At 37.0% G+C, this 288,358-nt stretch overlaps 1 protein-coding gene and 1 long non-coding RNA gene across 2 annotated transcripts; both read right to left on the reverse strand.

Annotated features, from left to right (window-relative positions):
• Positions 1-19,280: 19,280 nt before the first annotated feature.
• LOC149778424 (uncharacterized) lies at positions 19,281-185,934 on the reverse strand. The gene is made up of 13 exons (XM_089939250.1): positions 185,846-185,934; positions 173,695-173,733; positions 172,140-172,163; positions 139,450-139,541; positions 129,676-129,747; positions 101,515-101,659; positions 70,551-70,654; positions 65,120-65,179; positions 64,173-64,275; positions 44,613-44,645; positions 39,230-39,580; positions 38,530-38,668; positions 19,281-19,568 (listed from the first exon to the last, which is right to left on the reverse strand). The coding sequence occupies exons 1-13, from the start codon at positions 185,859-185,861 to the stop codon at positions 19,385-19,387; spliced, it is 1,362 nt and encodes a 453-aa protein (XP_089795376.1). The 5' UTR covers positions 185,862-185,934; the 3' UTR covers positions 19,281-19,384.
• A 43,694-nt stretch (positions 185,935-229,628) lies between these two features.
• LOC149778425 (uncharacterized) lies at positions 229,629-236,041 on the reverse strand. Its single transcript, XR_016415339.1, has 2 exons — positions 235,756-236,041; positions 229,629-230,120 (listed from the first exon to the last, which is right to left on the reverse strand). It is a non-coding gene; the product is annotated as an uncharacterized LOC149778425 (long non-coding RNA).
• Between the last annotated feature and the right edge of the window lie 52,317 nt (positions 236,042-288,358).

Raw genomic sequence — 288,358 nt, forward strand, 5'->3', positions numbered from 1 at the left:
TCGCGGTAGATTAAGTCACCATTTTGTCTTAAAGTACATCATTGATATTTATAATCACAAATTAAATATCATTTTCCCTCCAAATAAGCCTTCCCGTCACTAGACGATTTGATCAAATGAACCACACCAGCTCGTTAGTCAAGAATTGGGGAAACAATACATTACAAAGTATTAAAAATAATCCGGCCACTTATAAATCATATAATACGGTATCAATTTTTGAAGATGACCATGTGGTGGTATAACTGCATGATGAAATGCGGTGACCGTGTGTACTGGTACGAAATAGTTCGACACTGAATGTCCATCGCCATATCTGGCACCAACAGGGATGCTAATATCTCTGATCAAACGGTCTTTATACAATAGTAATACTTATCGTAAACAATCAAACACATATAAAATCTGACTGTATATCTATTTAATAATGTCTTTGAAAACTTCAGACACTATAACTCATAATGAATCCCTTTCCTAACTAAATATTATTGCATGCAGGTCTGGGTTCAGTCAATATTTACACAAACGTGTTTGAACAAACAAGTAATACTGTAATTAGGTACGGATACATTGATTTTCTTCTGTGTAAATCACTTTCTCATGCAATGTAAGAGTCGCATTATTAAAGAATATAAACTGCGCACTCGAAACTTGAGTAACATATTCAATACCTCACAAAAGACACATTTGTCTCCATCTTTGTATAAGGTGCAAGTTTTCTATTCGAGTATACACAGTGTGCGTGAGATCTCTCTTGTTTCTTTATCACTTTTATTTGTATTTACTATGTATTCATTCACAGTACACCATACAAAAAGCACGAGGTTTTCTTGTTTAGATACACACACACTTCAAAACCTGAAAACAGGTGCAATATCGCACAATTTTCTTACGTATATTTATAAAGTTTTAAGAAAATTGCGACATTTGGAGGTTCATAATTTAAAATTGTGCATTTTCCAATTTCCAGAATTTAAAAAAATTGGAAAACAAAAAGTGTAAGAAAAAATGAACCATTAAATTATGGTTCAAAACCGTTAAATTTGAAAACGTACTTAGGACGTTGAGTATTCTTTGGAAATTTAGCGGTCCTGTAGAGAGCTAAAAGTGACAAGGTGCTGTGATAGATATTCCCAAATTAGAAGGCCCTCCTTTAAAATGGAGAGGTATTGAAGAGGTGTCTCTTGACCATATCAAATGGAAATGAGTTTGTCATTTCATTTGTACAAATTAATGTACCGACACACGCGCGTGTGCCCACACACACACACACACACACACATGAATATAATGATACCAATAATTAAAAAGGGGTTCTAGTTCGTTCAGCGCTCAAATCCATTCAGTTACGTGCACTCATCTCCAGAAAGCTGATACATCGGCTCAGTTGGTAGCGGGATGGACTAGTAATCCAAGGGTCTCGGCTTTCATACCAGCCGAGGTCGCTTGCCTCAGTATGTCTTTGGCAAAGGAACTTAACTTCCATCTCCGCGAGTATAGCCAGCAACGTCTTCAAAATGTCGTCAAAAACCAATCTACAATGACAACAATCATACTTAAAAGCGATGGAACATTGTAACAGTTAATGACTCGAGGTGCACGATAAGTCACTCGCTTGGCAAGCGGAAGTCAGCCCCAGCTGTTTGCACAAATCCATTTATTTCTATCTAGAAATATGTATGTATGTATGTATATATATATATATATATATATATATATATATATATATATATATATATATATATATATATATATATCGGTCGTGTGGGGTATAATTCACATATCTCACATTACATTACGTCGAATCCAGTTATAAGCGCTTTCCTCTGTTTGGTATCAAGTACCCGACCAATAATTATATTTTCACGTGTATATCTTGCTTACCCTATAAGTATTATTCATATTTACCTTTGTGGACCTCTGTGCAAATTATTGAATTAACAATTAACATTGTATGATTGGAACCCTAATAGGGAAATCGACCCATTTAGTCTTCAATAAATGTTAATTTACCCGACCAATAATTATATTTTCACGTGTATATCTTGCTTACCCTATAAGTATTATTCATATTTACCTTTGTGGACCTCTGTGCAAATTATTGAATTAACAATTAACATTGTATGATTGGAACCCTAATAGGGAAATCGACCCATTTAGTCTTCAATAAATGTTAATTTAATGACACACTACAGGATCTCCTCTAACAAATGGCTTGCCTTATCGGAATTAACGGCATTATTTCGCAAATTGAAAATGAATAAACCATTAACACTTAGGAGTACTTAAAAATATAACAATAGATTCATCATAAATAATGACACAAATAATTACCCAGTTGTCCGACAGATGAAAAGAATATGTCATGTGTGAAAGAAACACTATCGGTATCAAGGGATAGTCCGTATTTGAATACAAGTTTTGACGGAGATAGCTGGTTGTGTTGCAAAACAACATTCGAGGGAGTAGATGTGTTAATTTGTTGATTTCAAACAATTAAGAAAGACACGATCTACTGATTTAAAAAGATACAGATTTCAATACAACTTGTAGTTATTACAAATCGGTATTATATTATTACATGGTTAAAACTAATCTGTTTTAGCAAGGAATACATTTCGTTGTAGGCAAATGCAAAACTGTGTATTTTGCTAAATTTACAGTGCATTTTGAAGATCCTACAAACTTTTCAAGGACATTCTACAACAATTTTATTAAAGACAGAGATAGGATTTAGGTATAAAAAGTTCGAGTCAACACAAAAAATGAACTAGCTGTTTTAGATTCAAGCACTGAAATGATACAATTTGACACGACTTTTAAATGATTCAGGATTGATAAAAAAGGTTAAAACTGTTGAAATATAAAAACATATTTGTCACGGTTGTATTTATGACTTGTTCATGAAACATTAGGTAATTTGTCAAGCATATTGCATTTTCTGATTATTGGTATTTCATTTTAAATAACTGACAGGAATACAGTTTTTATGACGTCTTTGCTGTGATACAGAAAATCAGATCACTTTCACAATTGTCAATCTATTTTAAGACAAACAAACGGAACAAAAGGAAAATAAAAGAACATTGACTTGAACGAATGGTTCATAAAACAATATACACACACACAGTACACATCAATAAAACAATATACACAAATAGTACACATCAATAAAACAATATACACACATAGTACACATCAATAAAACAATATACACACATAGTACACATCAATAAAACAATATACACACATAGTACACATCAATAAATTTCTCAGTGCAAGAGAGCTGATCTTATACATTTTAGATGCGCAGTGGCAGGAAGACGATGTTCACATGTAAACATTTGAACACTGCAACTATCTAGTATGTATGTATGTATGTATGTATGCATGCATGCATGCATGCATGCATATATGCATGTATGTATGTATGTATCTACGTACCTACCTACCTATCTATCTCTCTCGATATATATATATATATATATATATATATATATATATATATATATATATATATATATATATATATATATATATATATATATATATATATATATATATATATATATATATATATATATATATATATATATATATATATATATATATATATATATATATATATATATATATATATATATATATATATATCGTCCACTACAGATGCTTTTGTCTAACCTGAATATTAAAAACTGTTTTCATATTTTCCGGCAAAATCTTTCGATTTTCTTTTGTAAAATTCTTTCTTTCCTTTTTGGCCAAACTGTCTCTAAGGCTATCTCTCCTTAAACAATTATCTTATACCCTCTTGTGTATAATCTGTATAATCTGTATGTATGTATGTATGTATGTATGCATGTATGAATGAATGTATGTATATGTGTGTGTGTACGCACGCACGCATGCACGTATGCATGCATGCATGTGCATGTATTTACGTATGTATGTATGTATGCAGGCACGCACGCACGCACGCACATACGTACGTATGTATGTATGAATGTATGTATGTATAAAAAAATAAGTTAAAATAAATGTAAACATATAAACTGCACAAAGTACATGTTAAACAGTTAAGATTGCAAAATTCTGTAACATATATATATATATGTGTGTGTGTGTGTTCGTAGCATGTACAACCTGGGTCAAATGAAATTTCCATTTATTATGATACCATCGTAACATTTCAGTGAGAAAGGAGAAGAAAGTATGAGGCAATGACCTGACATATCGCCTCAAGCACGTGATGGAGTGTTGGCTCAAATCCATGCGAGCTATTTTGAAGACGACATTAACGAGCCTGAATCTACATACTCCATGTCTGCCATAAGACAGTGAAAGTCTACCTTAAGCGCACATTCAGAAAATTCATGACCGAAATGCTGCCCCATAAAGTAGAAGTATTCATCATCGGTGTGTGGGATTCACCTTTATTAGAGACATTGAAATGAAAATCCCATGCCATATATAATGATAGCTCTAGACATTATACTCAAGACAGCTGGAAATCACCAGTTTGGATCGAGTTTAGTGAGCCGGATTATCTGACACCCTGCAAAGTCATGGACAAAATTCAACAATGCAACATCATATTGATGCCATTATCAGTATCACTGGATATCTCGGATATAATTTATATTGCATAAACTGTGACACTGAACAACGAGAAATCTTCTACGCTCGGTAGCATTCTCACGATTACAACCCCATTGACTTTCAGGAAGAAATGTTAATGTATTGTCGTTCCGATGAGGACATTTTACGCCATTCTTGTGAAAAATTTCGACAATCGTTTCTGGAGTATAGAGGGATCGATCCTCTGAAAGCAACATCTGCCATCGCCAAAGCGTGCTACTTAGTGTACCGCAAAATCCATCCCCGAGAGAAAACACTATCAAACTTCCCAGTTCATCAGTCGTCGTTACTCTGCACAAGCTCTGCATTGGTTACATTACTTGTTCGTAAAGGAGAACAAATTGACCCAACAAGCCAAAAATTGAGGAGGCGAAACTATTTTTGGAACTCTTTCGGTTTATAGTAGGGATTTAGATGACACCATCATCGTCTATGAATTTCATTAATGCCCTACCTTTTGCATTGAACGACGCATGAAAAGTATATTCTCAGAGTACACCATGGAAGAATTGCACGAGAAAACCTATGAATGACGCCTGAAGTTCGAACAACAAGGATAACGAGTGGTAGAAATGTGGGTGCACGAGTACAATGGACATTTCGAAGCCGGTCCCGAGTTTAGGAACATTGTCGAAAGCGATGACGTTGAGGACGTGAAACTTATGGAACCAAGCGACAGTTCATTTGGAGAACGAAAGAATGCTACTCGCTTGCTGGACGAATCTCAAAGAGAAGAAATTAAATTAATCGATGTTTATTTCGTTGTATCCGCGAGTGTGTAAAAAATGTCGACTTCCAACAGGCCACCCCAAAATGTTGACAGAACACACCGACGTGGACCATATTCGTCAATACGAAGGCTTGATCAGATACAAAGTCTTACCTCCCACCAATCTGTATCATACATCTTACCATACCATTGCAAAGGAAAACATATGTTTCCTTTGTGCTGTACTTGTGCCAAAATATGTAACCAAGACCAACCATGTTAACACATCGAGCAAGAACGCATTTTTACGGGAACGTTGGTCAGCGTGGAATATTTTCGCGCTCGTGATCTGGGATTCATATTGTTAAATGTTTACGAAATTTCCCATTTTCCCAATACATAAATTTACCCTAAGGATGACAACTTCCAGAAAATCATTCTCAATGGCTACGTCAACAAATTTCTAAGACTAGCACAATAAATCAGCGGCTATCCCTTTGGGTATCAGACTCCAGAAAACCAAGAAAAGTTCAAAGAACAGTACTGTTTCATCGAACAAATCACTCTAGATCATGTGGAAAAGAACGAAGGAAGGCGCTGGTTTTCTAAATTCATCGCGCAATTGCTGGTGGGAAACATTAGTATTAGGACAGTGATTACACAAGAGGAGAAAATTATCAGATCCACACCGCTATTTGGACGGCATATGACATTCTGAAGAAGAGACATAGTTTGTACTTCCTGATGAATTTTTAAATGTTATCATTGCAGCCTACTTTACAGCCTATACTCGATTAAAATGAGGGGAAAGTCTTACATCTTTTACGAGAATGAATCCTGTACTTTGACATTGCACGTGTCAGTTGTATTCATTGCCGTGAGATACCTCACACAGAAGACGAAGGGAACCGTTATAGAAACATAGAGAGACGAGCAACCATTAGACAATATCATGAGTTTTGCTAGCTGTGGTACCTCAAATAATGGCTACCAATACCAAGGCAGACCAATGGCAAAGTCAAGGGATAGACTATGAATTGTCGAGCATGTCAAGTAGTGAACTTCGACGTGCTGAAGAATGTTATAGAGTCTGTGGAGGATCGACACTTTCGCGTGACGACTTTGGAGCCGTACCAAATTGTACGGTTAGAAAATTACCAAATCGTCAGTCTCCCTTTGGAAAAATATATCAAACTGTGCACCAGGAAACAGCGAGGCGTCCCGACCACAACACTTTACCGTACGACACGCCGAGCTCCAGTATAATAAAGGGAAGACGTCCAAGAACCACTCTTTATTACCACTATAAACTCAGAGCCAGAAAGACGAATCATTTCACACAGATGGAAGAAGTGATGTACTCAAGTTCAGTGATAAACTGGAGCGCGATGCTGTGCCTTGCGATCACATCGATGGCGGACATCATTTATGTAGCACGGCACGGCCGCTTCTCTACTAGCTACTACCATGAAAAATGATATCGTGCATGTACCACCATACGAATGCGAAAGTGATGCTCTTCGTATACTATACCGTTCTACTAGCGAAAGCAGTTGTGCACCATGCCTCTTTATTGGCTTTCATGGTCAACCTGATGCCTTGAGTGTACCACCCTACTGATCCCATCAATGCATGTGCTAACAACTTGGAATGTTCCCACCACCTCAACGAATTTCACACTTCAAAGAAAAATATACGTTGTCTGTCGCTTTGCCTGGCTACTGCGACTTTGGAAGATGATTTTAACCGTTCAAGTGGAAATGGTCTTACTATCTGAATGGGTATACACTAAACAATTAGGCAGATTTGGATTTGTCTACTTGGCAAAAGGAGATAGAGTCACATGCTACAGTTCACTTCACGAATGGGAGCAGAAAGACTCGGCTTACCCGGAACATGATCAATAGCCTCCGCACTGTCGCTGACTTTATTTGGTCGGACCCAAATCATATAATTGTTTACGCTACTTTTCATCCGATGTTGCTTAAGAAACCACATTGTCATGGAGTCGAGAGAAGAGAAATTATCTACTCTCAACCATATCGAACCAACAATTTGTACAAGAAGTGTGTATAGCTTGTTGGTTACATGAACAGATTCACGACTTAAACGATGCATGTGAGTGGAAACGTTTTGATTTATATGCTTGGACAAAAGAAGTGGCCGATTATGCCAAAGATTTGTGCAATCGAATCAAAAAAGAAGAGAACCTAAAACCAGACAAGAGAATAACATCCACGTCCCTGTTAAACAGTAGTAAAGAACCTGCCACAGAAGAAATACATATTCAGGACAGTAATGTCGTCCACATCGTCGCAAATGAAAGACCTATCTTGGGGAAATGTTAAAGACAGAGCAAAAGAACATTTGAGCGTATCCCTAGATATCCCGGGGTACACAATGTTCGCTTATGTTGCACATTGGCTTGTTTTGTATCCCCCTTTAGCCGTTTTGATTTGTATCTTATTGGTGTACATAGTTGCTTTTTCTTAGATATGTTTGTATTTTAATAATTGTCAGTGTTTTTAACACCCATTAAAATGGTCTGAAAAATACAAAATCTTTTGTGTTATCAATGTTATTCTTATAATTCTGAACACATCAGCTATGGCTATATCTTTTTCCTCTATATCTGCTCTCAAAGTCATTGACAAAAACTTAGATTGTCTGAGTTTGATAGCGCTGTATCTTCACCATTCCTTTAACGTTTTTCTCTGGACCGAGTAGTTCAGACCAAACCGAATTTGTAAAACTCATGATCAAACACAAATACTATTTTATGGATCGTCTGCCCAAGTGCGTTGTGTTGTGTTACAAAGAGATGCAGTCGGCTTTCACCCTATTCAAGAAAGTCAAGGAGAATCTATTGTCTTTGTCGAAGGCATTACTCGCGAAGACGATAGGGTGGTGTCTGACTCGAGTCTCATATAGTCACCTTTAATTAAATGTCAGGAGAAGTTGAAGAAGACATTAAACTTTGGTTTATACGCATAGGGCATCATCGTAATACCGGTATCATTCACATTACCCAAAATTTGTTTCAACACTGTCGAGCTCATCGCACCATGAGTCTCAACGACGTCACTCAAACACCTCGTGCCTATTTACTCGACGATTTAAAACCAACTACATCTGAATATTTGAGAATTCGTACCCGTCTGTTTCACCACTGGTGCCAATAAGGAGGGTCTGTAGCTTACACGTCCACATCGACATGAAAAAACTATAAAACCTCTTATTCCTCTTTTTTTCTCATTCGTCGACATGACTTCTTTTCAATCTCATCTCACAGTCAAATATATTCGTACCATCTACGGCACCAGTCACGAAAAAGAAGTTCTTTCCCATTTATTAGAAGCCAGTTTCAAAGAAGCCTTACAATGGTTTAGGTTCACAGCACGACAATTGATTCAAGGCATCGTCCTCATCAAAGCAAACGCTTTTTTTGACAAACATGAAGTGATCTGTCTTACAACTGGCAAGTCCAAGAATTGATATTCAAACCAAACACCTGTCATTTTAAAACCTGGGGTAAGCTACATTGTTAGTATCGATTGCTTAGCCCCCTTTTAGATGGCATAATGAGAAGATATGAACCCCTTGTCCGGACAGACCTTATACGTGTACATTGAAATCTCATTGAATGACTTTAGTGCTCTACAAACGATGGATGAAATTTAATCATTGGTAAGAGCAACGGACACCTCTTTGACCTATGAATCCTAATATCTTCGAGATGTCACAGTAACAAGAATGCAATCGCAACAATACTTTAAGGTCTTTCAACGTGTTCAACTCCTTCACCAGAAAGATTTAGAGGAAACAGTTGAAGCGACGCTGAAAGATTTCACGACGATGATGAAAAGCAAACCACCACAATTTTCAATACAGTCGGAGCCATCAGAATGCAAGAGGAAGAAGAGAATACACGAGAAAAGTTTCAAACTTCGCCTGCTCCCCTGTCTGGTAAGTAAGAATGTGGCGTCATTGCTGACACCTTCTGCTACTCCCCAACGAGGAGAAATACAAGCTGGGTCATAAAGATGATGTCGACCCCTTCCTCGGCAGAAGTTAGAAGAAACACGGGAAGACAGAAGTGAAGATAAAAAGCAAACAAGAAGTGACCCTTTTACCACAACCACATTGGTTCCTACTCCTGTGACTCGCCGGATGCTTCAAGCAGTCTCCTGACCCAACGAAAGGAAGAGTAGCAGCGGTGTCAGTGGTGATGATGGCTACAAGAGCAATCGACGTACACATTACGCAAACCCAATCGACGAAAGTTTTCGATAAGTCAAACTAAAGTGGAGGGCATTAATCATAAATGGCAAACCGATTTAGTAGACGTCTCTCATTTGGTAAAGTACAATTGTGGTTAAAATCGTTTGTTTTCTCATCAACGTCTTTCCAAATTCGCTTTGATCGTGCTTTTGACTTTTTAAATGAGCTATGAGTTAGTATGAGTGTTAAAGCTGGTGTTGAAACAAAGTGGTCGTTACCATCTTTGATGGCAAACAGACCAAGACACATACCTTCTTAACCAATCTTTTAAAACAAATTGAGAAAAAGGGATAGCCAGTATAATGTAACGTTTTGAATGCACTTAATACAAACGAATGTGAAAATATTTTACACATCAACACACTCAAGTTCGTCCACGTGAGCACCCGAAGACGTGACACCTAAAAACGAAGTAGGCGTGTTTGATCACTTATTCGTAAGTCCACAACTGCCCCCAATAAATGCGGACTGTATACGACTAGAGATTTCGTGCGCATTGGAAAAACAAACAGTACCTTCATCAAAAGTTATTTACCTAAATGGACCACATACTTGTTTCCTGTCACTGGACAAGTGCATGTCCGTTATACCCCCGTCTGTAAATTGGAAGGCATGAACGAGCAAGCGTTAAAAGAAAGTTTTATCTGCCCGAGATACAACGAGTGGCCAAGAAAAGAAGACCTGTACGGTATCGAAAACATTCTTGATCGAAGAACACGCAAAGTAGGCAAACGCTGAGTCGAAGAAGTGAGGGTGCGTTGGAAAGAATAACAACCGAGTTTTGATTCTTGGACTTCCGTTTCGCAGATAATCGAGTATAAAAATGACCATCATGTCGTAAGACACAGGAGCTACCACTCATCCTCAGAGTTCCTCTCTTCAAGATCTGCAAAAGCTCTGATGGTGTGGTGTGCAGAACGTGAGCCTAAAACGCAAATCGTCTTTTTATACCAGATCTTTGTGGTGCATTGTGTGATCAGGAGCAGCAAGGAGACAAATAATTGTGGACCATGTTACACAGAAAACCAAGAAAAGTTCAAAGAACAGTACTGTTCCATCGAACAAATCACTCTAGACCATGTGGAAAAGAACGAAGGAAGGCTCTGGTTTTCTAAAGTCATCGCGCAATTGCTGGTGGGAAACATTAGTATTAGGACCGTGATTACCCAAGAGCAGAAAATTATCAGATCCATACCGCTATTTGGACGGCATAGGACATTCTGAAGAAGAGACATAGTTTGTACTTCCTGATGAATTTTTACATTTACATCGGTTGCATTGTTTCCAATCTTTCTTGGAAATATTCTACGAGTTGCAGAAACGGTAGCCCTGATGCCAACCTCATCAATTACCCTCTTTTGGAATCTTTTGAAACTCTTTTGATATCGAGTGACACCTCGGCAAGCAGAGCCATTGAATTATAAATAACCAATTTTATTTAACTTTACCCAATGACAGTTTCATAAATGTGTTTAACATTAGCATTACATTGGAAAGTCTCTTTGGTAACAATCATTCATGCGACGCAAGACCTAAACATCAACGAAAATGAAAACAATTTTGTGGTCGAAATTATGAACAAATAAATGCAAGAAATTGTGGACAAAAACGATCCGACGGTTTACGACCACAACACTCTATCATGCCACAATCCTAAAAATATTTGCTTATACCCAAACAATTCCTTTAGGTTGTTATCTTAATGCTCAACTTCTGGTCTAAACGATTGCCTCCAAGTTTATTCTGTTTTAGGTGGAATCCAACAAAAAAATCCAGAGCAACAAGCAATGTTTCAAGTAATTAAGTAAAACTATCGAATTAAACTAAAGAATAAATTTGATGTTTGTGTATTCCGATGTAGTGAAGTACAACGTGATGGGAAAAACAGTCTCTCCGTTACTGTGACTCATTCCAGTCAAAGTGGATTCTAGCATCGTTGCTTAAGAGAAGGATGGAAACATGCATCACATTTACCGCAAATTTGTACACCCTCACTATTTGCCTGTCAGTACGTCGTATTTTGACAGTTTCGGCATTGGTATTAAAGGAGATCTGGGACAATATATTCCATGCTCAGCAGGAAAAATCACAATGAAACCAAACTTGCCAAAACGATTCTCTTGCGACTTGTAAGGAAATGTATCATGCGTACCAAGAGGCCGCTCGACAACGAGGACATGGTTTAGATGTGTTAAAATCCGCCTTTCGTACGGTTACTACCATCTTCAAATCGATGGTCACTCGAAAATTGCCCGCTTTGAAGATGCCGCTTTGATGCAATGAAATTAATTTCTCCAAAGAGTCATCATTGATAAACAAAACCCTAAGGAACCCTTCGTGTGAGCGGACAAAAATGTGTTGATTCAGACTTGAAACGACCATTTGGGTCGCCGAGAGACCCATATAAATGCACTGCACGCTGCTGATCAAAACATTCCTTCTCTTCCACGCCACAAGGGCAAGTATAAAAATGAACAGCCAGAAAAGTAAACGTCTTTGATTACTAAGAACATGAGGCACTGATATTCTGGCGAATGTTCCAGTCACAACTGGAACTGGAAATGACGCCTACCAAGACGTCGATGCAAGAATCAGAGTGGGTATAATTTCATTCCAATTCTTCTTTGACTACCTTAGTTACTTTTGAAACCTTGAAATCGAAGAACATACCGAATATTTCATCGATCTGAACAACAATTACTTATACTTGAAATTCAGAGTTGTCGATGCGGATGGTACCGATCTAGATGCTGAGGACAAATTAGCTCCTGTTAATAAATTTATGCATTCGTTGTTTAACGAAGTGGATTTGTACTTGAGAAGAAACTAATTATCAAAGATACTCACCCTTACCAAGCGTACCTTGGTTTTTGATTCTTAATATCTTTGTGTCTTGTAATATTTATTCTGTAGGGCCTTATTTGTTTGATTTCTGAGTATTTTGCCATTTGAAGTGGTGCATTCGACTAATATATACATTTCCTCTTCGTTTGGATTATCTGAATTTCTTCATTGTTTTTTTAAGGATTTCTATTGTGACTTTCTTTGATGTGATGCAGTCTCCCAGTACTGTTGCCTTGCATTTAGTGAATATAACTAATTCCTAGGGATACTACATTATTTTTGAAAACGTAGTGTAAATGACTTCCATCAATGGAAGTCTAGCTTCACTTCACAACGTTGCCAAACTTGTCAAATATAGTTTGTTATTTGAAAAACAATCACAGCGTTCGGACCCTAAATATTGAACCATTTAAAGCGAGGGAGTCTCCAGTCTGACCATTCATTGTTGACTAATCCTCCTATGAAGATGTGTACAAGACTATTCAAACTGAATTAAGCTTACGTGAGTTTACATCGTGTCAGGCAAACCCTGATACCGATGCCTGAAGAGACAGAGAATGTCAGAATGTTGAAAGTAACCAAAGACCTGATAGAAGAGCTCTTCAGAGAGGAAATCAGAAAGGAGAAAGAAGAATGGACGGAGACGTAAGACTTAAGAAGCAAAGAGAGAAAGAGAGAGAGAGATAGCAGCAGCATCAACAGCAGGAATCAGACAGGATTTGTCGATTACCGTGTAGACACGAAAGAGTTCTCATTCTCTTTTCGTATAATCAGATCCTATCCTTGGGAAATCTTGTCGTCCGACGGGGACAAAATCTTAGACGATAAAAGATTGATATAACTCCCCGTCCAGAAAAGACAGTCCTTTCAAGGACTACCCCAATACTCTGGAAAAGTCGTACTAGTTTAATTGCCAGTTGTATGTTAGTAAGTTAAAGAAACGAAGTTTGTCTATAAGTACTTCATTTCTGTTTTTATGTCAAAAATAAATAGAAGTGTGTCATTAAGCGCTTCGTTTCCGTAGCTTGTCAAAATATAGTATGCCTGCTTTCGTTTGTAGTTAGCGTTTGTAAGTAAAAAGTGAGTGTTTCATTAAGGTTTGCGCGTTCCATGATTTTGTGATAATATGGGTCTTGTAAGTTGGTAACAGGATTGTTTTCCTTCACGTCCATGTTTGACACGTATAAATAGAGCGCTCGTCAGTCTGGCTACCACAACCACAGCCACAACCTCTGCCACCAGTACCAGAAGCCGTGATCCCACAGAAAGAAAACTGGGAGGAGGAGCTGGGATGGCAGCCATGAACACCACAAAATCCACGGATCTGGCACAGGAGAAGACAGAGAAAGTCTTCAAGATCCAACAAGCTGAAGTTTGGGATGATGAGGCCACTCAAGCGGCCTCCGCACTCCCAACAACTACAGTCAATAGGGACAATGACTGGAGCCGACGTTGTGTATGTGGTGCCTGGCCTGGGAGGTGTCACCATTAACCAGGTGCTTCCGGAGTTGAAAAAAAAACAACCCTTCTCAGGGCTACCCAAATCTCTAGAAATGAGGCTACTGAAGTTGCCAATTGGTATGAGTGTGAGTAGTGTGATTATAGTCACTCACTCTTTTGATGATGTGATATTGTGTGTGCTTGTACGTGTGCGTTCGCGTACGCTGTGTGAATGATATATTTTTGGTTTGTTTTTTTCTTTTTCCCTCTGTAGTGTGTGTGTATGTGGTTTGTGTGTGTGTGTGCATTCGCGTACATTGTATGGATAGTATATTTTGGGTTTGTTATTTCTTCTTCCCTCTGTGTGATGTGTACGTGTGTATATATTTGTATGCGTTCGCGTACGTTTGTGTGGATAGTATATTTTGTTGTTTTTATGATTTAACGTACGCTTGTTTGGATAGTAGATAATATGTGAAGTGAGCGTAAAGGCTGTTTTCCTTCACGTCCGTGCTTGACAAATAATAAGTCAAGCGTCCGTCATTCGCGCAATTCTACACGGAATACTCAAAGAAGATGGCTTCAAATCAGATTGACGTCATGAAGAATTGTCAACAAGGTGTATACGATCTAAGGGTGGTGAATGAATTCATCATGAAATTGGAGTATGGTGTCTATACTATTCACAGAGCCAAGATGGAGACAAGCAACGTAAAGAAGACGGAGAAACGATATAAATAGCTGAAAAAGTAAAGGAGGACATGGAGGACGAAGAGGACAGAGAAAGGATGAGAGAGTGGGATGAGAAAATAAAAAATAAGAAGAAAAAGGAAAAAGGCAAAAGGAAAAAAGAGGAGGAGGAGGAGAAACAGGAGAAGAAGAAACAGGAGATAAAAGAAATGAAAGGATTGTAGGACAGAAAATAAGAAGTTGTTTGAGAAAAAGAAGATATTAGAAAACAAACAAGAAGAAACCCAAAGGCCCTTTTCAGGTCCACTCTTATGCCTCGAAAAGATATTTATTGTTTACCATATATGTATTTTATGTTCATCCATATATGTCTGTATATCGTATGTGTTATATGCTTATGTCCAGCCAGTCCAGTTCCCGCCAAGCGTTCTAGGTATTTTCCTCGCTGTTTGGTCCGATTGAGGTCATCCCTTTGCTACATTGTTACCAATCTTCATAACCGTGTCGTCAGCTCACTTGTTCCATTCCTATTTTCCCCATACAATAACTCCACTTTCCCTTGTCGCTCTACAGGCCTAATATTCCCCATATTAAATTCCCTTGCCGCTAAACGTGCCAAGGGGGTCCGTAAAAACTTTGTCTCCAAACGTGCCCAGGACATTTTTTGACTGGAATTTCCGTTGTCTCTAAGGTGCCACACTATACTACTTAAACTGTATCCTGTGGTAAAGCCTGCCGTGGGACGGGTTCGTCCTCCTAGAAATTAAACAGCCAGGAGGAATTGCCAAAATAAAATAGCCCTTTTCATGGCTATCCAGCTCTCTACAAAAAGGACTAATCAGTTTGCCAAAAAGTGTGTTTGTATGTGTTGGTGCTTGTACATGTTTGTCTTTCTAGAAACTGAAAGAATTCTTTTCTTCTCAAAAGTTTGTCTGAAAGGGTATAGTAGCGTATGTATAAACACTTCCTACCCTGGCTTGTGCGATAGTGTGTGTTTTGTATTTATATAAATGTGTTTGTCTTCGTATGTTTGAAGAAAAAAACAACAAGAGTGTTAAATATATGTGTATAAAGTATAATGTGTTTGTTTGTTGTAGTATAACGTATTTGTTTGTTGTAGTATAACGTGTTTGTTTGTTGTAGTATAACGTGTTTGTTTGTTGTAGTATAACGGGTTTGTTTGATGTAGTATAACGTGCTTGTTTCTAAAATGTTGAAAGATAGCTTCCTTCAGCACCGTTCTATAATATTTCTTTTCCGTGCTTTCGTCTTCTATATAGTGTGCATTTTGTGTAAGGTATGTATTTGTTCGCATCCATGCTTCAGACACAAAGTGATGGGTTCGTCAGTCTTGATAAACGGGGATTTAGAACTATCCACTGGGAAATCTATAAGGGTATTACTCTCTCTAAAAAGTAAAATTCATAGTGAAGAGAACTGACTACACTATAAATAAACAACAGCAAAAACAAAAAATTTACACACGAGACCAGTATATAAATTTATGATATGACGCACCCTAATACGTCTGTAATTGAGAGCTGCAACAAATTTTTGAGCCGTAAATTGGTCCCGATGACACCAGATGGGAAAACCATACAATCCATGCCCCTTTCCCATGAATATGCAAAACCCCTAAAACTAATCTAAATGCACTTAAATATAAGCCGAAACAGAAACCACCATTGCAAACAAAGGGTTAAAGATCTATCTGAAATGGATGCGAGGTATAAAGGGTTTACAAACATTTATACAGTTGGCTCAAAAACATCTGATCCAATCAACTGTAGCATCAGTGGTGATTCTGGGAGAAAATACCACACTGGCGGCAAGACTACCTGATGGCTGCTTTATTTACATTGTGGAATTCTGTGCAGTTAATGAAGTCATGAAATGGATACAGTCCACAAACATACAAAAAGAAGTTATTATCAGCGATGCCCTCAAGTTTTGCTCTCCCTGGGATCTGGTAATTCCACTAGCAGAGAAAACCTTCTAAAAAAGGTAAATCTCTCTCTTAAATATTTTAAATCCAATATATATATATATATATATATATATATATATATATATATATATATATATATATATATATATATATATATATATATGTAACTGAAAATGAAAGTGTGGACAGAGAAGAGAAGCAAACACTAGAAGGGCTGATTCCGTCCAACTTGACTTCAGCATGCAAGAAATATTTAGCATAATAAAACAAACAAAAAATTATTGCAAAACTGCATAGGGAATGGGACAGCAGTCCTAAACCACGTAATCTGTACTCAATACACAAAATTATTAGTATAATCATAAAGGCACACACATTTTCAAACACCTAGGACATGAAAGTGATTAATAGACTCAAAACTGTATGATGTTCTTAGCTAGTAGCTTTGGGATATTTCTCCCAAACAATATTTCATGGGGCACAAACTGCCTATACTGTCCTATCCCTGAGTCTCTGAAACAGATGATCTTGACTCTTAAACGAGTCAGGCCCCCCTAGCATTCCCTATCTCCATCAATACATGGGGTGGAGATAGATGGAATCAACGCTGTGTCTGTGTGGCGCTCGGCCAGGGAGGTGTGGGCACTAGAATAAAATTAAAAATGTCCCTTTCCAGAGCCAACAGACCTCTTGAAAGATATGCTAATCTTTTTGCCAATAAAATGTTTGTGTTTGAATGTCCCTTAAGCGCCAGGTGGTATATTGTCGGTTCTGTTGTTCCTATCTGCTGTAATTTCGTTTGGACCGAGCGCGTTAAAGACAATGGAGCTACGATCAAATACGTTGCTGATTTGGGAAAAAATTAAATTTCCAATAATGGTGAAGACACTTAGCGGCGAGATTTTTGCACGAATCGAAATATAAATTAATCGTAGCTTCTATAGAGATCGTTGATCATAAAGCTCACGCTTGGATGTCGGAGGTAACATTATTTTCACGAACTTGAACTGTCAAATTTTATGACGATAGTATGTTTGATTTTATCAGAAATATCAGTAAGAGTGACCCTGTATCCGTGTGGTTGTTTCAAAGTTCCGATCACGGCTATTATGATCAGTTTTTATGGCCTAATGCATATATTTATCGTACAGAATCTCTTCATGGCAAGATGACAGAGATTGCATTAAAATACACGAACGATGCTAATATTATTGAAAGATTACTCAGAAATTGTTTCATCGGTCCTTCAGTTGTTGCTCACTTTGCTCAGGACGAAAATTCATGGAGACCAACACGGTTGGAATTTCGTGAGAACGCAGTTGTGTCGACTACTGACACGGCGGATAGGGGAATGCTAAATACGATTATAAGGATGCTATCTCAGTTGATATGGTTGAATATTATCCTGGACGTTTTCTTGGAATGGGAGAGTGTCCTGAGTATTTTAAAAGATTTGGACAACCAACACATGAGATGACTCGAGTTGCGATAAATGAACCCTTGCCAGAGTTTGACATAATTGGATTCGCATGTATTGTGTCATTTGAGTTTGCACCTAAAACCTTCATCCGGTTGTCGCTGTTTGGTTTGTTCGTCGTTTCAATAAACGTGGCTGGACTCGAATAGTTTTATTACGATATATGCTTGATGCAAATATATTGATATATTTAACCGTGAGTGAAGCAGTAATATGGTATCGTTCACAAAAACAACTCTGGCTACCAAAACCTTCTAATAATGACCATAATCAAAATGCATTTGTAAAAGAGTTGGGCAGATAAATAATTGGGAAATTTACACGAGAAGCATCATATGATCATACACGGCATTTCACAAGATTAATCACTGGCGATGGTGAACTCGATTTCATAAGTGCTGATACATCAGAGAAACATATATTTGCATATCGAAGCAATGTTAATCTATCAAATGCAACCAAACTAGGAACGATTGTGAGCTACAGTGATGGCGATTCACTTATTTAAGATCTTCGATGTTAGCGTATGTTTCGATAAACTTATTATCAATGATAAACAGATTTCCTAAGGAAGCTATTAGAGTCGCCACATTTAAAAAAATAAACACTTTGAAAACGGCCTGTTCACCTTCACTGCTGCTTCACATGTGGTTTATTCATGCAGAACGGTTTCCGTCAGTCCATCTCAGTTTCCTAGGTGTGATGACTGTGATGAAGGAACACGTGTGAATACAGATAGCATCAGGCTTTGAGGAAGAACGACCATCCTTTGTACTTTGTAGCACCTTGAATACTTTCTAGATTCAAAGGTTGTAAACTCTGTGTGTGTGCAGATGGTGGTGCGTGTGTTGGATTTTTAACGCAGATTAAAAACAGTTCAGTTATATCGCTATGATGTCTGCAGTGACAGTTTACAGTAATGTTTAGCACTGGGCCATCATTCCGCAGACATGTAGTCTGATGTCCCACACAGTCACTTTATCCTGATACCAAGCCGACCAGTCCCAGAACTAACCTCCTAATGATGAGCTTCAAGTGAGGAGGCTGCTAGAACCATTTTTCCAGTCTCAAAGGTGATAAAATGAAAGTGGTGAGTGGATTCTACCATGTAACGAGAGCCACTTTGCTTCAGTATTAGTTCAGCCATGTCAAATAACCATATGTAGCACCTCCACTTTTGTTTACTAGTGTTATAATGATTGGTTCAAGTGTCCATTTTATTAACGAAAGTTAAAAAAACAACAACAAAGTAATACTGTGGATAAAGATAGTCCATATAATTATTCAGATTATTAACATTTTCCTTAATTGGAACACAATATACAATTTAATGAATTGAAATCACTCCAGAAAACATTTAACTATCCTGATACAGCGTTGCCCTTGGGGGTTTGAGATCCTCGTTGCACTTGTCCTCGATGCAACAGAAAGAACACTGAAACTTGGCAGTCAGGCTCTTGTCTGGTATGAAATTCTGACACTTCTCTTCGTCCGATGATCCCTGCCACCAGTTGCTGTAGCAATCATCAAAAGAGACGCACCTGAATTACAATTTAAAAAATTTCTTAGTCCAGAATGTATGTGTATACGTGTTCAGTGGAGCCGAGAAAAGGGGCCATTTTAGTAGTAAATGTCATAACGAGCTAACACGGTCAGTTGGTTTAAACTGGTTGAAACAACCTCGTATCCCATGCAAGCACAGCAGTAAATACTATCCACCTCTGTAACAGTTTGCCAGCTCTTCGTTTGATAACAATGATCTAACAGCGATGTTTGAAAATATCGTTCCAAACACTAAATATCAACGATTGACAAATGCTTAGAGGGAAACATTGTCATAATGGACACATTAAAAACTGGACATGAAACGAGAAAGATTAGTATAAAATACAAATAATTTTTTTAGTTCTTCACATATTATTTTTTATTGATATGATGTATTTTCCATGCATACAAACACTATATAATTTTACACACATACACAAATATACACGTTATAGCAATTATTATGTAGTGAAATATATATTTAGATAAAATTTTGCAAATTAAAGAAACTAAAGATGAAGATTTATATGCTTGATGAACTAGAGGGCAAGAATAAGCAATCTGACTGTAGTTTAAATGACCATTGAAAATAAAATGCGCAATGCTTTCTTATCTATCTATTGTAGACTCAAATCCAGCACCAGAATAGACATTATTTTGAAGATCAAGTAACGCTAAACGAATCAGAGAAACTCTCGTTTTTTGATCTTCCGCGGCATGAAGGTTGAATAGACTTTATGCTGAAACGTCATTTTTGAAAAATAAAGCTTCCTACGAAAATAAAAAATATAAGCGTAATAACGCTTAACCGAAGTGTTTAATTTACAATGAGTTTCTCTAATTGGGTTAGTTTTTTTTTTTGTTTGTCGTTAGTGTTTTTCTAAATTTGTATGCGCGCGTGTTTACCCACAGGACGTTTTACTGAGATCGCACCCTCTCAGCTGCTATAATTGGATCATTAATACATCAATAATGGCACCAGCTATGGAGTCTTATACTGCTAGATTAGCTAGAGAAAGATTATAAGCAATTAAGAAATTTCTACCCCTCCGTGATTCTGTCAGACGAAAACTTCATGAACGCAAGAAGCACAGTTGAATATGCAGAAGGTACAGAACAATTATTTAAACCAATTGTCGAATCAACCCAGAAAATTGTTACAGCAACTGAGACAATACAAAAGCTCCTGAAACATTGCCTGTTGATATTGCTGGCCGTCTTGAGGCAGCTCAACCACAACACCAGCAACGCCCTCAACCACAAACTAAAGAACCACAACTTCTACCAAGAGGTAGAAATTACATTACAGATGAATTCATGCTCGAAGGTACTGTCGCTATTAAAGTCCCAAACCAAATAATTGATATTACTGCGTTTGGATATTATAATAGAGATGAGTATGTAAAACCCAAATATATTAAAACTTTAAAAGCTGCTGATTGGAGAAGAGATGTATATCGCATCGCTACTGATACTCCAAACATCAGATCTGAGGAAGATGGTAATAATTTTAACATTTTAAACCAGGCAGTAAATGAGCGCATTAGACGATCAATGCTGGAAAAGAGACAAAAGAAGAAATGAAGTTGCAACTTGAAAAAGCAAAAACTGAAAGGAAACAAAGAGAGATGGAAATGAGGTCGAAACTTAAGGAGGTTGAACAAGAAAGGAAACGAAGAGAAGAAGAACATCTGGAATTTGAAGAAATTAGACGAAGGAAGGAATTACGTTCTTCATCAAGTAAGAAAGAAGGAAAATGGAAATCAGTCTCAGGAAAATGGGAGAAGGAAGCAGATATAAAAGTAAGTGAGGAAGAAGGAGCAACCGGACGTGATTTTTCTACTCAAGGAAGTGATTTTATTACTTGTCCTGACAGTATTCTTGCCGATGTTGACCGAGTAAAAATTCTGATCTGAGGATAACGCGCAGGAAATAATTCTCCAGAAATTATTAATGAAATATCTTATATTTGTGGAAGATTATTTATAGGCAGTGTTATGGATCGCCACATTTATCATTCTTTTATTAACGAAATTGTCTATGAGTATTAAAGCGACTGAGAACAATTAATTATTCAGCATGTAATTTAAAAATGATTATACATTATGTTCAACGTAGACCGACTCTGGTCAGGGTGGTAAAATCACGATTACCGAATAACAAAGCGATTTACGGAGATGAACTCGGTGATGTTGTTCAAAACTTATTTTTCATAGAATAACCATAAAAGCAATACCGATTTAAAAACAACTAGGAATGAAATCTATTGATTTTGTTCTTCAACAAATTCCTAGCGCAGTTGGTAATGTTGCCGGTAAGGCATTCTCGCAATCAAAGAAAGATTAGCGCGATTATTACGAAGAAAACCACAGCCAATAAAATTACCCAGCACTGAAGTTATGACTGCAAATCTCAGTAAAATAATAAATCAAACTGCAAATAAAAAATTAACAGAGTTGGCTATATACCCCAGTCAGAAAAAGAAAAAATATAACTGCTAGTCTGATAGCAGCAATTGGTCTTCGTGTTAGACGATCACGATTATAATAAAATGTTCAAGCGTATATCTGACGCAGCATTCGATAGGGACGACCAGTTCTCAAAGATGAATCGATCCGTGATAATCAATTTTTTTTTATGACACACGTCTACCTAACGACGAGGGAGAGTCGAATAACAGGTTCAAGATACAAGTATATATTTCTTACCCGCCAAAGCATTTACGGAAGTAGAAGGTAGACTTTTAAAAGCAGATAATACAGCATACGGACTTTTAGATCGACCTGGTTTTGTTTATAATGGTATTATGGCATTATTTAACAGTTCCGTATGCATGATTGACGGAAAAAATATTGGATCATGTCTCGAAAATGTTGATATTGCGACGACGATATTGGGTCTGGCAAGATTCAACAATGATTAGTCGTGGTCAGCTGGTCCGTCAGTGATGTTTACAAAGGATACCACTGATCAACCCGAGAGTAAAAACGTTGTACTAAACGCAGCTGGGGACGCAGCTGCATCGATTAATGACAATTTCAACATAGGATTTGAAACACACAAATCACTGTTAAGTGACGACGAAAATTTCTCATGCGCAATTCCAGTATCACATATCTTGCGATTTTGTAGAAATGTTAGAAAAGTTATACTTGGCGCTAAACACAATGTGGTACTTGTGAGAAAAGCCACTGACAATGATGAAATCTGGCGACTCAACGCAGTTGATGCTGGTAAAGTAATATTAACAAAACTGTCGTTGAGGATGCCAGTAATGACTATATCGCTTGCTGAAGAAGGAAAACTACTTGCTTTTATGAATTCAGATGGTAAATCATTGTTATCATGGTTGACAATGACTACAGATAGCGTTCAAAGCAATGCGGTGAGTTATTCACATGGCAAATAGCATCACAGCAAGGAATTTCTATACCACGACATATATTCATCGCATTTCAGGAAAATTCTAGAATAGATTCACAGGAACGAAATCCAATGGTATTTGACACACTTGAAGTTTCTGAAGTTGCTTTGAGGATAAACGGACATCTAGAACCATCTGAAGAAGTTTAGTTTAATTTTGAACAAAATCTTGTTGCACGTGTTTATCATCGATTGATCACATTTATGGGGCGTTGTCAAAATATAGATACTTGTGTACAAATATCTATGAGGGATTTCACAACATTATATCCGATCTATTACTTACTTTTCTTTGGAACATTTAGATTTATTCAGGCAATCAGTCATTGATATACACTTCCTAGCTCGTGTAGCTCGACTACCCGCTGGTGGCTAAATAGCAAAAGCTGTAATACTCAGCGACAAATAAATGTTATTTGAAGGTGTTGGTGGACGAATCCGAGTTACTGACGCACCAGTAGAAAACATGTAATTAAATCACTCATCATATTATAAAAATGTCATATAGTCACGTTAATGTCACTCTGACTTCCGGTTAGGTTAAAAAGGTTAATGCGGAACAAAAATAAGACTGAAATAAGATCAAATTTCTAGTGGCGGTCCAAACAAATTATCATTAACCAAGACTCAACTGAAACATTTTAATAAGGCTTTAGAATCAAAAACCGGAGTTCAACTTCATCTTTCTCCGAGTTCCTTTAAAAAATCAGTTAAAACAGGCGGTATATTTCCACTTCATGCAGATATACCAGCGTTAATAGCCTCTAAAGCGCCAGCTGTAGCAAAAGCAGCTGCACTTGGTGCTGTTGGAACCGCCACTGGAATGGCATAAAAGAAGGCAACAGGACAGGGATTTAAAAAAGGGGAAAGGCCTAAGATTACCACGAACCCCATATCGGTACGGAAAAGGTCTGAGATTTCCAGGAACACTTCGTTAATTCTTCCAATGTCAAAATTTGATTTACTTGATGTTGCTAAACAATTAAATATCAAAACTTTTAGAGGTGTTTTTTTTATGCGTGATCAGTTACATTTCAAACCAAACAATGTTGAAACATGCATTATTAATCTCGATAATAGTTCTGGTCCAGGATCTCACTGGGTGGAATACGCAATTGATCCACGTGGAATTGTTTATTTCGATTCGTATGGGTTGGCTCCACCAAAAGAATTTATAAATTACGTGAACACAATAATGCATGATTAAATCACACACAGCAACGCTGGCATACTCCAAATTATGCTTGTTATTATCAACAAGCCTTAGTGATGGAAACATATCGGATTGTGAGTTCAATGATATGATCAAAATTTATGAAGAAGCAGTGACTGTGACTGATTTAAAAAATCAGGATTTAAATAAGAATGTCAACTCCATTGACGTCGTCAGGCGAACTACTTCAACAAAATGTAACGAACATAACTCCGTCAAAAACTACAATGATATCAGTGATCTCAACTAATCTAGAATTTTTGCTTAACTTTCGAACTGCAATTCCAGTGAAAGAAATCGCACTAGCACAATTACGAGTATATCACAGTTGGCCAAATATCAGATCAAAATCATCTGGTGGATTACAGGCGAATAATTCACTTGTATTTGCAAATAAAAGTAACGACGATATCACGCTATTCCTACAGGTATTATTAGATTGAACAAATCAATGATAAATTCCAACATGGAATACAATCTATAATCGGAAAAGAATATAAAATAACTATAACAGTTCATGAAACAAGTGTATTATCTGCAATTGAAATATATTCTCCAGATTACGTTGTGGATATTTATCAATCATCAATTAGATCTACGTTAGGTTGGCCTGAAAAAATATCAGAGTATAAAGTACTACCGGAACCTTAACGAGATGATTTTTCCACTAACGTACATTTTTGTAACAAATCCAGAATATTGAAATACATGGTCATGGGTCACTTTCAAAAAAATCGTATTAAACTTCCCGATGGGAGAATATTTCCTATAACACCGTTTTCAAAAACTGATGTTGATAGAAAAACTTACACTGAAATTGTTTATAAAAAAAATTCAGATCAGTGGCCGATGAAATAAAAACTGAACATATAACTATGTCCTCGACATTAGTGCAATTATTTAAAAATTATATCCTGGAGTATCCTAAAACGATCTAAAGAAGAACATCATTGAAACAATACAAAATTTAAATCAAATTGTTTCAGACCTTAAATATGATAGTCAAGCTATTGTTGTGGTAATGAATGACAGTAATTATGATATAATAGGAAAAGGAAAAGAAATAACAAACATCAGATAACTATACATTGATCATTATAAAATAGCCGAATCAAATTTACTAAATTTTATATTACCAGGATTTAACACCGACGAACTAATACTATCACTCAATAATATTATCAATGAAAATTTTCCTAAAATCGTTGAGTCATTGAGAAAAATAACCCCACCAGCATATCTTCTCAAACATAATAATGATTCATATGGTCGCAGCAAACATATTTCATCAGGAATTGTAAATATAAGATCAACGAATGCAGTCAATCTTCTATGTGATGCAATTGATGGTAGTTATCAGATAGATCTTGAAAAATCTAGTCAGGCCCAGCAGGGATATATTTTATATACTTTTACACCTCAAGTACCTCCTGGATATTTGATTGTACAAGAACCGATCAATCCGGTTTATCTACGATGTCAAAGTAATTTATAGTCAAGAATACATTTCAGACTTAGTGACCAATCAAGACAATTAGTTGATTAAAGAAATGAAAATCTGAATATTAATCTATACGTAAAATCGTAACGATGTTTGATCATGTAGAGTGTTCTACAATTAGTTGTTTAATCAAGAGGTATTATATAATGTACCAACATGTGAGAGTTTTCAAACACGACAAAGAGGATGTACTTGAAAACACCATCAGAACAATAATGACACAGTCCCCAGTCAATACAGAACAATTTAGTATTAATATAATTATTGATGAATACGGCAACGAAGACGTTTTGTTGACGCAGGAACAATTAAATGAACTTTGGCGAAAACATTATTATAATCACGTGTTATACAGATCAGATTCTGAATTATGCGCATTCCTGCATTAAATTTCATCAGTTTAAAACATATTGTCAAATTCCTCAGATTGTTGGGTATATTACATAAACTAAAAAAATTGTACAAGGCAAATTATTTTCATTTTATTTCTCAGGTAGAATAAGTGTGAGAGGATAATTAACCACGAATTTCACTGAATTGTCATCTCCCAAACTTCATTCAATGCAAGAAAATCTGTCATGGGATTTAGGAAATGTAAGCATATGATTAAACATCAAGGTTTTTGTGCACCTTACTCAAAACACCATGTGTTTTTTGGCTGTTTAACTTCCAATGAGTATTGGAGAAACATTACATGGTAATTAATTCTAACTGATAATTACAAACCAGTATATTCGATCAATTTCTTCCATAACTTTTTGTTCTTCTGGTTTTCACAACTTAAAAACATTTAGTTGAGGATACGCATCCATAACATTTTTGCCCACATTTGTGTACAGATTGTTTTAAACTCACTGGACAGTGTGTCTGCTCTTTGGAGTCTTAACATAGCGTTAACAATTTTTCAGTCAAAAAGAGTCCTAACACTAACCTCTTAAAGCTGAGTGCCAAGCCAGGCAGCTGCTGGTACCATTTTTATAAGTCTTTGGTAGACACAGTGAGGATTCGAACTTACAAAACCCTCCCCCCCACATCTGAAGGCAAGTGCTCTAACCACTTAGGCCAGTAGATTTTCATCAGTGACGTCAATACTTTCACTACGTTCACTTTCACTTTCACTAGCAACAGCACTTTCGCTTTCACGATCTGACATAAACTGTTTTAACTGCCTCACGAGCGTGTTAATAATTTTGTTTGTTTCCTATTCGTTAGCTAATTATAATCGAATTTTTTCGATCACGCTTGAGAGGGATACAAATTTTTTAATTTCTGTATCTTTTACAGCAGCTAAAGATTGTAACATAGCTTGCTCGATAATCTTTATGAACCTATCCGCTGCTAGTAGTGTATATCTATCTTCAAATGTTCGTGTTTGCAGTGATTCAAAATCAGACATAATTTTTTTCTGGAACAAGTTGAATTTTTATGCCGAAAATGTTTTTCTTTTTTTATTGCAGAAATAAGATCATTAATAGTTTCGTAATTCATTATATATAGTATATATTTTTAAATTATATTTCTCAACAAAGACGGTAAACGAAATAACTACTGAATTACTCTGCCGTAGAGAGCTTAGCTTGACAGAGTTATCTCCCTTCAGCAATACTGAAATGTTATTGTGATATACTTATCATACTAACGATATAAGTCCCAGATTGATAAATTCACTGTAACGACTGGGGAAACGTCCTTAATTATATTTTTTTTAAATGAAAATGGAAGTATCTCCACGGACGACATAAGCTTTATGTTAATCAAACAATTGTTCTATCAGTAATTATTCTAGCAATGAGTATGATGACACAAAAAGTTATATAAATAGTAATATTGTCGATATAACTACTTAATTACTCTACAGGAGAGAGACAGACTTATCTCCCTTCAACAATGCAGAAATGTAATTTTTTTTCTTATATTTCTTTGAAAAAGCTGATTTTGGTTATATTTTCTGCGACGCACTGAACCGAGCGCATGCAAATATCGAAATATTTTCCAGTTGCATTTATTGATTAAAATATCATTTCGTAACCAGTCTCCGTATTTATAGATATAATCGGTTTTTTCCCAATTGTTTAATATCTACCAGTATTACCTGCTCGACAATTTTGGCTCTGTGTCATAGCTCGCAAATTGCATAAAGAGTTATTGAGTTTTTGTCCGTCAATATGATTGATCACAAGACCGTCTTCGATTAATCCGTTGAAACACTCGAAAAAAAATTATGAAAGAAATATCTTTTAATCCCACCTGTAAATCTTAAATAACAAAACGTATTAACATAACGGACAAAAGGTCTTTCTAGTCGACAGTGTCTAATGATACCATCACAAGATGCCTTATAATCTTGGATGATGTGATGTCTCATAAATTCTTTTTGTTCCATTATATATAATAATATCATTCGTTTAAATGATTATTTGTCTAAATCATTATTTTGAAAATCTAGCTAGATAATTTTTTGCATTTCTTTATGACTTGTAATTATTGTCGTTGTTATCTTTTAATTATAGTATCGTTTGAGTTCTCTGTAGTTTTTGCCACAACATTGCACACATAACTGCGTGTTTTCTCTAGCCCCAACACCACATTTCAAACGCAATTTTGGTCCTAAACTTCCGTGACGTACGCTTTGTGAATGATATCCGCATAATTCTTTTACACAAGATTTGCCACAAGAAGTTGCAGAACATATGGCTAGCCACTTGCATTTGCTCCTTGTTTGAATCATTTTATAGATATGTAATTATATGAATACAGTATTTCAATTTAAACACTTGTCTTAATTATAATATGAACGAATTTGAGAGATTATCTAAGGATAAGCTTTCTAAAGATAAAATTTAATATTGACAGAATATCCCTCGACTTACCGATGCAAGCTCTGGTTGATCCGACGAGTAAAAGTTTGATTAATTTTATTCATAAAGCCAAAGAAGAATATAGCAAGGATGGTGCATCTCATGTGTTGTGAACGTTCAAACTCACACGCAACACCGATGGTGTCGACGCTACATTGAACGACAATCGAGCGGCAACGATTATTAATAATCTCAACAATCGAAGATATTTTTTTCAGAGTAAAATTAATTGTATTAGCAGAAACAAACAATACTTGGATTATCAGTGACAAACGTGACCATGTCCTTCATAATGAAAAAATTTGCCGTATTAAGTAAAAATTCCAAACCAAATGCTGACTGGCATTGATAAACCGTTTTATGAAAGAGCGTATCCTGTAACCGCGGTTATTTATGTTATTTATTTGATAAATGAAAACCCCAGAGTTAATGATCTGAAACCGATGAAATTTTCATAAATAAATTGTGTAGCCGAACGAGTAACGGAACATTTTACAAATGTGATACGTGGAAATGGTTTAACGGATAAAAGACGTAAAATAATAAACGATTGGGGAGAAATAGTTGAAGATACTGGAGCATATGTCAAAGACGTTGTTGAGTTAGGAAAGAAACTAAGATTCTCAATAAAAATAAGAACAATAACCGGAGAGATTTTATAGGAATCAAAGTGTAAATCGAAAGGAGCTTTGATTGAAATTATTGATCATAATGCGCATGCGTGGACCAATGCAGTAACAATATTTCCACGAAATCGAACTGTTAAATTTTACCAGGGAGATATGTTTGATTTTATTAATGAAATAAGTAAAAATGATCCTGTATCAGTATGGTTATTTCAAGGTTTAGATAATGGAAATTATGATCAGTTTGTACGGCCTAATGGTGTTATTTATCGTATGGAATCTCTCCATGAAGAAATGAAAAATCTTGCGTTGAAATATACCCATGATCCTCACGATGTTAGGACTGAACAATTACTGAGTAATTGTTTTACTGTTCCGTAAGTTGCTGCTCATTTTGCTTGAGAGAAAATTCGTGGAAACCAACACGATTGTATTTTCTTGAAAAAATACAACGCAGCTGTGTCGAATACGGACACGGTGGATTATGGAATACTGTATACGATTATAGGGATGTTATTTCGGTTGATATGATTGCATGTTATCCGGGAAGTTTTCTTCGTATGGGAGAGTGTTCTAAGTATTTTGAGCGATTTGGACATCCCACACATGAAATGACCAGGGTATGGATAAATGGATCATTACCAGATTTTGATTTGACTGGATTCACTTGTAACGAGTTATTTAAGTTTGCTGAAAATCTTCATCCGATTTATTATTTCCTGTTTGGCAAACATTTTGCAGAAACAATATGTGCACCAACAGTATTATTACGGTATATGCTCGATGTAAAAATACTATTATTGTTAACAGTAAGTGAAGTAATTATATCATATCGTCCGCAGAAAGAAGTTTGTTTACCACAACAAAAGAACTATTGTGATGATGAAAATCCTGACATAACTGATTTTGAGAATAAAATCGCAAAAGATCTTGGCAGGAAATAGTCGGTAAATTCACCCAAGGAGGATCATATGATCATAAACGACATTGTACAAGATTGATTATAGACGATGCTGAACTAGATTTTATGACTGCTGATGCAACGAAAAGAAAGAAATACGTTTATAAGTGGAAGTAATATTAATATATCAGACGGAAATAAATTAGGTACAATTGTGAGTTATATTTATGGTGAGTCACCGCAGTTTACTCATTTAAGATCTTCAATGCTCGCGTACGTTTCCATAAATCTATTATCAGTGATATATAGAGTTTCTGAGTTTGCTGTCATAGTTGCTATGGAATCATTGTATATCAATAAAAAATACAGGAATGGTAGAGCAACTACATATCGGCACTTATGCTTCATGGGGTAAGTGAAGAATAAAAGAATAAAGTAGACTTAATTATTCTGAATCCGCCGACGTTGAAATTAAGGGTATTTATTACCAAAAATATAAAGCAACAAAAGTGTCATCAGCACCATATGTATTTCATCCTGTAGCTAGACATAAAACAGTTTAACTCAATAGGCCTGGTAGTTGTGGTAAAACAACTTGTGTGATCGAATTATTCTTGGACCGTTGTACAGAAATATTTGTATAACATATACACACAGACTCGCAAGTGCAATGAGAGAAAGAAATATTAAATCATGCACTTATCATAACTTCTTTCGATGGAAAGGAGATAAATGGACTCCTGAACGAATGGAAGACAAATATATTCCAAGGATTATTGTTTGGGATGAAATATGCACTGTTTCATTAGAAACATGAAAAATATTTATTGATTGGGTATTGACAAAAAATACTGCTGTAATAATGTGTGGCGATCATGGTAAATCACCACCTTTTGTTGGATTGTCTCCACATAAATTGCTGAGGAATTTTGTAGAGTATTATGAAGAAATAACTGATGATCATAGAGCATTTAATCCAGAATTTAGAGAGTTTAAGAAATTAATCAGACTACAAACGAATAAAATTCAATGTGAAATAATGCGTGACACAATTTCAGAAACTCCTATAAACACTTTTTGGAATTTATGGAGACCAGATGATTTGATATTTGCAAGTAGAAAGATAGTTCGTTATACCCTTCAACAACAATTATATTTGTCACATAAAGAAAAAAAGTTCAAATCTACCCGTACCATTGTGTTTTTGACCAGCAGATACGCGACGGCAGAATATTGACGTTGATATACCAGGATCATCAGAAAAACAAAATCTTGTATTAAATGATATTGTCTTAGTTGCTGTCTATGTTGTTGAGAACACTTTAACTACGGAAAAAGACTCAGTGGACGCTGGGATACGCAATGACGATTAATTGATCACAAGGATTAACAGAAACTACTGGCTATGTTATTGACAATGATACAGTACGAAAAAAATTAGTTATAAACAATGTGGCCTAAAGAATAAATAAACGCGACTTTGATCTCGATGCTGAATTTATCATAACATTGAAACAACAGCAAAATAATCATTGTGCAAGTTGTAATACAGTAATGTTGTGTAGTAATATTCTTAATAATCCAAGACAATTTACCGTAGACAGAATCAATAATAATCTTGGTCATAACACGCGAAAATGTAATGCTGACCTGTCTTGAATGTAATCGACATCGAGGTGCTAGTTAACAGAAGTGAATGTAGTGGTAATTGAGTGTCTTCAAGAATTACTTATAACTGCTTGCGTACGAATTCACGTTGAGGAGCAGATGAATCTAATATATAGATTCCAGGCTATCCGTAGATCTTACCACGTAGAAATTGTGTGTTGTAATAATTCAAATAGGATCAGTCGCTCTTTTTTACCGCTTTCAAGTTCACCGGGTTCATATTAATATTTTACAGTAACTTACCTAGTACTGGTTGTTCGAAAATTCATGTCGCTGTATTGGTATGTGTTTTTTTGGTAATTGCAATAATGGGTTTAATTGAAATTGCACTAGTAATTTCATTATTTAACGCATTTGTCACACTTGGTAATCTTGCAACCCATTCGTGGGATCTCTTATTTTTCTGAAATATTTCCTTCGCATATTGATATCCAAATAACGGTTCAGCAAGTGTTTGATTGAATTGTTCAACAATTGCATGATCACGATGAATTGCAGTATATCCTCGTCTAAAAATTTTGACATTATGTTTTTTCATCAGAGATGAAATTCCTTGCCAGGATCAACCTGTAATAGTTTTGGCAATCGTAAGGGTCCTCGATGATAAATTCGTTCAAAAGGAGAATAAACTTCAGTTGTTGTTTTCGTTGATATTGGTTCCACTTCCTTATATCTACATGCAATGACAACGGCACTTAACGCGTATTTATATGTTAATTGACGTCTTCCAATTTTTAACAGTATCATATGGTAGATACAAAATATCTGTTTGATGAGCTTCATTATAAATACTGACATCAAAATGTGCATGCTGAAATGTTTTAGGTGGTGGTCAATAAATTTGCCATATTGCCTGTCGTGCTAACCATTTTTCAGCAGCAGAATGTGTAACATTTGCTTCATCAGCTAGTTTACTAATCGCTGCTCTACCCTTCCAATATCCTCTTGGGCTATAATAAATCGATTCCATTATTTCAAAAATCGGTTGATTAATTACCGGCTCCGAATGATAATTTACATTTCGTCGCAGATCTTACCAACCAATTTGCCAATGATTCTCTGAAAGATATATTTTGTTTAGAATTTATTGCATGAATCAAATCCACATCTGCAATATAACGTTGTTGTAAATCTTTACTGTTATAAGCTACATCATGAATATGACATGTTTATCAATCGCGTTTATTGGATACTCTCCAGGTTTTGGTTGATCTCGCTCGTCAAGTCGGATATGAAGTCGGATTCCAGGACCACAATAATTATATCCAGGAAGGTGTTTTCTCCTGGGTATTTAGTTCATGGAGTTCCTGGTCATTTTTCTAATGAAGTAGCGATATCACCACCAATTTTCCTTGACTTGTCAAGGGAAATAAATTTATATTTATTTGTACCACATTTTACACATTTATCTGTAAAGTGCACGCTATTTTTAAATTTATTATTGTTGTTCATCCACTTGCGGATGTGGATGCTCTATATCGAACACATTATAGATTCATATTATTTATTATATTTCTACAACATGGATGTCATTGATTTCTCAGCGACACAAAAACAAGAGCCAGTAACACATATTTCAGCATTACCGAATTCTATTAGAATGATAATAATAGGTACATCTGGGTCCGGTAAAACGCAATTATTACTTAATTTGATAATGAGATGGCTGAAGTAGGACAAGTTATATTTAGTAGCCCCGTCAGTTGATGATCAGCGGTGTTACAATGTACTTAAAGATTTAAATGAAAATGCAAACTTGTTAGATGAAGATGGCGATGATATTATTTTTATAACTGATATTAATGAAGCACCGTCCGTAAATGGATTAGACTGATTTAATAATAATCTCGTAGTATACGACGACGTAATGCTGGACAAACAAACAAATCCAGCTCGGATATATTCTAGAGGTAGGCATAAAATACATATTTATGTTACGCAACCATACACACAAATACCTAAAGTGATCAGAGATAATTGTACTATTTTAGTTGTGTTTCATGGAGTTGATACACTACATTAAGAAATATTCATCAGACTTGGTGTAGTGGGGATATGGACATGATTAGATTCAAAAACTTTTCTCAAAAGCACAATCTGCTCCGTACGGATTTATAGCAATAAATTTACACGATCCCAGAACAAGATATCGTGTAGTTCTTGATAAAAAATATTTGGTTGATATGAAAATGATCTAATTATAGCAGCAGAGAGGGTGCGACCTCAATGAAACATCCGGTGGCTAAACGAAACATACATAAATATTTAGAAAACACTAACGACAAAAATAAACTAACCCAATTAGAGAAACTCTTGGTAAGTTAGAGGCTTCGGTTTAGCGTTATTACGCTTATATTTGTTATTTTCGTAGGAAGCCTTATTTTTCAAAAATGACTTTTCAACAAAAAGTTCATTCAACGTTCATGCCGCGGAATATCTGAAAACGAGAGTTTCTCTAATTGTTTTAGCGTTATTTGATTTCTTTTCGCTTTCAAAATAACGATTCAGCCAAGTGTCTGTTCACCCTCACTGCAGATAATCATATGTTAATACATTGAAACATGAATTAAAATATATAGTTAAAGTTTCTATCAGATGGTTAAAAGACGCGAGTGTACCAAAACTGCTTAAACAGGCGTTGAAAATATATAAAACACATTTCTAGCTATTGAATTAAAGCATATCTGGAACGCGTAGAAGATTTCTGTACTCTGTAATTTATCTTCCTTTTCATGCTATGCAGAAACGTCGTGCGTTCTTCATACTTTCACTTTCAATGAAGCTGAAAATCATAAAGCATATATCTTTCAAACAGAGTATTTTGACTACTTAATCTCAGCTAAATAATACCCGTTCTTTTCTATCTTCTTTTGTTCCATTCTCTTTATATTCTTTTTCGAATTATTATCCGTCTCTCTCATTTCTTACAAAGTCTTCTTTGGCTTTATTCACTTTGACAATTAGCTCAATCGAACTTTCTTCAATCTTTGTAGACACTAATTTTTAAAAAATTTTGATCTTTAATTCCTTTGAAAACAAATGGTATGCCTTTCCTGATGTAGTTTTATTGGCTATTTTCGCTAAACTGTCTTCTGCAATAGTTTACATCTCAAGTTGTTGAATTTGTTGTAGATTATTTTCATCAGTAATAGCAGGGAACAGTCTTTGCAGTAATTTCAATTCATATATGCTATTAGGGTGTTTGGTTTTCACATGACAAATTAAAAATGTATCATCAAGTGGCAGGAGAATAAGGGAGCTGCCTTGCCATGCTGTATTGAGGAAGTGAAAAATCTAGGACCTACAATCTACATACTTAGCCATACTCTAATGAAGTAGTGAAAAAGCTAGGACCGAAAACCTACCTAATGTGCCATACTGCATTTAGGTAGTGAAAAATATAATACCTAAAAACTACTACCTATGTTAAGGTAGTAAAAAAGCTAGTACCTAAAAACTACTACTTATATTAAGGTAGTGAAAAAGCTAGTGCACCCAAGTTCTGGAAGTTAAGAGCTACGCGAAACAATTGCCCATATATCGTAGACACAAGGACATTGTGATCTCATGCAGGAGTGCTCTTAAAACGCACCTATTTCGACGACGAAGATAGACTTAAAGACTTAATAATGTTTACTTACTTAACTATTGTCACCGTGACTTTATTTTGTAATTTATGGTGTTTGTTTTTGTAATCTTGCAATGGAATATGTGTTTATATGTTAGCTAATACCGCAAAGCGCTATTATTATTATTATTATTATTATTATTATTATTATATGTAAACTTTGTATTTCTTATTTATCACTGAAAAAAAATGATTCAATTGCTGAATTGTTTCTTCGTAGAGGTGAGACAATTTTTAAAATTAAATTTGTAAATTGTGACTGTTGTTTCCTTTGTCAGTTAACAAGTACTGGGCATCTCTTGGATTCATAATATCTTTTAATGCTGCTGGTATTAATTTTGTGATAGCTAAAACTTGTTTCAAGGATAATGATATCAGATTGATTTAGTTTGAAAATGCAGTCTTAAATAATCTCATACAAGTTAATGGTCATCAATAGGAATTTATTTCTTAGTTTGTATTATCTGATTCAGCACATGTACTTCATTTTTGTTTTTGCAGCCACACAAAAAACTTCTCTATGAGAATGGACTTTAACGGTGATGGATTGAAAATTGAAAGCCATTTTGATTTAGCTAGAACGTGATGATGCCATCGATTCAGTTAACTATCACATTGAAACATTACAAACTTACAGAGGTTACATTGCAAAATTAAACATTGATAAGAATGCATAATGACTGTCCTTGTCAAATTCACACTCGTGTACTCTGTGTAGTTGTTGCAAATGAGGCAAAAGTAGTAGCATTAGCATCGTTTTATGTCCTCATTGGATAGCATGACCATTTCATTCATACCTTTCTGTATGTAACTAGAGTAGTCAAACAGCTTCTCGGCTTTTTCTAATATTCCAGCCCTGACCACTATCATGGTCAAACGTTGTTCAATTGTCTCTTCAGATGATTTATGTAACTCCATTTCCCTGTGACAAGCCTAATTTAGAATGTTTGGGCCACAAAATCGATCATAATCGCGGTGACTTAAAAATTGTACGCAACCTTGCTTTTGATTTTAATTCTCGCATGATAATGTAATTTTACTGTCACATAAGCATATGAAGGCCACTTGATCACTAGATATTTTAAAATGTCATCAAAATTTATAGTTCTCTTAATATTCCACGTGGCACCACAAACCTTAATCTAACAGTCATCGCTCCTGAGAGTTAGTTTAAAAAATTGAATTTTTGGGTGCCTCATAGACGAGTCTATTGCCTGAGAGTTCTTGGGGAAAGACACTTCCCTCCAATGTCTCTAGTTAATACAGCCAAGTTATGTTAAACTACCGTTAAAATACACAAGCAAGCAAAAAAAAAAAAAAATTAGTTTTCTAAAACTCGCATGGAGAGTTATTTGTGTGGAGAAGAAGGAGGAAGAGCCAGATTTTATGTCCGTATACGTGGATCGCGAGGATTATATGGTTAAGATTTATAAGCTAAAGTTTATAGTATTTTATAGATATTCTCGTATGAGGTAAGGGTAAGAATAGTTACATTATTTTTAACCGGTTTAGTTTTCCCACCACAGGTTATACTCATAATAAATGTATTAGCATTCTGTTAAAAACCGGATCTTATATTTTTTACAGAATCTTTCTGATGTAACACTCAACAGTCAGTTAAGGATTATAAACACCGACATTATCTGTTATCTGGTGTTTAGGAATGGATTGTCGATACTCTTGTAAGCAGGGAGTACATTGTTTCTCACATTTAAAAAGTGATTCCAGTAATAAATACCTGTATTATACATAAATTAATTTGTTTCTGTAGACAGACACATAGATTTTTTAGAACTATATTCAACATAACACAATCAAGTACTTTGGCAAAATTATTGACTTTTCACGTTCGAAAGATAACTAACATATGGCACTTCAAGCATTCAAAACTGTAACCAAGAACTGTCCAATATACTTAAATGATATCGGAGTTTTGAAAAGATCTTCCTACTCTCTTTGGCACGCACACACTGGAAATCCCAAAAGTAAGACAATCCAGGTCAGGTCAGGTATGGGCTGCAATCGTTTTCGAGAGTCGCATGCTTAACAAAAATCAACCCCATCCTCCCTACTGACGTAATGATATAAATCCACGTACTGAACATGGAAAGTTCATGTGGAGGTAGTAATAAGGTATTGAGTAATAATATATATGTAACATAACATGGTTGCAAAAATCCATCGGAGACTAACAAATACAAAAGGAATAAAATATTAAATTTACTGACTAAAAGTCCGAACCTGGTATCGAATTTATCTTAGGCTTAAAACACGGAATATTGTACTAAACTATGGCCTTGATAACAAGTAATATTAAAGAGACCAAATTTAAATGGAATTTAAAAGAGATTTTAAAATAGATATAGTATTAAATTGGTAGACTCGAAAAGCGATACCAAATTTACGAATCTGTCATGGAGTTTCTTTTAGATTTAAAAAGCCCCTGAATATTAAATAAATCTGGCATGGAATTAAACTAATACTGGTGTTCAGAAACTAAAAATGAATTAAGCGGAGCCTGAAAGAAAACTGGGAATATTTTATTAAAATGGCCGAGATTAAAAGTAATACTAAACAAAAATACGGAATTTGCTTGATACTAACGTGCCGATGAATATCAAGTGAAAAATATGGCATACAATTACTGACGCGGAAATTGCAGAGGGTAAAACAAAACGCTGAATATTTTATTAGAATGATCGATATTAAAACAAGTAATATCATTCCAAAATTGGCACAGAGACTAAAATAAAACTTAAAAAAGAAAAAACGTCCGAGACTAAAGTGTAACTAAAATTTCGAAAATTGTTTTGGATGGTCATTAAGGGTAATTGATTCCAACAGCGACACACGTGTTAAATTTTCATTAGACCGCATACTCTCTTATTTATTCCTAAAATTGCAGTCCATGTTAAAACAGATGATCAATGTTTAACCTATGGATGTTTTAACATTAAATTTCCATAGTTACCCACCATGTTAAATCTAGCGATATTTTTGATAGTAAGTTTCCTGCCATATCTTTTGTTGATGCTACCTCGTGTATTTTCTAGAAATGGACACACGACACCAAAACTTAATATAACAATAGAAGTAAATGCTGATGCTTATAATAATAATAATAATAATAATAACTTACTTCCGCTCCACTGTTCTTGTACCAGATATGGAATTCGTAACGATATTCATGCAGTAATTGTTGGGTGGATTACATTGTGTTTCTTCGTATCGATATTCGCATTCATCAGGTCCGTTATCTCCACACGTAAAACAGGTATCTAAATGACATTTCATCTCTGCTTATCAGTATGTTTATTAGTTCATACATGTAGAGGTTTAAAACATATATCTCAAAGAACAATTGACATGCGTTGAGAAATGCATTGAAGTAGAAGCCATATCACTTGCGTATACCCCATAAGAAAGAAATTACGGCACAAAAATTGTCGAGTTCGTCGAAAAGTATCACAAAATATTTTCTCTGAAAAGTGTCAGAAAAAATAGTACTAGGAAATAAATATCCTGCTGTTTTCAAACACTAAAAGCTTGCGTCTCTTTATTTCAGTTCAAATGTAGATCAACTCATTCTAACTTTTAGAATAATTTAACATTCAAAATGTGCATAGGTTGTTCCAGATTTTTTATCTTTACACAATTTTGCACTGTACTTAGAACATCGGAACCATATATAATATAATTTCTCTTTTGCAAATGCAAGTGTCCACTTACACTTAACACGTAAATTACGGAAAAATACTTAAAAGAAAACAAAGAAAGAAAATATACCCCCCCCCCCAATTAATGCTTTAGCTCGAAGACGAAATAATGTTGCTACTAACGTTGTACTGGAGGTAAGGTGACAGGTGGCCGCTTCGCAGCAACGGTTGACATAGTCGATAAAGTAGTCTTTGTTGTATCGAATTTCGGCAGTATTCCTGATGCTGGTGGAGCTATGGTTACTGCATCTGTCGTTGTCATTGTGGTGGTTGTGGTGGTTGGTGACCGGGTGCTTGTTGTAGTTGCTGGTAACCGGGTGCTTGTTACAGCTGCTGGTAACCGGGTGCTTATTATAGCTGCTGGTGACTGCCTGCTTGTTATGGTTGTCTGTGACTGGTTGCTTGCCATGGCTGTCGGTGCCTGGGTGCTTGATATATTTGTTGGGGACTGGGTGCTTCTTATGGTTGTTGGAACTTGATATCAATAGAATTAAGAGAATTTACAGAATATTCCATATTTCAAGCCAATAATACAGCCGAGAACTGAATCAATTCTATTAACGACGTAAACGCGGACTGCTGCTATAACTAGGACGCGAGTCACTATGGACAAACGTCATAATTCCAGTTAAAACTACAACCACGACTAGTATAGCTGCTGCTACATTGGCTGCAGTCATATCTGCTGTGCATATATGCAAACTACTAGTTTTGCCCAATGTATCTGATTCAGTAAATGAAGATAAGACCCAAGTTAAAATGAAAAACTCGAAACACACACACACACACACACACACACACACACACACACACACACATATATATAATAAAATAACAAAGAAACAATATCACATATATAATATCTAGGTGTTTTTATTTGAAACAACAAATAAAATCGAAACATCGAACTGTCACTATTGGCGAAACTTTGCGTGAGTTATTTATATGTTTCCATCTTACGTCTGAAATATTTCCTTAGAGCTACTAAAAAAATACAGACATTTTTAAAATGATATATGTGTAAAGGCAAAAGTCATCCATTTGCACAAATTAGTTTTTCCATTCTAAAGAAGCTCAGAAATTTTACAACAATTGTAGGAGTTTTTTAAAAACAATTTTGCTTGTACATATAATGCTTTAAATCGTATGTGGTGTCAAATTACTGACATTTCTACACGCGGATTGGTACAGAAAACATTGCGGAGATTGAAATAATCTGGAAACATGACGGGATGGTCGAATTCGAGAAGCATCAAAGCGTAATATTCTTAAAAGAAAACATTCTAATGATTGTGAGTTTGCTTGTGATGATTTGGTTTCTTTTTTGTATTTTGGATTAAAATCTCAAAATCGTGTGAAATAAAGTTATGTACAAATATAAAATTAAATAAAATCATCAAAAGGACACGGAAGCTACTATGTGAAATTTAAAATTTAAAATGTTCTACATATAAAAAGATCTGATTCTGGACATTTACCCACTTTTTGATTAGCTACGGCACAATGGATCTCAGATAATGTGATTAGTTCAATAAGACTAGAGGGGGCCTTGAATTCTGAAAGAACACACTCCTTATTCGAATCGTTTTTAACACTATTGAGTAAGGCGTCAAAATGATTTTCCCACATATTGCGTATGTTATTTTGGCAATGGTTCCCATATATTTTTAGATTGATTTCCAAGCGTACCTGCTTTATGTTTTAATTCTTCCTTCTTACATAATCGAAGAACATACTTAAACTGAGGCATAGTTTGGCGCATTTGCTTAGTTGAGGGGTTCTTGACGAGGTTTCCCGTTATCTAGACACATAAGGTAGGCTTTTCTTGAAAAGCCATTCCATCCTGGTATAATCATGTGACAATGTTTTGATTTACTAGCTTAACCTGAGTTGAACAAAGTTCTTACTATATCTGTGTAAAATCCCTTAATATGTTTCATAAGCACCTGATTACAACAGCCATGCTCATTAAAGACCGCAACACAATATGGGATCTCTATCGTGTTTAGTAGGAATGCAGATGTTTGGGGATAATTCAGTTTATCGTCGGCAGTGAGGTCTTACTAATTGATATTGCATTTTAAAATTTAAGAAATCAATGGGGCAAGAATAAAATCCAGAAAGTAGATCAGCATCGATAGCCATTAAAGGAAGACGATGGTCTGACCCAACTAGGCTGTGAATTATTTTCATGCCACTTACAGCGGAATGAGCAGAAAGAGAAAACACACAATGATCCAAGCAAGAGATTCTATTATGTTATATCCCATAAAACAGAGCAAGCCTTGTTTACACTAATCTGATTCCCGTTGCTGTTGGAGTCCGTTCATTGTATATCGCCGTGCACTTTATTTCCTTTGAACGACTGGACTCATTGCTTTTATCCGTTAAAATACGTGATTGATATCAGCTCTGGATTTGATCTGCTGTAATCTCAGTTGTCTGTTGAAAGCCTGTTGAGTACAATGTCGGAATGAACTGTGTTTGAATGTCAACATAAGGTGGCAGTGTTCTTGAGACTGTCGAACATCCCTGAGTTGATTCACATAAACGTTGTATTGTACACACAGTCTCCGCTTGGACTAACTGTAGAACGTCCACTGAATGTTCTACTTTGTCCATTTCCTTCAATAAAAACTGACATGCCAACTTAATTTTACAAATACATGTGGCAACTTTGATAGACCTAAGTCACTAAAGCTTGGTATGTCATTTGGGTCTGTGGACAGAAATAGATTCAATATATATTTCATATTATTTGCTTTATCATTCTCATGTCTAAATGAACCACAGAGAACAGGATCTGTTTATTTTTCTGCCTCGATATCACTTTCACAGTATGTGTCCATACAAAGTTTTACAACATGATCATACAGCAACGATTTCTTTTTGTTCTGTACAAAATAAAGCTTTTCATTTACCATTATCGAAAGGATGCCCGAGTGGACGAGTGGCTTAAAGCCCACACCGTTACGGATCACGGCCATCTCACTTCTGTCTGCGTGGGTTTGAGTCTCGGATTCGGATAATGAAGTTATGTGAGAAAGCTTGTCAGTAGCTTCTGGTTGGTGGGTGGTTCTTTTTGGGTTTTTCCCGGGTTTTTCCTCCACCATTTATACTGGCCGCCATGTATAGCCTATCTTGTGCTGAAAAATGGCATTAAACCCTACAACAACAACAACAACCACCATTATCGAAGGGCTTTTAACGGACCGTTGCTGTATAAATCTCCCTGACACATATAATAATAATAATAATGAGGACTTTGTATAGCACCTAATCTTTAGAAGCTCTAAGCGCTTTATAACATTAGACAACACCTATAAGATAGGAAACATAATAATATTATTACAAAAACAAACAACATGAAATTAGACAAACATTAAAAAAATAAAAAAAACATGCTGAGAATATTTCAGGTAGGAAACATTATTAGGTCTTTAAGTTTGTTCTTGCTGTCGAAATAAGTGAGTTTTGAGAGCCCTCTTGAATGGGATCACTGTGTCTTTGTGTCTAAGTTAGGTGGGCAATTGATTCCACGTTGCTGGGCCCTGGTATGCAAAAGAACGCTGTCCATATGACTTTGTTTTCATGGTGGGAATAATGAGTATACGATTGTCAGAAGAGGAGCGTAAGTATCTTGCTGGTGTGTACACATGAGTGAGGTCAGATAGGTATGTTGGACTAGAGTCCGACAGTGAAATGTAGCACAGAGAACAAATTTTGTGTTTGATTCTGGATCGAATGGATAGCCAGTGTAGGGTACAGAGCAGCGAGGAGGTGTGCTCTGATCGTGGTACTCTAAGTATGATCCGAGCAGCTGTGTTTTGAACTTTTTGAAGATTTCAACACATATGAGCAGTAGAGGTTCCACAATCTTCACATTGTATGTTTATCTTAAAATTTCTAGGGATTAGTTGAGATAACAACTTAGAATATGTTTTTAAAAAACGTTAGGAGAGGTTATTTAACCACAGTGTTATAGGAACACCATCTTACTAGAAAATGATTGTATAGAACCACTTTGAATGATATGTTGTTTCAATGTGTTATTGATGATGCATTAATGCTTACGTGTACTCATAAAAATGAAGTAAAGGCAACCGTGGGTGATAAAGGAGGATAGCCGATTACTGTCTCTTGCAACGACGAGATTAATTTCTCAGTGCGTAAATCCTATATCCTGGGCTCCAGCGGAGACTAAAATCAAGTCAGTACTTGAAGTTATTGAAACATCATTCTTGCTGGATTCCCGTAGGAAAATAGACAACAACAACCTTCACAATTCTCCATCAGCAAGCAATGATTCGCGTCAACTACACCAAATCCTCAGAAAACACTACACGCTGGGTTGAACTGATTTAAAACTGCAGCTGTTTGTTAAGTTCTTTTTAAATGTGAAATAAAGGTCAAATTTTTAATTCGAAATAAAGATCAAAGTTTAAAGGTCAGAAGTCACAGAATAGGCAGGAACTATAACATGTATGCGTACAGTTTAGATGCAACTACAGTTTATTAAATCGTAATGAGAGTGTTTAATGTGTTGAAAATTATCTTGCTTTAAATTATCTATTACCATCGACATCACTTAAACTTTATCAATTATAGGTTACAGCGGTTTATTTTCTCTGTAGGGTTTTAGACTGATATCATACTAATATCATGCTAATGCTAATTGTCTTTGTCTTATATTATATTTCAGGGTTAAGTCATCATTCTTGACATAGGAGGAAAGCTGTAATGTGATGTCACAGGCTACATAATTTTTGTTTGAATGGTTACATCAGTGATAACCTCGGTAGTTGTCATGTCCTGCATCAAACGGCAACATAGAAACCAGTATCTCATCTTTGTATGCACTTCTTTTTTTCTGTGTTTGACGATGAATCGTGGTGATAGGCTTAACGATTTTCAGTCAGTGGTTTATAATGCTACCTGGGTGGAGGCCCCAGATGCCGCCCCTGGCCGCTTATTCTACATAGTTATACCCGTGTTAGTTATCAAGGTATCAAGGGTGGCATTACCAAAATTTCAAAATATTATCTTTCTTTACCCCTCTCGCTCTCTTTCTATTTCATTTTCTTTTCCTTTTTTCATCTTTCCTTTTTTTCTCTCTTTTTGCCGCCCCTACAGAAGTGCCGCCCCGGCCGATTCGCCCCTGTTGCCCCCTATTCAGTAAGCCAGTTGGTTCAGTGTTTGACAAAATGTATTTGATTATTCGTGATTATAGGCTTTTATGTGTCAGAAAATATTTTACCACTATATATTAGAACCTAACCTGAAGTCGTGGATGAAATAAATCGAATCAAAATATTTAATTATTCGTAATACTTTAACTGTTTTCTAGAACAAAGCAACATCAAACTAATTTTGGAACTTGAAGTACAGTTAACTTGTCATCACTCCATATTGGAAATAAATAATGCCTTCTCTTCAAACTCTTGCAAGTTTAACAGACCATATATATCACATCTTAAGAATTTGAAAAACTATAGAATATACTTACTCAGATTCGTCGGGCATGGTACATCGTCTGTTACTGTAAGTAAATGAAATATGAAAATAATGTTTTGTTCATTAATTATGATGCATTACAAATGTTCAGCATCTGATATATAGAGGATTCAAGATAAAATGCTGATTTTTATTTCATGTCAAGATTCTGCTGGAGAAAAAGAACTTCAGCATTATCATCTAATATGTAAGGTAAATACATATTTGTTTTACGTTGAATGTAATTAATTATTGATTGATAACTGATAAGTGATATGAATCTGATCATCAGTTGTAACATTTTTACTGGTACTGGGTTCCATACTACTTGCAAAGTCATTCTAAACATATAATACATGCGTATACATGTAGCAGTGCCTATGAAGTTAATACATGGCTTTTTTATTACCTTATAGAAAGTTTCTCTGATAAAAATGAGATAAATATTAATGAGACTTCTAATTTTTAAGCTGATATTTAAATGCATGGGGTATTGAAATCCTAACGTGATGAAATGTTTGCTATATAACTTCATACTGCACACAATTGAATAATAATGAAAAAGATTTAAAATAATCCGCATTGTATTGTATGTTTGTCTTCCCCTGTTTATCCTTCTATCACGTACAGCTTTCAGCACAGACTTGTGTAACCTTGTGGAATAGTTACATTTACACGTATCTCTTGGTGTAAAGTGATGCAGTGCATTTCGTTTCTAACTCCACTTGCAGTGCCTCATGGAGGGGGTTATGTGAAAAGGTCAACGTTCAACGAGTAATAACTCTCACAATTTGAATATCACAAATTAAAATGTCGTCGATTATACTGTTTATATCATCTGCTTGTCAATCATTATATTGCTACACAATCCCGTAAAGCAATGAGTGACATTTGCTAATCTTGATACTTACAAATTATTATTCTTGGTTTTCTCTCCGTCGTTTCCGGGGTGGGGTAGGGGGTAGAGGTGCGGTGGTTACAAATATACCAAATATTATGCTATTGTGACACTTTTTACACCTTTTAATAATATGTGACCAAACATGATATATGATGAAGCTATGAATGGTAAACCCTTTATTTTTATGTACATACATACATACATACATACATAGCAGCAGGGAGGGTGAACAGACCAATTTTGAAGAAAGGCTTCTTTGAAAATAAAGTTTCCTACCGATAAAAAAGAGAACATACATGGTCAACAATGCCAAACCGAAGCCTCTAACCGACAGAGATTTTCTCTTATTGGGTTAGCTCATTTTGTTACTTTATCTTTGTCGCTTGTGTTTTCAAATTTGTATGTGTGTTCGTTTACCCACCCGGACACTTGTTGTTGGTCGTCACCCTCCCTGCTGCTGTAGTGTGTGATTAATAAAATCATTATTATATCAATAATGGAATCTCACACATCTAAACTAGCTCGACAGTGACTAGAGGCAATTAAGAAATATCTCCCTGTTCGTGATTCTGTCAAGCTACAGTTACAAAAGCATCAGTAGTCTCAGGTGGAATTTACAGAAGGTGCAGAACAATTATTTAAACCGGTTACAAAGGCTACCGTGGGCCAACTCCTCACGTTGGAGCAAACCGCTAAAGCAACTGGAAAAATAGCAAAAAGAACTAAAAGCAAAAATGATTTTAATAAAACTTGAAAAAGCTGGTGCTACTTATCAACCACAAACACAAAACATAATTAAGGGTATTGACCAGATTCGTTCTGAAGTAGCCGATATAAAGGATCTTATAACAGAAACAGAACCAGAACAAGCAAGAGAGAAAACTGAAATAACTAGTAAATTTACCGAAGAAGGTATTACCATTATCAAAACAGAAATTAAAAACACGGATGAATTATCTGCGTTTGCCGTGCGCAGTTTTGATCAAAGAATTTTTTTTGAAACCCGAGTACGTTAATAACACTGTAAGTCGTGATAGCTGGTACAAATGGATATTTCATTTACACTACGGAGTAGATCAGGCCCGAAATAGTGATACAAAATATGTTGCATTTGTTAATGGAACAGATAAATATTTTGCACTGTCACAACAACGACAACTACAATTACAACAACAACAACAACAACAACAACACCGATGAAAGCAACGAAAAAAACAACAACCACAAAAATAGTAACCAGCCCAAATAACAAGCGAGGAAGATGCAATTTCTGTCCCCGGTGCCACTGGAAGTGGTATTGGTATATTCACGAGGGGAAGTGGCCTTATTACTCCCTGTCCCAGCAACGTCCATGCCGACGTTAAAAGACTAGAAATTCTCATTGGCGGAAGACGACCCGGCAATAATTCCCCAGAAATTATAAATGAAGCATCTGGTATTTGTCAACGATTATTTGCATGCATTATCTAAGACATTAATGTTTATCGGTCTCTCAACGATGAAATCGTTGATGATTGTCACAGTGATTGAGGGTATGCAATTAGATCAGTGACAAGAAAATAAGATGATCATATTTAGACCTGTAATGGTCAGGGTGATACAGTCGCGATTACCAACGTATAAAGCGATCCACGGTGATGGACTCCGTGATGCTGTTCAGGGTCTATTCAGAAGGGTAGCCCCAAAAGCAATACCAACTGCAAAACAATTATCACTGAAAGCTATTGACTTTGTTCATGATAAAGATATTGGTGCTGTTGGTGATGTTGCTAGTAAAGCATTCTCAGCAATCAAGGACAGACCAGCACGATTAATACGACGAAATCCGCAGCCAGCAAAATTACCCAGCACTGACGTGATGCTGCAAATGTTGGTAAAATAACAAATCAAACTGCAATTAAAAAATTAACAGAGTTGGCTGGTGTACCACTATCAGAAAAAGAAAAAAAAAATAACTTCTAGTCTGATAGCAGGAAGTGGTCTTCATGTCAGACGCTAATATATATAATAAAATGTTAAAACGTGTATCTGATCCCGCATTTGACATGGTCGCATTAATTCTCAAAGATGAGTCTGTGCGTGATTATCAGTAATATTATTATGACGAACGTGTACCTAACGCACGTGGCGTATTTCCACTTCTTGCACCTATACCAGCGTTGATAGCCGCTGCAGCCCCATCTATTGCAAAAACAGCTGCACTTGGTACTGTTGGAACTACTGCTGGGATGGTACTAAAGAAAGCAGTAATTGAACGAATAAAGGCCTCCAAAAAGGGTAGTGGTCTAAAACTGCCAGGAACCCATCATTCGTGGTATGGTCAAGGTCTGAGACTTGCCGGGCCACTTCGTTAGACGCAAAGCGTTTCCTTTGTATGTCCAATTTTGATTTACTTAATGCAACTAAAAATTTAAAATCAAAACCTTCAGAGTTGTTTTTGTGCGTGACCGATTACCAAAACTACCAAACCGTGTTGAAACCGGTATGATTATTCTTGATAGAAGTTCTGGAAAAGGTACTCATAGGGTTGCATACGCGATTTATTCACGTCGAGGTTTATTTTTTATTCGTATGGGTTGGCGCCACCAAAAGAATTTTCAAAATATGTCGGCAGAGTGCAAAGCACTCCTCTTAAAAACACTCCCGTCTGGTATTCAACACTATCAACACAGGCAATAACAGATCCGCCAAAATGTGGCCGTGAAGTAATTGATGTACGCGACGCTGTGTCAAGGTCGCTGACATTCTCTCATAAAATCGTGCACGAGGATACAAGTAGACGGTATTGCCGTCCACCGTCGTTTTAAGCAGATATCAAAGTGGTATATATTTACGGAAGATCTACTCTGAGTAAGACTCAGGGCAAACCTCAAGGCGACTTATCTAAATATGCAACCCTTGACGAGGTCAAGGATGAACTCTCTAATATTTTGAGTCTGGGAAATGTGAACCAAAACGAAGTCGTTGTTTTTCAGGATAAACAATGACGATTCAATACGAGTAATATCCCGCTGACAGATCTTCTGAGGGTTCGAGAAGCGACCGAAGATACTTAGTGGTGTTTACTAACAACAGTAAAATTAAAAAATCGGAGGAATCAGTCTTAACATTCATGGTAGAGATTAATGGAAGCATCAGAAGAATAGGATATGTTATGTACGGCGATCTCAACATGAGTAAAAATACAATTATAAATATGAGAGAACCAAAATAAGACGACGATGTGACAACAAAAAGATACGTAGACATCATCAACAACACGATCAGAACTGAGATCAATGATCGTTTGCTAACAGCAGATGATAAAATGACTGGTTCTTTGAATATAACTAATTATAAAATTGCTGGTCTTGGATAACCAGAATCAAGCAATGACGCTGAAACGAAGAAATACGTCGATGATAGCAACATTCCGATGATGAACTCGTTAATGAATATCAACGATGGAATGACCACATTTAGATCTAAATATTCTAATCATATACAATCATTTATACATTTTCGCAAAATATAAATCGAATCGTTGGTGATTTCTTTGGAAAGCCAACATTTATTGGTATTAAACTCTCTGACATCAAACAGATCACCGACAGTGTAGTGTATACAGTAGCGTCTGGATCAGCATTATGGACACCACTCAATAAATCCATCAAACATCGCTCTGAGGTTAACGGTATATACAGGTTCTCAGTACTCGGTACTACGACATTTTCGAGGAAACATTTGTTGTGTAACCCGAAGAATTTTGTTTAGGTTTGTTGTACTCTTGTTGTCTTGAATTATTTGCTAAACTACCACCTACTTAAAATATAATGAGCTCCCCAATCAACGTTCAACATTACAGATACATGAAGTATGTGAGGGGCAAACCAAAACCAAACTGAAAAATATCCTTGACGAGTATACAATAAAAGTAAAGAAATATTGACAGAATTGTGTATTCGGCGTCCGCTGTTATAGCTTGAACCGGCGTATTGTTATCAAAAATAACAATTACATCACCAACAGTTGTAACAAGTTGTGTTTCAGCTGAAACAACAATTGCTGGTTTCTTAATATCATCGCACACAATATATACATGTACAAATACAAAATTGCATGAGTATACAATAAAGCTGCATACAGAGACGTTGATATCACCAGGCCTTAGCGATGGAATAATATCAGATACTGAGTTCACATAAATGATTAAGATTTGCAACAAGGCAATGACTGCGTCAGAATCTACGTCCGATTTAGAAAATCGGAATTTAGAATCCTGATTTAAAATCAGGGGTTACAAATAATGTCGTTATCGCAAGAATTACTACAACAGATCGTCGCTAATACAACTCCAAAACCACCATGATATCAGCAGGCTCAACCAGTTCATCGTTAACTTTCCAACTGCGATTACAGCGAAAGAAACAGCACTAGCACATATAAGTGGACATCTGAGTTTGCCAAATATTAGATCAAATTCATTCGGTGGGTTGCAAGCAAAGAATTAACTGGTATTTTTGTATATAAAAAAATCCCAAATGGAACACCAGACTGGAATGTTATGAGGATACCTACAGGCAGTTACCAAATCGAACAAATCAACGATGAATTAAAGCGCAGAAATAAATATATGACTGGAATATAATCCAAAATAACTATCACTGTTCACGAAACAACATTATCAGCCGCGATAGAAATAAATTCGCTAGTTTATTCCGTAGATTTATATGAATCGTCAATCCAAAGTTTGTTAGGATGGCCAGAGGTTCCACCGGGTTATCAAGGACCACCAGAGCCGAAACGAGCTGATTTTACAACAGAGGAAAAAAGAATATGTTGGAGTAGACAACATAGAATATAGCCCCTCCCACGATACTGAATTATGGTTGTTTCTAAGAAAGAATCCGGCGCTTAAACCATATATAGACAAAGAAATAGGCTAGAATTTTCAATTTGATCATTATAAGCATACACAGAATTTCGATATGATTAAAGATTTTTAATACAACTAGTTTATTTCATGTGCAATATGTGCATGAACTGCGCGATAAATTTTACAATTACATAATAGAATATTCCAATGAAAAACTTCGCGAAGAAATTATTTCAGAGATAGCACATATAAATAAAATCTAAGATCATCTTAAATTTTTCTCTAATAAAGTTTTAAAGTCTGTCATTGATTTAACAGACAACAAACAAGAGATTCTTTTTTACATTGCAGTATCTGAGGCTGATTTACCAAAATTAATATTTTATAGAGATTTTAACAAAGTCAACGGTATCATCGATAAATAATACCACCAAATCTTTGCCGCATGGAGAAAAACAAATCCAATGGCAGGTATTCTTAGGTATAATAATGATCCATACGAAGCGATAGGCATATTTCACCAGGAATTGTCAATATAACATCAACAATGTCAGTCAATATTGTATGTGATGTAATTGATGGCAGCCATCAAGTAGAAAAAACAAGTCAAGCTCAACAAGGATATATTTTATATAAATTTACACCTCAAGCACCCCCTAGATTTTTCATTGTATTACATCCCGTTAATTCGGTTTATCTGCGATGTCATAATCTGCTATTATCAAGGATACATTTCAAACTTACTAACCAAACGGGAATCTTGCTTGATTTGCAATATGTAGTTCTAAATATTAATCTGCATGTAAGATCATAAAGAACTTTTCGTAGATCTTCACGTTCGTGATTGATTTTCAATCCTGAATCCTAATCAGGGAAAATATAATATAACATAATTGTTGAAAATAAAACTAAATATTATAACCTGAATAAATATTATAATTATAATAAAAATATAAATCTTATTTATTTATATCGAATTTGCTGGGGTAAATAATACTCAAAATAGTGATCAGCGATAACATTTTATAATTTTTTTGGTAAATGGCACTCAAAATAATAATTATAGGACTGATTTCATAATTTGTTGGGGGTAAATAATACTCAAAATAATGAAAGTCCTACGGAAAACAGAAAATTGCATAATAAAAATAATTTCAGAAAATAAAATAAAAATATTTCTGAATAACAAAAATAAATATTATAATCAGAATAAATATAAATCTGAATCAAATTAAGTATTATTATCTGAATGCATATTATTATCATAATACAAATTAATATTATTATGTGAAAAAATATTGTTTTGCTATGGTCAGAAATGAATTATTCTGTTTAGCTTTCTACCACAGTCTCTAGTGACAGCACTTTCACTTTCACAATCAATAGTGACTTTGTCACTGTTCTCATTTTCACTTTTATATTGAATCATTTACGATCTCACATAATCTTTCTCCACTGCCTCACACGCGTGTTCACAATCTTTGTTGTTTCGTAGTTGTGAGATAATACTGATCTAATTTTTTTCATTCGAGCATGCGAGTGATACGAATTGTTCATCTTCTATACCTTTGATGTCGCCTAGGATAGTAACATAGATTGTTGAATCAGCTTAATGTATCTGTCTCCTGCTGGTATTGTATATCTGTCTTAAAATTTTCGTTGTTGTAATGATCCAAAGTCACAAATAATTTTCTCAGGATCAGAAATGTTTATATTATTATTATTATTATGTAATTTGTTAATTTCATAGATAATATCATTAATATTTACGAAATTTATTATATAATAAATATCTGTTTAAAATAGAAGATTTTTACACAACACATATTTACAACATTATATCAAGCTATTTACAACATTATATACAATCTTAACTATAGTAGCATATTTACATAATCAATTACAATCTTATTTCTAAGGACTGCATAACACATAACCTTAACTATAGTAACATATTTAGATATTTATATACACTCTTAGATCTAAGGACGACACATACCCATGTGAATCCCTAGACTACCAAGCGACATTATAGCAAGTCCAGAGGGCGATACGAAATATTTACGGTTTATAAAATTTTAGCTCTAAGGACGGCACAAAATATATCAAGATATTTACAGCATTATATGCAATCTTAGTCCGTAGGACAGCATAGTACATATAGTAGCATATTTACATCATCATATCAAGCTATTTAAACCATTATATACAATCTTAGTTATAAGAACGGCACAATATACAAACAGGGCCTTCTCTACATTCAACAAACTGCAAGCTCCCGATGATCAACACCGGGAGTGCAAAAGAGCAGCCACCACGTGCTGACATGGTGGGAAGGTGTACTTGCTGTTGAAGTTCAAGCATGGGGCAGACCCCAATGCCATATAAGCTAAAAAAATACTTAGAAATCCAAAAGCAGCTCACGCAACGGGCATGGCTTATATTGTTGCTTGTATTTTTTTTTCTTCTTTATTACTTTCGCTGACAGAATCTAGAGGAAGCAAGAAACCTGACAGATTCAGAAAAATAAGGATATAGTTTCTTATAAAATCCAACTAAAAAGAACCATTATTCATCAGTAAATAAAAATTGTTTAGATGATACAGGCTCTACCTTTACCTGACAGAGTGATATCCCTTGACTTTGTTTGTACTTCTTTGAAAATACCGATTTGGTTATATTGTTTGCGCCATGATGGGAAAAAAATTACCCCCAAACATTTTTTCTAAGCAAATACTATTGTAAAATACAGACGAGATAACTTTTTGATCGCTCTATCTTTAACCAGACATAGTTATCTTCCTTTATCAGGAGTATTGGTAACTAAAACAATCGCGAGATACTGAAATATTATCTTTTCTTGATATTTATTAGAATACGCCAATTTGTAAGTATAATCCGCGACGCGTTGAACCGAAGGTATGCAAATATCAAAATATTTGCCAGCTGTATTCATTGGTTTAAATATTTTTTTTTACCAGTCTCCACTTTCACAGATTTATTAGCTTTCCTTGCAATTATTTCGTGAATTCCCGTTTCAACACATTTGCAATTTTGACTTTGTGTAACTGCTCGTAAATTACACAAAGAATTATTTTTCGGATCTGACTCAATATGATCGATTACAAAACCATCTTTTAGTAGTCCATGAAAACATTCATAGACTAATTTATGAGAGCAATTATGTTTCTTCCCCAATAGTAAAGTTGAGATAACCAGCATTATTAATAGAACCGATCGGTTTTTTAATCAACTATTCCTGATTACACCATCTCTAGATGCTTCATAATTCTTTATGATGGGATGTTTTACACATTCATTTTGCTTCATTTAATATAATATTATTTGTCTAAATCTGGCGAGGTCATCTTCAGCGTTTTTTATAATGATGTCATTACTGCGTTATTTTGTTTATAGATTTTTTAGGATAACCCCTGTACTTACCGATCCGAGATCTGGTTGATTCGACGAATAAAACTCTGATTAAAAGTATTCATGACGCCAGGGAAGAATTTCACGGTGATGGTGCATCTCATGTGTGGTCAACATTCAGAATCATGCGCGACACTATGTGTTATCGATGCTTCTATGAATGACTAACGAGCGGCGAAGATTATTAATCATCTCGACAATCAAAGATACTTTTCTAGAGTGAAGTTTATTGTAGTAGTAGATACCGCAAACGTAAACGATACTTGTATTATCCATGACAAACGTGACCCTGTTCGATTACATAACACTTGAAATATTGTTGCGTTTAATACAAAATTCCAAACTAGGAATGTTGACTGGTATTGACAAACCGTATTATGAACGAGCGCATCCTCTGACTTCAGTTATTTATGCAATACGTGGATATGGTTTATCGAATCTAAGACGTAAAAAAATAAATGAGTGGGCAGAAGCAGTTAAAGATACCGGAGCGTCTATCAAAGACGTCCCAGAACTGTGGAAGAAATTAAAATTTCCGATAATGGTAAAAACGATAACCGGAGAGATCTTGTACGAATCGAAATATCAATCGAACGGAGCTCCGAATGAGATTATTGATCATAATGCGCATGCGTGGACTTCGGCTATAACAATATTTTTACGAAATCGAACTGTTAGATTCTATAACGGTGATATGTTTGATTTTCTCAGAAATGTCAGTAAAATCGATATTGTATCCGTGCGGCTGTTTCAAAGTTCCGATGATTGAAAACATGATCACTTTGTACGACCTAATCAAGATATTTACCGTCCAGAATCTCTCCATGAAGAAATGAACAATCTTGCGTTGAAATATACCCGTGACGATACTGAAGAATTACTGAGCAATTGTTTTACCGTTTCGTCATTTGCTGCTCATTTTGATCAGAATAAAAATTCACTGAAGCCAACACGGCTGGAATTCCTTGAAGAAATACAACGCAATTGTGTGGAATACGGACACGGCGGATTGTGGAATAATAAATACGATTATAAGGATGATACAAGAAAAGATACGTAGTTAAGCTGAATTTGCCGACGATGAAATTAAGGATATTTATTACAAAAAAATCAAATGTCAGAATAGTCATCTGCATCATCGGTATATGATCCTGTGACCAGACATAAGACTGTTTATCCTAATGGACCGGGTCGTTCTGGTAAAACAACACGAGTGACCGAATTATTTCGTGGACTTGATATAATTGTTTTAACCCCTACACATAGACTCGCCAGAAAAATGAACGAACGAGGAGTTATATCTCATATTTATCACAGCTTCTTCCAATGAAATAGAGATACATGGACTCCTGAACGAATAGGTGAAAAATATATTCCAAAGACTATTATCTGGGATGCAATATGTACAGTGTCGATGGAGACATTAAAAATAATCCTTGATTGGTTGTTTACAACAAATACTGCTTTGATAATGCGTGGTGATCATGGTCAACTCCCATTTTTTGTTGGATTGTCTTCGCATGAATGGCTGAAAAAGTTTGTTGATGAAGAACTAAATGTTGACCGTAGATCGCTGATCCAGAATTAAAAGAGCTTAAGAAATTAATCGGACTACAATCAAATAAAATTCAGTGTGAAATAATGCGTGAGAAACTCCTAAGAACAATGTTTGGAAGTTATCGAGACCAGATTATTTGATAGTTGCAAGTAGAAAAATAGTTCGTGATACACTTCAACAAAAATTATTTCTGTTACATAACGAAAAAAAAATTAAAATCTACCTGTACCATTGAGTTATCGCCCAGCAGATACTGGATGGCAAAATATCGACGTTGAAATTCCAGGTTGGGGTACTAAACAAATCCTTGTGTTAAATGATATTGTTTTAGTTCATGTCAGTGTTGTTGAGAGCGCGTTAACTATGGACAAAACTCCATGGACACAAGGTTATACTATAACGATTCATTCGTCACAAGGATTAACTATTTCGGATACTAATATTTCGAATGCTGATGATCATATTGAGTGGTTAAACTCAGTTTATCTCGCAGTGTCTTGAGTCAGAAGAATATTTCAGCTGCGGAGAGTTATTATAAACTTCAAAGAAAATAATAATCAAAATACTGGCGACACCGAAGGTGTTGGCGATGATTTAGTAAAGAAAACATTAGCTAGTTATTAACAATCTGACAAAAGAAATAAGCGCGATTTTGATCTCGACTCTGAATTTATCATGACGCTGAAACAATGACAGAATAATCATTGTGCAAGCTGTAACACAGTAATGTTGTGGCAATATTCAAATGATAATCCAAGACAGTTTACCGTAGATAGAATTAATAGTAGTCTTGGTCACACAGGCGAAAATGTGATGCTGACCTGTCTTGAATGTAATCAACGTCGAGGAGCCATTTCACAAAAGTGAATGCGGTGGTAATTGTGTGTCCTCAGGAATTACTTTCAATTATTCAGGTAAAAATCCACACTGAGGAGCAGTTGAATCTAATTTCTAGATTGCAGGTCTACCCGTGGATCTTATCACGCTGGAAATTGTATGTGTCGTCACACTCCAAATAGGATCAGTTGCTCTTATTTTTTACCCCCTTCAAGTTCACCAGGTTCATATAAATACCTCACAGCCACATTACCTACAACTGGTGTTTTAAAAAGGAGTCATGTCGTTGTACTTGTTGTACTGGTTCTTTTTTATCTGATCGCATTAATGGGTTTCATTGAAACTGCACGAATAATTTCATTATTTAACGCATCTATTACACTTGGTAGTCTTGCAACCCGTTCACGAGATCTCATGTCTTTCTGAATTATTTCCTTCGCATTCTGATATCCAAATAACCGCTCAGCAATTGTTCAAATAAATCCCTCAACGAGTGCCTGTGTTTTCATTAGAGATGATACTACACCAAGACAGTCCTTGCCAGGATCAACATGTAGTAACTGTGGCCTTCGTAGACCACCTTGTGGTCCGGATCCTCGTTGATAAATTCGTTCAAAAGCAGATGCAATGTCAGTTGCTGTTAAGTTAATAGTAGTTCTGCTTCTTGCAACGTTAGCGACAGTTAACGCGTATTTGTAAATTCGTGATTGAAGTCTACTTGTTTTAATAGTATCATGTGGTAAAAACAAAATATCTGCTTGATGAACCTCATTGGGAGTGCTGACATCAAAATGTGCATATTGAATTTGTTTAGGTGGTTGTAGTTTAAATTTTCCATATTGCCTGTCGTGCTAACCATTCTACAGAAACAGATAGTGCTACATTTACTGCATCAGCAAGTTTATAAATCGCTGCTCTATCTCGCCATATCTTCTCGAGCTATAATAAGCAAATCTATGAAGTCGCTAAGAAGAATGTTACAAATATAGTTCATGCAGCGAAATCAGCCATCTACACTACTAAGATCATGGAAAGTTCCAGCTGCAAAGAGCTCTTCGAGATTACTAACAAGCTAATGTCAAGGAACAAATCAACACCACTTCCAACTACCTTCTCTCCAGTCGACCTTCCGGACATGTTTGCAAATTTTTTCCGTGACAAAGTACAAACCATTAGAGATAAGCATGACACCACAATTTCAATTGACTCGTCGTCACCATACAGTTGGGATACAGAATTTGAGCGGCAACCATTAGCAGCATTTGAACCTGTCTCTATGAATTTCGTACGTACAATCGTGATGAATAGTGCACCAAAGCCATGTGAACTTGATCCAATTCCAACATCACTGCTGCTTGAGTGCTTAGATCCAGCATTGCCGTCACTAACTGATGTTATTAATACCTCTCTCTCATCTGGGGAATTCCCATCATTTTTCAAAACTGCCATTGTAAAGCCTCTGCTGAAGAAACCAACACTCGAACATAACGATTTAAAGAACTACCGCCCAGTTTCTAATCTCCCATTCATTTCAAAAATCTTAGAAAAGGCTGTTCTATCCCAGCTTGTATCTCATCTAAATTCAAACAGTCTTTTTAGCAATGTACAATCTGCATATCGCCCTTGCCACAGTACTGAAACTACTCTTCTAAAAGGAGTTAATGACTTTCTCTCTGCATTGGATAGCGGAAAGATTACAGTCCTCACCCTCCTTGATTTGTATTCAGCATTTGACACAATAGACCATGATATATTGCTTCACCGTCTCCAGCATGTATTTGGCATTCATGATACAGCCTTACTGTGGTTCAAGTCCTACTTGGTCAACAGGACACAAATTGTATCTGCAAATGGAATACACTCCAATCCAGTTGATCTCTGTTGTGGTGTTCCACAGGGGTCTGTTCTTGGACCTGTTCTCTTCATTCTGTACACTCAGTCGCTCTCAGGTGTCATAGATCATCATCCAGTGTCTCATCAATTGTACGCTGATGACACGTAAATATACAAATCTAGCCACCCAACTAAGTTGATGCTACCATCCAAGGTGTAGAGAGGTGCATTTCTGATGTGAAATCATGGATGACTTGTAACAAGCTGCAGATGAATGATGATAAAACTGAGGCCATTCTGATCACAACACAAAGACTTTCTCATTCACATCCTTTACCTAAAACAATAAATATCAGCAACGCCAACATTAAATTCACACAATCAGTGCGAAACCTAGGTGTTACTCTGGACAGTACTCTCACATTGCACCAACATGTCATGAACATATGCAAGGCTGCATATCTTGAGCTGAGACACATCAGCTCAATTCGCAAATATCTTTCAGTTGATGCCACTAAAACACTTGTGTGTTCATTAGTACTTTCAAGACTGGACTGTTGTAACTCAATTCTGTCTGGTTCATCTCAATATCTACTCCAGAAACTTCAGAAGGTTCAAAACACAGCTGCTCGGATCATACTTAGAGTACCACGATCAGAGCACACCTCACCGCTGCTCTGTACCCTACACTGGCTATCCATTCGATCCAGAATCAAACAAAAAATTTGGTCTCTGTGCTACGTTTCACTGTGTGACTCCAGTCCAACATACCTATCTGACCTCACCAATGTGTACACACCAGCAAGATACTTACGCTCCTCTTCTGACAATCATATACTCATTATTCCAAGTATGAAAACTAAGTCATATATGGACAGCGTTGTTTTGCATACAAGGGCCCAGCAACATGGAATGAATTGCCCACTGAACTTAGACACAAAGACACAGTGATCACATTCAAGAGGGCTCTCAAAACTCACTTATTTCGACAGCAAGAACAAACTTAAAGACCTAATAATGTTTCCTACCTGAAATATTCTCAGCATGTTTTTTTAAATAATTTTTTTAAATAATGTTTTTCTGATTTCATGTTGTTTGTTTTTGTAATAATATTATTATGTTTCTTATCTTATAGGTGTTGTCTAAAGTTGTAAAGCGCTTAGAGCTTCTAAAGATTAGGCGCTATACAAAGTCCTCATTATTATTATTATTATTATTATTATAAATCGATTCTAATATAATAATAATACTCGGTTGATTAATTACCCGCCCGAAATACCAGTTTAGCTTTCATCGCAGAATTTGCTAGGACGCTGGCAAGTTTTTCTCAGCGATTTTGTTAACTAGAATTTAACGAGTGAATCAACTTGCAATGTGCAATACGTCTTTGTTGTAAATCCTTATTTTTGTACGCTACATAATGAACATGCTAGATCAATCACACTTATTGGATAATCTCCAGGTCTTGGTTCGTCTCGTTCGTCAAGTCGAATATCAAATCGGGTTCCAGGACGACACTAATTATATCCAGGAATATGTTTTTCTACTTGGTATTTAGCCCATGGAGCTCCAGGTAATTTTCACAGTAAAGCAGCGATATCACCACCTGTTTTCCTTGACTTTTCAAGGGAGATAAATCTGTGCTTTTTGTACCACATTTCACACACTTGCCTGTAAGTGCACGCTTTTAATTTTTTGTTATTACTGTTGTTAATCCACTGCTTTTAATCGAACACAATATAAATCCATATTACTTATTATATTTGTCTTACTTGGATGTCATTGATTTCTCAGTGATACGAAAGCAAAAGCCAGTCAAATATCATCCACCGCTAGCAAATTATATGAGAGCAATTATCATAGGTCCATCTGGGTCTGGTAATACACAATTGTTGATTAATTTGATAATGAGATGGCTCAGGTGGGATAATTTATATTTAGTGTCACCATCTATAAACGATCATAGATGCGATAATGTGTTTAATTTTTTTTTAATGAAAATGCAAAATTGTTGGACGAGGACGGCAATGATATTATTGATTTTGATGTATCCCCATCTGTGGATGACATCGCTTGTTTTATCAATAATCTCGTAGTATACGACGATGTGATGCTAGACAAACAATCAAATCCAGCTCGGATATTTTTTGTCGAGGCAGACACAAAAACACCGATGTTATGTATGTTACTCAGCGATATACACAAATACCTAAAGTGATCAGAGACAACTGCAATATTTTAGTTGTGTTTAATGAAAATGATACACATACTCAGCGTTTTGTTCATCCGACTTGGTGTTATGGGGATATGGATATAATTAAGTTCAAAATCTTCTTTTCACGTGCGCAAGCTACCCCACACGGATTTATCACGATGAATTTACATAATCCGCGGTCGCGATATCGTGTAGGTCTTGATAACATTTTTGGTTGAGAGACATCAGCAGGGAGGGTGACGACCAGCGATGAAAGTCCGGGTGGGTAAACGAACACACATACAATTTGGAAAACACAAGCGACAGCGATGAAGTAACAAAATGAGCTAAACCCAATTAGAGAAATCTCGGTCGGTTTGAGGCTTCGGTTTTCGTGATTGACTTTATTTTTTCATTTTTTTCGTAAGAAGCTTTATTTTCAAAGAAGACTTGCTCCAAAATTGGTCTGTTCAGCATCCCTGCTGCTTACATACATACATACATATATACGACTTGTCTCTTATGGTCACTCACGGAAAGGAGGGACGCCTTTGTTAAAGTTTGTCATTTTTTTTGTATTTCGTTTAAAACCCTTATGGATTCTTGAGGTTTTTGCGGTAAGTTATGATAATGCAAATTATTTTACAACACACCTACTTTGGGTTTAAGGCCACATTCATACCTTATTAGACATGAACTATCTACCCAATTTGAAGGCCACTGACGTCTTGCTAAATCAAACATGTATTATGTCATTGTCACTGTCGATATAAACAAATGATTGACTAGACTGGTTTGAGCGTTTGACCATTTCAAGTGATCCATCTCAGATCATGGTAATGGATGTGGGTTATTTGTCCTTCATGTATAATGTTACCAGTCTTTAAATACAAACACCAAATAAAATGAAAATATCGCGTTCTCTTCAATATTTATCCCATACATCTCAAACCTGTTGATCTTCAAGCAGCCAATATCCGAAATGTTTTAGATGACTAATGAATCATTGAAACTGAGCCAGATTGAAGAAAATCAACTGTCTTTCTTCAGCTTCAGCATCAGGTTCTTCTAATGATTGCCATTAGGCTACTAACTGAATACAAGAGATCGCTATGGGACAGTAGTAGACTGGTACACGACAAGGAAATAATATCCGGATCTATCAGAACAAATCTAAATTTACCCTGGGATGCGACCTATCGATATTTATGTCATACAATTAATACTGTAGAGTTTGCTCCACCTATGTTTTGGTATGTGCCAGGCTGACAAATGTCTAGCAAATTTGTTGAAAAACTTAATGCATTTTTTTTTATTTTATCTAAGTTCCCACTACAGAGCATTTGCTTCTAAATGGTTAGCAGCTGATCTTAACCCTCAGCGTATGAAATGTACCTGTACTGAGGACACATTTGCAATGAGTCATATGCAAATCAGATAATATTTGCCATTTTTGGCACGTGAAGCTGAGACCAAATCTGAACATAAATTACTAAGACACAGAAAACAGACAGAAGGCCTGTGTTCTGCACGTTCTACTGAAATAATTCTTTTTTAATTGCCTTACCACCTTTATAATGCTTTGTAAAATCTATCATTTGTCTTGCAGTGTGACTGTCCAGAGCGGCATATTAGAAGATGCTTGAAATTCAAGTCGTATTTTAACAAATTAACAGTTGTTGTTTATTAAAAATACTTTTTTAAAAATCCGACATTTCCTAGCGACCATTATTCTGGCATGTTACCATACCAATACAAGTATTTATTAATTATTAATGGCCTAACGATCAGTCTGGTATTTGTGCATTTTACTGGGAGGCAGTGCTCCCTACTGTGTTAAAGTTTATAGTCAGTCACTGTCAACAACCTTGATTTCAAGTCGTTATGTAAGAAAAGAAAAATTAAAAAAGTGTGCATGAAATAAGAGTGGTGTTCCTCCTTTCACATCTGAGTCACACACACACACACACACACACACACACACTGGTGTAATTTAATATACATTAAAAGAAACTGGAATTCGTCTGGATACAGTAGCTACCGACCGCGGAGATGAAATCAAACCGCAATTAATACCTAACTACTTGCAGCTTTTTCTGAATTGAATTCTTTCCCCGAATATCGATCCAAATGAGTTCTGAATGTGATAGATTTTAAGAAATGTAATGGTTATCTTCTCTAATTTCAATGAAAATTTGTTTCAGACAAACTAGGCTAATTTTGTCCAACATACATCGTACTGCGCTCGTCGTTAACTTTGTAAATGGTCGTCAGTAATTTTCACTCTAGAGGGTGTTTTCAGGTTGATCATCATCATAAAGAATTTTGTACATCACATAATAAAAATGTACAACATAAAATAAACTAGCAACTTTTTATAATGAAGATTGCGCAGCATATAAAGCTGTTATGTGACCACATCATAAGGCTACAAATGTACATCACATATTAATGAGTGCAGATCATATAACGAAAGTATGTAGCATATAGAAATGCACATCATGTTATGTTTTCTCCAAGTTTGTAAATTGTAACGTTCATTTTGTAAACAACACATTACTAGGCTAACGTTTGTCAATGAGTGTAGACTAAACCTTAAGTTAATATTTGTAAACATGTTTACTTGGATCTGAGTTCAGTAAATTGGTTTTTTCACTTGGAAATTCTTGGTCTATTTTTGCTAAACTATAAGTAAAAGATCAAACCTTATTTACACCTAAGAATGTTCTTATTGTGTCTTAGGTTTTTATATTAAGGTTGTTTACATTATAATTATTTATTCCAAGTAAAAGATCTTGTTTAGTAGTGTTCAGTTTGAGAAGATTTATTTAAATTATTCATTAGAATCAGAAAGGGCTCATTGGCTTTACGGACTAAATCACTATTTTCGGATTATTGTAAATTCATTTAAAGACATTCTGGGTTATATCATTGTGATACATCAAGACTGAGCATATCGGCGCATTCCAGACCATTTGCACATCGGCACATTTAGGACTGGATTTCATTCGGAACACCAGTGGAATTCATTGGAATGAAAAACGAAAAGATCTTAGCACAGGCAGATACGGGCGATAAAGGAACGTAGCTGCTGATCGCCCATGGCTTGCGACGACTAGGTCAATGTACACGTGTGAACATTGTCTCTCAGGCCACTTTTCAAGTGTTACTTTGTCAGGACAATGTTAAATTTATGTCGGCCTTTTACAGATTGAAGAAAAGACATGGGTTTTCAACATGCTCGAGAGAATATGTCTTCAGATTAAGCATGGAAAAGGTTCATGAATTATTTAACTTGGTTACAATGCTGGAAGCAATACATTTAAGACTCAGAGCGGTGCATTTTTATTTCTATCATTTGAACAACAACATATAAGTGAGACCTGCTGACTAAGGCTAACAAATACAAGTCAAACAAATCAGGTTTCTACAAATAAACCTCTGATTATGATGAAGAGATAATGCAATAACAACTTTTTATAATTTTCCAACTACAAAGTGTAAAAGGCAAAAATTAATTCATAACTATCGAATTGTTTTTAAAATGTGGACTATACCGAAGAATAATGGGCCATTATGAAGCATAATTTTGCCTTTATGCCTATTGCCTATGTCACTGCGGGTTACACAAAGTATAAAATATAGACCAATATAATATTAATAAAAGAAAGCTCTGTTTAAAGGTCCAGAACAATTCATCCATTTGCGCTCTATTCTATGGTAATTAGATTTGACATAACTAGAACCACCGTTCAATGTTTAGCTTCGCACGATTAAATGTACAATACGGTATGCACTAGTGGTTTACGGCACCAAAACAGCTATGTAGTGTACAACGAGGTACGAAATTACTATATAGAATTAGTTTAAGCATACATTGTCCTGATGACCATATTGGTATCTAAAACAACATGTGCATATTCATATTTAACATTCATGTTTGCGTGTACGAAATTAACTTACCATTTGCATGGAAAATGTTCTCGAAATGCGGAATAACATTACACAGATCTGAGTCACAACATGTATCTCGTGGCTTTGGTGTCGACATTAGCAGCCTGCACATCTGAAATTGAAATCCATGTGGTTTTTATCTACTTCATAGTTTAGTCTTAAAATAAGGTCTGTTCGTGGTCAGTGTTTCATTTATGATCCAAACTATCTGATAATGTTACAATTTTCTCTAATAGACTATCGATGCCTTGTTGGAATAGTTACATATGCAATACAGAACACAAATTGTCCATTTTAGATTTGAAGTGACAGTACTGATACACTTTATGGAGCTATATGGGAGCTTCTAGTGATGGTATTTTGAGGCATGTGTTATCTTTCTGTGTCCAAAATAAACAACAAAGATATTATCTATCACTGAAGAGCATATTCACAGTTCGTCCTTCAACTCTCTCGAAAGCATCTGCAGTAGATACGGATACCTTGTTTTGCAGCAAAGGACGAGGCTAAGATAATTAACTAAAACTTTATCATCTTTGTACAGTAATGCCTTAAACGATAGACGATATGTTTCAAGTTCTCCTTGTACAGTAATTAAACATTATTACTTATTTGTTTTTGCTTTATTAGTTTTGTTTATCATTTTTTGCTAGTCTTCCCAGTGATGGATACAACCAACATGTGTTTACAATAATACTAACACATAGCAGGCAATAAAATGTAACAAAATGCAGACAATGGTATTCAACACATAGCAGGCAATAAAATGTAACAAAATGCAGACAATGATATTCAACACATTGCAGGCAATAAAATGTAACAAAATGCAGACAATGATATTCAACACATTGCAGGCAATAAAATATAACAAAATGCAGACAATGGTATTCAACACATAGCAGATGTATCTCAGTCAATCGGTATCCAAAGTCAAATTGAAACCATATCTACACTACCTCTTTATTTCTGCATCCAAGACTGTATCTGTTATAAATATCACGTTGCGTAGTACACATCTAGATAAAAAACAATAACATGGAACATTAGCGCAAGTAAAATAAACTAAAAGCGAAAACATAGTTTTATTATCAATTAAACAAGGAATACATATTGAGAGAGAGAGAGAGAGAGAGAGAGAGAGAGAGAGAGAAAGAAAGACGAGAGAGAGAGAGAGAGAGAGCAATCTTCCTCTGAGATTAACAAACTGACTACATTATATTATGAGGGTACTTTTGGAAAAATTGGTTCCTATCCAAATCAAACACCTTGACATAATGATTCACATCTTTCAAATATAAAAATGGGTCATACATTGGAGATATAGAATAGATCACCCTTTTCCCTCCTTCGAAATCAGAAATAATTGACAGTCACGTCTATTTCACGTCAGCGAAACAGTCCATGCAGTAAACCATTGATTATAGAGGCATTGCAACATTATTCCATATATTCCACTAACCTTACCCCACCTTCATATAGTGTGAAACTGGGAGTTTTAGATTTACATGACCGATCCGGTTTTGATCTTTGTAGTCCCCCCCCCCATGACTTTGCCGCCACGGCAAACACAAGTGAATTCCCAACGCACACAAGCAGCCAAAACTAACACGCACGCGAAAAGGTTCACAAAAATCTCAACCCCCATCGTTCAGGTGCCAAATCTGCACAAAACAACGCATGCCACAAGCAATCACGCACGTGCGTTCTCATCCCGTAGCAAGCCGCGTTAGACGTGAGACCGTTTAGCTGAACTTGATACAGCGTTGCGGGCCCTCTTGTGAATTTTTTCTCGATATTTGATGCATGTAAATTAAGTCCTTGGTTTGGTTCTCTCTCGATGAATTTTATCGTGGTGGATTTGTCAGTAAAATCCGTTTTCAGCGTTATAGAAACAATCACTGGGTACATTTACACCCGACGGGGGTGTAGCTTCCAGAGATCAGGTATTTAATGCGATGATTCTTAATTGGCCTCAAGTTGATATTGGGACATGAGGTAGTTTCAGTAGTTGATTTCTATCTGGTTCTCGTGTAGATTATATTTGAGCGTATTCAACGGATTATTAACACCATTTTCAGGCAGATATTCGTGGACGAGTGTCATACAATGACTGTCAATGTTGGCATGTTCACCCATCAGATCAAGAACCCCATCACTGTGAATCGTAGACAAATCCTTCATGAATACTGTTAGCGGTCTTTAAATACAAATGATGAAAAGGTAAATATCGCGTTATCCTCAATATTTATCCCATATATCTCTATTATTTCAAACTGGTTGATCTTGAAGCAGCCTGTAGCCGGAAATATTTAAATGACTTATCACTGAGATTGAGCCTGATTGAATAACATCAACTACTTGTTTAGCTTCAGGATCAAGAACTACCAATTATTGTCTTTATACTACTAACTGTACACCCAGATAACGCCATGGGATACTATTAGACGTCTACACGATGAAGAAATAGTATCTGGATCTATCAGGAACAAGCATTAATTTTCTCTGGGGATGAAACCCATAAATATTAACGTGTGATACAATAAATAATTTCGAGATTATTCCTTATGTTTTGATATGTGATGTCAGAAGCTTTACAGTTTTTATCTCAAATGGGTTTGCGAGTGACAACGTTAATATCGGTTAATCGCTAGCTGATTTTTATATTTACGTGTGCTTTCGTATCAATATCAGCATAATCAACGTAGATTTTTTTTATATAAATTCGACCGACACGCCAGATGCCCTGATTCTCTGTGATTTCGGCTATGATTTATGTCGCGAAGAAGACTTGCAGCTTCAAACAAGATCGTTGGTGTTAACGTTGGATGTTTACAGTTTTTCAGCTTTATTTTGTAAAATCACAATCTAGCCAGGTCAACGCCGACAACAACTCGGTTTCTAAGCTCGACCGGATCCACTTTGGCGGCAAAACTGGTCAGAGCCACATAAGTTATATGTCGGGCTGCTTAGCACGCACATTCGTAAATTGTCAGTAGGCATTCTGTACCTTTCAAGTGTAGTTTCTAAATCATTGCGTTTTCGGCAAGCAAGGGTCGACAAGCCGATGTGTTGTCGTTGAATGCTCGAGTGTACAACACTCTCCAAAGGCAACATATCCACATATCTAGCCGTTCATGCGAGTTGCAATTGCAGCATTGAATAAATTAGCGGTGTCGGGCAGGCGCTGGTTACGTGCTGTGTAGATAATTAACAGCTTCACATGGCGGTGCAAGCCCTTACGAGTGACAATATAAAAGATGTCGAGGAATTTGCGATGTATACGGCCTCGTGTAATTCCAGATCATGCTGACGAATTAGACATGTCGACAACGGTTTCTCATGCGTGTTGAATCATCGACGCAGAATCATCCCGGAGAGTTTGATTGACATTGTCATTTGTGAGTAAATCAAAAATGATAATGGATACGCTTACGAAATCTTCAACGGCGATGTCATAATCAAAGCCCCAGTCTTATCCTTTCGACTCTAAGTCCGTCCGGTTAGCGGAATACATTTCCTTTTTCAGCGCATTCGATGCGGTTCCGACGGCCTCTTTTGCAACAGCGAAAGCTGTAGTCACCAACAGTGTTGGAGTCGTCTCGAGGAATGGAAATGGAAATATTCAACCACTCAGTTGAATATGTGTAACCCAAGACTTCGATGACTTAAATGTTTCAGAGGTTTTCTTTTGTTTAGCAGTCAAATGCTGATCAAGTTGCGTATGGGCTAGCTATACGGGGACATTTTCGGTCAAGTACCGGTCACGTTTGTCCAGGAAAGTTTCATGAAGACCCCACAGTCATTTGTTGCCACGCTTTTTGTTTTGCAAGCTGGTTTTGCGTAAGACAAACCTTAACTTCGTGACATGACATTATATTAATATTACTCTTCAATTACGAGTTTGTAAAACCACGAGATTGAAAAAAGACTTTAGGTTTTCCAAAAATGACCATCATTCGACCACCGGAGCGCTCCAATAAGTCTTGTCCGAGAGAATCACATTAATTCATCTGTAACTGTCGACAGGGACATCAGTTACACGTCGACCTCGGACTAGATCGGGTACAAAGTGGTGAAGTCATGCTGAAAAATCTTCAGACCTGTTTCGATGTTTTGATGCCGATCCGTGTATGACCACACGAGGGAAAGAACGAAGGTGCATAAGATGCATCACCTGTGGATTGTTACATGGAAGATAACACGGGCGCCGCGAAGTAATAGACAAAGATCACCCTGGGCGTATTCAGAGAGAGCAAGATTAATATGTTACCCTGCGACGCAATATTCTATGAACCTGAACTGTACCCGAGGTCACACTTTAGAGTAACCTGAATCGTCGAGTTTATCCTGACAAAATCTGGTGTAATATTGTAACCGTGCCCTCCGGATCTTGCACGCATAGTTCTGAGGTACCTGATCTATATCTTCGTGCCAACGAAGAGAACTGTACTAAGCGACTACTATATGATGTCAACCGTGTACTGCTGAGATTCAATCAAGATGTCAGTCAGTGAGTGTACATAAAAATGTTTTAATGAATCTAAGCCGGTCACCAACAAAATCCTTTGTCGGATCTCAATGATTGATTCAATACCGCACGCGTTTAGGGAATGCAAATAACGTTCCAGGTTGTGCCATCGTTCGACCAAATCACAAGGGAGTTATGGAGACCCTATAACAGCCTTGATTGGATATTAGGTCAAGTGCAATAAACACACAATGAAGCTATTGGGATCTTGAGCGTATGGGGAGGAATTAAGGCTAACGCGATGCCACGTTATATCTAAGACACGAAACTGTCTGCGATATTCAACAGTCCAAGCGGATATGGAACTATGAAGCAGCCGCTTGAAAGTTATCCGCGATATCGCTCGAGCGTGACTGGCCAAATAAGCGTTGTGGCAGATTTATTTGCCTGAGCCAAGAAAGATTTGATGGTTGATGTGAGGACTCGTAACAAAGTTCACAAATCTTTTATTTTATTTCTCACACCTGACCAAGTACGCGCACATACAAAAACGCATTAACCGTCGTAGATGTTGACAGCCGTAAACGTCTAAGGATTCAGCAAGTGTCGCAGACGCATTTAAAAGTATTATACATGTGGATCGTTTACATGGCGCAGATCATGCAGGTTTTCTCTCGCCTTATGCTGCATTGTTTGCGAAGCACCATGTACGTGTTCGTGGTGGACATATCAGCGTACATCGTGATCAAGCCATCGTTGAATAATTGAACTTTACACTTGTTGAATGATTATTTGGATATCAGAACGTGTTGGAATTATTGATTCCTGGTCGATCTCGCGAGTGCATGACTTGACTTTACCCAGGTCATAGCCATGTTAAATTATGAAACATCACGTGCGACGGGTATAAGACCTTCCGGCGCGATGCGGAAGTAAACTATCGCGGTCACACAAGGTGAAGACACCAGCAATGGAATTAGTCGAGGACAATCTGATTATTTGTCAGTATGAGCCGGGAGAACTGGAAATTGGAAAACGTCATGCTACTGACCCGGTATGGACCGCCGATGCAATCACGATTTTGGACTTGATTTATATTTATAATTTGACTCCAGTAGATGACCGTGCGCAGAAGTTTTATTGTAGAAGAATTACGCTCTTTTGATGTAGACTAGTATCACTGGATTTAAAAAAATTAGGCTTGATTCAAATCTTGGAATCTAAAATATTTATTGTGTACAGTATAAGTATAAATCTAGAAACCGGTTTTGAATGGGACGTTCAAAAGAATGTTGTGTCCCTTGTTTTGGTAGTTTTTCTACCTTTTATTTACTATCGGATAACTCCTTTCATTTTCTTGCATACACTGTTTGTAATATAAATCAGTTTTTAGACAGAAGACAAGTAAGTGATATACGTATAAATCTGAGGCACGATTTTCATCAATCAATAAAGCCGTCAAGCGAAAATAGCATTGGTAAGAAAAATATCTAAATTATAAAGGTAAAAAGATTAAAATAACGATTCTGTACGAAATGCAAGCCGTTATGTTCCGAGCATATATGAGTAGCTGACGTTTGCTTATGTCAGTCCTAATGAAGCCAAAGGGAGGCCTTCCTTTGTATACTGAAAGGTTCTATATTGCTTTAAGGCAGCCAAATATCCCCAACATTGCGAATAAAGTAGTTGCTTCTTACCCAGTACTTAAATTGAAATTCCAGATTAAATATCAGGATTCTTCTCCTTTGAGGAACGCAGAGTTATAAAAATTGTGAAGATTATAGGCAAAGTTTCACAAGTGTGATAATTAGGTATTATTAAATGTATATAAAATTTGATTTTGAAATAAATATTCAGGATAGACATGATTGGTAATCTCACTGACATCGAAAACATACTGGCTAAAAAGATCAACTCACGAAGTTTCCTGATTCACATTGTTCCCATTTTAGGCAATCGTTCATGTTGTCAAGATTTTCACAAAATCCGAAGCACCTTCTTGGAATTGCCGTCAAATTTAAGACTGAAAAGATAAAGTCAACTGAATTATTTCGATGACGCGCAAAGGCCAAAGTTCAATGTCTATGATATTGTGTTCCTTTTAATACTTATCTCTCCAGGACTTCAGGACACACACACACACAAACACACACACACACACGCGCACGCATCTAATAGAAATAGACAAATTTGTATCAAGCACTTTTCCATCATCTGCAACACTGGTATCCATTGAAGGACTTTTAAATGTTTAATTCATCTAGATGAAAATCCGCACTTTTGTCCTCACTGCAGGAAGACCATCTGAATTTCTAGAAACCTTTTAAGAACTTGGTAGAAACTACACATCGATTATATTGTTTAATATGTTCATAATACTGTTACCTTGGTTCATTCCTCAGCTTACAGTATGTTCCCTGTAGTAAAGGCAAGATTTTCGTACATAAATCAAGTTTAACAATGCAGTTGGGGAAAAATACACACTTGTTATGTATCTATCCGTATTTCCCCTATTATGGAGAATGGTACATGTCGTCAGCCTGGATGAAACATATATTGGCACAGACCAGCGCATTAATATTTTGTACGGAACGTGTGTGGTAGTTAAAGACGACAGACCTGATGGTCCTATGACAGCAGTATATTTGTAGAGTGATCTTAGTAAATGATGTCAGTAGTTAAAGGGGGCACTTTACGGACAATGGGAATTAGCATTAAAAACACCCCTGGGTCAGTTTACGGACAATGGAAATTTAACATGGCGAAAAATCGTGGGTCAGATTACGGACAAGGGGAATTAACATGGCAAAAAATCGTGGGTCACTTTACGGACAAGGGGAATTTAACATGGCGATAAATCGTGGGTCACTCTACGGACAAGGGGAATTTAACATGGGATTTTTTTTTTTAAAAAATTTTTTTAAAAAAAGGGGTAGGCAATTTAAAGACTATCTCTTTTCGAGAAATATGGCTGGCCCTGAAAAGGGCCTTTGGTTTATGTTAATATGCCCTTAACATAAAGGGCATTTGCGACATCTTCTTGTCCTCAAACTTCGTCTTACAGCAGGGCCATACATCAGAGTCCTTTTGAGGCAACCTTGTCTCTCTATATAGACTCTTCTTATCCACAGACTGCTGTTGGTCCTGTAGACAACGGTCCACTTGGATCGGACATACATGAGCATGTCCGTCCTGAACATCATTGTTGACACAAGGGTTGAAGATTCAACGTCGGTCCACATGTTGAGGCTCCGAGAATAGGTGAATCAATGCAGTGAACTGCGCTTATTTATAGGGACAGAAAGGATTGAAACGGATTGAGTTCATTCACCAATCCGAACACGCGTTACAGAATTCAGTCAGCCCGCATCCAATCCGAAGAGAGCAGTCTGTGACGTCACGTAGTCTATATAGATTCGCTAGCGCTTGTGTGCAGTCAATCTATGCGACAGTGATTCAACATGACGGAAACTCAGAAAACGATCCAATGGGGTGCACCAGCAGGGGAGACCGCCCAAGGGAACCCGGACTTACTTTCAGAAGAGGTGAATTGGGATTTTGTGGATTTTCTCTCCTCGCAAGAATTTGTTCCGGAACCTTCGTTACCTTCTTCATTACCGCAAGTGGAGAATTTTAGACAGAGACAGAAAGAAGAATTGGAGAAATTTATACAACGACAAAAGGAAGCGGAACAGGCTTTTCTCCTACAGCAACAGCAACAAGAAGAAGAGGTAAGAAAAAAACAACAGCACGAAGAAGTAGCAGCAAAGAAACAAGAGGGTGAAAATCAAACGGTCACGGTACTGTTGGACATTTTAGCGGAGTTAAGAAGTCTGAAACAAATGTATCAGACTTCTTTATCACGACCGAAGAGAATACGACCTTCCCGAGCCAAACATGTCAACCCTGTGACTAAGTCTACCGTACCACCCTTAGTGATTTCAACCCAATCATTATCATCATTACGCAGTCCAGAAGTAGGCCTTGGCCGTGGCAAAGGCTTAAGGCAGTTAAAATTGATTGCTTAAACTCACCCCTGCACCATAAAGAAAAAAAGGCCCTTTTCAGGGCCACCCACATTTCTCGAAAAGAAATACAATTTCAATTTGCCAATAACTCAAAAAAAAAAAAACTCACCCATTTTACCCTTATAGTACGTGTCTGTGTATGAGTGCGTGAGTGTAGCTTCTTATTTTAAAATCAAAACTCAAAGACTCTTACCTTATATCATTCATTTATTCTTTTCTCCATTTTTTACAATCCAATTGACAATTCACAACTCAACACTTTAATAAAAAGTTCATTGATTTCTTCTTTTCTCCTTGTTTAGTCTCTCTGTTTTTTGAATTTCTTCACCGTCACACTCTTTTCCTCTTCTTCTTCCTCCTCGCTTTCTTCCCTTCTTCTTTTTTTCTCCTGTTTCTTTTTCTTCACCTGTCTTCTTTCTTCCTTAGAAGAATCCCTCTCTTCCTCTGAAGAATCCCTCTCTTCTTCTGAAGAATTCCTCTTTTCTTCTGACTCCTCTTGTTTCTTTTTTGGGCAATCTGGAGACCAATGTCCTTTTTCTTGACAATAATAACAGGTATCTTGACTTTTGTCTTTTTTATCCCCTGTTTTTTTTCTTTTTTGACGGTCTGGACACTCTGAAGACCAATGCCCTTTCTTCTGACAGATATAGCAAGTATCTTGACTTTTATCTCTAAAGGAAGGAGAGTAGTCCGTCGGCTGGTCTGAAGAGAATTTTCTAATGACCCCTCGCAAAGCTCTGACGAAACGTTCCATCTGGTTAGTCTCTTCCATCGTTGTGCTCGGCTTGAGAGTGAAATGAATAGTGAAAGGACAAGACACACACCCTTTTATATACCCTGGTCTGCTATGACTATAAAGTAGTTTATGGTGTTTGAACTTGAGTCATTTGACTTTTTGCTTTCAAGATGAAACGATCCCATTCATTCGAGAAGAAAGAAGAAGAAGAAAGTAAGAGGCAGAAACGTGATCTATCGCCTCGTACCAGGGCTGAAATCTTGGCACAAATTCATGCCAGTGATTTTGAAGAGGACATGAGTGAACCAGAATCCCAACCCTCTAAACCAAGTTCACCACCCTTAGTCAACCCTGAAAAGTACTATTCCATTCGAGAGACGGAAAAGCGCTCCTCTAGAAAATTTAGAACTACGGCTTACAAATACACGGTGAAGTTTAAAGATTTCAAGGCTGAAGTGCCGTTAGAGAAAGCAGAAGTGTTCATCACCGAGGTGTGGGATTCTTTGCTCACTGCACTCAAGCGACAATGTCAACCCAAAGAAGACGATCGCTTGAGACTTTCCATACAACACGACGGTTTGAAATCCCCTGTTTGGATCGAGTTTAGCACCCCTGCAGAATTGACTGCTTCCAAAGTCATGGACAAGATTCAACACGTACAACAATCTAATGATCAGTTTGACATCACCGATGGTAAAGCCACACTGGACATGACCCACGTCTCTCCTCCTCAAGGGACAGGACGCAAAAAGATGTTATTGGTGGACGACCTTCGCAACACCAAAAAGAGTCTCGTCCGAATTAACAACCCTCATGACCAGATGTGTTTAGCCCGTGCCATCGTGGTGGGACGAACCTATGCCAACAAGAACGACACGGTAGAATGGAAAAGAACCTGGGACACTATTCAACGTTCCGACCGAGCCAAACAACGAAACGAAGCAGAACTCTTGTTACAACAAGCCGGACTGTCCAAAGACACACCCTGTGGCATTCCTGAGATGCAAAAATTGCAAGATGCCCTAGCTCCACGATACACCTTGAAAGTGCACCCTCAAGAAGTGCGCGGACCTCTGTCGTTTCGAGGCCAAGATTTTAAGGACGGAAAATACATTCACCTTTATCATCACGATGACCATTTCGATACCATTACCAGTATCACTGGATTCCTGGGATATGCTTATTATTGTGAGAAATGTGACTATGGTTATAATAATCGAGAGCAACACAAACATTGTGGATGGAAATGCTCAGGATGTTTGGCCTCTCCACCCTGTCTGAGCGAAGAACCAGTGCCTTGTTCCACTTGTCTGCGCACGTTTGTCAGCCCTACCTGTTACCAACAACATTTGAAGACGCAAGGTTCACAGAAGAAATGCGCTTGTCAGCTCCTGAGATTGTGCCCTACGTGTGGACAAGGCATACGTACCAATAATACCAAGGCACACGTATGTTCAGGAAAGAAAAAATGTCACATTTGTCACCACATCGTGGACTTGGAACACGAATGTTACGTGCAAAAATACCAACCCCCACCAGAGAAAGAGGACGGTCACAAGAAGAAAGGCAATTTCATCTTTTTCGATTTCGAATGCATGCAAGAGACCGGCATTCACATTCCTAATTTTTGCGTGGCTCATCGAGCGTGCGAGAAGTGCATTCAAGAACCTATCTTCAGTCATTGCCCTCACTGTAGCAAGATTCCCGGAGGGCGTGAAAAAATCTTTCGGGGACCAAACACGTTAGCCGATTTTGCCCAATGGGTCTTAGACCCCGTCGACAAGACGTGGAGCCAAGAGGACATCGAACGTTACGGAGATTGTCATCGTCATGCCACGGTGATGGCTCACAATTTCTCCGGATACGATGGACAGTTTCTTCTCAGATACTATACGGAACAAGGCACCGAGCGTCCTAAAGTGACTTTGAACGGAGCCAAAATCATTTTCATGCAAGTGGGACAAGTACAGTTTAAAGATTCGATGAGCTATTTGGCCATGCCTTTGAGTCGAATGCCTAAAACGTTTGGAATGACAGAAATGGCTAAAGGGTACTTTCCACACTTTTTCAATACGGAAGCCAATCAACATGCCGGTCTACCCCATTTACCAGAGGCTCACTATTACGACCCCGACAACATGCGTACCGAACAACGAGAAGCTTTCTACGCTTGGTACCAGATTCACGCCTCGGACCCTTTCGACTTTCAGGAAGAAATGCTAAAGTATTGTCGTTCCGACGTGGACATTTTACGGCGTTGCTGTGGAAAATTTCGAGAACTGTTCATGGAACACCGAGGGGTCGATCCTTTGAAAGAAGCTTGCACCATTGCCAAAGCGTGTTCCTTAGTGTATCGACAACGATTCATGCCTGAAAAGACCGTGGCTGTCATCAGTCCTCAAACGACCCACTTTGTCAAACGTCAATACTCGGTCAAAGCCCTACGTTGGTTACATTACTTGTGCGACAAGGAAGACAAGTGGATTCAGCATGCTCGCAACGGAGGGGGCGAAAAGACCATCGGAACGTATTCGGTCGATGGCTGGGACTTAGAAAACCCCAAGATCGTGTACGAGTTTAACGGTTGCTTATTTCACGGATGTCCTGTTTGTTACCCTGACCGTGGCACTAAAAATCAGTTTTTGCAACGAACCATGGAAGACTTGTACCAGGACACTTGTCAGCGTCGCCTAAAGTTAGAACAGCAAGGATACCAAGTGGTGGAAATGTGGGAACACGAGTACGATCACCGTATGAAAACCGATCCCGAGTTTAAACGCCTCGTGGAAAGTTACCAGTTCATGGACCCGCTGAACCCGAGGGATAGTTTGTACGGAGGAAGGACCAATGCCACCTGTTTGCTGTACCAAGCCGACGAAGAGAAAGGAGAAGAAATCAAATACTTGGACGTGTGTTCGCTGTATCCCTACGTGTGCAAATATTGTCGCTTTCCTGTAGGGCACCCGCAATTGTTCACGGAACACATCGACCTGAAAAACATTCGACAATACGAAGGCTTGATCAAGTGTAAAGTTTTGCCTCCCACGAACCTATACCATCCCGTCTTACCTCACCATTGTCAAGGCAAACTGATGTTTCCCTTGTGCCGTACTTGTGCCGAAACGTGCAACCAAGACCAACCTTGTCAGCACAGCCAGGAAGAACGGGCCTTGACGGGAACCTGGGTCAGCGTAGAATTGTTCAAAGCTCTGGACATGGGATACCAACTGTTAGAAGTGTACGAAATTTGCCACTTTCCCAAGACACAACAATACCACAAGGGTGACCCTACTCAGAAAGGCATTTTCGCCGACTACGTGGATGCCTTTTTGAAACTGAAGCAAGAAGCCAGCGGCTATCCTTCCTGGTGTCACACTCCCGAAGACCAAATACAATTCAAAGAGAAATACTACGAACAAGAAGGCATCACTTTAGACCACATCGAGAAAAACGAAGGCAGGCGATCGTTTGCCAAAGTGATGTTAAATTGCTTGTGGGGTAAAATGGCACAACGACCGTGTTTACCCAAGACGGAATATTTGACAGAACCTTCCCGCTACTTCCAGATGATTCACGACAAAACCAAATACATGAAACACGTGGACGTCGTTCGCGAGGATTTGATCTTGGTCAATTACGAAGAAGATCTGGACTTTGTACAAGACGACCCTTTTGGAAATGTCATCATTGCGGCTTACGTGACAGCCCATGCTCGCTTAAAATTGTACGAAGCTTTAGAACTGTTAGAAGAACGCGTCCTGTACTTTGACACGGACAGTTGCATTTACATCCATCACCCGATTCAACATCACCCTAACATCGAAGGAGACCGTTTAGGAGCCTGGACAGACGAGCATCCCGACGACAAGATTCTAAGTTTCGTCAGTGGCGGTCCCAAAAATTACGGCTACGAATACCGGGACAAACAAGGAGAAGTGCACACGACGTGCAAAGTGAAAGGACTGACTCTGAATTATCGTACCAGTCGAGTGGTCAACTTTGGGGTATTGAAAGAAGCCTTGCAATCGGGAGAGGATGGAAACTTTAAAGTGACCACCTATCAACCGAACAAGATTGTACGTTTACCCACTCACCACATCGTCAGTCAACCCTTGGAAAAAGTCTATCAAATCGTGTACCAGAAGCGAGTTCGACTTCCCAATCATTTCACCTTACCGTACGGTCACGTTGGTATTGGTCTGTATATAAAAAGGAACCCTAGGCAAGATCGATAGTTCATCGTGACTACCAAGACCGAGCGAACAAGATGAATACTTTGAAAGAGGCATCGTTCCAGTTTGGGGATTGTAAAAAAGTTGTATCTTCCTCTAGTGTGACTAATATTGGATGGATAAGACCCATGCATTGCGACGGAAAATGTCCGGAAGGAAACTGCGATTGTCCATGTGGTTACCATTGTAATTGCGTAACGGAGTTTGCAGACGAGTGCGATTGTGAGCCTTGCGATGGATACGATGCTGTACCTTGTGACCTGAGCGATGCCGTAAAGCATCATGGGAACTTTGTTCTCACTGCCCCTATCATGGAAAGTGATGCTGTGCGTGTCAAACCTGAGGGATGCGAAAGCGATGCCGCTCGTCCTCTTAGACATTTTACCGGGTTTAAAGGGGAATGTCGACCTTCACGTTTGCCTCCCTACGGATGTCATCCAGCCCTGAGCAAACTCCTACCCATGTCACTCAACCCTCATCGAAACGAACCTGTGAAAGACGAATATTCGTTTCCTGTGCGTTTGTCGGAATACTGCGACTTTGAAAATCGTCTTCAATCGTTCAAAGGAAAATGGCCTAAGTATCTGGGAGGACCGACCCCCGAAGAATTAGCCAGAGCCGGATTTTTCTACTTGGGCGAAGGAGATAAAGTCAGGTGCTTCAGTTGCGATGTGACACTTCACCACTGGGAACCGCAAGATTCGGCCTACGTAGAACATGCTCGATGGTCACCGAATTGTCATTACTTACCCTTAGTGGGACCGAGACATTGAAGTAACTTCTTACCATAATAATCTGTTCATGGATACTTTACAAGAGAACATTTGTGCTTTGCCTGTGGAGTTGAGAGAACGCATTTATCGAGAACTGGTCAAAATACAAGTGAAACGTAAAGAACAATTGCATCCGTTACGTCACCGGTGTTTGAACCACTGGTACCTGAAAGCTATACAAGGATTGATTCAATTGAAAGTGTTCCATCGGACAGACATTGATCAACGATCCTCTAGTTTTAAAAAGGATTGGTTTGGTATGGACGATTCTACCTACATCATTGTAAACGTACTGCATCGAATTCCAGAGGAAGAGTTAACGAATTACCAACATCTTGAACACAATGTCAACTTAGTGAAAGAGGAAACTTCTGAACGAATTGTGATGTGTAGATTAGTGACTCAACGATTTAAATTCGACACTGAAGTGAAACCATGTTTGTGCAAAGAGTACATTTCTTGTGTCAGACCAAAGAGGATTTAGTATGACCTATTCATGGATACTTTGCTAGAGAACATTCGTGCTTTGCCTGTGGAGTTGAGAGAACGCATTTACCGAGAGCTGGTGAAAATACAAGTCAAACGTAAAGAACAATTGCATCCGTTACGTCACCAGATCTTTAACCACTGGTACCTGAATGGTATAAGAGAACTGATTCGTCAGAAATTGTTTCAGTGGTCAGACCTTGTTCAACACTTTGAGTTAGTGAATGATCGAAATGTTCATTATTTTGGTTACTTCGAGATTCACCTACAGCAATACATTGAGGAAGACAAGTTAAAGGATTATCAACATATTTTACGTGGAATCTACTTAGAGGAAGAGGAAACTTCTAAACGAACTCTGAAGTTTCGGTTACAGTATGCAAGATTTAGATTCCCTACTGGAGAACGAAGATCTCTGGCTAGAAAGTACGTGTATTGTTTCCGAAACAAAGAGACTATAAAAACAGGCTGCCATGCCACGACTTATGTCACATGTCATCCAACAGATTCCGTGGAAGGAACTCAATGACCATATTCAAACCGTGGATCATTACCATCGATTATTACAAGAACTGTATCCATTCAATTTGGGACGACAAGTGGTGTGTGTCTTAGTGACTTGTTTTTTGGGATTTCGTTTACCAGCCGATTCTTTGTGGACTCTTTACGATCAGTACTTACCACCTCCATGGCCTTAAATGGTCACGAAAAACTCCTTTTGCTCAAAGCCTTGCGGTTTCATCTGGATACTTCTCGACCTCAACAGGAAAAAAAGATTCGTCAACTTTTAGCTACCCAAGACGTGTATGACGATGTGTGTGTAGCTTGTGACTTACACCCTCATTGGACAGATGTTCGTGACTGGAAAAAGGGGGGTTTTGAGGCTTGGACCCAAGAAGTGGCCCAGTATGCACAAGAGTTGTTCAAGGAAAAAAGTTACTTTTCAACCTGTGTTAGTGACGGTGCCAGAAGAACCCGTCACCGAGAACAACCACTCGCTTCAGGACAGGACTGTCATGGACATTCCTGAAAGGTCATTCCGGGAGGACACTTGTGTGACAATAACTCATGTAGAGACTGTAAGAACATTACACACTGTCCCTAGGACATCTTGGTTACCCAAAACATGTTGTACAGACACTTGTTTATATTCCACTTTGATCGCTTTGCTGTGTTTTATATTCCTGTACATCACTATTTGGGTTGTATGTATTTTTGTCTTTCGTGTTCATATTTGAAACATTCAATAAACGTGTTCTGAAAAAGTATATAAACTCTTGTCTTGTTTGTTTTTCGTGTCACAAGTGACATTTCTCACACCATGGCTACCTCTGCTGTCTCTGCTCCCTCTTCCTCTACTGTCAAAGTCATCGACGAACACTTAGATCGTGCCAGTTGGGAGGCTTTGTATCTTCGCCATCCCTTTAACATGCTCATTGCTGGACCTAGCGGTTCAGGCAAAACCGAATTCGTCAAACGTTTGATCGAACATAAACATCATTTGATCGATCGACCCCCTCAACGGATCGTGTGGTGTTACAAAGAGTGGCAATCGGCGTACAGCCTCTTGCGAGAAAGTCAAGGCGATTCAATCGTGTTTGTGGAAGGCATTCCTAAAGAAGACGACGGCATCGTCTCTGACTCCCGTCAAACCCATTTGGTCATTTTCGACGACATGTTAGGAGAAGACGAAGAAGAAATTAAATTGTGGTTCACGCGCAAAGGGCATCACCGTAATGCCAGTGTCGTTTACATCACCCAAAATTTGTTTCAACAAAGTAAAGCCCATCGCACCATCAGTCTCAATGCGCATTACGTGGTCTTGTTTAAAAGCCCTCGAGATAAATCGCAAGTGCAAGTCTTAGCCAAACAGTTAGGAACGCCTTGGCTGACTCAGGCGTACGACGATGCCACTCAAACGCCACACGCCTATTTACTCGTCGATTTGAAACCTACGACCCCCGAGGATTTGCGATTTCGTACCCACTTGTTTCACCACTGGTGCCAAGACGGAGGGCCTGTCCTGTACACGTCTCCGTCCTCGACTTCATTTCACTCCCCATCAAAAAATCTATAAAAACCTCAGACCCTTTTTCGTCTGTCTCACACAGTGTGAACATGACGTCCCTTCAGTCGCATCTTCCCGTCAAATTGATTCGTGCCTTGTATGGCATCAGTCGAGAAAAAGATCCACAAACACGAGCCCGTGTCTTAGAAGCTAGTCTCAAAGAAGTCTTACGATGGTTCACGGTGACGGCACGTCAATTACTCCAAGGAATCATTCAGATTCCTCATCAAACCAAACGCTTTTTCGATCGAAACAAAGTCGCTTTGGTCCAACTGGCCGATCCCCGCATCGACACTCAAACCAAAAAACAAATCATTTTGAAACCTGGAGGGAGCGGTACTCTAGGAGGGGTCATCATTCGCTCACTCTTAAGATGGGATCCTAATGCCCCCAAAGTTATCCCTAAGACAAAAGTTCAACGAAGCCCCAAGAAGAAAAAGACCAGGTCCCCAAAGAGAAGAACTTCTCCAGTGGCGGGACCCTCCTCTTACCAGACACCACCCCGAAAAAAGAAAAGAAGCCCCCAGAAAAAGAAACAGAGAAAAAGTCCTCAGAAAAAGAAAAGTCCACAGAAGAAAACTAGTCGCAAGAGAGGCACTGCGGCCAGGACGCAGCCTTACACTCGCAAACCACGACCTGCCACAGCGTCTCCGGCAGCCTCACATTTGTCCACTTCTCCGTTGATGTCACCAGGAACTGAAGAGTACTTGGAGACGTTGATTACACCAAGAACTTCTCCGTTGATGACCCCCAAAAGAACTTCCCCAGTGGCAGGACCTTCCAATTTACCGGCAGTGGCTGCTGCTCACAAAGTACCTTCTCCCAAAATCAAAGTCCATGAAAGATCGGGCATGTTACAAAGTTTACTGGATTTGTCCAAGCAAGAACTGACTCGATTTAGTCCGTTACGTACCCCTGCACGACGTGTCATGCCTGTCATGAAGTTGATACGCCGTAAAGACAATCAGTGGCGACGCGTTCCAGTATAAAAAAGGCCTGTGACCGAGTAGGGTATCAGTGTTCTTTTGGTGCTCCTAAAGACTCAAAGATGTCACCCTCCAGAAAACCCCAAGGAAAGAAAAGGAAAGGACTGCCACCACGTTTAGCCAAACATGGGGACCTGTTATCTGTCCTGTCCAAAGCTTCTCCACCCCTACGAAAAAAACTCATTCAAACGGCCTCCAAAGAGGTCATCGATACCGTGTGCGAATGTTGTTTGAACGTTTTGAAAGGCACGATCCCTTTGTCCAAACACCAGAAACAATGCTTAGGCAAACATCGTCACGTTCTTCGCCAAATGGTTCAAAAGAAAATTCCCATTCGTCAAAAAAAGAAGATGTTGGTTCAACGTGGAGGCATTTTGCCTCTCTTGTTAGGCCCCATACTGAAAGGAGTCTTGGGAACCATGTTGGGAGGACTGATGGGAGCAAGATAAAAAGGCCTTCGAAAGTCCCAAGATCTCAGAATCGACCCCTGACAACCCCATGGAAGGACGAAAACTAGCTTTAGTGCCTTACAAACGATGGATGGAATACCATCGGTGGCAAGAACAACGCACCCCGCATTTACCTCCCAATCCCAATTTGAGCGAGATGTCCCAGTTACAACACGAATTGCAGTCCTTGATGGATCGCCAAGATTTGTCCGAAACAGAAAAATCGCAAAAGTACGGTCAACTCTTGCAAAGACTGCAACTCTTTCACCAGAAAGCTTTAGACGAAACAGCTTTACCCACTCTAAAAGATTTTAAGACCTTGATGAAAAGTCCAGCACCATCATCATCATTACCACCACTACCATCCCCAAGGGTCACCAGAGATGCTACCCCACAAAGACCTGAGGAAGAAGAGATGCGCGAAGTGTTTCAAACACCGTCAGCAGCTCCCATTTCGAGTAAGATTGCAGCATCCTTGTTGACCCCGTCCCCTACACCCCAACGAGAAGAAATGAAAGCTTGGGTTAAAAAGATGATGTCCACGCCTCCTTCGACAGAAGTGAAAAAGAAAGAAGGGAAACCAGAAGCGAAAAAAGAAAAGAAGACCAAAGCCATTCCATTGCCACCACCACCACCACCACTACCTTCGACTTCTACTCCCGTAGCCCATCGGACACGTAAATCCGTTTCCAAACCACCCTTTCGACCCACCCAAAGTAGCATCACCGAAGAGTGGGTGACTTATTAACACACCAACACAAAAATGGAAAAAGTCTTAGCCAGCATTTACTACGATCCCTCACATCCTGCAGGTTACGCAGGAGTTCAAAAATTGTATCGTGCTGCCAAAACTCGACTGAAAAGTCTCCGTTTACCTCAAGTGCAACGATGGTTACAAGAACAAGCTACCTACACTTTACACAAACCCATTCGACGCAAGTTTGCCAGAAGTCGCACCCGAGTGGAAGGCATCGATCATCAATGGCAAGCCGATTTAGCCGATGTCTCTCATTTGGCCAGCTACAATCGTGGCTACAAATATTTGTTTTGTGTCATCGACGTCTTTTCCAAATTTGCCTGGGTCGTGCCCTTGACTTCCAAATCGAGCAGCGAGTTAGTGCGAGCCCTGCAACGGGTGTTGAAACAAAGCGGTCGTCACCCTCTTCGATGGCAAACGGACAAAGGCACCGAATTTCTGAACTAAGCTTTCCAAAAAGAATTAAAGAAACGTGACATTCATTTTTTTACCACCGAGAATCCCGAAACCAAAGCCAGCATCGTGGAACGTTTTCAACGTACTTTGAAAGAACGCATGTGGAAATATTTTACGCATCACCACACTCTGAAGTACATCGACATCTTACCGCACCTGGTGCAAGCGTACAACCAATCTTACCATCGAAGCATCGGACGTGCCCCGCAAGACGTGACTCCCGACAACGAAGTGCTGGTGTTCGAGCGCCTGTTCGGTACGTCCCCGACGAGGGCTGTCCCCGAGAAAAGTGGAGAGTTGACCGTAGGAGATTGGGTGCGCATTGGCAAAACCAAACGCACTTTCGACAAAGGTTACTTACCTAACTGGACGACCGAATTGTTTCGCGTCACTGGACGAGTGCATGGCCGTCATCCTGCCGTCTATAAATTGGAAGACATGAACGGAGAAGTGCTCAAAGGAACGTTTTATTTGCCCGAGTTACAACGTGTCACCAAAAAAGAAGACGACGTGTACGACATCGAAAGCATTCTCGAACGCAGAACCCGTAAAGTGGGCAAACGACGTGTCAAAGAAGTCAAAGTACGTTGGAAAGGATATCCACCCAGTTTCGATTCTTGGATCGACGCTTCGCAAGTCATCGACTATAAAAAGAAGAAGTGACCATCATGCCCTTTCACACATCAGACGCAGCTACGTCGACCACTCCTTCTTCCCCTAGTTCTTCTGTGCAAGATTTACAAAAACAACCTTTGTGGGTGTGGTGCGGAGAACGTGTGCCTAAAACGCAAATCGTCTTTTTCTGCCAAATCTTCGTGGTGTATTGTGTCATCGGGGCAGCCATTGCCAATTTGAGTTTGCAACAAGGAGACAAACAATTGTGGACCATTTTATTGAGCAGTTGCATCGGTTACCTGCTTCCCAATCCCTCCCTAAAATTCTCCTCGAACGGGAACGTTGTGTCCAGTGCCAGTGCCAGTCACCACTCCAACAACAACCACAACCAGAACCCCATTTTGGGCGGAGACACACCTCTGACATCCACTAATATTCCCTCGGACAGCCACAGAACTCTGGAATTATGAGTCACCAAAATCAATTTTACTTAACCTTACCCAGTGACAGTTCCATGGAGGTGTTTCCCAACAACACGTTGTGCTGTTACACGGCCAAATTACCTCAAGCCATCCCCTTAGATCACGAAGCCCATTGGGAAGTGGCTTTAGTGGAAATGATTCACCCAACCCAAGTCCACAAAGTCATTCCCAATCAAAATTATTTTAAGGTAGAAGTTCATGACAAACAATTGCAAGAGGAGTTGGATAAGATTGGCACATATACCAATAAAACCTATGATGACAAAACTAAAACGTGGACCTACAACTTGTCCATTCTCCCAGGCTATTATTTCAGTGGTCATCATTTGGTCAGCGCCATAGCCTCCAAGTTTAATGGCGTGTTTCTGAAAGCTTTGGGGAATGTCCAAAAAAGTGTCACCCTGGAATACCACAAAATAGCTCGTCGCTTTCTGATGAAATTTTCTGAGGGGTCCAAAAAATTCACGTCTTTCTTATTTTGTCCTGAATTGTTTGACATATTGGGCGGTGACACGGAGATGAGGAAGATAGGAGAACAAAAAAAATCCCCCGAATTACCAGTCATTTATGACAACGACTCTTTTGCCAAGTATTTTCGTTTCCCGGTAGAACTGAACCAAGGACTGAATTTGATCTTCGTGTACTCCGATGTGGTGGAATACAAAGTGGTGGGACACACCTCCGTGCCGTTACTGCGTGTCATTCCTTTCAAAGTGGATTCTGCCACAAACGCTGACGAGGAAGGTGGAAACACTTATCACGTCCACCGCGAATTTGTCCATCCTCACTATTTACCTGTCAGCAAGTCGTATTTGGACACGGTCAACATTACTATAAAAGGAGATTTGGGACAAAATATTCCATTCACCAAAGGAAAAGTCACGGTGAAACTCCATTTTCGAAAACGGTTCTCTCACGACTCGTAAGTAAGTCATGTATCCAGTGTACCAAGGGGTGGCTCGACAACGAGGACACGGTTTAGGAGACATGTTAAAATCGGCCTTTCGTTCGGTGGCCCCAGTGTTGAAACCGATGGTGACACGAGGATTGCACGCCTTGAAAGATGCGGCACTGACACAAGGCAAAGAATTTCTCCAAAATGTCATCATCGACAAACAAAACCCTAAAGAAGCCTTCATGAGGGCAGGCAAAAATGTCTTGCTGCAAACGGGAAAAGACATTTTGGGCCGACGAGAGACACCTATAAATGCCCTGCACGCTACCGAGTCAAGCATTCAGCAAGGACAAGGCAGAAAGAGACGACGAAGAAAACACCCTTTCACCAGACTTCAAGCGAGAAAGGCTAAGAAAAGAAGAACCGTTGGAGACTTAGACGTTTTCGATTATTGAGACACAGAGAAAAAATGATGCACCGAGAGTCTTGCGCATGTTCCAAGACGGAACTGGATCTGTTTGCCATGCCCCCCACCATGATGACGATGCAAGAATCTCAATGGGTGGAATTTCATCCCGTCTCCTCACTGACCGATTCCGCTCCCATCGAGTTCGAAATCAAGGGACAGCCCGAAGATTACATCGATCTGAATAGCAGTTACTTGTACTTGAAAGTCCAAGTTCTAGAAAAAGATAATGGTGGAGTAGATGACGCTGACGAAATAGCTCCCGTCAACAATTTCATGCATTCCTTGTTCAGCTCAGTGGATTTGTACTTGAATAACAAACTAGTCAGCAGCAGCATGGATACATACCCTTACCGTGCCTACTTGGAAAATCTCTTGACGTACGGAACAGATGCCAAGGATAGTCATCTCAATGCCTGTGTGCTGTGGGTACCTGACGTAGCGGGCAAGTTCGACACAATAGATGGAAGCAATTCCGGCTTTGAGGCAAGAGAAGAAAAAATCTTAAACAAGAAAAGTTTAGAACTGATGGATCGTTTGCATTTGGACATGTGGTTGCAAGAGAAATATTTGCTGAACGGGGTGAATGTCCGCTTGAGACTGAATCGCAGCAGTGCCGCTTTCCATTTGCAGGCTGCTGATCCTGCTAAGGCTCCTAAAAGCATAATCCAGGAGGCCAAACTCTACGTACGACGCGTGGAAGTGTTACCCAAAGTAGGTAACGACATCAGTCAAACGTTGAGCAGAACGACCGCCAAGTATCCCATACGACGTGTGGAAGTGAAAACGTTCACCATTTCCAGTGGACTGCAATCCATAACCGAAGATCATCTGTTCCAAGGACAGCTACCCAAGCGTTTAATCCTTGGTATGGTCTCGAATTCAGCCTTCAACGGAGCCATCAAAGAAAATCCTTTCAACTTTCAACACTTCAACGTGAAGAAAATCGAAGTCAGTCGCGATGGCAAGACCTTGTGTACCCGACCTTTCGAACCTGACTTTGTCAACAAAAATTACTTGAGATCGTACTTGTCCCTGTACGAAGCCACCGGCCAGTTAGGAACCAACACCAGTCACGGCATTGAGTACGACGATTATGACGGAGGCTATGCTTTGTGGGCTTTTGATTTCACTCCAGACCAAGGCAGCGACGAGGGACATTTCCACCCTATAAAATCTGGCCAGATTCGTGTGGAACTTCAGTTTGCAGAAACACTGAAATAGACAGTGAACGTCATCCTGTATGCCGAATTCGATAATACCATAGAAATCAACAGTTTGAGAGAAGTCATTCTAGATTATTAGAAGCTATGGAAGACTGTTATCCCTCTTTACCTAATGGAGAAACTTTGGAGATGGAATGTAAGGAGACCGTGGAAAAAGAAGAAGAAGTGATCATGATGAAGTCGAGATGGCCAGAACAAGAAGCCCATTTAGTCTCCTGTTTTGCCAAACACTTGGTCGACAAAATGACGGAATTGATCAAGAAAAATTGTTATGGATGTCAAAACGATCATCCCAGTCAAATTCAACACGATAAATGCCTGATGTTAAGTCAAGAAGAAAAATTGGACGAGTATCTGGACGAAGCTTGGAGTCTCATCTCGAACAAAGACGTGTTGCACCAGTGGTATAAAGACTTGCGTGAACATTCTTGTCCACCATTAACCACTCAAGAGATCCATCGTATCGAAGCTCTCCTGAATCAGAGTGAGGAAACAGAACAAATAACCGTTTATTCGTCAGACATTTTCAAGCAAAAAGTCAGGATCGAATTGACGACTTATTATTACCTGTGAAGAAAAAAACACAAATCAATGGATACCTGGGAACTTTATTACCTTTTGAACCACAGTTCGTATACGTCTTCTTGGAATCCTGTCGTCTGTGCTAAAGATGAACTCCCTCATCGCAAACCTAAAGACCATCAAGCTTACGTGATCAACACGGACGACAGTCATCTCCCAGGAACCCACTGGGTAGCCGTCTACTTTCCTCAAGAAGGATGTGTGGAATATTTCGATTCGTACGGATTGCCCCCTTTGGAAGACGATATCATCGACTTTATGAGAAGAAATGCTCAAACCACCCGATTCAATAATGTGAAATTACAAGGCACAGATTCCTTGGTGTGTGGACAGTACTGTGTGTATTTTCTGCATCATCGCAGCCTGGGCTATTCCTTAGAACATTTAGTGACTCATTTTGATCCTCGTTCTTCTGCTAGAAATGATGTGAAAGTAGATCGATGGTTTTGTGACCATTATGCTTATCTTTTGTCTCAAGCTAGGAAACGTAGTGTCCAACAATGGCCTAATGATTTCCAACAGTGGAAATCACAATTTCATTCACAACGTTGTCAGCCCTGTTCAAAGTAGTTAGTAATTGAAGAAAAAAAAATGTTTGTAATTTGAAAAAAATTGTTTGATGTTATAGTGTTGGATTATTGTTAAAAATGTTGTTGTTTAGTGTTAAGTGATTTTTGAATAAAAAATGTTGTGTTTTGAAAAAATGTCTTTGTCTTTTGTTTAGCTAGAAGAATGTTGGATTGATGCTCTTTCATTTCTTACTATCCCTCTCATGAACGTTGCGGCTCGAAAAAACCGTGTGGGGGATGTTTTCCTTCACGTCCGCGCTTTAACTTTAAGAACCGGTTTGTTCCCAGTCTAGCCATCCATTGTCGACTCATCCTCCTAAGAAGATGTGCTCCAAACTAGCTAAGCTCAACGAAGCCTACGTGAATCTGCATAGGATCAGACACAGTCTGATACCGAAACCAGAAGAAATAGAGAATGTGAGAATGTTAAAAATCACTGAAGACCTGATAGAAGAGCTCTTCAGAGAAGAAATGAACAGGGAGAAAGAAGAATGGACAGAGAAGTACAGACTTCAGAGACAGCAGCAACAGCAGCAACAACAGCAACAGCAGCAGCAGCAACCTGAAGCTGACAGAGGCTTTGTCGATTGTCGTATCGACACCAAAGAATTCTTCTTCTCTTTCCGAAGAAGCAGACCTATCGCCAGAAAGTCTATCCTCAGAGGACATCGCATTCTTAGAAACTAAAAAAAGAATGCCATAGCAAAACAAAAAAACAGCCCTTTTCAGGGCTACCCAATACTCTAGAAAAGAAATAACTATTAATTTGCCAATGTGTGTAGGTAGAGTAGTGTGAAAATAAACACTAACTCTTTCTTAAAAAATGTGAGGGTATGTGTTTGTGTGATTGTGTTTGTAAGTGATAAAGTAGGTTGGTGTGGATAGTAGATTAAAATGATGTTTGTTTTTTTTGGGCTGCTTGAGGTGTATATTTGGTGATGGGTAGAATAAAAAGTGAGTGAGTGTTTCTTTTAGGTCCGCGCGTTGTTGTTGTTTTTTGGTCATGATCTAGGTAAGATGAATTTTATGTTTTTAGGGGATGTTTTCCTTCACGTCCGCGCTTTCAGTATAAATTGAAAGTCGTTCGGCAGTCCAGCTACCCTTGTTGATTGATCAACACCAAAAAATGAACACGAGACTTGAGAAACTGTTGGAGCTTCATGTGCATCTGGAATATGCCAGGCGCATATTAAATGAACTGGCCGCGGAAGCCATTGTCGAGGAGGGAAGGATAAGAGAGGAGGAAAGAAGAAACAAAGAAGAGGAGGAGAGAAGATATAAAGAAGAAGAAGAGGAAAGAAGATACAAAGAGGAGGAGAGAAGATACAAAGAAGAGGAGGAGGAAAAGGAGAGAAGAAATTTCAAAATCCCAGAGAGCGAAAATTGGGATTCTGAAGCGACATATCCTGCCTCTGCTCTCTCCCCCCAAAAGGTAAAAAGTAACTGGGGGATAAGATGCGTATGTGGCGCCAGGCCTGGAAGGTGCCACCATTAACCAGGTGTCCATGAAGTTCCAAACAAAACAGCCCTTTTCAGGGCTACCCAATACTCTAGAAAAGAAATAACGATCAATTTGCCAATGTATGTAGGTAGAGTAGTGTGAATATAAACACTAACTCTTTTTTATAAAAATGTGAGGGTATGTGTTTGAGTGATTGTGTGTTTGTGTTTGTAAGTGATAAAGTAGGTTGGTGTGGATAGTAGATTATGGGTTTCTTAGAGTATGTGAAGAGTATAGTTGGGGTTATATTATATAAAATGAAAAAGTAGGGGGATGTTTTCTTTCACGTACGCGCGTTGATGGGTCATGATCTAGGTAAGATTAATTTTATGTTTTTAGGGGATGTTTTCCATCACGTCCGCGCTTTCACTATAATAACCCACAGTATTCGTCGTTCAAACCATTCTGCAAAGAATAAAAAGAAGATGGCGTCAAACCAAATGGACAAAATACAAACCTTGCAAGACGTTTTAGACAACTTAGGAATAATGGAACAGATGCTATTAAGACTGGTTGAAGACCATTATTCCTATAGTCCCCATCGTGTGAAGATGGAAATTAATAACTTAAGGAAAGCAAAGGACAAGATTAGTGGTGTCATGAAAGAGATCAAGGAGGAGAAGGATGATGAAGAGGAAAGAATAAGAATACGCAATTGGAACGAAAAAATTGAAAAAGAAGAAGAAAATGAAAAGAGGAAGAAAGAAGAGGAGGAAGAGAAGAAGAAAGAAGAGGAGGAGAAGAAAAAAAAGAAAGAGAAGAAGAGTGTAGGAGATAAAATAAGAACTTGGTGGAGGAAAAGAAGAAATTAGAAGAAGAAGAAAACCCAAAGGCCCTTTTCAGGGCCCCCATATTTCTCGAAAAGAGATAGTCTTTAAATTGCCTACCCCTTTTTTTAAAAAAATTTAAAAAAAAAAAAAATCCCATGTTAAATTCCCCTTGTCCGTAGAGTGACCCACGATTTATCGCCATGTTAAATTCCCCTTGTCCGTAAAGTGACCCACGATTTTTTGCCATGTTAATTCCCCTTGTCCGTAATCTGACCCACGATTTTTCGCCATGTTAAATTTCCATTGTCCGTAAACTGACCCAGGGGTGTTTTTAATGCTAATTCCCATTGTCCGTAAAGTGCCCCCTTTAACTACTGATGTCTGCTTACAATACACAAAAACTATTTCGAAGATTGCGCGTTGCAGTTTTGATGAGGGGCAATGATTATGCTCGCTGTATTTTCTGTGGAAGAGTGGATGCCGGATGGTGTTATGTTACCCACGTCCATTGGTCTGGCTCGGCCCCATGAAAACACGTCACGTAATTTGCTTTCGCTAAATAACTTTTGAAGGTTTTCATGATTAAAACCATTCTTTGGGAATAGCTCATATATACATGTCACGTGACTTAATTCCATCAGCGTTTGATCTTGCTTGACTTGCAGTGTACACTATTAAATGTTGGGTTTTTTTCCGTCAATTTAAAAACAATTTGACCAAAAAGTGTTTAACTAAAAATTACGTTTCTGCTTTATAACGTTTGAAATGACTTTATGGATTGAACGAAATATGATATGGGGCTTTATGCTTTGAAGATGTTGGTTAAGTACAGTTTTTATATTTAAAAAAATTAAAATGTATTTGAATTACATCCCTTAATTTAATTAGAAGTTTGTCTTTGCATTACATAATCTGTTCCTACTCAATAACTGACAAATTTAATTGGTTGAAAGAAGATTTTCCATCGAATTCTTTATTGACGAGACATTAGTCTGTTAGGATTATCACCGCTGTAGCTTTGAAGATGGACTAGATTCGTGTTTAACATACAAAAGCGCCTTTATATTCATATACCGTTCTTGCTTAATAAATTTTGATGGACTTAATCCGGCTATTCCTTGAAAAGATGTAGGTGCTATTAGATTTTCACATTTTCCATCAGTTTGATTGAGTTGTGGCCCTTTTATGACTTCGATGTCTGGGCTAGTTGACATTTTTGGGCTTTTTGACAAAAAACAGATCTGAAACACCTGTTAAAACGATCTTCTTTGTTGATAAAATCCAAACATTTTTTATTAATAGTTGGGTTTCTGACACTGCTTCAGAACACATTTTGAATATATATATATATATATATATATATATATATATATATATATATATATATATATATATATATACATAATGATTGATTTAAGCAACACTTAGGCTTCTTTACAATATTTTAACACTAAACCATGTGCATTGGTTCATATCTATTTTCACCTTGTATTAATTAAGCATAGGAAAGAAGACACATATTTTATTAGTCCGTAGATTGAGTTCTTATGAAGAATGTTATATAAAAAGGAAATTTTTTGGCTAATATAAATCGAGACGAATAACATCTTATCCAACACAGTGTTTATCATCAAATGGTGAAATGGCAGCCTTATATATCGCGATATTACATATCTCATGATTGTGTGTTACATGAAATGGCAACCATATTTATCATGATGCTATATATGTCACATAATTCTGCGATATATAAAAGGGCAACCGTATATATCGTGATATTACATATCTCATGAGTGTGTGTTATATGAAATGGCAACAACATTTATCATGACCCTACATAATTCTGGGATATATATCAGAGCAACCTTATTTATCGTGATATTGTATATGTCATGATTGTAGAATGTAATTATATTCATGTCTAGATAATTTATAATTTGGTGAAATTAGCTCTACACATTTCTAAGTTTAGGTGCTTCTCAACAACAGATTTCTTGATACCTTATATACCTTTTTCACCAATGTCAGTCATACTGTACTTCATATGTCGGATTCTGATATCTCTGTTTCAGGCAAATTTATTGACATTTATAAATAGTAGTATTTACTTTCAATTAAAAATCCAATAAACGCTGTAAATGTTTTTCTAATTTTATTTTATAGTGTTATACATCTATAAAATTACTGCGTAATTCACTCTTTATGGGCGGTATTGTGCATCTTCGTATAACTTTTCCCTCATTGACGTGCATATATTTCTTTGTTGTTTTCGTTGATTCTTTTATTTCATACATAATTATACCAGGAAGTTTTATCTACATTTGCAGAATGTGTGCAGCTTTTGCAAACTGTATTTCTACGTTCAATCTGATACAAAGATTTAATTTTTCAATACACAAATTACCACCTGATTGGTTCCATTGGTATAATATAATCTTTTTTTCATATCAATATTACTACCAAAATTTACAGTACCATGCCGCTGACTTTAGACGGAACTGCTGGTGCTCCGGAGTTAGGACTGCTTCACTAGCGAGTCAACTGTTTCTTTAAGTTCCCAACTATTCCAAGAATCACCATATCCCTTCCAATTTTTGAAAGAATACTTTTTACCTATCATTCGTGTTGTTTTTAAAATTCTCTCAGCCTCGATGACGTCATTTTTTATCGTATGGAGATAAGCATTCCTGATAAATTATTCCCTCCATATCCTGTGCATTTAAAATTTATAATTTAAGCACCAAAGCTCCTTTAAACTTTCTGGTTTGATTTTAATTATCTATTCTGTGAAATGATGAAGACTGCTTGTATCAAACATGTTTGCTGAGATCCTAATTTACTTAGCAATGTTATATTGAGGCGTTCCATAGGTATCGGCTGTAAGATAGCCAAATCAATCAATCCATGCTTTAGATGTGTTTTTTGCTTGCTTGTTTCAACCTGTGACATATCTACAGATGTATGCTATGAGTTAATATAACTATTAGTAAGTATTTATAATATATTAACACTTTGTTTGATTTCGTTTTCAGTAAAATATCACATATTATGCTAAAGAGTTCGATTAAACCATTCTACAAAGACGCTATTTGTTTGTATTGTTTGAAGAGTATTTGATATTTTCTTTCTCCAATAACTTAGTGACCTTTCGATTATAGCATTCTTTCCTTCCTCGATTTATCTCTCCTGGTTTGCTATACTGAAAGATTATGTACAACGGTCGTTTTTGCTTTTAATTTCTGGATCCAGGCGTAGAATACATATACCACTGATATGTGACGTAAGCACATGCGGTGCTTGTCATCACGACAGGGTACCCATACGTTGCCTTTTCCCCTTGTGATGGCTGCTCTTGTAACTGCGTTGCACGAACTAGCGATTGTGTTGTTGCTGCCTTGCTCTCTAACGCATATGAGGAGTAATGAAGTGCAGCTACAAAAGCCAGGTAACCGGAAAGAACATAACATATCATCGCCACCTGCTGCTTCTCTTGACCTTCAGCTGCAGCAACAACGTCGTACTTGTCGGTAGTCTCCCCTTTTTCACAGCTCTGCTTTGTTTCATCATATCGGTATGTCTTGTATCATCAGTAATTCTTCTTGGGTGTTTAACCTTGGTGACTTGTGCCACTTCCTGAGTTATGTATGTATTTGGTTGGCCTTGTACATTCATCATTGGCTGTGCATTTAATTTCTTATTGTTTCTTCTAATAATGGAGGAATATACAGGTAGTCATAACAGCTGCAAATGGTGCTAGTACCTCGTCGTACTTTAAGTAATGGTGGATATTAATATTCGACAAAGTAGTCGGGATTATTTGACCCCATTCCTTGTCACCCGCAGGACTTTTCACAATTATCATGTAGGCAGAATGTGGCTCGCAACTGCTGTGTTCTGTAAGCAGCGATGATCCCAGCGTAGAAGTGTAGTCTTGTATATGTCAAAGGTCTTTTTACCGCTTCGTCGTTCACCGTCACAGGGACTGCAATAGTAAGTGGTCTGCCGGTGTATTATTTTGTTGCACTAGAAGCCACCAACTCAGACAGGCAGTCATGATTCTGTGCTAGTGTTGGTTTAACACAATATACTTCGGGTTTGTGAACCACGGGGTGATTGCTGTCAACCCATATCTCGTCAGCATTTATGTCACTTATTGTAACCTCTGGATCTTTTGAAGTTTTGGATGTGGTAGGTTGAGCGATTGACTCTAACTCTAAGTATGCATTAACATAATATAGGTTAAGGTCACAAGTGTTATGGTGTTGCTGGTGGCGTACAAAATATAAAACCACCACATTGTAGAATCTGGCAGGACAGTAGTGTTTCCATGCGCATGAGTAGCCTTCAAAAACTGTTCTTCTGAGAATCCCACTGGCCGCTGCACGTAAGTATTATGTCTTGTTTAGTCTGTAGTAGGGGTAACAATGACAAAGCGAAAGTGATACTTTAAATGCGATTGAAGCATTTTCAACAGCAGCGACCAACGATTATGGTGCAGTGTAGCTGTAGGTTATGAAAGAACACGTTGCACCTTGTTCGGCATTGCATATGTGCTGGTTATCTGTTTTTGTATTTGTAAATGAGCTGTGCGGCCATGACGACATGCAGTTAGGAATGTAAGATTGTCAATATCTTTTCACAGAGGACTTTTCCTTTTATAATGTTATAACAAATAAGCGCAATATCCGAATTCACCACTTATGTCTTAGAATTTATATATGTGTATATGTCGATGACTTTGGACATACATTTTGTAAACAACGTATATACGTATGGCGGCAGTGTTGGCGCTTTGTATACCCTGATAGGCTGAGTTGGTCTGCTCTTTGCGCGTCGGAGAGCGTTATATGTAGACGCCCTAAATATCGGCATGGTCAGTAGGAGAAATTTTGTTACCTTCAAACTCTATTCTGATCTTTTGGGATTATGGAAAATCTGACGACAAGCTGCTGGTTTTAGTTTAATGTGCTTGGGTTATTAGTCACAACAACGGTGCTTTAGATTTCATTCACCCCAAAGGAATGGAGAAGATCGCGAAACGGATCGAGCTTATTTGCCCACTTATAATTGCATTAGCATTTTGAAGCTCACGTGTCCTTTCTTTAACATGTTAAGACTAGATGCAACTTATTTTTGTGCTCTCCTCACTTGAGCTGGATATTATGACTGAAGACGTCGAAATGACCAACCTTAGGCACGAAGAGCGCTGTCCGTATGACACGAATTTAACGAAATCACTGATCACACCCATCCGTTAGCCACATCAGGTGGAGATAATCTCAGGCAAACGACTCGCAGCTCTTCCTTGCTCGGGATTAGCTTCCTGGCAGATTATGAGAGCAAAAATATATAATCACAGGAAATGGAATTAAATCAACTCATAGCCGGGTTAAATTCATACCACAAAACAGGGACTTCTCCGAGGAACGCACCTGCAAATTTTATTTTAAAGCCAATATGTCCGTCTCCCTCACAGTTAAGTTTGGAGGAGCCGGATTCTGCGAACACATACAAGGCCCAATATCTATCCACAAAATAGAAGTAGTGTGTTTAGTTCCTTTGAGCAAAAGGGCTTAAAGATGAATCACTATCGGTCGAAGAACGAATGCTGTTCGCCATAGCTCAGAACGAGCTTCTGGTTGACAAAAGCGGGACGAAAGATGTAGAGCTCATTCGGTAAGGATCAGAAGAAATGGAAATCAAAGAAGTTGAAGCATAGGCCCATAAAATCCTCTAGATGCATGATATCATAGGCCACAACCCCAAGCTTCCAATGACTCATGGAAAGCTTACACAGTGCTCAAAAAACTACATCGCGGTACAAGAAATAATTCCTATCCAAGAGGAAGATCAAAACATCGAGCCCGGAGATAAAACTGGGAAAAGGACGAACGCATACGGAGGAGAGAAGGAACCGGTATTAATCGAGAGGTTATCCCGCAGCCACGTTTCTTGGATTCAGAAAATCCTGCTCCACAACATACATTCATCACCATGCGACTGCAAGCACTCCACCGTAAAAACGGTATCACCATAACATCGATTCTCACTTCGCTTGGGTTGAATAAGCACAAATGTTCTCATAATCAAAGCAGCACTGTCGCAACGTCTCCTCCCTCATCTGATCGTTTCAACACCTAAACCTGACCCCATCAACGCAAATAAATAGAGCGGTTAACCGGCAAGCTGAAAACTTTCGCAGAAAAGGTTTTGGCTGAGGTTACGGTATTATTAGCGTCATTGTATAATTTTTTCTTGAAAATCCACGACAGTGTCATTGGCAGGCAGTCCGAGTATATGTTGGCATCATTATTGTCATAATAGCCGCAATATTTGCCTCTCTGAGCCTCATGCTAGTAAAATCACTCGCAGACGCGAGAGAGCGGACGGCACTGAACATGGTGCTCGTCGTTCAGGAGCGAATAAACCAGATGGCTGCAGATGGCTGATTTTCCCCACGCAATGCCAGCCACTACTATTACTGTTTTGTTGTTAGGCACTGCTGAAATAGTTTGCATGTTGCCAGTCTGCACCTTGTGCACTCGAAACGGCAAGCACATCTTGTTGTATTGGCGCTGTGGCAGGTGGTCAACGCCAGCCTCCTTCAAACTTCTTTGCCATCGATTATTCTGTTTGCGCTCCCTCCATGTTGGTACTGCTCGGGCTGTGTAGCATTGTTGCCCAGTGTCAGGTTGCCGTCTACCTTCATAATTGCATTTGTTTGCTATCATGTATAAGTCACTGTCAATAACATCATCTAACTTGCTCATCACATCAAGGCGGTATTTGGCGAAACGCCATCGGCTATAACTTTTTCTTTGTGGTATATATCTTATCAATTACCTGTCTCATCGGTAAGAATAGCAAACAGTCGGAGAACCTGCATAACGAAGACATGGTATTTCTGACTCTTAGCTGATAATGCTATTTTCTTATTAATGGCATATGTATCTGAACATAACGCGATACGTACCACGGTAAACGCAATTGTATTAGGGACCAACAATTTAATGTTCTGTTGCAGTGTATTGATACTATTCCGTCTGTCGGTTGTAGGAAACAAATATCCTGCTTTCAATTACAGGAAAATAACACCATATTATAGTATTATATCCATATATTATTTGCAAGACATTAATATTCTTTAGCTAAAATAAACTAAAATATTTCAGCTCAAATGGAAATATCAACCCTCCTCCCCTTGAATGAAATGGTCAATACGTGATGTAAATCAATTTGCTATGTGTATGTTAATCGTTGCACAAGTAATTTAAACTCTACAGTGAGATGATGAAGCTTCTATAATGCCTGACACATCGTGGAAGACATTGTTCTGACATTCAAGAGTTTCTTGATAAAAAGTTTGAGATACTGAGACTTAAACTTATAATTTACGCGATAAACTATTGATATCATAGGCACGGAAACGTTTAGTGGGATGCCAACACCAAGACAATATACTGATATCATAGGCACGGAAACGTTTAGTGGGATGCCAACACCAAGACAATATATTGATATCATAGGCACGGAAACGTTTAGTGGGATGCCAACACCAAGACAATATATTGATCGAAAGAGGGACAGCAAATGTGAAACACATTTACTCAATAAACGAGAAAAACTATTTAGTGGACTGGAGACATTACGTAAAGTTCAATTAGAAAACAACTACTTTCCTGCAAATCAAAGGATGATTAACAGTCTAACGAAGGAATACGTGTACTTAACACATTCAAATTTGTTAATAAATAACTAAACAAAACTATTCTTTAATGATTAGAATTTCATCCAAAGGTTTGATTTTTTAAAACTATTTTGTCACGAAAATGGAAACATACTGTTTAAATTAGTAGTCAGATTACTCTGGAATTTCCATACATTCCTTACTGACGGAAACTAGCGAAGCACATGTACAGTGAAACATTTAGTTGTCTTACTACAGTAACAAAATTCCGCGGTAAACCGGTATACCGGTAATACCGCTCATCTCTAGTATTTACTCCTAATTTAAACGAATCTGATGACTTTAGAAGATTATTATAACCATCTTCTACACTATTCACCGTATAACTGGGTATGAATACAAATACACTGTCCCCAAAGAACTGCACCGTGAAGCCAAACATTTGAAGCCGAAAGATGATCTTAAAGTCTTATTCTACAATTGCCATCTGTCATAGCGTTGTTGACCTAAATTATTTTAAAACATTTTCACCTTCTCTTCAACAGTATATTCCGACTCTCTAATTTGTATTTTAGTAACTAAAATAGATTTTCTATTTTGTACTCCAGCACCTAAAAGATATATCGATTATGATGTAATACTCTCATTTAGACTCACTATTGGTTCTTTTGGCAGCCCGCTGCTATCTATTTCATATAGATTCATACGATTATCTTTGCGAAGGGCTGTTAGATTTACAACACATAGTAGAAACGGAGGCTTCATTTTCCTTTCTGATATTTAGCTGATCATGATCCTTTGGGATATTAAAGTAAATTAAATTAATATATTCTTGCTTATCGCATTAAAAACTGCCATATCTGGTAATGGTATTAAGCATTGAAACATATATTGTGATGTTATTAGCACCTCTCTAAGATATAAATTCCCAAATCTATTTCACATCTTCCTGTTGCACATCATATTGCCTAGTTTTACTGATTTTTCCCAAACTTGATATGACACGCTGTTAGATATCTTTACAATGTATCGTCATTATCAAATTTAAAAAAGTTTTTGAGAATATTTAATATTGTTATAATAATAGACTTGTTATGTATATAAGAAATAGCCCGTTTAATCTCGTTTTCCGTAGATGTTTAGTCTTGTTTTCCTTAGCTCTTAAGTCTTGTTTTCTAAGCTGGTTAATCTTGTTTTCCTAAGCTGTTTTGTCTTGTTTCCTAGGATGTTTAGCCCTGTTTATCTAAGCTGCTTAGTTTTGTTTCCCCAAGCTGGTTTGTCTTATCTTGCGAATCGGTTTAATCATGTTTTCCTAAGCAGTTTAGTTTGTTTGTTTTCTTAAGTTGTTTAAGCATGTTTCCTAAGCTGTTTAGTCTTCTTTCCCTAAGCTGGTCACTGAAACTAGTTGCAGGACACAGGTAAAGGGTGCTAGTTGATTTTTCTCTAAATCTGAATTCCATGCTTTTCTACATAAAGCTTTTCAAGAGATAAAAGAGTACGAGTCTACTCTTTTTGCTTAAAAAATTCAAGCTGAATATGGCTATGAACCAGTTTAAATGGTGTAGTGTCTTATATATTGATATTGTAAAGAAACCTAAGTCTATCACAGTCAAACATGAGTAAATACAATTAAGGATTTAAGTGTAAAAGGTAAGATTTAGCCAAAAGAGTTTTGATTCATTTTTTTCTCTAATAATTTTTAATCGATCAGAAACCATAAACAATTGTCAGAAAGTTAGTACTTTTGTGTAAAAATAGAATTTAGAAGAAATGATGTCCTACAGCAGCGTTTGTTGTGAAAATAAATTTGAATGGACCCCAAAAAACGCAAACCAGATGGGTTATCTGATCCAGGATATAAGCTTTCTGATCTGTTATGATTTCTTGGATTCAAACCCAATTTAATATTAGTACAGTCTATTGATATTAAAAAAACGATGCTAAGTTTGAACTTTAATTTATTTCAAATTTTGACAGAGCAATCGCTATATTTTACTATGAAATTGGAGATTGTGTATCTGTCAAGAGCTTTATCATTTACACTATATTCGGCTGAGGTAGACGTGTCCTTTCTGGTCACATTCCTAGTGTTATTTTTTTCTATTTATTTCGTTATATCACATTCCTAGTGTTATTTTTTTTCTATTTATTTCGTTATATCACATTCTTAGTGTTATTTTTTTTATATTTATTTCCTTATATTACATGCACATCTCTTCAGATATTAAAATTGTTATCATTATCCACAAGTAATCTAAACTCCAGTGTTAATGTACATGTAACCTGCGATCAGATATGCCAGACGAAAAGTATCTAACCGTTAAACAAATGATATGCACATGAAAACGTTGATTGTTCTTTAACATATAGATCTTTCAAAAACTTGAATCATATATAGATGTTATTCTTTACGCTTCTTTGGAACCGGTACGATTTACGTAGAAAAGTTATATTCAATTGGTTAAATGCGTTAATCTGTTTCAAAAATTGAGACATTCTACACGATTTAGCAAACTTTAATTACCATGCGATGTCATCTTTCAAGAGACATTATATGCAGGCAGCCTTTCATTGACAAGGGAAGCCCTCTCTGAAAGCGAAAGTATCAAAGATGACGACCATTGGTAACGAAAGGTTACTTGCTTCTGTTAGGCGCATATAATGTTTCTCAATTTCAAGCCCAGGTCTAAACATTTTAAGACCTTATACAACTTGTGAACGTTAATGTACATATTGATTTGTTGAACATAGGCATGTTGGTTACAATCAATACTAGCACCCGCCTTGCATTAGCACTATAAATGATGACAAACACCTAGAGATCACCGTCCCAGTTATACAAGACATATAAAATATCATACATACAGTGGAAGAAATTGCATTCGGTGATGAAATTAGTTTGCATAGAAATAAATCAATATCAATTAGACAATACTATATCCAAGCATAATTGTATGAAAAAAGATTAAAAAAGGCAATGCTATATACAGATATAATTTCCAAGAAATGCACCAATTAGGTAAGAAGATATGCAGACAAAAGTTCCTGGAAATAAATCGGGAAAGTAATAATATATGCAGAGAACAAGTACACTTGAGTAAATAAAACAAAATCCTTACCCATACCGCACCCCTCTTTGTTGCACAGGCCTGTATAACAGCATTCATCACAGAGGACTAAATCTTTCCTAGCTCGGAGTACCGCGTCATTCACTACACTTGGATCCTTATAAAAATTCTCCGCACATTCGCCAAGTTTGCATTCCTGCAAAATTAGTCAGTCTATCTATCTATCTATCTATCTATCTATGATAGCACCCATCATGAAGCTGGTATTTCTGTTCTAATCTCTGTCACATTTATTCTGTCTCAGCTTTTTCTACTAAACATACTAGTCCTACGCTGTTATTATACGGTTTCTTTGAAATCAGCATTTGCAATTGTACATACATACATACATACATACATACATACATACATACACACTTACATACATACTCATCCACTCGGTCAAGAGTCCATCCCTCTACACCCCAAATAACAAATATAATTAATATCTACGGTTGAAGGAAATGGCTCGAGGAGGATAGGAATCAACTCGGTAACATAACCAAATTAACACTCAGCTAATTAGACAAACACACTGAATATATATTTATAATTACATGGTATATAACTGATAGTATGACTAGATATTGCAACCTACCATAAAGAGAGAAGGGCTCCCGTTATCCCACATCGTGATGATGAATATGTTATTACATGAGAGACATTTTTATTTCACACAGACACACACACGCACACACTTTCACAAAAATGGGCATCGAATAATTTATCAGTTGGATAAGCGGATTAATTTAGTTCACAAGATCATTTAAAAAAGTAAAAAAATAAATATATATATAATTTTATCACGTCATGATTTTCTACAATATTAAAATGTACGCCCCCTCTCTTATACATGGGCGAGATTTACATTACCCGCTATCAGATTCATGTCGAATGTGCGTAGCAACTTAAGCTGACGTCATGTGAAAAGAAACTGCTGTTTCTATAAAGTCTCCTGAGACAAATATGAAAGAAAATGGTACATACTTAGTTAGTTCTTTATGTAAGATACCCTGGCTCTTACCATAACATATAATAGCTTAGATGTGGAGTCCTACAGTCTTCTGCTTACGAGTGATTGAGGGAATGGCTGATGTCAAGAACAATATGAATTGGATCAGTCCTAGATTTGATTTCAGGAATAAACGTGTATTTAATTGTTTGGCATTATGTTCTTAAAGATATCTAGAACGGGGTTTGTGATTGCTAGGTTAAGGACCTAAAGTTGTATCATTGATTTGCAAGTTTGTTCCCCCAGAAAAATGGACTAGATGATCGTCTTCTTTTAAGGTCCAGTCCCCCTTAAAGATTCGATTTTTTTCCTCCACAGTGCTACCATCCACTGGGGTCAGATGCATAACATCGTAAACATTGCCATAATAGTTTTGATTATCAAGTGCCCACTATGCAGACCCAACAACTTCGTTTGGAATTCTTCACTGAGCTTGTCCAAACACAACAACTTAACATCATCGCAGAAAAAGGTATGTGTCAACACGAGAAAGTACATAATAGGCCCTTGTATTCTATGGACCTCCATTCGCGAAATGTTTCTAAAAGTTTATGCAATGTGGAACGTGAAATTCATGTTAGTTTTCCTACCAATACAATGCTTCTCGATTGAATGAATTATTGTCTTCTTCTGACCATTTGTCAATTCGCCCTCTTGAGTTTATGTCACCAGGGAGTCTTAAAATAGAACTCCCTACAAATGTGCATCTTCAGGCGACAGTCAAGATATTCGTTAGTGCACACATCATTTAATAATCGTAACACTTACAACGACCATTTGAAATCAGGCTTCGCTAAATGATTACCACCTTTCTCGGTGGCTACTCACTGTTGAACTGACACTGTATGGTGGAGTTAAATGTTAACATTTCTAGGGTCGTATTACTCATTGAGTACCTTCACAAAGGCTTCACGTCTAAATTAATTTTTACCAAACATCAATTATACATTCTGAAATACCTAAATACCGACAAAATATGCTTGCGATAAATGTATAATGACCGAAGACCGTTTAGTTGACCTAACGTTAAATAACGATGGTCCAGAAAAGGGAAAGCGAAATGGATACACCACAGTTATAAAACCATTGCACTGTCTGAACAGGGATATACATGGCAGTATTAAAGTCTTTCAGCATTCTGCATCAAATCGTGGGGTACTTTAAACACCCGGATGAACAAACTTCAAGTTTAAGATGGTAACTTTTGGGTATATATCTGCTATTATGAAGAATTCAGTATAGATTAACTCGTCTAAGATCGATGGGCCAGTTCTTGCACTAAAACACGAGATATTTAGTTAAAATCATCCCCTCTGTAAATTTAAAGTCATTGAAAGAGTATCATGCACCACAGAAACGACAGAGTTAGTTTGGATAGAAAAGGGGATGTGATTATAGGATTACATAAATACTACAAATCACACTGACAGAACGTCTGCACTAGCGTGAAACGGATACCTTCCATAACAATTTCTCAGCTTCATTATACCACTTAGCTTCATACTGAATTGTCATCTCTTCAATCTTTACTTCATACATATCACAGTTACAAATTTCTATCACCATTTTACTGATACCAACCTTTATCACTCTATTGGCGATGATAAAATATGAAATCAATGCATGCCGATGATATCATATGAAATCGATGCATGCCGATGATATAATATGAAATCGATGCATGCCGATGATATCATATGAAATCGATGCATGCCGATGATATCATATGAAATCGATGCATGCCGATGATATAATATGAAATCAATGCATGCCGATGATATAATATGAAATCGATGCATGCCGAAATTAATTCAGTTCCATCACAATAGCCTAAATGTAGTTACTGTTCAACCACTTTTGTCGTTTTTCTAACTATTCCTATTTTGTAATGGACTCGAGCGTTTTTCTTATTTTCTTAATCTTTTTCTAAAATCACACACTGGATTTGCTTATTGTCCTACTTTATTTGCGATAATGCTTTTAATATTTTCCGAATGTTACAACAATAAGAAAAATAAATTTGAGTATGATGCTTTTCTGATGTCTCCCTTGATGTACTCAATTTGTTTGTCATAATTTTCAATAATTGCATTTATAATGTGTTTGAAATAAAAACTACCACAACATTTATATAACTTGTAATTCTCGTTTCTATTGTGAAAGTTCTCAACTTTGAAAGTTTCACATAGTAATAGTCTAGTAAAGTGTTTGCTTGAGATCATTGATGATCAAGCGGTCTATTTGGGTCTATTCTGGTCATCTCGATATTCTCAGGGACTTGTACTGGCAAACTTTGATTCAACAGTTGTCCCTAATGAATAATTAGACTTTGTTTTGTGCTTTGCTTAACACCTTTACATAGCCGCAAAGTTGGCTAGCAAGTCAAAAAAAGCAGTTATGCACTACTTTCAGTAGCAGGTGCTAGACTGATATCATTCAAACATATCAACTTCAAGGAACCACTTAAGAAAAGAGAAAGGTTTAACCTGAGAAATTAACATCTACTAGAGACAAAATATGAAAATCAAATAGTTGAAAGGTGGTGACATGGGAGCTCTTGCTGCTGGAGTGATGATAACTGAATGATTAGGATTTGGTTTTAAGAACAGATTGCAACAAAGAATTGGAGTCAATGCTAGTTTACTTTTTATATCTTAACTTGTAAGCTACATAAATAATATCAATAGCCGTTCTCAAAGTAAAGTTACTGACAGAACGGTTACATTAAAAAAATTACAGAGACGTCAGAATTTTTTTAAAATAGCATATAAGGTTTTAAAATGTATAGAAATTATCATGGCTGAATGTTCTGGTGGAACGAATGTGGTAGGCAGCTGGTTTATTAGCCGCTGCAAATTATTGGCTCTATCGTTTTGGTGGACTTGGTATAAGGAAAAGATGATCTATAACAAAGTTATGGAACCCTGTGTGATAGTGGCTTCTGTCATTGGTATGTTACAAGTATGAACGAAATGATAGGGAATGCGGCAACAAGCAACGGCAACTTTTTATTGGAGGAAGTTCATTAAAAGAGAAACTTAGCAAACAAAACACTATAATAATAACTGTAGAAAAAGGGAAATCTATAACCCTCATACAGTTGTTCTAATTTACGCTACAAAAATGAAGAAAACCCCCAAATTATGTTAGAAGTTAAGTCAGGGAAAGAAATATGTTTATGAACCCAGTAAGAATATTAAAATATAAATTTCATTTCACAATAGATAGGGTCGGATGAAAAGGGTGAAAAGGAAGATAAGAATCCCCCCCCCACCCACACACACACATACACTGTCGTTTGGTTTAACAATGTTTCTGATAAACAGTAAACCAACTTTATTATCACATCACCTCGAAAATGAAACAAATACTAGTTTCATTCCTAAGAGTTCTTAAACCTTGAAAGGTACATGAGCAAAGTCAAAGAACTTATAAAAGCAAATAAAGGCGATGAAAAAAGTACTGATATCGAGGGCTTGAAACACAGTTCAAAGTTACAATCACTCGATGCAGTAATTAAACCAGGGTTCACAACCAACAAATAGCTCTAAATAAGTAGGATTCAATAGACAGAGAACTAAGCCGACATCTGCTGAACAGGATACATTTTGTTCGTATTTGATATCTAGACATGATGATGTTTTCCTTGATTACGTCAGTAACACCAACTATTAAGTTCTGTTAGCTGTAGTGTCGACCCATTCAAACTGTTTTTCAAGGTGAATTGATTTTATACTATGTATTTCATAACAATGTTAATGGTCATCACATGCAACTGCAGTGAAATACTAATTACAATATTAAAACCGAAGATAGAAAGGTTACTTTCAAAGTATGCCTGTAGCATATGTGAAGAAATACATTGGCTTAACATGATAAGAGGTGAAATAGGTTTTCAGTCAGTGGAAGCAATCGTATATGAGAAAAAGTAATGATAAAATAATAAACAAAGAATTAAACACGAAGGACACCCCTATTACTGGTCTGTGTGATCAAACAAATGTAAAATGTCACTAAACAATTTTTAATTGGTAATCAGTTACGTTATATTTTGGTAGATAATACATAGAGAGAACAGAGAAGACAAAAAAATCAAAACGTTAACTGTTGAACAGATTGGTTATAAAGTTGCTACCAAAAGTATTGATTAAAAAAACATTGCGGCAGCACAGTACGCGAACAAATAGATTTAATATCTTCACTGCACTGTAAACATAGCTGAATGTAACACGAGAAGCAGAAGAATTACCTACATTCAATAATACCTACAACCAATTGAGCTGATTATAAACACAGAGATAATCTCTGTAGAATGTGATATGGAAAACAAAATAAGAGCTCTGGAAAAAACTTTGCACTTTATAATTACAAATGAAAAAGGTAGAGCAAGACAAGAATACACACACACACACACACACACACACACACACACATATATATATATATATATATATATATATATATATATATATATAGTATGTACGCTGTATCAATGATATACCACAATATGTATATTTTTTCATTAAAAGGAAAAGATTTAACGATTTAAGATTTACTACAGGCAGCTTTGTATTAGCCAAGTGAATGAACTCCTAAGGGAAAAAAGACACACAAACACAAATACGCATACACACACGCGCACAAACTAAAAGACACACACATACGCGAACGCACAAAGAAAAATGCACACACACACACATGGACTCTGGGGAAACAATGGCAACAATATTGCAAGTGGCTGTTAAAATTCCCCATGTTAAATTCCCCTTATCGCCAAAGTACACCCCACCATTTTAACGTAGAAGTCCCATTGTCACTAAAATATCCCCACTCACTACTCACGATGGAAGAGAGAAATCCGAAATCAATGATGACATTAAAACGCTAAGTACTGGCTTAAACACCTAAATATGAATAAGGTGCCTTGGATTATATCTATGCATTTATATCTAATTAATTGCAAAAATTAATAAACGTTATGAACAAGGAATTTGGGGGAGAAAACTAAACTTATTCCAGTATGCATATTGCTTTACACATTTCTTATTGAATAAAGTTATACATTTTCTGATTCAAAGGGGAATGTACAAATTCATGGAGAGATGCTAACTTTCCATGGTATTGTTCTTGACAATAACGCAAGCAAAGAGTTGATGGATATTGAAATTACACCTCAACAATTGGTTCACACTTATGGGTTTCACCATGCGGCATCAAGTTATGCTGGGCAAACGTGCAAACAATAGATATGCCAGGCATCTCACATTATTACGTCATTTAGCATGTTTATTCACTATTTTTGACCATACAAGTTGAATTTGCTTGTCCGTCATATATATCAAATGACTCACGCACATACTGCGTGTATTAGGCCGGGATATAAAGTTCCAGAGAATGATTGGGTAACAAGTAAAATACAAACTGGTAACAGTGTCCAAATATGGTACAGTTAAACAGACTGTCTGCAGGAGCAGTAATAAGTAGATGGGCAATTTGGATAGCGTTGGAAGCAAATCATTATTTGCTTCTGTTATTTGGTCCCACTTTGTTACAATGAAGTAGCATGGCTGTAGACGCGATCATGACTGGATGGGTAAAATCACTGAGCCTAACATTTGAAGCAAATAATTGCTCGTTTTTGTTATTTGGTCCAAACGCTGGAAATGGAGAAGGAACATTGAGATATAATAATGTAATAGAATAATTACAAAAACAAACCAAAGAGTTCAACGAGAATAGAGCAAAGACATCCGATTACATGAATGAAAGACTGGGAAACCAATGTTTGGTATTGAAATAGAACAAGCATTGCAGGAGCTAATGTCATGATTATACCTAGTAGTTTTCAGTTAGTTTGAAGTTAGAGGATAGTCAAGCGATACAGTGATTACAAATTTGCTCAGAATCCTGGTTAAATATATTGGTATTTCATATAGTAGAGCTGATATATTCATTTAAATGGCAATGGATGAACAGGGTATCATGAGTGAAATATTTAAAAGCAGCTACAAGATAGGAACACAAATTTATAATGCCATTTGATTTCGGACAGATCAAATCATTGTCAACTATGCCCTTTTGTTTATCCTCACGATTTGAGACTTACCACTGCATTCGTAAAATCATCAGAAGTTATACAAGGTAGTAACTCTTGTTAGGAACCTGAAAACATTTTTCTCCAACTTCGCTACTTGTACGTACTGATATATAATTGATTTCTTTTGCAACATCATTTCTAGAGAAAAAAAAATATTTATGTGGCAGTCATTTAACAAAACTGAACTACTAGATCCACCACAAATGATTTTAGGAGGAGTAAAAAAGACATAAAAGATCGTGACACTGGATATGTTGCATAACATGCTTTGTTCTCAAAGCCATAAACGGTGGCAGCAGTTAACATATGTAACAGTATATTTCTTGGACAAACAACAAAACACATAGAACTTCATGAGTGTTCAACATTTTCTTATTACTGACTTGCAATTGACAGGGCTTAATTCGAGAAGTAGGAATCAGGACATGCATTAGCTAAATCAAAACAAGGTATCAAACAATAAATATACAGAAAAGCAGATGTAGGCGCAAATAAAATATAGATTTGCTTTTCTTTCGATGCTCTAACGCATATTTAAACAAACCAATTACGATTATTTAAATAGGAACAATCTACGTGAAGATGTAGAATCAATTCATTGGTAGCATTTTTAAGGAGTATATGTCACAAGAATAGTACAGTTGAACACGAAGGTGTACCAATGCGAATCATATTTGGGTTGGAGCAGCAGAGGGGGCGAACAGACCAAAAGCTTTTTGCACAATAAGCCCTCCCCACGGAAACTATTCGATAGAGGGCTTATTTCGACGAAATAAACCCTTCTATTCAGAATACAGGACAAAAAAAAATGTCCCCCGAAAACTTGAAGAGTTTCCACGGAAACGCTCTGCGTTTCTCACGCGGGGTCGTTATTGAAAAATCCATGATCGGTCCAGCCCCCTCTGCTGCTCTACGAAGACGAAGATTTCCAAGGAAACATTTTTCTTTAACGGAATTAAATCATTGATAAATAAATAATGGCAAATATCGGAGAAGCACTCACAACTAGATTGGCACGACAACGACTAGCCGCGATTAAAAAATTTCTTCCCGTTCGTGATTCCGTTAAAGAAAAATTAAAAGCAAGGCAAGAATCGCGAGTTGAGTTTGCAACATCTGCGGAGGAATTATTTAAGCCTATTACAGCAGCTACTGGTGAAGTCAAAACTGCAATTGTAGGAAAAACTGATCCTGCTGACCCTACCAAAACAAAACGAGGGTTACTTCAAGCAATAGAAGAACTTAAACAGCAACAGGCAGATGCAGGTGTTGTAGTTGATCCAGGTGCCGCCGGAGTAGTGACAGTTGCTAAGGAAACATTTATTAATAAATTTACCGAAGATGGTATTACTGAAATAAAAAATATTCCACTTACTAACGTGGATGAACTTAAGGAGTTTTCTGCTTGGATTGTTTTAAATTATCCTAACCGGCAAGATTTTCTAAAACCAGGAGCTGCCGCGGGCATAACCCAGGCTGATTGGAGGGATTATGTTTACAAAGTAAACCGAGGTATTCCTCGAATATCTAGCACTGATGATACCTATAATTTCATAAAAACTGGCGTAATTGGGGTTAATAAGGAAATAAGAGACCAACAAATGAAGGCAAAGGAAAGGGAAAGGCAGGAAAAAATACAGGAAATGGAAATGAAAAAGCAGGAAAGGGAGGAAGAAAAGAAAAAAAAAATACTGGAAAAGGAAACGAAAAAACAGTCGAAACTGCAGGAGAAGAAACCACCAGCTCTAAAAATAGACCCCGTAATGACACTGCCTGATCCAGTTCCTGAATTTTTATCGCGTGAACAAATGGGGACTAGCGCTTCCGATGATGATACCACTCCTGTTTCGTCGCCCAACCCAATATTAGAAGAATTATACAAGAAAAAAAATAACCTGGAGAAGGAACTATCCGATGTTGGTAAAAATATAGAAGACCTAAATAAACTCGATAGAACAATAAAAAAAAATAGGGATGTATTTCAAGCCGCAAGAAAACAATACCAAAAGAAAAATGAGGAATTTAAAGCAATAAAAAAAGAAATTAATAAATTAGAACAACAAGAAAAAAAGAAAACAGGCAGTGGATACAACCACATCTGTCCTGATAATATCGTCAATGACGTATCACGGTTGGAAGTTCTCATCGGAGGAAGACGTGCCGGAAACAACTCTCGGGAAATTATAAATGAAGCCGCAGATATTTGTCAGCGATTATTTCAGCGTGGAATTATGGATATCGGCGTTTACCGGGGACTTATTGATGAACTCGCAGACGGTTACCACAGCGACTAGCAAATTTAGTTAGAGAAACAATAATTAAATAAAATGATCGTGCACAATTCTCAACCTAGACACACTAGCGTGTTACCAGTCCGCGTAGTGAACTCGCGATTACCAGTCTACAGAGCAACCTACGGAGATGGTCTCGGTGATACAATTACTGGTTTGTTTTCAAGAATAGCCCCTAAGGTGTTACCGATTGCAAAACAATTGTCGATGAAAGCTATTGATGTTGTCAAGGATAAAGCCCTTGGATCTGTTGGTGATCTCGCCGGGAAGGCATTCGCGTCAATCAAGGATAGACTGTTACGGTTAACTCGTAGATCAAAAAAACCGCCACCGGTGAAACTGGCCAGTACTGAACTTATGCCCGCGGACGTCAGTAAAGTGATAAATCAAGCCGCCAATCAAAAACTTGCAGAGCTTGTAACCCAAACACCCGAACAAATAAATACAAGCCTGATATCAGGAAGCGGATTTCGTTTTAGAAGACAATAATTTTATATAAAATGTTTAAACCTATATCTGATCCCGCGTTCGATATGGAAGCACCAACACTAAAAGATGAATCCGTGCGCGATTATCAGTATTATTCTTATGAGGCAACAGTACCTAATCAACGCGGACGAATTGAATTACGAGTCCAGGATACAAGTAGATATTTCCTGCCCGCTGAAGCATTTCTTGAAGTCACGGGTGAACTTGTAACAAATGTTGACGCTAATACAGCATACGGAGAAAATGCTCGAGTTGGTTTTGTTAATAACGGTATCATGGCGCTGTTCAAAAGTGCTTCATACAGCATTGACGGAAGAGAAATTGAAATAATTCAGGATAATGTCGACGTTGCTACAACAATCCTGGGATTAGCGAGATACTCAGATGATTACACTAGATCAGCTGGTCCGACTATGATGTTCACTAAGGATAATTCTGATCATCCGGATCATAGATCTAGCATTTTTAGACAAGCAGTAAATCGTGCTGCTCCTCCTGTTGCTATTGATACAATAGAGAATTTACCATTTCCCAACCCTAATTACAATCTTGGTTTTGCTACGCGTAAATTAATGTTAAAAGGTGAACGTAGGAGATTTTCATGCGCAATTCCACTGTCTCACATCTTTGGGTTCTGCAGAAATGTCAGAAGGGTTATTTTTGGAGCCAATCATACAGTTGTACTTAACCGAAAAAGTGATGACGTTGACGCTATCTGGCGAGAAGACGGTGTTGCTGGCGGTAAAGTAATATTATTCAAGCTTGCTTTGTGGATGCCAGTGATGTCCCCATCGATCACTGAAGAGCAACGATTACTCTCTTTCATGGACACAGGTGGTAAATCACTGATATCGTGGTTAACAACATCAACAGATTCTATTCAAGGTGCCGGTGCTGGGCAGTTCACGTGGCACATAGCATCACAACAGGGAATATCAGCGCCGCGACATATTTTTGTTGCACTCCAGCAAAATGCAAGGTTGACTTCCCAACTACAGAGTAATATGATATTTGACAAACTTGCTGTCTCTGAGGTTTCGCTGCGGATAAACGGGCATCAGGAACCGTCCGAGGATATACTGATAGATTATGAGCGAAATGAAGTTGCACGGGCGTATCATCGTTTGATGACATTTATGGGACGTGATCAAAATATTGATACCGGGTTGCAGATATCACAACTGGATTTTACAACGCTGTATCCGATTTATTACTTTTCGCTGGAACATTTGGATCTAACAAAACAATCTGTCGTTGATATACACTTCAAAGCTCGTGTAGGTGAGTTTCCCGCCGGCCCGCCTGCTGGTTTTAGAGCGATCGCTGTCATACTCTCCGATAAAGCAATGCTGCTTGAAGGTGTTGGCGGACGAATGAGGGTCATCGACGCTCCAATCGAGAATATGTAACGCAATTAAAATCAAACTTAGGATATAATGTCATACAGTCACGTTAATGTCACCTTGACTTCCGGTCAAACGAAGAAATTGCAATCAAAGAACGCAAGCGTGTGCGGGACATCAATAACGTTAAAACGAGATCAACTTGTTGGTGGTCCAAACAAATTGTCGTTGACTAATACTCAGCTTAAACATTTTAATAAGGCACTAACAGCAAAAACCGGTGTCCGACTTAATTTCTCTGCTGCAGCTATCAAGGACATGACCAAAACCGGTGGAATATTTCCTCTTCTCGCAGCAATACCGGCATTGATTGCCGCGGCAGCACCAGCCGTAGCAAAGGCAGCAGCACTTGGTGCAGTTGGAACCGCAGCTGGAATGGCACTAAAGAAAGCAACCGGACACGGGTATAAGAAAAAAAAGGGGAGATCCACTCGCGGATCAGGGCTAAGACTACCGGGAACTCCCGCATCATGGTATCCAAAAAAATTCTAACGCCGTTGAGCAATTTTGATTTACTCGATGCTGTTAAAAAATTGCGTATAAAACATTTCAGAGGAGTATTTATGCGAGATCAATTACCGACGCGGCCGAATAATCCAGAAACTGGCATTATCAATCTCGACAACAAAGATGGTCCTGGAACTCACTGGGTTGCTTACGCGATCGATCCACGTGGAATTATCTATTTCGATTCGTACGGTTTAGCACCGCCAACTGAGTTTCTCAGGTATGTCCGCGGAGTGCCTCGCACTCTCAACAGCAGATTTTTTAATGTTCCAGTGTGGCAGTCGACGCTACCAACACAAACATTAATTGATCCGCCCATTTGTGGAAACGAGGTTTTAAATGTTCTTGATGCAATCTCAAGAAATCCAGCAACGTCTCCGCATCGAGTAGTGTATGAATATACCGCATCGAGAAATGCTAGGCATTTTCATGCTAGCATTTGAAAAACAGCAATAAGAATAATGGTGGATATTTACGGAAGACCTTTCACAAGAAAAGTCAAACCTGGCACAGATGCTGATCTCTCAAAATATGCGACCCGAGATGAAGTCGATAATCTTTTGAATATAGCTGGAGTTGACCCAGATGAAGTTGCTATTTTTCAGGACAAGCAGGGAAAACTAAGAACGAGCAACATTAGGTGGAATGATATAATTCGCAGAGTTCTTGGAGCTACCAAGGATAACTTCGCCGCATTTAGTGATGGCGGCCGGATCAAGGACTCGAATATATCAATCGCAAGCATCAAAGACAGTATTGATAAAGGTGTTGATAAATGTGTGAAAAAAGCCGGTGACACGATGACAGGCGAACTCAGCATGAATGGAAACAAAATAACCGTACTCAGAGATCCAGCCTCGAACGACGATGCAGCAAACAAACAATACGTCGACGCGCAGTACCAACACGTTGCTGGCCTAATCAGCGATAAAGTAACAAAATCCGGCGACGTAATGACCGGCGGACTTGACATGAGCGGCAACAAAATAACCGCGTTAGCAAATCCCGAATCCGACCAGGATGCGTCAAACAAACAATACGTGGACATCGTCAACGGTAAACTAAATACGCTGCGTGCAGAGTATGATGTTCACGTGGGCGCGTTTACAAGACTTCGAAGAAACTTCTCAAAAACTGATGAGGCCGTGGATAAGTTCTTTGGGGATCCTCCAGTCGTCGACACGAAACTTTCTGAAATCATACCAAATCTTACTAATAACGCCAACGATATCAATAAGATTAATACCCGGTTAGGTGTAGTCAGAACGGAAAAAAGTTTTTCAGATCAAATTCAGATAATAGAAAATAACATTAACACGATCAAACAAACACAGCAGAATATAGTATCGGGTATTCCTGAGATCGTTAACAAAACCAGTTTGATTAAGGTCCCCGCGGACGTTACTCCCGGGGATATCACCAACATTGTATTCACGGTCAAATCGGGATTCGAAACTTGGTCACAACAAAACAAGACTATCAAACATACTGCAACAGTCACTGGAATATATAGACTGACAATAATCTCTGCTGTAGAATTTAAGATATCTACCAAGTATGATTTAACTAACAGTTTTTCCCGAGTTGCGTCTGTGGTGATAAACAAAACAACCGAAGAAATTTTTACACTACAACCTGAAAATCCACAAGGATTAGCCACAGTCAATTACTGGTGGTGTTTGGAATTCGTCGCTGCAGTGCCTCCTCGGTAATTAAAAATTACCAGCGATTTTAAATAATAATGTCAACGTTGAAATCCGAAGGATTTCCAGATGCTCAACAATATCGATATAATCAAGTCCGTGAGTGGCAATCTGAGTTAAAAACTGTCATCGAAGTAACCAGTCAAAAAGTAAAAAAATACCGCAGACGCATAACAGTGTTAGACGTTATGGTTTATTCAGTATCCGCCGTTGTTGCATCCGCGGGAGTAATACTATCAGCGGTCACTCCAGTGACTGCAGTAGTCGCTGCCACGATCTCTGTTTCCGCTGCTACAGCAACAGCAGGAGTTTTCGGCATCATAGCAAAAAAAATATCCTCGTGTGCTAACACAAAATTACACGATTACACGACAAAATTAAATACAGCCACGACCGCATATCAGAAATTATCATCGCTGATATCATCATCGTTAGACGCGCAATCCAGCGACGCTGCGTTGATATCAGATTCTGAATTCAAACTAATGTCAGATGTGTACAATGACTATTTGAAAACTAAACAAATAAATAATGTCACTGATGGCAACGCCACAGGAACTGCTTCAGCAAATAGTCACAAACACAACACCGGTAAAAACAACGATGATATCAGTGTCCTCGACGACACCAGAATTCAGCATTAATTTTCGAACTCCAATTGCCGTGAACGAAATCGCGTTGTCGAAGCTCAGTGTGTATCACAGCTGGCCTAATGTCAGAGCGGAATCATTTGGCGGTCAGCAGCCGAATAATTCGTTCGTGTTCGGGAAACCCAGCGCGGACCCACAACAACGTGAATTTGAATGGGATACAATTACACTCCCCACTGGGAGTTATCAGATCGAAGAAATCAATAATGAGATACAACGCCAAATAAAACGAATCACCGGCAAGGAAGCCAAAATATCTATAACAGCTCATGAACCAACGCTGTCTACGGTCATTGAAATCTCAACACCGGGATACGCTGTGGATATTTATAACAGCTCAATCAGAACCGTATTAGGATGGCCACAAGAACAACCCGAGGTCGAACCGGATCCACCAGAACCTAAAAAATCGGATTTTATGACCACCAAGGAAGAAGAACACGACCTTTTCGCGACACCGTGGACCGACAGGGAGGGTAGACGTCAAACTCCACCACTATATGATGGTGTTTCATTCCCGGAAATCTCCAAAGACAATTTGTGGGTAAGATTTACCCGAACCGGTCACCCTGGTTCCCTTAATATAGACATACGCGGAATAGAAAATAGGTTATTTGTTCTGATCAAACAACATCATCAAGAACAGCTAGGACTATTGCGGGGGTATTTTCAAGAGTATATTTCTTCCAGTGATAAAATCGCAACTCGTAATAAAATTATCACCACGTTAGAAAAACTAAATAAACTCGCATCCATAATGGAAAAAATACATCAACTAGTAATTCAAAATCTTCTTCTTGATGTTAACACGAAAGAAAGAATAAAATTTGCAATCCTGTATAATATTACCGGGGATGAAATTCCAGATTTTAAACTTCCTGGATATAACGCACCTGCGCTACGAGAATCAGTCCAAGATCTCATCGAGGAATCTTTCAAAGATATTTCTGCCGCGTATGCGAAAATAAAACCACAACCTGTTATTTTAAGACACGACAACAGTACAGCATCCGATGGCAGACACATCTCACCCGGGATCGTAAATATCACAGATGTTATTGCGGTCAATCTTGTATGTGACGTCATCGACGGTAGCTACAGCGCAGACACAACGACGGCCCAACAGGGGTTTATCCTGTATACGTTCACACCAAAAGACCCCCCCGGTTTTCTGATTGTGCAAGAACCAATCAATGTGGTCTATCTGCGGTGTAATAATCCGTGGTTGTCAACGATAAATTTTAAACTCACCGACCAACGGGGGGATTTGTTGGACCTGCGTGGCGAGACTGTGAGTATAAACCTGTTGGTGAAGTCCTGAAACTCGAAGAGTTTCCACGCATAGCATTTCCCCATTTAAAAAATTGCAGTTGTGTATAATGCACGAGTATATCCATGTCCGAGTTCGCGTACATGACAAACAAATTCTCAACGCGGCAATCAGGACCGCATTTGGAAACGCTAGCGTTTCTGCGGAACCTGACACTGTCGTGAGAAATGCTTTGCATTTCCCCGTCGGAATAGTCGTTGACGACCACGGCAACGAAGACTTCTTGTTGACACGGCCACAACAAGAACAGTTACAGAAGTATCACACGATCACAGTTTTTTGTGACCAAGAACACATCATGAACTATTCTCATTCGTGTATTGATGCTGAAACACTCAAGCAAATCCTGAAACGCTAGCGTTTTCGGGAACTCAAAGAGTTCTGAGAAATCAGAGATTTCCACGATTGCTCAGAAATGTTTCACATTTCCAACGCTAGCGTTTCCACGAGAAACTCAAGAGTTTCCAAGGTAGAATTTCAAAGACAAAAAAAAATAATACTTTTTTTTTACCCTTGGAAACTCACAATGGGGGGGGATCAAAGCATTTCTGGAAACGCGAGCGTTTCTAAGTCTCTTGGACTTCTGGAAACACTGGCGTGGATGAGAAGTCAGAGACTTCCAGAGAAACCCCTTTGACTTCTGCGTCTGAATTCTTTATTTGACTTTTTAACAATCTCACTCTCGAGTTAATTAATTTTCGAGTCTCATACTCGTGTGATAGTGTAAGACGAATACTTTCAACTGCACGCGTCAACGGAATAAATTCAGATACCTGTTCGTGGGTAACTGTGGCAAGTGATCTATAAATGCAATTTTGCAGCATTTTAATGAACCTATATCTCGCGGGAAGAGTATTCTTCTTCGTTGATAGCTCATTCAAGGATTCAAAATCTGACATAATTGTTTCAGCGTCTGTTAAAATATTAAAACCCCGCTGCTTCAATTTTTGAATTTCATCAATTACGATATTAATATTTTCGTAATTCATATATTATAACTATTTTTTTTTATCTAACTGAGAAGTCATTGACTTCCAGAGAAGTCATTGACTTCCAGAGAAGTCATTGACTTACAAAGTTGAAACATTTTTCGTTTTCGAGTTATCGTCGTCGACGATATAACAGAATGAAATCTTCTGTTTGAGCTTCTTTGAAAATGCTGTTTTGTGGATCCCATCTGCGACATGCTGTACAGAAGGTGGACAAATACCGAAATACCTACCGGCGGCGTTTATTGACTGGAATACAATTTCTTCACCTGCGTTTATAGATTTAATAGCTCTTCTTGCAACTGTTTTACAACGCCCTGTGTTACCCAGTAGGCAGTTCTTGCTCTGAGTGACCACGCGAAGATTGTTTATAGAGTTATCAAGTATGTTACCGTTAATGTGATCAATGACAAAACCCTTAGGGATCACTCCAAAGAAACATTCGTAAATAAAACGATGACATAAATACCTCCCTTTCCCAACAGTAAATCTTGAATAACCACCATTATCAACTCCACCAACTGGTCGTCTTCGCGTGCAGTGTCGCACCGTGCCATCTCGGTTTGCCTCATAATTTGGAATAGTTGGATGTGCAACAAATTCTTGTTCGGGAACAAATTCTTGTTCGGGGACGAATTCTTGATTCATTATACTATAAGCAAATCATTTGTCTAATTCATAATTTGTCTGAAAACTTATTTATGTAATCACGCTCCGAGAACGTGTTCAAGTCTGGATTTTTTTTATCATAATACCGTTTTAGTTCTCGATAGCGTTTTCCCCCACACGCTGAACATAATTGCGTTTTTCCTCGTACTCCAATGCCGCATCTGATACACGGTATCGGTCCTAGACTCCCACCGCGGACCTGTTGAGCATGTTGTCCACAGTATTCGTGTCTGCATGGTTTGCTACACGGCGCTGATGAATTTAGTTTAATCCACTTGCATTGGTGCATATAATATATTTGTCTATTTAAATACTTGTCTTAATTATAATAATGAGTTTTGAAAGACTATCCAGAATAAAACCTGGAAATCTCCAATTTCCCCGAGGTCGATTCGATCTTGACCGGTTAACTTTTGATCGACGACGACGAGAACTCACACTCGTAATTGGTGTTATCAAGAACGCCAAAGAAGAGTTTCGTCGTGATGGTGCCGCACATGTGTGGTCTTCGTATAAAATCATTTCTGAAAATGCCATCATTGATGGTACCATCAACGATACAATCGCGTCGAACATAATTGGGTATCTCGATGATAAAAAATATTTCATTCAGATAAAATTTATCGTTGGCGTCGACGACACGGAAACAGGTGAAACAACGTGGATTATCAGAGACAAACTAGACCCTATTCTTGATGCCCGGCGGGGGAAAACCGTCGTCGTAACCAAAGACTCAAACCCGGGAGTACTTGTTGGGATTGATACACCGTATTATGCCAGAGCGTATCCTGTGACCGCAGTCATTTATGGAATTTATCCGATGAAGAAACCACGCGTTGATAAACTCGCCCCGATGAAGATGTCAGAGTCATTGATAAAATCCCCAGGGTTGAATTGTGTAGCCGAGCGAGTAATGGAACATTTTAAAAATGCAATGCGAGGAAACGGCCTAACACCGCTAAGACAGACTAAAATAGCAGCGTGGGCGGCAAAAGTAGTGGATGAAGGAGCGTCAGTAAATGATGTTGCCGAGCTCGAACGATTACTAAAATTTCCTATAACGGTTTCATCGTTGACCGGTGAGGTATTGTACAAGAGTAAATATGATTCCCGTGGAGCACCAATAACTATTATCGATCATAACAGTCACGCCTGGACTGACTCGGTTAGGATATTTCCTCGAGATCGTGTTGTGAAGTATTATTCCGAGTTGGAAAATGACAATGGTGAAAATGAAAGTGGAAGTCCAGGGACTGAAACTCAAAGAGTTTCTGGAAATGCAAGCATTTCTATGTTTGATTTTATTTATCAGATAAGTAAAACCGATCCAGTGTCGGTGTGGTTATTCCGAAGTGACCTCGAGGGAGAGTTTGATCAGTTTGTGAAACCCAACGGGGAGGTATACAGAACGGCGGCATTACATCACGAAATGAAAAAACTCGCAGAAAAATATCATGCGACGAACACTGATACGTTACTGACGCAGTGTTTTACTGTCCCGGGTGTTGTCACGCATATAGCCCGAGAACGAAATTCATGGAGACCAACCCCGAAGAGTTTTCTCGAGGATATTCAACAGAGCTGTATCGAATACGGACACGGTGGTTTGTGGAATACCCAGTATGATCACCGCGATATGATATCCGTGGATATGACGGCGTGTTATCCAGGAAGTTTTCTTGGGCGTGGAGAATGTAGTGAGTATTTTGCGCGGTTTGGTCATATTACAAGCTCGATGACAAGAGTTGCCATAAACGGACCATTGCCTGATTTTGATCTGACGGGGGTTGCTTGTGTGTCGTCGTTTAAACTCGCTACGGGTTTACATCCTGTGTGTTATGCTTGGTTTGGTAAACATTTCGTTGAGAAGCGATGGGCCCCAATAGTGTTATTGCGATACATGCTTGACAGTCGAATACTGCTGTCGCTGACGGTCAGTGAAGCGATTATATGCTACTGTCGTCAAACCGAAGTTTGGTTGCCAACTCCGCAAGTCACCGTAGAAATTGAAAATTTCCGAGAATATCCAGAATCGTTTATCGACACTATCATCGAAAGAGCTCCCCGAACTGATGAAAGCACAGCAAAAGATCTAGGACGAAGAATAATAGGAAAATTTACTCAAGGTGGAGCGTATGATCATAAACTACATCATAGTCGATTAATCATGGACGAGGCCGAATTGGATCTTATTGTCGCTGATGCCGCCACGAATAATACGTTTTGTACCCGCGAAGATGTGTTTCTGTCAAACGGGGAAAAATTAGGAACTGTTTTTAGTTATATCGACGGAGAATCATCTCAGTACACACATTTGAGATCTTCGATGCTAGCTTATGTATCAATAAACCTATTGTCGATGATTAATAGGTTTCCCGTTGACGCAGTGAGAGTTGCAACGGATTCATTCTATATCGATAAAAAACACTTAGCGGCGTTGAATAAGGTTATACCGAATGATCCATCGTGGGGTTCATGGAGAATAAAAAATGAAATGTTGCATGGATATTGTGAATCAGCTGATGTTGAAATCGAGGATGAATATCGCGGCGCAGAAATATCTGGGAAATTTTCAATTTCTACGACAACTTCGCTGCCGCCGGTGCACGATCCTGTTGTGAGACATAGAACAGTTTATCTCAACGGGGCTGGTGGTTCCGGTAAGACAACTCGCGCGATAGAATTATTTAGAAACTCTGACATGATTGTGCTAACACCCACACATAGACTTGCCAGGGAGATGCGACAACGGGATGTTAACGCGTGCACGTATCACAGTTTTTTCAAATACAGCGGCGGCACATGGACTCCTACGCGAATGGGAACGAAATATATCCCTGGAATAATCATCTGGGATGAGATAGACACTGTGCCGTTGGATACATTAAAACAGTTTCTGGATTGGTTGCTAAAGAAAAATACCGCAGTTGTTATGTGCGGCGATCATGGTCAACCACCGCCATTTACAGGTGAATCTCCACACACGTGGCTGAAAACTTTTGTAGATTATTATGAGGAAATAACTAACGATGTTAGAGCACTCGATGAAACGCTGAAAGAGTTTAAGGCGTTGATCAGGCTACAAACCAATAAAGTCCAGTGTGAGATAATGCGTGAAATAATTCCAGAGACTTCGCTGAGCGACTTTTGGGAAACGTGGAAACCAGGTGATTTAATTGTGGCAAGTAGAAAGATAGTCAGGGACACACTTCAGCAGCGGTTATTTCAGTTACATCAGAAGAAATTTCCAATGCTGGTAGTGCCGTTGTGTTATAGACCAGCTGATACGCGATTGCAGAATACCGACGTTGATATACCTGGGAGATCGGAAAAACAGAATTTAGTATTAAATGATATTGTCACAGTTGATATTGATGCTGTTGAACAGGCACTGAAAATGAGCAAATCCCCGTGGACGCTAGGATACGCTATGACCATCCACAGTTCGCAGGGACTAACTATTTCAAATACAACAGTTTGGATTGTTGATGATCGCATCGAGTGGTCAAATTTAGTTTATTTAGCCGTGTCAAGAGTAAGAAGGATAGGTCAGTTACGAAGAATTGTATTAGATGATGTTATCAACGACAGCATCAACAGATCAATCGCTGATGATACAATAAGAAAGAAATTAGCCGGTTACAAACAGAGCGACAAAAAAAATGGCAACGAGTTTGATCTCGACGAAACATTTATTATACAATTACAACAACAGCAGAATAATCACTGCGCGAGTTGTAATTGTTTATTGCTGTGGCAGTATTCGAAAAATAATCCAAGGCAATTTACCGTAGATAGAATAGATAGTAATCGTGGTCACACACGTAAAAATGTAATGTTGACCTGTCTTGAGTGTAATCGACGCAGAGGTGCTGCTGCAGTTATTTAAGTGATCGAGGTGGTAATTGTGTATCCGCGGGGATCACCTGAAGTTGCTCGCGTGTGAACCCACGCTGAGGAGCAGTTGAATCTAATCTGTAGATTGCGTTTCTCCCAGTTGATCTGGTTATGCTGGATATCTTATGTGTTGTAACGCTCCATATAGGATCAGTTGCCCTTTTTTTTCCTCCTTCGAGTTCTCCGGGTTCGTATAAATACCTAACGGTGACATTACCCAGCAACGGGGACGCTAGCGTCGTTGGCTGCGTTGAAACACGCTCACTGACGCGGGGTATATATTTTTTTGTGATTGCATTTACAGGTCTCATGTTTGTTGTTCTGGTAATTTCATTATTTAGTGCGGCTATCACGTTTGGCAGTCTTGCAACCCATTCACGAGATCTCGTATCGTAAATGAATTCCCTCGCGTACTGGTATCCGAATAATCTCTCAGCGAGTGTTCTATTAAATCGCTCAACAATTGCCTGATCCCGATGAATTTCAGTATGTCCTCGTCGTATGGTAACGTTATGCTGCTTTGTCAGTGATGACACCGCGCCCTGAAATTCCTTGCCAGGATCAACTTGTAATAATCGTGGCCAGTTTAGAGGTCCTCGTTGATAAATTCGTTTAAACGCAGAGGCAACTTCGGACGCTGTTTTAGTCGCTAACGGTTCTGCTTCTTTGTATCTACTGGCAACATCAACTACTGTTAGCGCGTATTTGTATATTTTTCTGCGGACAGTATCATGAGGCAGGAATAGTATGTCAGCCTGATGAACTTCATTGGGGGTACTAACATCAAAATGTGCAAAGTTGATTTGTCGAGGTGGTGGTAAGTAGATTTGCCATATTGCTTGTTTTGACAGCCATTTTTTGGCAGCCTCGCGTGGTACTGATGCCGCGTTGGCGAGTTTATTAATTGCTGAGTTACCTCTCCAGTATCCGATTGGGGAATAATAAATCGCTTGCATTTTTATTTAATTATCCAGCGCCTAATGCTAATTTAGATTTCATCGCTGATCTTACTAACCAATTAGCGAGTGACTCCTTAAATGATTTATTTTTTATGGCGCTTAGTGCATGAATTAATTTCACATCCGCGATATGCCTGTCTTGTAGATCTTTACTTCGATAAGCAACATCATGCATGTGACACGCTGCGTCGATAGCGTTTATCGGATACTCTCCCGGTTTTGGTTTAGACTGTTCATCAAGTCTGATATCTAGTCGTGTCCCTGGACCGCAGTAATTGTATCCTGGGAGATGCTTTTCTCCGGGATATTTAGCCCAAGGGGTACCTGGAAGTCGTCCGAGGGTTGCTGCGATGTCACCTCCGCTGACTTTGTCAGGCTTTTTTTTTGAAATCTAAATTTTTTTGTGCCACATCGCGCACACTTACCAGAAAGTGCTTGTCTGTTATTTTTTGTTGTAATGGTTGTTAGATCATTCGTAGGGGTTTGTGCCTTACACTTCACACAATATAGATCCATAATTATTATTCCTTATATACAAATGGAGATCACTGATTTTTCTGCGACGCGAAGGAAAGAACCAGTCAAGCATAATTCAGTGCTACCAAACTCTATTAGGATGATCATCATAGGACCGTCAGGATCAGGTAAAACACAGCTGTTGCTGAACATGATAATGAAGTGGATGAAATGGGACAAACTATACTTGATAGCTCCGTCTGTGGATGATCAACGTTGTTATGATGTTATAAAAGATTTTAATGAGAGTGCAAAAGCGCTGAGTGAAGACGGCGAGGATGTTGTTGAATTTATAACTGATATTGAAGAAGCTCCGTCCGTGGAAGACCTCGACGGGGGAATAAATAACCTAGTAGTGTACGATGATGTGATGCTGGACAAGCAAAAAAATCCTGCAAGAATATTTTCACGAGGTCGTCATAAAAACACTGATGTGATTTATGTTACTCAGCGTTACACACAAATACCAAAAGTAATCAGGGATAACTGTAATCTTCTTGCGGTGTTTAATGGAGTTGATGTTCACACGCTGAGAAATATTCATCAAACCTGGTGTAGCGGCGATATGGATATTAATAAGTTTAAGAATTTCTTTAGTCGCGCTCAAAGAAACCAGCACGGATTTGTGACAATAAATTTACACGACCCGCGTACACGATACCGCATCGGACTTGACACAATTTTTGCAGCATAAAAATGTTTTTCCTTGGAAACTCATTTCGTAGAGCAGCAGAGGGGGCGCAAACTACACCTGATTTTTCGATGATACCTCACCGTGGAAATTATGTCGGATACGAGTCGGATTTATTGAAGTAACTTGCGTTATATCAGCGGAAATACAAAGCATTTTCAAGGACATTTTTTTTTGTCCTGTATTCTGAATAGAAGGGTTTATTTCGTCGAAATAAGCCCTCTATCGAATAGTTTCCGTGGGGAGGGCTTATTGTGCAAAAAGCTTTTGGTCTGTTCGCCCCCTCTGCTGCTGTTGGAAATGATAACAAAGTCTGCATTAAAAACTAAACTGATACATTTAAAATGGTACTGTAGAATAGGCTTGAAGGCTTGATGTACCATCATGCAATTGGAAGAGGCGACTAATTGAGGGATACGATTCGTTGTCATGATCTAACTGAGAAGTCTGGACGTTTTGAAAGAGTGTGATTTGTATCAAATATCTTACTTTGTATTTCAAGATTTTTACCATTGTTTCCTTTATATATTGCGTGTCTTTTTGGGACACTTACCCTCATAACTCACCCGACGCTATATGGAAAGGATTGTGCTGGTGTGCCGTTAAAATATATACATGTACATATTTATTTTTCAATTAAAAATGAAATAGCAAAAGACTTTTTTTCTTGTCTTGCATTTATTAAAGTTTTATGGTAATTTTGTAACGATCAGATGAGGAAGGTGGAGGGGTAGACATAAACTATTCTTATATTTAGACAATCAATTATCAATGTATTATTTAACTATATCCATAGACTCATTTAAAACATTAAAAGCAACAACCACATGCAGCCGTTATAGAAGTAATTTGTACTTCACGTAGACGATAATAACCAGGAGAATTGTGAATTAGATTTCAATAGCGAGAGAAAATGACTTTACTTTTATGGTAATACAAAACTTTCACCCAAAATATAAATAGCGTTAGGATTAAATTATGTATTCCAAAGAGCATAAGAAGATTGTATATGGTGCTACAAAATATTGGAAAAACAAGTTTGTACAAGTTTGCATAGAAATCGAAATAAGTCCCTATTGACTTTACCATTATCGGTACACCTGTACAGCATTTTTGTACGACAAGACGTGCAATAAAAACAATAGCTATTTAAAGATGTCAATGTAATTGTGGTATATTATGCTGATAAATTGAACATATTGTAAGAATTACATATGCCATGAATACCAGGGGGTGGGGGTCGGGTTAAGAATATGTAATAAAGATCGCACGGATTTTCAATAGTCAGTCATGCAAGTAGCTCTTCTTCTTCCCGAGCGTGGGAATATTTTGATATAGTTCATACTTCCTCATACTTCCTTGTGTGCATACGTGGGTACGCATGTGTGTAATGAAGTTTGGACTCTTTTTATGCCATAATAAGGTTAACCATATAATAGTAAAGGGTTTGATAAGGGTCGATTTTGGCCCCCAATCAGGTTCAGATGAAACTCAGATTAAAGAGGTTCAACTCTAACTCTGTTCTTTAAATAGGTATCGAATTTTTTATACACGACCGATTTTAATAAAGAAAAGCGACCTTTAAAAAGCCAGTCATTTTATCCTACGTTATCACACCTATTTTATGGACTTTGGACGTAATGGTTAATAAGTCTGTTTCACGCTGATTGCCGAAAATGATTCGATCAATACTTTTATGTACAAATCTCAATTTTTGTTTAACAACGTTGTTGCGAAGACATGTACATGTACCTTTTTGGATTTCATTTAAAACGCTAACTTATGTTATCATTTAGGACTGCGCGCGTGCCATGATCGTTAAAAAATCGCCATAATATAGCAACTGAAGTATTAGGAACGGATGCATTTCTTAATCAGACATAATTTCACCAAAAGCCATTTAGAAGTTTTTGTTCATTAGTAAAAGTTGAATGTTGTGTCAGCTTATAGGTAAGAATGAAAATCAAAAGTTCAAAACATCGGCTACGAAAGCTGTTATGTTTATGTATCGGCGGGAGAAGCTTACATTATACCTTATTTTGTTACTAATTCAGTAAAATTATCAAATAATTTTGCTTTGGAGAAATTATTGCCCTATTTGATACATTTCATTTTCACAATTTTCTTGACCCTATGACAATTTTATCTAATTTTATATTTAATGTCTAGGAAATTAAAGTTGGTCCTTTATGAATGACATAATGTGCACCATACTGATTTCTCATTAATTTTTTTAAATACCAGGCCCCCACCCACTTGAAAGTTAATTGGTAGGTCCCTAATGATGCAATGTTTTTATGTTGTGACATATGCTGTCATCGAATAGTATGTATAATGTTGGTCCGACAGGTTAAAATCTATCTGAATATAACCCATTTTGTTACATCCAGCAGGTTTCAAGAATGTACCAAACAAAATATCTTAGACAGGTATACCATGTTATATCTAAATTTTCTTCATGTCATGGGCCCGGGTGGCCGAGTAGTCTAAGGCGCTCGCCTTTACAGATCACTCGCATATCACCTCTGTCCGTATGGGTTCGAATCTCGACCAGGCCAACCAGGATATGTCAGAAAGTTTGTCAGTAGCTTCTCGTGGGTCGCTGGTTGTTTCCTGAGTTTTCCCAGGTTATTCCTTTATCAAATATGCTGGCCATTACGTATATCCTATCATGCGCATAAAAGAGGCGTTGAACCCACCAAACCCTTCCTGTCAGTCAGTTTTTGGCATATTTAGTTTTTGGATCATTTCTTATTTAATATCAAATGGTTTTCCAGAGTGAAGGGAAGCAATATGGAACTTAAACGTTTGGCTTATTAATGCAGATAGATTTGCACCAGCGAGCTTTTCCTCTCATTCCTCCACTGTTTTATCGACGTCATTACTGTACTCAGCTAATTAGAAGTCAACATTTTGACATTTGTGAAAAAATACACGGCATTTATTCCTTAAACTACTCTATACTTGCTAGTCAATAAAGTCATCGATCAGTGTTAATTTTGTTTTGGGAAAAATTACTGCCGTATTTTATGCATTTTTATTCACGATTTTCATAAATCTATATTAATTTTTTTCATTCTGTATTGAATGTGTAGGAAACTTAAGTTTATCTATTACGAATATAAAGATTCAGACCACAGTGATTTATCTGTCTAAAAATAAATCACAGGGATCCCCTCTCTACCCTTTTTCCATCCCCCCAATCCCCCGATAATGGACCATATTGTTGCAATGTCTTTTACATGCGATGTGCTGTCGTGTGTCTAATTTGTTTATTGTGCTGTTTTATTTACATATTTGTCATACTACCACTTATTTTTTTTAATTCTTCAAATTATCAATAGAGTTTCTTATATTTAATGCAAGTCACCCCTCTTACCTCCAACACACAAACACACACAGACAGACAGATACACACACAGAGCGGACAAAATAATTGTTGCAAAAAGTGGCAAACAGGAAGAAAAATTTGGTTTGGCTGGTTCAAATGTACACGAATATATCCGAATTTGTTACATCTGATATGATTCCCGAATGTACTAAACATTAGGTCAGTGTACCAACCCCCAAAAATGACCCCTGTTTGTAAGCCCACGTCACTGAAATAGCAATAAATTGTCTAACGGGGTACCGACCTAAGATATTTTGTCTAGGATATTCTATAATTGTGTCAGATGTTCAAAAATAGATGTCATATATTCAAATAGATTAAATCCTGCTACACTTAAATTTTCTTCATGGCGGCCAACATTTTGGCAAATTAATTATTTGGATCCTTCGCAAAGGTGACTAGGAATACCTTGGACTTGTAAAGTGATATTTAATTTGGCCTGAATATAGAGAAGAGGAATACATATCAAGCTGTAAATAATTATCAATTTTAATATATAAAATCAACTGATTTTAAATTTCCCGCTCATAATTTGTCCAAACGGATTATGCATTGAATAAGACCTCTAAATCAGATTAAAATGTATGTATTTTGTTAAAACACGATCTCATATCGGTAAAATATGTTCATTACCACCTTAGGTATCCAACCCAGGCTTCGCAGAAATGTGCAAAATAGATTCTTGACACTTTAATTTTGTTCCTTTGAATAAGATAGTCTCAAAATTTGCTCGTAAACCTTGAGCTCAAAACTCTAGTTTAAAGAGTGGAAAATAAACTGGGTCTTACATTATTTTTAAAAGTAAAGACATCCAGTTTTGTATATAATAGGTATTGAAGACACAAAGTTACCTTCCTGCATCATTAATTTCAACGATTCAATCAAGAAAAATATGGCATTTAGCAACGTCATCGGTGGTTTTGTGTGTGGTCCTAGCAAAGTCATCAGTGGAATTGGATGTGTTAGAATTGGCAATTGAAGGGTTTCTAAAAAAAGACTTCTTAAAAGGTGTGTGTGTGTGTGTGTGAGAGAGAGAGAGAGAGAGAGAGAGAGAGAGGGTGTTAGATTTTTAACGTTGCTTTAACAATTGAAATCATATAGTTACGGTGTCTGCAGTGTGGCAGTTTATAGTGATGTATAGCACTGGGACATCATGCCGCAGACATGTAACATCATGTCCCACCCAGTTGCATTAACATAACACCAAGCCGATAAGTCATAACACTAACCTCTTAATGCTGAACGCCAAGCGATGTAGCTGTTAGTACCATTTTAAGTTTTTGGTGTGATTCAGCTGGGGTTCGAACTCGCAACCTCCAGTATCCGAGGCATACGCTCTAACAACTTAGGCAACTGGAGCGATCGATCGATCTATCAATCAATCCATTGAGACAGAAACAAAAAGAACCACATCGGATTTATATATATTTTGTCTTATATAAGTTTTTCTATCAGTGCTACGTAATCTCGTTCTTACAAAAAAACAAACAAGCAAACAAACAAATAAGCAACCAGAAAGAAAACTAGCAACACAAACTTAAGTACAAAAACAAAAGAAAAAACACACAAAAGACCTTACCCTTTTTTCCCTACATCCGGCATCAATGACTCGGTTTAGACTACCATCTAGGTAGGATTTAAAGTAGCAGACCTTGAAAAAAAAAGATGGCGGTAAATAATGATTAATAAGCATGAATATATTTCTGACACATGGTGGTAAATAATAATACGTAAGCATAAATATGTTGGTAATATGGTTGTTTAAGATTTAATTCTCTTTTATGTACCTGACACAAACAAAACAGAAATTAATACTAAGCCTGACTAAAGAATTTCAAAGCAAATCAAATAAAGTTTCAAATATACGATTGATAGTGTTAACAATGCAAACTTGCAAGTTTCTTTTTCATATCCATCTGAATATAGAGACAAAAATATGTTTGTGTCTGTGATAAAAAAAGAATCAGCAACAGTGTAACTAGATGCAATTTTGCTAAACTTACGTCGAAGTCCAAACATACGCTGCTCTCTGTTATATGTTTGAGACCCTTTTGTATAAGGTCGTTGTCTCCAGAATTCGCCATATTGTGGCGGTTAGCAAAATAATTTGAAGATCAAATGCTGTAGCAGCACTTACTGCCCCTTAATTAGCTGTTTATATCTCTGTTGTAGCCATCACGAATATCTGGTTCATGGTTAAAATCACCCTGTTTCATTGAAGTAACCAGGTAGGCAATAATGTACGTGTCTAATTAAACAGGGTTAGAGTTTTCTGCGAATGTGGGGACATTTCTAACCACGTTTTGAATCTTGACTCTGTATCGGACGCCAGCTCAGCCAAGTATGATTAAAGGAGTTTGTAATAAATATGCATATATTTGTAAACTATTTAATCTATTATGTATGTAGTCATTCGTGCATGCATTCACGCATGAGTTAGAGATGATATCCACTTTGTAATAGTGTTTATCATATATGAATGATAGCACTGGCTCTTCTCCAGATCAATTGATGTTTGCTCGCTTAATTTAAATTCATTTGATAATTGGAAATATATCAATCTCTTTGGGGTAATAATGCTATGTTTATTATTTGGAATAACCGAGTTTAGTTCAAGCTAGAATGTTTGAGCTTTTTAGGCATAAACGACCAGCATCATCATCTACAAAAATGAAATATTATGAGAACGTCGACACTTTTTATTGCTTTTAGAGATAGTGTCCACTAATAGTCGGAGTGAAATTAAGATTAGAGTGAACAGGACCTTATAAAGTGCAACTCCAAAAGCTTCCTAAAGTTATTGTCGAAGATATAGAGCCCCAAACACCTCATCAACTGTTGTTTATGTGGAAGATTGCTACGACTCTGAGGCCTTAAACTAAGTAACAGAAAGAAGCAAACACAAACAAGCTTTGCAACACTTAAGACATAATTAATTTCCCTAAGTTACAAATGGAATTTTGAGAGGACCTTACAGCAATATGAATTAAGGCCAAAATAGTAGTAAAAAGTTCTACACACATCCGAAATAATCGAGTGTTCCGAATATTTCCACGTCCTCCAATGTGTTGATTTGCCAACAGTCTGGGTATAACACAATGACATTGTCCAGAACTCCTTCGAAAAAATTCACAATAATACCAGAATAATAATTTAGTCCAGAGTAAAAAAGCACTTGTAATTCCACTGAATAATCCAAACAAATGACTTCCTATCAGATTATATCTAAACACAACATTAAACTCATCTGCTGACTCTTTTCGAACGGAGAACATAGGAAATAAGAATAAATTAACTGGTCAACTCTCTGTCTCTCTCTGTCTCTCTCTCTCTTTATATACACACTACGGCTCTAGTATGACTCTTAGGTCGCAATACTTATTTAAAACATTGTCAAGAATCTCATAAAACACTAATTCTCTAGCAAGACACTGCTTAATCAACAAGTGTCAACAGAAATAATCTTGGGGAGCGGCAGTGGCTCAATGGTTAGCGTCCCGGACACACGACCGAAAAGGTGCGGGTTCGAATCGCGCCAGCCTGTGGGAGCTACCGTGGTGTGTCCTTGAGCAAGACTCTTTACTTCTGTTGACTTGGCACTAAATAAACTACTGGTGATAAAGCAGCAAATGCAACGAAACTAAACAGATAAGATGGATCAATCAAATCGGCATCCAACTCAAACTACTACAACAAAACGCATACAATAATGAGCCACTCACAATAAGTGATTTTATTTCCTTTAAAACTACTTTAGTTGTAAAATGTATGCCCGTCAGTAATAATAAATAGTGTAAAATAGTATTTGTTTTTCATTGTACCTTTCCTTCTGGTGAACTATCTCCAAATAATGAAAATAAAGCGGGCATTGGTTGGAATAAAAGAGGGTAAGTATAATATTAATAAGGCTACACAGCTGGCTTGTAGGATAATATAAAGTCAGCAAATCAACCTGTTTGATTATGAAAACAATTGGATAATGTCTGGCTAAAAACATGGACAGATTTTATATATATTAGATGGTTATTATTTACAAATGCATTAAGTTCCTCTTTTTTCTTCAATCAACCCTGCTATCTGAGTAAAGTGTTCAATGTATTTTAGAAGGGATATTTATTGTTAGCTATGGTAAGTAGTACACAGCTGATGAGATCTAGACTGATTTTTTTCAACTTTAAAATGGCCTACAAAAAAACACACATGTTGTATGTTGTAGCAGACTTGAATAGACTCCGATGATATAAACGCGTTTAAATTCTAAACGGCTCATTACTTCTGCCAAGAGTTAAACAAAAAAGCTGTCCAAACAATAGCAAGCATATAATACTCCACTTTAATAATATTACTGTTTGCAAAAACAGACAAGTACAAGATATTAAAATGAATGCGAAAACTATGTGTAATATATATATATGGCAGATGAACCGCTGTTTGAATTGAAAGTTAAATGTTGGGGACTGTCATAAAGAGACATTTTCCAACAAACCTGGATCGTAACTATGTAAGAAATGTCTTGGTTCGAATAATTGTCTTATGAGGAGGAAGACTAAAATCAATCAATCAATTAAAGGACTTAAGTCGCCTACGCAACTAGTGCTTTCACGACTGGTTAAGTCTTAAGGTCAAGATTTTCATTTGATCGGGACTGTAGGAATGGAGCCACTAGAGTCCCACTTTTATATGCGAATGTCGCACTTTTTAATTCATGAACATGTCCGGCCGAGGAAAGGAGGCAAGGGACCCGTGGGACGCGAAACGCCGCAGGAAAGCTGTACGCCCAGAAACGTCAAAGCGCGTAAGATCAAATCAAATCCAGTTTTACTAGTGGAAAGAAATCTATTTCAAGAAAGAAAACTAAAAGGCATGAAAAATTTGTAGTATGCAAATGTGGTAGAACTGAAAAATTTCTTCCTTGGATGATCATTAGAAGGCAAAAAATTACACTAAACTAATGGGCTGGATATAAGCTACGTCAGATTACGCTAATACTCCGATTCCATTCATGTTAATGATCTTGCCTTATCATCTCTCGTTTACAGTTTTTAAGGTGTAATAGCACCAAGCGAAAAATCCACACTGATTGGACGCTGACAAACTGACAGGAGCAATAGCTCGAACAATTCATTAAAGTTAGTTTATTGTGTGTTGTATCTCAAATCCCCAAATTATAAATAGCAACAAACTAAACTAACGTTCAGTGATGCTGTCAACACGATGTTAATGAGATACATAAATATTGACGTTAATAGACAAAATAAAATTGAAGGTACAAATGTTGCCCCAAGGCTTAAGAGTTGAGCTATTTAGATGAAAAAAGTTATTGGAATGGTAGTGCAACATTCAACTAAAAACAACAAGGTCCTACTTAGGTCATTGTTACATAGCATCAAGGATTGACATTAACAGAAAATTTAGTGACCTTTTGCTTTGTATCTTTTATTTGAAACTTGTAAATCTCTCATAAAGACAAAATAATATATTGTTACGCTGCATTCTTTCAACGTGACTTTAAATTGTTATACAAATTGTATAGCACATGATGTTACAAAATAATTGCAATTGAAATGTTATCAATGTTTGTGTAAATTATATTTATTATTTCTACAAGGCATTCATTTTAAACACAAATTTTCAGTAGCTTTGATAGTTACTTGTGTTTGTTTTTGTTATTTAACAGTTTGTGATTCAAGATAAGACCTAAGGTAACTTTTGATGATATTATCAAGTTTATTATTTCTTTAGGTTTCTATAAGTTGAACAAAGACTATCTAAATAGTAAGGTTTTTGCTTGATAAGATTATAAATAGTTGGGTTTTTGCTTGATAAGGTTATAAATAGTTGGGTTTTTTGCTTGATACGATTATAAATAGTTGGGTGTTTCGCTTGATAAGATTATAAATAGTTGGGTTTTTGCTTGATAAGGTTAAAAATAGTTGGGTTTTTTGCTTGATACGATTATAAATAGTTGGGTGTTTCGCTTGATAAGATTATAAATAGTTGGGTTTTTGCTTGATAAGATTATAAATAGTTGCTTTTTTTGCTTGATAAGATTATAAATAGTTGGGTTTTTTGCTTGATTGTTGGATTTTTTGCTTGATAAGATTATAAATAGTTGGGTTTTTTGCTTGATAAGGTTATAAATAGTTGGAGGTTTTGCTTGATAAGATTATAAATAGTTGGGTGTTTTGCTTGATAAGATTTTAAATAGTTAGGCTTTTTGCTTAATAAGGTTATAAATAGTTTGAGGGTTTTGCATGATAAGATTATAAATAGTTTGGGTTTTTTGCTTGATAAGATTATAAATAGTTGGGTTTTTTGCTTGATACGATTATAAATAGTTGGGTGTTTCGCTTGATAAGATTATAAATAGTTGGGTTTTTTGCTTGATAAGATAATAAATAGTTGGGTTTTTTGCTTGATAAGGTTATAAATAGTTGGGTTTTTTGCTTGATAGGGTTATAAATAGTTGGGGTTTCGGCTTGATAAGATTATAAATAGTTTGGGGGTTTTGCATGATAAAATTATAAATAGCATGGGGGTTTTGCATGATAAGATTATAAATAGTTTGGGGGTTTTGCATGATAAGATTATAAATAGTTTGGGGGTTTTGCATTATAAGATTATACCTTAATAATTTTGAAAGAGAGGTGGTTAGGTAACCTCTTACTGTTCTTCAGCAATAAAACGAAATAGGAGTTATAAATAAACCTTGACTAACACATCTGTCGCACGTTCGTTTGTTTTAAATGTATGTCTTGCAGCAAATCATTAAATCAAGTCCTACCACATTTGCTAGCTATAATTCTGTTACCCCTTTTTATATCCCTTCTCCTAAGGATTTTATGGAACCAATACGTTCGTTGTAATCCAGATATGTATAATGTATTCTGTGGAAATCTTTTGTTTATGATAGACCCAGCATTCAACATTCCAATCAGTCTCTTTTTTTTTTCAAAGTAAAGAGTATACATTTGTTTTCTCATTAGTTTTAATTCTTCGCGATTTTGTATTTATTCAAACATGAATTGTATTGAAATGAAGAGATCTAATTTAGTTATTGCTTTTGATTTATTTTTGTTTAACTTGGGTTGAAAGTACTGAACAATTTAATTTTCAAGTTGTGGTTGGAGTAAATTGGAAGCTCTACAATATATTCCGAAGTGTGCATTTTCTGGGCCACTGTGAATTTTAAAATTCAGGCGAAACATTAGCAGCAATTTCTCCACTTATCTACTACTTAAGGTGACATGGATGTCAATCGTTTGATGCATCAAACGTAAGTATAACATTTTTATTGTTATTTTGATATGTGTTAATTCGGCGGTCTTCTGAGTTGTACTTGAAATATCATTTCTTTACTCACTTTAGTTCCAAGTTCCTGTGATGGCTGTCAGTATATTATTCATATCTCTCACTGACTAGCAGCTAAAATTAAAACTGCCAGTTTGAGGACATAGTATACTGTATTTAACATTGCTACGTAGAGCTTCCGTTACGATCCTATCAGTAAGGGCATATGATCTGAATATGTTTTGACATCTTTCCGATTGAACCAAATAAAATTATTTAAGTTAGTCTTATCTTAATATGGATGACGAGAGTTTAATGAGTACATCTTCATAAATTAATGTTTTCTACCATCACACGTCTTTCATGGACAAAATTATTAGTTACATGAACACTTCGGATTATGAAACCAGTAAGAGAAGATTAAATAACGCCACTAAATTCTTCAACTTTTTCAACCACTCAAACTCAGATTAACTTTTTAATAGGTCTAATATTTGCTAAATTGAATAAAATATAAACTATGTATATTTAAGAGAAATATTTACCTAAAAGTACTGCTAGTTAAAATCGTTTGTTGATCTGTTTGATTTTGATGAAAATATATCCAAATAAAGAACTCTTGATTAGCTAAAGTTGCACACTTATATACCGATATAGCATTAAGTTACTAATGTAGGCGGGACATGCAAGGTGTTTCTCATAAAATTTCATTTGGCTTAAATAGTGTAAATTCCAAACTAGTACAGAATTAAAATCAAAAAGTTAATTCACCTCTCACAAAGGTAAGGTCCTGGCATGCATGATTAAGAAATGACAATCTACGCATATTGAAATTTCAAACTGTCCCTCGGATTGCCATTCGTATTGCAATTAAATCAACAGTATCTACGACAGGAAATTTAGGCCAAAATCTAAGGGTCGTTAAAAATGTAATGTTTAATATACGTGTAAGAGCGACAGCTTTGTCCGAGTACAGGTCCCACGGAGCTATTCGACTAAATCATTATTTAAAAAATAAAATAAAATAAATAAATTTTTCCGTGACACATAAAATGACAAAGAGAAAATTTATGTTGTGTTGTTCCTCACTAAAGTTATGGATTCATGAAGCGGAATAGATCACAGAGATTCTCTTCCTACTACTAGTCGTTTCTATCCTTGACAGGGTGATAAAAGACAATTACTCAATGTCACACAGTAACAAGATCTTGAGATCTAGTTTTCTTTCACGGGTATTTCACACTCTGAAACCACACACGTACTAGTCTAACCATGTAACCATGTGTTCTATCCCAAGTCTCAGAAAAGTTATGTTAGTATTAGGTCGTGTTTTATGCGCTGCCCATTTAGGATGATGCAAAGCTCACGGTTTGCATTTGCGTTGTTAAGGTGGAAGACGCTCGAGACTGTCTTTCTTATGCATGACTGTAGGCGCCATTTCTTGAAGAAGTCCGTCATTTCCTCCAGATCCGTGTTCAGTACCTCCTCAAGCTCAGTAAATGAGCGACTTTGGGTCCCGAGGGCAATGTCATCTGTGTACATAAACTTGTGAGACAGTGGTTTAGGTCACTGATATAAAAAAGACTTGGCGAAAGAACAAACACTTGTGGGAGTCCATTAGTCTGACAATCCACGAGCTGCAGCTCTCTCGGATGTGTACTCTGAAGCGCCTGTCGCGAAGGAGCAGTTCGATAGTCTCAGCTATTCAGGCAGGCAATACTCTGGACATTGTCAACAACAGCCCTGAAAGCCAGACCGTGTCATATGCCGCTGTTAGATCATGGAAAACAACTTCAGTTTCAAGGTTCCACTAAAAACCATTTTCAACAAACATAGGGCAAGAACATGATCTGAAGTTCTGCGGCCAAAACAGACGGAAAGCTAAGAGATCATTATGGGCATCTTCTCCAGGCTTTGGGGTTGCAATAATCTTTTCCTGACGCAATAACGTCGGCATGCACTGTTTCCCAACAACCTGGTTGTATAAAGCAGCGAGCCATACCTTTACCTTCGCTAAGATGCATCAGGAACTCAGGCAGGATATTATTTTATCCTGCTGCTGTTCCTCACATGATGTTGCAGAGCACCTTTTCAAGTTCTGCTGATGCAAATGCCTCTGGAGTATTTTGATCTAGTTCATCTGACTTCCGAAGGCAGTATTGTTGCCACTCATCTTATACTGATCTTATACTTGACGTCAGTGCTATTTATCCAAGGGAGCGTTTGTCACTTGTAGTAAATGGCTGGCAACATCATTTGGTTTGTCAACATTATGGACTTTGAACTAGTGGTTGCTGATCGGAACTATGTCAGAGAATCAAGCTCCAAAATGTCTCGCTACAGCGCGTGAAGCTGAGTGGCTTTGTAGTTTCCTCTCATCGAGTGCGCCTGGTAGTGTCCAGGGATTGAATCAGGTGATCTGCTATATCTGAGTCTCCAGATGCTTCATGCTCCTTGCTAAGAGCCAGACACCCTTACATATATATATATATATATATATATATATATATATATATATATATATATATATATATATATATATAAGGTTGAGATCAACGGGAATATTAATTCCTCCTTTAATTTAAGTATATATAGGTATTTACCGATGCGTTCAGATATAATTTGTTAGGAATATTTATTTAAATATTATTCAATTGGAATTACAAAGTGCTCATTGACATTTTAAACAAAATAACTCTTTTTGGGATATTGTGAATTCATTCAAGGATAGTCTGGATTATATCATTGTGATACATCAAGACTATTAGTACATCAACATATTCAAGATTGGAATTCATTCCGAACATCACTGGAATTCATTGGGAATACACTATACATTATCTTTCAATCTGATTAAAATCAGTTCTCTCTCTCCTGGGTGAATATCTGACAGCGACCAGTTAGGGGTCATGTTCTGGGGACCTTTGAGTGATTCAATGGAAATGAATTTTTCAGAAATTGAAATTGAATCAAATCGATAGGCACACACTGACGCTCTTCAGCTATACTGTTCATTCTCCAAAACGCGAAGTTATAAGGCTTCGTCTGTTTGACTGATAAAATTAGCGAGTATGATAATAAAATATCGCACCAGATGAACTTTAAGTGGTCGCTGTCAGATCTTCATGTAGGACAGCGGAGATCTGATTTTAATCAGATTGCTTTTTCTTTGTGAGCTTTTAGGATTGTTTGGAATTTCATTCACAATACTGTAGTTCCTTTCAAATTTTCATTTTGAGTTCTAGAGAAATAAATTATTTTCTGAATTTTACTAAACGTGTTGTTTTGCTTTTTATGTTAGAATTAATACGATAGATTCATAACAGGATTTATTTGTAGATAAATACAGAGATGCACGGATAATGTGTTAGTACAAGTAGGAAGTTCTGTATTTCGATGTGATATTTTATTTAAGGGATAAAATAAACTTCAATAAAGTTTGGATTGATGATATGTGTATGTATCTCATGTATGCATGTATCTATTTATCTTTCTGTGGAACGTTAAAAACCTACATGAATAAAATCTGAAATCAATCTGCTAAGACATATAATTATTACAATATAGTATATGTAAATATTGACTAATAGTTGAGATCATCTGTAGGAGGTATTACTAACAGATGGAACGTGGTTTAGTGTGTGTCGTTCTGAACACTTTTCATCTCTCACGCCTTCTTTAAGCATGGATTTTTAAAATTATTAAACCAAATTTTTAAGTTCAATATACATAAAATTAAACCGACAAATGTATTAAAATTGGAATGGAAATGAAGAGGAAGGGGTGAGGTGTTAATTTCACCTTTCTTTAGGACGGTGGAGATATAAACATATATCATACAACAGATTATTGTCATTAATTTATTAAGAGGATGCCTACTGCACAACATGCAAATATTGATGCCTGAAAAGAGCTGGATACTGTGTACCTTGCAATCGAATTAAACACCTAAAGACACGACATAAGTCGGCTGAGTAGTTTGTTAATTGTGTGCAATCTTTGTCACGGATTTTACGTTTGATATAAAAGTTTAAAACTAAGAATTTTAATCTAGTGTACATACCTGGCCTGGATCACAAATGATGATTGTATTTAATGCATCTAAACTCCCTACTCCGTTACCAGAAAAGCAGGCAATCGAATGGTTTCTTATACCTGTAAATATACACGGCAAGGTCTATATTAAAAATTATATTGTGTACCTACAAATTCACCAAGCTGTTGACTCCATCATCAAACACTTACAATTATTTTTTGCTCGTGACAGTATCATATAATATTCTGGGATAAAGTTCAGTTAGAAAAAATACTTGCCTTAATTATATAATTGGGCAGTTGGACTGTAGCAAAACAATTTGCGAGAACGGTATGATAATCTCACCGTGGTAAAACCAGTATTAACAAGGTCAAAAAATGCCCAAGAAAATGTACGAAATCATATTAAATTATTAGAAACCTCAGAGGAACCTTATGCCGAGTTTGGACAATGCGGTCTCTAGAACACAAAATATAATCCATCCGACATAATCTTCGTTGATAGTGTTGATTTTCACCCTGATAGTTTCCTCGGTTAGGGCGAATGTAAACAGTATTTGTCACGATTTGCTAATCTAACACACAAAATAACCAGAGTAGCAATAAACGGTCCCTTGTCTGTCGACTACGATCTATCTGGATTTGCTGAGATCGAATCATTTTAATTTCAACAAGTACTCCTCCGGTTACACCTGTCTGGTTATGTCGTCATTTAAAAAACAAATGCCAATGCTAATCTCAATGATTGTTGTGCAATCAATCAACGTGATTCCAATATTGCTATGGCGATATATGCTTAATGCTAAGATTCTTACATCTCTGTAACATCTGCGATAATGTCATACAAACCACCGAAAACAGTTTGGCTACCGCGAGATGGTAAAGATATGTGCAGAAAAAGTATTGGTAAGTTTGCATCTGGTTCGTCATTAAATAGCAAACGCCGCTGTACAAGATTAATTATGGACCCCGTAGAACTTGATTTTGTGACCGCCGATTCAGGTCAAAATTAGTATTGATGTCAGGGCGAAGAGCAAATGTACACGACGGTACAAATATTGGCACAACCGTTGGTGATTCGCCGCATTTTATTCATTTGAGATCGTCGAGGCTTACATATTCGTCAATAAAGATGTTATCGATGATCGATATATTTTCAAACGGATGACGCTTTTAGAATAGCTACGGATTCATTTTATATACGTCGAAACCATTTATCGACAGAGATGGCTTAGCCAACACACGTTGGGATTATAAAGCGCGAACAATACGTAATTATTCTAATTCAGCTGATGTTAAACCTCCTGCGATGTATTACTTCAACGATAAGTCATTACAACCGTTAGTGAATGATCCAATCGTGTGACACTAAACGATTTATCTTAATGGTCCAGTTGGTTCTGGTAAAACAGCACGTGCGACATATTTATTTCGAAATGCAGATATGATTGTGCTAACGCCAACCCACCGGCTTGACAAGGGAGATAAAAAAGCAGGGTGTTAAGTCATACACGTGTCAGTTTATTTTCGATGGCGTGGTGATGCGTGGATCCCATGCGTATGGATGAGAAGTATATTCCTAATATCATCATTTGAGCTGAAATATGTACCGTGTCCAAAGACACGTTAAAAGTGTTTCTCGATTGCCTATCGATGAAAAACAAGGCGGTTGTCATGTGCGGAGATCAAGGAAATCCTCCTTCGTTCACAGGAGCATTGCCATACACCTGACTTAAACTTATGTCGATGTTTACGAGTAAATGTTGTACGACCACCGATCGAGCGACGGATCGTTACGTGAGCTGAAAATGTTAATTAGACTTCAGCTGCAGAGGATTCAGCTTGAGATAGCACGTAGTGTAATTCTAGTAACGTCCATGTTGGATTTTGGAACTTATTGCGCCATATTATTCTGATAGTTGTATCACGACAAAACGTCCGTGATTAAACATATATGTACACTATTTGAGCTTCAGCGGGAAAAGTTTCCAACGCTGCTGGTTATACTGTGTTATCGTTCAGCGGATACCAGACGACAACATATTTCAGTCACGATACCATGAACGGATACACAGCAAAAGCTCGTTCTTAATGATATTGTTGAAGTTACCGCATAGGTTGTTGAGTAGGCTCTGCACAACAACCATCTTGATGAAATCTAGGATATGCGATAACAATTCGCTCATTGCAGAGGCTATTCCAATATCTAGATAGTGAATGATGGGATCGAACTGTCAAAGTTAGTATATTTGGCAGTATCAAAAGTAACAAAAATATCTCAACGACGATGAATTGTTAAAGATAAGTTTAACCAATCAGAGACTCTAACGAGTGGGGCAACAATATTCTATAGCACGATAACGGAAACAATTAGTTGGTTGTGCGCGAGAAGCCAAAAATTTAAACAGTGCCAGTTTGATCTTAATGTTGAATTTATCATGATGCTTAAAACAACAGCAAATAATCACTGCGCCTGCTGTAACACAATAATGTTGTGCCAATATATTTTCCTAATGATGTACGACAATTTACAATGGATATGATCGGTAGTAGTCTAGGCCATACACGCGAAAATATCGCACTGATATGTGTTGAACGTAACAGACGTAGCTGAGCTTGTGCCCTTTCCTAATGCAAATCCAACTTGGTAGTAATTGTGTATTTTCACAAATTACTTGTAATTGTTCACGGACAAATCCACGTCGAAGAGCTGTTGAATCTTTTTTGCAGATAGCAGGCCGGTCAGTAGATCTTACCTCGCTGAATATTGAATGTGTGGTTACACTCCAGACGGGATCGATTGTTCTTTTCGCACCGCCCTCAAGTGCACCAGGTTCATATAAATACTTGACTATCACATTGCTGCTCAGAACTGGACTGTGTTTCTTCACGACTGCACTTTTGGCATCATACCAATATCATGTTTGACTTGTTTAACGCGGTTATCACGTGAGGTAGATTCACAACCCATTCACGAGATCTGTCCTTGTTTAGTAATTCTTGGGCGTACTGATGTCCAAACAATCGCTCATCAAGTGTTCCATTAAATTGTTCAAAGATTGCCTGATCACTATGGATCTCGATGTGTCCCCATGTAATTTTAACGTTATGTTGTTGCATCAGCGATGTTACTAAGCCAAGAATTTCTTTGTCAGGATCAACATTCAACAACTGTGGTCATCGCAGGCGACCATATGAATACATTTGTTCGGCTGAGACTTCACTTGATGTTTAAGTTGATAGCGGTTCTGCTTCGTTGTATCTGCTTGCAACGTCGACGACAGTCAACGCGTATTTGATTGTGAGCCGTTTACGTAATGTTTTAATTGTGTGATGTGGTAAAAACAAGATATTTGCCTGATGAACTTCGTTGGATGTGCTGACATAAAACCGCTCATGCTGAACAGTTTTGGAACGTAGCAGATAAATTTGCCAAACTGCCTGTCGTGACAACCAATCAGTGGCAATAACACGTGTGAGACCTGCTGCATCGGCGAGTTTGCTAATCGCTTTTGTAACTTTCAAATATCCTCTTGGACTATAATGAATCGACCAATCATTATTAATTATTGGACAATGAATTTTACTGCGCCCACGGCTAACTTTCCAGTCATGGCCGATCACGTACGATAAATTTATTTAGAAATTAAGATATAATTCTGTTCATTACAACTCACTGGTTTGCCAAGAAGATGAAACAAGATGTTAAGTCATAGCTTTTTTACGATGGCGTGGTGATGCGTGGACACCAAAGCGTATAGGTGAGAAATATACTCAGAAAATAATCAAAGGCACGTTAAATGTTCTCGATTGGCTGTCGACTAAAACACAGCAATTATCACGTGCGACGATTAAGGACAACCTCCTCCGCTTACAGGAGAATCGCAACACACCTGGCTAAAAAATCTTACGTCGATATTTAAGAGGAAATATTGTTCGAACACCGATCCATCGATGAATCATTACATGAGCTAAAAAACGTTCATTACATTCAGCCAGACAGTGTTCAATGTGAGATAATGTGCAGTGTAATTTCCGAAACGTACGTGCCGCATTTTTGGAACATATGGCGCCCTAATGATGTCATTGTTGTATCACGAAAAGACGTCCGTGATTCACTTCAACGTAGAATAGTTGAGCTTCAACGGAAAAGATTTACAACGCTGCCGGTTCAACTGTGTCATCGTCCAGAGAATACCCGTAGACAAAATCTTCCAGTCACGATTCCAGGAACGGATACACAGCTAAAGCTTGTTCTTAATGATACAGATGAGGTTCCGCAAGGGCTGTTGAGCATGCTCTAGCTGGTGCAAAGTCGCAAATAAAGTGCTGAAGTCTATGATATGCAATAACAATTAGTTCGGCGTAGTGGCTAATAATCAAAGATACCAATGACTGGATTGTCAATGCTCGCATCGAAAGCTCAGATTAGTATATTTGGCAGTATCGAGAGTTACATTAATATCTCAGCTGTGGAGAATTGTTATCGACAATTCCAAGATTGTGTGCGACACTCCAACGATTGGATCACCCACCACTGGCACCATCAAAAAGAGCTGGTTGTGCGCTAGAAGACAAAAAAGAAAACAACGCCAATTTGATCTTGATGTTGAATTTATCATGATGGTGAAACAACGACAAAAATAATGCGCCTGTGTAACACAATAAAGTTGAGGCAATATATTCCTAATGACGTTGGACAATTTACCGTGGACGGAATCGATATTAGTCTCAGCCACACACGTGAAAATGTTACACTGACATGTCTTGAATGTATCAGACATATGGGAGATAGTGTATTTTGCTAGCGCGAATCCAACTTGGTGGTAATTGTGTATTTTTAGGAATTACTTGTAATTGTTCATGGACAAATTGACGTTGAAAAGATGTTGAATTTAGTCTGAAGATTGCAGGCCTGCCGGTAGATGTTACCACGATGGAAATTTTTATGTGTGGTTACACTCCAGACGAGATCTGTTGCTCTGTTGTTAACACCATCAAGTTCACCGGGATCATATAAATACCTGACTGACACGTTGCTGCCCAGCACTGGACTCTGTGAGTGACTTACCCGCTTAACCGGGATGTGTTTCTTTACGATTGCATCAATGGGTTTCATAACAAATTTACGCACGACTTCGTTGTTTAACGTGGCTGTCAAATGCGCGAGATCCCCGAGATCTGTCCTTGCTCAGTAATTCTTAGGTGTACTGATGTCCAAACAATTGCTCAGCAAGTGTTCCATTAAATCGTTCAACGATTGCATGATCACGATGTAACGCGCTGTGTCTACGTCTGATTTTAACGTTATGTTATTGCATCAAAGTTGTTACTGCACATAGAAATTCTTACCAGGATCAACCTGTAACAAATATGGCAATTCTAACGTTCCACGGGAATAAATTCGTTGAAACGCGGTTGCTGTTTTAGTTGACAGCGGTTCCGCTTATTTTGTATCTACTTGCAATGTTGAACACCGTCAACGCGTATTTGGATGTGCGCAGTTTACGTGTTGAGCAATGACGTCATATGGTTAAAATGAGATATCTGAACTTCGTTGGGGTGCTGACATCAAACCGTCCATGCTGAATTGTTTTAGGCAGCGGCAAATACATTTGCTATATTGCCTGTCGTGACAACCAATTTGCTTAAACAGTACGTGTGACACCTGCTGCATCAGCGAGTTTGCTAATCGCCGATCTACCCCTCTAGTATCACCTTGGACTATAATGAATCCACTCCATAATTATTAATTATTGGACAACTAATTGCCTGCGACCACGGCTTACACACCCCTCATTGCTGATCGTATTAACCCGTTGGCAATTGATTCTCGTATATTTTGTTTATAGACTTTGGCGTGTAAATCAAGTTGACATCCGCGATACGTCTTTATTTTTATGCGAGATGTCACAAGTCTAGAACGCTTGATCGATATCATTTACTGGAAATTCGTCTGTATTTTGATTGATTTTTTTGTCAAGTCTAATATCAACTCGGGTTCTTGGACCCCATTAATTATATCCTTCACCATGTTTTCCTCCTGGGTACTTAGCCCATGGCGTTCCTGATATGGTAATTTTCCAAGTGTCGCAGCAAAATCACCACCACCTGATGTCTCGCGAGACGACACAAACTTATATTTATGCCGCATTTTACACACTTACCTGAAATTTCTCGCTTGTTATTTTGCGTTGCTGTTGCTCTTAACCCAGTTGTATCCGTTACAGTTTTGCATAAAACACAATGTAAACCCATGATTATAAATAAGAATATATTGGAACGATATGAACGTGATTGATTTTTCAGCTACACGCTACACGCAAGCAAGCACTGGTCAAGCGTAGTCCAGTATTACCAAATTCTATTCGAGCATTATAATTGGTCCGACTGGGTGTGACAAAACTCAGATTTTGCTGAACCTGATAATGAGGTGGCTCAAATGGAACAAATTGTATTTGGTGACACCGTCCGTAGATGACTAACTATGATATAATGTTCTTAAGTAATCTAATGAAAATGCAAAGGATGACAATGATGATAACAATGTGTCGAATTTATCACTGACATCAATGATGTACCATCGATCGAAGATTCTGAAGGACGAGGCGGTCAATAATCTTGTGGTTTACAATGATGTTATGCTTGACAAACAAACAAATCCGGTCAGAATAGTTTCACGAGGCTGACACACATACGTTATTTGCGTCACACAGCGGTACATTAAAATCCCCAAAGTGATACTATCCTAACACGCTATTCAAATAGACTACCTGTTTTAAATCTATAAATAACAACATTATTGGCTAGGCAGGCTTTTAGTAGGTACACATTAAAACGGTATGTTACATGTTTACATATATAGCACAGATCGTCTGCGTCCGAGAGTACTGATATAGTTATACATTCCCTCAGTGAGAAATTTATCTATGTTTGAGGAGATAACTTCTTCTGTATGCCTGTCTGTCTGTGAGAATTTATAACTTATCTATGTGTGAGGAGTTATAAATGCTGTCTGTCTATATATGAAAAATGGATAAGCGTGCATATAACTGATCACATGGCCTCAGAGGTGCACTTATATTGACAAAATTAAAATTCTCTGTCTGTTACGATAACATAATTATAATTAAAACAGAGTTATAAATTTTGTTATATTACATAATTAGAATGATAAATATTCTATCATCTCATAAAATATATCTTCCAACAGTATATTCTTTGACAGTAGCGAAAGTAACACGGTTAAGGCGTATACGCGATGTTCGCCTTGGGAAAGTTCGTTCCGGTTCGAACAGACTACGCCACGGACATAAATTGTCGGCGTTGGTAAAAAAAAAAAATTAAATGTGGGGGCCTGGCATGGCTCAACAGTCGGCATTAACATGTAATGTATTCATTGATGATTCGCCCATCCACCACGTTGAGTTCCGTAGGGTACTCATTTTTACATCCCACGGGATTCGCCTTTGGATAGGTCGTGCAAAAAATAGTAAATGTACACATCCTTTTGACGATAGAGTTCGTGGAAAGAATTACTTGGACAAGCTTCTGAACTTTTAGAATTTCGTTTCGCAATTTAGGAGTTCTGGAAGGTGTTTCCACTAACATCAGGGGTAAAAAGTCGCTCTTCACATCATGGCAAAAATAGACATTAAAGGTAATGAGCCACAATTAGCCTCATCGTAGTGCACCCCATGAAGGAACACCATAGAACGGCAGCTTCATTGAACGGTACCTCATGAAGGGACCCCATGAAACGGCAAAAACACCCAGCCCATTTTGTCTCTACACTCTTATATAAATACATTTTTTTAAATAATGAATCAGGAAAATATTAACAAGATTATTTCTGAGATTGAACAATTATAACAAGATGGTTTCGCGGTTGAATTTGATGGTGACAAATCAACGACGATTTGAAATGATACAGCAGTGACGGGAAGAGGGCAGATATACACTAGTGGCAGAATATCGCGCTATCAAATTACTCAAACGCGAAATGGAATTGTAATTGGCTATGAACGCGAGATAGCTAAATTTGTTCCACTGGCAAGAGAAATGGACAAAATTATATCAGAGCTGTCAAAGGCAATATGAAACTAGAACGGCTGTTAGAGCACGTGCGAGACAGGTAAATATACTTGTGTTGCAATCCACTAAAGATTCCGAATCCAAGGTAGAATAGCAACGTCACCAGTACAAAAAAATAAGAAAGTAAAAAAATAACGACAAAAAAATGATATGGTATATATTTTTGTTATTGGTGGCGGAATGCAAAATTTCTTTGCCTGGGGGTGGGTTGTGTTTGCAGTTTCACGGCGGACCATTTCATGGTGCGCCGTTTTACAGCCTGTCACGCACATACAAACTAACAGTTAATTATTCCCTACTTGTATCCAATAAATTACCACCCTGGTCGGTTAGATCAAAATGTATTGGTGACAACGACGGATAATGACATCTCAAATAGACATGATGAACGGGCACTGACAAAATTAAATGACCCAGATGGTCAACTGAATAAAGACTATACAAAACAAATACCTGCTGGGCCCGCCCGTTGGATGCTTTTCCAGACGAGCTATAACTACCGTCGACTGCATCACATATGAGATTTATGGCAATTGTCGACGTGATATTGACAATGCCATTTGACACATGACGACCACCACCTTTTGGATCGCTGTTATGTCAGACAATATCTGGATGGTCTATTACTTTTTTCCATGCCGCAATAGTTTTTCAGAAAATATTCGTTAAGTATGTCATCGAGATTTGAACGTATGCAATTTGTCTTCATTGATATTATAATGATCAAGAAATGACTTTTTATTATTGAGATTACTACGGGTTATTTCGATAATATCTCTTATTGAAATGAAGCATAACAAATTCACTGACATAAAATGTTGTATTGTATTAATGATTTTTTAGTTAAAATCATCATTTGGGTCTTCAATCACATACTGCTCAAATAGCGCTCGTAGACTGAGCTGTGTATTTTCATATACTTGCGCATTCGCACTGGCGATTTCTCTTGCTTGAGAAATTTCTATTCAGAACGAACCATCCAGATAAGGGTCTCCGTTACTCTGGTTCTCTCACAAAACCAAATCTTTTGGGCGAATAATCAGATCGGGTTGGTAGTGGTGGTACAGTATAAATCGGAGTTACCTGAGGCCATCCCAGAATGGTTCAGATCGACGAATTAAATATGTCAACGGCGTAATTAGATTCCATGGAATCGCCCGCTAATGGCGGCCCTCAAAGTTGGCTCGTGTACTTTGATAGCGATCTTTCATTCTTTCCTCATTATTGATTTGATTCTACCCTGACGTTCGTCATTGCTTTGTTCAATCTGATATGATTCTGTTGGAATGCCAAATACTTCCCAGACTGACCTGGTCCCATTTCCAACTTGGTTTTATGTGAAAATACCTATGAATTGTTGACGGACAATGAACTAAATGATTTTTCTCTGATATTTGGCCAACTATAATAAAGTCCTAAACTGTGATTTTATCGGAGATGGATAACTATGATTGAATTTTGTCTGCTTTGACGTCAGTGATATCATTGTTGTCGTATGCAGCGTTGTATTAGCGATAATTTTCTCCAGTCGAGTAGTTATTTCTGATGTTATTATTACCTATATGGTGGATTCTAAATGTGTTGTTGGTGACGTTGTAGTGTCATACTGATAATAATATATATTTCAAGTATATTCACTGATATAACACCGTCATTTAACCTGTTGATAGTAATTATGATATATTTATACATGCATGCTTCGCTACGTACAGTTTCTGTGTGTTATTTCATAGCCGCACATGTGGAGTGTTTTCTCGATAATATTAAGGATACCAGCAGCTCCGACAGCAACAGCGACACCGATACTGTCCACTGGTGATATCACGTGCGTCGCTGAAACAACAGGAGGTGATCGACCGACCGAAAAATATGCATCGACTTATGGGGTTACCCCAAACACACAAAATAAGCCCAGTTTTCGTAATCCGACATGAAAATATGCTATTTTTAGCCAAGCAACGTTGGCATATTAATTATCCAAAGGCCAATCCGAGGGTTGTACTATCCATGAAGTGGCGTCGAACTTGATAGGGTCCCATTGTAATAATGTTGATTTTACCTGTGGAAATGCTGAATGATTATTTTTAGCAAAGGAAATGACTGCAAATCAGGTTGATAGATATTGAATATCTAATGACTTTCTTGGGTAATTTTTGTTAGGTTGTTTCTACTGTGTGTGAATGGCTGAGTGCGAAACGAAATTTTTGAGATTTAAAGGTTTCTGAACCCTTATTCAGGTCCGGTAGGGACATAGGTAAACGCACCTGGGTTAAGTTTTATAAGTTTACAATTACCCATTCAATTATATTTCTTTTTATTCAATGAATCGCAGACACCCACAACTAATACATATTTTTTAAACGCAGACAATATGTCAGTCACGAGATTTGAACCTGAAATACGTTTGCACAGGTTTATTGTCCGTACGTTTTAACCACTAGGCCAGCAGCAGAGAGGGTGAACAGACCAAATTATCCGAGCAAAACCCATCTTTATCCAAAAAATAAAAATCCGTGCTTGTTCATATAGGTCATACCACGTCTGCAACTATTGTTTGTCCCAAACAAGATTGTAGACGAACCCTCTCTGCTGCTTTTCATGTTGAAAAAGAAATTATTACCACCATATCAAGTTTCATGAATATTTATCAACGCGTTCTCCTCATCTGTTTCATCTTTATTTGTTTTGTTCTTCAAGAAATATTCAAGTTCTGATGGTGGTTTTGGATTTATGTTCTTTCTTTTTCCGTAATAGTTCATCAAACTTCTGTATCGATCTCCACCGCAATTTTTGCAAATCTGATATAATCCTCTAACGCCGTTGTTACATCTAACACAACTTCGTGAACCAGCATGAGGATTTTTCTTTAAAATATAATTATGTTTTTTGCAATATTCTCCACGACACCTTTTGTTGCATTTATTTGTTGTTCCTTGAATTAACCAGGCACAGTTGTTCATTATATTAATGATATCTGTTTAATTAAATTTAATTTTATCATCACCCCTACTATCCAAATATTTTATCAAGACCCACACGATATCTTGTTCTAGGATCATGTAAATTTATTGTTATAAATCCATGCGGAGTAGCTTGCGCTCGTGAAAAGAAATTTCTGAATTTAATTATATCCATGTCACCGCTGCACCAAGTTTGATGAATATTTCGCAGCGTGTGTGTGTCTACGCCATTAAACACAACTAAAATATTACAATTGTCCCTGATTACTTTTGGTATTTGTGTATATCGTTGAGTAACATAGATAACATCTGTATTTTTATGTCTGCCGCGAGAAAATATTCTGGCTGGATTTGATTGTTTATCTAGCATCACATCATCATATACAACTAAATTATTAATAAATCCGTCTAAAACATCAACGGACGGTGCTTCATCAATATCTGTTATAAACTCTATAACATCATTATCTTCGTCCAGTAATCTTGCATTTTCGTTAAAATCTTTTAATACTTCATAACATCGTTGATCATCAGCGGATGGTGCTATCAAATACAACTTATCCCATTTCAACCATCTCATTATCAGATTAAGTAATAATTGCGTCTTATTCGATCCAGATGGTCCTATGATAATCATTCTGATGGAATTCGGTAGCTCAGGATGATGCTTAACAGGTTCTCGTTTTCTTGTCGCTGAGAAATCAATTATATCCATATATATTATAACATGAATTTATATTGTTTACGCTGTAGAGTTAAAACTCCGACTACTGATTTAGCTACAGTTATAACAAAAAATAAAAAAATAGCATATGGTGGAAAATGTTCTGTGTGCGGTAGAAAGAAATTTTCATTTTTACCTAATAAGCGCGGTGGTGATGTTGCTAATTTGATGTCAAAGTTTCCGGGTACTCCATGGGCTAAATACCCAGGAGAAAAACATCTACCAGGATATAATTATTGCAGTCCTGGTACCAGACTTGATATCAGGCTCGATAATCAGGATCAGCCAAAACTAGGCGAGGAACCAGTAAACGCTATTGATCAAGCTTGTCATGTTCATGATGTTGCGTATAAGAGTAAAAATCTACAAGACAGACATATTGCAGATGTGAAATTAATTCACGCGTTAAATTCCATAAAAAATAAAAATATCAGAGAATCATTAGCTAATTGGTTAGTAAGATCTGCGATGAAAAGTAAATTAGCGTTTGGGTCTGGTAATATATAATGGAATTAATTTATTATTCACCAAGAGGATATTGGAGAGGCAAAGCAGCAATTGGTAAACTTGCTGATGCAGCAGCGGTTAAACATTCTACTGCTAAAGCGTGGTTATCCAAACAGGCAATATGGCAAATTTATCTACCACCACCGAAACGAATTCAGTACGCGTATTTCGATGTCAGTGTTCCTAATGAAGTTCATCAAGCTGATATTTTATTTTTACCACATGATACTGTGCGTTGAAAAACGTACAAGTACGCGTTAACTGTAGTTGATGTTGCAAGTAGATATAAAGAGGCAGAGCCGCTATCAACATCATCTGAAGTAGCCGATGCGTTTGAACGAATTTATCAACGAGGCGGTGGACCACAAGGTGGTCTACGATGGCCACAGCTGCTACAGGTTGATCCTGGTAAGGAATTTCTTGGTCCAGTATCATCGTTGATGAAACTACCTAATACCAAAATACGACGAGGTCATATTGCAATTCACCGTGATCAGGCAATTGTTGAGCGATTTAATCGAACACTTGCTGAGCGATTATTTGGATATCAATACCCGAGGGAATTTATTCAGGATACGAGATCTCGTGAATGGGTTGCAAGATTACCAAGCGTGATAGCTGCATTAAAAAGCGAGATCACACGAACAACCAACATGAAACCCATTAGCGCAGTCATAAAAAAATATACCAACACAAAGAAAAGATGTTGAAAAACAAAAAATATTGGGTGATGTTACAGTTAGATATTTATATGAACCGGGTGAACTTGAAGGTGGTAGCGCGAGAGCAACTGATCCTATTTGGAGTGTTACCACATACAAAATATCCACCTTGACAAGATCGCCAGGTAGACCTGCAATCTACAGATTAGATTCGGCTGCTCCTCAACGTGGATTTGTACGTGAGCAACTACAAATAATTCCCACGGATACACAACTACCACCGCGATCACTTAACTAGCACTAGCGCCTCTACATCGATTACACTCGAGACAGGTCAACATGGTATTTTCTCGTGTATGACCGCGACCATTATCTTTTCTGTATACGGTAAATTGTCTTGAATCATTACTCGAATACCTCCACAGCATTATACAATTGCAACTTGCGCAATGATTATTCTGCTGTTGTTTTAACTCAATAATAAATTCAACATCAAGATCAAAGTTGCGTTTATTTTTTTATCAGATTGTATCCGATTAATTTTTTTCTGAATATATCATCATCGATGACGTTAAATTTATTAACGATTTCAGGAATTATAATTCTACGTAATTGAGATATTTTTCTGACCCTTGATACCGCTAAATAGACTAAATTTGACCACTCGATGTGATCGTCTACAATCCAGACTCGTGTGTCAGAAATAGTTAATCCCTGAGACGAGTGGATCGTCATAGCGTATCCCAACACCCATAGAGATTTGTCAGCGCGTAATGCATCTTCGACCACACCGATATCAACAGCGACAATATCATTTAATACGAGATTTTGATTCTCAGTCTGTCCTGGAATATCAACATTAATATTCTGTTTTCGTGTATCTGATGGTCTATAACATAACGGTACGGGTAATTCTGAATATTTTTCTTTATGCAGCTGAAATAACTGCTGTTGTAAATCGTCTCTGATTATTTTTCTGCTTGATACGATCAAATCGTTGGGTCTCCATAAATTTAAAAAATCACTCATTGAGGTCTCTGAGATTACTCCGCGTATTATTTCCCACTGAATTTTGCTTGATTGTAATCTGATTAATTTTTTAAATTCCTTTAAATTTTCATCGAGAGCTCTATGATCATCATCTATTTCTTCGTAATAATCAACGAAATTTTTTAACCAATCATGTTGAGATGGTCCAACAAAAGGCGGCGGTTGACCATGATCGCCACACATTATTATAGCGGTATTTTTCGTCAGCAACCAATCAAGAAACATTTTTAATGCATCCAATGACACCGTACATATTTCGTCCCAAATAATTATTTTAGGTATATATTTTTCTCCCATTCGCTCAGGAGTCCATGTATCCCCGCGCCAACTAAAGAAACTATGATACGTGCACGATTATATTTGCCGTTGTTTGATCTCCCGTGCAAGTCTATGAGTGGGTGTCAGCACGATCATATCTGAATTTCTAAAAACATTAATCGCTCGAGTCGTTTTGCCGCATCCACCAGGTCCATTGAGATATACTGTCTTATATCTAGTTATTGGATCACTCAACGATGGCGCTTTCGACATTTCTGATATTTTATTACACTTACGATAAAAATGTCTCATCGGAACATCTGCTGATTCTGTATAATTGTGTAATATTTCCTTTTTTATTCTCCACGAACTCCATCGTTCATCATTACTTGTAAATTTCATAACAGACTCTAAATATTTACTCGAAATATAAAACGAATCTGTTGCGACTCTGACTGCGGTCTCAGGAAATCTATTAATCATCGATAATAAATTTATAGAAACATAAGCCAACATGGAAGATCTTAGATGAGTATACTGTGGGGAGATATCATTTATATAACTAACGATCGTACCCAATTTTCTTCCGTCGGATAAATAAACACTTTCTCTATTTACAAATATATTTCTCGCTGTTGTATCAGCGATTATAAAATCGTACTCGGCATCATCTAAAATTAATCGTGTGTGATGTCTTTTATGATCATATGCTCCACCTTGAGTAAATTTACCTATAATTTTTCTACCGAGATCTTTTGCGGTTTTAAGTTTAATCTCGAGAATTTTAGGAGCTTCTTTGATAATATCATCTTCGTAAACACCAGGACATTTTTCCTTAAACACGCTAATAACTTCATCAGCACTGATAGAATCTGACATGGGCAACCAAACTTCGGTCTGTGCATGATATGATATAATTGCCTCACTAACCACCAACGATGTCAGTACCGCACAATCTAGCATATATCGTAATAAAACTATAGGTGCCCAACGTTTTTCGCAAAAATGTCTGCCAAACCAAACATAACAAATCTTGTGAAGATTTTCGTTAAGCTCGAATGATTCAACACAAGCGAATCCAGTCAGATCAAAATCAGGTAATGGTCCATTAATTGCCACTCGCGTTATCTCGTTTGTAGGGTGACCGAATCTTTTAAAGTATACAGAACAATCTCCGTATCCAAGAAAACTTCCTGGATAACATGCAACCATATCAACCGAAATAACATCGTTGTAATTATACTTGGTATTCCACAATCCGCCGTGTCCGTATTCGACGCAACTTGTGCGTACGTCTTCAAGTAAATCAAATCGTGTTGGTTTCCATGAATTTCTTTCTCCAGCGAAATGAGCCGCAACAGATGGAACGGTGAAGCAATTAGTTAGTAATTTGTCAGTATTTTCCGTGAAAAACTTCTCCGCCAGATTTTTCATCTCGTCATGGAGAGATTCTGTTCGATATATTTCACCGTTTGGTCTAACAAACTGATCAAATTCACCTTCCTCATTACTTTTAAATAACCATACCGATACAGGATCGTTTTTACTTATTTCGTTGATAAAATCAAACATATCTGGGGGGTAAAATCTAACAGTTCGATCACGTGGAAATATTGTTACTGCGCTGGTCCATGCGTGCGCGTTATGATCAATAATATTTATTGAAGCTCCTTTCGATTTATATTTTGATTCGTACAGTACTTCTCCCGTTACTGTCGCTACGGTTATTGGAAATTTTAATATTTTTCCTAACTCGGCAACATCTTTTATTGTAGCACCGGTATCCTTAACTGAATGAACCCACGAGTTTATTTTTTTACGTCTTAAATCAGTTAATCCATTTCCACGCGTCGCGTTTGTAAAGTGTTCTATTACTCTCTCGGCTACACAATTTAACCTTGAAAATTTCATGGGTGTCAGTTTATCATCGTTGGGTTTTTTAATTATCTCATAGATTCCATAAATAACTGCTGTTACAGGATACGCTCGATCATAGTACGGTTTGTCAATACCCGTCAATAGACCCGGTCTGGAATTTTTACTTAATATGGCAATTTTATTATTGCCAAGGACAGGATCATATTTGTCACGGATAATCCAACTACCTGTTTCTATTAATACAATAAATTTTACTCTGAAGAAATATTTTTGATTGCCCTCATACTCAGCGATGTAGTTAATGATAGTTTCCTCTCGTTTGTCATTCATTGTGGCGTCCTTGACAGTATTGCGTATAATCTTGAACGTTGACCATGTATGAGATGCACCATTTCTTGGCGTCGTGAATTTTATTGATCAAACTTTTATTTTTCGGATCAACCAAATCTCGTACTGGTAAATCAGAAGATAGTCTGTCGAGGTTGAATTTATATCTAACAGGCCTAGTTTGGGATAATCTCTCAAACTCATTCATATAATTAAAACAAATATTTAAATAAAGAAAATTATATATATACAATGTCTCAATGCAAATGGTTGATGATCGGCTCAGTAAATCGATGCAACAAATCCTGCAGAAAGGAATTTTGTTGGATGCACTTACAAAGTATACGACGAGGAAGTCTAGGACCAATACCGTGTCTGCGATGTGGTATTGGAGTGCGAGGAAAAACAGGATTATGTGGAATGTGCAGTGGAAAACGGTTCAGAGAACTTAAATGATATTATGACAAAAAATTAATAATAGTGAAAACGCTATAAAATCCGTGGAGGATTATATATCAAGATTTCAGACAAACAATGATTTGAACAAATAATATTATTGCATATATGGAGCAAAATATATTTGTCCCACATCCCACAATAACAAACTATGAATCAGATCGTAATGGCATGATCAGACACTGCAGGTTGAAGAGACTGGTTGGCATTGTTTCTAATACTGGCTATCTTAGATTTACAGTTGGGAAGAAAAGATATCTGTGTCATCGATTCACGTATGAGTGTTTCTTCGGAGTGATCAAAGATGATCTTGTTATTGATTATGTTGACGGGGATCTTCAGAACAACTCGTTATCCAAACTTCGTGTTGTCACACAAAGCGTGAACTCTGCACGTGGTAATACTGGAAGATGTAAAACAATCGGAAAGAGGGCGGTAAATTCCACAAACACAGAAACTGGCGAAGTAATTATATTTCGTTCGATACGTTCTGCTGCGAAATACTTTGTTATTAATCCGTCTTCAGTACAAAGAGTAGCAGAAAATATAACCAGATCTGCTTTCTCAAAAAAATATAAGCAGAAAATCACTTTTCAGTACTGTTAACTATCATCACCACCTCGAATTATATTTATTTTTTGGGGGGTCAGAAATTGTCATTATTATACTACTTATTTTTTGACTCACGAAAGGGAGGTAATTATGGTCATAATCATATACAACATCCAAGGTCTGTGATGCCTGGTGGAGCAAGTTGAACAGTATGGATTACAAAAAGGATTTATGATTTCTAACTTACAGTTCGTGTATTTTTCTGCCCTATTAGAACAGCGCAACATATATGCATTACATCTAACCTACAGAAAACCGACATGTATATTCCAGCCTACTGAGTGCAGAATCCAGCGTCTAGTCTGTATCGTGTGACGGGTTAATTTTAGATCCAATGTACAATGTACTGACTCGTAGGTCCACGATAGCGTTTGGAATTAAAAATCAGTTGCATTTTCCTTGTTCAGTGCAGAAATATAATGCGAGATTGTGTATGTATGTATGTGTGATTATTTATTTATCGAGTAATCTCACTTTGACCAGTCATAGAGAGGATAAAAAAAATCTGGCAATTAGATGATCTGGACCGGATGTTCTATCATCGATGGCGTGGTATAAATAGGAAATTCCTTAATTCAGCTTTGTTTGGTGAAAATATATCATATAAACGTATTTCTTGAATTCAGAATTGTATTTTGAGTAAATATATTCGAAATTAGTTCCTTTTCAATGCTTATTAGCTCTATATTAACTTCCGAAACATATGTTTGTAACAAGATTTGATAGCTCAATCGGTATCGTATTGGACTGTGACGCTCGCGGTCCAGGGTCGAATCCCCATGGCTGACAACATGTCGGTGGTTTGCGCATAATTACGATTTTTATAATAATTGGGGCTCCGCCAAATCCCCCCGATCAGCAAAACTCAACCACGTATCAACCGGTGGTTGATAGATATTTTCGTATCACCCACGGGCTTAATTATTGTGGGTGTGGTTTTGCTGAGCGTATATGTTTGTAATGTCCTTCATTCATTATATGTTTGTAATGTCCTTCATTCATTCTACATACCCATTTCATTGTACATACCCATTTCATTGTACATATCCATTTCATTGATACTTAATGAACTTGCTAAAAAAACTCGAATAGAAGTTCATTTCATAATATATGTTTGTGCCGTCATTCATTCATTGTATATATCCATTTCATTGTATATACCCATTTCATTGTACATATCCATTTCATTGTATATCTTCACCAAACACACCCTCTTGGGCCTCTAGACCGTTGTTTGACGGGTTAGGGACTCTCATAGCGAGGTAGTATTTCGTGTACCTGTACCTTGAACACGCTAAAGACTCGATAGGGGTTCTAGGAATAATTTTTTTTTATTTTAAAGATTTACATACTATATAATGAACCATGAAAATATCAAAGACATTATTTCTGCTATTAAAAAACTAGAAGAAAACGGAATTAATATATCTGATGAACTAAATCCTGAAAAAATAATATCTGATTTTGAAACGTTAGAAGAACTTAAAAATGAAAATAAGTACGTTCTATCATCTCAGTATAAGTTCATAAAGCGGATTCAGGCAGCTATGTTTCAGTCACTGGCTATGGTGAACGATGATCAAGTAAATGAATTTATTCCTCTTTCTGTTGCAATAGAAAAGATCAGGTCGGGATTATCCAGCGAATACGAAACAAAAAAAAAAAAACAAAAAAAAAACCAATCACCCTGTTCTGATGGCGTTTTTCAAGTGTATAAAAACAATCGCGTGCTGGTACATTATATACATTTACTGGATTAATTAAGATTTCACATACAGATTTGTCACAAGCTCTTCTCCACGTATGTCAATTAAGCGATTAAGGTGGTCTGTGAGCTTAAAATTTATTCGTGTTAACATATTATTGTGACACCGCAAATACACAGGATTAGTTGGTTCTTGCACGATTAAACTTCCAGGGGGAACTTGTGGTGTAAATGTATATAAAATATATCCTTGTTGCGCCTGATTTGCTTTTCCGAGATCTATTTGATAGCTGCCATCGACTACGTCACAAACCAGATTGACCACGATCGTGCTGGTTATATTAACGATTCCCGGAGATACGTGTCTGCGCCGCCGTGTGGATCATTATTATATCTTAAAACAGTTGCTAGTGGTGCTAGTTTTCTCCATGCATTGAGTATTTTAGAAAAGTTCTCATCAATGACATCATTGAGGGATTTTCTTAATTTATCTGGATTATAATCAGGGAACTTAAATGTTGCAATATCAGCTTCGGATATTTTGTATTTGGCTGTGAAGGATATTTTATAATCGCCTGATGACTTAAGAACTACATCTCTGATTCTATTATAAATATTTTCAGAAGAATTACCTATAAAATTTAAAACTTCTATGTACCTGATGATATTATCGCGCGCAAATGTCAAATCAAATAAATACTCCCGAAAACTATCACGTAAACTATTTAACTGTATTTTATGGTCTCAGTTTATTGAAGAAAATATAGAATCAATATTCGAAGCAATAATACATCTATTAAGATTATAAGAAATAAGTACATGATCATAATAAAGTTCTCCATCTATCACCACTGGTTTTAATTCTATGTAATCTAACCAATTTAAATTCATTTCAATATCGTGACGAGAGCTATTTGTTGACGTAAAATCAGCTCGTTTTGGTTCTGGTGGTCCTTCATACACCGGGGGAATTTCAGGCCAACCTAGTACGGATCTTATCGATGATTGATAAATATCAACGGCATAATCAGGAGAATGTATCTGAACCGTCGAGGACAGCGTCGGTTCATGAACGTTAATTGATATTTTTGCTTCTTTTCCGGTTATTGATTTTATTCTTCGTTGAAATTCCTCATTGATTTGTTCGATCTCATAACTACCAGTGGGTATTCCAACATCTATCCAGTCAGGAGTACCATCTGGTTTGTTCTTGTTAGCAAATACAAGTAAATTATTTGCTGGTATACCATTAAATGATTTTGATCTGATATTTGGCCAGCTGTAATATACCCGTAATTGAGCCAGTGCTATTTCCTTTACTGGAATTGCAGTAGGAAAGTTAATACTAAATTCAGGATTAGTTGAACTTACCGAGATCATCGTTATCTTTGGCGGAGTTGTGTTAGTCACGATCTGCTGGAGTAATTCTGTCATTATTAGTATTTATGTCTTTACTACCGATACCTTCGTCATATATTTTAGTCATCATTGAAAACTCGACATCAGATATAATTCCATCACTGAGACTCGCTAATAACAACGAGGATAATTTCGAGTATGCTACCGTCGTTGTGTGTAATCTTACCATGTAATCGGATAATTTTTCATTCATGCAAGTACATATTTTTTTGTGATGATATTAAGCACACCTGCAATAGTTGTTGCTGCTGAAATACAAATAGTTACAGTTACTGGTGCAATCATTGTCACCGCTGACAATATAACACCAGTTCCAGCAACAACAGCGGATACTGAATAAACAATCACATCAACGATAACTAAACGTCGTCGATATTTTTGTACTTTTACTGTATATTGTTCAACTTGATCTTTTTGCGCCGCCTGCCATTCACGCGCTTGATTGTATCTGCATTGTGCACCGTCCATATATTTTTATGCAGTAACCAAGTGAGGTGTTTCAGCTACAAATTCCAAACACCACCAGTAAGATGTTGCGGTTAATTTCTTATCATCTGCTTCCAGGATAAATATTTCTTCGGTTCCGCTATTTAATATAACAGATACAACTCCGGAAAACCTAGGCCATGGAAATGTTGTAAATATCTCAAATCGCGCAGCACTGAACACAGATAGCCTGTACACGCCAGTGGCTGTTGCGGTATATTTGATGGTTTTATTTTGCTGAGACCATGTTGCGAATCCCGATGATACAGTGTATACGATGTTTGTGATATGCCCAGGAGTTATTCCGGCTGGAATTTTAATCAAATTGGTTTTATTAACGATCTCAGGAATCTCCGCTACGATGTCTTGCTGTGTTCGTTTGATCGTGTCGATGTTCGTCTTGATATCAGCGAGATTTATGTCAACGGAGTGCGGTGTGCCGAAGAATTCTTCTGCGGTTCTTTGATGGTTTCTGCGAAATCTTGCAAAAGCACCCACGTGAACGTCATACTCGGCCCGCAGCGTGGATAATTTACCATCTACGGTGTCGACATATTTTTTTGTTGCTACATCTTCGTCGGATGTTGGATCTCTTAAAACTACTATTTTATTTCCGTTCATGCTTAGTTCACCCGTCATTGTGTCACCGGTATTTTTCACGCGATTAGCAACGCTTCTTGCAATTTCATCACTAATTGTTGTAAACGATATACTTGAATGTCTGATTTTGCCGCTGTCAGTAAACACAGGAATATTATCCGTAACTGCACCGAGTACTCGTCGAACTATATCATTCCATCTGATGTTGCTCGTTTTTAGTTTACCATATCGATCCTGAAAAATAACAACCTCATCTGGATCAACTCCAGCAAGATTCATGATATCAGCGAGTTCATCTTTAGTCGCATACTTCGACAGATCAACATCGGATTTTATTTTCTTAATAGTAGAAGATCTTCTTCCGTAAATATCAACCATTATATAAGATCCTTCGGATCCAAGATTTATTTAAAACGCTTTACGCGCAACGAATCGGTTGCTTGTATAATCATGCACAACTTTATGTGGCGGTTTAGATGATTTTGATATAGCGTCGAGCACATTAATTATTTCACGGCCGCATATTGGCGGATCTGTCATTGTTTGTGTGGGTGGCGTTGAATACCAAACTTTACAACCAGAGGTTCCTGCGTGAAGTGGTGCGACATACTTGATAAATTCAGCAGGTGGAGCTAACCCGTATGAATCAAAATAAACGATTCCACGTGGATCAACCGCGTATGATACCCAATGAGTACCAGGTCCGGAACGTTCGTCGAGATTAATAATACCTGTTTCGAGTTTGTTTGGTTGTTTTGGTAATTGATCTCGCATAAAAACACCTCAAAGGCTTTTATTTTTAATCGTTTAGCAGCATCAAGTAAATCAAAATTTGATGCTGGAACATCTATCGTGGGAGCCTTAGACCTTTCCCCCAGCGAGATCCCGGTAATCTTAGACCGCGTCCCTTTTTTTGTACCCATTTGCTGTTGCTTTCTTTAGAGCCATTCTAGCAGCTGTTCCAACAGCACCTAACGCGGCTGTTTTTGCTACGGCTGGAGCGGCAGCAGCTATTAACGCTGGAATAGCCGCAAGAAGTGGAAATATACCACCCGTTTTAACCATGTCTTTGATGGCGCTCGGAGAAAGACGTAATTGAACTCCAGTTTTTGATTCTAGGGCTTTATTGAAATGTTTAATCTGATTATTTGTCAACGATAATTTGTTTGGACCACCACCCATCTGATCTCGTTTTAGTGATATTTTAGTTCCGCATTTGCTGGTGGTTTTTGATTGAAGTTTTTTGACCTGACCGGGAGTCAGAGTAACATTAACATGACTATACGACATTTTTATATAAATAATATTTTTCTGAATAATTAGAGATTTTCCACTGGTGCATCAACGACTCTCATTCGACCACTACCACCTTCAAGTAACATGGCTTTATCGCTGAGTATGACCGCGATTGCTCTATAATTAGCACCACCTGTATTCAATGTTGCTTTAAGATGTACATCAACGACAGATTGTTTTGATAGATCAAGATGTTCCAGTGAAAAATGATAAATCGGATACAAAGTTCTGAAATCATATTGTGATATTTGCAATCCAGTATTAACATTTTGATTACGTCCCATGAATGACATTAAACGATGATATGCACGTCCTATACGATTCTGTTCATAATTTAGTTGTATATTTTCTGTTGGTTCTTGTTGTCCATTTATCCGTAAAGAAATATCTGTGATACCTAGTTTATCAAATATCATATGAGAGTGAACTTGTGAGCCTAATCGATTAATTTCCTGAAACGCAACAAAAATATGTCGCGGTGCAGAAACACCCTGTTGTGATGCTTTATGCCATGTGAACTGACCGTTAACGTTACTTTGCATACTATCTGTGCTTGTTGTTAACCATGACAATAAGGATTTACCACCAGTGTCCATGAAAGAAATTAATTTTTGTACTACTGCGATCGTTGGAGTCATTACCGGCATCCGTAGTGAAAGTTTAGACAATATTACTTTACCAGCATCACCAACAGGTCTCCATAGAGCATCGTTATCATCACCTTTTCGCACAAGAACAACCGTGTGTCTACCTCCAAAAATAACCTTTCTAAAATTTCTACAAAATCCAAAAATATGCGATAGTGGAATTGCACATGAAAATCTTCTATTGTCTCCTAGTAACATATTTTTACGTGCTGCAAATCCCAAGTTGAAATTTTCGCTAGAACCATGAACCACTGGCCACACATCAGCATCAGCGTTATTGGCAAAATTTCTTGGTCGTCTTATATTATACGGATCGCTTTCAGGGTTATTGGAGTTATCTTTCACAAACATCATTGTAGGACCTGCTGATCTTGTATAATCATCAGAATATCTTGCTAATCCTATTATTGTTGTAGCAACGTCTACATCTTTCTGAATCTATTCAATATTTGTTCCATCGATCATATAAGTGGCGCTATCAAACAAAGCCATAATCCCATTGTTGACAAAACCAACTTTTACTGCACCTCCGTAATTAGTATCATCCGTTTTTATAAATGTACCTTCTACCTCAAGAAAAGCCTCAGCGGGTAAAAAGTATCTACTTGTATCATGAACTTGTAGTTCAATTCTTCCACGTTGATCTGGTATTCGTGCCTCATAAGAATAAAACTGATAATCACGTACCGATTGATCTTTAAGGACAGGTGCCTCCATATCAAATGCTTCATAGGATTCACGTTTAAACATTTTATTATAATTATTTTCGTCTAACACGAAAACCGTGTTTGGAAACTCCACTTCCTGATATCATGCTTGAAATATTATTTCCTGATTCACTGAGTCTTTGATCTATCAAATTTGATGTTATATTTCTTTCTGCCTCTTTAGATAATTCCGCTAGTTTTTGATTTGCAGCCTGATTTATTATTTTACTTACGTCTGCGGGCATAATTTCAGTACTTGCCAGTTTCACTGGTGGTTGTTGTTTTCGTCGCAATAATCGTGCTAGTCTTTCTTTGCTTGCCGAGAACGCCTTACCAGCAACATTGACAATTGCTCCAGGAGCTTTTTCACGAACAATATCGATAGCTTTCATCGATATTTGTTTTGCAACGGGTGCTGCTTTTGGAGCTATCCTTGTGAATAATCCCCGCACAACATCACCAAGTCCATCTCCGTAAGTAGCTCTGTAGATTGGTAATCGTGGTTTCACCGCTCTGACCTGTACAGGTTTACGATGATTATTATGTATGATCATCTTTTTTAATTTACCATTTATTTAACAACTAGTCATCAACAAGTTCATCGATAAGTTCTCGGTAAACTCCAATATCCATGATACCGCCTTGAAATAATCGCCGACAAATATCAGCTGCTTCATTAATTATTTCTGGTGAATTATTTCCGGCACGTTTTCCTCCTATGAGAACTTCTAACCGTGACACGTCATTGAGGATATTATCAGGACAAACAAAATTATTTCCTTCTAATGTAGTCAGGAACCCACTTCCTACAGTGCTTGGAGGATCATCGTCAGGATCTCTTTCTTTACCCAGTGAACGTAATTTCTCCTGTTGTTTAGTTTCTATATCTCTAAATATTTCTTCTTCTTGTTTCCATTTTTCTTCTGCTTTTCGCTTCATTTCCTTTGCCATCTGCTTCCTTTTCTCTCTAGATGGTTTTAACATCAATTGCTGTTGTTCTATTTGTTGTAAAGGTGGAGGAAGTTTCTGCTGGGCGAGTTGTTCTTGTTGTCTCAGTCTCTCTCTATAAAGTCTTTTTACTTCTTCATTAATAATTTCATATTCTTGACCTCTAGCTTGTTTTTTGTTGTAACATACGCGATATATATATTTAATAAGATTATCATCATTTACTTTTTCATAATGGGGTTTTAAAATACTAGATTTATTAAATAGTATATTTAATATTGCTTCGGGTAATTGTTCTTCTTTAGTATTTCTAATTTCTTCAACAACCCCTTTCCTAAATTTTGCAATCAATTCTACGTTTTTTTCTACTAGTTCGGGTTTAGGTGCATGTTCTTTTTGCACGTCGGCGACTTCAGTACGAAGTTTTCCAATACTTTCAAGTATTTCCTCACCAGCAGGTGGAGGCTGAGCCGCAGCTATTTCCCTGGCTATGCCAGGTGGAAGATCTCGTAAAATCTTCTTTGTCTGTTTAGTTCTTCTTGCTATTTTTTCAGTTTGTTCTGCTGTTTGTTTTGATACCGGAAGAAGATCTTCTTTGATGACAGCTGTAACCTTTTCAGTAGGTGCAGTGACGGGTTTAAACAGTTTTTTAGTTTCTTCTTCGTACTCAACTTGTGCTTCTTGCTGCTCTTGCAGATTTTTTCTAAATGAGTCTCTGACAGGAAGAAATTTTTTAATTGCTTCTAATCGTTCTCGTGCTATTCTTGCAGTATGAGATTCTGGATATACCATTATTTTTAATATAACAACTTTTTAATTGACATTAGCAGAAGGGGTGTAAATTTAATTAAACAGATATCATTCATATAATGAACAATTGTGCGTGGTTAATTCAAGGAACAACAAATAAATGCAACAAAAGGTGCCGTGGAGAATATTGTAAAAAACATAATTATATTTTAAAGAAAAATCCTCATGCTGGTTCACGAAGTTGTGTTGGATGTAACAACGGCATTAGAGGATTATATCAGATTTGTAAAAATTGCGGTGGAGATCGATACAGAAGTTTGATGAACTATTACAGAAAAAGAAAGAACATAAATCCAAAACCACCATCAGAACTTGAATATTACTTGAAGAACAAAACAAATAAAGATGAAACAGATGAGGAGAACGCGTTGATAAATATTCATGAAACTTGATATGGTGGTAATAATTTATTTTGCAACATGAAAAGCAGCAGAGAGGGTTCGTCTACAATCTTGTTTGGGACAAACAATAGTTGTAGACGTGGTATGACCTATATGAATGAGCATGGATTTTTTTTGGATAAAGATGGGTTTTGCTCGGATAATTTGGTCTGTTCACCCTCTCTGCTGCTAGGCCACTGTCTCTATTAAGAATACACGGATAAAATAATTTACATGAAATATACTGGAGGTGGTGTTATATCAGTACATTCGAACTTACAGATAAAAAATTTATTGTGCACACGAATGTATATAACACTAAACAGAGAATTTATTAAGTATCTAAGCATTTTAAATCATGCCTGTTCTATTATTGTAACAGGTATCAAGTTTTGCCGAGAGTGGGAAAGCTTGTGTGTATTATTATCAATCAATTTGTCACAGGTATTATTAGACGACTTGACACGTCATATGAGTAAGGTTTCAATTGTGAGTCGAATTGAAATTCCGGCAATTCGCTGTTGCTGAAAAATACGTTACTGCGCACACTGAAATCTTTTCTGTTGGTTGACTTAGTGATCTGGAACTAAATCATTGTTGTAATAATAATACTAGTGTAATAGCAATGAGGAACGATTCAGCGCATACTATGGAGTCAATCAAAGTCACAATCTTGTAATAAGGGTTATATATATAAAATAATTTATAATCGAAATGTCAATAAGCGGCCGGAATGAAAAATGTAGCAATGATGTTTACTGATTAAAATAGTTTATTTTGTATTGAACTTCTTTGACGAATCTATCAAAATGGACACACAAAATAGACTTTGCGCAAGATGGTGCGTCCCATGATTTTTCAACATTTAGGATAGCCGGCGATTGTATTTTGGTGGATTCCGCCATGAACGACAAACAAGCAGCGACTATTATTAATAGTATCGCAGATGACAAACAATATCTATTTAGCATACAATTTATTTTCAAACATGTTAGTCAAGATGCCCCAACTTGGATTGTTCGTGATAAACTCGACCCTGTTAAGGAACCACTAAAACATAACAATGTCGTCAGCGTGGACAAAAACTCCAACTACAATAACGCGTATCCATTGTCCGCAGTGGTTTATGCCCTATATCATTTACACGATCCTGATATTAATGCTCTTGCCTGGATGTGAATTGGTGCATTAAAGTGTGTAGCACTTAGTTCAGAGAAAATGTTATTAACTCGAGACGTGGAGACGGACCTATAGGAATCACGAATATAGAACAATAGCACAATGGGAAAACTCTCTTGTCCACAGAGCTAAAAGAAACAACGTAGCAATGTTGTAAAAACCAGCGAAGTCTTCGATCGTGATAAAAACAATAACAAACGAGATTTTGTATCATTCTGGCAAATACTGTAGTAGGGGCGCCCCAATAGCGATTATAGACCACAATTCACTCGCGTGGGCTGAATCAATAACAAAGTTTCCGCTGAAAAGAACATTCGATTTTATGGCGGCGATATTTTGGAGGTGATTTATAATATTAGTGCGAGTGACCCTGTATCTGTCTGGCTTTTCACGATGCCGAAGCAGATTTATCTGTAGCATATTCATATGCCGCAGATACATCTGCTACGGATGAATCAACATTTAATCAATTTGTGCTACCGTCTGGCATACTTTATCAGGAAGAATTTCTCCAACGTGCGATGAAACAGAATGCGGTAAAATATTACGGCGACAGTGATGAAGTACTCAATAACTGTTTTACTACGTCGTTTGTTGTGGCTCATATAGAAAAACAAAAAAGTGCATGGCGTCCAATACCAAAAGAATTTTTCGTCGATATATCACGATCTTGTGTCAAGTTTGAACATGTAGGTCTCTGTAACACAAAATATAACTCCGCCGATATGATCTCGGTTGACAACGTGAACTTTTATCCGGCTAGTTTGCTTGATTGTGTCGTCGTTTTAATAAACCGGAAACAAAAGTTAAGCTCAATGACTGTTGCGCCAAAAAATAAAAGTGGTTTGGCCTCCTATAGTGCTATTACTATATTTGTTAGTGATATGTTAACGTAGCTGACTAACATCAGCGATAGTTTCATACAAACAACAAACATATGTCTCGTTACCACGCGATGACCAAGAAATATGCAGACCAAACATTGGCAAATTTACGCAGGGGTCGTCATCTGATAATAAAAACCGCAGCACAAGATTAATCATGGACCGAGCAGAATATGATTTTGTTATCACAGATACAACGTTGAGAGGAGTATCGATGTCGCAATCACAAATATTGGCACGATAGTTAGCTATTACGACGGCAACGCGCATCACTTTACGTATCTGAGACCTTCGAAGACACTACTGACTGCGCCTCCGAAACCAATGCGGCTCGTTAGGGTCTTTGGAGAATAAAGCGCGAAAACGTACGTAATTATTCTGAACCGGCCATGTTAAACCAGTCGGTGCTTATTATTACCGAAACAATAAATTATCAGAACCATCATCTTCTCCGTCAGTAAATGATCCAATCACAAGATATATGACGGTCTAGCTCAATGGCAATAGTGGTTTTGGTAAAACAACACGTGCGATAAATTTGTTTTGCAACTCAGATATGATTGTGTTAACACTAACTCACCGTCTTGCCAGAGAGATGAAACAGCGTGGTGTCAAATCGTGCACGTATCACGGTTTCTTTCGATGTCATGGTGATGCGTTGACCTCCGAGCAAATGGGGCAAAAATATATGCTGAGAATAATCATTTGGGATGAAATAATGTACTGTGTCCAAAAGGCACATGGAACATGTTTCTCGACTGGCTCTCGAACAAAAACACGGCAATTAACATGTGTTGCGATCAATGACAGTTTCCGCTATTTACAGGAGAATCACCGCATGACTGGCTGTGCAATTACGTTAGCCACTACGAAGACATATTGTATGACCAAACAATGCGTACCGTAGCTGTTGTTTAACAGAATCACGGACTGCGAGATATTTTATAATTGTCCGCAGTCGTTGTTGAGCTAGTTTAGCACTCTGAGATTCCATAGTTAGCGCAAACCACTTATTATTATTCCAATTATCATTTAATTACACATCACAGGACAGCGGATATGAAAGATATATATATATATATATATATATATATATATATATATATATATATATATATATATATATATATATATATATATATATATATATATGTATATTAATGTACGTTATTAATTTTCACCCCCAAACTACAATACTAAGACCCTACTATGATGAGTCGCTAAAACTCTTGCTAACAAGGCTCGGATTGGCTTTTTGTAACAAACGAAAATATCAAAATGTATTTTTAGTTTTGGAGTACAAAATGGAGGCCATTTTGGCTGGTAGTGATCTCATTTTCGTCCTTGACTGTCTTACTTCTTTCTTAGGACAGGGTTACAAAATGGCGTTTCGTGATGGGTTCCTCACCCCTTCCAAGGTCGACGGCATACTTTTCATGGGGGGTCAGCGACCCCTCTTCTAGCTACGTATAAGGTTGGGAAGAGTGGGACGAGTGTTCCCTTTAATCGTCAGTAAGAAGTGTATGTGATTGAGCTATATATATATATATATATATATATATATATATATATATATATATATATATATATATATATATATGAGGAATATTAGCATGCAGGTTAGGGAGTTTGAATTTGTAATGTACTGTCAAATTGAGACCATTAGTGTACGTGTGTATGTATGTCTGTATGTGTGTGTGCTTGTGTGTATACGTGCATGCATGCATGCTTTTATATTCATTATATACTTAAGAAAAAAATACAGAACTATATGGGCGAACTCATATTTTCATCTGCGAAAAAAATATCTAACAAAAATTTTGCCTGCAACAACAAAATTGAGAACTGTATGAGCTAAAACAAATAAATATAAACTGCATTAGATTTCCGACATGGAAATGTAGTTTTGCTGAAGAAAGTTAACTCGACAACGTTCGTGTCTCTATGAAGTCATTTGTCGATACTTCCTTAACAACGGTGATAAGCCTACCGTGATACATTGCTGAGACGGACTGGCTTTTGTCAGATATTATCAAATAGTTTACAAAATGCCAAAAATGTTATTTACTGCGACACATTAGGCCATACTAATCCTACCGCTCACTAAAGTCGCTGATTTTTAGGGGCCTTTTGTGTTGCGCTGAAGGGTGAGTTCAATCTTCCAGGCTTCAAATCTGGAGTAAGTCTAGTATATAATAAAACGAATTTTTTTTTATCCCTGTGCGAATAATCATAAAATACTACACAATATAAACGGCAAACCGCTGACATCGCGCGAGATCCAGAAAGAAATCTGCTACTTCAATATTTTATACTTTTTCCTAGCAAATGCGTTTTAGCAAAAACTAAAATTTGCACATTACAAGTGAATAACAGATATATTTCATCTCGTGGTTGAAAAACTTAAGTATTTTCAGCCATGCGAATAGATAGATAGATAGATAGATAGGTATAGACAGATAGATAGATAGGGATAGATAGATAGATAGATAGATATGATAGATAGATATGATAGATAGATAGATAGATAGATAGATATGATAGATAGATAGATAGATAGATAGATAGATAGATAGATAGATATATAGATAGATAGGTATAGATAGATAGATAGATATGATAGATAGATAGATAGGTATAGATAGATAGATAGATAGATAGGTATAGATAGATAGATATGATAGATAGATAGATAGGTAGATAGATAAATAGACAGATAGATAGATAGATAGATAGATATGATAGATAGATAGATAGATAGATATGATAGATAGATAGATAAATATGATAGATAGATAGATATGATAGATAGATAGATAGATAGATATGATAGATAGATAGATAGATAAGTATAGATAGATAGATAGATAGATAGTGTTGCGAGTCTATGATATTAAAATAAATAGGAGTAAAGAGTGAATCCAACATGCTTTGTAAAATGTAAAAAATAATTCATTTCCCTAGATCATAGAGTGAAAAAGGAGAAAAACGAACTTAGGGCGAATTGAATCCAAATTATAATCCAAGAACTAAAGACAATAAAGGTCATGAATGAAAATGAGTTCAAGTCCAATCAGATCCACAATTGAAGGCAATGACGTGTCACTTATGGTCAGCGAAGTGCTGGCAAGTCAACATTCTCCTGTTGAATCACATAAATATTATTCCTGGTTTTAATTCTTTATAAATTCCAGTGAATGTCTTTATTAAAGAATTTTGTCAGAGCACTTTTGTATTTACAGAGAAAATAATCACTTGAATTCAATATTTTGAAGAAAATAAAATTCAGCCTAAACTGGACACAACGTAATACAACTTATAGTGCACGAATGGTAAAATCCTTGCAGTCACAAGATAATATAGTTCTCTGCTTGACCTCAGATCACATTAGCATTTTCTAAAAACAACCATTACCTAAAGTTACATAATCTTTTAGAATGATCCTAATGCGCCTTGTTTACTTACAGCACAATAACATTAAATTCACATGGGAATCTCTAAAACCCTGACCCTGATCAACATGTTTACCACTTTTGTTTACATGAATAATAATCTGGTTAATAAGCTCATACACATATAGAATAAAGAAGCTATGTTTAGATGTTTACATAAATGAAATAAAAAAATTGTACAATCAGCCAGGTCAGTCAGAAATGAACTAAAGTTTGGGCAAGGTCAAGTCCAGCAAACAATATTACGTTACAATAACATGTAATGATTTTGAAAAAAATAAACTAACAGAAAAACAATTAAATATATACATTTATAGAGGGAGATAGATAGATAGATAGATAGATAGATAGATAGGTAGGTAGATAGATTGATATGCACGTATTCACAAACCCATTAAGGGAAATTTGATACATCGTCCGCTTGTTAAGTTGCACACCCATTAAGGGAAATTGGATACCATCGTTTGATTGTTAAGTACGATATTAGAAATTCGGCCAGGCCCATTATTACCTTTCTTCTATTTAAATTAAGATTTTATCCGTTTTGGCAATATTAACAAAATGTTGCTTAATGGGTGCAGTCGAGATCGCTGGTTACGTATATCCTAATAATTATATTTAAAAGTTCGAAACGGAAAAAGAAAAGAGGAAGAAACGATAATTTGAAAGAAACTTACCGGCTGCAAAATGTGTATTATACTCTGCCAAAATAAATATTAAACGTAAAATGTCACATAAAACAGATCCAGATAGGAAGGTTTTCAAAATACAGTTGAAGAAATCGATATATTAATTTGGACCATCAGTTCATAGTTCAATGCATTTGGAGATAATGTACTGTAGAATTTAGGAAACATGAAGGGCCAAAGATATTCGGCTTTTTGTTTTTATTCGTTTCATGTTTTTCGACGTAATGAACAAGAGAATGTGATATCGAGTTCCTACGAAAGTGCTTTGAGTGATGCAAGGTAATCAACGAATTGATATCTGGACTATTTAAGTTTTTACTGTAAGTGGAAGACATCTGACAATCGTAAAAGATACTTCAAAGTCAGCTGATTCAATTCAGGAAACTTAAAAATATGAATAATTCATGCGACATTTACGTAAACGTTTCTAATATATTTTAACATAGACAAAATGAGTCATGGATCCTTTAAGTTTTATCGTTTTGCGGGCTATTTAACAAAAGATCGCTCCAATGACCTATGTGGGGAAGTGCAGGAGGTCGCGGGTTCGAACCCCGGTCGAGTCACACGAAAAGCTACATAAAATTTCCACTATGAGTATATTCATTAACGAGCCATGTAATTAGTTAATGTACAGAATTGGGATTATATTTGTGAGTGTGCAAGGTTTCATTACTTAAATACGATTTCTGCTACCCATTACCAATTAGAAACAATAAGAAATAGGATTTTCCAAAAACAGTTACCGTTATTTTGTTTACTTGTCCTTTTCACTCTATTCTATTTGCCTGAATTATTGACCACGACGAGCTTAATACTCCATTTAAACAGTAATTTTTTGGGTGGTGATCTTGCACACAGTTTTATAATTCAGCTATTTTAATAGCGTTACTATCCTTACCTGGCTGTGCTTTTAAAGGGTTTAGAAAGTCTCTTATCCCATGAAGATTCTAGCTTATGTCGCTGTGTTTACATTGTTTTTGACTACTGATCTTAACATGTAATTATTTGTGAATAATTTGTATGTGTAATTTTTTATGGTGAAAATTGTAGTAGTGGATGTCTAGAAAGTAAATACTATCTTTTTCTGTACGTAATTTTTTCAATTGATAATTTGCACAAATAAGTATCAGACCATGGTAGTTATAAAAAAAACAAATGTGGTTTTGAAACTGAATACAAATCTTAAAATATTGCGCATCGATTTCCGTGGATTGAACGATAACATTGCTGATGAATAAGGTAAAGTTTTGATGGCTTTCGGAACTAACAACACGCCTCTCTCTCTCTCTCACACACACACACACACACACACACACATATATATATACACACATGACATCTCCTTCCTTCGCTAGAATTTAAGACGTATTCTAATGAGTTGAATCAGCACATTCCACATTTTAAGAGACTCAATCATAATTTTTCAGTGCTCACTTGACGCGCAAATATAAATGTAGCAATATTTTAGCGTGCGTCTGTCATGGTATTGTAAGCTTTGAACTAATCTTAAACATGGGCATAAAAAGGTATTATTACTTACTTGATATACATGTCACCAGAGTAAAACCGAGCAGAAGATCTGTAAAAGAACGTGTTCATTAATATTTTCTAATGCTTTCATCGCGCGGATTTACGGTAGTTTCTTTTGTGTTACTGTGACTAGACATAAAAGTTAACATACTTCCTTCAGGAGACTGTCACATTTACATACAAAAAATTCCTGTTTCACATACGATTGTGGAGAAATAGGGATTGACAAATGGTAATTATTTTATGAATATACCAATAGTGCTAGACACTTGGCGGGCATACAAACGTGTACATACCAAGGGTATTAGCCAGTTGATTTAAATACAAACATGAATATACCTAGCGTTCTACGAACTTAATTGCAAACACACACACACAAACACACACACCAAGGGTGTTAGGCAGGTGTAGATATGAATATGGATAGGGTGTTAGGCAGTTGGCTTAATTACAAAATGGATACATATAAGTATTTTTTTGTGCAAAATATTTTGTCATTGAGACTTTTTAAAGTCTCGAAATGCAGTTTTTAAAACTTTTACCAGATCTTGTAGCTTGTACAAAATTAAGGACTTAATGTATTTAATGTTTTGCAAGCACTTAAACAGAATCGATCCAATTAGTACAAGATTTTGTAGTCGTCTTAGCTTTCATTAGAATATACTCGATCTTTGTATGATAAATGGACTTTGTTTGTAGCATGCTGATATTATCTAAGTTCTGATGAAAGCTAGTACTGATAAGTCAGGGATACTAATTTGTATCAATCATTGATTTAAATACTATGTTATTTAAGAAAAAAGAAAACCCCCTTTGTAAATTAAGGTCTTTACGTCGTTACTCTTTGTAGTTTCCATGAAGGTGTTCTACACACATTAAACTGTCCAAAATACAGTGTCACGTGTTTTGGCTTAGTTTGGATTTGTGCTGTGTGGCACAGCAACACGTATGTTAATTAGTGCCGAGGTAATTTGAGTAAAGTGCCTTGTTTTAGGACACACCACGGCAGCTGACCCAAGCTGGTTCAATGGTGGGAATTGAAAACCGCCCGCGTCAATACTCGAGACCGGTATGCTAACCAAAGAGCCACCAGGCTCTGTCACACTTTTTGGTGACATTTTTGTTTGTAATATTATAGAAACATGTTAGCGACAGTTTCTGAAGACAAGTATAGCCAAAATGCCAATTTTTTTTATGACGGTCCCATCAAAATAGAAAGTAAGCTTACTTCGCTGAGGAGATAAAATGTTCAACATTTTAAAATTGCAGCAAAATATCCTCTGTAAAGGCAAATACTTTATACGGAATGAATTTATTACCAACCCATTTAATGTTACGTGGTTGATATGGAGTTCTATCCCCGTTTTTGTATGGCACGCACAGACTAGTACTAATAAGATGTATTCACTTAAGTCCAGGAATCATATTTGTTGATGTACCGAATCAAACTTATGAATAAAAGCCGATTTGTTTTAAATTCCAAGCTCAACGTGCATCTAAAATATTTGAAGTCATAGTGTACAGGGTATGTGATAAGTACAAAACCGCATTTGTATTTTGTTCCAAGTTGGGGAAAAAGCTTTTCTGACATGGCGCATATATGTGTTTCGACCTGATGGTCTCGACGTATCCCCACGCTATATCGATCACGTTCTTTCTGCTGATTCTGAGCAAAACAGTACGAAGTTTTGTGTATGTTAGGAATGGTTCTTTGGAATAATGTCAGTCTTTCTAAGACTGCATACAAAATCATCAACATTACAAGACTACGCGGTAATGTATTATCCCTTTGAATGTCACATGTTGTTTTTGTGTTCGCTCTTTATTGCTGATGCCTTGTTTGAGGAATTAACATTTATTCGTAAAACCCTTATCAATTAAAAAGCCCTTTTTAATTAGGCTGTATACCAATTGGTTCCAATTTTCTACAGCGAACGGATATTTACAACGAACACGCACTTTATTATACAATCCAAGTATCGAGGATACGTTGTTGCTCCACATATATTTGCTCATTGAAGCCCGACATAATACACGCCAAACAATAACTAAACGAGTTCTAATCCTACAAGGACTCATTCAAATTCGTGTTTCTGCTGTTGATCGATTCAGTTGAGAAATAACGTGATTTTTAATACTACCATTTCCACCCCTGTGAACATGCAGGAAATCGGTGTAGTAGTTAAATTTACCCTTCTCCCGAAAGTTTCCAGGGGAACGAATTAGCTAGCCAATTATTTCCACAGAGGAAACAACTGGCTAGCCAATTCTCCCCCCCCCCCATCCAGCTGAAAGACACCCCACCCCAAAGAAATAGCTAGGTGATTATTCCCCCTCCTCGAATTACCCTTTTTATACTCTAGAACTATTAATTAGCAACACTAAATTTGTAAACACACATATTTATTTTAAGAATTTTAAAAGAACAAATCCCCCCCCCCCGAAAATGAATATATTTGTTTCTAAAACCAACTATTTTAAAACTATTTATGTTACAATCTACTGTATTAACAAAAAATATATTAATGCCATTTCTTCATTGAGGGGGTTATATATATATATATATATATATATATATATATATATATATATATATATATATATATATATATATAAAATTTTGTTTTGATTTTATATATACTTAGAATATAAAATCAGAAAATATTACTATTTAAGGTCTCACTTGGAAGAATATGATTGTTCCAGTTTGTCAGTTTTTATTAGCACGTGTAAAATAATTAAGCATTTTATTGAAATTGCTAATTAAAAAGAAAACAATTGGATGTTTGCAACCAGTATTTCTCATATGTTATAGGTGTTCGATACTGTATGTATATTAAAGGAAAGTGTCACAGGTGTGATGATAATAGGTGAATGTTTTTGTTCTAACTAATATTTTGGGTTGTTCAAGAGATCAGGGAAGGGTGGCGTTACTTGAAAACAAATAAAGCCATGAAACTTGTATATTGCAAAACCCAAGACTAGGTGTAATAAAGTATGTAAGTGACTGTGATAAATTTAGTAGAGTGAATATAGGGCCAATCCATGCAGTACCTCTTCTGAATCCTATACCAGTGCAATCCAAAGTGTGGAGTTTAGTTGGAATCAATATTATTGGTCTTCTCCCAATGACAGACTATGGGAATATATTCAAGCCACTTACAGGTAAACGATGCAAATACAGTTGTAGGAAAATGCAAGTCACCTTTAAGAACCGACCAAGGTATAATTTACATAAGACATCATCAGCCCTAACAAAATTACAAATTGTTCGAGGTGATGGTGATTGTATGTTTAGAGCTATAAGCTTTCCAATTTCAGGAAGCGAAGAAAACTACAACATTTTCCATAATAGTATTGTTAGGCATATTTGCTCCACAATGGGGACCAAAAAGCTTAGCAATTACTTGAACAACAATGTAAATAAGTATTTACAATACAATAATATAGAGTCAAATACTCTGTTAGCAACTGATGCCGAGATTATGAGTGCAGAATCACTGCCATAAACAGACATTTAAGGTTGCATGGGCCAGTGTTCCCATATTGTCCCCTGGGAAATTTCTTAACTTAAGGGTATGGTGTGAGTTTTTGAGCTATAATTGTGTAATAATTATACAGATGGATTGTTACGTATATTTGATTTAATTTATATTTGATTTAATTCAATTGTTTGTAACTTTTAAAATCTTTTTATTTTTAATTTCATTATATGTCAAAATAACTTAGTTTTGTTTACTAGGAACATATATTTTTCAGAAAATAGTTTGACCTTGACTCTTCAGTTGTTAACACCTAAAGCTGACCTAGTTCCCCCCTTTGGTTTAGAAATCAGTGAAAGAAGTAAATAATCTTTTATTTTTTATTCTCGGAATAAAATGATTGGTTTTTATGAAAGTCATACTGAGGCTACGTGATTTTATTTTGTATGTAAACAGCCTCCATTTCGCATTTCTGGGCTTTTCGAAAAATTGCGCATCAGTTAGTTTTAATAGTGATGCGTAGAGAGAGAGAGAGAGAGAGAGAGAGAGAGAGAGAGAGATCAGTTTGGGCTTAAAACACTTAATGTCAAGGTATCTGTTTGTTTTTGACCAGCGTTTGGAATTACATTTTAAGTTTTATTCAGATTATTTGGATTCTAAAGGATAACTTTTTTCCTGAAAAAAATTTGAGTCTTCATACAGAATTCTTGGACAAAGACATTTCGTTAATTCAAACACCGGATTATTGTTTGTGAATAGCACAGGACTGTAGACACAACATCACAATAATAGCTACAATATACGTCATCGCCTTCCACCTTGGATTCTTCGTCGGGACTCGAATTTCAATTCATTAGAACTTTCATTACTAGGACTTCTAAAATTTAATTTGTGGATTATTACTGGATTATTTTTTAATTTGATTCTTAAAACCGTAAGTTCATATTTTTCAGCTTTTACAGTATTTTTCCAGGAAATACTTTTTTTTGGTTAAATTTTTCAAAGCTTGTTGTTTTCTATCTTTCTTTTCTTACTGTTTATTCGAGACTAAACACGTAGCATGGATATTTGTAAACAAGGTGTTTCGGGCTTGTGTAGTTCTTGAAACTGATGTGAGGAATGTCCACCTCCGATAGTCATTGAACAGTATGTGACCAGTGAAATACCAACAGTCGGCTAGGAAGTAGAGCTAGCCTCCAATAGCAGTAGAATCAAGTTGTTCAAGGCAAGTAGAATATCTCAAAAACGACTTCGATGACAACTATTCTTAACTGCCTCAAGCTATTTCGCAGACAATGTTTTTGCACTGTGAGCACCACATGCTGTCAAAAATGGTCTCCGGATGTAAAAATGCATCTATATAATAGGGGTTTGGGTGCACAAACATTTTATTCTAAGAACTTCAGTAGAAATGTCAGGTCAAGTGTGTGATACGATTATGTTGTACTTCATAATACCTACCCAAAAATATGGACCTTTTTGACCTCACTCATGGATCATTTGTTTTATGAATTTTTACATTGGGCAGGTGCATGCGACATTAAATTTATACATAAAACTGGCCCCTGCCGCTTTATGTGTGTGATGATATTGGACCAGATTCCAAAGGAGTTTAGCAGTATGATTGGTTGAGGTACCCATCATTCTTTTCCTTGGACACTTTCTCTCAGTCTGAAACTTGTTTACAAAACATTCTAAATGACCATTTTAATGTAGTGTTTAGTTTTGCTAAGATGAACATTAATTAAAAGATGTGTCTTATTCCGTGTAATATATTTTTGAAAGGTTATTAGTCAGAAATCTTAATCTGTATTAACGTAAAGGCTCATTTGAAATAAACCCTATGTGATAGATTGTTAAGTGAACCATTGCATGTATTGTATTTCACATGTGGGCCTTTAACAGATTAGGAAAGAGTCCATTAATGAAAAGAAACCAATTGGTTGTTGATTTGCTGTGGGGAAAAAAACGGCTAGCTGATTCTCTCCCCCGCCCCCCCCGACCAGTTTGTGAAGTGACTCATTATATGTAGGATATTCTACTTGTAGGTATTAAGTGTATTACGAAAGAGCCCATCAATAAAAAGATATTATTTGGTTGTAAGGGGGAAACTTCAGCTAGCTGATTCTGTCCCCCACCCCAACTTTTTTGTTAAGTGATCCTTCACATGTATGATATTTCAAATGTGGGCATTAGGCGTATTATCAAAGAGTCCAATAATGAAGAAAGAAAAAAAACTAATTGGTTGGTTTTTTGTTTGTTTATAGAAAAATCTAGAGAGGGAAACTAACTTATTGTTTGGGAGGGGGAAGAAATAACTAGAAGGGGGAATAATCAGCTAGCCAATTCTTTCCCAGGGGAAGAACCAGGTAGCTGATTCTTTCACCGGAGAAACCTTCAGCAGGGGGAAAGAATTGGCTGTTACACCGGTATTAAAAGTATCCTTTTACGTATCGAGTCACTGACGAGCATTTCCAACATACAAGAGTGTTTGTAAGACTAATCAAAAACGCTTTATATAATGACTATTGTGTGGTATCGTAGTTTACTTGGTAGTTCTAACTAATAACTGCTCCCCTATGTAGCTGCAACATTAGATAGGGACTGCTCCCGGAGGCAGGGGGCGCGGCCATCCATCATGGAAGCTTATTGATGTGTACTCAGAACGTGTGTGAATAAATACTGTTTGTGTGACAACTTGAGACTCCCTCATTTTCATGACATGGTGTCAGATGTGACTCCAAAAGATACATAAGCTTTTGCAGTGAGTGAAAATGGCGAAACCCAGGCACCGGAGAGCATTAACTTTGGGAAGCCAGCGGAGTAGCTGGGTTGGAAACAGCGCCACCAAACTAAATAAGGAAGATGAGGCAGTTCAAGTAAGTTTACTAATATATGCAATGGGGAAAGAAGCAGAACAAATATTTAAATCGTTTGAGTTTGCTAACGACGAAGATGCCGACAAGTACGCCCCACTTTTGCAGAAATTCGATGATTACTTCGTCCCCAAGAGCAATGTAATCCATGAAAGAGTGTGTTGTCACTAACTTAGTAAAAAAAACAGGAGTGTCTGTGGAGGAATTTGTAAGAAAGCTGTATGAAATTGCCGATGATTGTGACTTTGGCGCACAAAAGGATGAAGCAATAAGGGATCGTCTTGTAATTGGAATTCTGGATAAAGAGGTTTCGGAAAAGCTACAAATAGAGGCCGACCTTACCTTAGTGAAGTCCATACAAATAGCGGGGGGCCCCGAGTGGCCGAGTGGTCTAAAGCGCTCACTGTCATCTCACCTCTGTCTGCGTGGGTTCGAGTCCAAGGCTCGGCTAGCGTAGGTACGTGGGAAAGCCTGCCAGTAGCTTCTCGTGGGTCGGTGGTTCTTCCCCTGGGTTTTCCAGGGTTCTTCCTCCACCAGTTATACTGGACGCCATGTATAACCTATCTTGTGCTGAAAAATGGCGTTAAACCCTAGAACAACAACAACAAATAGCGAGACAGTCAGAACTGGTAAAAAGGCAGATACGCGACCAAAGTCAGACGGTCAAAAATTTGGATGAAATCTCTAAACAGAACATGGCATCAAGCACTAAACCAGGATCTACCAACCGAAATGGACCGCGTCAATGGCGAAAACTAAATCAGATTGGACAAACAACAGCATAACAAACATGTCACAAATGCAACAGGAGGCAAAGTAGAGGTGAGAGATGTCCCGCTAAATGAAAACTGTGCAGAAGTTGTAACAAGCTTGACCCCTTTGCCATTGTCTGTCGCTCAAAAAGAGTAAATGAGTCACATTCAATGAAACACCAGCTACAGATTATGCAGAATACCAAGAAGCATTCTTCCTTGGCTCAGTAACTATATGCGGTGATGATAATAAGGCATGGCGTGTGATTGTGAACATTTGTGGAGCCTCAGTTCACTTCAAAATAGACACTGGAGCGGACGCAACAACAGTCATGTCTGAAGCAACATACAACTCTCTTCCAACAAACTCAAAAGCTGAGACAATCGGAATCCAAGTTGTGTAGCCCTGGAGGGATTCTGGATTCAAGAGGCGAGTTTATGGCACTTACTACCTATAAGAAATTATCATACTAGTTTCGGGTATTTGTCATCAAGGGACCACGTGTCAATAATCTCCTTGTACGTGCAGTTGCGCATGCAATGGGTCTTGTGAAAAGAGTTGAAGAGATCAACAAAACAGCCTTTGAGCACTTTGGCCCTTGAAGTGTGAGCCAGTAAAGATCATGCCCCATGATGATGCCAGACCATACAGTAGAGCTGCACCCAGCCGTGTACCATTTCCCTTCTTGTCTAAGGTAAGAAAGAACTGCTCCATATGCAGCAGGAAGTCATCAATGAGTTCGTAACTGAGCCCACAGAATGGTGTGCGTCTATGGTATCAGTCTCTAAGAAAAATGGCAAAGTCAGAATTTGTGTTGACTTGAAGAAGCTCAATGAGGCTGTCAAACGGGAAAGATATCTGCTCCCTACTCTAGATGATTATCACCACTGTCTTCTCCAAACTTGATGCAGAGAGCGGATTTTATCAAATACCTTTACATCCAGAAAGTGCAAAACTGACAACCTTTATTACACCGCTGGGTCGCTTCTGCTTTGAACGAGTCCCATTTGGTATTACGTCGGCTCCAGAGTCTTTTCAGAGAAAAATGAGAGATGCTGACTGACAATGAAGGGACAGAGAGGCCATTATGGATGATATACTCGTGACAGAACCTTAGAGGAGCATAACAAATGCCTAAATTTGATACTGGAAAAGTTCAATAGGAGTGGTCTCAAGCTGACACAAAGAAAAGTGTGAATTTAGGAAGAACAAACTGGAATTCTTCGGTCACGTGATTAGCTCTGATGGCATACTCCCCAGTCCAGCAAAGGTTGCCGCAGTGAAAGAGCTACCTACTCCATTAAATATCAGTGAGCTTAGTCGCACTATGGGCATGATCAGCTACCTTGGTAGATTTCTCCCAGCCTTGTCTACAATAATATGACCAATTATAGACCGGCTGAAATCAGACACAGCCTGGTATTGGGACCCAGACCAGGATTATGCCTTCACGAAAGTCAAGAGATGCTGACATCCACACCAGTCTTAGCATTTTATGACCCTGGCAAGTAAACAGTTGTCAGCGCTGATGCAAGCAGTTATGGAATTGGTGGGGGCAATATTCCAACAACATGGAGAGAAACTCAAGCCAGTTGCCTTTTGTTCCAGAACACGCACCCCTGCAGAGGTTAAATATGCACAGATAGAGGAGTACCTTGCATGTGTGTGGGCCTGTGAAAAGTTTTCACGATATCTTGTTGGACTGGACTCGATCAGATTGCATACAGACCACAAACCTTTAGTGCCTCTGATCAACACACGATTTAGATAAAGCTCCTTTAAGGTGTCAATGACTGTTGATGCGGTTGAGACGCTTCAACGCAAAGGCAAAGTATGTAGCTGGAAAGCTCTTGATAGTTCTAGACACCCTTTCTCGGAGCCCTCTCCTGGGCCAGGAAGCCACATACGAAGAGGAAATAGAAGTTTTTATAGAGTCGATGGAGACATACAGGCCAATTTCCGATATGAAATTAGAACAAATAAAAGAAGGTTAGAGGACTGACCATCATCTGCAGACTGCTATGACTTTCACCAGAAATGGATGGCCGGATAAAAAAATAGCTGTCCCCTAGATGTATATCCATACTTTGCTGTACGCAGTGAACTCTCAATTCAGAATGACCTATTTCTCTTCAGGGACAGAGTTATCATACCTGCAATCTTAAGGCTCTGAAATCTTGATAACATTCACGAGGGTCATCAGGGATTAGCCAAATGTCGCGAGAGAGCCAAAAGTTGTGTATGGTGGCCTGGAATCGCGAGACAGATCCAAGAGAAAATAGAGACATGTGAATTTTTTCAGATTAGGAAGCCATCACAGAGGAGGGAACCTCTCTACCAGACAGCCCATGGCAGAAAATTGCAATCGATATTTGTGAAGCCAAACAAGAAAGATACCTGGTAGCTATTGACTACTTTTCACGCTGTTTGGAAATTATGCATCTAACAAAAACAACCTCCCAACAGGTAATTGGAAAGCTAAAGAGCACATTTGCACGATGTAGAATCCCAGAAATCGTAGTATCAGACAATGGGAACCAGTTCACTTCCTCATAATTCAAGGAGTTTGCTGAGAAATACAACTTCAAACAAGTATTTACCAGTCCTCACTACCCACAAGAGAATGGTGAAGCAGAAAGTGGTGTCAAAATAGTCCATACTTAAGCAGGATGATGTATTCCTTGCCTTGATGGCTTATAGAGCCACACCGACGGCTCCGACAGCTGCCAGCCCAGCCCAATTGATGATGGGACGCCAGATGAGGACCACCTTGCCCATTATCGAAAAGAAGTTAACCCCCAAGTGGCCAAACCTGAAAATCATCAAGCAGAGAGACCTTAAGACAAAACGAAGATATGAATTATTTTACAACCGGCTCCACACTACACATAATTTCTAGATATTACTGAGGGAGACAGCGTGAGAATCAAATGGCATTTAAAATTATAACAAGTGGTCAACACCAGGCATAGTTATTCAAGCCGACAAAGACCGAAGAAGCTACTTGGTAAAAACTCCCCAAGGGATATATAGGCGCAGTCGAATTCATGTACAGCGGATGAAAAGCCCTGAGAATCTACTTCTAGTCAAGACAAATATGTCTACAGACATTGCAACAGAGTCCCCACAGTGTCCTGTCGGGACTCATTTGGAGTCCAGCACAAAGTCTCTCACTAACATGGAGCCCGTGCCACCATTTGATGATTCTACCATCCAGCGTGACCCAGTGCAGCCAACTGTACCCAATGGACCCAACAGTCCAAGCACTCCAGTGCGGACGTGAAGTGGGAGAATCGTCCGAAAACCAGCCAGATTCAGTGATTTTGTCTAAGAAAGTGACTCTTATAAATGTGCCAACGTGTAGTTTAGTATTCAATTTCTGAATTATTTCAATAGAAATGGACATTTAGGTTTCTACAGTGTTAGAATCAGGACTATCCTGTGCACGTTTACAGTAACCTATTATGTAAATCAATTCCGTTAAATTCTTTTAGTGGACAGTTCAGATACAGTAAATTCGTTGCTTACTTATTTAATGTTTCATATTGGCGGAATTGATTCATTTTTTTTCCCCTATCTACTCATAAGCAAAATCTTATGTTCGGATAATCTTAAAGTAGGGGAGATGTGTGGTATCGTTGTTTACTTGGTAGTTCTAACTAATAACTGCTCCCCTTTGTAGCTGCGACATTAGATAGGGACTGCTCCTGAAGGCAGGGGGCGCGGCGATCCATAATGGAAGCTTATTGACGTGTACTCAGGACGTGCGTGAATAAATACTGTTTGTGTAACAACTTGAGACTCCCTCATTTTCATGACAACTGTCTTGACCAATTCTTGTTTCTAGCAAATCGCCGTTCTCTGCATTACGAAATGGATTATGCTGAAATCAACAACTATAGGATAAATATTCTTTCTATTCCAGCGGATAAAAACTGTCCAGAAAATGTGAACCATTGTGAATGAAAAGGATGTAAATTGTGTTAATTTATTCATAATAAGAATTGTGCGAATTCGATTATATTTATTGATAGATTGTATATTAAATTCTTTTTTAAATGTAATAGAAACTTGCATAATAACAATCAAAAATGTCAAATTCTTACTCATAAAACTTACCACTGTTCTCTAAACAGACAGCAGCAAAATCCAATGGGCAAAATTCACGTTGAGAAAGAGTACGAAATTGAAGTGTAAATATTCTCAAAAAAGAATGTACGTTTTACTAAGTTGTAAACCTTCTATGTATCGCTCATTTGTAATATTATACTTGTCTTAAAATATTTGCATTTTGCTACACAACTACAAAAGAAACTAGTCCTAAAGCATAAATCCTCAATCTAAAAAAGTGTCAGTTATGTCCAATATATTACACTCTTTCATGATTCTTTTCATAACTGTTTCATCAACTTAAAATCTGCAATTATTCCATTAGAAGACGTTATGCGTTCTTTTGATATGCTTTATATTTATTATAGCCACGGTAACGAGAACAAAAATTGATATCTGTAACCATCATTCCTTGTCTCTTTTGCAACCTGTTTTTTTTTCTTTTCTTGAAATCTTAACAGCATTCATTCCCCGTGTCTTCAAGATTTGTTTTAAATAAAAAATAATTCCGATATCACCGAATTATACATTAAATAATCATAAATAAAGCCAGAGTAACCCTAATGTTTCAACTAACATCAATGGAGACCACCACCCTCTGTGAGAAAATTATTTCAAGCTACAGCTGTTCTCCTTGGTCCCGTTAATCAAGTCATACGAACATTTTCTTTTTACAACTGAAATCTATCACATTCACCTTATTTTGAAAATGCAGAAGGAGAGAGATTCGGTAAATTATTATCACCTTTGTAAATTTTTGTCCAATTCTAATAAACATAAATGTACCAGTAATTGCAAGACTTGAATCTAGACAGTTGTTACATTTGGTTCACTTACATACTATTGTTCAGAAGCCCATCTTTGTGGATGAAAAATCTTTCATTACATAGTCTATGGCGTCATTAGAAAATGCGTGTGTGTTTACGAAAATGGTACGTACCATATATAAGTCCCATTTTGCGACAATATCCTTGTATGTTGACAGAAATTTTCTTACTGAGTGACTTAATGTTAGAAACCGCACTTGTTTGCATTCTTATCTTATCTACGTTTCGGGAGTGCTATTGTCTAATTCAGTCACGGAAGTCACTGATAGATCAATTGTGTGTTGAAGACACTTGTAGGTAAAATAGTAATAATAATAATAATGATAATGATAATAACAATAAATGACGACATTGATGATACTGATAATGTTATAGTTGATAAGATGTATAATAATGACCTCTTTGCATATTGTTTTTCAGTTCAGTGGTGTCTAATGTATCTATTGGTCAAAATATTAAATGGATACTCTACTTGTTACTTAAACGGCATGTTAATGGAAGTTAAATTTTGTAACCTTTTGTCTCATGGTTTTAGAAAATGTTTAAACATTATTTGCGAATGTTTGCAAAACTGTAGGGCTGATCTATATTCCTCAATCACGAAATGTGGCACAGCTGGACTTCATAGTCGTCTTTCAGTGGAACTTGTACACATATGATTGATAGATCAATCAATCAATATGGATGAATAATGTTTAACACTTAAACACGATTATCAGAAAGGTATGATCTGCCACCAAGGGTATCAAATGAAAAGGATTTATACACAACAATGAATACGATACGATTATGTCACCAAGGGTAATTAAAGTATAGATTTTTGTATAAAAAAAAAAACATTAATAAGATTTCCTACAGAGGTAAATAGTGAAGGGGGGGGGGGCTGTATAGCGTCAATGCAAACTATATTACAGATTACAGACAAACACTCCGGGCACGTATAGCGACACGATTTTTCAGATCCCCTGGGCAAATATAGCGACAGCGTGAATTTAACATAAGGAATATTGGGCCTGTATACGGACAAGGGAAAGATGAGTTGTTGTAAGTGTGAATAGGAATGCAAAAGGTGAGGTGACGTCAAGGTACTGGACATTGACAAAAATGTTGCAAGGATCTGACCTGAATACGCGCTACTCTATGTAAACACATATATAACACATACATAGATTGATGAACATAAACTATCACACCTAAAATATAAAATTGACTAAAAATGTATTAGACAAGAGAACAAATCTTTTCGAAGCAATGGAGTGGCTCTGAAAGAGCCTTTGTGTTTCTTCTTCTGTCTCTCCTCTCGTCTTCTTTTCCACAATTTTCTTATCTTTCCCATCACATTCTTATTCTTTTTTGTCTTCACCTTTTCCTTTTCATCCTCTTTCTCATTCGCCTCTATCTGCTCTTCCTCCCTCTTTTCATTTTCCTCTTCTTTTTCTATTATCTCGTTCCATCTTCTCATCTTTTCTTAGTCCTTCTTATCATCCGTCTCTTCCTTTTCTTGTCTTATCATCTCTTTAAGTCTTTCCTTTTTTCCTTTAAATTATTAATTTTCATTTTCAGACGATGGGGACTGTACTTCCCATACACTAATTTCACTTAAAAAAAATTCCTCTATCATCCCCAGGCCATCCACGGCTTCTTCTAACTGCATCATTATATTCATGTTACTCGCCATTTTGTATTGAAGGCTCAATGGCGCGAATGATTAACGCTGAAGTGTATAAAATTCAAGCACGGACGTGAAGGTAAACATCCATTACAATAACTTCATTTATTATATGCTCATTTTTTCCCCCTTAACTTTACATTGCCAAAATCGTTCAGTATTACCCGATACTGAACTCGCGCGACAATACACATGTAGCATTCACGTGCATAAAGGAGCTACTTTATATTGTAAACAAACAATGGACGCAGACGCCAGCACTTTTGATTTGTACACAAATCATGTACGCTCGCGTAAGAGGCTCTTTACGTTGTAGTTGTTTAAATTTGTTTCTGAATGAACTAAAACAGATGTTTCGTGGACTGCCACATACCAGCTGCTTTGGCACATTCCGCGTTGATACAATGTTACGGATTTAGGCTAGCTACATTATATAATAGACGCAAGATAAGGTCCTTACAAATAACATACAAGTGACAAGTCACATATTCTTTTCTTTAGCTGATGATAAGAATGGCAAAATAAAATATACTTACAGTTTTACATCCTGAATTTCCTCAAAATGTATTGTTTTAATTCTGCAAATCAGAATTACATGAGCCCTGTCACAGGTTTTCAATCTGGATTACACATTTCGAAATTGTGCTGTAATTTCGATGATAAGTGCAATTGCATCCTCCTTACTGCATTCAAAATGAAATAAGCATTAAATTCCATAGCGTCTTTTTGATAATTGCAATTGAAAGACTTCATATTTTTCCCACATTATGATTTCAAACATTCAGTGACAGAAACACAAACACATTTGCAGATGTCAACACGCTTCTCCCTAGCTTATTAAATCTCATGTATTTCGTGTGGAATCGTCACATACAAATCCAGTCAATAATCACGAAATTTCCTAGAATCGAGAAAAATACCAACATCTATTCATTCCAGATCAAATGGAAAAGTTGTTTCAATGCACATTGATTCACAATATGACTCCAAATTTCAATTTTAACTAGACACGCCATTTTCTTTCGAAAGTTATGTCGAGCGCAAATTTATCTGGGCGGAGTTATGTGCGCTGTAATAATGTTGATTTGTATAATGATGAATATGCGCTTGTGTATTTAGTTTGGAATGCGGCATACATTCATTTACGTTGTTTATTGTAGTGTATCGTGTTTATATAATTAAACCTATGGTAGAAGAAAAAAATGAGCATATAATAAAAAGGTTACTGCATTTGTATGTGAAAATATGAACTCGTTTTGTCGGAAGAATATACTGCACTCCCAAGGTCGTGCAGTATTCCATCCCAAAATATTTTCCCATACAAATGCAGTAACCTATAAATATTATCTACTATCCACACGGGAGTGAACAGTAAAAATCCCAATATCTACTATCCAAAATCCCCAATATATACTATCCACACAAACGTACGCGAACGCATACAAAAACAATATATGCTATCCACACAAACGTACGCAAACGCATACAAACACACACTCTACTATCCACAAAGAAGTGAAGGAGAAAAAACAAACCCTAAAATATACTATCCGCACACGGGATGAGAAAAAACCATAAAATATACTATCCACACAAGGGAAGGAGAAAAAACAAACCCTAAATAAGCTATCCACACAAACGTATGCGAACGCATACAAACACAATATCTACTATCCACACCAACGTACGCAAACGCATACAGGCACACACTCTACTATCCACAAAGAAGGGAAGGAGAAAAATCAAACCCTAAAATATACTATCCACACACGGGAAGGAGAAAAAACAAACCATAAAATATACTATCCACACACGGGAAGGAGAAAAAACAAACCCCAAATAAACTATCCACACAAACGTACGCGAACGCATAAAAGCACAATATCTACAATCCACACAACATAGGCGCACGCATACAAACACACACACACACATAATCACATCAGGAAAGGAGTGAGTGTTTAGAGTTACACTACTCCACACGCATATAAATTGGCAGCTTTAATAGTCTCTTTTCTAGAGATTTGGTTAGCCCTGGAAAGGGCTGTGTTTTTATAAAACTTCGGATGCACCTGTCAGTGATGACCCTTTCCATGTCTGTCCCCACAGACGCAACCTCTACTCCAGTCCTGCTCCCTGTTCAGTCTTGCTCTTGGGAGCGCAGAGGCTGGTTGATTGGCTTCAGCACCCCAATCTTCCGTTTGTGGGATTCTGATGTGTTCTTCTTGTCTCCTTCGCCTAGTCCACACCCGTGGATGTTGTCAGTAACATGGTTGCTCGCTCAACTCCTCCTCCCAGTTTTTCGTCTGGAGGACAACGGGTCTCTGTGCTGGTGTTAGTGGTTGTGGATGAGGTAGTGGTTGTGTTTGTGTTAGTCCTGGTGTTACCAGAGGCTTCACCTCACACACGGACCTAATCATCAGGTGAGGCAAGATCATTTCTTCCTTCTCTGTATTCTTTCTCTTCTCCCCCTCTTCCTCATGCTTGGCTTCCTCCTGTATTGTCTCCATGGCCTGCTCATGCAGGAGTCGCATGGCATACTCCAGGTGCATCTGAAGTTCTAACAATTTTGCAATTTAGCTCACGGGTTAACGGGTGTACCCTGGGTAGCCAGACTGACAAATGTTTCGCTTTATATTTGTGAAGTGCGGACGTGAAGCAAAACACTCTCTGACACCAAAACTCACAAGACCCACGTTACTATCCATCACCAAGAAAAAATGGAACCCGTGGACCTAAAAGAAACAATCACTCACTTTTTACATTTAAACATACAGACCACTCACTGTAACATGATGACCGGGTAGGATTCTCGGATTAACAACAGAACACTTTTGACGATGATATAAATACAATGTTTAATAATGATTGACTTGAATGAGCAAGTAATTATGAATATGTGCGTGTATACATAATTCAAATATTGGATTTAATTAACATAAGAACGCAAGACTTAATGATGAAAATTACAAATAAATTAATTTAGCAAATACAAAGTCAAGGGGTGAATGGTTCACAACGATTTGAAAATGAAACGATAAATATAGTTTACTCAGGTAGTAAATGATGTAGAATTTTACTCATGTAGTAAAATGAATTCACTCAGGTAGTAAAATTATGGTGATAAAAAAGGGACAGATATACAACTTATCTGTTCAGTCCCGAAAGATACACTGGGTTTTACGAACCCCAAAATTAGCCCACGGCTAACAAGTTACATATAAGGAGATACACTCCGTCATCAGTACACTTTATTTCAGCTCCACGGCTGCTGCAGTTCAGTTTCACAGCTGCAATGATTAATTCCTGTGGTTGGCTTTACAGTTTGCACCACGTCGACCCCAATCACTGACAACTTTGAACGCTCTGGTCACTCTGGTCACTCTAGACACCCAAGATACTCTGGACACTCCAGACATTAGACCCTCGTGACACTCCGGACATTAGACCCTCCGGACATCCTGGACATTAGACACTCCGGACACTCCGGATATTAGACGGCTCTACAGCTGAAGATGTACAAGTACTTGAAGCAGACAGCTGGCTGACAAGACTTATTGGTATTGTAAAGAGATTTACGTACGGTGAGGTATTTATACACAGACATAGTCTGTGCATTGTAGGCATTCGGTTCGTCCCATCGAGAGCACTTCGCATGTGCGGCATGGGATGAACCGAACTCACTATTTCGAAATACGACACAATATACATAAATCACCCTCGGGTATCGTTGTACACGACACAAAGCGAAACCCGATTACATGTATTCACTAAACAAAAGAATTTAATTCCGTGACACTGATAAGTTACGATACGAAACGGACGTTCCACACGAATCTTGCCGAATTTTTGTAGGGTGGAAATGTCCCTCGTCGCTGCATTGGTCTGGAGTGAAATCAAAGGCCGACAACGCGTAGCCTCCTGCATAATTTTCGTACGAAATGCCGTGGCTGGTGTTGGTCCCTAACTGTCCGGTGGCTTCCTACAGGGATAAGTGCGACCTCAAGAAATTGGTCTTGACACTAAAGGCAGGTTTGAAGGTTATGGTACACATGGTCTTGCCATCGCGACTGAGTTCCATCTTGGACACCTTGTAATACTGAAAATCGAATGGATTTTGAGTTGGGGCTCCGTTGAAAGCTGCATTACTAACGATAACAATAATTAATCGCTTAGGCAAGTGTGTTTGGAACAGATGATCTTCGATCTTGGATAGGAGTCCAGTGGCAATGGTGAAGGTTTTCACTTCCACGCGTCGTATTGGATACTTGGCGTAGAGTCTGGCTTCCTTGATGATGGTTTTGTAATCGGCAGCACCAATAATAAAATGGATAAACGGTACTCTGAGATTCAGTCTCAAAGAACATCCACGCCGTTCAGCAAATACTTCTCTTTTAACCACATATCCAAATGCAAGCGATCTGTAAGTTCTAAAATTCGGCTTCCAGCAATTTTCTTTTGACATTGACCGAATCCCTAATTGGTGCAATCTTAATCTGCCTCCTCATCTAACTTGCCTACTGTGTCAGGTTTCCATACCACGCAAGCATCCAGAATGGTGTTTTTGGATTCGTTTTCGTACGTCAAGAGATTTTCCAGGTACGCTTGATAAGGGTAAGTATCCATGTTGCTGCTGGCCAGTTTGTTATTCAAGTACAAATCCACCTCGCTGAACAAGGAATGCATGACATTGTTGACGGGAGCTACTGCTTCATCGGCATCTAGATCGTTACCATCCGTATTGTAGACTTTGACAAGTACTGCTTTTCAGATCGATGTAATCTTAGGGCTGTCCTTTGATTTCAAACTCGATGGGAGCTGAGGCCCTCAAAGAGGAGATGGGGTGAAATTCGACCCATTGGGAATATTGCTTCGTCATCATAGTGGGCAGCATGGTAAACATATCCAATTCCGACTTGGAACAGGCGCAAGACTCTCTGTGCATCATTTTGCTTCTTTCTCTCTGTGACTGCTTTTAAAAATCAGAAACGTCTAAGTATCGGACAGTTCTTCTTTCCTTAGTCTTTCTAGCTCTGGTGTGTGAAGAGCTTTAGAGGGGTGTCTTCGTCGTCTCTTTCTGGCTTCTACTTGTTGTGGCGTCAGGGAAAAAGGGATGCCTGGCTCAGCAGCTTCCATAGCATTTATAGGAGTTTCTAGACATTTCGCCTGCTCTCAAGAAAGCTTCTATAGATTTTTGTTTGTCGATGATGACAGTTTGGAAAATTCTTTGTCGTGCGTCAATGTGGCATCTTTTAAGGCGTGAAATCCTTGTGGCAAAATTGGTTTGAAAACGGGGGGAACCGAACGAAAGGCCGATTTTAACATATCTCCTCAACCATGTCCTAATTGTCGAGCGACTCCTCGGTACACTGAATACATGACTTACAACTCGTTAGAGAATCGTTTTCAACAATGGAGTTTCACCGTTAACTTCCCTTTCGACAATGGAATAGTTTGTCCCAGATCTTCTTTCATAGCAATGTTGAGAGTGCTGAAATACGACTTACTGACGGGCAAATTGTGAGGATGTACTAATCCACTTTGAAAGGAATGACACTCAGTAACGGTATGGATGTGCCCCACCACGTTGTACTCCACCACATCGGAGTACACAAACATCAAATTGAGTCCTTCGTTCAGTTCTACAGGGGATCAAAAAGCCCTGTAATTATCCATATTGTTGTTCTGACTCAAATTATGTGCTACCATCTGTGGATGTCCACCCAAAATGTCAAACAAACTACCATTAAACTTGATGGATAATGTTTCGTATCCTGAAATTTCATCAGCAGGTGATGTGCCACTTTATGGTACTCAATCTTAACACTTTTTTATCTGTTCAGGGCTTTGCCAAACGCTGCCTCGAGTCTGTCAGCAATTGCGTCCACCAAATGTTCACCGTTAAAATAATAGCCTACCAAAATGTTTACTATATAGATATTTAATAATGGATTGCTTGTCGGCTTTGTGCCACCTGCAAACCCGATTTTATTCTTCTCTTCTTGCAATTAGACGTTCATGATTTCGACCAGTAAAGTGTTTTGATTTCATTGATGTTTTTGATTTGTTTATGGTAAATCATTTCCACCAAAGCTACTTCACGATGGGATTCGTGATCCAATTAGTTGGCCTGAGGTAATCTGGCCTTGCAACAGCACAAAGTTTTGTTGGGAAAGACCTTGATGGAACTGTCACTTGGTAACGTTAAATAAAATTGGTTCTTGTTGATCACAATTCCAGTGTTCTGCTGCTGTCGGAGGGGTCACTCAAAGTTAGAGGAATGTCTAAAAGAGGATTATTGTGGTTATTGTTGGAGTGGTGACTGACGTTGGACACAAGACTCCCGTTGTTACCGTTAGAGGAGTATTTTAGGGAAGGGTTCGAAAGAAGGTAACCGATGCAGCTGCTCAACAAAATGGTCCACAATTGTTTGTCTCCTTTTTGCAAACTAAAATTGGCAATGGCAGCACCGATGACACAATACACCGCAAAGATTTGGCAGAACAAAAACGATTTGCGTTTTAGGCACACGTTCTCCACACAACACCCACAAGGGTTGCTTTTGTAGATCTTGCAGAGAAGAACTGGGTAAGGAGTGGTCAAGGTTGCAGTGGCAGCTGAGGCTGTGTTGATAAGCATGATGGTCACTTCTTTTTATAGTCGATGACTTGCGAAGCGTCAACCCAAGAATCATAACTGAGATGATATCCTTTCCAACATGCTTTTACTTCTTTGACACGGAGTTTTCCTACTTTTTTGGGTTCTGTTATCGAGAATGCTTTCGATGTAGTACACTTCGTCTTTTGTTTTAGTCACGCTTTGTAAATCGTTCATTTCAACACTTGCCATTAATGTCTTCCAATTTATAGACGGCATGATGACGGTCACGCACTCGTCCAGTGACACGAAACAATTCAGTGGTCCAGTTGGGTTAGTAACCTTTATCGAAAGTGCGTATGGCTTTACCAATGGGCACCCAATCTCATTCTTCCAACACTCCACCTTTCCTGGGGACAATCACCGTCGGGGACGTACCAAACAGGCGTTCAAAAACAGTCACTTGGTTGTCGGAAGTCACTTTTTTGGGGGGTACATCCAGTGCTCCGATGGTAAGATTGGTTGAACGCTTGGACCAGGTGTGGTAAGACGTCGATATAATTGACAGTGTGTTGATGCGTAAATATTTCCACATGCGTTCTTTCAGGGTGCGTTGAAAACGTTCCACGATGCTGACTTTGGTTTCCGGATTCTCGTTGGGTAAAAAATGAATGTCACGTTTCTTTAAGTCTTTCTGGAAAGCTTGGTTCAGAAATTCGGTGCATTTGTCGGTTTGCCATCGAAGAGGGTGAGGACCACTTTGTTTCAATCCATTTGGAGGGCTCGGACTAACTCACTGCTCGAGTTGGAAGGCAATGGCATGACCCAGGTAAATTTGGAAAAGACGTCGATGACACAAAACAAATATTTGTAGCCATTATTGCAGGTGGCCAAACGAGAGACACCAGCTAAATCGGCTTGCCATTGATGATCGATGCCCACCACTCGGAAGCGACTTCTGGAAAATGTTTCGTCGGATGGGTTTGTGTAAAGTTTACGTGGCTTGTTCTTGTAACCATCGTTGCACTTGAGGTAAACGGAGACTTTTCAGACGGTGTTTAGCAGCACGATACAATTTATGAACTCGTCCATATCCCACTGAATTGGCTGGATCGTAGTAAATGCTAGCTAACACCTTTTCCAATTTTTGTTAATAAGTCACCCACTCTTCGCTGATGCCACTCTTTTTAGTGTGGTATTTTCTTTGATTGCAGTGTGTCGAGGAGGAGGATAATGTTTGAACAAGGGTAATCGGTTCTTGTTTCATTTCTGTCTTCAACTTCCTTTTATCTTCTGAGGAAGAAAGGGTGGCCATCATAATTTTTATGCCTCTAATTCTGGATGTAGGTGGTGTTTTGAACTTGCGTATTTCTTCTGGTGGAGTTCGAATATTTTATTTTTATTTTTCTGTCTTGGTCATTGGGGATAGTGGTGGTGGTGGTGATGGACATTTCATCAGGGTCTTAAAATCTGTCAGAGTCGGCTGAACTGTATAATCTGCAGCTTTCTGCTGAAAAAGCTGCATTCGTTGCAAGACTTGGACACACCGTTGCGATTTTTCTGTTTCTGACAAATCGTTTCGATCCATCAGCGATTGCAATTCCTGTTGTAACTGGGACATCTAGCTCAAATGAGGATTGGAAGGAAAATGCGGGGTCCGATGTTTTTGCGAACGATGTTATTTCATCCATCGTTTGTAAGGCACAAAACCAGTTTTCGTGCTCCCATTGGATTTCAATGATCAAGTCTGAGATCTTTTAACTCCAAAATCATCCTTTTATTCTAAAATACATCACAGGAGTCCCAACACGGTCCCACTACTACGCTGGCAATAGGTCCTAACACGGGTAAAAATCCTGCGCGTTGCACCAACATCTTTTTCTTTTAACGGATGGAGATTTTCTTTTGGACCATTTGGCGAGAACGTGTCGATGCTTGGCGAGACATTTTTCTTATGTGTAGATAAAGGTATCGTACCTTTCAAGACATTCAAGCAATATTCGCTCACGGCTACGATGACGTCTTTGAAAGTTATTTGAATTAATTATTTTCGCAATGGATGGAAAAGCTTTAGTCAGGACGGACATGTCCCGATATTTGACTAAACAAGGAGGAAGTTCTTTCCTTTTCTTTCCTTTGGGTTGGGAAGAAGAATGTCTGGGGGGGGGGTTGATAGCTTTGCTTGTTTGTTGGTTCTGGGGCACACATAAAAAATACACATTAAAACTACACTAAAGTCGAAAACATGGCACACGCCCGTTTATCTTGTTTAGGACTATCGCTTCGTCAAAAAGAATCATCCCTTTTGTGTGTTCATCTTTTTCTTTAGACGACTGTCTATTCTGAGGGTGATGTCGATGCTTGGTTAAGCATTTTGACAGATGACGAGACTGTCCCTTTCTTTTTTCATTTCCTTTTTGGACAGTGGAACGACGATAGTGACGGTGTACGATTGTTTTAGGTAACATCCATGGGTATTCAGGAGCACAAAACACTGATACCCATCCTTTATCACAAGTCTTATTTATACTGGAATGCGTCGCCACTGATTGTCTTTACGTCGTCTCAACTTGATCTCATCGCGCGTCGTGGAGAGGTTCGCAAATGACTAAATCGGGATAGTTCTTGCTTGGACAAATCCAATAAACGCTGTACTATGCCCGATCTTTCTTGGATTTTGATTTTGGGGGCAGGTACGTTTGAGTAGATGCCTCAGCAGCTAAAGAGGAAGTGGGTGTCACTGCTGAAGAAGTTTTGGAGATGCGTGTTTTCCATAGTTTTATCAAATGAAGAAGAACGAGTGTCAAATTGGGTTTGGCTGGCATCACCAGCAACGGAGATGTGATGTGGAAGAACCTGAAGCTTTTGGAGACGCGATCACCGCTGCTGCAGGTAGTGGTTTGCGAATGTAATGTTGCGTCCTGGCCGAAATGCCTCTCTTACGGGTAGAAGCTGTTTTCTAGGGTCTTTTCTGGGAACGTTTCTTTTTCTGAGGCTGTGACCTTGTCATGACATCATAACTCTTTTTCTTCTTCTTCTGGGTACGTCGGAGAGTGTTTTGTTTTCTTGAGGACGACTTTGGGTGCATTGGGATCCCATTTTAAGAGGAAGCGAATGATGAGCCTCTTAGGAAACCGCTACCAGCCAGGTTTCAAAATGATTTGTTTTTTGGTTGGCGTCTCGATGCGATGATCGGCCAGCTGCGTTAAGGCTACTTTGTTTCTTTTAAAAAGGCTTTAGTTTGATGTGGAATGTGAACGATGCCTTGCAGTAACTGAAGTGTTGTCACTGTAAACCATCGTAAGACTTCTTTGAGACTGGCTTCTACGACGGTAGGACATATTTAGGGATTTGTTTCGAGACTGAAGCCGTACAAGGGCACGAATCAATTTGACTGGAATATGAGACTGAAGGGACGTTATGTTGAGGCTGTGTGAGACAGACCCAGATTGTCCGATGGGTACGAAATCGCAAATAATTGAGGGTGGTAGGTTTTAAATCCAAGAATAAATTGGCGTGTGGGGTTTGAGTGGCATCGCCGTATGTATGAATCAACCAAGGTGTTCCTAACTGTTTGGCTAATAGTTCCACTTGCGATTTGTCTCTAGGGCTTTTAAACAAGACTACGTAATGAGCATTGTGACGGATGGTGCAATGGGCTTTACTTTGTTGAAACAAAGTTTGAGTGATGTAAATAACACTGGCATTACGATGATGCCCTTTACGCGTAAACCACAGTTTCATTCCTTCTTCGTATTCTCATAACATGTCGTCGTCGAAGATGACCAGATGGGTTTGACTGGGGTCAGACACGATCCCGTCGTCTTCGCCAGGAATGCATTCCACAAATACGATGGAATCACCTTAACTTTCTCTCAAGAGACTGTACGCCGATTGCCACTCTTTGTAAGACCACACGATTCTTTGAGGTGGACGAGCGATCAAAATGATGTTTATGTTCGATCAAACGTTTGACAAATTCGGTTTTGCTTGAACCGCTGGGTCCGGAAATTAACATGTTAAAAGGATGGCGAAGATACAAGGTCTCCCAACAAGCACGATCTAAATTTTCGTCGATGAGTCTGAAAGTGTAGGAAGAGGTAGCAGATACAGCAGAGGTAGCCATAGTAGTGTAGGGAATATCACATTTGTCACGAATATAAACAAGAAAAGAGGTTTTATACTTTTTTCAGGGCACGTTTATTGACTTTTTAAAAATGGAACAACACGAAAGACAAAAATACATAAAAGCCAAATGGTTATGTACAGCGATAAAATACATACCAAAATATAAAAATGTGACAGTACAACATTTGTGTTGACGAAGGTGTAGTGTCCTAGGAACAGTGTGTAATGTTCTGAAGTCTCTACATTGCGTACAGTCACACAGGTGTCCTCCAGGAATGGCTTTTTGGGAATGTCCATGAGATTCGTGTCCTGAAGGCAGTGGATGTCCTCGGTGACGGGTTATTCTTATGACACTGCCTTTAACACAGGTTTAAAATTTACTTTTTCTCTGGACGTTTGAATTTCGGGTCACACATCTTGGGCATAATTGGCCGCTTCTTTGGTCCAAGCCTTGAAACCCCAACTTTTCCAGTCACGTACATCTGTCCAGTGAGGGTGTAAGTCACAAGATACACACACATCATAGTACACATCGTCAGTACCTTAAAGTTGACGATTCTTTTTTTCCCGTAGTGGTCGAGAAGTATCCTGATAAAAGCGCAAGATTTTAACAGAATGAGGCTCTCGTGGACACTTAAAGTGCCCACTTTCACAAGGAATCAGCTGGTAAACGAAATCCCAGAAAGCAAGACACTAAGACACACACTACACGACGACCCCAATTCAATGGACTCAATGTTCGTAATAAGTGTAGTAAGTGTTGGTAATCCTACACTGTCTGAATAGTGTCATTGATTTTCTTTCATGGCAATTGTTGAATCACGAGTGATAAAGATCGTATCATGGTAGTCCCTTTGTATACTCTGTTTTTCCGGAGGTAATAAGTGTACCTTTTGCACAAAACAGATCGTAATCCGTCGTCGTATTCAAATTTGTTTTCACTAATTGACACGTCAAACACCGCACAGAATTTTCCTCTACAAACAAAATTTGACAGCGTAAAATATTTTAGCAATCCTTTGGAATTCGATGTAATATGGCCATCTTCTAAGTAGTAGGATGAGTAGCCACCAAAGTCTTCTGGTCTTCCTCTAGTCTAACAATATCTGACCGACGGAACGTTTTCAAATGACTAAGTCCCCTTATTCCTTTCAGGTACCAGTGGTGCCAACATTGGTGACGTAACGGATGCATTTGTTTCTTGCGATTCTCTTGTATTTTGACCAACTCTCTACAATAAAAACCAGTAAAGAGTCCACGATAACGAGTGCCTTCGCTTTCGCATCTGTCAGGTTTGACACGCACGTCATCACTTTACATGACATGTGTCGTGATAGTAGTAGTCATAGTAAAGTTTCCATGATGTGGTACTGAATCGCTAAAGTCACAGCGTACGGCATCCCTGCAATCGCAAGGAACAGTATCGCACACCACTTGAAAATCTTCGATCTTGAATTGTGCCTGTCTGAACTTGTCCTTTGCTTCTCTGAAAGAATTCATCTTTCTCGCTTGGTCTTTATAGTTACAATGAACTATCGGTCTTGGACGTTGTCCCTTTTTATACTAATTGTAATGAAGTCTCTAGCTTGTACATCGTTTATTTTTTATGCCTAATTTTGGAAGTTATCATTTTTTCCCGCTGGACAATGGTACTACCTTCTCTAAGGTATCATCATAACTGTACAATAGTGTAATGGGTATAAAGACCATAGAAAGGTAAAGACAGTGCAGAGACCGTCTAGAATGTTCCAGTATAGCTGAACCGTTATAGATATATCGATCCATTCGCAACTTCAAACCACAACTGAAACAATGTACATCGTATCCCAATTCAGTCTCAGGTCCCAAGTAGACAAACCCTGTTCTAGGTAAAATATTCGAAGTAGGTAGTCCTTCCCTATCCGTGGGCCAATTTTGAAACGTTTCTAATCAACGGTCACAATCACAATAGTCAGGCAAAAAGACAGGAAAATTTTATGATTCTTGCTGTGTCAAAGTCATCCTTCTGCTTGGTGGCTATTCTCTTGGAACCATTTTGTTTTATACCGGCATGTAAATACGTTAAAGTGAAGAGATTGGGAATCGACATTCGCTTCTGGTACACGATGTGATACACTTTTTACAACGGTCAACTGACCATTTGGTGTGTAGATAATAAAAAAAACCTTAGAAACGGGAAGCATTAACTGCCTTAAGCCTTTGCCACGACCAAGGCCTACTTATGTACTTGCTCCTGTCAATGATTTGGTAGCAAACACAAGGGCTGGTATCTCAGGCGTAGTAACATGGTTGGGCTGTTTGGCCTGAGAAGGTCTTGTTTTCTTGGGTCGTATTAAAGAAGTCTGTTACATTTTACATTTTTTCAGACTCTTTATCTCTGACAAAATGTGTAAGAATACTGTCACTGTTTGACTTTCAGAGTCCTCCTTTTCTCCTAGACCTTGTTTCGTCTCTGCTACTTCTTCCTGTTGTTTCCTTCTTGTTGCCTCTTCTTCTTCCCGCTGGTGCTGTTGAAGGAGAAAATCTTGTTCTGCTTCTTTCTGCTGTTGCAAATATTTCTCTTCTTTCTGTCTCTGTTTAAAATCCTCGACGTGTGGTTAGGATGGTAAAGGTGGCGAAGGTACCGGAACAAATTCTTACGAAGAAGAGAGAAAATCCACTAAATCCCAATTAAAATTGGTCTCTTTTGGAAGCAGCAACGTGTTGGCTTTGGTAGCAGCTGTTCTACCATTACATTTAGTCTCCACGGTCGGTGCACCCAAATTCATCGTCTTCTTAGTTTCTGTCATGTTTCTAAACAATGTCGAATTGCTTCACTCCGCACAGACGCTAGTGAACCTATATATATAGGGAATGTGACATCACAGGTATCTCTCTACGGATTGGAAGACAGACCCCGCATTGTGACTAAATTTGTAACGCGTGTTAGGATTGGTAACAAAACTCAATCCGTTTCGATCCGCTTTTCCGCAATAAATAACCTTCAGCTGTTCTCGTCACAAGATGTGGACTAACGTGGAATCATCTACCCTCGTACTGTGGATGCTGTTCCGCACGGACTTACCTATGTATGTCAGATCATCATGGACAATCATCAAGATCACCGATACAAGCTTTTGGAAAAGAAGGATATATGTGGAGAGACAGGGCTGTCTGAAGAGAGTCCTCATCTACGGTCCATAAGTCAGAAGAAGTTTGAGGAAGAGAAGAAGACCTATGCGATACTCTCTATGGTAACGGTGTTAATAAAAATACTGTGATGGTGGATGGAAATTTAGTGTGTAATTTACTTGAAGTAGTTTTTTAATATACGATTTCGCTAATTTCGGACTTATTTACACTGGAATTTAAAGTTACAACTCCCCTTCTTTTCTACATGAAGTGTTTACTTGAGCTCTGTTTATATCAGACCATTTTTACCGATCAGCGCACGCGTCCACTCTATGCACATGTTGGATAGTCCGGTGGCGGCGCGTGTATACCTTTCATTTTATATATGCTTTTCGACCGGTCCAGCGTCGGGTCGGGCGAAATCGCAGTTTGAGGTTGTTGAAAGTAGTACAGTCGCCATTGTTTGGCGTTAGACCAGTCCTGTGTGGTTACAGAGTTACTATATCGAGACGATACGATCGTCTGGTTTGTTTTGGGCGTACAAGATGGTAAGAAATTAAGCTTGGCCCCATTAATTACATGATTTATCAAATTATTTCATACTTTCCTAATTTCCTTCCTAAAATTAGTCTCCAACCACCTAAAACACATCCTTAATTTGTAACTGCTTATTTAGCTAATTATTTACTTTAAATAAACTTTATTATTTTCATTCGAATTTCATCTTTTTGCTTCTTGATTTCAGTAAGTAATAACTTCACTTTAATAAAATGAGCTTTCTTTCTTTCTCTTCTCTCTGTCGTTCAACTTTTAGAACTTTCTGTCTTACTTTCCCTCTCTTTCTCTCCGATAACTAAATTATATCACCGAATACCCTTTTATTAGAAACGAACCTGGGTTAGAATAAATGAAATAAGTGGGGACTATTTCAAGGCTTCACTCCGTCAGTTCGTCCACTAACTTCGCTAGTGTGCATCAGCCCCCCACCCCCCTTCTTTCCCATCAAGCGGAGAAAGCCCTATTTAGATTTTGTAAAGAATTGCCCCCGTTGCATTTTTTGGTGCCGTGACCAGGATATTCGGTGAAATTTGCAACTACTGTAGTTGGTATTGTTAAAGTCTTAGAGCAATCAAATTTAGTCATGTCATCTGCTCGTAGTTTACTGGAATATTGGGGTAGCAGAATTGCTGACGTGTTTACACCCAAACCAGCACAAATTATGGTTGAAAGTAGACCAGCTGTGTCTGAAAGAGTGGAGATTTATTCTCCTGATGAGGAATTTTATGACACAAGTATGGAAATTGTGGACGATGGTGTCCAGACACCCGCACGTACCAAGTGTTTAGATACACCTACTGGCAAACAATTCGTTATCAGGTCAAGGCTGCATGTAGATTCTCAGCCACAGAATGTCAAGGTCGAATCGCCCCACAGGCGCAAGGCAACACACCTTCATGACGAAATAGCTTTGCGCGTTCCAGATAGTGAATTAAAGATGAGGAAATATGAAATGTACTCACCGACAGAGGATAAGAATGGCATCCGTGCCAGTAATTCATCTGAATCCGTTGCAACTTTTACACATCCCAACCGTGATGCATGTGTAGGCACACCAACCAGTGGATCATCGATCCAAAATTCAGTCGCACACAAATGCATACATAAAAACACTATTAAAAGTGATGATCTGTATCATCAGGACACACACAAGGAAAATAAACACGGTTATTTTGTGGACCAATTCGTTAAAAAGCAGAATGTGCACAATCCGCCATGCGGTAACACTGCTTCTTGGTCCACTATTGAAACGTCGCTTCCTCTTTCATAAGCAGAAAAACTGGAGTCCCATTTCCTTCGTGCCGACAGAAACAATTCGCACGAAAAGAATCTCTCCAAAACTCGAAATGGTGCATGGGATGACAGTATATTGTGCGATATTTCCCGTTGTTCAAATGGTTGTTGCACAAATGAGTCCGCGCGTTCAACTTTGTCTTGCTCTTGGGCGGTAGATAGCTGTCACGTGACGTCAGAAGCCGAGGAATCCCGAGTCGCGTGTAACGGTGTGCCAATTCAAGGTCAAGTGGGCGTTGCGTAAACTCGGTAATACACAATTCTAATTGTACTGCGTACGATCGTTCTGGCGGTGACTTCAGTCACAAGGATTCAAACAAAGCGAATGAATTTGGGCAAAATAAATACTCCGAAGGTACCAAACGATTTAGGAAAGAAAAAGAACCTGACAAATTCGATGGCAAAAACGTGGAATGGCAAGATTATATTGTACATTTTGAGCAAGTTGCTTATTGGAATAATTGGAATAAAAGTGAAAGAGCTCAACAACTTGCAATGAGTTTAAGAGGAGTAGCACAACGGTTACTAGGTGATTTAGACCGAACTAAAATAGGGGACTATGACTTTCTTAAAGCTGCTTTAGAACAAAGATTCAGTCCAATAGAAAGGGAAACTGCTTATAGATGCGAGTTTAGAAATGGACGAAGACAAAAATCGGAGTCCGTTGCAGACTATGGTTATGTGTTGAGGCGACTAGCCTGTCGCGCATTTCCGACGATTCCCGTTTCGGCTAGGGAAGACATATTGACAGATCAATATACATGTGGGCTAGGGAGTCAGGAAATAAGAAAGCATGTTCAATTTGGACATCCCAAAACTCTAGATGATGCAATGGCCAGTGCCATTGAGTATGAGGCCTTTGAAGGGACTTGGCCAAATTTACAGAAAGGAGATCCCCGTTAGAGCTCTTAGGTCTAAACAGGACCTGCCCCAAAGCAATACCGATACAGGTAACCAGAAAGAAAGTAAAGACAGTGACACGCGTTCGAATATTGATAACCTTACAAGAACAGTTAAAGCTCTCCAAGAATCTGTGGACATTATAGCGAAACTGTCGACAGAAAATACAAGACAGATAAATATGGTAATAGGGAATATGCAAAAGAAGGATAGGAATACTACCTATCGAGCAAATCATAAGACTACCAGAGCAAATCAGATAGAGTGTTATACTTGTCATGGATTGGGTCACATCAGTAGGGACTGCCCCACGAAAAAGAACCCGAACAGACCTAATAGTATGTTAGATAATCAGGTGAAGCCGGAACAATCGGCTAAGAATGGTGTAGAGTTAAACTAGAACGGGCTGATCTTGAGGCCGAAAGTTTGGCCCACTGTTATGAACACAATAAGAAAAGTAATAAAGACTCTGAAAGGCCAACTTTAAGATTAACTGCTATTGCTAAAACCTGTTGGTTTTTGTCTGTCGATGTGTGTCAAACGTCTGTGAAATTTTTAGTAGATACTGGGTCCGCTGTAACACTTATTTCTAAACAAGTTTTTGAAAGACTTGTGTCGGGAAAACCTGATTTAAAACCAGCATGCTCTCAACTAACCGCTGCAGACGGAGGTTTATTAAGCATTTATGGTCAAGCAGTCTTCAAATTTAAGATAGGTGGTAGAGCTTTTGAAAGCAACACCATAGTTGCTGATCTAGACGGGTTACCTGGAATAATTGGTTTGGATTTTCTAGAGAAAAATAATGCCAACCTAAATTTGAAGAAGGGCATTCTGAAAATTAGAAAGCTGAAAATCAGATTGGAAAGGGAAAATAGTTTTTCCTGTACTAGAATACATGTCACGGACTCGATCGCTATCCCTCCAAAATTAAATATGTTTGTTAAAGGAAACGTACAGGGAGAATGGGAAATAACCGGAGAAGGCATTGTCGAACCTCTCAAACAATTTTCAGAAGAAACTGGTTTGATTTTGCCGAAGTCTTTAGTAAAAAACGTGAATTCGGAAGTGGTTTTTTTCGTAGTGAATTTTACCTCTGAACCGATCACACTGAAGAAAGGGGTACCGATAGCTCAAATACATCCTGTGCAGAGTGCTTGCTCTGGGACTGTTTCAAAACTCGAGACACCTTGCAATTCAGATAAACCAGTACCAGATCATCTTAAACCTTTGGTAGACAGAGTATCTGAAAAGGTTTCAGTCGAACAAAAGAGATCGTTGCAGAAACTCATAGCAGAGTACGCCGATGTCTTTGTAGAACCTGATGGTATGTTAGGCAGAACCGATACAGTAAAACATGTAATAGACACTGGTGACAGTAAACCTATAAAACTGCATCCTCGTAGATTACCATTATCTCAGAAAGAAGTTGTGGAAAAAGAGATTGACCGCATGCTTGCTGAAGATGTAATAGAACCAAGTGATAGCCCTTGAGCTGCGTCTATCGTTTTGGTAACTAAGAAAGATGGAACGCCTCGATTTTGCGTAGATTACAGGAAACTGAACGCTGTAACTCGTAAAGACGCATATTCGCTTCCTAGAATGGACGATTCCCTAGACACACTCTCTGGGGCGAAATAGTTTTCCACGTTAGATCTTGCTAGTGGATTCTGGCAGGTAGCGCTAGATGAAAACGATAGAGAGAAAACAGCATTTGCTAGTTACAAAGGACTATTTCAGTTTAAGGTGTTGCCGTTTGGTCTATCTAACTCGCCCGCTTCTTTCATGCGCTTGGTCCAAAGTCGTGCTACACGGAATGACTTTCGAGCAGTGTTTAGCTTATCTAGATAACATTATCGTGATTGATAGTACTTCTGAGTCAGCTCTGGAAAATCTGAAATTAGTCTTCGAGCGCTTCCGTGAGGCCAGCTTAAAATTTAAACCATCAAAATGTACTTTGTTTCAAAAGCACGTCTCTTATCTTGGACACGTTGTGTCCGAAGACGGTATAAAATGCGATCCAAAGAAGGTAGAGAGTGTTAAGAATTGGCCAACACCGAAAAATGTGTCGGAAGTAAGAAGCTTCCTTGGTACAGCTTCCTATTATAGGAGGTTTATTAAAAACTGTTCCTCAATAGCATACCCTTTATCTCAGTTGACTCAGAAAAACAAACCCTTTACTTGGTCACGACCCCATCATGAGGCTTTTGATAAACTGAAAACACTTTTGACAACATCACCTATTCTGACATATCCCAACAGGGATGGAACTTTTATTCTAGACACAGATGCAAGTTCGTATGGTATTGGAGCGGTTTTATCGCAGCTCCAAGATGATAAGGAGAGAGTTATCGCTTACGCTAGTATGACTCTGAATAAACAACAGAGGCACTATTGCACTACCTACAGGGAATTATTAGCTGTAGTTACATTTGTCAAAGAATTCAAACACTATTTGTGGGGAAGAAAATTCATTGTCAGGACAGACCATAGTTCGCTGAAGTGGTTTAAAAATTTCAAAGAACCAGAAGGCATGGTCGCGCGATGGTTATCAGTATTAGATGCGTATGACTTTGACATACAACACCGTAAAGGTTCTTTGCATGGAAACGCAGATGGACTAAGCAGGATCCCGCGTAAATGTAAGCGCGACGATTGCCAGGACTGCGTGCGTGTTAGCGCAAAGAAATTGACTGTAAACCGGACTGTTGTCGGAACAGTTTCTCAACAGTCCGAAGAGACTGCTGTAGAGAAGAAGCACAATACCGCACGTGAGGTTTATGGCTCCAGCGGTAATGCCGAAAGAGAGTCGAACTGGTTAGGCACTTGGAGTGTGAAACAACTAAGAGAGTTTCAACAGAATGACCCTTGCATAAGGTTAGTGTTGAAATTGAAGGAAGAGGGTGCTGAAAAACCTCTTCCCTCTCAATTAGTTGGAGAGAGACAGGAAGCGAAGTCCCTGCTGAGACAGTGGACTAGTTTGGAAGTCCAAGACGGCCTGTTATATAAGCATTGGGAGACCACTCATAGTAAGCAGTCAGTGTTGCTACTGGTGGCCCCTCCCGAGATAAGGTGTCACATTTTAAAGAACCTACATGAGTGTAGGACTGGGGGACACCTTGGTAGAACAAAGACTCTAAATGCAATTAGCCAGAGATTTTATTGGCCTGGTCAAGCGGATGAGGTGGCAAGATGGTGCCAGATGTGTGATCTGTGTGCACGTGCCAAATCCGGACCATGTCGCAAGCGAGCTCCTTTACAGCGACAGAGAACTGGTTATCCGTTGGAACGAATTGCTCTGGATATTCTTGGTCCACTACCAGAAACTAATGTAGGAAATGCGTACATCATGGTAGTTGGTGACTATTTTACAAAATGGAAAGAAGCATACGCTATACCTGATCACACTGCGCAGACGGTCGCCGGTAAATTGGTCACTGAATTTATTTGTTGTTTTGGGTGTCCGCGATATATTCACACTGACCAAGGACGAGAATTTGAATCAAATTTATTTATTTATTTGTGTGAAAAACTAGAAATATGCAAAACTCGAACGGTACCGTATCGACCGCAATCAGACGGGATGGTAGAAAGGTTCAACAGAACCTTGCAACAAATGCTTTCAATGTTCGTTGATGAACACCAATGAGATTGGGATGACCACTTGCCCTATGTAATGATAGCGTATCGTACGTCAGTTCACAAAAGTAGCGGCTGCACTCCTAATCTTTTGATGTTCTGGCGAGAAATAGCTATTCCGATAGATATTATGGTTGGTTTACCTCCACAACAGGATGAAGAGATGTGTCCTGTCGAATATGTTCAATGGGTTCAAAACACCCTCAGGCAGGCGTATGATTTCGCTTATGAAAATCTGAATGGTAGTTTCTCTCGACAAAAGTTTTACTATGACAGAAAAACTGAATTAGGTCATTTTGAAGTTGGAAAATGGGCTTGGAGGTGGTATCCACCTAAAAGCAAAGAAAAATTAGGACTAGGATGGGTTGGTCCGTATAGAATCTTACAGCAGATTTCAGATGTAGCCTATAAAATACAAAGAACCACTGAATCTACTCCCATCATCGTGCATATAGATCATTTAAAGCCAAATCAAAGTGATAAGATCCCCGATTGTTGGACTCTACATTTGAATGCTCACAAAGACTCTAGTGATAATATCGACGAAACTCTCTCTGATTGCGCAGAGGAGCCTTATACGTCTGCAGAATCTGACATTCATGATAGTTACTTTGCTATGAACTTTAGTCGGGAAAATACACCGTTGGAGGTAAAAACTCCTCCAGTAAAGTTCTCCAGAACAGGGAGAAATATAAAGCCCCCAGCTAGATATTTCCCCTGATATATATCAGAATGCTTTCTTTGATTGTATTGACTAATGCTTAGTCAGTTGAATATGCGTGCTGCAAATTGGCGATTGTTTATTAATTAATATTAATTGTGTGGAATATACATGCTCGTGACAACTGTTGTTGCTGTATGAATATTTTTTTTTTAATTAAAGAAAGTTTTACACATATATTCTCTCTAAATTGTAATGACTGTATAGCTGACGGTAATTTACCAAGTAGATTGCAATCAGTATTTTTGTTGTTGTAGATATGATAGCTTCTTCATGCAAGCTATTCTTCAAGAAGTCAAATATTTTGACTGTAGTAAAAGTATACTTAAGATGTCTGCGAGAGACTGTTCAGTTAGTTGTGGTTGTTTCTCTTGTATAGACTGACCAGATTGACTTACATGTAGATGAAGAAGCAATGATGGACTTCCTGGCTCAAGCAGGTATTCAAGAAGACGAAAGAGGATTCCGTATCCCAGTAACAAAGGATGGCATTTCTTGTCCCACTGAAGGATGCCATCACTGCATGTACCGGGATGTCCGTAAATACTTACGCCACTGGGAGAAAATTCATCGCCCAATGTTTCCTTACAGATTATGTCCAATCTGCTGACAAACATTCAAGAGACCTAGCGCCCTGCGTCGGCACCTGCGACGGCTACACAATTTGGATCAGGATATGACTGAAAAATTGGTCGCAAAAGCAAGGGCAGAGACACGGAACAATAAGCGCTAAGTTGACCCAGGATTTTTCCTTCCGCCGAGAGTGATAGACAAGCCTAGTGGATGCATTGCTTCCAGTTCATCTTCAACTCTTTCTTCTTCTACTAGCATTCCTGTGCACCCATCCTCATTCTCCAGAGGAGGCCCTGCTTCATGTAATAGCACCTGCTCTACAACACTCTTGTCGCATCCTATTCTTTTCCCTTCAACTCTTTCCTCTATATCTGATAGTCCTTCCCTCCATCATCTTCCGTTAGAGGAAACGCTGCTTTTTCAGCAACCAAACCATATTATCTGCTTCAGAAAGATGTATCGTTACTACCGAAGGACCCTGTAGCAGACCCCTTGTCCTTCCTCCAGTACCATCGACGAAAGACGAACTCCACAAATATATCCAGTGGATTAAGAAAGGTCAAGAGAAGTTAACGGAAGCAATGCAAACGGCCATAATGCGTTTAGCGACCAAAGAGGGAGAGAACAAAGTCGCCAAGGAAAGAGACGCCCGAAGGTTGCTGGAGCTGGACAACAGACTCCTGCGAGCTGCACTATCCCAGAAAGACTTCCATGACTATTCCCGGCTGAATGTCTATGTCCCCAGAGATGAAGTAGTCGAGTTTGAGGAAAGACCAGATGGAACCACCAGATCTGTCAAGCGATTGAAGACAGGGGCACTACCATTTCCAGGCCAACCACCACGGTATCCTGTGAAACCATACACCGCTGTCCAGGAGGAATGAACCAGTGACATCAAGGCCAAAGCTTAAATCCAGATATTGTCAAAATTCTCCTGTCTATGAATTTTAAAAATGATCGTTATTTTTATTTTATTTTTTTAAATTGATTGACTATAAAGTTTTAAATAGATATGAATTATTTTAACGTCTCGAACCAACCTAAAGTTATTCACTATTGTTGAAGATCGTGCTGTTATTTTAGTAGATTTCTTTTAAAATAGTACTGTACTGAAATTAGTCATGATGTAATATTTTGAAGTGAAGTTTTAAAAAAAAATGTTTTGACAAATTCTTTGAAGTAAACCTATGTGAACGTCATTCTCTCAATTCTAGTGTGATAGTTGTATGTGGTAAAAATGGATAAAGATAATTTACATGTGATCTATGTCCATCCCTTTTGATAATGCAAATTAGAATGTTATCAATGCTGTAACTTCCGATGCATGGTAGGTAAATGTGAATAAAATAACAATTTGCATCTTGAAATGATATGATTACTCTCTTAGACGCAATGTGCGGAACACATTGGGTTTAAGGGGGGGGGGGGAATGTGATGGTGGATGGAAATTTAGTGTGTAATTTACTTGAAGTAGTATTTTAATATACGATTTCGCTAATTTCGGACTTATTTACACTGGAATTAAAAGTTACCCCCACCCCGCTTCTTTTCTACATGAAGTGTTTACTTGAGCTCTGTTTATGTCAGACCATTTGTACCGGTCAGCGCACGCGTCCACTCTATGCGCATGTCGGATAGTCAGGTGGCGGCGCGTGTATACATTTCATTTTATATATGCTTTTCGACCGGTCCATCGTCGGTTCCGGCGAAATCGCAGTTTGCGGTTGTTGAAGGTAGTACAGTCGCCATTGTTTGGCGTTAGACCAGTCCTGTGTGGTTACAGAGTTGCTATATCGAGACGATACGATCGTCTGGTTTGTTTTGGGCGTACAAGATGGTAAGAAATTAAGCTTGGCCCCATTCATTACATGATTTATCAAATTCTTTCATACTTTCCTAATTTCCTTCCTAAAATTAGTCTTCATCCACCTAAAACACATCCTTAATTTGTAACTGCTTATTTAACTAATTATTTACTTTAAATAAACCTTATTATTTTCATTCGAATTTCATCTTTGCTTCTTGATTTCAGTAAGTAATAACTTCACTTTAATAAAATGAGCTATCTTTCTTTCTCTTCTCTCTGTCGTTCAACTTTTAGAACTTTCTGTCTTACTTTCCCTGTCTTTCTCTCCGATAACTAAATTATATCACCGAATACCCTTTTATTAGAAATGAACCTGGGTTAGAATAAATGAAATAAGTGGGGACTATTTCAAGGCTTCACTCCGCCCGTTCGTCCACTAACTTCGCTAGTGTGCATCAGCCCCCCACCCCTTCTTTCCCATCAAGCTGAGAAAGCCCTATTTAGATTTTGTAAAGAATTGCCCCCGTTACAATACCAAAGGCCCTTTTCAGGGCCACTTCATTGTTTCAAATGGATTTGCTCTCTTGCGTAAATATTTTTTAGTCAATTTTATATGTAGGTTTGATAGATTTATGTTCATCAATAGATACATGTATTATATATCTGTTCACCTAGAGTAACGCGAATTCAGGTCAAACCCTTGCAACATTGTTGTCAATGTCCAGTACCGTGACGTCACCTCACCTGTACCATTCCTATTCACCCTATACAACAACCCAACATTCCCTTGTCCTTATACAGGCCCAATATTCCCTATGTTAAATTCCCATTGTCGCTATACGTGCCCAGGGGGTCTGAAAAAATCTTATCGCTTTACGTACTTTGGGTACGGGGTCTGTAATGTAATTTCACATTATCGCTATATAGCCTCCCACCTTCACTACTGAGGTAGGATATATGTATTATTGATTTTCACTAGTATAGTGATGTTGCGTTGTTGATTTCACTCATTTCAAGTGATGATTACGAAGTATTTTCGCGTCTACAGCTCTTGTCGAATGGTCAAGGAGGCACTAAGCATGGTATACCCCACGCAGTATGTCGAAGGATCCGTCGAAAGGCTCCCTATTTCCCTATAAAATAATTCTAGCACATACTATGGATAGCGAACAAGAATTACCATTTTTATTTCACCCACCTCTACGGCTGAAGATTGCTCCGGTAAAGGTAATTAGTGTCTGCATTTTCTAATGTAAACTAGTAGTCAATAGTAATAGCTGCAAAGAGGTCTATCATATTTGTAAGTTTTATTAGCGGATCCTTTGTGTACAGTTTTATGTTCTTCTGGTCCAATATCGATCAAGTGTTTTATCTTTTCTTGAATACAAATATTCTCTATAAAAGAACAGTATGGTATTTTTCCAATGCGATGACATGGCGTTTTGGACAAATATATTTTTGTCTTTTTCATTCTAGATACATTTATCTCGTGTAGAAATATTTGCATTTGTGACGGAAATGGAATCAATGAAATAGTATTAGTTGGTGAATGGATTCAATAAGGTTGCTAACCCTGAAAGCGGTTTATACATGAAAATGATGATTAATCTAAAAGTAATTAGTTTATCGTTGTATATGAGTTGTACTGTGTATATGTAAAGTTTCCAGATTTTGGAGTCGGCTTTGAATTTCGTACAATCAATGTTCGGTTCATCGATATCTTCTACGTATTCTCCTATTGTGCTTTTAGTCTCTCTCCACCTTTGACTCTTGATTTCTGGCACATCATTGATGATTGGGCTATCTCTAAGGGGTTCGACCTCGGTTCTCTGGCTTCCTTACGATAGTCAATGCGATCGTTCACTTTTTATAAGCTGTTATTGTGCGCCTTCAATTCTTCAATATATTGTTGTTGATTTTTGTTGAGTTTTTGGATGTATATTCAAGGGCATCGCACATGAGCATCGATGACACTGATGATCTGAACGCGATTGTCTCGTCTTTGCAGATTTACGTGTCTTGGTTCATCTTGTAGCAAAAATGATTGTGATTGAAGTCAACGTGGGAATGTTACCCTCACTGATCGGGCAGGCGTTGTTCCCGGCTGAGTTTTGACGCTGCTCTGCCTTGTTTGATCAAGATTGGGACTGTGCCCAGCATTTATACCAGAAACATTTCCAGTCCGTATTTCGAAGCCTGTCTCTGTCTTTAGAAATGGCAGACTCTCCAGAACCGAGTCAGACGTGCCTGGTTTCTTTCTGCACCCCCCCCCCCCAAACTGGCTGTTCCAGGTTCAGGATTAGACTCAATTCTATTCAAAACAATCAAGACACAAAACACAAGAAGGATCGCTACAGAAATCGCTTGAGAAATCTTGCCAATCTCGAGAACAGAGGACACCGATCGTACCTTCAAAGGCTGACACAAACTAAAATGCTTAATTTATGGTCCACGCTATAATATGAAATGTACTGGCGTGACCATTGCACATGCTCGCTCCCATCGTGATCTATGTGTTTTAAAATACAAGGTTCGACAAAAGTTCAGAGAGGTCAAAATAGAAGCATTTAAATAATTTTAGGATGAACGTATGCTAATGAACATGATGGAAAAATTTCAAAATATTCACATTTGTGGGAAAAGTGCAAATTATTTAAAATCTCAGCCACAACCTCCGTATATGTGCTCATTGATTTTGAAATGTTAAATCTTTTCCCTCTCGTATTCATGATGTAAATAGTTCCCAGAGCGCCATCTTGTGTACGTAGGTGTTATGAAGTGACAAAGATCTCTCTCATAACGGTTGAAAATAGGGGTATACATATTGAACTCTGAGGGGCTAGTATTAGCATATTTGTGCAGTCAAGAAGATAAAGATAATTATGCAATTGTTAAGAGTAGGAAAAACAGATATTGTTATTACTTTGAAGTATATACCTGCAATGGGTTTGTTATTAGTTGTAAATAGTTGGGACAATTCAGAGCGCAATATCCTTCAACCACACAGTAGCCTTCTTCGTTAATGGATGTTAACCCGGTTTGTACAAATATTTTAGCAGAACTGAAAACATAAACCATGAACCAAAATTACCTAGATCATAATCCGAATCCGAATGTTAGTATTTTTCCATGATGTACGCAGTAGAAACAATTAAAGTGGAAGTAAAATTTGAAATGGGGAGTCGGGTAAAGTAGATGGAAAAACAGACAGACGAAGTGGAGACAGAATCTATAAGAAATACTTCAATGCTTTATGGGTTTTTTTTTGTCACTGCTATTAAAGATGGGATGTATGTGAGCAGGAAGTGAACCTTTTCCAACCGGACCCCCTTAGTATATTCGACGTTCGTGGTCGATGCAGCACATAGGCTGATGAACAAATACAAATACACACTCACAAAAGGCTATTAACCGATGATAATCAAGTTCACCTTTTGTAAGTATAATGATCGTGTTCTACAGCGGCACGAAAAACATTGAATAGACAGAACCGGTATCGTGTGTCGGAAGACTACGCTCAGCGTATAAGAGGCTACAGAGAGTTTCTTAACGAGTTTATGACTAAAGAAAAAATATTGTGATGAATTTGTTAAAATCACATAATAATCTGATGCTGAATGGACAAATATTTATTTATGACTTGGAGAAGAAGGCGGTTGTTTCGTTCGTACGACGCTAATATCGCAACGTAGAAAACTGAACGTGGTACAATGGACATACGGTAGACCAACCCACAAGATAAGATAAGGATGGAGCCGGTTTAACTAGTGAAGAATATGATTAGGGAGAAGTAAATGTAAATAAGGACAATGTTTTGTGTAATACATGTATTTCTTTCTTATGCTGAAATATTGACAGGCCTTGAAAGAAAACATATTGCTTTGAATTTGCGTATTATGCTTGCGTTTGAGCTTGGTGTGTTTTTATGAAACATGAGGTATGTTGGACGAAGATTTTCATAAGTTCTTTGAGGGTTATAAATCTTTTAGGTTTGTGTTACGAAAGGTCGTGGCAGTGGTTGGGTGTAGCTGTAATTGGCAAGACTCAGCCTTTCAGAAGTTGTATATTCATGAATATTGATGCACTGCGTACTGACCCTATATCTCACTGTAGAGATAAGCAGTTCACGTCAATCTTTTTGAAAATCGAACTGATTTGTTTATTGGCAAAGTAGAAAGAATACAATCTGTTTTATGACGCTGCTTTGGTTCTTGCGAGATATTTTACAAAAGATTTTCAACCTGATGTTATTTTGGAAAATATTTTAAATGTAAATGTCACAGTTCATGGAGATACTTGCTTTATGCGCCAATATACATCCTGAAGCCAATCAAAAACAACAAATGCAAACTGTGAAATATACAACAATTTTGGTTTGGCTTTTGAAGAAATATGAAACTGTTAATATACATGTACGTAATGGTATGCTTTTCAATGTTTGCGATTGGAATGTAATATGCATTGCGAATAACTACAACAGCAAAGTTGATCAGGTTGTAGTCTCCACAGAGTTGTTTCTCTTTATGTCAAATCTGTGTACTGATGACTGGGGCGAATCCTATCATTTTCAGATGTACTGTAGCGTGAAACCGTTGATAAATCTGATATTGTTTAGTAAGTAGATCAGAATACAAAATGTTTACGTATGTAATGAATATGTCAGTGATGGCAAATGTTAGCAATGACAATGAAGACAGCTACCATGCTTGCAATTTGTATTTTGATCGACAGTCTCATATGCGGAATCTTTTCTCCAACTTTCTGTGTCGAAATGTATGGAACATTTTCAAGGCTTGGCTGACTGACTGCATTGTAACATCAATGGCTGTGTATAAAAGTTTCTTTCCTTATAAAAGGGAATTAATGTTAAAAGGCAGCCACCGAAACTCCCAGTTTTACTACTGAGATAACACCCCCCCCCCATATATATATAGTACAAAATGTCAATATGAAACTTCACTGAGAGATGAAAGGATCACAGAAAATTCTACCAAGTCTTAAAAGAACAAGTCTACATTAAGAGAACCTAAATTAACAGCGAATGACTAGTTATGCTATTTTCGTTCCTTATTAAACGAAAATGCTGATGACGATCATGATATTTCAGAAATGATAATTGCAACTTTGAAGTGAATATATCAATTAGAATTTAAGAAATATTAGATTGCATTCTTTTTTTATTTCAAAACATACCACTCCAGGTCTCGAAAAAAAAGTCCAGTATTTTGTTACCAAATTACTTTATCATGCTTTATTTCATTTCCTAAAGTGCTTTTTGGAATTAGTGAATATCAAAGGGGTGGTAACGAACCACATTATATCCGATATTTAAGAATGTTAGTGTAAATGAATCAACTATAAAGGAATATGCCTAATAAATACATTGGGCTAAATATTTATATCTGTTTTAAATAAACTCAAGTACTATGGGTCTAGAGCAATTATTTAATAGCTGAGTCTCAGTCTTCGTTTAGAAAACTCCACTGTACTTGTAATAATATATTAGTTTGCATGCAGTTGATCAGAAGAATATGTGTAAATATAGTGATAGATATTTATGTTTATTTATTGAATTTTCAAAAGTTATCAATTGAGTTCAGCATAAAAACTTTCATTTTCTCTTTTTTTGAAAGATATTGTTGGAAATATTTTAAAAGTTTTAAAGAGTATGTATTCTTGTTTATGAACACCAAATGGACTAACCAGATATGTTAATTGCAATTGAATAACAAAGATGTGTTCTAAACTCATTTGTTTCCCCTTCTATTAGTGATTTTTTTCAAAAGTTACGAACTGAGTGTGATGGGGCTATTTTCATCATAGATTATATACTAGGCATCATTGCCTTACTGCATGCAGATAATATAGTTGTTGTTGTTTTTGTGGGATTTAACGCCATAATCAGCACAAGATAGGCTATACATGGCGGCCAGTATAACTGGTGGAGGAAGACCGCTGGAAAACCACCGACCCAAGGAAAGCTTCTGGCAGGTTTCCTCACGTATCCACGTTAACCGAGCCTGAGACTCGAACCCACCCAGACAGAGGTGAGATGGCAGTGATCCGGAACGGTGAGTGCATTAGACCACTCAAGGCCTCTGCAGATGATGTAGCTAATTGTGTTGAAATTCTACGGTTAATACAACAACAAAATGAATGGCCTGTAGTATTTTAATGAAACAGGAATAGAAACTGACCTATCAAAAGTAAAGATAACTGTCGTTCAAAACGATGGATTCTAAGGATATGACGGCCGTTAATATTATAAGGATAAACCTACTGCAATGGTTTCATTTTATATGTATACGAGGTTGATTTTCATATCGGAGTTGAGATTGACTGAAACTTGTCATTCCGATCTTTGAATGCAGTATGTAGAATGTTTGCGTATCAGCAAAAATTTAGGAGATGTAAAGAAAATACAAATAAAATATTTGATGTTATGATGAAAATCATTCTAATGTTACGGTTCAGAAATATTGTCTATGAATATTCACTACAAATAGAAGCAATTCATTCAACGATTTTGCAAACGATATCTTATACCAAATACAGTCAACAATTGTGTCAGTCTCGATTAAAGATTACGATACCATTTGAAGACAACTTATATTTGTTCAGATGTGTAAGGTCCTGGACTACAGTTATACATATGCTGTCAAGTAAATACATTTTCCAGTGTTAAAGGAATTGTATAATGCCGACAAGAACGCGTGCCTGTAAGGTTGAAAATTTTATATTTTCTCATGGTTTTGGCTTTGGATGCATAGCTCAAGAAATTGGCGACATATTGTTAGCAACATGCAAGGAAAATTTACTTGATTCTTTGTAACAGATCTGGTCAAGTATGACTGTTTTTTCCCCCAAAACAATATTCAATATTGTTACGGATATATGCATTATATGTTATATTATAATATAATTTTACTCTAAGTCTTTTAGTTGTATGACAGTAAACGTAAATGTACAATACATGCACTATTTCATTCATAAATTAAAGCCGATTGTCAAGGTCATGTCACTATTTAAGTCAAAGTACGCCACATATTAATTTTGAATGTAGGTCACTAAAACATCATATGATAATAGGAGCATATTTGTCCTTTAAAGATATCATGTACGCCCTAGTTTTTGATTGACTCAAAACGTAGAAAAGGTCAGAACACGACTGTTAAGTATTTCACAACCTAATTATTTAAATGTTCGAGAATCCTTTCAGTGATTCCAATTTTGTTGATTTAATGCGTATGTTGTGGATATATAAGGAAATTAAATGCGACCCGTCTAATTCTTCAAGTTATGTCATTGCTGTTAAAGAGAGAGAGAGGAAATCGTGAATTGTTTATAACGTGCTCGTTTGATTTGCAGAGTGGAGAAACATTGATTACGGATTTTATTGATATTCTTCTTTCGTGGAATTTACCTTGAAGTCAAAACGTTTGGATTTAGAATTGTGATTCTTCCGTATTCCTATCATATTAATACATAAGCACATTAGAACCGCTATCTGGAATACGCTTGGATAGCTTCTGTATTAGTGTGTAATTGATAGTACATTTAGGATATTCAAGGAAATCATACTTTATAGTTTGGAATCTTGAATGCTTGTTGGGTTTTACCTTGTCTAGTTATATAGTTTAGGCCTCTGAACGTAACAGTATGTTCTAAACATGATTTAATTATTGAAAGATTAAGACATAAAAAATATAAAGAGTTTCCAGACTATGTCTTAGAGAAATTGAAGTGTGTAAGAGATGAGTACCATTTTCTATCTATATGTGTATTTGATATGAAATTAAGATTTAACTATATTGAAGAGATGTACTGTATCAACCATTCCGTGGAAAAATTTATAAACCTAATACCCGGTCAGAATTAAGTTTAATTACAAGTTTTTGGAAGTTTATTGATTTTGCTTTTAAAATAATAAATCATGTTAAAAACTATCGATATCTAAACCTAAACTAGTGTCTGTATGCAATGCATTTTTGGCGCGCTGTATAAATTAGACTTTATTTGATATCTTTCGTTATGGGCTGAATGCCAAAAGTATTGAATTAACTTTCTATTGTTTTTTTTTCTTTCTTTCTGTTTAGTAAATAGACCCAATTTCTCTTGCATTTAGTGTTACACATTGGATTTGATTTGGGATGTTTGTCCAAGGAAGATACTGAATCTGAGTATCTTAAACTTTTTGTCACAGCGACACTGCCAATATATGTATATCTTTCAGTTATTGTGTGGTTTAAATGTATTCCTTGGAGCGTGGAAACTTGAGTTAAGTCTGTTTTTTGCCCATTACGGAGAGTAGTGATTTTATGTCGGTTTTGGCTTTTTTGCTCCTATTATTACTTTTCTAGGCCACAAACCACGCACAGTTTGCAAACCTGGACTAGTATTATTAATAATCCACGAAAGTGAAGTGGCCCAAACAAGCAGCATGAATTAGACAGTGAAGCAAAGCAGTAACTAGCAAAACTACCTTTGATACTTCTACTATTACTACTACTAATACTGCTACTAATACTACTACTAGAAGTTTTACCCTACTTTTATTGCCGGTAAATACGCTACCGCTTCCTTATCTGTGCTCTGAACTGCCGGTTATTTCCCATTTCCGGCAGCACAATCTCGAAATCGGCCAATCTAATTATTTTCTCCTTGATGGCCACTGAATACAATTTACAAAGCGTGTTGAGACTACTTGGTTCCGCTGTAAACATTTCTGAATAGATACGTATTGGTGAACGTAAGCGCGTCGAAATTAAGTGGCTAGTACCACCAGAGACACCGGCTACCATCGACTTAAGGAATCGGGTTACACTTAGTACTTCCAGTTCAGTACTCGAACGTAGTTCTATTCTATTTTTAGAACATTTGTGGCTCTCTCATTTTGGTGGTGATAGAAGAGTTAGATTTATGCAGTGTTGTTAGGGATTTAACAGTAATTGTTTATTCTTGAGAATATGAACTCATTGTGTGGTTGTCTTTCTGTATTTCGGAGACAGTGCACAGTGAGTATTAAGGCCTTGTTGATGATCTTTTAGTCTCAGTTGGGTCAATGTTGGTGCATAATGTCCGAAAATGAATATAACAGGGCTGGTTGCAAAGGTGGATTCTACTTCATCGTTATACAAATAATCCGGGAATGTTTTTACTCCTGGTTGTGTAGTCATCTTTTGGACGTTTGCATTGCGATGATTCCAATCTGAACTCGAGATGGTAGTTGTACATCATTGTGGTCCCAACCGTTAATTTCTATTTGACCCTTAATATGATTATTTTTAGTGTATACAATGATCTGTTAACACCACTCAGACGCAAATATTCGACAAGACGTGGTCACCGTCAATGATAGCATACGCTGCCAATTGGTCGTACATCTCTTCGATAAATTCCGCAACACTTTCGCCACGGTCAGAATCCATTACTTATATCTAATAATAAATCTAATGTCAAAATCTTAAACACAAACACCGAAGACAGTTATGTATCCTACCTGATAAACATGGAATGCTTTAAACTGAATTTCATCTTTGGTGACCATTGATTCTGAAACTGCGCATGTGAAAACGTCGCAACAGTACCACGTTTGGCGATACGTGATATCTGTGACAAAAAGCCCAGATTCAGCTGATTATTTATCAAGACTGTCATTCTACCCACAAACCTTTATTTCCGGTTATGCTATATGAGTATGATCCAGACTAGCACCCCTTTAAAATCTGACGTTTAGGTATATCAACATTATTTCCATCAAAAGACTGAAATACAAGTCAGTCATTTGCTAAGGTTGATAAGTTAATGTTTTCCTCTATTTCTTTGATTAATATTCCTTGAAATTTTATTAATGAGGTTACTACGCGTGGTGTCGCGGGCAACTCAGGCATTTTTGCATCCATCCATGTGTTGTTTTTCCGCAGCCTCAGCTACATAAATATAATCTTTCTTTGACAACCATAACCGACAGGCCAGAGTCCCTGATTTCAGTCAGGTTCTTTTCCACCGCGCCTTTCCATCTGACAATAATATTTTCAATGCAACATTAGACATTTGCAGTTTACCAGTTTGATCTTCGAAAATATCAAGCTTATCTGGGTGAAAATCAACAACAACACGACTAGTAAATGCAACCAAATTCACGTTGGTGGAAAACCCGCTATCCACAATCGCCCCGTGGGCTAAGGGCTACGTAAATGGTATAATATTATATTATTAACCTTACTTCAATGTTAAATCTAGTATTTGCGGGATTGGTGAATGCTCAAATTTCTCGCAGTACTTCAGCAACGAGATGGCTGCATATTGATTCATCCAACCCAGTTGGTATAGTCGAATAGAATAGTGGTTGTCGTCCTGTTCCACCATGAACGCTTGTGACCTCTGTTAAATAATTAGCGACTTAAACTGGTGGAGCAAGGCAATATGAGTCAAAATACACACGCTGTTGAGGTGTCACCACATATGTAACCCAAGGAATGGCATGTACTGTTATCAAATCCAGATTGACAATAGCGGTTTCAAGTGTGCGTGGCACCATCGATGCAATTTCATTTTACATAAAGATACCACGAACATTTCATTTTACATAAAGATACCATGAAAATGTTTGATTTCGTCATCGCGAGTAAATTAGGATTGGTCAATGGACGCATGACCTTTGCATGTTATACCTGGTAATCGAAGACCTCTTCCCGATTGTATTTGGCGACTTATTCCTAATAATCGAGAACCTTTTACCTTTTTATAGATCTACCAGGTCTGGGATGCGCTATGCGACCACTAATCACCTGTTTTTGCCCCGTCCCAGATGTAATTTTAAAAGCCTCCAAAACGGCAGTTCTTGCAAGGACTAGAAATATTCCATCGGTAGTTTGCATTTGCGTCACCTCTGACTTGGATAACTCTAATGTCACCTAGGTGTTATTTTGTATGGATACATTAAGATGAGCGAATTGTATTTGGGGCAACCACACAGGAACATTTCCGGTCAGTTTTGACGGAGACAGTTTCAGTATGGTTCCACATGTTAAACTGAGCTGCTTATATTTCTCAGCTAAATTTCATTAAGGCCGACATTCACTTTGTGATAGATCATCATTATTTAACTACATACCAGGTTTAGTTATGAATTTTGCAAAGGGGCATGGATGACGCTTTTTCGGCCTCCAGTACTCTCCAACAACAGAGTCTATTCAGAAAGTATAAAAGCAAAACATTAATGATTAGCACCAGCGGGAGTTGCACGTGCATGAAAATATATGTCAACAACAGACTGTCTGAATATCTGCAGAATATCCAGTACATTTACATGATGTACACAACGATTATCCTCTGCTTCTGGAAGCTTTGTCGATGCATTGTACGTGGCTGTCTCTGTATCAGTCGTGATTGTTGATGAAACCGGACGTAGATATATTTAATGCACCAAATTAGTACCAAGTCTTATAACGAAACAAAACTGTGAACTACATGTGCGAAACTTCCAGCTGTATCTGGGATTGTGTATGCGTGTGTCACGGATCCATCGAGTACTTGGATTTTGTCAGCACGCTTGGATGGATCCAGATGAATACGTATCTGAGAACAAAGGTCACCAACGATTTTGAGAAAGAATTATTTAAACTCATAAACGATGCTGTGTTCGGTAAGGCGATGTAGAATCTGCGCAAATGAATACCCCTAAATCTTGTCCATGAATGTGAATAAGATAAGCTTCGAAGGCTCATGTATGCTACCGTATTCGAATCCATAAAGATATTTGACAGTGGACTTGTTGCCGTTCACAGTAAAAAATCTAAACTAAAGCTGACAAATCCAATTTATGATGGTTCGTCATTATTAGACATGTCGAAGCTGCTAATGTACGTGTTTTACAATAACAAGATTAATCCCTTTTACCAGGATAGGATCAAGATGTTGTACGCCGACACTGACTCGCTGTTGATACACATCACAACCAATTGTGTGTACGCGAACATGGCAGAACCGTGTTTGGCCAATGAATTTGTTAACAGCAATTATCAGAAATAATATCCGTTGTTTAGTAACACCAATTAAAAGGTTGCTCTTAAATTCAAAGACGAATGTGAGCCAGTCAAAGACTACGTGAGACTGCTACCTAAAATGTGCTCGAATGTAGTTAGTGGCTCTAAGAACATTACAATGGATAAAGGTGTTCCACTGGTTATTGTGGACAGGATCTCCGGCACGACACAAGAATAGAAAGTGAAAATGTAAAACGATCTTACGGTACTATGAATTTAATTCCAATTAATCCTAGAATTACCAACACAAGTCCTAATGAATAACGTTCTGAATAAACCTTAGTGGTATTCAAAACTAATTCCAGTGCTGATGACATTTATGTGCCTGTAATGGCCGCAAGTCCCTAAAGTACTAATGTAGCATTGAAAGGAACTGTAATCATGTGCAACAATCTTTTATTGATTCATGGTGATATTATTCACGGTTTCCTTGTTTGAATTCACTACAATTCCCAGGTAGTGACTCTGTCCAAGAATATCATATAGAGTACTTTGTATTTCCAGAGACAAATTATTTGAATTAAATAAGTTCAGCCCAAATCAATCAAACAATACAACAAATGATTCTGCGTCAGGATCTATAGCACGAACGAATAATTCCTAAATAAACAAGATTAAATATAAAAAACTTAGACACAAATGAAGAGCCAGGATGTAAAACAAAAGTTAATGTCATGAACCCTTAAAGCTATAATTAAACAAAGTCTGTTACTAAAATCATAATAAAGAACATTTACTCAGACCTAGATTACTTCCATTGATAATGATCCTAATATTAAACTCATACTCATATAGAAAATATTAGGCAAATATTAGTTGTTTACAGATGTACAAAAAATCATTGATTCAGGTCAGCTTAACAGTGAACTTGATACGAAAATCTACAAAATACAATTTTACATAACCTATATAACATAATGTATAAAAATCTAACAATGCAAATTAAAAATACATGACACAAGTATATTCGAACTTGCACGAGGTGTTTTTTTAACTATGCAGTCCCGAGAAATTCTTTACCAGGGTCCACTTGTAAGAACTGATTATGTACACGATCATGTGGAAGAAGTAAGAAAACAGTCTGATGGACATCATTTAGTATTTGGAAATGGAACCATCCACGTGAAATTTTTCATGATACTTGTAGGTAAATTTGTTACAGCACTGGTTTTGCTAAACATGCTTGAGCAACCCCATGCGTGACCTTTGCCGCACTTGCTTACATTTGCACGTCGGCTTCACCTCACCGATACCCACACGGACTGTATAAGATTTTTGATAATATCCGGCTTATTGTGTCGATTATTTGATTGTTTACATCAATATAACTTTCTTTTAATGAGAGTCTTTGCCTCCAAGTGTAGTCTTAGTCGCCTTTGATGATCCATCTTCCTGCTTATTTGGGCCACTTCACTTTCAAGGAGTATTAATGCTAAAAATCCATGTGTTACGCAACGAGTGTGACTTGTGAGCAAACGTCATGAGGGATAAAAGCAACAAGTAAAATTTTACAAATAATTTATTCATCAATGTTATAAATAAAAATGAGAGGAACTTGAGGTAATATGAAGCAAATCTCATATAATCCTAATAAAGTTCTATGAAAGTTCAAATAAATGAAAGTTCTGTATAAATTTCAAGTCCAGAAATGAACTGGCCCACAAACAATCGTGAAATTGTCAAGATGGTGTTGTTCAGAACTTTTTTGAATAATTCACAAAAGGTCCAGAATAATGGTGTAATCCCAGTAATGAACACTTTCTATTTCACTTGTTATGTTTATTTAAGTTGATTGTTTGTCTCTTAGTTTTATATTTTTTTATTCCATTACATGCTATTGTAATGTAACATTGTCTACTGGATTTGACATTGTCCAGAATCAGTTTTTAATTATTTGCATTTATTTTGTTTCATTAAGTGCTATGGCGTGTAACTTAACATTGTATCTTGTTGCTGACCAAGCTCCAAAATCAGTGACAGTTTTGGTAAACAAGTTTTTATTAAATAATTTTTTTTTTTATCTTTCTCAGAGTAAGAATCATTAAGTTGAGCCAAGGTCTTACCTGGACTACGTGATGTTTATCATGTAACAAACTTCTATATTTTCCAGAAGGATGAATTCTTGACCCCCATCCGGGAGTCTGTGTTGCGTTTTAGTTAGTCTTATAACTGATGTTCAGATAAAGGATTGCCATTCTGGCCTAAAACATGTGACATGTTAAGTTGTATTATTTTGTGGCCAGTTTGGGCTGAGTTATTATTTTCTTCAAATTATTGAATTCAAATGATTATTTTCTCTGGAAATACAAAAGTGCTCTGATAATTTTGGAAAAAGACATTTACTGGAATGTATACGGAATTCAAAACTGGAATATCTTCTGTGATTCAACAAAGACTGTTGACATATTTGCAATTTCTAGGATATTACAGACTGCATTGCCTTCCATCTTGGAATTTCATCGGGATTTGAACTGTGATGCACTTAGAACTTTTCATTGATAGGAATTGTGTCTTTTGATTCTTGGATTTTTTTTTCGGATTTAATTCGTAAAACAGTAAGTTCTTTTTCCTCATTTGTTTCACTTTGTATTCTACGGAAATAAATTATTTGTTAAATTTTGCAAAATTTGTTGTCTTCACTCTTTTCTGTTACTTATTTTAAGAGTATAGACTCGTAACACACTGAACACTCCAAACTATCAAATGCTATCTTAGTACAACATAAAATATGTCTGTAGACTTCCAACATAAACAAGAAATAAGGATGACTCCAAAATAGGATTGAATCTCATTGCTTTGTTCTCAGTATACCCCACGTGATAGATCTTACTGCTCAATTTGTCTCTAAATCGCCTATTCTTGTGACGTAGATCAACCACTGAGAAGGAAGTTGCTGCATTCTTCTATTCTCTTAGAAAAGTCCAAAACTTCTTCAGCTAATATATATATATATATATATATATATATATATATATATATATATATATATATATATATATATATATATATATATATATATAACAAACTTCGAATCCAGTTCGATTTAAGATATGATTTTGTTTAAGTTTTCACGTGACATTCATTCTTGGCTACAGTTCTTCAGGGTATTTTGTTTTGTTCTACCCAATGAAGGATCAATATATACGTGACCTAAATTTCCACAAGCCTATTGAATTGGCAAGTCCCCATTGAGCCTTTAGTTCACAAGAAACAGTATTGTGTATCCTTGAAGACCACATTTTACACTCATTCGTCAAATATCGTGCTTTATATTTGTTTAAATGCCAAAAATGATCTCGTTTTATGTTTCTTTTAATGCCTGTGTAGATAACATCGTTGCCTACGAAAGATGAGTCAAAACATGGGAGAAAATTGAAGCTTTTTTCCAACGGAATCTCTACATCACATTAATGTTCGATATAGGATATCGGTATGCAACACACTTTCAAAAGAACGCGAAAGTACAAAATCATCCCAATTTATGGTAGGACAAAGGCTTAATGGTATCAATCAGTGCACTAGGTCTAGGACACAAAACTCAATTTGTTACCCCAAAGGCATGCGTGGTTGAATGAGATCTGACATATTTCCCGGTACATGCACACAGTATTGATATCTGACATATTTCCCGGTACATGCACACACTATTGATATTTCTGTCCATAAAGAACATATAAAAGAAAGGTTTATTAATCTTCCGTTTATGTCATGTATAATATGATGATGGTAAGTAATAAATAGACGATAGAATCAATATTTTTTAATATTCTTTTTTAATCCTATGATTACTAACATATAACATGTACAGGATTGCTCATGCGCATATGCAAAAATCGTGTTTTTCAGGTTCACCGTGTTGAAACTTGTTATAAAGAAATAAAAAATAACCAGACTATGTTGTGTCTGACATTCTTATAAACATGAGAATGAGATAAATGTAAGTGATGAGACATGGGTAGCTAACCCCGACAAGGAATAATAGCATTCAAACTTTATGTTAACGCTGGAGAATGCGTCGTTGAAGCTTGCAAGCTAATGATGCACTAGACTTGACTTTAATTGAAACTAGTAACCTAATAAAACATTTTCAGATTATTCACTGTCTTTTATATTTACTAAGATGCCATTTTAAGATCTTGCAAGCACGCATCTGAGTTCTTTGTTCGGTATAGAATGAAGGCAAATGGGGTTTATTGCCGAGGCTCTTTAGTGTTTGACAATATGCCATATTATTAAAACAAAGTCTTGTAAGAGACCCATTTTATTGATAACTGAAGCACCTTTACCCACCATAAGCCCATAAATAGTATCCTACAGTTTCATAACATAATCTATGTGAGTATTAAATATTAAATAATATTCAATATTTAAATTTCCTCGAAAAGCAATACCATAATTAATTCCGTGTAAATTTGTTGAATCGTATAAAATCTGAGTTTTAAAAAGTGAAGCCAATAGTGAAACGGATTGGATAAGTGACTCCGTCCACGTTTCAAGAATACATCTACTGATATTTCAGAAACCTAACAATTAACAATCTTTTGAATATAAGAAATTAAGATTAGTTGCTGTGTGATCAATGAGACGTATGTAAAACGCTTAATGAGACGTATGTAAAACGCTTAATGAGACGTATGTAAAACGCTTAATATAAATGTATTCATATTCCTCGGTGCCATTTGAACATAATTATGTACATAACTATCAGCTGTCAGTACAGAAAAGCCATGGTGACTAACACTAGTGACATATGCCTGAATTATATGCTGTGTCAGTGAAAAGCAAATGAGTGATGTTCGATACACACTATGAAAAATCAATAGGCCCCCTATTGTAGTTCGTACAAGAGATACTGTGAATCATTAGTTATCATGATTGGCTCTTAATGACTATAAACCCTGTTAAAAAGGCATGTGTCAACTGCAGTCCAATACCATTTGAATGAACATTCTTGTACTGCAATTACTGGAATGAGGTGGTGTCGTTATATTTAACCCCATTGTTATATCCGGAGACAGAGTGTCAAAATTGCAGCTTATTTTGGAGATAAATGTTCTTGTAGCTAAATAAAATGATTCGATATTTGTTCTTCCTATTGTCATTTTAGGGTTGAGCACTTGACTTTCACTAACATTCGATATTGCCAAGATGCAAGGTGCTTGTTAAAGACCCTTCTCAAGCTCGTATGACATACTTGGATCTGTCTGTGTTTACCAAATTTGCTTTGTAGTGAACATCCTCTTCGAGTCCGTATATCGCTTGCTGATCTTGATGATCGACCTGTGCTTTTCTTGTGTTAAATAGCACCGGTCGTCTGCCAACACGAACTACTGCATGAACTTGGAGTCCAGCTTGTTTCCATCCAACCGCCACGATACAAACGGCTTTTAGCTCTCTCTCTCTCTCTCTCTCTCTCTCTCTCTCTCTCTCTCTCTCTCTCTCTGCACTGGTTGCCCTTATGGGAATAAATGGGGCGAAATATTCCACCATTGACTCGAACTCATCACACGGCGGCATACCTGTCCGGTATGTGAGTGGCATATGAGTGTGAAGATTTATCAGCCGGTGCTACAACGCCTGGAAACGATGATGCAATCGTCCAGCCTCTCCGAGCTAGATACATGACGCCCGCAGAAGCAATATGCATCTACATTTAAATCCACTCCCAGAGAAGTTGCACGATCTGCAGAAGAAAATAAACTGGGGACCGTACAACGGCAAATCCTTCTGGATATTCCCTGATTCATGTGAGCACAAACTTACGAATACTAGAAACAATATTTCGTCTTTTTAAACCGGCAATGTGACCTGCTACTGATAATCATCGTGCAGAACTTTTAAGGAGGGAAACACGCTGAAACCACAGAAAGCATTCGGGGAGGAATACCCTCCTCGGGCCCGATTTGTTTTGTCCGAGGGTGGTTTGCTGATTAACATCCCCGCTGACTTCTCCCGAGACCCCAAATGGTACTTTGGTTACCTCCCTGGTGCTGGAATATGTATTCCTTTTGTATGAAGGTACTTTGAACTTGATTGATTTAAACGAAATGAATTTGTCTCAAAATCAAGGGAGGTTGCCAATGCGTGACCTTGAAAAGGTAATTAACTTCCATTTTCTCAACATTATATGGATAATAATGTGTTAAAAGTGCCCGTAAGATCCAACAAACCAGCCTTGTTTTTCTTATTAAAAAAATGACACAGCTGAAATAATGTTTCATCTTGTTGCAAAAATCTCGGAGGAATATTTATCTGCATGTATGGATCATTTTTTAATTGTTAGCAGTAATTGCCATTTATTGATCCATGTTCAGCAAGTTTAGACTAAGTCCATCTCAACTGTTTGATTATTGTGATAGTAAACCATTCTCCATGTTTACTTTAATTTTTCAGAGCTCAAATAAACTGCACAATTAGCATTTTCCATGAATACTGTAACTATGTACTGATTACTTTTTTTAGTGTTATGTGCTCGAAATAATTTACGATATTATATGTAATTTCTTGTGCATAATGATAATGGACAAATGGAAGACACTCAAGAGCATGTGGAGTAAATGAGAGTGCAAAGAACAAAACAACAGATGGATATATTTTGCTTTCTAGAATGCAAACTTAACCGGCGGCCATTAAACATGACGCTTGGGAATTCAGAACAGAAATCGTTATAATTAATCACAGAATTCTGATATACTGGGTGAAATGGAATCATAAACAGATAGTTATAAATAAATGAGAAATATATTTAATGGTACATTTAAAATAATATACCTGGGAAAATATTTCAAATGTTCTTGGAACAAGTGAAAGCTCGAGGTCTGGCATATTGTAGGTTTGTAATGTATATAAAAACATATTTAAAGAGAAACTTTATTTGAAAATAGACAAACAAAATGAAATCATCGATATCGTAGATGCATTAAATTAGTTCGACTGGAAAGCATTTTGTATTTAACCGTATCGGAGCACGCCAGATCCAGGGTTGGATTCGTAATTGCTGGGCAGAAGCATAGATCCGAATCGAGCAAGCCTGGTTTGTCGCGGAATCATATTCCTGCTGAAGAAAAACATATGATTCGGGTTGGACTTCTTCATCACCTCGTACAAATCGTCATTCCGAGCTTCATCTTGCATATCATGCATATTTGTTTGCTCATCGGTGTAAATTTGTCTAGGTGCAGATTGTGTTTGTCTTGTATCGTTTGCTGTTTCTTTCAATAGTCTGTACAACAGGACTTTTCTAAGAATTTGTGAAATTTCCTTGTCACGGCTCATTCCACAAACCATATTTCCTAGTCCAACTATAAGAAGACACATCCAAATAGGAGTCAAAATCATTTTGGGCTATCTGCAATAATAATAGGAATAATAATAATAATAATAATAATAAATAATAATAATACAGAACACTGATAACATTTTAAGTTATTTTCTACTACGCTCTACGCAGCCTTATGTTAGAATCAGGTTTCGCGATTAGACATGATTTTCAAATGTATACTAAAATTCTACTCGACCAAATGTATGCTAAAATTCTACTCGACCACCTGTATGCTAAAATTCTACTCGACCACCTGTTGCTACTTTTGAGCTAATTAAATGGATCGAAGCAATTTGAAATGATTTAAGCTTTGCAGAAAATAAAATAGCAGTAGCTAAATTTCCCCTGAAACTGACGAATGTAAACAAAATTTATATATATATATATATATATATATATATATATATATATATATAATGCTTTTGATATATATGTTGGGTGTTAAAATCTAGCTATGCAAACACCAGGTTAAAGATAACACCCCAGGTTGCTTAATATATATATATATATATATATATATATATATATATATATATATATATATATATATATATATATATATATATATATATATATATATATGCGTGTGTGTGTGTGTGTGTGTGTGTGTGTTTCACGTTTGCTTGAGTCTCTACTTGTTAGAAATTTGTCTACTGGTGACTTTGTTAGCGTTCATCGCAATAATTACAAACCGGAAACATAACGTACTAATTATCCACATTAAAGATGAAGAATCCTTTAAAATATTTATTAAGATGACATGCATCTTGAACAGGTGCTTGTGATTCGTTGTTTTATGTAAATGTGTGTGTGTGTGTGTGTGTGTGTGTGTGTGATTTGGATTTCTAACGTAGCTTGACCAATTTTTTAGTCATATCGCTACGATGTCTGCAGTGTGGCAGTTTATAGTGATGTCTAGCACTGGGACATCAAGTCGCAGACAGGTAGCATGATGTCCCACCCATTATCCAGACACCAGGCCGACCAGTGCTAACACTAACCTCTTATTGCTGAGCGCCTAGCGAGGCAGCTGTTAGTACCATTTTTATAATTATTTGGTATGACTCGGCCGGCGTTCGAAACCGTGACCTACCGCATCCGAGGCAGATGCTTTATCAGCTTGGCAATCGGAGCGGTCTGTTTGATATAAGTAGAGCGAAACATTCAGAGCAAGTATCACTATGTCCATCAGTAAACAAAGGCTTCAAGGTCAAATTGGGAAGTTTTGTGCAAAGCAAATTTCGAATATTTTATACCAGAGAGTTCGAGTTCGTGGTTATTGAACGGTTATATTCGTCGTTCGCGAGTGATTGTATTTAAGCATGTGACTCTCACAAAAGTTGGTGCAGGTATTACCTTTTCCTCACATGTATCCTGAAGTAACGTGTCACCAGAACTTGCTAAAGTCGATATTATATTGCATGGAATTTGCGATAGGCTATGAAATGAACATATACCATATGGAACGCTAAGTACTTGGAATCTAGGGAAAATATGGTCATCGAGAGATCGAGCTCTGGAGGTTTTGCTTGCTATCATTCTGCAGTTTTGTCACCCTCTCATTACTGAAGTTTAGGCTCTCTTCAATATCAATTATTCTAAGTTTCACTGCCTTAGTCTCCTCCTTAGCAACCAAAGTTCAGACCTCAAACTGTCTATACTACTTTTTATAAGATTAAGTCTCTCTTGCCGTCCATAACCTGATATATTTCCTCTGCTTTCTTGTTATGTTCAACGAACATTTTCTGTAGTAACACCTTATCGAAGAACATTACCATATCGGTTTCAGATGCACATTCAACCAAGCATTAGACACACTTAAATTTATCAGTAAAACTTCCGCCTAGAAATTTTGTCTGATTTATCTATAACTTAGTTTTCTATGATTGTTTTCAACAGGGCTAACATTGATAGAAGCGCATATGGGAGTACAAATTAGTTTTCAATGTCATTCTATCCCGAAGGTTACGAAGTCTCTTCGTAAACCGAGGGTCAAAAGTTTCGTTGAAGGCATATAACACGGCAGTTTTTCAATCTACACACTTTCATACACTTCGTTGAAGACAATTATATATACGATTCTAGCTTTCAGTCAACAGCTTATATATATATATATATATATATATATATATATATATATATATATATATATATATATATATATATATATATATGCTCTTAATTTTCTGATTAATTTCTGAGTATGATTTACATTATTTATCCAAAAATAGCTTAAGTAACATGTTGATCATAGCAATGAAAACACACTATAATACATATATAAAACGTAAACATAATCACATCAGCTATCATACGACTAGAGTTAGTTCATATATTTTACTTAGTAACATCTCCTCCTTGACAAAAGACATATATGTCATATCCATTTTTTTACCTCGTCGATATCCGAAAAGCAAATGAAAGATAATGGTCATTTGCCAAGAAATACATACATACATTAATATTCACTCTTGGTTTCTTAAAACTACGAGAAATGCTATGGGGTAGGTGACACTTCCTTCGTGTGTGTGTGTGTGTGTGTGTGTGTGTGTGTGTGCGTACATACACAAAGGTCTTGTCTTGTGAAAATTAGTTTCTGGGAAAACAAAGAAATAATTTGCAATCTGAAAACTATTATATATATATATATATATATATATATATATATATATATATATATATATATATATATATAAAATATATAGGCGTAAACGAATCTTGCACTGTTAAATGCAAAACACCATCCATAATACAACGTATTATTAAGGATATTATTTCCATACGGTTTGTAGGGGAAAGGTCGCTGTTGTTTTAGTAACTTTTAATATATGGAAAGGATAACTATTGCGTTTCCAGTCTAGTAAACCTTACATAACATACAAGTACAACTAAGCAGAAAGGTGCGAGTTGACATATGATATTGCGGTACACCATTTGGTCCAAACGGAAGTAAATCACAAGATTTCCTATATTTGCATTCTCTGAGCTGTCGTTCTTAAATGACAATCAGGTCAGCCTCAGCAGAACAGTTCAGAATTAGGAATCACGTTTTGAGCAGTAGTTCATTCTCAAGTTCATATTAGTATGCTAGAATGAAACATATATAAAACATGTTTATAGTTAAGTGGTTCGACCTTATAAGTGTACAGTGTTAATGTAAAGAGATATTTTGCTACAGCTATGCAGTCTCTGGCATTACTAATTGAATACTGTTTCACACTGGCTCTTAGTGTCGAATTAATTGTATGCTGACATATACACATAGCAAAGTTTTAGAATTTATACATATTTTTCAAGTAGCAAATATATATAGTAATTGATTATGATGAATAATAAGCTCAAAGTAAAAATATTTATTCAAGATTTTAAAGCCGCCACGTTTCAATGACCAGAAATGTTTCCCGTGCTTTATTTTGTTTAGTTCTACTTTACATTACATAAATTTGTAGTTCTAAAAAGGAAAGACAGTTTGGTTTATTATTTATTTCCGGGCACATTATTAGCTATTTAAATTAGCAGGCTGAATTACAGCCAACACTCAGTGTTAGTACCAAGAGTATAATGAACTGATTATCTATTGCTTTTTTATTTAAAAAAATACAATATTTAGGGACCAGATACTATCTACCACAGTTACGTTTGTCATGCATTCTGATGGAGCATGGTATAAGATAAAAATATCTGATGATAAGTTATAGTACACTTTCATTCAAGAAGAAATCCACTTCTATAAAAGGGGTCATATTGGTTATCAAATTATTATAATCATCATCCTTTTCTAACAAATATATATAAAAAAAGAATCGCTCCAATGATGGTAAGAGTTGGTAATCTAATTCAACAGGAAATTAAAATGAATGTATAAGTTCTTCCTGCATGAATGCTGACCTTTCATTTGATAATACTAGCTAGAACTGTGACCATGAAAATAACAATTCTAGCTAGAATTAGAATTACAATTCTATGAATAATATAGTCAAGTATGGTAATCCAGCAAGCTAAGTAGACTAAACAATAGGAAAATAGCCCTTGAAAGGATTTGGTAGATAAGATGGTGTGTGTGTGTGATTTGGATTTTTAACGTAGCTTTAACAATTTTTCAGTCATATCGCTACGATGTCTGCAGTGTGACAGTTTATAGTGATGTCTAGCACTGGGGCATCATGCCGCAGACATGTAGCATGATATCCCACCCAGTCACATTATCCTGACACCTGGCCGACCAGTCCTAACACTAACCTCTTGATGCTGAGAGCCAGGCAATGCAGCAGATTGTACCATTTTTGTATGTATCTGGTATGACTCGGCCGGGGATCGAACCCACCACCTCCCGCATCCGAGGCGGACACTCTAACCACTAGGCCACCGGAGCGTTCGAGAAGGTGTGTCGTCCATTAAAGGTGACATATATCGACTAGTTTGATTTACACTTAAATAATCTTTTAAGGATTTATTCTGATATCTTCTCCTCATGTACTTGTGCTCGACTGAGTCAATAATTAATCAGTATACAGAATTGCTATTTAAATAATATATGGCAAGTTTTGGATTTTTGGTACGTTTTAGGTTTGAGAGAGGCTGTGCTAGTTTTCTTATGCGATACGTCTATGCCATGTAAAAATATTACGTGCACAAAGCCTAAATTTGATAGCAGAAGAGGACTTGTCGAATAAAGTAATGCGACATTTATGTTTCAAATCACAATATTCTGCAGAATATAATCCTTAATTTTGATCCAGAAATTGACATAATTGTCCACAGTACTGAGTCGTTATATCAAAGATTGGGAAAGATGATGATACATAAAGTAGGACTGGTGGTGATTCCTATATTGTTTGTAATGTTTTTGTCAAAATGGAGCTAGTTCTTTTTGTAAAACCGAACAGTTGCGTACGAGACTCGTGTTCTTTGTTCTTAGTTTTACAAAGAAATGTCAAGACTTGAATGCTTCATGTAATGAGATGACGCCATTTCTGCCTCGATGTGATAAATGCTTTTCTAACATCAGGTGAATATTCTCTGTCAAACTATTTATTGTTAAGACCTCAAAATTCGTCAAAGAGGACAGTTTGATTACAAATGGATCAGATTCATGTATATACGATAAATTTCTAATATTGTTTCTTAATTTATTTTGTCCGTTGAAATCTTTTCAAGACAATACTTCTGAAAATGAATTGAAAGATTTGAATGATGTCCTATTATTTGAAATGATAAAATCCCAAGCAATTAGTTTGTTTCTGACTGTTTCTTTCATAGCGTTGTTTTAATAGGAGTTCTTATATATATCTTGTCTAACTTTTGTTCTTACAAATATCTTGCATGGGCGGCTATAAAATCTTAAATAAATATTGATGTCATGGGTTTTGTATTCAGTATAGTATTTTATAGTATACATTTACTACAATGTACAGTTGATATATTATTTCCCGACAACATGAATAATTTATTTGATAATAGTCACAATGAAAGAAATCAAACAATGTCCGATTTACCATTGTTGCATTCTAAACAATGCTTTTTAGAAGCTTATTGCCAAATATAACATCGGCTATTCAGTACAGGTCACTAAAAGTAAGAAAGAAAATGCTCTGGACTTTGAACGAAGATGAGGAACGAGGATAATTTAGCCAAAGAATAAGAAATAAAAAAGAAGACTTACCTTTTTAAGGTTTTAAAATGTTGACGTCAGCGGTATGGCAGCTGGTCAAATGACCAATTTTGCTCTACCTTGTTTTAATTTGCACCTTTCATTAAGTGAAATAAGGAGGCTTTGAATACGTCCAGAAATCCGAAGTAGTCAAATGTGATTCGGAGTTGTTTCTGCGTCAACTTACGTTTCATGATCATTTTATTACACACAGTCAAGTAGGCGTGTCCTGTGTGATGGATACTCCTTCAGCAGGCAATTCCTTTGGGTGCTACCGACTCCTACTATCATTACTTCATTTCATATTTACGTTTGACGTATTTAAGAAAATTGATTTGCTGTAAAACCAAAGCACCTTATAGGAAACAAATTCGATAGCGTTAGATGGAGAATCAATACCATACCATTTTCATTGTGCTGTAATGTTATAATAATGTATGCCATTGGTCTATTTAGACTGCTTACTGAGGTCCATCCAAACAAATTATTCTGAGAACAATACTCTCCCATATCCATTGATTAATAACGCAATAAGTTATTAATTGTATGTTATGATTATATGATAATTTCGAGAAAGACGACTATATGTTATTAACAGCCATTAATTAGTCATCCTGTTTAAAGATCTTACAACCGATGACTAGAAGTTATATATATATATATATATATATATATATATATATATATATATATATATATATATATATTGAAAACCCTGGTAAATTATATCTCGTTATTGAAAACATAGTAAAATGTATCTATATATTGCAAAACCATGGTAAATTATATATATACAAAAACCTAGTAAAATGTATATATATATATATATATATATATATATATATATATATATATATATATATATATATATATATATATATATATATATATATATATATATATATATATATATATATATATATTTGAAAATCTTGGTAAACTGTATATGTATTGAAAACTTAATGTTTACATTCACTTAATCAACTTAGAATCAGTCATGACATCTGTGGATACTGGGAAAAAAAGGAACCTTAGATTTTCCAATTGATTACTGTATCATTATGTGTGTAAATATGTATTCACAGTGTATGTGAAAACCCATACATCGTACCAGTGTCTTCTTTTAATATAGTGCAATAAATGAGTATGTAAAATAGTTCTAACCAATAAATTATATTCATGCCATGAAATTGTGGACCAGCAAGAAAGAATTTTATTATGTTTATATGTTGATTGTCATTGTTATTAAATTGTTCATTGCACATTATGATATTAAATCTCTACAAAGCCTATATACTTGTTTATTTACTTGTTTCCCTGTCAGTGTTGCTTGCCACATCATCCTCTCTAGCTAAAATACTTTTAACTGCAGTTTTATTCTGGACCAATGCTCGATAACACTTGGGTCGAAATATTTCTGTGATTCTAGCACAAATCTGCCATGAACAGTTTTATTCTGGACCTATGCTCGACAAGACTTGGGTCGAAATATTTCTGTGATTATAGCACAAATCTGAAATGAACAGTTTTATACAACGACTTCTTAAATGCCCCTAAAATAGTACTATTATAATAATACTAAATAATCGAAGAATGTTCGAAAAGTCAAAAGCTTTTGAGCATGATTCCAATATAAACTGTTTTGGATTTTTTAAATTGTAAATGTTGTACATTTTGGGACACGATCTTATAGGAAAAGTAACATATGTGAATATTAGCTTCCAGTTAATGTAAATTTCCATTGTGAAGTATAACCCAAGTGTCAACACCTTTGTTATGGACAACGTGCTAATAAACCTTTTGAATTTAGGGTAATTAACTGTTACAAACTATGGAATGAAATTCCTAGCACTGTCCTAAACCCTTCTCATTCTAATCCCTTCCTATCGTTTTCAACCTATAATTTAGAGCTATACTCTATAATTTAGAGCTATACTCTACTTAAACATTGCAAACAGTGATGAGATATCCAATTCTGAAGCATTGCATATTAGTGTTAGTGTTATTTAAATACGACATCATAAACAATTGACGCAATGATACAGACTATTACCATGGTTATATCTATATTTTTTGTAAATCCCTGGTACATGATTTTATCTAGCTTTTATAATTCTTATTCATGACTGTAATGTGTACAGAATAATTTTAGTTCAGTCTAACATCCGTGACTTGAGTATAATATTGTATAGGATTTATAAATAGATGTTTATGTATGTGTTAACAATTGGTAATTTATGATCGTAATAATAAGACTTAAAATGATATCGATGTTTCGAGAAAATGTCTGTGGTTTCCCATTGGTTGTGCTATATCACGTGAATATGCTTAATTCGACGTAATATCAATAGTGTAAGCTATCAAGTGGGGTCTATTGCGAAGTACAGTCGCAATATACAGTTTATATAAGGAGAAAATTAAGCATTTGGTTTCATTCCGAATTTCGGGGTCAATCACACTTTCTTTGTTCCTGCTGTAAGTCTGCAGACGTATTTTATGTTGTTCTTAGATATTTTTCGAGAGGAAAAACAATTATTTCGACTGTTCAATGGATGAAGAAAATGCTCATTATTTTGACTATAATATTATTCTGGTACTGTTATAAAATATTCGAAGGAATTCTTGACAACGCCATCTTGACAACGTCACTGTTCTTGAGGACCATTACATTTCCGGTATTGAAATTGATCAGGGACTTTTCAGTCCATTAGGTTTCTTATAAATCTTTATAAGGGCTAACTTGGATTCACTTCCTAATACTGTAAGATCCTCTCTAATTTTTTATTATGACTTTGATAATTAAATTGTTTCTTGCGTTTTATCAAATTTAATTGTTTTCTTCTTTTCTGTTACTTAAGTTTGTGACCAGAGAGTCGTAACACCATAGCTTGGAATGACGCATGCTGAAATACAATGAGATCTAGAACGTTTAGCTTGATATGATCATTTTCCTGAATTTGCAGTTGGTTGTTCTTTCATTAAAATATTCCAAAATAATATATAAAAATATTCCAACTTTTAAACTAGAGAGGATAAATAGAAGGCAAGAGGAAACATCCACAGTCACCGCGTTAGTGTAGTAATCGGGATGAAATATTTCCTTTTCTTAACGCAGGAAAGTGATTCATTCACATAGTGAACGTGATAGGCCAATGGAAGGATTACCACCTTTCACAATTTTAGGGAATTATATTTAATTTCTCTCAAGTAACTTTAACCGTATCAAACTCCATGCATGGTTTGCACAATCGCAGAGTCGCATCCTTAAAATGCATGTAATATTTACAGTCCTGAAGTTCGAGAACAAAGTTATGAAATAAGAAACTTGAAGCTCTGGTTCATACTTCTTTAAGGGGTTACTGTTTTCGAAGTTTTTCAAACTTTGGCTAAGGTGAGATCGTTAAATACAGTAACCAAATTTCAATTACTTTCATGTGTCAAAGAATGTCACATGCTTTTTTTTTTTGTCTGAAAGATTATCTATAACTCTGCATCAATTATCAAATAGTCTCTAACCTATATTTTATTCTTCACAGCGTTGGGGGTATTTGGAAAGTGCTGAAAATTTTGCTATCACTTTAATGTGTCGAAAAGTGTAAGATCGATCACTAGACAAAACAACGTCCTAAAATAATCCACTGCTACACATCTAGCATCACGTAAACCTACAGATACATGCGTGTGGCATGACATAAGTAAACGATAGTGATGTAAAAATGTGCGAGAAGGAGAAACAATTCTGCAACTGAGTATGCTGTAAAATGCTTGCATTTTTGTACTCTCTGGTATCAAGGCTGACTTGGATTAACTTTACGAAGGCATTTGTGTCATATTCTACGATTTTGAGGCAGTAAACGCAAATCCATGGAAGAAAGCACACGTTCTTGAATAACATTGTCTGTGATTGATGAACGGGAAGTTGCTGCTGAGAAGGAGACAATTAATGAAGAAGTTCGATACACAATGGGAGATATTTATATTATCACTAGTATTAATTCTGCTACACTGACGATCATTTGAAGCTGAGAAAGGTTTGTAGAAAACGAATCTTGCATTTCTTGACGGCTGATCAAAAGCAGAGATGGGTCTGAACTAATTTGCCGGATATGGAAAGAGTGACCAGAAACGTTTTAATGAGTTTTTTTACAGGTGACAAAACTTGGGTTAACTTTTCTGAACCGGATTCAAGAGAAAATAATGAATCAAACAAAACTAGCAGAGACCACAAACGTAGTAGGGCAGACAAGAGGATTTTATATGCATTGTTCTTCGATGCAAAATGCACAGTTATCCGGGTACTTGTTTCTAACTCTGTTTGCTCACTATGCATCTGTTGTACCATCAAAGTGTTGCCATAGATTTGGAACAATACAAAAAAACAAAACAAAACAAAACAAAAACAACTCCGCGTATCAGTAACCGTCCACGCACTTTGTCGTCTTGACAAACTTCTTGATCACACATACAAACACTGCCACATCCTCCACACAGCACTCCATGTGAATTTGGTTGAATCCCGTTATCAAAGAATTGGTAAGGGGCGGACGATTTGAAAACCGCGATAAAAATGGGAAGAGCAGTTTTGCAGTGTATGAACAACATACCTAAAATTTCATACAAAATGGCAATTAATAATTAGATAATCAGACCTTGATAATGGGCAAAGGTATATGGTGAGTACTTTAAAGGGATGCTCTGATATACAGTTCACTTACAAAGAATCTTGTTGTAAAATAATATCGAGAACTTTTATCCCATACCAATAGTATTAATTAAATTTACATTCATTTAGCTTTCATGCAGTCTCACTGAAGTAAAAACATGCAAATATTTTTCCAATACTACAGTCTGACTGTATTTTTATAGAGTTCTTATGAATCGAATCATTTCATAGTTTAACAGCTATGTAATTCCAACTGCAAATACCACTCAGTTGAATATGTGTTGCAATATACGTAGTGTAGTGTCTCAGTTTAATAATCAACTGTTCATTTGCATACGAGACAGCGACTTGATAAAAGCTTATGCATGTATATGCACTGATGTATGCGAAGAATGCCTATAATATTTCATCAACCGAAACAGCAAATTCCTTCTACCAAAGCTCAATCGGGAGAAATGTTGCTTGTCTCTGATTTAAGCCTGTGTGTTAATGCCATAAATATGATTTGTTTAACATACATCGATATATGTTAACATAATTTTACGCATAAAATATCAGTGTTCGAACATTTGGTTGCTGACAAATGAAACGATAAAACACCAAATGATAACTTCTCGGGATCGTGACTTTTAAATTTGTTATTCTGATCCTTCTGATAATGTGGATATTGATTTTGTGGATATTGATAAAAGAGGTTTGAAATACAGGAAATATTTCGTATATTTTGCTATGAAGTAGATAAAATTCTCTTCGTGCATACTTTAAGATATTCACACAAAAGATTGCCAATACATTGCTGTTATATTGTAGAATAGTGACTACTGTAATATAGTGTCTATAATTCCTACCATCAGCCAAGTACTGCTTTTCAGCCGGAAATGGACCATACATTTACCGCTGAGTGGCCTAGTTTTGCAAGTGCGAGTCTTGTTCTTAAACAACAGCTTCATATAGTTGTATATATAGAAGATAAGCAATTGCAGCACAGGCATTTGATTTAATCAGTCCATCATTCATTTAAATCAATCAGATCTCATTTAGAAAAGCATTTACTGTCAGTACAAGGCTCATTCGATAAATTTTGTTGATTGATAAGAACGTTGTATTTATCTCTTTTTTAATTTTGATCACTGATCAATTGATAGAGTGATTCGGTTGAATTTTTCTTACCTCGAAATAGTTTGCTGTGTGTAAATTTTAATTGTCTAATGCACGATCAGCTTAAATCAAACTTCAACAGCTTTTGAAAGTACTTCCGAAATTGAACTCATAAAACTATCAATTCTTTCAATGTCTGTGGTTGAAGGAAAACTCAAATAATCTTTACGTTTTAAATTTGTAGTCTCGATGAGATACATTTAGAGTGTAGATGGGCTATACAATGTAGGTTTACGTAGATAAGACTGCAGCTAAATAATTATTTACGAGTTCTTAATGGAGTATTTAGGAATGTATCTATTTCGTGTGAAATAATTCCTACTGATATGATTTTGACAGGCAGAAGAAGTTTGTTTTTAAATTTGCTTTTGTAAAACAAATCTCGTTTTGAAACCTCACCTGCAAGCATATTTAAGCATAACAAAAATTAAATAAAAATGTATTTGGATGTTGTATCAGAAGAACAAATTTCCATATAACGCTATATAATATAAATTTTATATAAAGTAATGAAGACCAGATTGGGTATGTTATTTCAAGATGAGTATAAATTCTTGAACATCAATTTGAAAAGCTTCATTTCGTCTCTAGTAAATAAAAGGATTCATTTTTATCCTTATGCTAAATTCACCCAGTCCATGAACTTAACTCACATGCCTGCTAATTCTAGGGTGTGGGTATAACTTGATTCACTTTACGTTTCAATCTAGTTCATGTTGGAAAATGTCTGCAGACTGGAAAATTAGGCTGCAAAAATAACTATCATACAGTTATTACTTGTCCCAACTGGGCAGCATGTTCTAAATTGACTAAAAGTAACATTAATAAATCAGAACATCTGACTGAAAGCTACATGTTTCAAAAAGTGATGCGAAAATAATATTTTGGCGTCATGTTATATTTCTTTCAATTACTAATATACAGCTTCATTAGAACAGGAAACCTATAAGGCGTAGTGTAGGACAGATTGAAACACGACGTTTTTAACCACAAGGTTTTTATCCAAGGGTAAGAGTGTCTGCAGCTAAATATTTTACCACGACATTTACTTACTGTAGGATATGTACGTTATACATTGAAGGGGACATCTTCTTCATGTTTTACTACACTAGCGGCTTTATTTAACAAAAAAGACTAATTGTACAGTTTTAGTTGTAGATCTAAAATGGAATCTATTATTCAAAGGCGAATTTCCCCCATAATGTAACTCATAACCATGGATGTAATAGCTGATATAATAAAAAAGAAGCACGTTTGTTAAGCTGCCTGTTTATAAGGTTATCATTGTGGCTGTTTTCGTTGTGGTTCCAATGGCATATACATGTTTGGAACGAATGAAACAAAATTTGTAGTCAGCTTTGAAAATAAAAGTTAAAAATGCATCTTTACATTATTGATGCTACAGAAATACCATTTAAACTACAGATGGGGGAAACAATATTGTTCTCTGCTATACTTGATACCTTTTACTCCCTGTATCCTCATTAAAAAATAATAACTTTTATTCAATACCTATCATAAATGTTTCTCAAGAAATAGCCATAATTTTACCGTCATTACCCGCAAGTCAGAAAACGATACTGTCGTTTCCTGATTCCTCATCCCCAGACTCTCAAACGAGGCTGGAACTACTTTTTCCTTGAAGTTTCCTGGTTAAAACTGAAAAAGAATGAACAGCTACGCCGTAGCCTCACTTGACATATATAAGGAAACACCTAACATTCTCTGTAACAAACCTGTAACATCAAGTTTCAACAATTTGTGTAATCCCGCTCAGAAAAAAAAAAAAACTGTCAAAATAATAATCTCATTCCCATTCCAAGTCCCCATTGGAGCCTCTCGCGATGTCCCGCCCGAAAAGTTCCACCGCTATTAACATGGCCTCGAAGATAAATTCAGAGAGCCATACAGCTGGTGAAATCTTCCGCGATGCAACATTTGACAAATGCACAATAACTCTAAATCATATATATGGGTATTTGCTGCCCTCATGTGTAAAAAAATTCGTGTTATTGATAATGTCAGTAGTGAAAATGAATAAATGTTGTTTCACGCTCTTCATTCATAAAATTTATACAGTGCAAATATCAGTTGATGAAAAAGTAATTGAGTTTATGACTTGACGTGAAGCTTGTATCAGAAAGGTTGAATTGTTATGTAATTTATTTCTTTTCAGTTATGAATAGGCATTTTATTACATTATTGAACGGCATTTTTATTGAAAGGCATATAACAAAAATAGAATTATGACATAATTCAATCTTGATTGCTAGACAAACGTTTCGTTATCAGCATTAGAAAATCCTGATCATTACACGAGGATTCGAGTCTCCTCTTTACCTGGTTTACTTCTCTATCTGTCTCTCTCTCTCTCTCTCTCTCTCTCTCTCTCTCTATATATATATATATATATATATATATATATATATATATATATATATATATATATATATATATATATATAATATGCTATACATACTTGTGGACTGGACTTTGGCTAAAATCAAGTTCATTTTCTACCTGACCTGCATCATTGATTTTGGTTTTGTGAATAACATCTTTATCTCAATCTGAGTTCAGAACTTTGGAAATTCCCCGTGAAATCCCGGGTCTACTTGTTGTTTACCACATATGTTATTATAATTCTCGTAATAAACTTTCTAATTACAACTAGGAATTTGTCTTGTAGACATTTAGAGCCTTCCACAGTGAAATTTTGAATTAGGTAATAGTTTGGGATCTTTAAAAACGTATTGTGACCTGGTGTCAAGAAGAGGACTATATCATCTTGCTTATCTAGAAATTATTCATTCGGGCTGTAAGATCTGAGCACAGTAATGTTATTCATGTGTTCGGTATTTTATTTGGGCTGGAATGTATTTAGTCAAATTATTTATTCACTGGAAATACAAAGTACTCATCGAAAATAATATTCTTGGAAATAGAGACTTAAATTTAAAGTGAAATTTAAATATGGATATATTTCAGAATATTTATATCGTAATTGAACACAAGACTGTTGGCACATCCTTATTATTCAGGTCTTCACGGGTATATCAACACTTTCAGCTTTTAATTGATTTTGGAATACCACTAAAGGTTACAAAGAACTTTAATCATGATGACTTGTGTTTGAAATTACAAGATTATTTAGGATTTAATTTGCAATACCGTAAGTTGTTTTTATTCACCTTTTCACTTTGTATTTTCGGGAAATAAATTGTTTGTTGAATATTACAAACTTGTTGGATTTAATTTCTTCTGCTAATTGTTTATGACCTAGCGTAGTAATAAGAGAAACAAATAACTGGTTGATTTTACTTATGTTGATGGTTTACTTTTTTCTTCTACATATTTTAAGATCTAGAGTCATAACAATATGTACATTTTTGTAAGACAACTGCTATAATTGTTTCATTTCATCAACATTAATGATGACAAGAGATATATACTGTGTTACAATGTAGACAAACCGATTTATGCAATGCCTGAAAAGGGGTAATCATCAGCTGAACTTGCAACTTTGAAAGAACATCAACGCGTACACATCCTTGACTACTGACAGCCAATGTCTGATGATGCTACTAATCCATTCAGTACATCCTTCGTGTTGAAAACATCTAAATACGTACCATCAGGGTTTTGTATGTACGTCAATTCGGTTTACAAAATATGAAAGACAAATAATTTACATGGTGACTGTATAAAGCCTTTTATAAATAGATGAGTGGGATGTCTAGAACAGTCTACATCGATATAAAATTATACAAACTCTATGCTTTCAAAGCCAAAACGAGTACGATTGATACCTGTGAGAGCAAAATATTAACTGATGAAGTTTGAGACCACGAAGTCCTGTTCATCTAGCCCTAATTAAACTTGTACATGCCCAGAATACGTACAAAAATAGGCGCTTTACGTTTGGTTGATTACAATTGTTTCTGAATGAACTAAAGCAGATGTTTCGTGGACTGCCACATACCAGCAGGCTTTGCTACATTCCGCGTTAACTTCTTTGATACAATGTTTCGGATTTAGGCTAGCTATATAGACGCCAGACAGGGTCCTTACAAATAGCATGCAAGTGACAAGGCATAAACTGTCTTCTTTAGCTGGTAATATGAATGGCAAACAATATACTTAGTTTTACATCCTGAATTTCCTCAACATGTACTTTCTTAGTTCTGCAAATAAGAATTACATGAGCCATGTCACAGGTTCTCAATCTTGATTACACATTTCGAAATTGTACTGTAATTTTGATTATATTCCAAGTGCAATTAGTACATCCTCCTTACTGCACTCAAAATGAAATAAGCATTAAATTCTTTAGCGTTGTTTTGATAATTGCAATTGAAAGACTTCATATTTTTCCCACATTATGAGTTCAAACATTCAACGACAGAAACAGAAACACGTTTGCAGATGTCAACAGGCTGCTCCCTCGCTGCTTCAATCAGATGTATTTCATGTAGAATTGTCACAGATAAACCCCGTCCATAATTACGAAATTTCGCAGAATCGACAAAAATACCAAAACCTATTAATTCCACATCAAATGGAATGGTTGTTGCAATGCGAATTCATTCACAATGTTACTCCAAATTTCAATTTTAAGTACACGCCATTTTCTTTCGAAAGTTACGTCTAGCCGTGACCAAGTTAAAATTTATCTTGACAGAGCTACATTGTTTCTTGTAGTGTATTTTTGTTTATATAATGAAGCCTTAGGTAGAAAAAGAAAATGAGCATATAAATAAAAAGTTACTGCATTTATATGGGAAAATATGAACTCGTTTTGTCAGATGGATATACTTCACTCCCAAGGTCGTGCAGTATTTCCATCCGAAAACCTCTTTCATATTTTCACATACAAATGCAGTAACCTATAAATCTTGAAATATATTGGTCCTAAAAATCATTGGGTTCCATTAAACTCAGATAATATATACGTTTTAACACTTTATGAACTATGTGATTTCTCTCTCGAACTTAGAAATCCTGCCATTTTCACGTGTACGAATTAAACCGATGTTGATCGGCGACATCCGTAGGTGAACCGATGTCAGTCGAAAGGTTGCACACAGCACTGGACGACGTTACTGTTGTAAACATGAGTAGCTACCACCATGCTAGGTCGGATTGTCTTCAAGCCAAGGTCGCGACCCAGCTGATCACCAATATTCACCCGAGTATTAATTGTATTTATTACACACTTTTTCTTGTCAGATCGGCTTTCAAAAAAGCGGGCCTGCTTATATTACCTCTCGAATCAATTCGTGCGCCACGTGCGAATGTTATTATCGATTAGTCTTTCATGCAATTTGTCGAATGTATCACATCGCTACTATTAGAGCACTCCGGAAAAAGATCTTAATTACGAGCGATTTCATTGACTGAATTAAGGGGTGGCACCTCTTAGTTGTAAACTGATTATCTGAACGTCTTTTAACCTGGCATCCTGAAAAACGGTTTATGTCAGATAGCTTTTTGTTAACAAATTATTTCCGTCCTTTGAAACTTTAGTTAGTTTCGGAAAATTGTGAAATTTATGCTAAACGGCTGTATTGGGGCTGTAAAAAGTACTGTAGTAAGTACCAATAGAAAAAAATACCACGGAAAAATCGGCATACGGGTAATACCGCGCACCTCTACTGAATAGGATATCCTTCATTGTTTTGTTCTATCATCTGTATTTGTAACTGATAGATCGTTTGGATTGTTCCTTGACCTCAGGGTGTAAATTTAGACTAATGACAAATGGTGGTTGGAAAATAATCCAGTTGAAGTTGTATCATTTTATAAGAATATGAGGCATTTGTTTACCCCAGTGTTAATAATGTCTAAAGAAAACTAAACACTAATGCCACGAGCAATTAAGTCTGTAATATCAGACATGAATTACTGAACTAGAATTTGGATATTTCAATGAAAGTAAAATTTGTTAAATGTTATGTTATGAGAAAATCAATTCTTTTTATGGCTCTGACATTTGTAAATATGAATGATCAGATTTCGCTAAAAGGAATAATGTGAGATTCTGTAAGAAAAGGTTAATTTGAGATTCTGTAAGAAAGGATTAATGTGAGATTCTGTAAGAAAGGGTTAATGTGAGATTCTGTAAGAAAGGATTAATGTGAGATTCTGTAAGAAAGGGTTAATGTGAGATTCTGTAAGAAATGGTTCATGTGAGATTCTGTAAGAAAGGATTAATCTGAGATTCTGTAAGAAATGGCTAATTTGACATTCTGTAAGAAAGGGTTAATGTGATGTTCTGTAGGAAAGGGTTAATGTGAGATTCTGTAAGAAAGGATTAATGTGAGATTCTGTTAGAAAGGATTAATGTGAGATTGTGTAAGAAAGGGTTAATGTGAGATTCTGTAAGAAATAGTTAATGTGAGGTTCTGTATGAAAGGGTTAATGTGAGATTCTGTAAGAAATGGTTAATGTGAGGTTCTGTATGAAAGGGTTAATGTGAGATTCTGTAAGAAAGGATTAATGTGAGATTCTGTAAGAAAGGGTTAATGTGAGATTCTGTAAGAAAGGATTAATGTGAGATTCTGTAAGAAAGGGTTAATGTGAGATTCTGTAAGAAATGGTTCATGAGAGATTCTGTAAGAAAGGATTAATCTGAGATTCTGTAAGAAATGGCTAATTTGACATTCTGTAAGAAAGGGTTAATGTGAGGTTCTGTAGGAAAGGGTTAATGTGAGATTCTGTAAGAAAGGATTAATGTGAGATTCTGTTAGAAATGATTAATGTGAGATTGTGTAAGAAAGGGTTAATGTGAGATTCTGTAAGAAATAGTTAATGTGAGGTTCTGTATGAAAGGGTTAATGTGAGATTCTGTAAGAAAGGATTAATGTGAGATTCTGTATGAAAGGGTTAATGTGAGATTCTGTAAGAAAAGATTAATGTGAGATTCTGTATGAAAGGGTTAATGTGAGATTCTGTAAGAAAGGATTAATCTGAGATTCTGTAAGAAATGGTTAATTTGACATTCTGTAAGAAAGGGTTAATGTGATGTTCTGCAGGAAAGGGTTAATGTGAGATTCTGTAAGAAAGGATTAATGTGAGATTCTGTAAGAAAGGGTTAATGTGAGATTCTGTAAGAAAGGATTAATGTGAGATTCTGTAAGAAAGGGTTAATGTGAGATTCTGTAAGAAATGGTTCATGTGAGATTCTGTAAGAAAGGATTAATCTGAGATTCTGTAAGAAATGGTTAATTTGACATTCTGTAAGAAAGGTTAATGTGATGTTCTGTAGGAAAGGGTTAATGTGAGATTATGTAAGAAAGGATTAATGTGAGATTCTGTAAGAAAGGATTAATGTGAGATTCTGTAAGAAAGGGTTAATGTGAGATTCTGTAAGAAATGGTTAATGTGAGGTTCTGTATGAAAGGGTTAATGTGAGATTCTGTAAGAAATGGTTAATGTGAGGTTCTGTATGAAAGGGTTAATGTGAGATTATGTAAGAAAGGATTAATGTGAGATTCTGTATGAAAGGGTTAATGTGAGATTCTGTAAGAAATGGTTAATGTGAGGTTCTGTATGAAAGGGTTAATGTGAGATTCTGTAAGAAATGGTTAATGTGAGGTTCTGTATGAAAGGGTTAATGTGAGATTCTGTAAGAAATGGTTAATGTGAGGTTCTGTATGAAAGGGTTAATGTGAGATTCTGTAAGAAATAGTTAATGTGAGGTTCTGTATGAAAGGGTTAATGTGAGATTCTGTAAGAAATGGTTAATGTGAGGTTCTGTATGAAAGGGTTAATGTGAGATTATGTAAGAAAGGATTAATGTGAGATTCTGTATGAAAGGGTTAATGTGAGATTCTGTAAGAAATGGTTAATGTGAGGTTCTGTATGAAAGGGTTAATGTGAGATTCTGTAAGAAATGGTTAATGTGAGGTTCTGTATGAAAGGGTTAATGTGAGATTCTGTAAGAAATAGTTAATGTGAGGTTCTGTATGAAAGGGTTAATGTGAGATTCTGTAAGAAATGGTTAATGTGAGGTTCTGTATGAAAGGGTTAATGTGAAATTCTGTAAGAAAGGATTAATGTGAGAGTCTGTAAGAAAGGATTAATGTAAAATTCTGTAAGAAAGGATTAATGTGAGATTCTGCAAGATAGAGTTTATGTAAGATTATATTGAAAGGTTTATGTGCTATTTGATTTGAAGGGTTTATGTGAGATTGGATTGGAAGGGTTCGAGTGAGATTGGATTCAAAGGGTTCATGGAAGATTCTGTAAACGCTTCTTGTATGTACCGCAATTTATTAACCAATTTGGGTAAATATGGAAGATTACCATTATTCATTACTTACTGTTTACGATGAATTAAATACTGGTATAAACGTTTGCAAATGTAGAATCATACATATCAATTTAACTGCTTGTTGGATGCTAAAGTACTAAATAAATGTGGTAGAATTATATGGGCTACTAAAGTCTATTGAGTTACAAGTGTTCTTTCACGGTAATCCCACGAAATTAATAAATATCCAAGTCCGTGAATGTTTCAGGGTAATCCAGTTAGCTACTGTCTGTTTAAAATAAATGTTCTTTCTCTGCAATTTCAACGTTCAATAAATAAACAAACCTAGACCCTCTCGTAACTCTTACAAAACTGAAATAAAACTAAGCAAATAAACAAATCTAAATTACTCAAAAAGATTCCCAAACATTTCAATTATTTTATATTGCAAAAGATTTTAAAGTCAACGCTTGATACTTTTTATAATTTAACCAATCACCAGGTCGGAAAGTCATGATATTGGAGTACAAATCTACTCTCAAGATCACATTATGTTTTTCTGATCTCCATTCAACACTCACAGTCTATTTAGACCGAAATACAATGACGTGAACTTGGCAATTCGGTCTTGATTGATGATTGTAAGTTACACAACGTATTGCGCATGTACTCTACACACGAGATGTGACCTCAAGTACATTAATTACTGTTAGAATAAGAATTTTGCCATTGACCCAAATGACTAAAATAAAAGTATATTATAAAAATATTATATGTCATACGGAAGTCCGTTAGAATACACACAGATTGGTATCATTGTCATACCCTTATATATCCCCTTTATTTCATAAACTTTAATGGACCACCTATGGACAAGCAACATCAAAACGAAATAGCATTCTTGCCAAAATGAAAATATCTGATTTGCCATAATGAAACTAATTCCAAGTATACAGATTTCTGTTCTTCTATATATCTATCTATCTATCTATCTATCTATCTTTGCATACATGCATGTATGCATACATACATACATACATACATGCATACATGCATACATACATACACACATACACATACACACACACATACATACATGCATACATGCATACATACATACATACATACTTGACAAAAATGTGTTTAAGTTTACTATTAACACGTTGTTCTTAAACTTTATTTGCAAATTTCTGTTCTATCGCAGTGGTAATCTATCGATCATGCTTCACAATTGTAATTAGTCGCTAATCTTTCTATCCAATCTTAATAGTTTACATTACTATAGTAATATTTGTGTGACCTTAACATACTATTTTAGTTTATAGCAAACATACATATCATAAAATCAACGGAAATAGTTTGCATTTGGACTATTTAGTAAACAGTAAACCATGCTTATTGCTTGAATGTAAATTAACAGAAAGTCGTGTGGGGACACGGCAAATTCTAGCTTCAGTGCAGTGTTGGAAGAAATATCTGCGTGACACTACAAATTTTAGCTTCAACGTAGTCTTGGAAGAAAGTCTTGTGGGAAACTGCAAATTTTAATTTGAATGTAATGTTGACTTAAACTCTTGTGGGACACGGAAAATTTTTAACTTAAATGTAATTTTGACAGAAACTCTTGTGTGACACTGCAAATTGTATCATTTTCTTGACACCATCTGGTGATACTTGTCATATTCTGACTGTTATGCTCCAAAATATGTTTTATTATATGCTCATTTTTCCCGCCGTTAACTTTACATTGTCAGAATCGTTCAATATTCCCCGATACTGAACGCGCGCGACAACACACATATAGCATTCACGTGAATAAAGGAACTACTTTCTATTGTAAACAAACAATGACGCAGACGCCAGCACTTTTGATTTGTATACAGAACATATATTCACTCGATAAAAGTCTCTTTATGTTGTGGTTGTTTAAATTTGTTTCTGAATGAACTGAAACATGTTTCGTGGACCGCAAAAAAAACCCAGCTGTTTTGGCACATCCCGCGTTGATACAATGTTACGGATTTTGGCTAGCTACATTATATAAAAGACGGAAGATTAGGTCCTTACAAATAACATACAAGTGAAAAGGCATATACTCTCTTCTTTATCTGGTGATAAGAATGGCAAAATAAAATATACTTACAGTTTTACATCCTGAATTTCCTCAAAATGTTTTTTCTTAATTCTGCAAATCAGAATTACATGAGCCATGTCATAGGTTTTCAATCTGGATTACACATTTCGAAATTGTGCTGTAATTTCGATGATAAGTGCAATTGCATCTTCCTTACTGCACTCAAAATGAAATAAGCATTAAATTCCATAGCGTCTTTTTGATAATTGCAATTGAAAGACTTCATATTTTTCCCACGTTATGATTTCAAACATTCAATGACAGAAACAGAAACACATTTGCAGACGTAAACACGCTTCTACCGCGCCACTTCAATCCGATGTATTTCATGTCTAATTTGCACAGGTGAATCCAGTGAATCACAAACTTTCGTCGAATCGAAACAAAATACCAAAATATATTCATTGCAGATCAAATGGAAAAGTTGTTGCACTGCGCATTCATTCACAATATGACTGAAAATTTCAATTTTAACTAGACACGCCATTTTCTTTCGAAAGTTATGTCGAGCGCGCGACTAAGTTCAAATTTATCTGGGCGGAGTTATGTGCGAATTAATAATGATGTCAGTGTGTAATGACAAATCTGCGCTTGTGTATTTAGTTTGGAATACGGCATTCATTCATTTACGTTGTTTCTTGTAGTGTATTTTGTTTACATAATTAAACCTTAGGTAGAATAAAAAAATGAGCATATAATAAAAGGGTTACTGCATTTGTATGGGAAAATATGAATTCGTTTTGTCGGAAGGATATACTGCACTCACAAGTTCATGCAGTATTCCATCCCAAAACTCATTCATATTTTCCCATACAAATGCAGTAACCTATAAATACTTCATTAAAGGAAGTGATTAATATGACATTTATTTAGGATTACCGACTATTCAAATCATTACATTTAGCAGAGGATAAATGAATAATAATATATTGAAATATTCAAAACAAAAGCGTTACCACAAGCAACTGATGTCTTTATTTATGCATCTAACCTTTCCTGATTATGTTCAAATATTTGAGCTTGCTATAATGAATTGAACTCTTATTTATTATTTTTGCACTGACGTAACGGTACTGAGTACTGACTACTTAAATATGTACTTGGAAAATTGCAATTACATAAATGAGAGAAAGATAGGGGGAGAGAGAGGATGCTGCTGCTGATGATGACGAGGATGAAAATGAATGAAACTGCATTTTGATTGTAATCGTGTCCTTTAAAGAATCATGGGAATTTTGGAGCTTCTTTGGAGCATTTTCATTCCAATAAACTATAATAAATAGTCGTTTGGGTTCCGTTTTTCGTAATGGAATAGGAAGTGATACCTGGCGTTGCAAAATGTCAGCCATAGGAATAGCTTTTTGAGACCGAACAACTGGAGAAAAAAAATATCCCATTGTTTTGTGATGGTATGTATGGGGATATTATAACAGTGAAAATCGATATCACTTCCGCTTTGCCATCGTGATGTAAAAGATTTTGTACGCTTCAATGCATTAGTGCCCTGGTAGTGCCAGGATAAAAGTGGGAGACAATATCTGTCGAATTGGCGCTAATAGTAATTCAAAGGTCCCAATGGTTTGTTTAGAACATTCGTTTCCTGATACTAAGATGGTTTAATGGATAATCGATGTCAACATTATAATTCAGATTCACCGTGTATTCAAATGAGGTGGCCGCATAAAACTTACTAGATTCAAGGGAATATTCTATGCATCGCTTACATATAGCGACGAACCATGATGGTATTGTTACTCCCATGGAATAAAGATATTTAATATCAAATATGTTCTCCTCTTTTTAAAACTGTTCGAATTCGTCCAATTAAAAAAAGTATCAATATTGCTTTTTATTTGAAATGCTACACAAAAGGTATTTATCAAGAGAGCATTGGACCTCCGCACGTTCCTAAAGAAAATCTTTACGTACAGAAACAAGAATTATATGCCTATAAAATTGTTATCACTCTCTTTCCTACTTTGAACATCGCCACAAATATCTGAGTTCCTTGGAGAGGTCCCTGGTCGTAAGAACTACCTCAAAGACATGCATCAATTAGGTTTTGCATTTATTTGTTTTTGTTTTTTTAATTGTTTTTATGTCGAGTGTATATATATATATATATATATATATATATATATATATATATATATATATATATATATATATATATATATATATATATATGGTTATACGGTGGGGATCCTAATAGTTTCAGCTAAGTTCCTTGGTGATAAAGAAGATGGCCTATGGTCCAATGTCAGTTGCATGTATAAATCTTTCACTTTGATGTCTTGTGGATGTCAATAGTTTGTACCTTAAAACCCATGGGTATCAGTTTGATACGTGATGAATAGTTTGTATGTTAAAACCCATGGGTATCAGTTCGATACGTGATGAATAGTTTGTATATTAAAACCCATTGGTATTAGTTGGATATGTGAAGATACATGGAGCGTTAATTACACGTTCAAAGTTTTAAACATGCTAGGAAATCAATTAGTTATTTTAAAATGCTGTATCACAAAACGCCTTCCCCCTCCCCACCTGACAGCAATCATATTTCAAGTGTTAGCTCAATCTATCACAATATGATTTTCATTGGTCAAATTTCATGTGTCTAGATTGAATGGTTCATGGAGAGTTCAGGGACATTATGCATTTACGTATAAAAGTTCGCCTGACCGTAGGTATGGACAGACAGATAGACACGCGGACTGGATCACTGTATCAACGCGCTTCTTTGAAAGTGATGGGATAACTCAACTGATACTATTTTCTGGGGGATTTTTTTATTTAAAAAAATAATTCATATTAAAAGATCCAGTATAAATGTTTCTTTTATTGATTGATGGGTAAATGCATATCCCAGTTAGGCTAAACATAATAACTCGATTTATGAAAGATTAGTAGCATATTACGGTGCAAATTAGAAGTATCATATCTTTCTGCTTATTTCAAGATGGACAAGTGAGAAAATACTCGATATAAATATCATCCATTGCAATTGCAGCTACTACTGGTATAGATGAATCAGTTCTCTATTTCTGATAGATATTGCAGTATGTATTTAAAACTCTATATTGCCTTAGACGAACCGTCGCACATGCCCTTCTGGGCGCACTCGACGTAAATCCAATCAATCAACCAAAAACCTTAGACGTTTCGAGTATGGACAACGATCAGAATGAGAAGTAATTACCTGCTTGGAAACTATTACAGAACACTGTTATAATTGAATGTCAGGCACACATATAATTTGGGCTATTAATTTCATGGAAACATTTTCATTGAAACTGCGATGATTGACATGGAAACTTTTGACATGAATTACTTCTTTTATAGCTGCCGATGTAATTGTCAAGATCCATTTGTAATGCTTTTAGTTAGGCCATAATTCCGAACCATTAGCCTAATATGTTTTTTGTTCAAAACAAAAGATAATGTTACAACCAGGAGCTCTTCAGTATATGACATAAAACAAAAATCGTTGTGTCTATTCAAACTCGCGTGTGTGATGGTGGAACGTGTTCCCTTGGGTTCTTTGCAACACGCAACATTACACGTTCCTCTATATAATCAAGAGAGGCCCCATGGGAAACCGTTGCTTCGTCATAAGAAAATACGACACCTGGAGGAAGCAGTAACATTGATAATGTGTTTGTTTGTTTTGTCTCGTCCAGTGGGTGAATCAATAAATGGGTCCCATAATTGTATGGGTTCAACTTGCCATATTCTCTAAATAACCATTTCACGAAATGTGATGTGACGTCACACTCTTCATTTTGTACGGACACTGTTCACCCTTACAAATAGATAATAGCAACAGCTATGAACAAAAGTGAAAATGGAGTGCTAATAAGACTTTGTCTTTCGAAACAAATACGTGCTGTGCTATTAAAAATATTAGCACACTTGGCAGAATCTATATCTAGTGGTGTTACGTATATTTAATTTAATTTATATTTTATTTAATTGTTTGTAAGTTTTGCAATATTTGTTCTTTTAATTTTATTACATGTCAAAATAATGTAGTTTTGCTTATTAGGAACTCGAAATTTTTTCAGAAAATAGTTTGACCTTGACTCTTCAGCTGTAAACACCTAAAGCTGACCTAGTTCCCGACCTTGATTTAGAAATCAGTGAGAGAAGTAAACAACTTCTTTTTTATTATTCTCGGAATAGAATGATTGGTTTTTATCAAGGTCATAATGGGGCTACGTGATTTTTTATATTCAAACAGATTTGATTTCGCAATTCTGGGCTTTCAGATACTGCGCATTAGTTAGTTTTAATAGTGATGCTTAGAGAGAGAGATCTCAATTGGGCTTTTTTCTTTACACTTACACTGGACAGTGTCTGTTGTGGCAGTTTGGAGATATATGTTAACTTTCATACAAATTATTTAGATTCTAAAAGATTAATTCTTTTTCCCCGAAATATTAGAATTTTCATGCAGAATTCTTTGGACAAAGACATTTATTTAAATTTTATTCGGAATTCAAACACCGGAATATTGTTTCCTGTACTTCACAAAGAACTGTACACATCTGCTCTATACTGATTAGAGTATACGTCAACGTCTTCCATTCTCTATTTTTCGTCGTGACCCGAAATTGAATTCATTAGAACATTTCATTACTAGGACTTCTAAAATTTAATTCGTGGATTATTCTTGGATTATTTTTGGATTTGATTCTTAAAACCGTAAGTTCTTATTTTGTTTAATTTTTACAGTGTTTTCCAGGGAAATAATTATTTGTTAAATTTTTCAAAGCTTGTTGTTTTCACGCTTTCTTTTGTTACTGTTTATTAGATCCTAAACACGTAGCATAAGAGTTGTCATAGAGTACCACGTATTTACTTACTGTGTTGAATGACAATGATATGAAAGACTATAAGCGTAAACACATCGGGAGTAGTGGGAGTGGGTGGGGTGAATCGGGATTTTGAGCATATCTACAGTGGGGACGGAATGTGTACTACTACACACCATTAGTTAGCATAAAGATAATTTTGTACTATTCCACACCATTAGTTATTATGAAGCTAATTTTGTACCATTCTACACCATTAGTTAGTATGAAGCTAATTGTGTACTATTCCACACCATTAGTATAAAGCTAATTGTGTACTATTCCACACCATTAGTTAGCATAAAGATAATTTTGTACTATTCCACACCATTAGTTAGCATAAAGATAATTATGTACTATTACTTATCAGTTGTTAGCATAAAGATAAGTTTGTAGTAAATGCAATGTAGACAAGCTTTTTAAAGGATAATAGTCATGGTGATCTACACGTGTGTGGTATTATTAAATTGTTTTCACTAATTGTAATTTTGAAGGCAAAGGTGTTAATCATAGTACAACGAGTAGTAAGGACAATCTCAAATTCTGGTTTTCATATTTCTCTGTAAAGATTATTTTAAACAATTAAACTGCTTAAAGAATCTGCAATTTATATTTAATCTTCCATCCCCTTGCACTTTTTATTATCGCATTTTACATTTACAGTAGTTGTTCTTTCTGTGTGTATCTGCTGTTAAAATAGAGAACACATTATTTCACATTAATTCAAACTCAACCAGTCAATACACATGGTGCAGTTTGTTAATTTGTTAATTTTATTTTTTTGTTTTACTGCTATTCAAAGTCCGTTCGTACCATCTATCTCTGATACCGGTGTTGTCCATTAGGAATGCACGTATGCAATAGTGGCGTCATCGATATATTTTCTGATAAGGACGTCTGAGTCCGAAATAGCCGCCTTTGCCATTGTTATTTACATTTCAAAGATGATATTTCATTATCAAACATTTTAAGTTTAAACTTAAAGAACAAGACAATTTCAGCCGATATCCAATACCTTGCTTTTTAAGTCATACGTACAAATCGTGATCAATTGAGGCCCTCAAAAAATGGACGCTGTTTAGCGGGTGGCAGAATTCAAGTCAAACCAGCATTGTTTCAAATGACTTATAAATAATACCTTCAAATGGAATCCTACAGTCTGTTGCTCTGTTATGAACAGTATGACGTAAAATAATACACAGAAACGATGATCACTATTTGCTATTTAGATCAAGTCATAAATGGAAATAGAATATTCTATTTCCATTTAAGCTACTTGGTACTATTTTATGTTTTACGCAGGAAAACTATTTAATAAAGAATGGCGTTTTGAGCATCAGTTAGAAATAATATGCATATAAATAGTTCTTCATCATCATCTGTATTCCCTTCAGTAGATTACATGGTATGGTAATTAGGTATCATAAATCACATGATAATACATGCATTAATAATAAATAAAGAGATAGTTAAATGAATAAACGTACAAATACAAACAAACACTAGTATATACAAACAAATAAATATATATATATATATATATATATATATATATATATATATATATATATATATATATATATATATATATATATGCAAACTATACAGATTGATCTTATGTAGTGAAAGTCAATACTAAACCTCACAAACAACAGCAATACTTTCTTTCAATTAAAAATGTAGCGATATGTATTTACCACTAACTTTACACAGTTCGTCTATCCTATAAAAAAATATTAGACTCAGATTGCTTATTTTGCTTCCATCATTACATTTTGCACGCTCTGCAGAGGTGGCAAGTTACAAACATTTATTAGCTGAACATAGTTGCACATTGCGTGACAAAGGATGCAGCATACAGGACAAATAAGTTGGAGTTTTATCTGTCAGTTTACCTTTACATAGAAAATTGCAGTTGCAGCTCATCTTTTGAGTTAAGCAACGTAACATATCGGCTCAGTGGAAAGTTATCAATCTTGAGCTTCTGAAAGTCGATATATAAGGACATGCAAACACAAATATGACGTTTAAAATAATGTTAAAGTATTCCCAAATCGAATGTACTTATCCAGCAGTGCATTAGAAACAGCAGCCCATAATCAAGTTATGTCAGTAAATACCATGCCGTTATGTCATATTATAACCGATTTACATTCTGAAGCAGGTCTCAAGGACGTATGTGTCGAAGAGAATCTGTCAAATTCCGATTCATTAGACAGCCGAACTCTACAGATGCTGGTTTCAAAATCAGCAATTTTCCACATCAGAATTTTATGTCAAATTTTATTTATCTTGCATTTCGGATAGCTGCGAATAATGAGTTAGATACTGAAGCAAATTAGACTTGATTAACGTATCCTATAGGTTCCAAAAAAGCTGTAGCTTGACTTATTTAACGTATCATATAGATTCAATAAGAACCTGTAGCTTGACTTATTTAACGTATCATATAGATTCCATAGGAACCTGTAGCTTGACTTATTTAATGTATCATATAGATTCCATAAGAACCTGTAGCTTGACTTATTTAACGTATCATATAGATTCCATAAGAACCTGTAGCTTGACTTTTAACGTATCATATAGATTCCATAAGAACCTGTAGCTTGACTTATTTAACGTATTATATAGATTCCATAAGAACCTGTAGCTTGACTTATTTAACGTGTCATATAGGTTCCATAAGAACCTGAAGCTTGACTTATTTAACGTATTATATAGATTCCATAAGAACCTGTAGCTTGACTTATTTAACGTGTCATATAGGTTCCATAAGAACCTGAAGCTTGACTTATTTAAAGTATCATATAGATTCCATAAGAACCTGTAGCTTGACTTATTTAACGTATCATATAGATTCCAAAAGAACCTGTAGCTTGACTTATTTAACGTATCATATCGATTCCATAAGAACTTGAAGCTTGACTTATTTAAGGTATCATATAGATTCCACATGAACCTGTAGCTTGACTTATTTAACCTATCATATAGATTCCATAAGAACATGTAGCTTGACTTATTTAACGTATCATATAGATTCCATAAGAACCTGAAGCTTGACTTATTTAACGTATCATATAGATTCCATAAGAACATGTAGCTTGACTTATTTAACGTATCATATATATTCCAAAAGAACCTGTAGCTTGACTTATTTAACGTATCATATAGATTCCAAAAGAACCTGTTGCTTGACTTGCATCCGCTCAAAAGGAAGCAAATCAGACTTGTTTAATGTATCGTATAGATTCCAAAAGAACATGTATCTTGACTTATTTAACATATCATATAGATTCCATAAGAACCTGTAGCTTGACTTATTTAACGTATCATATAGTTTCCATAAGAACCTGTAGCTTGACTTATTTAACGTATCATATAGATTCCAAAAGAACCTGTAGCTTGACTTGTTTAACGTATCATATAGATTCCAAAAGAACATGTAGCTTGACTTATTTAACGTATCATATAGATTCCAAAAGAACCTGTTGCTTGACTTTCATCCGCTCAAAAGGAAGCAAATCAGACTTGTATAACGCATCATATAGATTCCAAAAGAACCTGTAGCTTAACTTATTTAACGTATCATATAGATTCCAAAAGAAAATATAACTTGACTTATTTGACGTATCATATAGATTCCAAAAGAACCTGTTGCTTGACTTTCATCCGCTCAAAAGGAAGCAAATCAGACTTGTTTAATGTATCGTATAGATTCCAAAAGAACATGTAGCTTGACTTATTTAACATATCATATAGATTCCAAAAGAACCTGTAGCTTGACTTGTTTAACGTATCATATAGATTCCAAAAGAACATGTAGCTTGACTTATTTAACGTATCATATAGATTCCAAAAGAACCTGTTGCTTGACTTTCATCCGCTCAAAAGGAAGCAAATCAGACTTGTATAACGCATCAAATAGATTCCAAAAGAACCTGTAGCTTAACTTATTTAACGTATCATATAGATTCCAAAAGAAAATATAACTTGACTTATTTGACGTATCATATAGATTCCAAAAGAACCTGTTGCTTGACTTTCATCCGCTCAAAAGGAAGCAAATCAGACTTGTTTAATGTATCGTATAGATTCCAAAAGAACATGTATCTTGACTTATTTAACATATCATATAGATTCCATAAGAACCTGTAGCTTGACTTATTTAACGTATCATATAGTTTCCATAAGAACCTGTAGCTTGACTTATTTAACGTATCATATAGATTCCAAAAGAACCTGTAGCTTGACTTGTTTAACGTATCATATAGCTTCCAAAAGAACATGTAGCTTGACTTATTTAACGTATCATATAGATTCCAAAAGAACCTGTTGCTTGACTTTCATCCGCTCAAAAGGAAGCAAATCAGACTTGTATAACGCATCATATAGATTCCAAAAGAACCTGTAGCTTAACTTATTTAACGTATCATATAGATTCCAAAAGAAAATATAACTTGACTTATTTGACGTATCATATAGATTCCAAAAGAACCTGTTGCTTGACTTTCATCCGCTCAAAAGGAAGCAAATCAGACTTGTTTAACGTATCGTATAGATTCCAAAAGAACATGTAGCTTGACTTATTTAACATATCATATAGATTCCATAAGAACCTGTATCTTGACTTATTTAACGTATCATATAGATTCCATAAGAACCTGTAGCTTGACTTATTTAACGTATCATATAGTTTCCATAAGAACCTGTAGCTTGACTTATTTAACGTATCATATAGATTCCAAAAGAACCTGTAGCTTGACTTGTTTAACGTATCATATAGATTCCAAAAGAACATGTAGCTTGACTTATTGAATGTATCATATAGATTCCATAAGAACCTGTAGCTTGACTTATTGAACGTATCATATAGATTCCAAAAGAACATGTAGCTTGACTTATTGAACGTATCATATAGATTTCAAAAGAACATGTAGCTTGACTTGCATCCGCTCACATCCCTCTTTACACCCAATGCATATATAAAAAGAACATATTTTGTCTGAATGTATTATGAAAGAAAACCCATTCAAAGACCATTTACAATGAAGACCAAGAAAAACTTCAAACTTCCACGAATAAAGACGCCCGCCAGGTAACACCTTTTAAAACATATTATAATCATAGTCACAACCATTGAGACTGATTTGTCTGTTGTTTTTAAAGAAAAATATATACGTGATACTTTTTACGCAGATGATAATAAAAGATTGTTCATGATACTATAACAGATACGTACACTGTATGACATTTTATTAGTTGTGTATTATTTAATATTGAGATTCTTACAGATCTACTTTAATACCGATATAGTTAAGTTAGGGCTTCACATTCGTGCAGCATTAGAAGCCTTCCACATGTGGCAAGAAATATAAAGTAGTACACGTGAAGATTGTCCATAATTAGACTTTAAAAGCAATACTGTACGAGAAAAGTACGGTTTGTTTAATAGGTGTAAACGTTTGTTTTGGGGTTATCGTAATTTTTTAATTTGTCGTTATAAATTGTGCAGTAAAGCAGAGTGATATCATTAAGCAACGAAGTTCCTCAGTTAAGAAACGAAGTTCCTCAGTTAAGAAACGAAGATCCTCATTAAAGAAACGAAGATCCTCATTAAAGAAACGAAGAAAATGCAAGTAATAATTATTTGAAATAAGCATAACTTAGTGGAGTATAAAATATTATCAACGTTTTCTCAATGGATAGTTTTTATCATACTAAGAAAATTTAAATACTTGAAATTACTATACTTCATATTTTTTATATTTATTCTTTATTTGATGTCCTCTTTTCGTTCCATGATTTACAACCTCGTTCATCAGTCTAACAGTCTAGGGAATATAATTGTGTTTTATGTGAGGGACCATTTCTCTTCGGGTCTCATTTACTTTCATCTGAAGCAGAATTATTTCGCACAAATTAAAAGCCACTATTGGTGGTATGCTTTTGACAAACAGCAAATAGGTACTTCGCACGTGCAAATACCTAAATTTCAAAGAACAATTTGTCTGTGTTTTAATTAGTTCGAGTCGATGACCTTGACGTTTAGTACTGTCTTAACTTGCTGAATTCCAGTCCTTTGTTGAAAAGATAAAAACCCATGACAAATTAGCAGAACATTTGTTTGGTTTAGCCAAAGAAGCAGTAATAGCAGCAGTACCTGAAATTGTTGGTATTGTGATTTATTGGTTGCTAAAGAGCGGTGGACATGTTTATTTTGTTACTTTCGAACTACGTTGCGTTACTTTTCTTATCATAGTTGACGTGTAACTTGCATGCTTTGGTTTGAGATGTTAACAACGCAAGTAGAAGAGTTAAATGTTAGTAACCTATTTCAAAAGGAAACAATACCAACTACCAGAACCATAAGTATAAAAATAAATGAATGTTTGCTTCATGGTCAAGGTTGTTTCTTAATGTTTCCCCGAATGTCTTTTAAATTTCAGAGAAATTCAAAGAATTAGCAGATATGCTATGCACGATATGGTCGCCATTGTCCTTCCGATATGCATGATTGTTATTCACTCTGCGTACATGCTAATCCTCTCCATACTTCCATACTTTCGACTGTTACCGATTGTTTACCAGCATTAGGAGTACTTTTCTTGGTTACATCCGCATCGATGATATGTGTTAAACCGCAGTGTAATCGAGTAAGTGGCTTTTTGTAAATTATATTTGTATTTCAACTATACTATCCCTTTTCAGAAGCATATCTCAGGGTGATACATATAAACCGTTCCCTCCAATAGCGTAGCCCAATCTCAATTCTGAAGAGGTTATGGTCTGTTGGAATTGTGCTATGATGATTTAATATAGTAGCTGCATTAAGTTGTGAATACCATCAGAACGGTTTGAGTGTTTTGAACCAGTACACCAAGATGCAGATTATGTATGATTTGATCCTTTGATTGGATCTAGATATATCCTCACCTGTCAGGCCATTATTGTCTTGCAGAAAGAAGTATGTCAATCCTTTTGGCTCTTCTTCGTCGACCACAGAATCCATTTCATCGGCTGCCATGTGCTACAGATCCCCAAAATGACTTTCTCCATAATGATATTTACGACTGCAAGCGGCTGGCTGATGTATTTTTCCAAAAACCTTTGATGTACAGCTTTATGTTGTCATGGCTCTTCATCTGTCTCGTTTTTGCCCATGATGTATATCCAGTTATACATTGTGGAATTTTGAAACTGTTACGGTTAAATTGCTTCTTATTCGATTTGAATGCATCGTCATCGGGTAAGTGTGTTTAAAATTCAGACAGCAGCTTAACACGGATCGCACTAACTCTGGTGTGTTTAAAATATAAAATGACATTAAAATAATATTGCAACCACATGTTGACAGTTCTTACTGCCCAGTTTAGATGATTCTGTCAAAAGTTCCTGACATTTGTATCGTTTAATTGATTCATCGCCGTCAACTTTTAGAGTGTAGTTTTCAAACTGTTCAGTGGTCTATATGTATGCGATGTGTGTGTGATTTGGAGTTTTAACGTAGCTTTAACACTTTTTCAGTCATATTGCTACGATGTCTGTAGTGTGACAGTTTATAGTGATGTCTAGCACTGGGGCATCAAGCCGCAGACATGTAGCATGATGTCCCACCCTATCACATTATCCTGATACCACGCCGACCAGTCCTAACACTAACCTCTTAATGCTGAGCGCCAAGCGAGGCAGCTGTTAGCACCATTTTTGTAAGTCTTTGGTATGACTCGGCCGGGGATCGAACCCACGACCTTCCGCTTCCGAGGCGGACGCTCTAATCACTACGCCACCAGAGCGGTGATTCAGTCATACATCAGCGGTTGTGCCAGCCGCTTGCAGTGGTAAATATCAGTTGAATTGTAGTGTGGTAAATATTTTTCGTTAAAATTCGAAAATGTCTAAGTTCAGTGTGAAATGTTGCTTCGTTTTACCTCTCAGATGAGCTCATTTGTTTAGTTTACAGTAAACCTTTGTGATCGAAGTTTTCGTAACGTGCTAAGCTTAGTAATAGTAAACCTTTTACAGTCAAATTTGACTATGGATTCAAAAGTTGTGTGACTCACTGCTATAACTTCAAATCACATATTCAAGTAAGTTCAACGTCCTGATGACTTTATAAACATCTTATCGGTTTTCTTTTATGTTCTCAAAGATCTTGTAGACAACTTCCTACTTCTAACCGGTTAGCTTTTATGAGCATTGTTAAAACGTGTAATTTATAGGTTTTTTTCTTAAATGTAGTTTGAAATAATATCATATTCTCGAATTATGTCTATTTATATTTCTTCTACAATGTACATTGTCTCCAGTGTTTTTATTTCTTTTAAACAGTATAAATGAAGCAAGAAAACGTTACGCTTGACAAAGTAATTGTGGAAGTGATCTAGAGGCCAACAGAACATCCATAAGCAACTGGTAATTTTTAAAGCAATTTTCTTTCCACATATTCCTTTTTCTTATGACGAGGCGTTGTGTACTGGCCTTGTAAAATTGATGAAATGTTTGAGTTGTGCATTAAACTTTGTGTCCAAAAAATAAATGTATTTAACCACTTTAAGTGCAGAACTTAATCCATAGTAATACATCACAGTTTGCATCATTTTGATATGAGTACTGATGCCGCTTGCCTCAATATTTTTATCGTTGGATGCAATTCTGAAATCAATATCTTTCCTGAACCATTTCTCTATATCGCTGTGTATGTTTTCTATTGTCAGAGCATTGTCTATATGTTTTCTATTGGCAGAACATTATCTGCATTCTTTTGAACGTTGTTTTATATTACAGCTAATCTTGACCATAGTTTGATCCCATCCAAACATGTAAACAAATTTTACGTTCTAATTGACACCGATATTGTTGCTTTTATGTCGCACTCATTGATTATCTCGTTTTCTTTGAAAACTGTTGAGCTGATAGCAGTGTAAAATGTGGTTATGTTTCATCATTTTTGTTGTTCCCAAAATGTGATATTATTGAATTATGATCAACTTAATTTCAGTTAGTAAGTCATAATTCAAATAAGAAGACAGTAGTAAGGAACAAAAATAGTGTGTTGCATGTCACTGGAAATCCATTATGAAAGAAACGGGTGCAGTAGTATGGTCTATAAAAATGGTTTTGTTTTGTCTTCATGCATTTACCAAGGCAGTGGTCCAATAATATTCTCGTGATCACATGCAAATTTTGAGAGTACTTCATAAGAGGAAAAGCGTGTCAGCACGATGGAATAGTATTTTAAATTTGTGAATATTTTTCTTTTCATTTTCGTTGATTAAGCTCGGATGTTGCCTTAACCAAAAATATTATACTATTTTAAATTTAACTCTTGTTTCATAACTTTCATATATTGACTAATGATAGGAAGCATGATGAATCCTGTATCTTTTAATACAGATATTTTCGAATCTTTCGGATGCGTCACCTGACATCAATGTACCTGTTTCATGTAATTAGTCGAGAAGGTCACGAAATGTTAGAAGATCGAAATATTCAAATATACCACGTACAAATAGGTCATCGTCATTTGATATGTTGTAGTCATTCAGATTTGAACATGTCTTTCCTCATAGAGGTGTAACGGTCTCATTTAGAAACTACCCCTATACTTGTACTAGTAAATGAATTTCCTGAAATACTTGGATTTCATTTATCAAAAATGTCTCAGTGTTTCTAGCAACTCGTTCACATTTATATTTTTCGCCAGATATTCGAATATCTGCCCTATAAATCCAAAGTTATATACTAGACTGAATTTCCCCTTTAACTGTTATTTCCTTTCATTCTTTGATGCACACACAAACTATAAAATCCGTGCTGAAATAGATGTATTTCTAGTCGTTATTATTCATGATTTTAACTCTTCATTTTGACCATTTTACAAGCATTGTCATGAATAAGTGGTTATGAATGAATAGTAGGATGTACTGGGGGGTATCTTTATAGATTCCATCAAGTGATCATCGCGAACTTTGTTTTCATATATTTTCCTCTCATCTTACCGACCTCAGATGTTACGGCATGAATTTCTCGAGTCAAAGTGTTTTTCATTAACAGATGTTGTTATGTATATTTAATTTGTATTGTTTGCTAGTTAGGTTTATATTTTTTTTAATTTCATTATATGTTATTGCTAAAGTGAAATTATATGTTGGACTTGACCTTATCCGAAATTAGGTTGATTCTCTACCCGACCTGAATCATTAATTGTGGATTTGTAAACAACATGTTTGTCTCAGTCTGAGTCTTGAACTTTAAAAATCTTCTATTAATTGCCGGATACACCTGTTGTTTCCTACACATTTTATGTTATAATTTTAGCAACAGACTTCTAATTATAACTAAGACTTTATCTTGTAAACATTATTAACCTTCTAGATGGTTATTTTTCATTAGGTATTTTTTTTATAGAAAATCGTAATTGTTACCTGAAGCCAAGTAGAGGACTATATAATCTTGCTACTGGCAAACATATTAATTTGTACTATAAGATCTTGAGGCACATACAGTTTTATTATGATATGGCCAGTATAACATTTAGTCTGGAATTTATTTCTTCAAATTATATAATTTAAGTGATTGTTCTCTGGAAATGCAAAATGTTCTTCAAAACTAACATTCATGGAAATAGCGACTTGAATTTATACTGAAATTTCAAATAAGGATATATTTTTGGATTGTATTATTGTGAGACCCAACAAATGAGGGTTGGCACATAAGCATTACACGGGCCGCCACAGGTACATCAACACTTTCAGCTTTGGATTAATGTAAATTTCCACTAAAATTTATTCAGAAATTTAATATTAGGACTTGTGCCTGTAATTTTAGGATTAATTGGGATTTAATTCGCAATACAGTAAGTTCCTTCTTTCATCTTCACTTTGAATTCTGGAGAATTAAATTATATCTTGAATTTTTACAAAGCTTGTTGTTTCTCACTCTTTTAGTTACGTATTTTAAGACCATTGAGTCGTAATAATGTGAACACCAAAGATAATGCAGTATTCAGTTTTAATGTTTAATACTGACTGTGTATGATCGTATAACTTGCAGTTTTACGAGCTTACCCAAATAGCCGAACTCTCCTGAACACAGAACATTTTTCAATTCTATAACATTTACGAATTTGCTAGAGGTACATTAAAAAACATATAGTCAGTTGTCTCTGCAGTAACATAATTATTGTGTTCTAATAAAAGAAATGTCTAGCCTATAGAACATATTCACACTTTTTTATTTTATATTTCAGCCCGTTAGTCATGATTATTTGAGATTTAAGAACAAAATAATAATTCCAATATAATGGTATATTCCATCTATGTCGTTATCATGACCGCCAATTGGAAACATAACTAGCATGTATTTTATTTAATCCTGTCCAAAATGCGTTATCTAAAACAGCATCCATTTTACATATGTTCAATATATTAAGTATTCTTGCTCAATGGTAAAACCTTTTGTACTAAAATTATCCAACATATTCATTAGTTCGTTTCACAGGGATACTGTAAATGTACTTTGTTGTTGAGGGGGTGAAATTATCATTTATATTTGCATACACAAACATAAATGTTCACAATTATTTAAATCTTCTAAAATGTTTGGCATAACGTGCATTAAGTTTGCATACTTACATATATCCAATCCAAGAGCCGCCGTCAAGGCAAGAAGATTCCAAAACGGCTGAATATCGTTAAGCTGAAGAACTCTAACTCCAAACAATCCTTCTTCAGCACTCTGGAAAAAAACGTCTTCAATCCAGAATGTGGAATCAGACTGTGAGACCCTTAGAGATACGGTCTACATCACCGCTACAGAGATCTTAGGGCCCTCCTCCAGAAGCACTATGACAATTTAGATGAGAACAGTTGTTGGCTGAAAGACATCGCCTCTACAAAGCGTAACTAAATGATCAAGTTCATCTAAATGAAAGATGCCTTCAATACTCCGAAATACTGTAGAAAAGAAACGCCGGCAAATGCAGCACTCTTTGGTGGGTAACAAAGCAGATGAGATCCAAACCTACACTGACAAGCATGAAGAAGTTGTATGACATACTAAAAGAAGTCTATGGGCCCTAATCATCATGGTCATCCCCTTTCCTCATTGCGGATGGCAACACGCTGATCACTGACAAAGAGTGGATTCTCGAAAGGTGGGATGATGACTTAAACTACGTCTTAAACCGCCCAGTACTTATCAGTGATGAAGCCACTATGTCAATTGTTTCAGACCATGTGGCAAAAATAAACTATCCCACAGAAATTAAAGGAGGCTTCTGTTATACATCTATATAAGCGCAAAAGGAATCATTAGACTTGTGACATCTACCGAGGTATATCTTTGCTCTACATCGCTGACAAGATACTCGCGAGGATTCTCCCAACCTTCTCACATCACACCTTGACCAGAGAGCCAGAGAATAGTCCTCAGCGTCAAGTGGCAAGACAGGATCCCGAATACTTAGATCATTGCCCAAGCAGGTTTGATCTGTATCTACAGCGATGTTCCTGATGAAGTCATAGTTGCGATGGGCAGGCAATGCAGCGCGTGCCAGACCACCGGTTTCCGAAAACAAACTTTTTTATGGCGAGCTAGAACGAGGAAAACACCCCAGAGGAGCGCAGGAGAAACAATACAAGGATACATTGAATACGTCCTTGAAGGAGTTTGGAATAAGCACTGACACCTGGGAACAGACTGCTCAGGGCAGTGAAGTGTGGCGCTCCTCCAACGCAAAGACGCTGCAGCTTCCCAGGCCAACAGGATAGCCGCAGCAGAATAACGGAAGCAGGCCAGGAAACCCCGAGCCAGTGACCCTATATTATGCATTGCTGCCCTCCCCTTCAGCCCCCTGTGCACCCACGTACCTATCGATCCCCCTCAAACACTTGATGACTTAAGTGGTCATCGTCGTTTCGACAGACGAACTCTATCATTTGCTCATTTATTTAATTGTGACGTCAGTGGTTTTAACATCAGAGTTAAATTTTGTGCCCAATGTAGTCACTAATACCGAATCAACGTTGAGGTTTAACTGAAGATATTCAGTTCTATTGCTGACACAGCTAATCAGTACTAGCCCACTCCCATCACCATCATCACATACACCTATTCGTTTCTTCTGTCACGTGATTATAAGCCATAGTAAGTTTTTTATATTGGCCCTTATTTCCGGTGCTTTAATATAACGTCTATCAATTGAGATTGTTATAAACACTGTGTAATGTCACATCATCTATTTGGACTAAGCTTTAACTTGAGAGAGATAATCATGTCGCCAATGCCTATAGATTACATACACATGTCCTTTTTGAATTATCACCACTATTAGTGACTTATCAAAATCTTCCAGCGAATAATGTATCCTGCAGCACCTATTTTAAGAAAATATTATTTTGGCTTCAATACATTTTAATTTGTACAAATGAATAGTATGTACCGTCATGAAATGGCCGCCATTGCCATAACTACATAAATCTTGATGGAGTAAAAATGCTTTAGTTGTTTAATATCAAACATAACTACTGGTACAATTGATGAGGATTGCTAATAGCATTGGCCGATTCGGCATCAGAACTATTGGTGCAATTGATGAGAATTGCCAATAGTATTGGCTAATTAGGCATCAGAACTATTGGTACAATAGATGAGAATTGCTAATAGCATTGACCGATTAGGCAACAATAGATAAACAGCATTACACAAAAAATCTTTAAAATAGCGTGTTGCAAAATTATACAGGTAATATTGAAACATTAAAATCATTCTAGTTTATAAATAATGATGCGTCTTTCTCAAATAGCATTTCATTCATTTTGACCAGTTTTAACAGATAGCAATCTTGCATTACGGTCTTTCCAACGTGTGCCACCATTAATCAATTATTGCTGTAAAAGCATAACGTATAAAATCTTCAATGCAAACTATTCTCTAATCGGGTCCTACAGTTACGACCAGATATTAATGAGAATATTTCCTTCATATCCATAATAATGTGTTTCTAAGTGAATTCGAAAAGAATCTGGCCTCGTACTACATAGCTTTAGTCTATCTTTGTATTTATAACTTTTTAACATTATAGCACACAGTGTACATTGGCAGTTTTTATAGCTCTAGTATAGTAGCGCCTAAATAATGGCCTATTGGTCTCTAAAGTTTGTTTTATCATCTTATGAAACATCATATATTAATTATTTTTTTATCTTCTTAAAGTTTTGTCTGTTTTGATATTTATTAAGGTCAGTAACTACATATAGTATTCGTTTCTTTCTTGGATTTTCTATTCATTTACCAACTTTATAACTACATATATAATTAGTATACATTAATTTGTTTTAAATGTGTCTTCTATTTCAGTTTCTAGTCTCATAGTGAAACCAATATATTCTTTTAAATTTACGTTATATTTGAATAATATAGTTCTGTACATTTTATTTAAATTTACTCCTGGTTTAACATGTAGTTTAAATAACCTGTGGTCACGAAGAACGCCAAAACCTTTAAATTTAAAATAGTTGGATACTATATTAAGTGTTTGTGGCCTCATATAGTTTAAGTATCAGTTTTTAAAAAGCTTTAGAATGGTGTGTATTTAATAAATAACATCTAATTAGTTTTGTGTGCACACGCAATAAAACAGAAGATTCAAAATGATATTAGGGGTGTGTGCACAATACTTAGAATGGTGCGTCGTCTTCATTTTCTAAGCATGCATGCGCCATCATCAGATGATTTTCATGGTTTTCCGACGGAGGAGAAAATAAAACAATCCACTAGAATATAGTTTGCAAAATTTTTTTCTCCATGACCCCTTTTAAAAGTAAAGTTTGTGTCTGATATATTCGCTTATGAAGACGCCTTAGGATTTAACTCTAGGTTACTAAACCTTTACCTTCACATGCTACACGTGACATTTAGTTATTGTTATTTTATTTATTTAAAATAAATTTTCATAGGAAACTATTTTAACCTTAAATTTTCATATAGTAATAAAATATTGGTTTTAGTGCAAGGTATGTTAAATCAAATATAATTCCATGTAAATCGGATATTCTCATGATTAATATTTCTAGTGTGCAGAATATCATATTTTTGGACGCTGCAAGCAAGACAATAGGAAACTCAAAAGTCTGGACGCTGCAAGCAAGACAATATGAAACTCAAAAGTCTGGACGCTGCAAGCAAGACAATAGGAAACTCAAGAGTCTTTGACATTAACCATAGGACAACATTTTGTTAACTCATCATCAAGGGATGTAGCATTCGACTTTACCGTAACATCTCAGGTCGGTAAGATGATTTTCCCTCTTAGTTTTTGCTATAATTATGTGTGTGGCATGCGTGGTTGATCATTGAAATCTGTGAACATATTTATGTATATTTAAAAAGTTTGGTTTTGACATGACATATTACCGATATATTATGTCCAAAAAATAGTTATTTGTTCCACGTACCCCAACATATCACGAAAGCTTGATAGGCATGCAATTAAATAAATAATTTTGTCACTTCCCCAAAAATCCGTATTTGCTATTCTATCATTCTGTTTTACGTATTATTTCTCCTGCGGTGAAATATTTAACTGAAGTCATTAAATTGATCAATTCAACACCACGGAGCTATTTGATCGTGGACCGTGTGGCAAATTGGAATGACGTCTTAATCTCTGAATGAGCCTGGACACTAGGGATTACCTAATCATTTCTATGGCTGTAGGTGCAGCAGAATTGCTAGAAACGAACTATCAGACTACAGATCAATATAATCAGAATTTAAACGTATTTGGTGCCTTCTGTTAAATTATTGATCAAATTTCGTAGGATTTACAATAGTGCAAATTAATTCGATTTGAGAAATAATAACTCCTAGCATTATAGCGATGTATGAAGCGAGGGATTAAAATACAGCAAATTAGTATCACCTTTATGGTACAAAATTAAATTTAGAAACAATTATCTGGCGAATGGCTGATGCTTGGCATGCACAAAAAGTATGATCAATAATTATATTACACAAGTACAGATGAGGTCAATGCGAGGCTAAAAGTTTACATTCAACTACTGACCTTTTCAAAGTTGTGTGCTGATGCAAGACCAATATTAGATGAAAATGGTGAAAGAATATAAGAACTATATCGTTTATAATGATTAAGAAGCAAGATATATATATATATATATATATATATATATATATATATATATTCATCATTTGAGTAAGTTTCGAAAAACTTAAACACTTTCATAATAAATTTTAATTGCCTTCTACTCACCTGTAGGTGGCAGCCAGACAAATATAAGAATCGCTTCTTTTATTATGTTAGGGAAAAGAACCCAAATTTATGATCCAGCAAAATTATAAGTCATTTCTTCGTTCTCAAGTCTGATGACAGTATCACCGTTGTCTCTGCCATCATACCCATTCCTCCTTTCTTCTTGTGCAAAACAGATTATTGGCCGGGGAAAAACAAACATTTAAAGTCATCAAGGGATTTGAAGCTTTAATAAATATTCTCGTTGTCAAGACATGCTCTTGCATAACATGTTAAAAGATTCATAAAACAAGCGGATCAACGTTATGGCACAAAATAATCTGTTTAATTTTTGTGGTTCAAACGATGTAAATAAAACCAGAATATACTTTCTGGGCTTCATTCAGCATCATTGGAAATTTATGGAGCTCATGATTTAAATTTAACATTTATTTGGCACATCTAGAGTACAGTCTCTAGGAGCATGACATCGTCTATTTGAATGAAATGGGATTCTCCCTTCTTAGATTCCATGTATTGAAACCATATCGTTCCGAAATTATTGTTATATGATTACCGTGAGAAATGATTTTTTCATTGGGTAACACATCGTGATGTCATTTGCGCCAATCACTGATATTGCACTGACAAGACGTCATAATGTTAGCATGTCATGTTCACGATACTGATTTACGATAATACAATTATTATAGCTCAGCCATATTGAAACAGGTTGAACGTACAAAGCTTCCTTTAAATCATGCAAGAAAACATATAATGACCTATGTTTCAGTGACTCTGAGGTTGACTGGTTCATAAAACTTCACGTTCATCGGAACATAGATCAATAATTTTATAATAATGACGCCACCGTTTTCTTGATTCAGCCGGAAAAAGGTGTCAACATAAAAATTGAAACCTCTCATGATCGAAACAACAATCATCAGTAAACCGAAATACTCTTCAAACAGAAGCATGTTTTGGTACCCAATTCCTGATTTGATCCTTCTTTAATTTAAATTAAAGCTTAGAACCATCCAGAATTAAACTGAAGCCAAACTTAGAAACACTTACAACAGCATTTAATTCTAAATATTTTTAATTTAATTTGTTCCGTATTTTAAACGATCTACAGACGTGATATTTTGTTAATCTACATACACATCTGCATTCATACAAGAGAACACCTGCTTATATCATTCTTGGATGTAAAATAGAAAATCCCTGTTAACTGAAACAAACCTCCAAACCAGCGAAACAGTCCCACTGAAGAATATATTGTTTTTATTATATACTAAACTTACTCCTGAATCGAAGCTTGGAAGATTAAATTCACTCTTCAAGACACCACCCCATCCAAGATTCTTTTCGTAAATTTACTCACTTTCATTTTATGAGCAGATAAATATTAGAAGTTTGTGAGTCAAGTTTCTTCAGCAAAATAATGAAAGGTAATGCAGTTTCCATTCATCTACTTCACAAAGTACTCGTTTTTCTTGCATCAGGAATAACGTGTATTGGCACACACACCTAAGCGTCACATGGTAAGGTGGAAAATCTTTTATTTTTCTATGTGAGGCTATAATGATATTTTCTTCTCATTTTGGCAAAAGATTGGTAATCTGTAGGGTTTCCGGACGCTCTCCGAAAATAAATGGTGGAGGATCGACAACTACAAAGTCTAAACAGATGCTTAAAACAAAAGTCAAGTAGAAAGAAAAATTTATATCGAGAGATTTGCAAGAGAACTGTCTTCGTATAATACCTACTTAAGTGTATAAAATCACGCTGCTCAATTCACACTCAAAACCCTCAAGGAAGTAACTCTAACCTTAATCACGAAGATACAAGAATGCCTTCAACTGGTAATTCCCAAGTTCAAATTTTCAGAAAAATTGAATTAAACTTTTTAAACAGTTGCTAGTACTTATTTGGTTTCCTCCCTCGGTATACTGCTAATGTCAGTATTAATCTAAATTTTCTCATTCACTTAGAAGTCTCAATGTTTTAATCATAGCTTTAAGCTTCTGCTATTTTATAATTCCTCTAATTGCTTTCTATTAAGAATGTGTATGTGTCTGTGTGCAGTTATGTGCTTGTTTTGATTAGTATGTACTAAATTGTATTATAGTATGTACTAAATTGTATTAGCATGTACTAAATTGTATTATATATAGTATGTACTAAATTGTATTATAGTATGTACAGGTACAATTTTTCTTAATTGGATAGATTTTTATAAAGAGAAAGTCCTAGGGCAGTATCCACTTAAATTAAGATTTCAGTTCTTATAGACACTAGTATAATATACAAAATATAAGAACTATTCATTCTCTTTTCATTCATTACATTTTCCTCGTCACATTTATGATCTGGAAAATAACAACAAAGACAACAATCATAACAACAACCACAACAACAATAAGAACTACTAAACTACTACTAGTACAACTACTATAAAAACAAAAATAATATTATGATGGCAACAGCATCCTATCAATTGTATGTTATCCCATCCTCGCTCTACTCTTCCCCACTAATTGCTAACTAGATCTAAACTAAAAGTTAGCAAAGTATCCTTAACAATGGTTAAGCAGATGGTATTTGTGTGAGTAAAAGTATCCTTAACAATGGTTAAGCAGATGGTATTAGTGTGAGTAAAAGTATCCTTAACAATAGTCAAGCAGATGATATTTGTGTGAGTAAAAGTATCCTTAACAATGGTTAAGCAGATGGTATTAGTGTGAGTAAAAGTATCCTTAACAATGGTCAGGCAGATGGTATTTGTGTGAGTAAAAGTATCCTTAACAGTGGTCAAGCAGATGGTATTTGTGTGAGTAAAAGTATCCTTAACAGTAGTCAAGCAGATGGTATTTGTGTGAGCAAAAGTATCCTTAACAATGGTCAAGCAGATGGTATTTGTGTGAGTAAAAGTCTCCTTAACAATGGTCAAGCAGATGGTATTTGTGTGAGAAAAAGTATCTTTAACAATGGTTAAGCAGATGGTATTTGTGTGAGTAAAAGTATTCTTAACAATGGTCAAGCAGATGGTATTAGTGTGAGAAAAAGTATCCTTAACAATGGTCAAGCAGATGGTATTAGTGTGAGAAAAAGTATCCTTAACAATGGTCAAGCAGATGGCATTTGTGTGAGAAAAAGTATCCTTAACAATGGTCAAGCAGATGGCATTTGTGTGAGTACGTGTATAGTTTAATGGCACATCAGAACAATCCTGGCGATATCGTACCGAATAATTGGGTATCTCAAAAAGGCATGCAAAAAGATAAATGCAGACAAGAAAACTATCCTTGAAATACAAGATCAAATGTTCTATATAAATCGCACCCTTTCAGAAACATACAAAATCTTCGTAGCAGGAAAACCATCACTGTGAATAAATGATGTTTCTATATGTCACATCGTACGACATACAATAGGGCTATTAAGTCTATTTTCATCTCGGTGAATAAATGATGTTTCTATATGTCACATCGTACGACATACAAGAGGACGTATTAGGTCTGTTTTACATCTCGGTGAATAAATGATGTTTCTATATGTCATATCGTACGACATACATGAGGACGTATTAGGTCTATTTTCATCTCGGTGAATAAACGATGTTTCTATATGTCATATCGTACGACATACATGAGGACGTATTAGGTCTATTTTCATCTTGGTGAATAAATAATGTTTCTATATGTCACATCGTACGGCATACAAGAGGACGTATTAGGTCTGTTTTACATCTCTGTGAATAAATGATGTTTCTATATGTCACATCGTACGACATACATGAGGACGTATTAGGTGTATTTTCATCTCGGTGAATAAATGATGTTTCTATATGTCATATCGTACGACATACATGAGGACGTATTAGGTCTATTTTCATCTCGGTGAATAAATGATGTTTCTATATATCACATCGTACGACATACATGAGGACGTATTAGGTCTATTTTCATCTCGGTGAATAAATGATGTTTCTATATGTCACATCGTACGACATACAAGAGGACGTATTAGGTCTGTTTTCATCTCGGTGAATAAATGATGTTTCTATATGTCACATCGTACGACATACAAGAGGACGTATTAGGTCTGTTTTACATTTCTGTGAATAAATGATGTTTCTATATGTCACATCGTACGACCCACATGAGGACGTATTAGGTCTATTTTACATACCGGTGAATAAATGATGTTTCTATATATCACATCGTACGACATACATGAGGACGTATTAGGTCTGTTTTACATCACGTGAATACATGATGACGTATTATGTCTATTCTACCTCTCGGTGAATAAATTATGTTTCTATATGTTACATCACATCTAACGACATACATGAGGTTGTATTAGGTCTATTTTCATCTCGGTGAATAAATGATGTTTCTATATGTCACATCGTAAGACATATATGAGGACATATTAGGTCTGTTTTACATCTCGGTGAATAAATGATGTTTCTCTATGTCACATCGTACGACATACACGAGGACGTATTAAGTCTTTTTTACATTCCGCTGAATAAATGATGTTTCTATATGCCACATCGTACGACACACATGAGGACGTATTAGGTCTATTTTACATACCGGTGAATAAATGATGTTTTTATATGTCACATCGTACGACACACATGAGGACGTATTAGGTCTGTTTTACATCTCGATGAATAAATGATGTTTCTATATGTCACATCGTACGACATACAAGAGGACGTATTAGGTCTATTTTACATACCGGTGAATAAATGATGTTTTTATATGTCACATCGTACGACACACATGAGGACGTATTAGGTCTATTTTACATCTCGATGAATAAATGATGTTTCTATATGTCACATCGTACGACATACAAGAGGACGTATTAGGTCTATTTTACATACTGGTGAATAAATGATGTTTCTATATGTCACATCGTACGACATACATGAGGACGTATTAGGTCTATTTTACATACTGGTGAATAAATGATGTTTCTATATGTCACATCGTACGACATACATGAGGACGTATTAGGTCTATTTTACATCTCGGTGAATAAATGATGTTTCTATATGTCACATCGTACGACCCACATGAGGACGTATTAGGTCTATTTTACATACCGGTGAATAAATGATGTTTCTATATGTCACATCGTACGACCCACATGAGTACGTATTAGGTCTATTTTACATACTGGTGAATAAATGATGTTTCTATATGTCACATCGTACGACATACATGAGTACGTATTAGGTCTGTTTTACATCTCGGTGAATAAATGATGTTTATATATGTCACATCGTACGTCATACATGAGGACGTATTAGGTCTATTTTACATCCCAGATCCAGCACGATGGAGGGGAATAAAGAACAGTATGACACACAAGGCCCATTACAACGGGCTAGGATCCGGGATACATAAATATACATACAAGATCAAATTCATATATCACATATAAGGAAAGAATCACATATATAATAAAAGTATTTTTCAAGACAATACTTAGACTTGTATTAATGTGTTTTCTTAAGCAAATATGTACTCTTCAAAATATAAGAATTATAGTTATGTCGGATATTATGTAATCTTTAAATCATGAAAACTTTCATTGCGCAGAACGATAATATAGATTTAACTACGCAAGTGAGGTCTTGTTGATGAAATCCCCTTGATGACTTCTGATGTGCGTGTGTGTGTGTGTGTGTGTGTGAGAGAGAGAGAGAGAGAGAGAGAGAGAGGACACACATAATGAGGTAGCTACGTAGATGAGCATTCAAATAGTAAGAATTATTTTATTGATAAAGGGAGCCATTGGCATCTAAAGAGTCTGGATTAGTTTGTCCATCTATTTTACTATGTTTATAGTGAAAATGTAAATATTTTAAGATTAAAGCTACCACAATCAAGCAAAATAAAAGTGTAGGCACTAAATCTTGCCGTTTGAGTCTGAACAGATGCACTCGGATTGCGTTGGCTCTTGGGACTTTCTATGGTTCTTTTTTGTTATATATTTTAACTCAAAGCAGACACGTTCCAAAGCCTACCTTACGTGTTGGTACTCTTCTGTACAGTATTTATTCAACTATATATTGAGGAATTACTTTGACAGGCAACTCACGTTTTTTTCTTCTTCCAGGAATGTTGTCTCTAGAACAAGCAACCAAATTGAAATTATTCACAAGTGGAACAAGACACTTAAGTGAATTTGTATTCCCTATCCTACCATGTTGAGGTCACACATATTCACAGTAAATGAAATATGTTTATGGCCTTTAAGACAACTGTAGAGTTATCTTAACCTAGAAGACAGGACATACCTTTTAGTTATAGCGTGTAAAAGAGAGGACATACCTTTTCGTTATAGCGTGTAAAAGACAGGACATACCTTTTAGTTATAGCGTGTAAAAGAGAGGACACACCTTTTAGTTATAGCGTGTAAAAGACAGGACACACCTTTTAGTTATAGCGTGTAAAAGAGAGGACACACCTTTTAGTTATAGCGTGTAAAAGACAGGACACACCTTTTAGTTATAGCGTGTAAAAGACAGGACACACCTTTTAGTTATAGCGTGTAGAAGACAGGACATACCTTTTAGTTATAGCGTGTAAAAGACAGGACACACCTTTTAGTTATAGCGTGTAAAAGACAGGACACACCTTTTAGTTATAGCGTGTAAAAGACAGGACACACCTTTTAGTTATAGCGTGTAAAAGAGAGGACACACCTTTTAGTTATAGCGTGTAAAAGAGAGGACACACCTTTTAGTTATAGCGTGTAAAAGACAGGACACACCTTTTAGTTATAGCGTGTAAAAGACAGGACACACCTTTTAGTTATAGCGTGTAGAAGACAGGACATACCTTTTAGTTATAGCGTGTAAAAGACAGGACACACCTTTTAGTTATAGCGTGTAAAAGACAGGACACACCTTTTAGTTATAGCGTGTAAAAGAGAGGACATACCTTTTAGTTATAGCGTGTAAAAGAGAGGACACACCTTTTAGTTATAGCGTGTAAAAGACAGGACACACCTTTTAGTTATAGCGTGTAAAAGACAGGACACACCTTTTAGTTATAGCGTGTAAAAGAGAAGGACACACCTTTTAGTTATAGCGTGTAAAAGGAAAAGTGTTGAAAACATAGATACTGAGCTGTAATTTAGATATTGATCGTAATACCCAAATGGGATACCGAGCAAATCTGTTACGATGTATGTCAACATTATGTAGGCGCATTTTAAATTCAATTAAACATTCATTGCTGTTCTAAAATTTTACACTTGTATAGTTCAATCAAATTCTATTAAATCCTTATTGTTGAATGTCCTGCACCTTAAATATCATCCAAAATCTTCCAGAAGAAAATTATTGATCACTGTGGACTTTTACAGTGATGGCCAGGTACTAAACTGGGTCAAGTATTGTAACAAAAAGCAGGGTAGTACAATTTGTTTCTTTCAACCCATGCATGTTACATTGTGACATTACAACGCGCGACATTCAATCCGGTTTGTACTGGATCATACATTTAGGGTGTCCCTTATGCATAAGAATGGAGTGGAGATTAAGGTTCAACGAAGTTTTGGTTCATCAAGGGGTCGGTACCACTAACATACAAATTTCTTTAAAAAAATAAAAGGCTAGTTGTATCCTTAATTAGATTGTTCGTTTTAAGAAAGAAGTTAATCATTATTTTATGTAGATTTTCAAATTTCGGAACAAAACTTTACCTCGAACAAAATCAATTTTTAAAAAGATATAGAAAGGCAATTGCTAAAGAGTAATCGATCACGGACTAGAAGTTGAAGCTGATAGATGGGCGAGACGTTATAAATCGATTCAATACAGACTTTATTATATTTCTAACCCCTTTGAAGAAGAATATTCTTTTGTATTTAAATATTTATTGTATGAATATTTACAAACCAAGTATGTAGATAAATATTTGAGAAAAAGACCAAATACGTTTAAATTTCTAGAACTTATGACTACAAAACGCTAGAATTTCGAAACGTGTACGTACTTATATTTACACAGATTTTAAGCATAGAAATAACATCCTATATTCATTTATCTTACAAAAGTTTTGACTAAACATTCTTTAAACGCGAATTTTGAAATAAATATTACGTGATTCTTGCTTCACAGTGTTACCTTTAATAATAACGATATCTCTCTCTCCGTATAGAGGTAGTTGTGAATTAATCTGATTATGTGATTTGGATTGATATGCATTTAAATGCATGTAATTTCGTATCTTACTAAATTTTCTTAGTAATTTGTGCACTATAGAAAATGATACATCGTTGTGTATCGTACTATTTGCTACACGTTCCAATTAGCTGAAAAATGTATCCACACAATCCGTTTGAGTTATTGCAATGAATAAAGATTTCCATAATAAGGTCTAGATTTTACCAACCAGCTTCTTCCTTTGTTTTCGGTCCAAGTGCGGAAAGATATAATTGATGGTCTGTTGGCGACGATGACGGTTCATTTTGATTGGCTCGTGTATAAGCACTTGCAAATTATGCTTCCCTAAAAATAATAAATTTGTCATTATTATTATTATTATTATTATTATTATTATTATTAAATCCAATAATATTGGTACGGGTGCTAGCAACAACAAAAAATAATTAAAAAAATAAATAAAATAAAATAAGGCAGTTTGCTTGTGCTTTACTTTGGAGCATATGTACGAATGTTAACTAACCGAGTCGTCAACGTGCACTAAACACAGCAGTGCTCTACGGCGACTGCATTTTAAGAGAGTTGACAGATCCAAATTTTTTTGCAGTGCTTACGTTTTCGTTAGTAATATTTTAAAAAATGATGACATAAAACGGGGATTAAATATAACACGGGAATGGAAACTCCAGAGAACTACCATATATCAAATGTTTACTTTTGTCATAGGAGTGGGAGACAAGCGCCCCAATCCTCCAAAATGCCCCATACAGCCTGCGTCTCTTACTGCCTCTGTCAACTAAAATTCAGCTCCTGGCCTTCGCGAGTGGCTTAGATTTGAAGCCTGGCAGACCATGTTTTCTACTAACAGGAGAAGGGGTGAAGGCGGCCCACTGGCGCCTTAAAACCAGTTGCTTCGGGTAGATGGGACTCGTAAACCTTGGATGGTAGCTCATTTAGGAGAAGGAAAACTCCGATTCCAAACCTCTGCTGCCTTGTGGCTATACCCACTCATGGGAAAGGCTAAGGGAGTAAACCTCGACAGAAAATCCGGAGATGGAGTCCCTAAGGCGGTATGACATTGACTTCAACGTCATTCCGGCAACTACTGCGACGCCGTTGGTGCCAAGCTGTATCGGCATTCGTCGTTCCCTTGGGCACACCAGCTGCGTGGAGAGGGGGATCTGCTGCATGGGCACCCTGCCCAGGCTTCATAGCTCCACTGGAGAGGACACTCCAGCGTCGTCGTACGGCGTCGGCACAACACGAGAAGTAGCAGTTTACCGGTTCTAAGTCAAAGCTCGATTGGCGTAGAGGTTGGCGCCAGGGGTTACTTCTGACGGTGGGAGAGATCACCAGGTCTCACTGGACAGCTACCGCCCGCCTCAAGCTGGGCAGCCCCCAATCAGTAGGGTGCTGCCCGCCATGGCCTGCCTGCTTCACTGGGTGCGTGGAGCTTAGAGAACCATCTCGACAAGTGGGCCACAAAACTCTGCACCAGGAAAGACTAAAAGAAGAAATAAAAAGACTCCAACTCTTCGTTTTGCAACCTGGAACATCAGGACCATGTGTCCTGGATTGAGCACTGACCTACAGCAGATCGACGATGCACGGAAGACTGCCGTCATTGACAGAGAACTCTCCCGACTGAACATCGACATTGCCTGCCTCCAGGAGACCCGACTGGCTGACAGCGGCACCATCAGGGAAGCCAATTACACATTCTTTTGGCAGGGGAAGCCCTTGGATGAACCTAGGCAGCATGGTGTAGGCTTTGCCGTCAAGAACATGCTAATCGCCTTCATTGAACCTCCATCATCAGGTACTGAGAGAATCCTTGCCTTCCGGCTGTCAACATCCTTAGGCCCGGTCAACATCTTCAGTGTGTACGCCCCAACCCTCAGCTCCACCTACGAGGAGAAAGACAAGTTTTATGAGGCTCTGGATCAGGCAATATCCAGTATCCCCAACAATGAAAGCCTTTACTTACTAGGAGACTTCAATGCTAGAGTGGGAGCTGACCATGAGGCCTGGTCCACCTGTCTCGGCTTTTACGGAAGGGGCAAGATCAACGAGAATGTCAGCGACTGCTGCAGATGTGCTGCTCCCACAGCCTATGTGTGACCAACACTTTCTTCAAATGCAAGGAGATCCACCAGGTGTCGTGGAGACACCCACGTTCACGCTACTGGCACCAGCTAGACCTCGTCATCACCAGGCGTGCAGAACTGGCCAGTGTCCTCCTTACACGCAACTACCACAGTGCCGATTGTGACACGGACCATTCCCTCGTGGCCAGCAAGGTGCGAATATTACCCAAGAAGCTGCACCACGCCAAGAAGAAGGGTCACCCACGCGTCAACACCTGCTGTGCAAGCAACCCTGAGAAAACACAGCAGTTCATCAGCAAACTGAAGGAAGCCCTCACAAAAGTGACACCTGATGACACCATTGACTCCAAGTGGTCCCATATCCGTGACTCTGTGTACAATTCAGCCATCACAGCTTACGGGAAGAGGGAGCGAAAGAATGTCGACTGGTATGAGGCAAACTGGGAGGAGATGGAGCCCGTGACTGAGGCAAAAAGGAAAGCCCTCCTGGCATACAAGGCTGCACCTAGCCCCAGAACACTACAAGCCCTCAGGATTGCAAGGAATAAGGCCCAGAAGACCGCCCGCCACTGTGAAAACACCTACTGGCTGAACCTTTGCAACAGTATACAGACAGCTGCTGACACCGGGGATACAAGAGGAATGTATGAGGGTATCAAAAAGGCGACAGGCCCCCCCCCCCCCAGCCACAAGACCGCCCCCCTCAAGTCCAAGACGGGTGAAGTCATCACAGACCAGGGGAAACAACTGCAGCGATGGGTTGAGCACTATCTCGAACTATATGCAACCCAAAACAATGTCACTGGAACTGCCCTGGACGCCATTCCAGACCTGCCTGTCATGGAGGAGCTAGACACACGGCCCACCCTGGAAGAGCTCGGAAAAGCCATCGATTGCCTTGCCTGTGGGAAGGCTCCTGGAAGCGACGGCATTCCGCCTGAAGTCCTCAAGAGCGGAAAACCAGCACTGCTCCAGCCCCTACACACACTCCTCTGCCTTTGCTGGGAACAGGGATACATCCCACAGGACATGCGTGACCCCAACATCGTCACTTTGTACAAAAACAAGGGAGACCGTAGCGACTGCAACAACTATCGGGGCATCTCCCTCCTCAGCATCGTCGGAAAGGCTTTCGCCCGTGTTGCCTTGGCGCGCTTGCAGATCCTAGCCTCCCGTGTCTACCCAGAGTTCCAGTGTGGATTTCGAGCCGGCAGGTCAACTGTAGACATGCTCTTCTCACTACGTCAGTTGCAAGAGAAGTGTCGCGAGCAGCAGATGCCCCTCTACATTGCCTTCATAGAGGTGACGAAGGCGTTTGACATGGTTAGTCGGAGTGGACTCTTCAGACTCCTGCAGAAGATCGGCTGCCCCCCCCCCCCCCCACGTCTGCTTGCTGTCATTATGTCGTTCCACGAGAACATGCACAGCACAGTGTGCTTCAATGGCGCAACATCTGAAGCATTCCCAGTCATTAGCGGAGTCAAACAAGGCTGTGTCCTTGCACCGACGCTCTTTGCCATCTTCTTCTCCATGCTTCTCCAGTGCGCATTCAAGGACTGCAGCGAGGGAGTGTACATCCATACCAGGGCTGACGGCAAGCTGTTCAACATCGCCTGTCTCCGTGCTAAGACTAAAGTCACAGATGTACTCATCCGTGAATTGCTCTTTGCCGACGATGCAGCCTTGACATCACACACGGAAGATGGACTTCAGCAGCTGGTATGCCGCCTCTCCCATGCATGTAAGGAATTTGGACTGACCATCAGTTTGAAGAAAACGAATGTCATGGCACAGGACACAGACTCCCCTCCCTCTGTCTCCATCGATGGGTACAATTTGGAAGTTGTCGAGAACTTCACATATCTCGGGTCTAACATCTCCAGTTCACTCTCCATTGATTCTGAGGTGGGCGGCAGGATTGCCAAGGCAGCATCAGTGATGGCCAGACTTAACCAGAGGGTCTGGAACAACCCCAACCTCACAGAGAAGACCAAACTGCGCGTCTACCAAGCCTGCGTGCTCAGCTCACTTCTCTACAGCAGCGAAACATGGACCACCTATGTAAGACACGAGAGGAAACTCAACAGCTTCCACCTGAGATGTCTGCGGCGCATTCTGTACATCCAGTGGCAGGACAAGGTACCCAACACAGAGGTTCTAGAACGCGCCAACATGAACAGCATGTTCTCCATACTCAGCGAGAGGCGCCTTCGCTGGCTCGGCCATGTCAAGAGAATGGACCCAGGTCGCATTCCCAAGGACCTGTTATATGGGGAGTTAGCAGAAGGTGCACGACCAACTGGACGACCACATCTGCGCTACAAAGATGTTTGCAAGAAGGATATGAAGGCAGCAAACATCAATGTCAACGACTGGGAGAGCTGTGCAAACAACCGTTCCAGCTGGCGTCTAGCTGTCAGGCAGGGAGTTCAAAACGCAGAGGAAAAGAGAAGAATAAAACAAGTTGAAAAGAGAGCTAAAAAGAAGGATGAGCAAAAGCGTACTTTGGAGCTACGCCATCGTCTCCCGTAGACGGGCTGACGCCAAGGAAACTTTTGTCATGCAAATGAGGTTTCCAATCGCTGTATGATGAATGGTGCTGCCGATGTGAATTTATCCTCAGGATATAATCTAGTTATGCTTACCTAGGTCGCAGGCTGATGTTAACTGCAACACTGTTCTGTTGGAAACTATTTGTATTTTCTGCCTTTCGTATTTTAAAGTATGATTTAATACTTTGCTAATATCAGTGCCAAACGAAACATAAACTTTGTCCCGGAATTCTAAAATATTTTTGGGTAATTTATGATGATGCATAGTAAAAATGACAATGTCAGTGAAATGCCGCCTTTTGCTGCTTTTATGTTAACCTTGATTTTAGAGAATCAAAATGGCTAAGTGAAACAAACTATTGAATCAAAATTAGTGCCAAAGCATTTTAAATTCTTTGAGAGTATATGTAAATTTTATTCAATTATCTTGCATACGATTTTGTAAAGTGATTTACAATTATTCATGGTACAGATTTTGTAAAGTTATTTACAATTAGTCATGGTACAGATTTTCTGTGCAAACTAAAACGTCATTTGTCCATATTGTCATTAAATGTCGAAATGGATTACAATGGAGCTTGTCTAACCCACCGAAGAAATCCAACTTATTACTCGCCCAGTGTACTGCGAACCTCAGTTGCATAATAATAGGAAACATAATACTAGGTGGAATAGGTAGGGGCTTTCCAATCCACTATATGTTAGTCTAAGCATAAAATAATAAAATGACATCAGAAAATCTCAGGCAACACACCGGGTAAATCGGTTATACATTGATTTGCCTTCTTTGGTCGCAAAAAGTGTATGGTTCGTCCATTAAGAAGCCACATGTTCATGAACTTAAATGTTACCGTGATAATATTTGATAGCAACAAGAGGAAGTGTCAAAACAAATACATAATCAAATTTCTTAGACTGACAGCTCCATGATAATAAATATTTCTACAAAGACGTGTAACTAAAAAAATAAATTATAAAATATTACGAACGAAGCAGTCTTCAAATTTCTAGTTAATATCCCCGTACCCTGATAGTGATCTGTGTAAAATAACTAATACTGTTGTTGTGCGGTGCCACCTTTGTGCCTAACCCTTTTGCTTTCCTAATATATGCAACAGAATATGTTTAGAACAAAAGAAAATGATCAACGACTTTGTACCGGTATATCAGTCAGGTGATTAATTGGCGAGGAGCCGTTTAACGTGATCAGGCCTCTTTTGCAATCTCACCACGTATGCCCTTATGAAATTAAGTGGAGACAGCGACAACGTTTATGAAGATAAAGAAGGACACATTGCCTGGCGACATTTCAATGTCAGAGCTGGATATAAGAAACTTGGTCTCACAGCCATTTGTCTACTTCATCAATATTGCATTTAGCAGTATTTTCAGTATCATTAACTTTTTTATACTATTCTTAATGAAATCCTGATTATCCTGAACGCCTTATTATATTGAAACAGTAGAATGATTAATTATAACGGTAAACTATAATGTTTTATAACTGTCTCTAAAATTGAATGATAAGAAAACCGGGGTAACAAGTAGATTAGAATTATATTAAAGAGTATCGAGAAAGGTATATTACTAGTCTGATCGTGTTTAATAGTCCCTGTGCGGACATTTATAGAACATGCCTGACTATGGAGATTATTGTCAAACAATATTTCTATAACCTGCACCTTTGGTAAAGGTATACGGTCCTGAAATGTCATTTAAACCCTAAAATCAAAAGGTTTCTTTTGTACCCTAAGTGCAAGCAATCTGCAACGTTTGATCCAGGATCTTGCTCTGGAAACAATTATTCCACAAAATCTATTTTATATCTACAATGACCTTGACTTATGATATTTCGACACCAAAATAGATATGCCGCTTCCTTGCCGTAAGGCAACCCATACACCAACAGTCGTCTGTAACTAAAGTTATCATGCAATAACCATATTTCTTCTTTCAATCACAGTGAATAGTTTTTACCAAAATCACTGAAAAATAAAAAATAAAATATCTCCGGAGACAAAGCTGAAGAAATTATGCAGTAGATGCTTATGATAAATTAAATTATCAACATCGCTAATTCAAATCAACTTTCTGAAACACCGCACGTATGCTAAAGAAATACTTTTTATCACCAAAACAGAAAAAGTATGTAATAAAATTGACACAAATCAAAACAATGAAATGTAAGGAGGCAAACTTTGTATGTGTCGATGTATGGCATGTTTCTTAATTGCATCAGGCGTACAAAATTGACGTCTCTCACAGCGATGGGAGTATTTGCTTGATCATCAGTAGTTACTGAATGTAGGCGGTTTTGAAACATGTGGGTAACAAATGGAATATGTCAAGTTGTTTTTTTTTTTACTGCTATGTACTTGCCTTATTGCAAAAGTCAATTGTTGTAACTGGTAGGAAGTCTTTCAAGTCCACTCAGGCTCATG

Source organism: Sinohyriopsis cumingii, chromosome 17 (assembly GCF_028554795.1).
Source record: "Sinohyriopsis cumingii isolate HCF-2022 chromosome 17, ASM2855479v2, whole genome shotgun sequence".
NCBI lineage: Eukaryota > Metazoa > Mollusca > Bivalvia > Unionida > Unionidae > Sinohyriopsis > Sinohyriopsis cumingii.

What these genes read in the sequence shown, in the direction of transcription:
- LOC149778424 (XM_089939250.1), bottom strand. An exon ending in TCATTTGTGATCCAGGCCAG is followed by an intron (nt 129,748 to 139,449) that starts GTATGTACACTA and finishes TTTTTTTTCAAG; the next exon opens with GTCTGCTACTTTAAATCCTA. An exon ending in TTGGATGCAGAAATAAAGAG is followed by an intron (nt 64,276 to 65,119) that starts GTAGTGTAGATA and finishes TTTCAATTTCAG; the next exon opens with ATGTGCAGGCTGCTAATGTC.